Source organism: Rasamsonia byssochlamydoides (genome assembly GCF_041956645.1).
Source record: "Rasamsonia byssochlamydoides strain NRRL 3658 unplaced genomic scaffold VTN77scaffold_3, whole genome shotgun sequence".
In the NCBI taxonomy this organism is placed as follows: Eukaryota; Fungi; Ascomycota; class Eurotiomycetes; order Eurotiales; family Trichocomaceae; genus Rasamsonia; species Rasamsonia byssochlamydoides.
In genome coordinates, this window is record NW_027192386.1 from 373,039 (window position 1) to 635,520 (window position 262,482).

A 262,482-nucleotide genomic window follows, 5' to 3' on the forward strand; every position below is an offset into this window, starting at 1 on the left:
GCAGTGGCCAAAGTGGAGAACTGCATGCCAGGAACGGCGCGCAGCTAGAACGGAGCAGCAAATCAGATCGCAGGAATAGAACTGTTAGGCAAGTTCTCTATAGTATAAAAAACGGAGCGCAACAGCAATTCTTCGACGGGGTGAAGAACCACCCGACACCCCCTATCTGGAAACGCTGAAACTCTCCTTCGGCGCGCAGGTCAGCATGGGCGCAAGCCAGGACGTCGTCAAATACGACTAAAACACCGCGGACCACCCGGCCATGGCGGCGGCCACGCAGACGTGGGTGTACAAGGTGCTCACGTCGCTGGCGCCGACGGCGCTGCTGCGCACGAAGCAGGTGCCCGACGAAGAGGCGGCGAAGCGCGAGGCCAAGAGACATGTTGAGAATGTCCGGAAGGCGTTCTTTGAAGAGGGCGTCGTGCCGAATGGGGGGTTGGGGTTGATTGTTGGTCGGAAGGGGTGGTAAGTAAGTAATGGTATGTTGAGGTCTTCAACGATCGATGGACTAATACTGCGGCTTGCCGCCGTAATTATAACCCTAAAATACTAAAGATAGAATGCATTCATACAGTATTGTCGACGGAGACGATAATAAAGACGATCGATCTATGTTCGACTGACTGGCTGACTGAACCAGAAAACTCCTAGCTTGAGTAGACTAACTAACCAGAAGTGCATGGGCTCTACGAGTTACCTGTGCTGTTCGTGATGCGGGACAATTCCCTTTCTATCCGACATAGCCCCGAGTACATATCCACCTTTAGGAAAATGCGGGGAATGATCGACGTAAGGCAGTGGGACAGACTACTTTACTAGGAAACTTTTCGTCTTCATCCGTCATATTTTGCCGTTGAGATGTCTTAGCATATACATTCCCAGTGAACACACCCTCATTATATCACCACTGTACAAAGATCTCGGATTATGGAACTTCTGGAACTCGTCCACCTTGAGGCACGATGGCAAGGTGCAATTATATTCTTCCTAGCACTCCTAGCACTCCTGCTCCGCGTCACGTACCGCCCTGGCCTTCGTGGGATTCCGGGACCTTTTCTTGCACGCATATCACCTCTTGATCGAATCCTTACTGCTCTTTCTGGACACCAATTCAAGACGCATATCAAGTACCACGAGAAGTATGGCCCTCTTGTTAGAGTAGGCCCGAATCACGTGTCCTTCTCGGACCCGGACTTGCTCCCAATTGTCTATGGTATTACGAGCAAATTCTACAAGGTTCGCTTGCCCTCTTCCAATCTCGCGGTAGTGCTTAAACCCTAACGCTCTTGCAGAGTGATTTTTATACCCTCTTCGATGTAACATTAAAGGGTGAGAGTATCCAGACGGTGTTTGCAGTTCGCGATGAAGCGGCACACAAAGCTCTCAAACGCCCCGTTGCAAATGCATACTCTATGTCGACTCTGGTAGAGCTTGAGCCAATGACGTGATATTTGCATCCAACTTCTGCAAACAAAGTTTGATGGCATGCAAGGGCAGAACATCGACCTTGGAAAATGGCTACAATGGTATGCCTTTGATGTGATCACATCGATTACCTTTTCGAACCGACTTGGTTTCCTCGAAGAAGAGAAGGACATCGCTGGCATTATTGACGCTATCGAGGGATGTCTTGCCTACAATTCCGTGATCGGAGAAGTACCGACTTTGCATCGCTTCCTCCTGGGAAATAGAGCCATTGGATCCATTGCCAACCTTGTCCCGGCTCTTGCTCGACTGAACTCTACAGGCTATATCGTCAAGTTTGCTGCGAAGCAACTGGAGAGGTATCAGACAACGGACAAGTCCGCTTATCAGCTCCGTGATATGCTGGCTCGTTTCAAACGGTCTCGAGATGGAGAGCACGTTATGACCGACAAAGAACTGCTCAGTCATGCCACCAGTAATATGTATGTAATGACCATATGTCACCCCAGGTCCGCCTATCTCCGTTTCACTGCTAACTACATATCTATAGTTTCGCTGGAAGCGACACCACCGCTATCTCACTACGGTCAATGCTATACTATTTATGCAAGAATCCGCGCTGTTACAACAAGTTGGTGGAGGAGATCGACACAATGGACCGAAACGGCGAACTATCAAAAGTGGTCACCTTCGCCGAGGCCAACAGGATGAAATTACCTCCAAGCGTGTATGAAAGAAGCTATGCGTATGCACCCGGCTGTTGGTCAACTACTTGAGCGTGTTGTACCGAAGGGAGGTGCCACTCTTTGTGGAAGATGGCTGCCTGAAGGCACCATTGTTGGGGTCAATCCATGGGTGGTCAGCCGAGATAAATCAGTATATGGTCGTGATGTCGACGAATATCGTCCTGAACGCTGGTTAGAAACGGATGCTACGGCTTCAAAACGAATGGAGAGGAATTTTCTAGCGGTGAGTTGTGGTTCACTCAAATCTTCAAGGTCGCAGTGGTGCTGACAACTCTCGGCACTCAGTTTGGATCAGGAGCACGGACATGTCTCGGGAAAAATATATCACTTCTTGAAATGTCCAAGCTGATTCCTCAATTGCTGCGTGATTACCACATCGAACTTTCGGATCCTCGAGCTGAATGGACTTTGACGGATCATTGGTTTGTTAAACAGACGGACGTGATTTGCAGACTGCACAGGCGGAAGAAATAGGTTCTACAGTCCAGGATAATGAAATGGAAGCGTAGATGGCAATTTGTACTATCCTATCACCAGATTTACTCGTAATATATGAGTTGTATGTACATACAGTACACTATATAAACTGGCTAGAAGCGGTAAGGCCATATTCGGTATCATTAGCAAGCGCAGAATACTTGTCAGCAGTAAATCAATCTAGCATGTCTTGAAGCCGTGTTTCATCACTTGCATTGCGAAATGCGACTCGGATACGGTAACCGATATCCGGAGACGAATGAATCGTCGGGTGGTCCGTCAACGTTCCCGGTCATTCCCCGGTTCTCGACAAAAGTCCGATGTATACGCTCTGAGGTGGAAGACGGATAAAAAACATGGCCAGATGAGACATGTATATAGGTGGCAGCGATCTCGTGCAGGCATATTTTCTGAATGTAGTTGTCTACCACGCATCCAATATGCCTCTCACTTGCCTTCTGAAAAATGTCTAGGTCATCGTCCTTAGTGCTTCCTCCGAACATCGCCGCCTCAACGTTTGAAGAGATTCTCGATCGCCTTTCAGAAATTGTTGGGCCCGATAATGTCTCTAGAAATGCCTCCCACGGTGCTCTTCAAGGCCCGCACGGACAAAACAGCTATGGCGATCCATACGCAATGGAAAAATCACAGGTTCCCAAGGCCAGTGGCGCTGTCCGGCCTGGAAATGTCGGCGAGGTGCAACAAGTTGTTCATCTCGCCAACATGTACAAACTACCGCTCTGGACAGTTTCTCGGGGAAAGAATTTAGGGTGAGAAATTGTTCTTTTCTTGATCTCCCCTAGGGAATAGGAACTCATCGACGGCTTAGCTACGGTGCAAGTGCCCCGGTGGCGTCCGGCAGCCTGGTTCTCGATCTTCACCGGCTAAATCGGATCATCGAAGTGAACGAGGAATACGCGTACGCCGTTGTCGAACCTGGCGTATCTTTCTTTGATCTTTACGAATACATCAAGGACAAAGGACTGAAGCTTTGGCCATCGGTTCCTGCTATCGGCTGGGGCTCCGTTGTTGGGAACACCCTCGACCGAGGTTTTGGATATACGCCTGATGGTGAGCATACCCAGAGACAGTGTGGCATGGAAGTCGTGCTTCCCAACGGCGAGCTTTTGAAGACAGGGATGGGGGCCATGGATGGAAACATTGCCTTTCCGCTATACAAATGGTAAGCTGATTGTCTTGTCTTCATGTTGCTGAGAAGGTGTCCTGAATGACGCTCGCTATACAGGGGATTCGGACCTAGTGTAGATGGGCTTTTCTATCAGTCAAATCTAGGTCTGTCCTTTCTCGTCAATAGCAATATCCCATCTGGAAATCTGACTTTGAGCAGGCATTGTGACAAAGATCGGAATCCACATGACTCCTGCGCCCGAGTTTTTGATGGCTTGTGATATAAGCGTCCCTAGAGAAGAGGATCTGATACCCTTGGTTGGCATCCTTTCAGACCTTCAGCGACGACACATCATCCAGAGTTCGCCTTCGATTTCCAACGTTTTTCGCCAGTGCATGACCAGCAATGACCCGGCAGTGTACAAACAGCTTATCCCTTACCGCGATACGTGCATCCCCATGAGCGTGCTGGAGAGAATTAGGGCAGAGAAGCAGTGGGGCTTCTGGAAGGCACAATTCGCACTCTATGGGTCCATGGAGACTGCGAACGCCACTTGGGATTTGATTCAGCGCACGTTTCGCAAAGCCGTTGATGGCGTGCAATTTGGCACACAGACCTTTGGAGGGATCGAAGGTGACGCACTCAAAGCAGAGGATATTGGAGACCTGGAAGTCCCATACAACGGGAAGCCAACATTGGCGCCACTACGTCTGCTGGATTATCGCGGCAAAGACAGCGGCCATATCAGCTTTTCACCAGTCCTTCCGCCCTCCGGTCGCGAGCTGTACTCCTGGTATCTCACGGCGAAACAGCGGACCGTGGATGCCGGGTTCGATTTCTTCTCCGATTTCCATGTCTATGGTCGTTACATCCTCGCGATTGAGCTTGTCATCTTCACTCCACCAGAAGAAGATCGGGCCCATCAGATATACCGGAAATTAGTCGACGATGGCTTGGACCAGGGCTTTTCCGAATATCGCACTCACGTCAAATACATGGACGATATCGCTGCTCATTTCAATTTCAACAACAGTGCATTAAGGCGGTACCTCACAGGGCTAAAGAACTTCATGGATCCGAACGGTATCTTATCACCGGGCAAATCAGGCATATGGAACTGAAAGAGCCTAGCACCGATGCAATCCTGGCTCAACTGCACTGACCAGATTGTAGGCAATGCAGCAATCTTTTTTTTTTCACATCCTACAAAGATTTTATCCTTCTGAGCCATCCATACTCGCAGGCATGGACATGAATCCCGCCGACTACGAGGACTGGCCTGTGAAGTCAACAGTCGTCAGGGTTATATAGCAGGTCAGACAGTCTATTACTAAATAATATATTGAGTTCTTTAAACATCCTTAATTTGAATCCGAGTGATTCTGAATAATAATGAAATTTGAAAGAAGTAAAAAAATCATTAAGAACCTGCTATTATATAGTATGTAGTATGTAGTATGTAAAAGCAAGGATTTTATCTGCTGCCACCAGCATCAATCAAAATCCCATAAAATCTGTCGAAAGAAAGGTGGAAGATTCATACCGAAGGGTCAGCAAGGTATTATTGATTTATTCTTACTAGACCTATGGACTCTAAAGAGATATTTATATTATATTTATATTACTATTGCCTATTATTTACTATGACTGTTAATAATTTATATACTACACCTATTGTAGTCTAATAAACCCTCTTCGATCGGGAACCTGCGAGTAGCCGTATACTCCGTGGCTACGCGTCAAGACCCTTATCAACTCATTCACTGCATCATTCGCTAGCAAAGTCATTCCCCAATTGGAAAGGGGACACTCCTGATACTCCCGTGTATATGTACTGTCGGGGTGTGCTCGACGGCGTATCGCCTACTCCACGACAGCTATATAAGTCATACCATACTGTCTCCACTCAACAACCCCTTTACAGTTTAAAGGCACGGTAGTAATAGTGTGCCTTTGTGAATTTGCTCGCTTGCCCATAGATCACTGCAAATGCTTGATCATCATTGATGGACAGCTCTCCCGGGGCAATCCTGACCAGGGGACCTTGAAAATCATCATCAGCAGATCGGAGAACACTGCAGATGGGATCATGCACGCACCATAAGTCCGGTGTAATTCTGTGATGACCTCGTACGCATTTCCCCTCATTTCTTGAACGAAGAGCCACCATCGTGTTAGGGCTGCCCAGCGAGGCCCTGGGATGCGCATTTTGCAATGCAAGCGGCTACCAGCAACACGGCCGCATTGGCCCAAAATGGAAGAGGAATTTCTGCGCCCATGATACGAGGGTGAAAAGCTGCGGCAGCTGTAGCTGTAGCTGTAGCTGTAGCTGCAGACTTAGGTTCCATTTTATGAGATCGAGCCCAGAAATTTCGGACTTAACTCCAACGGAACAGACTTACTCATAGTCCCAGGTACATAGTTAAGACATAAGGACCGGTAACGATGCTCGATATCAGCTTCTTGAACTGTGGAGCTCCGGGGAAAGAGCGGGTATGTCTTCCGCAAGTCCCGTACGGCATCCAAGCAGGGCTTATAAACGCTTAGCAATTTCCTATTACATCTGACATTGTTTCTGTTACCATTCTTTGTCATCTGGTATTTCTCAGTTCGACAATGGCGGGCCACTACCGACAACCCTTCCCGAACCAGCCGCAGTTCTCGGCGTTCATGAAACCGTGCCGATTCGAGGGAGAGGTTCGAGATCTGGAGATTGAGGGTACCATTCCAGATGATATCGATGGCACTTTCTATCGTGTTATGCCAGATCCTCAGTTTGCTCCGTTTGTTCCACCCGATCAGGTAAGTAAGTGTAACCCCTCTCGCTGGAGGACATATCTGATAGAAACCATGTACCTGTACACAGTGGTTCAATGGCGACGGTAATATCAGCGCTTTCAGGATCAAGTCGGGAAATGTCGACTTCAAACAGCGCTATGTCCGGACTGAGAAATTCACTAGAGAACGACAAGCCCGACGTGCTCTGATAGGTATTGCAATTATAATGGCAACTCCCTGGCCTTATCTACCATGACATTCTGACTGCAGTTGATACCAGGTAAATACCGCAACAGGTATACTGATGCGGTGGCGTTCAAAATTCGAAGCACGGCGAATACAAACATTGTTTATTTCAATGGGAAGCTGCTTGCCTTAAAAGAGGACTCTCCACCATATGCGTTGGATCCAGAAACTCTGGAGACAATCGGCCTCTGGGACTTTGACGGACAGCTTCCTAGCTTGACATTTACTGCTCATCCGAAGTTCGACCCCATCACGAATGAGATGGTATGCTTTGGTTATGAGGCGAAAGGTGATGGAACACCTGACATCTGCTATTACTCCATCAACGCAGACGGCAAATTCACGGAAACCGTCTGGCTTGTTGCGCCAGCTGTGGCCATGATCCATGATTTTGCAGTCACAGAAAACTGGGTAAGCCCTGCTACCACTGTTCTGACCTTTTTTTTTTGAGGTCGAAATCTAAACAAAAATGATGGCTAGGTTTTGTTCCCTCTTATTCCGCAAGTGTGTGATATTGAGAGGCTGAAGCAGGGTGGTGAGCACTGGCAATGGGATCCAAACCTGCCTTTCTATCTTGGCTTGCTGCCTCGCCGTGGAGCAAAGAGCTCGGATGTGAAGGTGAGACAGATAAATTATGTATTATCGTGTGATCTAGAACAATACTCTCACACTTACTATAGTGGTTTAGGGCACCCAATGCATTTCCAGGACATACGGCCAATGCCTATGAAAAGGAGGATGGGTCCATTGTTTTTGACATTCCTCTCAGCGATAAAAACGTCTTCTTCTGGTGGCCAGATGCCGAGGGAAATGCGCCCAATCCGCAGGAAATTCGGTCGAATTTGACTAGGTTCATTATTCACCCGCATTCGTCCCAGCTCGAGTTGCCCCCGCCGACAGTTCTTCTTGCGGAAGATGTCGAGTTCCCTCGCATAGACGATCGCTACGCATCCAAGAAGCATTCGAAGTGCTTCTTTAATGTTATGGACCGTCGCCTGGGAACCGACTTCGCGGCCGTATTGCCGAAGATGGGCGGCGGCTTTCCGCCATACAACGCGGTGGGACACCTCGATTTCAAGCACGATATCTACGAAACGTACTTTCCTGGGCCGACGCATTTTGTGCAAGAGCCTGTCTTCATCCCTCGCTCTCAGGAGGAAGGCGATGGGTACCTGATCATGCTCGTGAATAATTACAGCACCATGTCCAGCGAGTTACATATTATTGACACGAAAAGATTCACTGAGCCGCAGGCTATTGTCAAGCTTCCTCTCAGACTAAGACCAGGCCTGCATGGGAATTGGGTTGATGGGCAGGACGTGAAATTGGATTTCGCCTGAGTGGCGGATGAATTGTGTATCTGATCCTGTCGAAATAGGTTATGGACATGAGGCTTTTTAGAATATGTTTAGTTGATTAAGGGAAAAAAAAACTATATAACTATCGCATTGTCCCTTCGTTTGTCAGGAATAAGAATTATATAGCCAACAATTGTTCCACGGTCTCGACAGCTACCTACTCGCCAGCGATGATGAGTATGTATAGTATGTAGACCAAAACCTCGTAGGAAAAAGGAGCCTGGGCTTTGACTGGCGCTTTGTTTTGGTGGTAGATTTCCTGGCTTCGGCCAGATTCTCGTCGTATTCCCATTAGTTCTCGTACAATGGGAATTCCTTCCCACTTAATCAAGCGTCCATTCTTCTCCATCGACGATAATCGGCTGGGTAGGTACATAACTGTCAGCAATAGACTCGTGAAGTAGCACACGGCTAAACCATTATTAGAACCTCTAGCTTAAAATTTTCCCGCTCTTTTTACAACATTATTTAATCTGATTAATTCTCTATTATAATATATATTTTTTATAATACTCTTATAGTATACTTTTGTTGATAAATTAAGCTGTAATATATGGGTTTTGCAGGAAAATGGGGGGTGGGCTGAGACTTTTGACGAGGCATTGTACATCGTCACCAAGCTGAGTTACAGCTCTACAGGTGTATGCTACACAACCATGGAAGTAATCCCAAAGGAGGAGGACCTTGGTCGGTATTCTCTCAGACTTGATATACCATTCTGTGAATATCTTTATCTAATGTTGGTGTCAACTCCAATATAAGGCTATCACAGTGTATATATATATATATTATATGAAATTCTAGAGGAGATTCAGATTAAATAGAACAGGGCTTCTAGAAGGCACATTTCTTTCGCATTTATATATAGACTAGTAGAGGTTGTTCCTAGCTTACTCGAAGTCTGTCTAGCAAGCATTTGCAATAATCTCTGGTATTTAAATTGACTAGTGGAAGTTCTCATTCTCCATACTGCTAGGGGAAAAAAGAATTTGTCATGACTACAGAAATCAAGCAGGAAGAGATTTTTCTCTATAGTAGTAGTATTCCTTTCTACTCTTGCTCCTCTGCAGATCCTGAATAGTCAGACTTCTCCCTGATCCTCCCCCCCCCCTTCCTTCCGGCCATGAGCTTTATCATTTATGATTAGTATTTGACGGCGAAAAAAGCAGACGGTAGATGCCCAATTTGATTCCTTTGTAGACTTCCATGTCTATGTAGCTACCCTCGTTACGTCCTAGCCATTGAGCGAGCTCCGTGATATTCATTCCAGCTAAACAAGAGCCTACATACGTACATGGATGATGTGAGTTGCACATTATGATTTCATTCAATAACTAATAACTCGTCCCTGAGAAAGTTCACTAACTACATACCTCGGTAACGGGCGTACATGTACATGTACGCCATGGACATTAATCATATCTCCGAAAAGTCGGGCGGGCATTTATTTGGGAATTCAAAGTCTCATTCATTTAATATATGTATCCTATCCTTGCCGCACCTGAATACATATCAGTCAGTCAGTCAGTCATCAGAACAGAACACAGTGTTTATGTAGTAGTTAGTCATCATCTTCTCCGACTTCAATGCAATTTTCCGATGCAATCAATGCAACAACTTATCAGCCCGACTACGAGCGCGTGTTCTCGGTTCTTTGCATGCAACCATAAACCTCAAAACCGTAGCACAAGCTATATACCAGGCATCCTACTGATGAGCCATCCTTCCAGGCACATCTGCTGGGGTGACTCCGGGCCTGCTAGTTAAACCTTGAAGCTCCCCATCCAGGAGAAACTCTCCAAACTCCATTCCCAGCGGGGAAAAATCAATATCATCGCTGCTGCTCATACCTCCTTGTCGGGCATTGGAGAGGCTTGCAACGAGGGAGTTGGACGCGGCCATATTGGCATCTTATCAAATTCATTGTTAGCTTCCTTCCATTTTGACTCGACTCTAAAGAAACGAGCGAGTTACTCACCACGTGGGTTTAACGCATTATTAAAATTTTCCAGGTAGTATCGACACCGATCGACCATCTTATTCCCATTGTCTAAGTTCAGCAGGGCATCAACAGCACGACTAGGATAGACTTTGGCCTGATCGACCAAACTTGCCGTTGATGAAGAACCTGGATCTCCATCGCGGCATATCCAGAGCGATCCCAAAACAACCAACGCCGCGTTGAATGCTAGAATACCATCATCAACTTAATCTTCATAAGAAAGAGTTAGGTAAGTGATATTGGAACCCACTATAATAGAGTGAGAACCACCACGCGCCTAAAAGGCTTCGGCTTGCCTGCCATCTAGGCGCATACCCAGCCTCATAAACCAAGTCGATGATATCCATAGCGGACTGCACGCAGATATGAATGTTGTTGGTACCGATTTGCTTCAGCAGTCTCAGCTCATGCGGGTCACCCTCCCCGTTTCCCCGAGCATCAATGAATTTGATGAGCATCGGTCGATGCAATAGCACACGAAGATTGAGATACCTAAGGGTTAGAATGACACGAAATCTCCATTTCAGATAGTCTGGCTCCTGTCGCTCTTCTTCTTGCAAATGTCGAGCGCAGGTCAGCCGGAGCGAGTCTGGCAGCGATCTCTCCCAGGCAACGAGATGCTGCTCCACCTTGAAAATATGTGCGACTGTCTCGCTGATACTGGATGGCTTATCACATCCCAGATTCTGGCCATAGAGAAGGTCGATGGTGTGCCACATCTGCTTGTACAATGTTCTTTTTTTTTTTTGCTCATTAGATGACGGTTCACGGTGAATCACAATTCAGAACTTGCGCACATTGTATACTTAAAAAAAGACAGGCTCAGAGAAGCACTGCCATCATCCACAGTTGCCGGGGTTGTCACCGACTCGTATTCGATTGGTAGCCCAAGCTTGACATAGCTGTCGGGTATGGCAGCCGGACGGCCGAAAGTCATGCTCAGGGTCCTATAGTGAAAAAAAATTTCCTTAGTTGAAGAATAGATTCAAATAAACTCGACTCGACGGCTCCCTCACCTATCCAAAACCACACAACCATACCAGGTTCTCTTTCGAATTTCTTGTTCCAAAGGCGGAAAGACCTTGGATGCTTCTTGAGAATGCAAGCCCAGTTGAAGCGCAGCTTTCACTGCCAAGCCATGAACTGTCCAGGCTTGAACGGACTTCTGTGTTCCTTGAAGGTATTGTCCCATCAGAAGAAGATACTGAACTGCAACACACCAATATGGATGGCACTTAGAATCAATTTCATCGACACAGATATGTGTACTCCTATCCCGCTTACTTACCTACTTCAAGTGTCGTCCCGCGCAAGATCTCTTTACCGCAAAGGCCAAGAGCTCTCTGGTAGAATACATCAGACCTCTCAATCCGGGTGTCTGCTCGCACGCCCCCTGGGGAAGCTGTGATGGTAGCCATGGCAAATACCATGTTTAACAATCCAAGCCATGTACGGCGGACTTTGCGGAAACTTTCCCGTACTAACTGGGCGTAAGCTTCGCGGAAGGTGGGCTCATGCAGATACGGAAAAAGGAGTCCCGTATCTGAAAAGTACTTCTGGATAAGTTCCGACATTTCGCTTGGAGGAGGGAGCGTGAAAATATTGTTCTGGTTTTGCATAGGCGCTTGATTACGTGTGGGAGACGGAGGCCGAGATACGCTCATGAAACCTCCCTCAAATTGCCCAGATTCATGGAGTGAAGGGGAAGTCAATTCACTCTGCATCTTCCCAGCCGATGTCACCGCCTGTGATAGGTGACGCAAAAAAGCAATGTTTGAAGATGGGCCTGGACGCTATTAGCATGTGCGAACCAAAAAAAAATACATATTTACAGAGGAGTACCGAAGAATCCAGAATCTTCCTCATCTGCGAAGACGACTGCGCCCATCGCATCAATGGGATCTTCGGCACCAGCAAGATCTGGCATCCGTTCAGCTTCTTGCGATGGTTCCAACTCCGGTCCCTTCCTTGGATCACTACCTCGACCCACTCGAGATGATAGATCATCGACGTTGGCTTTGATGAGACATAAGGTCTCTTCCAGAGCTCTGACACGGCTCTCCAGGCCAGTCAAGTACCTGATAGCGAGTAAGTCTGAACAGCTCCACCACAGCAAGGGCGGATTCCATTAGTAGGCATAGGCATACTCTTTACGGATGATTACATTAGTGGCAGTGGTCGGTGAGGTATAGACACATTCGAACCCCAAGCCCACGCATAGAGAACACTTGGGGCGAGACCCGTCGCACTAAGAATGTCAGTCGCCATCACAGATGGATGTATCTCGTGGGATTATCGATCAGCATACTCGGGATTTTCTAGTCCGACATGTATCGCAGGCCAGAGCGACTCGGCGACGTTTTGCCGGCGGTTCTGGCGGCGGGCTCCCGTTGGAGGCATCCATCCCTTCCGGATATATGTCTTAGAGCGAAAGAATTTGATAGTCAGGCCATTCAGAATGAAATCGGGGAGAGGTTTTGATGGTTGTCGCCGGGGAGACGTCGGAAGGCGGGAGGGGGGGAAACCGGGAGCCGGGAGCCGGCCGATCCTCGTCAGGTAACAATAATGATGATAGGATTGAGGAAATCAAGTGTGTAGAATCTTCTTAGAGCTATCTATACGTGGGAATGAACTAATATAAAACGTTGTATGTCTATTCACAGGATGTATTATTATTGTACAGCACTTGCAACGTATCAATTCCATAGTTATAAACTTGGAGATAAGTATACATAGGGAAAGAGAGAGACGGTAAGAGACTGCATAGATTATCATGATATCATTAAATTTAATCGGATACTAGGGTCTCAGTATCCATGCCCTCCGACCTATAAAAGCCCAGGGCATCAAGCATAGGTTTATCGTCGAACCGGTACAGAAACACAGTTTGTGAAGGATCGGCAAAATGTTCATATGGATACCAGGCGGGCACACAAAACGTGTCTCCTTTTTCCCAGGAGAATTTCTTTTGTCCAATGACGGAATGGCCGGTGCCGGCAATGACATGATAGACGGCAGATGTTGTCTCCCGACGACGCGGCGACGAACATCCAGCGTCTATCCTCTCGGCACTGCCACCGAGGATTCTGCTAACTGCAGCCGTCAGCAGACGAATTCCACAGATGTCATGGCACTGGCGCAAAATTTCTGACAGTTGTATATCCATCACGTACCTTCACGACCATCCGATCGGAGATAGCGGCATGCGGCCCAGTTTCCCTCCACACTGTCAAGCTGGGCTTTCATTTGTACCCAAGGGAACACGATGGCGGATTGATTACTGTCGATGTCCTCTGCCGGATACCGCGGTTGATTGTAATGCTGGACAAAATGCACAGGGAAGTGGCAGAAATTCGGAAGATCCAAACCATCCAACCATATCATGGGACCTGATCCATCCTTACCGTGGTCATGATAATTCCACGTAGGAGTCACGATAACATCTCCTTGCTGCATTCGAATTCGTCTCCCATGAACAGCAGTGAAACCACCATCTCCCTCAATGATGAATCGCATGGCAAAAGCAGTATGCCGGTGCGCCGGTGCAGTCTCATTCGGCATGACCAGTTGAAGACCGGCATACAGAGTATCAGTCGTGTATGGAGCATCTGGACATGAAGACAAATTGGTCAGCACTCTGGCATTGAAGATACGGACGGAGCATTCTTTTCCACCTCGTGCAGGATTCACCAGCATCAGAACCCTTCTTTCTGCTTTCTTCTCCGTGATCAGCTTTCCTGCGGCGAGCAGGTGGGGTCGTATGGACTGATATTTCCATAAGAAAGGGACGCATATTGGATTTGGCTCCGGTGGATTCAGACGTGTCATTTGCGCCCACAGTGGGAGAGTGTTGTTCTTCTCCACGGCTGCGAGCAGCTGCTCTTCCGTCACTTCATTGTCTTGGTAGGGTTCTTCGTCGATTGCAGGAGCCATGGATGATTTTGCCGAAATTTCCTAGGTCCAAAAGGAGATGACAAGTTTCTTGGTTGGACAATCTTGATATCAAGAGGCTTTCTGAGGCCGAAAGGTGTCCATTAATATTAAGAATCCAGCAACAGGTTTATCTTTCATTCCCCCTGCCTTGAAAGCTGCTGCGGAACAGTCGGGGAAGAATCGGGAAGACCACATTGGCGTCGGAACGATGTCTTTCTACAATGTAATTATAACGTAGAAACTGTACGACTTTCCAAACCAGATCTTGAATTGCCGAATTTGAGCCTTTGTCCTGCAACGCCAGGACAGAAATTATGGCGAATTTGACAGCGTCAGTCTTTCGGGTTAGTCAGCACTGCTAGTCGCCAACGCCTTCCATCTTCTAACGCGTGTTCTTGCAGACGCCAACATACCATACCAATTGTTTATATTTTCTTAGGTCTCTGCATCGCACAGTAGCTTCAACTGATAAGTCCCGGCTCACTTTAGATATCATCGTTGTTGGCGCGGGGCTTGGAGGTTTGGCTACCGCCATTGCACTCGCACAACATGGCCACAATGTGACCGTATACGAACAAACACCGCGGCTGGAGGAGGTATGTAATCATCGGCTGAGAAACAGACATGCAGAGATCTCGTCTGATAGAATTTCTTCAAGGTTGGCGCAGGCATCCAGATCCCTTCCAACTCAACACGGCTCTTGGCCGAACTGGGGCTCGAGCCATACCTGGAGGATTGTGTGACGGAACCTCACGAAATTTCTTTTCAGGCGCTGGGAAAACGGACATGTCATCGGACGCACCCGGTTGATCCCGGAATTCCGTCAAAACTATAATGCGGCATACTATGTGATCCACAGAGCTGATTTTCATGCTGCGTTGCATCGGAGGGCTGTAGACCTGGGAGTTACGGTGAAACTCGATTCGAGGATTGTGGATTACAATGCCCAACTTCCAAGCGTTACGCTTCGGGATGGGTCATCCATTTCAGCTGAGCTTATTGTGCCAGCGGATGGTCAGTGGAATCCCGAAAGTCCATTATCAGTTTCTAACATGTATGATGTTTCTAGGCATCAAGTCTATTGCCCGGCGAAGAGTCCTCGGAGGAGAGGATAAACCGCCGCAGAAAACCGGATTTGCAGCCTACAGATCGACCATTGACGTGGAGCGGATGAGGAATGACCCAGACCTTGCGAACTTGCTCAACGAGCCAGCCCTCCATGTTTGGTGGGTGAGAAATATTTCATAAATACAGCGAAGAGGGTGGCTGATGAGAGAGTCGCTTAGGATCGGTGATAAGCGACATGTTATGGCTTACAGCATTGGGGCCGGGAAGACTTTTAACCTGGTCCTCTCCCACCCTGATGAGACAGATCCATCTGGTTGGGATCAAGCAAAGGCTCTGGAGGACATGAAGGCTGAATTTCATGGATGGGATCCAAAGTACGTAGTTGATTAGCAGGTTTGGACCCATGAAACTGACTGATCTACCAGGCTGACTAAAATCATTGGCGTGATTGACAAGACGCTTAAATGGCCCCTCCTAAGCGGTTCACAACTTGAGCGGTGGGTGTCGGGAAAGCTCGTGATACTTGGAGATGCTGCTCACGCAATGCTTCCCTACATGTCTCAAGGTCTGAAAATAAAGAAAGAAAGAAATTTCCAGTGCGACTGCTAATCGCCTCCGTCTCAGGCGCCGCGATGGCTATCGAAGACGGCGTGGCACTTGCGCACTCGCTTTCGAAAATTAACGTCCATGGACACGTCCCAACAGCGCTGTCAGTATTTGAGAAAGTGAGGATGAAACGATCGAGACAAATGCAAGATGCAAGCCTTCTCAATGGGCAGTTGTGGCACTTCCCCGATGGCCCGCTCCAACAGGCCCGGGATCTTGCCATGTCGCCTGAGACCCAGGGACGTCCATTCAGCCACAGCCCGAATCAATGGAGCGATCCGACGACACAGCTGTGGTGCTACGGTTATGATACCACGAGGGAGATTGATGATGCATGGAATGAGGTGAAAATGGTTTAGTCCTGCGCTAGATTATGTACTGAGAATTCAGAGATTGGTCATAGAAACGGACCAGAACACGAAACTTGGAATTTTTACCTGTGAAGATATGGTTGCTTGAAATTGGCGTATTTTTTTTGCCTCTCGAGGAGCTAAGAGAAAATCACTCTTCTGTAGAAAGAGAGAGAAAGAGGATTGATATGACTCTAAAGAGATATTTTATTTTTTTTTCTTTCTATTCTATTCGAAGAGTCAATCTAGTCTCTATATTCTAGTTGTAGACCATTTATTCTATGTGAGAGATATGATAGTCGATACAAAAGCCATATATAGAAAAAAAAAATAAGATAGAGAGGGGAGAAGAAAAAGTCAGGATAAATGACCTCTCCTTCTAGATATTGAATGCTAAGCAAATATCTATTCCTATGTCTATATCTTGGTCTTTATGATCATAATATAAAGCCATGATATAACCACATTAATGTTAGCTGAGAATTTCAGTATAAGTGGAAAAAAAATCGTATTGAATAGGAACTTCTGGTTCGTTTCAGTTAGTAGATTCCTAGAGATATCATGGAGTGACTGCTAGGAAGACGTCTGTCTGTCTGTCTTAAAGGAAAAGGGGCTTATCTTGGGGTATACCGGTTGAGCAGCCGATAATTCATTCCATATGATTCCATATTCCGGTGTTGCCCCGATGTTTCCGCGCCGTTTAAATAAATGTCTGCCATCTCACATACGTATGTAGGGAGAACTTGATCTTTTGCCTGTATGTAATGTACATACTTTTTTTTATAGGAAGAAATTCGAAACAGTTCATTTTGGCCAGACACGCACGCAATCATTCAGCAATGAGCCTCCCTTGGAAACGGTTAATTCGGTTCGAGGCCACAGACGGCCGCATATTGCGTGGTGAACCCATCCTACCTCACGATGACTTTGACTTGGGCTTTGTCACCCAAACGGACGCGCTACAAGCCAGGGTTATCGCGGGTGAGGATATATATGACACCACGGGAAAGACAAGGGTGACCGACGAAATTGTGACGGTTAAGAACGTTCTTGGGCCACTTGCTCAAAACGACGTTCCGATTCTACGCTGCGTTGGACTCAATTACGGGAAACATAGTTGGTGTCCACTGCCTTTTTTTTTACGCTCTAGTTGGAAAAAAAGTGTATTATTGTATTGACGATCGATCTCCCTCTTATAAAGTTAAGGAGGCAGGGAGGACACCACCTCCGTTTCCATTCATTTTCTTTAAACCCAACACCACCGTCCACGATCACAATGTCCCGGTTGAAATTCCGAAAGTTGCTCAAGACGACCAGGCTGATTATGAGGGCGAACTGGTATGGTCTCTCTCTCTCTCTTTACTGTAATTTTGGTGGCTAAATACATAGATCAATATCCTATCTCCTTATGTACATATAGTGTCTCATAATCGGCAAAGATGCAAAGAATGTTGCCATTGAAAAAGCCCTGGATTACGTGGCAGCATATACTGTGGGCAACGATATCTCCTCCCGAAAGCTCCAGAGGGATCCTACACTCGCTGGTCGTGTCCCCCAGTGGGGTTTCTCCAAGGGTTTCGACTCGTTCGCCCCATTAGGCCCTTGCCTGGTGGCAAGTTCGCTGATCCCTGATCCGAAAGAATTAATCATCAAGACAACAATCGATGGCGAACTGAGGCAGAACGAGAGTGTTTCTGATCTCATTTTTGACTGCGCATATCTCATTTCCTACTTGTCCCAGGGTACGACCCTCCAGAAAGGAAGTGTTATTATGACTGGAACACCAGGAGGTAATCAATCAATCCCAAAGATCCCTTTGTTCTGCGCCCAACGTTCTATCTAATAAAATTCTTTGTTATTTTTTTCCCCCTTTCTGATCACTTGGTTACTTTAGGAGTTGGCGCTGGATTGAACCCTCCGAGGTATCTTGTTCCGGGAACGCAGATGGACATTTCAATCAGCAAAATAGGCACTTTGAGAAATGGCGTTATCTTTGCGTGACATCGGTTTCAGAGCACCACTAGATCCATCTAAAAGAAGGGACGTCCCTATGATACTTTTGAATGCCGGTCCGAGAAAGAAATTAAGATTGTCTTATTTTATAGCACTACATACGAGGTTATCAAGGCCAGTCCATTATTTCCACGCAAACGACGAGTCTCGTCAAATATCTGGATTCTCGTGTGATGAAGTGAAATTTAAATGTCCCATTATAAAAGCCCACAACGTCGGCACTTTGATCGCAGATCAGACATTTCAGTCACCGAGATCAACGCACAATATGTACTGTTAACAGTGTACTTGCTATACACTAGGTGGTTAACTAACTACCTGTTTGTTAATCATCACACAGCCCCCTACTTATCGAACAGAGGAGCTCGATTTCCTACTTGATAGGTGGAGCAACCAGTATAGAGAGGTTAGATATGGCCACGGCACCAAAAACCCAACTTGCCCCATTTCGATCATGGACTGCCAAAACGATTTTTCTCAACGAACAGACGGGAATGGCTAGAGAAGCGATTGGGCCTTGGTCGATCTAGTAGAAGATGAGTGGAAAGGGGCAAACGGGTCGTGGCTAGACATCGAAGAAATGCAAGACTTGTACATCGCGACGGAAAGGGGCAATGGCAATGCCATGTCTGGAACCATTTGCTAACAAGGATGGGGCCAGCACTGGCTGTACAGTACAGTACCTGTGGGAAAGTCGGGCCCAACAGAGCAGCAACTACAAGAGTCGAATACCCCGTCGAACAAACAGTGACCATTCAAAATTATTTACTTTTCATCCAATTAGTCTGGAGAGATGAGTGTCAGGTGTGTTCTGTCCCGTCCCCGAGAAGGGGGTAGGAGCCCGTGATGGTTACATTGTTCGTTATAGTCCCTAACATGGAGAATCATTGGCTTCCTGTTCTTCTAGGCCTGCGTAAGCCACTAACTAAGAGCCCGCTTTAGACTAGTGCTGTGCATCTATCTATAAAACCCTGGGCTCAGGACTAGCATACAAAGTACATACAAATACCCAGACCTCTTGTAGCTACCCTAGATACTATAGGCTAGAAATAACGAGCTGCTAAGCCAGTCATATAGGTAGATTGATTTAGCTATCTCAAGGAAGGAATGCAATCAATTCCAGCGTATTTCGCTATAGATTTCAACAGCCCGAAGATCCCTCGGTGGCGAGCCAGCTGTCCTGTTCCATGCATTGGCTAGGAGAATCTAAAAAAGAACGGGATGAAAAAGCGCAACAGTGGTGCATCATATAAGAAAGAGAAAACCTGGAAATGTACAGAACGTATATATGCTTACAAAGAGCTATATACATATATCTATATCGCTCATTTACAACAGGGTAAAGCGGCAACATCAAGGCGGGAAAGACCACGAATTCTGTCGGGCATCCGGAGGGAATAATATCCACCGTTCGTTCTGTCACTACATACCTAGGTATATACGCGAAAATTAAACAATTCTATTAGTTCAGTCACTTGGTTCTTCCTCAAAGACTCTTGGTGATTCTTTGTTCAGGCTGCACTCGACTGGTTCACTGAGTGATTCCTTGAGTTGTTTCTTGCGCTATATGAACCCTCCCCCCCCCCTCGCGTTCGAGGGCCTGTTGCTGTCAAAACCTCGTGCCTTGACAAAGAAATATGGCAGGAAGCAACATGTCACTGGAGAAAGGACTCTCAACGTCCCTAAAATCATGAAGAGAGAACTTCGTGGACTCCAAAGAACGCGTTGGCGACCTAGTCTCGGTTGCCTGTCCATATGCAGATTGCATACAATTGGCAGGTTTGTTGCCTTGTTTCTTTGTGGTCCAGTAAGTCCTCCGGCATTTTACGGTCTAACAGTCCTCGTCTGAGTCGTTGAGCACTCCCTGGTCGCCACTGTCCCCAGAGAGAGTATCCACAGCCATCCTCTGCACATCACAATCCGCGTCTTGCTTAGCATCATATCTGTCATGAGCAGGCTTACTGTTAGTGCCTCCTCGGCCCCAGTCAACTTGTTTGACACAGAGAATGCAATCTCTTACCGGCAGTGAACCACCATTGCTCGTAGGAGAGTCCATCTGGGTTATAGCTTCTGCGCTGGGAGGCTTAGGGATGCTCTAATTGGTGACCTCCAGAGACATGGGCTGCGACTCTAAAGGGGTTTCTTGCTTGAGCGGCTTGTCTGCATTCGATAATTAAAAGAGCATGTCTAGGTATGGAAGTAACTCGAAACTGGAAATGTTGTCATCAGATTTACTGTCATCATAAAAGAGATCATAAAACCCTGGTCTCTATTAGAGGTAAAATTTTAAGCCAAATTATCAATATTGAATCCGACCTGTGCTTGGGGAGACCATATGTTTAGGTGCAGTAGAGTCACACATGACCTTGTCTGGGTCTTTTTTTTTTTAGACATTCTATCAGCTAAGGTTTTTATCCCCTCTGACTCGGCTTTCTTGGGGATATCCAGGGAAGTAAAAGCATCGCGGGACGGATTAGGGAGATCGTACATAACAGAAAGTGGAGGAGGCAAAGAGTGAGTTGTACGTGCACCAGTTATGTATGAAGAAGATAAATAGGCAAGACTCTTCCGGGGGGTCATCTGGGACAGCATAACAAGGGTTTTTTGGGCAAAGGCCCATTGTATAAAATATCTGATGGTCTAAATTAATAAATATAGTTATAGAAGGAAATCTAATTTGCAAAAGTGAGGTCCCTCTATGAGGAGTGGAAGTGACCAGGCATTTATACACTCGAAAATCAAGAGAGATATAGGGAACTTCACCACCATCTCCAGTCAGATCGTAGTCAAGAGAGACCTAACCTCAATGATCAACCCTGGGCTATTTCGAGCTCCCTCATCACTATATCATGTCTCATAATTTGGACACTGAGCGATGCCAATCTGTTCTCAGTCGCCTCAGTGCTCTAAGAATCCTTATTATTCATATCTTGATTTGGACATAAATGACGTTGGATTTCAGCTAGATATGAGTGCCACTTTCTAACTTAATGCAGCTAATAGGGCTGCATGCAGTTATTGCAAGGACTGGTTCAGAGCACTGCTAGGAATCGTTCTAGCATCTGCCTTATGGAAACAGCAAATAAATGTAGTCTGCATTATCTAGTAGATAGACCATATACATCAGTGCAAAATGGTAAGGTATCATCATTAGCTGCTCTCTAAGCACCATATGCAATCACATATAGAGGTATAGCCTGATTGTCCTAGTCTAGGCCTGCAGAGGCTTAATAAACAGAGGAATCAAAACATCTTACTGCCTAGCTGGCTTTCCATCATAACCCCTTAATATCTGAAATCCACATTATATGAACCCACCAGACCATGCAGAACAACATATGCCTGGTTTCTGTGCCTTATATATTCATATACCCTGTAAATCTTGCCTTATATTACATATATAATATATTATATATTGAGGTATAGCAAGGTAGTACTATAATTATTATAATAAGGGATTTTTGTAATTGGCCTCTATAGGTTTAAATTAATAGTATAAGTCATTATAATTGCAAGCTGAACAGACCCATAGAAGTCCATTAAGCATGGCAGTAAGGGATGTAGGGATTTGTCCTAAGCAGCAATAGAACATCAGCAGGGAGAAGATGAGGAATCAGTATAGAGATGGCAGGAACCACCACCTAAGGACCTATGTACATCTCTTAGTTTACTGTGAAATAAAAAGATACAGGAAAAGAGAGTAAAAAAAAAATCAATAGTAAGACTTGATTTAGTCAAGTTAATTTCGCATACCTACTTAAACCATTCATCAAACTCACTTTAGAAAAATAACTGCATTAATAGGGGGAAAAATTCCCAACCTTGTTCTATATCTCATTATTACATAGATGACAGATAGATCTACATGCTTAGAGTGACCAGTAGAGGCACAGTCGTGCCGACTGTTCCGGATGTAGGGGTTAGGAAAGACAAAAAAAATCGCACATCTGATAAGGAAAATGCTCAGTTCAGTAACAAATTTGAGGAAAATAGGGACATTAGAGGGAATATTAAACGAGGGAGAGGAGAGGCAGACAGTTTATATATAGTTTGGAATTTCTATCAACAAAGCGGCAAGGACAGCACATAACCCAAAATGGTTATATCACATGATCACTAAGCCTCCTCCAGTAACTCCCCAACTTACGGTATACCAGAGTATTACTCTGAGTAATCAATCGCGGAGATAATTTATGCAAACCTCAGCTTTTAGCGTCTAGCATCCGCAACAGCAGGTGACATATCAATGTCCTGTAGGAATACTCTCCGCCATGTGGAGGTGTTCTCGTGACTATCTCACCCTTGATACTAATTTCATGGTGCAAAAATTTATAGAATTATTGCTTCGAATTTGAATTCATATTAGTATCGCTGGAGAGGTAGATGAAAATTGTGGTATTTCAAGGCCGTGTCATTCATTTACTTTGATTTTACTGCTTGGTTAATTTTTTTGAGCGGAGGGGCAGTGGCGGTTGGGGCAAGCCTTATCGATAAGTGCACCAAAACACCGCCACAGATGGCTGGGACGAGAACCCAACAGTCGGTCTACGTAGACAACACGAACCTGCATCCAGCTCCAGCGCGTCATTAGAGCCTCACCAGGTGTGGGAGACCGGGATGGCAGAACACAGTGGAAGCCCAAAGACCCAGCAGAGGAACGGCCGGCAGCGTGGAAAGAAGACCATGGAAAGGGAAGAGATTCGCAGAAACTGATCGAATCTCCCGGAAGTGCTGCGCATGGGGCGCTAAACCGCATTGGGCGGAGTCTGCCCTGGCGGCCGACTGGAAGGTACGGAGTAGAAGGGACGAGAAATCGGCATCGCACAGCTTAGAACTGCCCAGCCCGCCTAAGTGGCTTTGTTCAGGTGCGTGTCTGGGGCGAATTTCCTGGCTGGCCAAGCTCCTTGAAAAAGCAATATTTCCTTCCTCAAAAGTCTCTTTTGTTTTTATTCCCCCCCTTCTCCCTTGCATAGGAATTTAGATCCAAGAAGGCCGACCAGCTGAAGGAGCAGCAGGCCTAGCTGCCATTCGATCCTACAACGGATCTCTGAAAAGCTTGGCGTTACAAGGTCTTTTGTACCTGACATTCGGTTACATTTATTACAAAGCTTTCTCTCTCCTGTTCCACGACGCAGCCTCTTCCATCCAGATAACAGAGGCCTCGATCTTCATCATTTCAACTTCTCTTCTTGCCGTCAACTCTCTCGCGCGGAAGATCGGCGGAAGATATTGACCGGGAAATTCTCTTCGCCAACACAACAGTGAATCCGGCGCATTGAACCCAGCCTTATAGTCATCCAGCCTAACCTATCTCTCCGCCCGCCCAACCTTTTTTCCTTTCTACCTCTCACTGTGCCATCGCTACATAGACAGCCTTCACAATGGTGAAAGATACGAAATTTTACGATATTTTGGGGGTAAGTAATCTCAGCACAGCGATCGTCCCGTCACAAACATGAGTGACTGACAGTTGATGTGCAGGTACCCCCAACGGCCACCGAGGCCCAACTGAAAACCGCATACAAGAAGGGTGCTTTGAAATACCATCCTGGTATGTAGATTCTCGTCTCATACATATTCGTTTTTTTTTTCAGCGAGCAGTCGGCTGACGAAGTCGCTTCGCGATGCAGATAAAAATGCGCACGACCCCAACGCAGCTGAGAAGTTCAAGGAACTCTCCCACGCCTATGAAGTCCTGTCTGATCCCCAGAAGCGTCAAATTTACGACCAATATGGAGAGGAGGGTCTAGAAGGTGGTGGTGCTGGTGCTGCAGGAATGAATGCTGAGGACCTCTTCGCTCAATTCTTCGGCGGCGGAGGTGCCTTCGGCGGTATGTTTGGAGGCGGCATGCGTGATCAGGGTCCCAAGAAAGCGAGGACCATTCACCATGTCCACAAGGTCAGCCTTGAGGATATCTATCGCGGCAAGGTTTCGAAACTGGCTTTGCAGAAGTCTGTCATTTGCCCGGGTTGTGACGGACGAGGTGGAAAGGAAGGTGCTGTCCGGCAGTGTCCTGGCTGTAATGGAACCGGTATGAAGACGATGATGCGCCAGATGGGCCCCATGATTCAGCGCTTCCAGACCGTGTGTCCCGACTGCCAAGGTGAAGGAGAGATGATCCGCGAACGCGACCGTTGCAAGCGCTGTGGGGGTAAGAAGACGGTTGTTGAGCGGAAGGTCCTGCATGTCCATGTCGACAGAGGTGTGAAGAACGGCCACAAGATCGAATTCCGCGGCGAGGGTGATCAGATGCCCGGCGTTCTCCCCGGTGATGTAGTTTTCGAAATCGAACAGAAGCCTCACCCCCGATTCCAACGCAAAGATGACGACCTCTTCTACCACGCTGAGATTGATCTCCTCACGGCCTTGGCTGGTGGTTCGATCAACATCGAACATCTCGACGATCGGTGGCTCACTGTGCACATCCAACCTGGCGAGACCATCACTCCTGGTATGTATTCTCGTTTTCTCTTTTCCGTTTCAAGATCAGGTTGCTAATACGGCTCTGCAGGTCAAATCAAAGTGATTAAGGGCCAAGGTATGCCGTCTTACCGTCACCACGACTTCGGCAACCTGTACATCCAATTCGATGTCAAGTTCCCCCAGGCCCACGAACTGCAAAACGTCCACCTTCTGGAGCAGGTCCTGCCGCCTCGTCAGCCACAACAGCAACCGCCATCCGACTCCATGGTCGAGGACTTTGAGCTCCAGGATGTTGACCCAAGTCAGACTGCTCAGGCACGAGCACAGGCAGGAGCTGCTTACGAGGAGGAAGAAGAAGATGGTGTACCGCCTCACGCTGAGCGGATGCAGTGCGCATCGCAGTAAGCATGATGCGTGCTTTTGCATCTTGGAGGAGAATCATGAGGTTCCTGAAGTTTGGTTGGGACTGCCTGGCAGGGATTTGGGGAATCTATTTTGATACCCGTATCTGTTGCCATTTTTTAACTAACGGTGATTTTACTTTTTGTGTTCGCTGGCTGTGGCGTCGGTTCTTGAGAGTTCCTGGAGCAGTGATAGAGGGATTTGTTTACGCGACCTGATATCATTACTCTATACCTTTTTGATGCTCGCGCTTGAGAACTCTTCTACCTTAATTTTTTTTTCTGTCATGTCTCTTCCTTTACGAGAGCGGGTCATGAAAGCCGAAAGTTATGAAGAAGAAGCGATGTGACTACGATTTGAAGAATTTGACGACCGGTTCAACTATGAGCCTTGCTCTTGAGGAGTGAGATGCGTGGGGCCGGCGTAAGGCGGCCGATGGAGTTTGGGAGTTGTTATCCGCCCATGCTCGAAGATTTTTTTTTTATCCCGCTGGCGACACATCGAACGAACTGTTTGATTGGGGAAAACTTCTCCAATCCAGTTTGTTCCGTCGCTGCGTTGCGGGGGAACTTTCTTTTCTTCTTTCTTTTTCTTCTTGCTGCGGGCATATTCCCCCATTTTTCGTTTTCCTTTCTTCTGCGGTTTTTTTTTTCTTTTTGCTTTTTTTTTCCCCTAAGCCATTGGTTTTGTTTGTGTTGATGTTCTTGTTCTTGTTTCTGTCTGTGCTGCATGGGATAGGGATGTGAAAGGGCCGTTATTTTCTTCCTGCCTTACTTAAACTTTACTGAAATATGGCGTTTGCATCCGTCTCTGAGATTAGAGAATGCATTGATTTATTTATTTTTTATGGTCCTTTAATGGTAAGACGGTAAAACGGTCCTGATGGTATTGTTCGTAAGCTGAAATAATGAGTGAAAAACGGTATGTACACGTCCGGCGGACTACCTGTATCTGTCTGACAATTGGCAGAGAGGAAGGCAGCAGCCAGCCACGACAGGCCAGGCCCAATGGTAACCAAGCCAAACAATTACAGCTGTACAACTTCGGCTGGCGCAATAGATTTTGTTCCATGTCCTGCGAGAAGAAAATCCGAAGCATGAGGCGTGCACTTCAAGAGAGAAACAAGATAATGGTCAGCAACTAGTTGTTTTTGATTATTTTAACAAAGGGAGATATGGGAGCCACTCTATATATCCTGGGTATAAAGTACAGCCAGCTGAGGCCCAGGGCCTTCCTTATATATCTAACCAACTAGAGCGCCCTTGGGATGAGAAAGATATCAGCCCATTCTCTTTAGAAAAGGAACCACCCTTAATTTCAGAGTAGGACTACTAATACTCCTATCCTCTTATTGATCCTCTTTATAATGTGTTTTGGTCAAGGGATAATATTCTCGTTGATTAGGTATAATGACAGGATGAAAGAGGGATTGATCTATTATTCCGTCTTATTCCTCTATCCCCCTACCATCCTTCCAAATAGTATTGTAACTATTATTGATATAACTTATTACTTACTTTATAATATCAAGGTATTATAGAGGTAATATTATAGTCAAATCAGAGCGAACGTGATTTGCTTTAATTTATTGTAGCAGCAACCAGATGTTGAGGGCGAGTCGATTCGATCGTAAGGAGCTAGCTCATCCCGGCTTCATCCGTGTGGACTACCAGACCCCAGCATCGTGTTGAGGTACGAGCCAATCGCTGGGCTATACCTGTTTATGCTATGGTATCTACAGATTGGTACTTTTCTTCTGAGGGCTTGTGAAAGAAAGCGAGAGGGGACCAGGATCCGGGATTCTGGGACAAACGGTATCTTTCATTAGTTAGGCCCATCTATTTTGCAAGTTTTAGGTAGGTAGGATTTTAGATTTAGTTTCCCTGATTGGCGAACCTCGCAACACCATTAGAAGAAAAGTAATAATGATTGTTATCGCTGTATGTAGAAGGTGAAGAGTCATGACGAGTATAAGTCAATAATGATGGACCTATTGTCGACCGTGGACATTGTTCATCATGTCCATCACAATGCAGGAGTCATTGTGTTACCTACCTACCTAGGTAGGTAGATAGTTACTCAAGAGCCAGAGGACGACTTATGCAACTTCGAGGTAATATCATAAGCAGGCACTGTCCTTTTTTTTGGCACCTCAGCCAAACAACTGGAATCCTAAACCGAATTTCAAAGAAAAATGACTTCTTCTTTGCCTTCTTCTCCTCCCTTTTATCTGTGAGGATACGAGGAACTCCGATGTGTAAGAAGGAAGAAGCCTGAGTGATATTCATAGGGGTACTAGATGTATGATGACTAAGACTCCTGGCGAGGACATCCCGATATGGCAGGAGCCTGATGCCTAACACGATGAAGGCAAGGAAGGAAAGAAGTAAAAGCACGTGCCATTGACCATTAAAGTGTGTATCAATGTCCAGCTTTATGCGGTTCTTCGCTCGTTTCGATCAACCCGCATGTCAGGATTCTCAGTCGTGTCTCCCAGGGGTCTGGATCCCAGCATGCATCATCATCATCATCATCATCATCATCATCATCATCATCATCATCATCATCATCATCGCTCGGACAGCTGCGACTCGACCTGCCTGATTCAGCAGGCAGGGATCTGATCACGCCATTGCCACTATGATTGCGTTCCTGGCGCCAAAGGCGGCTGCACTCAGGCCTCAAGGCTCTGCCCCATCAAGTTGTCAACCTGGCTGTCTGACGCACGTCGGAGAATGCGTCCAGACTGCACTATCCAGGGACCAGGGTCTAACTAACAGGTAATGATGGCAACTTTAAGTTGAGCAAATGTACGGAGTATCCAGTCTGACGGCTACGAGTACCTACCCAGGTAAGTAGGTCCGGTAGCTTCTGTCTCCCACATACCTAATTTGTTTTGACGTAGGCCCGTACGACACGGAATGCTGTCTTAGGCCTCGAGAGAACAATGCGTTTGTTTCCATAGTCAACAGACGCTTAGACTGGATGAGCTCGGGCTGGTCCACATATCATTTACCCTGGAAATCTGGGGGGTTGCGTGCTCCGTGATGCCTGCAATTACTCTCGAAGGGGATCAATAGAGTGTTGGCAGTGTGACCCTCCGTCTCACAGCTCCTGAACGAGATGTTCTGGAAATTTTCTCGTGCATCAAAATGATTGTCTGTCTCTCCTCTCTAATGCATGATGACGAAGAGGTAGATCGTATCCACACACGACGGGACGATGATTGCGCAAGATGGCCATCAAGGGGTGTCCAAGGTTCTGGCAGATCGGGATGACAATGGCACACGTGGAATATCCGAAAAGAGTAGTGGACTAGGCTGGTCCAGCAGGGTCTGATAAATAAAACAATCACTTCGAATTTTTTTCTTTTAAGGAAGAAAAGACCGATCAGTGCAGCCTATGAAAATTCATGCCTCCTTTCCTGCAATGGAAATCCGATTCTTCATCGTCCTCGGACCCTAGATCATTGATCATATACTCCGTAGATTGATAGATTGATAATGGGATGCTATTTCATCTGACTTGCGTTTGATAATATTATTTGCAGCATTATTAATCATCTCCACCAGCGTAGGCTTCGTGCGGCTTTCACCATCCGCCGGCGATATGGCGTCTTCCGGCGGAGCGGTGATTGGGCTGTCCGGCTCCACTGGTCGCCAAGAGCGCGCGGCGGATGACGACCGCCAGACGCTGATTAGCCGGCCGCGCGTCCGTTGGATGCTCTTCCACTCAATCCTGATCCTCCGCCGATCGAACCCTACCGGACCTAGGTAGCTCACCTTGCTGCAAACTGCAGCTGCAGCTGGTTACTCGTGGAGGCCCAAGAAATGCCGTTTAGAATGCCGTTTAGAAAGCCGTTTAGAAAGCCGTTCATGATGCCACGAGCCCACGGTGGAGCTCGTACGTTTTGTATGAGTACTACCTATCTATCCTGTCGGGTTATGGCCACTGCCAGATTTTGTGGCCCAGGGTAGTTCACCATATTAACTATTAGTATTTCCTATCAAAATCTTCTCTCTCCTGTGCCAGGCAAGACCACTCCCTCTCGAACACGGTTCCATCTTCTCTGCTCTGATAGTTAACCTGCTTGCAGGCCCTTCCACTGTATCGGTTCCTTTTTCCTTCTGAACCGAGCCAATTCCATCTCTTGCCCTCCCTCCCTCCGGGGATCTCTTGCTGTCATTGCCTTTCGGGGAACCTTACCTCGTATCCTCTTTCCTATCAGGCATTGACGCTTTGGCCTGCTAAGCCCATCTCTTCCATTGTTTCTTTTTCTGTGGGGTTAATACTAATCTCGCGCTCGGCGGCCTCGATCACGACATCGGCTGTGGCTTGCGGAGGGAAATCCACAACCGGTCCTTTCTAACTCATCATTATTACCTCTCAGCGTTCACAAATATCGAGCTTAACCTTTCCCCCTTTTCTTATTTTGACCTTTCCGCCGTAATGGAGACGTCGAACTGAGTCCAATCCTCGATTGAAAAAAAGTCAATCTCCCTTCCCTGCGTGCCCTCGCGGGGATCAGCCTCCCAACACCTCGGGCTGGAAAGACATATATTCCATCTATCCACCCTGGTCTCTTGCTGTTGAGAACGCGTGGAGTTTTCGTGGCTCGGCCAGAGTCAACAAGTCCCACGGCCTGGGAAGTACTTGATCGATCCTTGACTTGCTTGCTTCCTGTCATTACTCTCCTCATCCAGCAGCCATGCCGGGTGACACCAAAGCCAAAATCGGCCATGCCCTGGCCAAGGGCCTTGGGATCAAACTGGCATATCGGGACCCCTTGGGATCCAGTGGGGATCCGGTCACGCGCGGGGAGTCTACATTCTCCTCAGGCACCGCAGAGACGTACATTGAAGAGGAACCAACCACCGCAGAATTCATCAGAGAGCACATTCCGACGGCTCGCGAAGTTGGCCACTATTTCTACAATTTGTTCCCTTTCCTCAGGTGGATTACACGGTATAACTGGCAGTGGTTTATCGGAGATTTGATTGCCGGTGAGTCCCTTCCCTTCTCAGAACTTTATCCTGATATTCAAACAATATCAAACGATACACTGCCCATGGTCTTCCTCGGAGCAGCTTCTTTCTAACCTACGGCTTAGGTGTCACGGTTGGTGCCGTGGTGGTTCCGCAAGGTATGGCCTACGCGAAACTGGCGGAGCTGCCGGTCCAATATGGTCTTTACTCTTCGTTCATGGGCGTCTTGATTTACTGGTTTTTCGCCACGTCAAAGGATATCACCATCGGGGTAAGGGTTGACCGGAAAGATCCAATTTCGTGCCAACAGCTGCTTACTGCCCATCTAGCCCGTGGCTGTGATGTCGACCTTGACTGGCTCAATCATCCTCGACGTGCAGGCCGTTCATAAAGATCTCTCGGCTCCCGTCATCGCGTCCGCCTTGGCCATCATTTCTGGAGCCATCATCACGTTTGTTGGACTAATTCGATGGGGCTGGATTGTCGACTTCATCCCCCTCACCGCTATCTGCGCATATATGACGGGCTCCGCAATTAACATTGCAGCAGGCCAAGTGCCGACCATGTTGGGAGAGAGTGCCAACTTCGACACGAGGGGCGCCACATACATGGTGATCATCAACACCCTGAAATATCTGCCCACCACGCAGATCGACGCTGCCATGGGCCTGACCGCGCTCATGATGCTTTACCTCATCCGTGGCGTGTGCAGCTATTGTTCGAAGAGATATCCGCAAAAGGCAAAACTATTCTTTTTCATCTCGACCTTGCGGACCGTGTTTGTCATTCTGTTCTACACCATGATCAGTGCGGCTGTGAATCTGCATCGGAAGAAACCCTTGTTCAAATTGCTGGGTAAAGTTCCTCGAGGTGAGTCTCCCATCAACACACCCCCGGCAATTGACGAGAATTTTTTTTTCTGACAACAGGGTTGTAGGCTTCACTGCCGCCGGTGTTCCGAAGATCGACACTACGATCATCTCCGCGTTTTCGAAGAATCTCCCAGCTGCCGTGATAGTGATGCTCATTGAGCATATTGCCATTTCCAAGTCTTTTGGTCGTGTGAACAACTACACCATTGACCCCTCTCAGGAGATGGTCGCGATTGGAATTACCAACCTGCTTGGACCATTCCTCGGTGCCTATCCCGCCACAGGATCCTTCTCGCGGACGGCGATCAAATCCAAGGCTGGTGTCCGTACCCCTCTTGCAGGTCTGATCACTGCCATCGTCGTGTTGCTTGCCATCTACGCTCTCCCAGCCGTCTTCTACTACATTCCCAACGCCTCGCTCGCGGCGGTCATCATCCATGCCGTTGGTGACTTGATCACGCCGCCCAACACGATCTACCAGTTTTGGCGAGTCTCGCCGTTGGAAGTATTCATCTTCTTCGCGGGTGTCCTGGTCACCATCTTCTCCACCATCGAGAACGGTATCTACACCACAATTTGTGTGTCTATGTTCCTCCTGCTCTGGCGGATGGTGAAAGCACGCGGCCAGTTTCTGGGGAAAGTCAAGGTGCACTCCGTTATTGGGGACCACCTCCTCGACAGCGATGGCAAGTACGGCTCTCTGGGGGCTCACGAGGTGCAGCAAGTACCCGACTCGGACAGCGACTCCGATGCGGCCTACCGCAATGTCTTCCTTCCCGTCAACCATCATGACGGCTCAAATCCCGACATCTCCGTCGAACACCCGTATCCGGGTATCTTCATCTATCGGTTTTCGGAGGGTTTCATCTATCCCAATGCCAACCATTACACCGATCATCTGGTGGAAACTATCTTCAGGGAAACCCGACGAACCAATCTCAAGTCCTATGGGCGCCCGGGGGATCGGCCATGGAACAACCCGGGCCCCCGTCGCGGGCAGACGGAAGAGGACCGGTCCCATCTCCCGATCCTGCGGGCGATCATTCTGGATTTCTCTTCGGTGAACAATGTCGACGTCACGTCCGTGCAGAATCTCATCGACGTGCGGAACCAGCTGGATATGTACGCCGCTCCGGAGCCAGTTCAGTGGCACTTCGCGCACGTCAACAACCGGTGGACGAAACGGGCTCTGGCGTCGGCTGGCTTTGGCTATCCCACCCCAATCCCGGACTCTGGATTCCGGCGCTGGAAGCCCATCTTCAGTGTGGCCGAGATCGGGGGCCGTTCTTCCGCTGCCGCGCAAGCGGAACGGGAGCGCCAAGTCCAGCTGAAAGGTGACGTGGAGCAAGGTCAGGGAGGCCAGACTACCGAGCATATCGAACCGGTGTCCGAGAACAGCAGCAACGCTGAATCCGATCTGCAGGATCAGCTGACCTCGAGCAAGGCCTACCACCAGGGTCGCAGGATTGCCCTTGTCCAGGGTATCAACCGGCCGCTCTTCCACGTTGATCTCACGAGCGCGTTGCAGAGTGCGATTGCGGATGCGCAGGCGCTTGATGCCTATCGTAGGAAGCAGGGTGTGGAGGGATAGCCTCGTTTCTGTCTTGATATGCGATACCTGACTTCGTCTTTTTATTCCAGATTCTCGGGTCGGTGTCTTTCTGATACAGTCAGTTTTTTTTTTCTGAGTTCTTTGGATGAACCAAGGCGCATGGCTCGGTCTTTTTCTTTTTTTTTTGTGTGTGTTCGTATCTGGGGTTAAATTCTTGCTTGGTGACTGATCATACCCGTGGATTCATCCACATGTACATACTTAGGTTGTTTCTGCACTAATTTACGGACTTTTCATTAATGGCTTGCGTTTGGAAATATTGACGCTCAGCATTTTCATTCTGTTATCTGACTTAGTATCCCTATGGACTAATCTCGAGACGCATAGACAATAACGACGCCAGCAACGTGCAACGAGACAGTATGTACCCAGCATGCGATGAGATTGATGGGCAGGCTGACAGGAGGCAGGTTTCCAAATCCTTTATAGAAGACGCAGGTAGGATACCGCTCGAGTCTCGACTCCTCGCAGTGATTACCAATTTTGGAAACACGAGGCCCAAGCGCCCAAGCCAGTCATGACTGAGTCCATCAGCGATATACGAATCACGTGCATAGCCATTTCCACCCCGCTCCAAGAGGGGAATAGCCTTCAGAAGATGAAATCCAGACTAAGCCCTATCGGGCATCAATTTGAGACGCCCCATCGCGCTACTCGAAGTGGCAGCTGGATTAAGCTTCAGCATCTGGAGTAAGTCCGGACGAGCAAAATGAGGGAATTTCAGCTCGCATCTCCATCCAGGACGAAACTAGGTACAATACGAGCTCAGCCGCTAATAATGGTTCGCCTTATAATGTTACTATAGCGAGGCGCCCTGGCTGTGCAGGAAGGGAGTTGGGATCTGGTATGATGGTCCACTGAGTGGATTGTCTTTTTGGTTTAGAGCATCATGATTTCGCTCCTGAATGATGCCTTGCCTCTTTAGGTTTTTTTTTTTGGTTGCCTACCTATTGCCTATTCGTTTTGCCTGGAGATAAATTAGAGAACCCCTCCTTGGTTGCCTGGAGTTAACTATCCAGAAGTTTTCTTACCAGAAATTCGTTCTTATTCAATTTAATTCAAATCCTGAGCTCTCATGTACAGGCTTGCCAGATACGGCTATAGGAAGGCCTCTGAGAAGTGGTCTTCTCGGGGTGGTGGACTGAAACATGGCTCGCCATGTCGACATCAAGTCACCACGGGAAGCCCAGACGCAATAGGGACGATTGTCCCATCTAAGGAGTCTGGTCCAGATGCGACCGCGACAGTTCCATGCACGACCTGCAAGCAACAGAAGCACGACGCCAAAGTCTACAGATTGAAGCTCCTCGCCGGTCTCATCTTGCCCTATATCCTTGCGTCCTTGGATTTGACCATCGTCGCAACGTCGCTGCCCTTTATCGCGTCGTATTTCGGTACGTCATTGTCTTTCGTTGTGGTTAAATCTTCCAGAGGTTGACAGAGGTTGACTCCTGCGCAGACAAGTTCGACGAGCTGAACTGGATCGTGACTGCGTACACGTTAACCTCGACCACGTTTATCCCGGCATTCGGGCAGCTGGCTGATGTCTTCGGCCGGCATGCCGTCCTCCAACTCGCCATGTTCTTGATGCTCGTCGGCAGCACGCTGTGCGCCGCTGCTCAGACGTGGGGAATGCTGCTGCTGGGTCGGGCCCTGCAGGGCACGAGTTCAGCGGGTATCATGAATATCATCATGATTATCCTCGCGGACAAGGTCTCGTTGAAGGAGAATGCGAAGAATAATACGATATTCGTGTTTGTTTCGGGAGCCAGTTACTCGGTTGGACCGGTTATTGGAGGGTAAGACGAACATCTCCACGTGTTGGAATTTGCTAGCAGACTGGTTCTGTTTCTCTTAGGTACTTGACCAATGTAAGACGGACCGAAATAGCACTGGAACAGCAAATTCTAATGAGTCTCAGGCCAACTGGAGATATGTTTTTGTAATCTCTATACCGGTATGTTCTGAGATCAATGTATTGTTTGAGGTGGTACGAATCTAACATGTGCATGCAGATCGCCTTCATCTCCCACTTCGCCATTTATTTCCTGCTACGAAACGAGCTCGTGGAAGGAACTCACTTTCGCAAAGGCTCCCGATGGTCGTCGATTCTTCCTGCACTGGCAACACTTGACGTCGGCGGTATCATATTATTCATCTTCGGAGTCGGCCTCATCATCCTAGGAACGGCCTGGGGTGGATCCACCTATCCCTGGACGTCCGCCCAGGTGCTGGCACCGATTGTCGTGGGGGGCGTGTGCTTCGTTCTATTCTTCATTTACGAGTATCTCCTCGAGCCGGGCAGGCTGGTCAATCGAATGTTTCCCAAACAGGTCGCCATGCTGCCGTACAGTCTCTTCTCCAGGACGGATACGTTGCTGGTTGCGATCCTTCAGTTTGCTGCGGGTGCTGGTAATAATCATTATCACCAGTCTTTTCACCAGCTTTTTTGCACTTCAGGAGAGTGCTGACGAAGTGTATTCTACCAGCTATGTATTCTGTCTACTATTTCATCGGAATCTACTTCACGCTTGTCGAAGCCTACCCTGCGTCCAAGGCTGGTTTGCAGCTGCTCTACTACATCCCCGGTCTAGGAGGTAGGTTCTGGACCCTCAGTTTAATCCTGGATCACGAATTGATATCTTCTCTCCCACAGCCGGTGTCTACATTGCTATATATATGTGCAATATCTGGCCCGCGCAGACCTTTCCGCCATTGAGTTTGGGCACCATCGAAGAGACGGTCGGTCTGGCCGTGCTAGCCTGGGCAGTATCAGCCCGCAACACGCGTGTTGTCAACGGGATGATGGTGCTTGCGGGAGCTGGAACAGGCTCCCGCTTCATGCCTGCGTCTCTCCATATCGCCGGTGTCTGGCCCGAGCGGATTGCCTCAGCCATGTCGCTGCTGCGCTTCGCCCTGCCGTTCGGGGGAACCCTCGGACTGACGATCATGGGCAGCGTGTTCAACAACAAGCTAGCAAGCATATCCGGTCTGGCAGCAGGAGGACTCGGCAACAACTTCAGCGTCCACAACACGCAAAGCCTCAGCGCCATCGCCGATCTTCCTCCGGCAGCGCAGGAAGTCATCCGCTCGACGGGCAAGGATGCCGTAATGTGGGCCTTTATCTCCATCATGCCGATCATAGGGATCAGTCTGGTTACGGGACTGTTTCTGGGGAATGTCTGGATCAAGCCGACTGCACAGCAAGCACGCCATGTGGAGGATGGCGACACTGCCGCTGCCGCTGACGCAGACGAAAGCGACACCCGCCACAGCGAAGTCATCTACGTTCCGTACCTGTATGCTCTGGTCAAGGTAGGTATCAACTTGCCCCCTTTCCCTAGAATTTGACCTTACAAGTTACGATGCTCATTCCACCGGATGTTACTGCAGGGAAATGTCAACTCCTACAAGCATGTTTCCCGCCGGCAGGCTGGACCTGGACGGGCTAAAGAGCAGCAAGCTGATGCCCAAGCTCAAACTCAAGCTCAAACTCAAGACCAAGCACAGGTGTTGAGAGAAGAGACTGAGCAGAAGTAGGGAGGGATCAGGATCTGCCAGAGATGAGATGAGATATTCTACATATATATATAGTACGTACATACATGTACAGTACATACATACACATCGCTTTGGATCTTGGGAGCGTATATACAGACATGCATAGAGAGAGAGAGAGAGAGAGAGAGAGAGAGAGAGTAATCCAGTCTTCATGACAATAGTCAGAGTGGATTATTACAAGATTCGATAAAGTCTAGCCATAATTATGGTCATGGTCATGGTCCTGCCTCCGCCCTCCGCCTTTGATCTGAAAGCCTTATGATAAGCTCTAATGAAGAAAGACAAGACACAATTCTAGAATATTAGAAGAATTGTATATTTAAATATTGTATCGAATATCGATCGATACTGGATGGAGAAACATTAATTGAATTTACTCCGTAGATGGGACATAGACATTAGAAGAGGATAGATCTAATATAGGTGAGCAGATAATAAGTATCTCCTACCGCAACAACCCACCAACCCCAGCCCAACCCAGCACAAACCCACTCAACGCCTCACCCATCACTCCCCCGCCAAGCCAGACATCCCTCCAGGCACCCTTTCTCGCAATCACCCTCTTATCCCCCTTGCTGATGCTGCTGGTGCTGAACCACCCCCTCTCATCAATCCCCTCAATCTCTCCACCGCCACTGCCAGGGAAGAAAGCACCCGCTCCGCCCTCAGCGCGCCCGATGAGAATTACCTGTACCAAAAGCGAGACGAATGCCGTGCCCAGAAGGTAGTACAGGAACCCGGCGGCGGATTGGAGGCCGAGGATCCCGGCTGAGATTCCGAGGAGGAAGGATGTTAGGGAGCGGATTTGGGAGAGGACCTGCTCTCACAAAGAAAAGGAATCATGTTAGTTTACGATGCTTTGAATCAGGATAATAGGTAGGACAATAGGAAGGTAGTAGGTAGGGAGGAGGAACTCACCCGATTGTTGTGCTGCACCGCTTCCGGGACGAGCGGGTTGGTCAGGAGCGAGAGCTCCTGTTTTGTTGGGGGCATGTTCTTTCTTTCTTTCTTTCTTCTCTTTCTTTTCTTTTGTCTTGTCTTGTGTTTGTGTGCGGAGCACTAGGAGTAACTGCTCTCCCTGGCTATTATTCAATCGATTAATCGATATCAATCAATCCGTTGATCAAATCAATCGATCGATCTAGTTTCGATTGTTTGTTAGCGGACTCTGCCCAGTGGATTCACAACAGACAGTAAAGCAAGAGAAGGGAGGTGAAAAGCAATGCACAGTCGATTGATTTACTTACAGAGTGGTTGTGTATTGCGTTGGGTGATTTTCTCGAATATCAGTGGTATTCTTGACCTTGTCGGAGGTCGTCAGTTTGATCGCGGAGACCGGGGAGGACAGCGCCGGCGCCAAGACCAACCGACTCCAAGCTCAGGCAGGATCTGATGTCAACTTAAGTTAGATCAGCTAATATCGTATCGATAGTTAATTACTCGACGAAATGCTCTACGATAGACATTTTTTTTTACCATAGCATCCGGCATCTCCGATAAATTTCCGACTATTTTATTCGATCCAGAGCAAAATTACACTCATCGTCACAGACTGAGAATGAGAAGGAAAAAAAAATATGCTATGCTATCCCGTTTCGATTGATTACATGATATCATCCCCCCTCGCAAATGACCATATCACCAGTGACATTTGCCTCCCCCATATCCGCCATGTCGTATCAAGTGAAAATAATAATATGTGTGCACGCCTTGTACCACGGTCGTCTCGTCTCGTCTCGTCTGTCTGTCTGTCTCGTCTCGTGACGTCACGTCTCGTGTCGCGGCGCGGCGCGTCGACGAAGCCGCAGGTCAAGTAGAATAGATAGATAGATACAAAGCAAGTTCTTTTTTTTTCCCCTGCTCATATGTGAACTGAACTGAACTGAACTGAACTGAACTGAACGAGTATGTCAAGAATCGTGTCGATCGCGTGGCAGAACTTTAAAAAAAATCTCTTCGAGATTTCCATTCCAATCATATCGCACAGACTCCCCAATTTAGAAACCCCGCTTTTCGGACTGGATTAATTACGAGAAAATAGAAAATGTATCAAACATAATCAGAAGCTCACAGAATACTGTCGAGCTTGCCCTCCGCCTTGGCTTCTTTAACTTGGTCGAAGACCTGCGACGCCATTAGCAACGAGTAACGACGAGTAGAAAGCTGATACCCACCTTAAGCATCTTGTTCCTAGCACCAAGTGCATTCACTCCACGTTCCTCCAATCCCTTGTCGTCCAGTTCAATCAACTCCGTCCACTTGAGATCCTTCAGGTTCTCGGTGTACTTGTGCAGCCGAAGAGACCTCAGCCAAGCTGGAATATCCTTCAGAAGGTTCGGGTCCGTCGGGTCTTCTGGAGGCTTAGAACTGCCGCGTCGGCCTCGAGGAGAGCGTCCCCGCGTCACCTCAGAGTGGTCGGACAGATAGCCTTCATGACCCCCAAGCCCGAATTGGCCCAGCCCCAGAGTCCCCAATCCATTACCCAAGAGAGGATTGTTCGGATCATACGCTGCCAGAAAACCGTTGTTCTGCGGCGATGTAAATCCCATCTGTCCCAACGGCGCTTGCAGAGCGATGCCCGGCGAGTTGGGGCGAGAACGGCGGCCGGCCAGGGCGGCTTGCTGCTGAGCTTGGAGCGCGGCAATTTGCTGGGCGTTCAGCACCTGGCCCGCATCATTGACCATGACCAGGTTCGCGCCGGGAATATTGGCCTGGGTGAGCCCAGGCGAGATATGTCCGGCATTCGAGTTCTTCCCGTGTCCATCATTGGATCGAGCCCGGCGGTACTTGCGAGCGTCATCCAGCGCAATGCGGTTATTCACCGTCGACAACGCCGCCAACTTCATGGCTGTGGCATTGGCCACCATATCTGCCTGAGAAGCCGCAGTCTGCTGCTGCGTGTTGAACGTTGCCGTCATTGGTGTGTTCGCCAGCGAAGCCCAACTAGCATTTCCCACATTGTACGGGGACAGGAGCGGAGCATCGTGATGAGAGATCTCGGGGGCGGTGATGGTCGTGTTTTGCACATTCGAAGATCCCGACACTTGGCCAGGCCGTGGGGAGCGAAGTCCGGAAGACGCAGAAGGCTGACTGAACTGGCCCATCGGCTGCTGCTGCGGCTGCCCAGAGGAGGATTTAGGACGAGCGATCGGGGGCTGAGGGTCCGGGGTGCGCTGAGCCCATGGTGATGAAGGTGGCTGACTCAAGCTGTCATTGTTGCTGTCTGGAGCTGAAATAGTAGGGGCAACGAGCGATGAACGATCGCCAAAGGCGCTCGAGGTAGAGGCGTTCCCGGTCTGCTGGCTAAATTCGGCTTTCTTCTTGGCGATCGCTGCAGCTGCGTCCGGGAACATGGCATTAATGGTGGACGAATCAAGGCCTGAATTCCGCTTCGCACCAGGAGATGGCGGGGGACGGCCAAGGGAGTTACGCGAGCTGTCGATGTTCAATTTGGACATCGCATCGCTGAGGCGGTTGGACATGGGGTCTAATAACGTTAGTATCATAGAAGGCCATAATGCAAGTCAGATTAGATCTTTACCTTTCTCCCCGAAGTTGGCAGGGGACAACACTCCCGACATGGGGTGGTTCTTGGCCATCTGCTGCAAAACTTGGATGAAGAAACGGATCTGGACTTGAGTCGTCTGCTGAAGGAGAGCGTACAGAGCCGCAGTCCTCTCCGCTTCACTCAAGACGCGGAACCATTGCTCGATCGCGCTGAGTTCGTCCTTGAAGTCTTGATCGAGGGTGGCAGCGGCCATTTCTTCCAGCGTGGTCTCGTATTGATCGATGTCGGCGATCCACTGCTGAGCGGCACGATCGAGCGCATCATCCATGTTGCCCTGACCCTGGGATTGCTGGTTAAAGAAGACTTCGGATGAAGGGCGGATATTACGCGTGGAGAGAGGAGAAGGAAAGCCAGACATGTCCGCGGACGCTCGCAGCTGGTGGGAACTGCCCAGGTTTCGGGAAGACGAGGGCGGCCGCAGGGAAGACTTGGAAGCCTCCGGGGTGCTGTTGCGGTTTCCAATGATATGGCTGGCCATGGTGAAACGTAGACGTTCAGATCAAACGACGTTTGGATGAATGGATCGATAGGGGTGCAATATTATGACTGCAAAGCTCCTGCAGCGCCTGCTGAATTGGAGAAACTGAGGGTAAAAACTCGGATACTCTCTGGTAGAGGTCCTCTATTTTCCCTTTTTTTTTTCTTCTCCCAAAGAGAAAGAGACGACAACCTCTGCAACCCGACAGCAACGCTCTAGGCGATGACAAATATTAAGGCACAGACCAGTCCAGTGGCTGCACTAGATTATTCGACTGCACAGGCTGTTATCGAGCCGGAAGGCATGAAAAGGATGCACGACGGGACGAGAGACGACGGACGAGGCTCGAGGAGGTCGGTAAGAGTGCTGATCAGGAACGAGAGGATGCCAGGGCTGGCAGTGTGTGTCAAACACAGCAGAGCAGCAGTCCTGGGAAGGCCAAAGAGAGAGCGAGAAAAGGAAAGAAAAAGAAAAGAGACAACAGCAACAGACGAGAAATGGGAGGAGATGGGAGAGGAAGATGGGAAGAAGAAATAAATAGAGGAAACAAGCAAGTAAGAAGGATCCGGTTGGGACGGACAGAGCAGGGTGAGAGTGAAAGGCGAGCAGAGAGGAGGAAGAGGAAGTGGAAGCGAAGTCCGGGTCTGGGCCAGAACCGCAGAAAATTGACTATTCCAATTCACTCGCTCGGGTCCGCCTCAGCCTCAGCCAGACAGCAATATTAAGAACTACCAAGTAATAATATTACTATTAATATTCCCTCCTCAGCTCAGTCCCTTCCAACGGACGCTTTCTCCTGACTACTGATGATGGCCCCTTGGCTTTTGCTGGCACAGTGACTGTGAGTAATTACCTAGCGTCTAATCCTGCACGAACCCCCGACGTATGCGGTTTGATTGCTAGTTTGACTGCTTAATTAGCAGCCCTTTCCGCGCTCCCCTCCACCGATCGATCGAATCTGCACCTCGAGTGGGGGATGTTGCTATGAATAACCAGTCGTGGAACCTCCTGTCATCTCCCGCAGCTTGCCTTAGCCCTGTCACTGTACTACACAGTGAATGTACCACCCTGTCATTATTATATGGCACCTCCATTCTTTGTTCTATTGTCTTCTCTATTGTGTCGTCTTTATTGTGTGTGCGTGTGTGTGTGTTTCTAACTTGATTATCAGTTGTTCACTTGACGCGTGCGCAAAACTCGAATTAGCAGTCTTGCCAAATCAGGTTCTTACTTGATCGTTTTCATGGATTGTGCATGCCCAGACGCTCTCAGAGTTTTAAGATACCCTGGAGGATAGTTCCATGTGAGAATCCCACCATTGGGCACCATCACCATGGATGGAACAGACTCTCCCCAGCACTTCATGTATCCTGAAATCGATGAGGCCGTTCAGTATCCATGGCAGGGAACACCATCCAGTGCCAGTCAGCCTCCTTTAAGCTCAGTGATCGATCCTCGACTGTATACAACAGGTCCCTTCTTCGGAACCGATTCCGGTCCGCCAGACCACGAAACACCGAACGATGCAACCGACGAGGCCGATGCAAGGTCTCCCGTAACTGGCAGACCGCCCTTGGACGAAAGTTTTGACTTCAATGACTTGTCGGGCGAATCCGAGTTTGAGGAGTCGGAAGAAGATGAGAGCTCCACGTCAGTGATGGCAAATCCTTGCTGCTCGAATCAGCAACTAACCGGAACACCAGCGATGAGGAAATGTCAGACGCATTCGATGAAGCTGTGGACGATGACGATGATGCCTCCTTTGGAAGGCGGCGCCGCCGACGCAGAGGCCATGGACCTTTCTCTGGACGATACGGTGCCCGAGGTGGCAAGGGGATCAAAAGAGGACCACGAAAGCCACTGGAACCCAGTCCGGAATTCAAGATGCTCCATTCGGAGGCCACCTCCGCCTTCATTGATGGAGACTATGATCGGGCCATCGATCTGGTGAAGCGGGCCATCCAAGTCAACCCCGAGATGTTTGCTGCCCACTCGTTGCTGTCGGAGATCTTCCTGGCCCGGGGAGAGAAGGACAAGGCGTTGACCGCTCTCTTCAGTGGAGCTCACACTCGACCCAAGGATCCCACCGTATGGGCCAAGGTGGCCAAGCTGATCTTAGAAAGGGCCGGTGAAGATCGGCAAGCAGCACTGAACGACGTGATCTATTGCTACAGCCGGGTCATTGAGATTGATCCGAAGAATTACAACGCTCGTTTTCAGAGAGCAGCCATCTACCGCGAACTCGGGTACAATGGCAGAGCGGCCACGGAATATGAAAGAATTCTGAAAGAGCTTCCCCACAACACCAGGGCTCTCCGGCACCTGGCTGAGACGTATATCGACCTGAATGACGTCCAGAAGGCTATTGATCATTACATGAATAGCGTCGAATACTATACGTCTCTCGATCCAGAGGACGAGATCGAGTTTTCATGGTCCGACGTCAACATCTGCGTCGAGCTCTTCGGCTACGCGCAGCGATACCATGAAGGTTTACAGGTCCTCAAGTCCCTATCCAGATGGCTCCTGGGCCGCAAAGACGACCACTTGTGGGACGAGATCGAGGAGGATGATCGAGAATGGGACGCAGACGACCACCCTCGCCGTATCAAGACCGACGGTTTCGAGCCAGGAATCTACCCTCGAGAGTCGTATGGTCTGGGTCTTCCACTGGAACTGCGGGTCAAGCTTGGTGTCTTTCGATTGAAGATTGGGGATCGATATAACAGTGAAGCCTTGGTAAGTTGCCTTATCGTCCAGTTGTGTGGAATCTCGGTTTAACTGAGCTTTTGCAGAGTCATTTTGAGTGGCTCAACCCTGAAGACTCATCCCCGGGTGCCAAAGTCTATGATTATGGCGATCTTTTCCGAGAGGCGGCAGACGCACTCAAGGGGGCAGGATTGTTTGAAGATGCTCTCCGGTATTATACGCCGCTACAGGTCACGGATGAATATGCGGATGTGAGCTTCTTCATGGCAATGGGCGAATGCGCCATGTTTTGTGGGAAAGCCGAAGAGGCAGAGTCATGCTACCTGACTGTGGCAGAGCATGACCCTACGAACCTGGAAGTGAGAGTGAGACTGGCGAAGTTGTATGAGGAAAACAAAATGCACGAGGAGGCATTGAAATACGTCAACCAAGCGGTCCTGCTGGGCCGGGAGGAGACTAGCCGTCGCCGACGGAGGAAAGACACCCGGATCGAGCAGTTGGCAAGGGAATTCCGCGGTGGTGCAGGGGCATTCAGGAGTATTGCGCCCAAGCCTCCATCCGACACAGCTGTTGCGGCGCTCACGACGGCTGCCACAGCCCGAAACCGCGTTGCGCAAGAGGAAATTGAGGCAGATCGTAGTGAGCAGATTCGATATCTATACTCCAAGATGATGGAATTGCGACCGGCAATGAGAGAAGGAAACGCGGAGGCTACCGAAGATTGGCTGGACATCGCAGATGCATTGTTGCGTGATTTCCGCTCTAACCGGGTCTTCTATCCCCTGCAGAGAAATATGGTCTTCCTTGGCTATTCCAGAGAAGCGCAACGGAAAGCGGGCAAACACCGAAACAAGACCCTGATGGACGAGATGCAGGAGATGGCTGGCCGTCTTCAAGAGTCTCTTGGTAAGTGCAGCCAGCAGTTGCTGCTGTGTGGGCATTTATTGACCAGAGTTCCAGGGAAACTTTCTGAGCCTCTGCAGACAGCGATCCCCAATGACTACCATGGCATTCCATTCGACGAATGGCTGGATATCTTTCTCGAGTATGCCTTTGTCGTTGCCGGACAAGGCGAAGCTGAGGAGGCATACGATGTCCTGGCTGCGGCTGCGGATGCTAGCGTGTGGTATCATTCCAAGCCCAAGCTCCGTCTGATACACGTCTGCTGGTTCAGTAGGTACAATCTTTCTTAAGTTTATATGACAGTAGTCCGCTGACGGCTAGCGCAGCATGTGCTCTTCGACTGCAAGATGAGGAGACGTTGGTCGCCGAAGCGCGATGGTTCATCAAAGAGTACCAATTCGTCACGGACGCTTACAGACTGTTTGCCATGCTGAGCCGGCTGTGTGGTGATCCGCACAAGTCGATGTTTCATTCCTCTCCAAGTATGAAGTTTATGCTCCGTCAGATCAAAGCTATGGATTACACGCTCCCTGAGGATGCGTCTCGTCCGAGGCCCAGGGCACATGTGCGCGAATCGATATACCAAGAGCGCGCCTCCCTGTCGACCCGTGACGAGCTCGGGGAAGCCATCCCAGCCGAAGAGATGGACACAGCTTTGCTCGTTCTGTACGGCCACATCCTGTATTCAGGTAACAGCTTCTATCCCGCACTGAACTACTTCTTCCGCGCCTACACACTCGACGACCGGAACCCAGCGGTATTGCTGTCCATCGCGCTCTGCTATATCCACCACTCACTCAAACGCCAATCCGACAACCGGCATTACATGATCATCCAGGGCCTCTCATTCATGAACGAGTACCGTCGCGTGCGGGAGAAGGCCGGATCTCTGTTGCCAGAGCGGCAGGAGATGGAGTTCAATTTCGCGCGCGTGTGGCACTCGTTGGGCCTGACGCATCTCGCAGTGGAAGGGTACCAGCGCGCGCTGGCGATCGGAGAGCAGATCCGCGCCGAGGCCGAGCGTCGCCAGGCCGCGGGGGAGCCAGCAGGATTTGTGGAGAATTTCTCGAGTGAAGCGGCCGTGGCGCTGCAGAATATCTATGCGCTGAGCGGGGATCTTGCTGCGGCGAGGGAGGTGACCGAGAAGTATCTCGTGATCTGATTCAGCCAACCCTTGTACTGTACCTACAAGATCATTAATCGTACTGTACACAGTACTGTATGTACAAGTGGTTTGTTCTTGTTCCAAAGAATCCGGACACAGTGTAACAGTACCAGCAGCAGCAACAAAACCTTATATTATTAAATACCACGGCAGTGTAGTTGAAAAAAAATTACGTCCTTGAACAATCCACTCTGTCCATCCTTCTACCTAGCTGTATTTATTGTATGCATAGTATTTTACTTTTTACTATCGTAAAGCGAAGTCCAGCAGGCACGAGACCACATACCCTTTTCGGGAGTCATCCCGAATTCCCCGCAAATAATGAAAGAAGCGAGAAAAGCTTATTTATATTATTTATAGGTCGGATAGTGCCGATAAGAGAGAGGGGGCACCTATATAATTATCGACGCAGACAATGAAGACGAAGACGATCTATCTCAGTATGTATGTACATACATTACATACCCACCTACCTAATTTCGTCGACGAAGGACAATAAAATAAATAAAACGATTGAATTTTGATTTGACTAGACCTTTTGAAAGACTCCTAGCATATATGGCATGAAGAAAAACAGTAATAATTAGGGGAAAAAAAAAGATCAGGAAGATGAGAGGTTAAAAAAAACAGGCTGATTTTAAGCCCAAAAAAAATCGATGTGGCCGATCAGCTTTCCATCTCCTTTCCTTTGTTTCGGGTATTATTACTCGCTTGGTTCATGGGAAAGATCACTACCACCTACTTACTGTAGCCTACAGACTCGTAGGTGCTGAAAATGACGACCTATATTTTTTTGACTAAGACCCGAACTCCTGGGCGCTGATATGTGTTGCAGAGAGGCCAATGTTATATAAGAATTCCTAATGTACTGTATTGTACATTGTATTCGACATAAGAGCGCCACTCGCAGAAAAACAAAAAGAAAAGAAAAAGCCCTATGAATATATGTCTATAATAGGTACAGCATGAATAACAATTGTTTCTTATAGAAGAATGACTGGCACAACCTTTCCAGAACACCGACAGACTATTAGAGAGGGAAATAATCCAGTGGGCTACCAAAGCTTCTTTTTTTGCGAAAGAAGGGTATCAAACTCTTATCGTATCGTATAGTATCAAAAATGTATGAATGTGAATGCGAATGTGAATGTTTTCGGGAGTTTCGTATAGTCAAACAAGGAAAAAAGGAACAGAATGGGCAGTCATCTACCTAGTGATGAACACCCTCCGCTATTCTCACCGGCGATGAGGCTCCCCTCGTCACTCGAGTAGTTATTAGCCTCTTCTCCGTACGCGTCCGAGTCGTCGAAGAAAACAGCCGACTGCCGTCTCATCTCTTCGATGACGCTGCCCCGTCTCTGATGACGTCTCGTAGCAGAACCGTCCCGCACGTCGAGATGGCGGGATCTGGACTCATCCCCGGACTCGTCACCAGATGAGGACCGGCGTTCCGGTGGACTCTCGTCTGGGATTTCGTCGAGTCGTTCTTCGTCACCGACATCCACGCGTCGCGACAGCACCGGGGACGGCTCTCGACCGCCAGTCGCCGAATTTCGAAGCAGGCCCTCCATGATGCAACCCTCGATCTTCATCCTGTTCCGGATAAACTGGACCTTGGGAAACGTGCTTTGCTGGCCCACATGAATCATCCGTGCTAATCGCTGTGGGCTGGGATCCGAAAGAATATTCCAAAAATCCGACGGAATACACTTCGGCCAGATCGTGATCGTGCCGCTGAAATGCTGCAGCCAGACCTGACTCCAGTCCTGGCCCAGAGGCCGCGGCAGCAGTTCCAGATGCCGGAGCACTCGAAGCCACTTGTTTAAATCAAGCTTGATATACTGTTCCACCGCCGACCCAAGGAATCCACCGCGCCATCCCCGGCCCTTACGGTGCGTCACCGGCCGGCCCACTGTTCCTCGAGAGCTGAAGAAAAAAAGATTGATATGAGGATTCACCTATTGAAGGTCAGTATATAGGATGAAAAACATCTGGTGCATTAAACTTTCACCCCACCTGAGAGACAATGGTGAAGTTGACGTTGAAATGCGAATTCAACGCCTTCACAGGGATGTCGGTTCGTAGACTGCCATCCTTCCACTTGTGCCCGAAGGAGTATGGCGCCAAGGTGCCATCGCGATTCTTTTTCATCAGCACCACTGGATTCAAGATGCCCGGGACAGCAGCAGAAGCGATAACAGCACTCCAGATCACGCAATCAGGAGACGTCAAGTAATTCGCAAGAATCGTCGGGGAATAGGGATCGGAAGGCACGCAGGAAACATTGAGGATCCGCCCCGTGCGTTCGAACGCTTCACGGAAGGTGGTGGAGCCCCTGGTGAACCAGCTGCACTGTTGAGCCCAGTCCATGGTGTCAAACCGCGCTCCTGTCCGCCACCAGCGCTGTATCCAGGTAGTGAAGCCCTCATGGCAGGCGTTGATCTTGTAAGCCAGAGCGGGGACGAGGAGCTGTTTCAACTCGTCATCGGTCCTTGTCGCAACCAGCGCGGCGACCAAAGCTCCCCCTGACGTGCCCGTGATAATCTCTGGGAGCACTCCGTTGTCCAGAAGCGCCTTCACGACTCCGAAGTGATAGTAGGCTAATGTAGCTCCCCCGGATAGACAAAGAGCCGTACGGCCCAGGTTGGTGTCCAGGTGTCTGAAGTGACGGTACTTGACCTCTTTCGACAGATGCCTGTTGTCCAAGACCAGCTGTAGAGAGGCATGCACCTCGTCGATATACTCCTGCACCAGATGTTTGGTCCCCGAGTACGTTTCGCTATAGAGCCGCGGATTCTCCACTCCGGCAAAGTTGTTTTTGACACAGGCCTCCAACAACGAACGGAGCTCTTCCATGGAAGGGGAATCGCCAGTCCGGCCATCTTGAGCTTCCTTCTCCGCATTTTTCCTCAGCTTCCTGAGCTGTTCCTTGACTTTATTCACCGTCAGGTAGTCGTAATATGCGTATTCATCCTTTTCCTTCCATTGCTCGGTGCCGAGATATTCGTCCAGTGCTCTGGCGGCCTTCAGCCAGTCGGCATAGTTATCGGTTGCGTGCAATGCTCGTCGCAATCTCTCCCGCTGGCCTGTCCATGTCACAAAGTGCTCGTAGAGGTATATATATAGGCGCGTAAGTACGTAAGCGACGCTGAGCACGGCGATCCAGCCAAAAACGATCACGAGAAAGGGGTATTTGAGGACCGTATAGAGGACGCCTTCCCTCGTCTCATCCTTGGTCCTTCTTGGAGCCTTTCGTTTCCGGACCCGTTGGCGAATGGGGCGCCAATCGTTAATGGCAACGAGAGGCTCCGCTTCAGGAGCATTCAGAGCCTGTTCGAAACGGCGGAGGTCATCCGGGCTGATAAACTCGGTGTCATAGTCGGGGAGCTTGGAGGGATCGTAGAGCTCGTCGGAGGGAGAGGATGTCGACTTATCATCGCCGGAGCTCATTGTTGGGTTCGAGAAGTCATGCTGAAGTTATTATGTAACGGCACCAACGTGAGTTGACTCATGATGGGTTGAGTCTTGACTAGTGATGCGTGAACCGGGGCCCCAGCGGTCACATGCTTTGGGGCGGCAATGACGCCGGTTGGGGTCCGCCAAGTAAAACGAACGACGTCAGAATCAGACGCCGCTGTCTCAGCCACCGTTTGCGGGGCCATTTTCACCAGCCACAGATCCCGTGCTTCAAGATTTGTGGCTGGTGAGCCGAGTCCGACGTGGTGGCCCGTGAGTCGTGACCGGTGGCCCGTGACCCCGCCCGCCAAGAAGTCATCGATCCGAATCGGACTCCCGAAGCTTCTCCGAGATGATTAGAGAAAGGACAACATCTGTAGAGGCATCGGCAGTGATGCACATGCTTCTAGATCAGGAAATCCATTATATTGCCATTCGCCGAGGGAAAAGTAATGGTCAGCGCCATAGACGTCAGAACCTTGAATTTCCGGTGCGACCCAAGTACCTGTTGGAGGGTGCTGAAGCGATATTAGCGGACCGGAGAAAGAGAGGCAGCTCTCCTGCGGACTTCGCTTCCAACGCCTCCGAGGACTGGATGGATGGGTGTGTACATGCATGCATTTGCATTTAGAAAATCAAAATGCTTCCAAAACACGTCCAAAGAGACGATTCAAGCGACTCAACATAAGAGAAGTCTATGAGTAGGCACGCTAGTACTCCGTAGTACAAGTACGGAATACGTCCGGTTTTGCCAAGTATCACTATCCCGCAGTAAGGGCTAAGACAGTGCACGCACCAACAAGACCTTCTCCAATCATCGCCTTGGTGCTGCCACCAATGAATCAGAACACCACCACCACGATGGCAGCAGTTTAGTGTACCAATAACGAGCGGTGCTGACTTGGTATGTTGTCAATGCACATCTCCATTATCCAATTCGTCCGTACGGAGGTGTGGACCAAAAGAAACAACGTGCGCTAAAATTAATACGGATTAGTGTATATTTTAAATGGAATTGGTCCTGTTATGATGTTAGTACTAGTGTATTTTTATGTACCTTTTATTGGCTGGCATGTTACTAGTCACATAAAGATCCAGCATATAATTGGTAGCATCTATATTACCCAATCATAATATGTATAGTAAAGTACAGCTATTCCTATATTGGTTAGTGTATAACATTACATAATATCCCATATTTCAACCTCAAAACAACCATAATTACAAGCTAATTTTAGCGTGCGTCGTTTCTTTTGGTCCACACCTCCGTACATGAGTCTCGCTGATATCATTATCGGCATTGGATATCTGCAGCTGTCTATCTGTAGTTGACAGACTGCCATCAGTGCATACGCTAGAAGGAGGGAAAAATCTCCTAGAAAGATGCAAGGAGAGACGGTCTCGCTTTTCTTTGGCTGTATTGTCCTTCCTAATTTGTGACATGACGTCTGGATCTCGAAGCCTTTCCTCCATACACGAGTGAAGCCTTTACACGACTCGAGGTGGTGGGTCGTGACAACGCCAGGTGAGATTCTATGAACGGAAGGAGCGATGGAACATTCACTGCTGCGGCGGGCCATGACCACTCTGTTCGTATTTCGGTTCCATGGATCTCTGGGATCAATGGCAGTCTTCTGTTCTGATAAAATCATAAACATACCCCAGAAGAATTATGGACGGGATTCAGTGAATGCCTTGTATGCAAATCATTCATTCAGTCCATCTTATTCTTAGTCGATCGCCGATCATCACACATCCTCGGGATGTTTTCCTCCGTGCTCCGTGCTGTCGTCTCACGTCTCACAAAACGGGTTAAGTGCGACAGACTAATGAAGTATGCAAGCACCATATGCTGCCGGTCCTAGTCCCCAAAGTTGATGTTGTCGTCCTCTCTATTCCAATTATTATTGTTATCCCCAGTCTGTCAACTTAGGTTGCAGTTCTTAGACCGTCTTGTAAGATCTCCGAGCCCCACCGGTTTCGAGGGGGGACCGTTGAAGATTGATTGGCTATGAGTCCCGCCATGGATGGCACCAGCATGGTGATCAATGAAGAGATCCGGTTAGAAAGACCGTCATGTGCACAGCACGACAACAGTGGGTGTGCCATGCCCGTGTTGTGAGCACCTTGATAAACCCAATCATTCCGAGAATGTTGTCTTAGACCACGGATAAATCGAAGCAAAGACAAAAAAAAAAAGTCGCTGTCTGCCCCTCCTTCCTTCCCAGAGAAAGGGCTACACCGCTTCTCCGAGTTTTAATAATATCCCGGTTGAGCTGCAGTTATGAACTAGTCCCGCTCGAAGAGACGATTCGGACCAACGACGCCACCAACTTCGGAGTCCACAAGATCTGTATGCAGTCTGCATGTATGCGCATGTCCCTCGCAGCGGGGACAAGGTACCTACTCCTTCTAAGGCAACTACCTAGATTAGGTCCTTGTTCATTACCTAGGAAGGTTACTGTGATTGGAGAATTTTGCGTAGGCTCCACGATTTAAGTTTTCGTAGATCGTGCATCGGAATGATTTCAACCGTTCAAGGGAGTTGGTGTCAACTTGGTGACCTTCTCCAGCATGCTGTCAAACACATGCAGACCCCAGGCCAAGCGGAGGGTTTGATAAGCCTGCCCAGGACTCCGTAGGACTTGCCAGTGGATGCGCAATCACCGCAACTCCCGACCGAATGGCTTAATCCCACGCGTGTGGTTGCCGAAAACTAGCGCTTTCCATCATGGATATGGCAACACAATCGCGATTTGATACAGACGTTGTCATCGTCACCGGTGGAATGTTATGAAGTACTGCATTGCCACTGGCGTCGTCAGTGATTCACTTCGCGGGTGGTATCCAAAGGCAGGATAGGCGGAAAGTACGGAGGAAACAGTGCAGCCATGTCGTTAAAAGGGAGGCATGACTCGAAGATACTGGAATGCGGTGTGAAACACCAAGAGTATAGAGAAAATGAAAGAAAAAGAAAGAAAGAAACGTGCGGGCTGGCTGATCAGCTAAGATATCTTTTTCTCGCCAGCTGAGCACACCCATACAAGATTGAAGGCGAGGGTGAGGGTGATAGGAGGGTCACTTGATACCAACACGCCGGGTGGCTCCGTCCCAAGGAAAGAATGTACGGAGTGGGCGGTGTTTGCCACAGACAGAGATGATATGCAAGGCGAATGGGAGCGGAAGAGCAGGCCATGAGACCGGTCCTGCTGAGGAGGGCGCTGTTCGAGACTGGGAGGCGGATTCTGATGCTGCTGAATGACTGAAAGTGGCATGCACAATACCGCCAGCCGTGGTTGTGATTCGTCCGCTCGCCAGCAGCGCGAGGGAGCGGGCGTTGATATTGGGACTAATTTAGGCGGGGGGACGCGCGGGCCAAGAACCATGGATGGCATGGGATTGCTTCCTCCAGGCCGGCACGCCGTCCACTCCTGCGGCATGACGATGATGGTAATGGCCCTAATTAATCCCTAGCGTTCAGGCCTCTATCACCGGCCGCACAGCACATCGGGCCGTCCACCGAGAAGCGTTTCGCAAGATCTGGTCCGCTACAGTTAAATTAAAACTCCGTAGGTAATAAGAATAATACCAAATCGCAAGCGAGGGAGAAGGGGAATTTAGCTTCAGTGTCGGGTCGGCGCAGTTTCGCTTTCCGAGTCATATCCTGGCTCCGGAAAGAGTTCACAGTGGCCGCGACTCCCTACTCCTTCCTCCGTAGTGCGATGGATCACGGAGCTAGCGGTAGTTGCAGTGAGGGCGCTTGATATGACACAGCGGACCACCAACCAGCCGGCAGTGCTGGCCTCTGGGTGATCAGAGAGCTGTCGCTTAACTCATAGGGGAGGACTGAGGGGCAATCACTGCAGTGTATGGAGCAGGAGGGGGCTAAGGACGGCGTTAGCGTTGCTTATTTAGCAGTCACAGAGGCGCCCGAGCAGCCAGGCGGCCCCTCCATCGGCCTGCTAGAGTTTAGCGGCTCTCGTTATTGCTCTCTCTGGCAAGGGTCTACCCGGCCCTCTCGAGGAGGGGGACCAAAAAATAATAACAATCGCTTTGTTCGACGTCGTGCTTTCTCCTGCAGCCTTCTCGTTTTGTCCGCTCCCTGCTGCAGGAGGTGTCTAGTGAACGCCAGTCGTCACAATCCTTTTCTTCTCACCCCTGGATCTCAGTCATATACGGAATAGATTCTTTGTAATTATCTCTCTCTCCGTTTCCAGTTCTCCCTGCAACGGACTCCCTTTCAGTGGGCCGCTGCCTGGGCTGGGGAACAAGAACAAGCACAAGCACGAGCAAAAGACAAGACGAAAAGAACCAAAGAGTCATCCAAGACATCAAAGGCAGTCATTTTGCCTTTTACTCACCTTCATTGCAGTCATTTTGTCTCAGTGGATGCTTCCTGCTGAGGTCAGAGGTCCAAGATCTCGTGAACCTCTCGGAGCACGCTGTCAGTATAAATCACCCAGGTATTGTCTCACTGATCCTTTTCCCTCTGCACCCTGTCACCCTGCGCATCTGCTGTGACTACGTTTTGACTCTTTTGGGGATGTAAGAGAGACAAATAGTTCGTTTGCTGACTCTGTTTGCTCCTTTCTACAGCTCGATTCGCCTGGTTCGGCAAAGATGTCGACGGCTGTCCTCGCCGGTCTTTCGAGTGTTCCCTGAGCGCCCATCTTCAGCGCTGTCTCCTGCCTCGACCCTGCTACGTTAGGCAGAAAGAACCTCATGATGGAGAAACTCAACTCTGAAGATGGCCAGCTCTTCATCAAGGTCTGTACCTCCCCGGGGTGGAAGTCCGTTTGGGGGGTCAACATGCTGATATCTGCCTTTTATTCTCATGGAATAGAATCTCGCCAGTTTTATACGAACTCACGAGAAGGCGTTGGCGAATGCCCTGCAGAGACGCCAATCTGCTCCCTCGACGGGATCAACATCCTCCACGTCCTCGACCCTGGCCGCAGCACTATCATTGGGGGCCCTGAAGTTTACCTCTCATGGTGTGAAGTCCGCAAAACTCACCCTGACCCCCCATCATCTATTCTACTTGCTCTCCCGCTTTGAAGAGCTCTCTATCCCTGTGGGACCCATGAGCGTCCGATTGGAGAACATCCACACCGAGACTTCGTCCGCCTATGTCTCTTTTCTGAACCAGCCCCGCCGCTCCCGCGGCGACCGGGACTCCATCCATTCTGTATCAAGCGTGCGTAGTGTCATATCGGGCATAAGCGCTCTGTGGTCCTCCTTTGGTCTGGGCTCCAAAGACGCCTCCAAGTCCGAGAAGGCCAAGGCTGCTCTCGAGGCCGATCTGAAGTACCTGTATTCTGCCTTCACTAAAATCCCCTGTCTCCGCTTAGCCCCGGACCACCGAGCTCGCCTGATTCGTGGATATGAGGAATTCCCGTTGGATACCGCCGTGCCGCTCCATTGTTTCAAGAACGTGACTGCCTTGGAGATCATTGATATAGACTTCCGCTCGTTCTATGGATGGGACCGTCTATCAGAACAGCTGCGCACATTGACTCTGAAGAGAGCCAATATCGACGACCCGGCGGACCTGCTGACCAGGATCGTCCTCGATGATATTGATAGACGGAGGCGTCGCTCCTCAGCCCCGGTCCTGGGATGGAGTAGCGCAACCCACCCGCAACCTGACTACAAATCCGACACGGGCAAGTCGAACTCGGCACCCGGCTCCCCCACCGCAGATTCGGGCCTTGGGACCAGTACGAGTCCCAAGGCGGCGCCTATGGTCCGAGGGGCGTCAGAGGGTGAACAAGGCCATCGACGCAGTGGAAGTTATTCCCCAACCCGTCCGCAAACTGCGAAGCAGACCGGCTATCGCCATTCTCGTGCTCATTCCGTTAAAATCAAGCGGTCCAGCTCCGGGAGCTCGAACTCGAGTGAAGCGTCCACAATATATGGCAATCGAAGTTCCTCCAATCTCTTGGCTGGCATGCTGCCCCCGACGAAATGGCGGTTCCTCCGCCATCTCGGTCTGGCTGATAACTCCCTGACTACTATCCCCGCAACTAGTCTTGCTCCGGTGGCCAATACTTTGCACTCTTTGGACCTATCCTCCAATCTCTTCGCCGAGGTTCCCGACAGCCTAGCATCTCTGATGTCCCTGCGGGCGTTGAACTTGTCCAACTGCATGATCGAGTCACTGCGTTCCCTGTCCAAGAACCCGTTACCCGCGATTACCGCGTTGAATCTTCGTGGAAACCGTCTTTCGTCCCTCGCAGGCATCGAACGTCTGCTCTCGTTGGAGCGTCTGGATCTTCGGGACAACGATCTGACCGATCCCACCGAGATTGCTCGACTTACCAGTCTTCCTGAGATACGGGAGATCTGGGTGTCGGGCAATCCGTTCACGAAGACGCACTCCGGGTACCGCGTGACCATCTTCAACCTCTTTCGCCGCACCCCCGGCTACGCCGAAGATATCATTATCGACGCCTCTGGTCCGGGGTACAGTGAAAGGAAGCAGCTAGTCGATCGGGCTGCCGAACCGGAGGGCACTCCCGTGGTGCGACCGATCGATCCTGAGCCTGCGCAGACGGTGAGTCGAGCTCCAGGACCGGTGCGTCAGGGCCCCCCTCCCAACGACCCAGAAACACGAGTCTCCGAGAGCCTGGCTCCCGAGCCTGTCCAAAACAATCACGCGGTGGAACCTACCAGTCGTCGAAAAAAGGTTCTTCGACGGCGAATCGTCGCTCGCTCCGGAGAGGATTCTGCCGTTGGGGATAATGCCACCCGTGTCGAGGCGACCAAGCACACCCTGACCCCAGCCCCTGGTCCGACTGATCCGTTTGCCGAGGAGAACATGTCCCCCAGGACAGTACCTCCGATAGCGACCCCAGAGCCTGTCAAAAGGCAAGCTCCGTGTCCCGTCGAGACGGACAAAAACCGCCAACTTCTACCTGCGATCCAAGATCTTGACTGGAATGTTGACGGACAAGTATATCGGCAGAGACTGGAAGCTCTGAAGCAAGATGTGGGCAGCGGCTGGCTCAGCGTTTTGGGAGATGACGCCTGGCAGCCCAAGCAACAGAGCATGGCAGTCCCGCACACTGGATCTGGATTTGATTCTCCCACTATTCGACCCGATTCCGTCACACACGCGACTCCGAGCCAGATCATGGTCAGCGGTGGTCGGACCTTGGGCTGAGAAATGAACGATCAGGTCCGCCTTCCTTTTACTTTCTTGTTTGCCGAATCCCTTCCCTCGAGATGCCGAACGACGGCATTCTCCTCTCTTCGTTCAGCTGGGTCGTTCCCCCACAAATCCCTACATCTGGGTAGTTTACTTTTTTTTTTCCTCCGCCGATATCTGGCTTCTTTCCGACTGGTCGAGGCCCACTGCTTCGCCAGAAAAAAATACTATACCCCTTCTTGATTGTATATTTTTGTGCATGTCATGGTGTTATACGGGCTTTGATATGACATTCTGGGCGGTTATGTTTTGATGATTTTTGTTCGTTTTCTTGCCATTCCAAGCCGGGTCTACACTTCTCTTAGGGAAGGTATCGTCCAAAAAAAAAACATTTCCGGTGGTTTTTCCTTTCTCTTTAGACCGCTTGTATTATTATGGGCGGCAGGCATTTGGGCGTCTACAGGATTGGTATGAATTTCTTTTTGTTCTTCGCCACGAGTTCTGATTACGCTCCTCTCTCGGTTGTCTCTTGCGAAGATTCCTCGTACCTGTACCCTGTTATGTCTTACGTATGGCCGTTTCCGATATATTTTTTGTCTTGCGTCTATAAACCCAAGATTCATGGTGATCGCGGATCTTATTGCATGAAGATATGAAGTGCGGCCCGTGAATTAAACCTGTATTGATTGCTTTTGCCAATGAAGACTGTAGTTCTGTCTGATACAATATCGTATATCTCAAGGGCTTACTACCGCAGAACCGTAACCGTATCACGTAGTGCATCATCACTGATCCAATGATCCCTTGATCATGAACCTTGGGGAAAGTCAGTTGCCTGGTTGGGTGTTCCAATTTTGGACCGTTGCGCGTCCAGGCCGGGTCCCGGCGGCAAGCCCCACGAATTGAAGTGGGTAATGGCGAGATACTGAGAGATCCGGAGGTCAGTTGGCCGGACCTTGAAAGGTGAAACGATTGATGCGCTGGCCAGGTCTGCGACGCGTTCGAGAATGAGAATTGGTCTTGGCAAGGGCTATTATTATTAACGGCTGTGGCACCTTTTCAGTTGAATGACCATGGAGTAATAGTCCTTCTGTTTCTGGAATTATTAATCATGTGAGCAGCGAGGTAGATCATTTGGTCAAATTGGTACAACAATGGATCAGCAGTCACTAAGCTTGTGGGAGTTAATTATGCGACTAGACCCGAGCCTGGAGCCAGGATTAATTTTAATTATTATTAGTCCTGATGACAATAAGGAGACCTGGGGGAGGGATCACTGAGCACGGTCGTGTATTGAATCGTTCGACAGACCCGAAGAAGGAAAAAAGGCAGTGCCGGGATTTGCACGTTCATGGCCATGATGTATTCGAGAATCATTTTGTCCAACTCTGGTCAGCCAATTAATGTTGTATCGACGAGGATTTGGCGGTGGATCCGCCCGCGTATTGGGTGCACCGTGGCTGGGCAGTGTGCGAGGATGAGGGAAGGGAAGAGCAGAACAAGCAAGTAAGCAACAAGACAGTCGAAGGGCAAGATAGAAAGAAGAAAGCAATTTGCTCTTGTCGTATAATAATAATCATCGTCACAATCATCCTCAGGGATCGCCTTGCGCGTGTCTTGCAAGCCAGCCGGCAGGGAACGAGCTAAGCAAGGACGAGGACCAACGAAACTAAACACCGCCCGAGCCGGCCCTCTCTTCTCTCTCGATTCACTCAGACGGACGGACTGCCTGTCAAGTCAAACCGCCTCCCCTCCTCTTCTTCTCGTGCTGCTTCATTGTCTGCCTCCGCTGACACCTCCTCGTCTGCCCATCCTCTGTCCACCTCCATCCGTCTCCTGACGATCGCGTCTCCTCCAGATCCCACAGCCTTTAGGCGCCCTTGATTGTTGCCCAAGAGCCAAAATCAGAAACCCCCTTCCCCCGCCACCGCGACCCGTGTGCGAGAGAGCGAGCGAAACTTCTGAGCCATCGCCCCATTCCCACTTCCCATCCATCAGAAAATCGCAAGAGCCGCAAGACACTCCTCGTCTGTCATCGCTGCCGGGTGATTTCGACCTTTTCCATCGGGTTTTTCACCAACTCGCCGGCGCCGTTTTTTTCTCCCCATTTGGTCGTGTCGCCAGCGTCATCCCAGCTCGCGGAAAGCCTTTCCATCACCCAGATCGAGCTTGATTCTAGAGATAGGCCCTCTCCACCTCGCCAGATCCTCTCTCCCCATCGGGAACACAGTTTCCAGAGCTTGGTACTTGGGGCCTGACTGGCCTATTCGTCCAACGCTCTCCATCCAGCTTACCGGGAGCTTTTCTTTTCTCCTTGGTGAGTTCCCATCCCTTCGTCAGATCCTTCACATCACGAAACGCGTCGAGAACCGCGTCCCCTTCCCACGCCCACCCAAGAAAAAAAATAAAAAAAAAGAAAAACAACAATAAAAATAAAATTCCTGTTATCAACAGATATCTCAGAATTTGGTTTCATTTTGCTAACGAATTTTTTTCCCCTTTTCTTCTCTCAGTTCTAGGCACCGGCATTTGTTATTAGCCTTTGACAAAGCGACACAACCAAGGGCCTACCGGAAGCATCTCTTCCGCCTTTCGTTTCTTTCTCTCCCCCTCTTCTCCTTCCGCCGCCGATCCTTCTTCACTCCTCCCTTCACTCCGTTTCTTGTGAGCGGCGGCAAGTCATGGCTGACCAGGGTGAGGTCGATTTGGACTCTATTATCGATAGACTGCTGGAAGTGAGGGGTAGCCGACCCGGAAAGCAGGTCCAGCTGCTGGAGTCGGAGATTCGCCATCTGTGCACCAAGGCCAGGGAAATCTTCATCTCGCAACCGATATTACTGGAGTTGGAAGCGCCGATCAAGGTATGCCATCTCACCTCTTCCATCGTCGCGGTGGTGATGACGGATAGGTACTGATTCATCCAGATATGTGGCGATATTCATGGCCAGTACTACGATCTGTTGCGTCTTTTCGAATACGGCGGCTTCCCTCCAGAGGCAAATTACTTGTTCTTGGGAGACTATGTCGACCGCGGCAAACAGTCGCTGGAAACTATCTGCCTGTTGCTCGCCTACAAGATCAAGTATCCGGAGAACTTCTTCATCCTCCGTGGTAACCACGAGTGCGCGTCGATCAATCGTATCTATGGCTTCTACGACGAGTGCAAGCGGAGGTACAACATCAAGCTATGGAAGACGTTTACCGACTGCTTCAACTGCCTGCCCATTGCCGCGATTATTGATGAGAAGATCTTTACGATGCACGGGGGCTTGAGTCCCGACTTGAACTCGATGGAGCAGATCCGCCGCGTGATGCGACCTACTGATGTAAGTCCGGTTTTTTTCCTTCCTGAAGGGCATTGGATTGGGAAAGGAGGGTTTGAGAATGAAGATAATCTATAATTTCCTCAGAGCTTCGTGAAGCTCAAGGCTTAATCCGCTGACTACGACAGATTCCCGACTGCGGCCTGCTTTGCGACCTTCTCTGGTCCGATCCCGACAAAGATATCACCGGCTGGAGCGAGAACGATCGCGGAGTATCGTTTACATTCGGACCCGACGTCGTATCGCGCTTCCTCCAGAAGCACGATATGGATCTCATCTGCCGTGCACACCAAGTCGTAGAAGACGGGTACGAGTTCTTCTCGAAACGACAACTTGTGACGCTTTTCAGTGCGCCGAACTATTGCGGTGAATTCGACAACGCCGGAGCAATGATGAGCGTTGATGAGAGCTTGCTCTGTTCATTCCAGGTAAGCCCGCTTTCTCTTTCTCGCTATTTTTTTTCTTTTCTCTTCTAGCTGCTGACATGGGATTTTTCAATTCGAAGATCTTGAAACCAGCCGAAAAGAAACAAAAGTACGTCAACGGGGGCATAAGCACTGGCAGACCCATCACTCCTCCGCGCAAACAGAAAAAGAAGTAAAGAAATCATACGAGCTTTTCCATGTGCAGCAGGTTCGGACGGAGATAAAAGTTATCCAACATCGGGAACCCTACGACAAGGCCAGGCCTCAGCCTGACGCCTCCGCCAGATTTTTTCGCGCCGTCGACACGCACGCCATCGGCCATCCGCAGTCAACTAGTTTATTGCCACGTCGCGTAACCCATGTTTTAACTTCTCTTCCCTTTTTTATTCTTCTTCTTCGCTCCCATTGAGCTGTGCCGAGTTTATTTTATCAGTGTTCCGGAACGGGGGGTTCGAGGTATTTCCCTGCCTGTGTTTGTTTTTATTTCAAGGGCAGAGAGTAGGGGTTGTTTTATTTATTTTAAGGTTTAGCATTTTCCAGGTTTCTTGAGTTTGTGTGAAGGAAGGGCGAAAGGGCCAGGGCTGTTAAGTTAACAAGGTCGAAGGTCAAAGTCGAGGGCGAAGGCGAACGAACCTTTTTAAAGACGGACGGAAAGAAACAAGAACAAGAAACAAGAAACAAGAAACAAGAACGAGCTATAGCCTATGTGTCTGTTAATTCAATCCAATCAACACGCGCGCGCACACAAACGAACACACACCGGTTTTCTTTTTTTTTTTTTTAGTTCATTCATCTCTCTACTACTTACTTATCTTGTCAGTATAACGCAGGAGGAGAAAAAAAGACAAAAAATTTTTGACCACAACAGAAGCGAGAGTATTATTCTGCTATGCCGTTACCGTCCATGCAAGATTCAAGACTATATATACCAAGTCGTCTTCCCCCACAACCGTCTTCCTAAAAAAAAAAAAAACGAAAAATCTATACAAAAACAAACTATACGAAAGTTTTCATCCCTTCTTTTTTCGACGACCATGTTTCTTCTCTCACGGAGACTAGACTAGACTAGACAGACAGACAGGGAGATAGACATGCCATTGCTGTTTGTTTTGTTGTTGCTGCTTTTTTCTCTCTCTGGTCCTACCCTACCTACTTACTTATCTGCCTACAATACATACCTACCCACGCACTCACTCATACTCACCGTCCCAGTAATGTCCATCTGTCTGTCAGTATCCCCCCCAATCCCCCAGCTTCTCTCCCTTGTCCCCTTTTTTTTTTAATTTTTTTAACTCGTCTTTTCTCACCAGCTATCCCACCCTGTTGTCCTGTACTAGTCAATTATTTATTTATTTTTTTTACGGTATGGCTCGAACGAAATGACTTTCGTTTTGCTTGCTCTCTCTCTCTCTCTCTCTCTCTGGTGTGGTGGTGGTTCGATAAAGTACAAGAAGGTCTAGAGAATTAATTGACCGGTCGATCGATCGATCAATCAATCAGGCACTCATCTGGATGGATAATGGGACATGGAAATAAATAGGGAAAAAAAAACGTGGTTTTCATTCATTTTCAAGAACGGTAATTAATATTCATTATTGGATTTTTTTTTGGCCGCCTCCTTAGCTAAGCTTGCAAAGCAATTAAATCACAATTCATATACAGAGAGAGAGGGGGGGGAGAAAGAAAAAGAAAATTGATTTCGTTTTAGAAACGAATCCAGTACGTCCCGGGAGTCACGGGACATGTTCAGCCAAAATTTTTGAACAAGGACATGAACAGGAACAGGAATACTTTACTACTTTACTGTAGATTCAGTTGGTAGACACTCGACAGACAGGGCAGCGAAATGAAATGAAATGAAAATGGATTAAGCAATCAATCAATCAACACGACACGACACGACGGACAAGACTAGACAAGGCTCTTAAGAGGATCGAAGGTTGAGGAGGAGAATATGGAAGAGGTAGAGGTGTTCTAGTTAATAGATATAAGCAATGACCTCTGGTATACATCTAGCGGGGGAGAGAGAAGGAAAACATAATATAGTTGTTGTTAACAAGGTGGTTGTGGTTATTGTCAAGATAGTACCAGTATCAGTCAGTCTCTTTTCGTCATTATTTATCATCATATGATTGATCACTTTAGACGTATTGCGACAGCCATCTGATACCCTCACCGTAACCTGCAATAACGTCAGTCAGTTTCAAGTACAGACAGACTATCTTCAAATGTATTTCATACCCTGCCTCATCACAACACTGCACATAAACAACTCAATCGGCCGGATGCCCTCCAGCGGAACCTTGCCCTTGCCCGTCGTCTGCCACAAGCCCAGGTGATTCCGGAGCTCGTCCTCGCTGACCGCGTCGGGGTGGTCGATCTTGTTGCCCAGAATCAGGAAGGGAACCTTGGCCAATTCCTCCATGGCCAAGAGGGCGTCTAGCTCCGCCTTGGACTCCGCGAACCGCTCGTGGTCCTTGGCGTCGACAAGGAAGACGATACCGCTGACCTCGGGGAAGTAGTCCTTCCAGAGACGGCGAGCTAACAGAAGATCGGATCAGCATCATCGAACGCAGGATGCAGCATGTCGCCTACCTTGCTGGTGACCACCGAGGTCGAAGGTCGTAAACCGGTTGTTACCAATCACCAGTTCCTCCGAAGCTGTATTGATGCGATTCCTGTCAGTAAGACGTTCAGATCGGAATAATAGTGTTGAATCCAGCCTGTCGACCATGCAGAAGGCTGGTCCGTAAGCAGGGGGATGAGAAGAGGCGTACTCGGATGTGCAGTAGGTTGCAGGATTGCTACTCGGTCATTCTGTACGAGGTAGACAAGTCAGTCTCCAGTCTTTAACAATATCTTCATGTTGGATGATGATGATCCTTTCGGGCCCCCGGTGCGGATTGTCGCGTGCTGCTACGCTCACCGCAACAACGGCGGCGATCCTGTCGCAAGCCACCTTGACCAAGACCAGAAATTCTCTCCCATCATCATTTCCGCAAAGAGAACCAACACTCACCTTCAGCATGTGTAGCAAGGTCGTCTTTCCTGCGTTGTCCAGACCGAGGAAGAGGAGTTTGGCATGCTTGTTGAGCAGGCCCAGGGAGGCCAGGAGGTCGTAGACTACATTCCAGACACGTCAGTTCTCCGATAAAAGAAAATATACATATATATATATTGAAAAGATACGTGGCTAGTAGAGAAGGAGAGAAAAGGGGAAATGTTGAAACGTGACCCTGCAGCAAAAGTTGCTGCTGCGGCTGCTGACGATGATGAGAACAGACACCGAAGAAGTACTTACACCAGTTTATAATCCACATCGTGAAGGTGTTTGAGACCAGAAAGTGAAATTAGAATAGAATAAATTCAACTGGAAGAAGGGAAAAAGAAAAAGAATTGTCAGGCGATGGGATGGCGAGAGGAGCTGGTTGTCGACCGGTCGAGGCGATGGATGATGGTTGGCGAGAAGACAGCTTCGACTTGGGCAACTTGGCCTGTCCCGACTCCCGGACTGCACTAGCCTCCAATCACCCTCTCCCATGCCTGGTCCGAGCAGCGTCAGTGGCAAACTACAAATTCAGCATGACTGCACATTCTCATTCTGACTGAATTCCCGAAATCATGGCATGGCTATAATTGGAAAAATAAAGGGAAATCTGACGCAGCAAGGTCTTTCTGTCTTTCTTCTCACTAACCAGCCCGTATCTACAAGCAAAACAAGGGGTATAGTATACTATATAGTATATACTCCTGTCCCCAAGATCGATACCAACAGAAACTAAAAAGAAAAAGAAAAAACTATAAGAGAGAAAAAAAAACAGATATCGTTTCTCATGAAGAATAAGACAACTAAAAACTAGTACAACAGGCAACTCGCTAGCAGAAACTGCAAGAAGAAGCAAGAAGAAAAAAAATGTATATAACGGCCGCCTGTAAATGCAAGACACATTAATCCTCCCTGGGTACATGGTTCATGCAGGCCGCGAATCACAGCCTCCTTTCCCTTCCAGAGCAGTTCGCAGATCGCTGGATCGCGTTGTGCTGGAAAAAGTAAAACGGGATAGTATGTACAAGAAATGGGGCACAGCAAGACTGCAAGCCCGTTCCCATAAATAAGAAAATAAAGAGGAGGAAGAATGGACTCCCTAAACCGAGAGAACCAACTGCGCGTCTTGGCCGACGCCGTAAGCTTTGAATCTCTCCGCCACCTCCAGGCCCAGCTCCTTCATGCGCTCGGCACCTTTGCCCGGCACGGGACGACGCTCCGCGTGCTCCTTGGCGGCTTTGCGGCAATGCTGGCGCCAGAATTTCTCCTTCCGCTTCTGACGTTTCCGCTCGAGACCCTGGATGATATCAATAGGACCCCGGGTATGCATTTCGCGCGTGCGAGACACCCCGCGTTCCGGAGACCCGGCCAACGAGGGAGCGATGGATGACTGCCGCTCTTTCTCCAGGTCAATAAAGAATGGATTCGGCGTCCGAGGCAGAGACTTGGTTCGGCTGCAGTTGGGTCGCTGAACGGGTCCGGTAATGTTCACACCCGCAGGCTGCGTCGGCCCCTTGACCACAGGCAGTCCCGCATTAGAACCAGACCTGAACTTCGGGGCCGGAGACTTCATGCGTTTGGGGGAATGGTGACCATGCAGCACACGGGGAGCCGGAGAAAGGGGCCGCTTGGGAGACATGCGCGGCGAGGTCCTCCGAGACGAGCCCTTGGGTCTGCTACGCAGAAGCTCGTCCTCGGTCCGGGCCGGGCGTTCGAGGTCTTCGTCATCCTCCTCATCCAGGTCGTCATTGTCTTCTGGGTCCGTGGTCGGGAAACTCGGATCGATATCCTGAGGAACGGGAACATGCTTCAAGCGACGCCGTTCTTCCATGCAGGAGATGTAGGCGGCCTCGAGCGGACGATCCTCGTCCAGAGTGCCACACACAAAGTCGGTGCTATCCGGAAGGTCGGGAGTGGCGGGACGGGGAACCTTCACGGCACGGCGGCCCTTTTCTCGGCGAGCAGGCGCGGGAAGCCACGACTGTGCCTGGTTCAAAGACTCGATGGACGAGTTGGAGTTCCTGCGTTCCGCGGCCAGAGAGATGTTCTCCGCGCTCGTGGCAGCAGTTGTGGTGGAGGGAGTGGAGGGAGCCCAGAATCTGTAGTCGGAGCTGTCATCACTCTCATCGTCCGAATCAGCGAAGCCAGCCTCGTTGTCCGACTCGTTGCCATCGTCCGAAGAGAAATCGTGGACAGTCGAGTCATCTTCCTCCCCAGCTTCCTCGTCCGGGTCCGCCTCGTCGTAGTCTTCTTCTTCCTCCTCCGCCATTGCTTCCGCTTCCGCTTCTTCTCCGAGTTTCCGGATCGCGTTCTCTTTCTTCATGCAGTCATTCAACGTAATTTTGTCTTTAAAGTCGGTCGGCCGGGCCACCCATTCGTCCTCCTCCTCGACCGAACTCGCGAATTCGTGGAACCGTGTTTCCTCAGAAGGGCGAAATCCGCCAAGGCCACTGATGTGGATGCTTCCAGGCTTTTTCGGAGGCTGAGACGGCTGAGGCTCATTGGCGTTTCGAATTTGGGAAGCGACATCTTCAGCTGGAGGCGATCTGAGAGCTGGAGGTGCCGGAGATCCACGAGGTCTGGAACGGGAAGAAGCTCTCCGTCTAATACCATTGGGTGGAGACTTAATCTCGGGCTGACGAGCTGGGCAGGCGAAAGTCAGAGTCGTCTTCCGCTTGGGAGACTCGTCTGTCCCCTTCTGTTGGTTGGTGTCATCCACCCGTCGTCCGCAAGCGAAGCTGATGCAACGCTTGCGGCCCAGATTGGCTTCAACATTCGATTCGCTCGGATCAGCAGGAGGGGTAAGTTTCCGTTGGAGGATCGGAGGGTGCACGCCGCCTAACTGAGAAGGAAGGGGTGGGCTAGGGGCATTGGACGAAATCGGACTCGTAGTTTCGCCGTCACTGGTCAGTTCTGCCGTCGAATGACCGCTGGCATTGCTGTGTGGATAGGAAGGAGGACTGTGTTGGGATCTGTGGTGGTCACGATCGGCCGGGATGAGGTCGGGGCTATTCAACAGGGCACGAGTAAGGAGAGACTCCTTCCGCTCCGGCATCGAAGGAGGTGACTTGAAGTAGAACTGGCCATCTTCACCCCGAGGATGAGGAATGGCCACGGTGTCAGGAGAAAGGAGGTGAGAATCAGGAGGCTCGTCCACATCCTCGACGATGTCGGTCTCCTGGCCAGCAGGCAAGTTCGACGTATTCGAAGATAGCAGCATCTTGAAGAAGTTGTGTAGGGCGGGTACCCGGTTCCTCTCCCGGTTCTGGAGATGAGCCATGGGGATGAAGTAGTCGTCAAGGTCGAATGAAAGGGTGAAGGAATATAGCGAAGATGTGGTGGTGGAGAGGATGTTCGATAACTCCCAGAACGGCGACAAGAACCCCAGCAGGCTCCGTCGTCAAAGATTGGAACGGTCGAGGGAAATGCTGAATCGACTCAAAAGTTGACGCAGGCTATCCGACCGCACCGATGGGAGGGTAGGAAGAAGGGTGTCCCGTGCAGGACGCAGATTGTCATAATATCGAGGGCATCATCTTGACTGGCGAGTGATGTAGTGACCGAGTTGTCAGTAGAAGAGAGAAAGGTTAGAGGGACAGGTCAGCAAATATGAAGGAGGACCAGTCAAGAAGAAAGAGGAGGAAGCAAGAGATAGGTGGGATATTTGATCGAGAGGAGACGCGTGGGCACGACGAGGTGGATGGAAAACGAAACGAAATAATGAGATGGAGAACAGAAGAGAGTGATGTGCTGCGGGTAATTCTCTCTTGTATGGGGCGGCGCCGTCCGTCGCCACTGCAGGCTAGTTGACCCTGCGCGCACACCGGAACCCTCTTTTCACCGGCCAGTGACCGGCCGGGCAATTAGACAGGCGGCGGTGGAGCCCACGCTTCGACTCGTCGCGGCCGAGCTGTGGTTCCTGCGGCTTTTTTTTTGTCGGTGGACTTGTGGCACTGTGGCAGAGGTTGAAAGTGAGGCAGATGAGCAGCAGAGGTCTGACGATGTGGGATCCTCTTCGCTGCCAATACGGAGGACTGCTGATGGGGAAATGCGCAGAGTGCCGTTTGCAGCCAGCAGTCCTAGTGAGGTCAGTGGCTGCAAGTGGAAGCAGGAAAACAAAAGAAGAATCAACCAGAAATACGACCGACAGGATGGAAGAATCAAGAATATTAATATCTGACTCTTCTAGAAGGAGGTGACGATGAGGCTGCTGCTGCTGAGGATGAGGCTGTACGGAGTGGCACTCTTCAGCCAAAGAAGGACGGGGTCTCAGCCTGTGACTGTATCATTACGCTGTAAGCACGTGACTGCCATTGTTGCTGGTGTCATGTTCGGGGATGGCCCGGTCGGCAGGCCGTCATCGGCGGAAAATTACAAAATAAATTACAACGGCCCAGCTAGGCCAAGGAGGGGGGAATGCGCCCCGGATTCGACGGCGATCAGGGATAGGCGCTTGACGCGCTTTGTTCACAGTCCTCGTGCCAGTACGCAGTAGTGGAAGGCGAGGAGCAGATGATTCCATCCATCCTCCATCTTCCATACTGGTTGAAGTACACTAAGACAAATGCAACCCCTCTACAGGAAATGCATTGCATCTGTTTTCCTATTTTCTTCTTGGTTACTCTGCGCCGAGTTCGGACTCAATGATGCACAGTAATGCGGGCCACAGCGCCAACTCTGCAGTTCTCTACAGTTTGCACCTTGAGCGGGGGCAAAAATTAGGTACAGATACGACTTAGGTATGTATGTAGTGCCAATAAGATACTGTGCGATTATTATTTGTCTACAATTGTTCGTACCCGTAATGATGATGGATGGGACCTCAGCCGCTGCTCCGTCCCAAGCAAGTCAAGCCTGAATCTTACACAATTTGATGGTGCCAACAAAACCTCGAACCGAAGGAACATAAAATTATGGAAAAGCGGTCAAAGAAAGCTAAATGGGACGGCTCATCCGTCGTCAGCGAACAACCTCAGCTCGTCAGGCTGAGTCGACTCCATGCTGGTCATCTCGATCGACAGACGTCTCCACGTCATCGCCCGGCCAGAAATTAGAATTTGATTTCGAGAATCCCTCCGACTCGGGAAGCAGATCGCATGAAAGTCGCCAGTCAGTCCGATTCACAATACAAAAAATGGCGTGCAGCTCTGCGCACTGATCAGAACGTTAAATGTAAAAACGGGCAAGGATCGGTCTGCGCGGTTGCCGTTTTGGAACTGCAGAGGGTTAATTCGAGGGCTGGTTAGATTGCACATTACCCACTTGGGCAGGTTGGCCCAGGAATAGGATGGAAATCAGGATGCGCACGGTCCATGGCCGATACACATGTTGTGCATTAATTACTGGTCGAGTCCGATTAGCGCTGTGATTGCTTCAGCAATCCAGTGGGGGATTGGAACGGGGTCCACCGTCCCTGGATAATTTCTCGATCCAAGAATCGCTGAGAGAAAAGAAAAAAAAGAAAAAAAAAGCAAAGAGAAAAAAGAAAACAAACCCAACAAATCGTGTTCGTCGCCCTGTGGCACTTTTACTCTCAACGGTTCAGTAGCCGAGACAACCGAGGCAGCCAAGCCAAGCCAAGCCAGCCAAATGCACAGATATCAATCTATATCACCGCGAGCTCCATCGCAAGCAAAACAGAGCAACATACTACGATTAACAGATCCAGAGGGATCCTCATCGTCGTACGTGGACGACGATGAGACGAGCCGTCCGGAGCACCGGAGCAACCGGCCGTGTTTTTTAGATGTTGACCTTTTGAGCCATCTGCATCGCGCGGCGTGGAGATTAATTCGATCTTTTTATCGTCTATGAGGGATTTTTCCCTTCCAGTCAGCACACGCACCCTCTCGTGGCGTATCCCGTATGGGGTAAGTCCATCCGCCCGCCATCCCAGATTCCCCACAGAGAACAACCACCAGGCTCGCTTATCTCGATGAACTATTAACTGGCTGATTGTTTATTATTCTTCTCCATCCAACGGCTTCATTCGTTGCACGGTATCACCAGATCGGGTGACAAGAGAGAGGTTTCCAGATCAATATTCTTTCTCTATATACTCCGTACTTCGTAGAGAGGCGACAATCACAGCCACTGGGACTCGATCGATATAAGCAATAATCATGCTGATGTTTCTGACCGGCAGAGAACAGTGTTTGAAGGAATCAGTTTTGACAGATGATGGATGAGTTGTTTTCCCCATCAGGCAGGCACTATCGCGACCTCGGAGTCCGTCCGTCCAACCAACCAACCAACCACAACCACCTGCGTCCTATTCGACAGGATGATAGTCACCCCGCAATACGGAGGATGATAATCCAGCCGGCGCTGTGTTGATCTCAGGACTACTACGGAGTAGGCAACGAAGAGAACGGTGTTTATTCCCTAAGGAGATAAGAAGATCGTCCCATCTTGCGTTATCCATGCAGGTAGGTACGCCATAGTCGAGTAAGTTAGTTAGGTAAGTAGACTAGATATCTATCTAGTCAAGTCAAGTGAACAAAAATGGAGATAGGTAGGTAGACTAAGTTTGGTAAGTAGAGTAGTGATCTATCTGAGTTGAGTTAGTCGAGTGAGCAAAAGCCGAGATCGACACTCGCCATCCTGCATCCAAGGCAAAAATAGTATTCAGCAGTGTCTCGTCCAGAAGGTGACGATCAACGGGCAAGTCCCCGCCACATGACCCCTCTTCTGATATCAGTGTGTAGGACGATCGATTATCAAGGACAAGGACGATCCCTGTGCACGGATACGTATGTACTCCGTATTCCTCGGAGAAATCTGATAGAAGAGCGAACTACTGTAGGGAAACAATGCTCGATTAAAGGGTTGATTGTCGTCATTGCCAGTGTGACGCAAAGCAATACAGTCCGCGTGGCATCCATATGGCTGCTGCTGGCATGACAATAATAATGATAATAATAATACTATCATCATTTTATCCTATTATTCAGTTGACTATGATCTTCTTGACGTTCTTGGCACATATATGCAGCATATACGCATGCTATCCTTCCCTAATTACAGCAGGTAATCAGCTACAGACATACAGATATAGAGTAGGTACAGTACAGTACAGTCATCATTTTTCCTTTTTTGTCTCTTGCCTTTCTTCGCCTTGTTTCAGGATCATCACGGATCCACGGATATCACTGTCGGAGTATTATTCCCCAGACAAGGATGAAACACAAGGCTGTCTGAGGTCAGGTCTCTTGTCTCTGTCTCGGGAAGTAAGATGATGTCATTGGCGTCCCACCCCTGTAGACCCCCCTGTACATAGCATACAGTACAGTAGTAAAGATAGGAACATGACAATGGTGACATGCCTCTTTCTACTGAGTACATTGGAAGCAGGGTATTAGTTTTAAAAAAAAATGCTTATAATATAGTTAATTACTCCGGTATCAATACTGGACTCGGACTGAGCTGATAAAAATATATAAATGGAAAATAATGATACTCGTCTCATCTGTTTATCCTTCACTCGTATCACACTTCCAATAATAGTAAATATGACGCACAATATCATATGATATAACAGAACGGTAGAAGAAAAGCTAAAAAAAGAAAAGAAGCAGAAGCAGAAGCAGAGGCAGATGACGCTGACAAGAGAGAAGTTCTACTACTCTACTACTATTCTGTACCTTTCTGTACCCTTCTTGTATATCTCATGTGACACATTCCTGTTATCTGTAAATAGAACATGACATTGCATGTCATCTCTATTCTAATTATTATTCTATAATTAGTTATAATCAAGCAGTGCCATCATTTACTTGGTCAGCAGCCAGCTCCTGTCAGCGCCTAGGAGTCGAGTCCTAGGTTGTAGGTAGTAATCTCACCCGTAATACCCGAGACAAAAGGACCTTTTAAGGAGATGGAAACTGATCCGCCACTTTGGCTTTTTGGGATTATAATCCACCTATATTTTTTTTTCTTATCTTCTTGATTTCTTCTAATCTATTCTAATCATTGTGTTTTTCCCCCTCTCTTCTCTGTCATGGGTACTAAGAGTTCTAGTTTGAAAATTCAATCGTTTTATCCTTTGTCGACAAATACAATGCATGAATAGTATAATAATATATAATGGTGGAAGAAAGGCTGAAAAAAAAAAAGCTGACTTTCACAAGAATTTCTTCTACTCCTTACTCTTCTATACCATTCCCTTCCTTCCTTAATAAGCTGGGTTGAGCTGCAATGATTACCTACCAGGTGGGTATCTATCTATCTATATACGTATGTCTCATGTGACACATTAACGTGGCTGTGACTTGGAGTTGACTTGACAGGACATGACATGACATCGGTGGCAGTCAGTGGCTCCCTTGCATGATGATATCATGTCATCTCTATCCCAGTCATCTGTTATCGTGTGTTCTATAATTAATCTCCATAATAATAGTAATCAATGCCATCATTTCAAATGGTCAGCTAGTAGTTGGGGAGTATGCAGGCAGGCAGGCAGGCAGCAGGCAGCTCTGTTCTGTACTGTATACCGATCACTTGACCTTCTTGACTTGATTTACGTCAGACGTAGAGTAAGATTCGACTCTAGCAGATCGACAACTCAGGATGCTTGCTACCTAGGAATCTTGTGCAGCTGTAAACTATAAACTAGTGAAGTATCGTTCTGGGGAAAAAAAGGAAGCAAAAAAGAGAGAGGGGGGTGTAGTGGTTATTATATAGAAATTGGCTATTTACTGGAACGTTTTATATTTGTATATCTACCTCCTGTAGCCGAACCAGCAGAGAATGGAAGTTGTTTTATTTTATATAGCACCTTTAACAACTAAGTATTATACCTAAGTATCTAATAAGGTTTTCATAGATTATTAAATTATATATTTTACTACCTACTAATTTTAAGAAGTAGTCTACCAATTTTAGTTTATATGTTGCCAATATTGTATTACCCTTGGTGAGGTGGAATTTGCCTTTCTCTTCTAGTATCTAGGAAGGCAGTAATATAGCATTATTTACTATAGGAGAACGAATCAGGTCAAGGTAAATGGACCTACCGCAGTGCCAGGAGCAGATGCCTTTTCTCACAAAGCTACCTTATGGATAGATATGCCTAGTGTAAAGCCCTAAAACATAGAAGCTACTGCTAGGTAATGCATCTGATCTTGGCTTTTCTCTCACTCCACGTTACGGCCTTTCGACATCCCCGGCAACCCCAACCAAACACACAGAATCGCTCCCAACAGCACCAGTATAAAAGGCTGCAGGACCTGCACTCCCTTCGCCTGTGCGAGAGCACCCACAGCAAAAGGGAAGACTGCCGCGCCTGCCCCGCCCAACGCCGCAGCGAAGCCGATCGAGGAGACATGGAGATGTCTTGGGAGGAGTTTGGTCGCGGCGACCACGGCCGCGGGGAACATGGGCCCGAGGAAGAAGCCTTGCAGGGCGATGGCGACGGTGGAAACGTAGAATTGAGGGACCAGCCAGAAGATGAGTTCGAGGGCCATGGCGAGGGGGAGGTAGATCTGCATGAACAGATAAGATCAGCGTGGGAATGAATAAGGTATTTTCCATTCCCAAGATCGTTGCGTTTCCCTTCCTTCCTCCCTTGGAGAGAGTGCGACTAACTGAAATGGCAAGCTTCTCGCCAATCCTAGGCGTGATAAATCCCAGGACCACCCGTCCGACGGTTATGCCTATCCAGAACCCTGTCGCCGTTATACCACTAGCAAAGGGCGCGCCTTCACGCACGCGGATCATAAACGTCACAATCCACCCTCCCAGGGCGACCTCGACGCCGACATACCCCAGAAGAAATGCGGCACAGAGCCAGGTGACTCGGGAGGCTTCCTGCGAGAAGAGAGCCTCCTTCATGTGGCTCTCCTTGCTGCGATTCGTGCTTCGAGCGTTGGTCGTTCGGAACTCATGGCCATTCGCCTTCCAGAACGATGCTATTGAAGCAACCAGTTCGATGGCGGAGCCTCCGATCTGAGAATGTCAGTACGGCCATCATTCCGGAGAAAGAAAGACATAAAGCTACGTGCCATAATATAATAAAAACAATACCAAGGCAAATTCGCCTTCGTGATCAGCGCCGTCGCGATGAGGGGACTCAACGTCGCTCCTAGACCATAAAACCCATGCAGAAACCCCAGGAGCTCATTTGCATTGGCCAGATTCGCAACCCAGGCATTCCACGCCGAATCCGCCAATCCGTTCCCCACCCCGGCAAAGACGAATGAGACCACCAGGACAGGGTAAGGAGGGTGGATGGCGTTGATGATGTACGAGGCGACGTGGAAGCCGGGGCTCAGCCAGGCGATGCCTCGCTGGCCGAGACGCATGTGGATGATATTGTTGAAGAGTGCCGCAGACGCATACCCGACCAGCGGCGACAGGAAGACCAGCGACACGATCGTGTAGCTGAGATTGTAATACGATTCGAGCTGTCACAGTTAGGGCAGGCTCAAACGGTGCACACCAGTAGATTAGGTATATACATATGGTATCAAAGCCTGGACGACGTTAGACTTGAAATAAATCAGGAGATGAAAGTAGAGCGCACCCCGTAAGCAGCATCGTTGGCTCCCATGATAACAAAGCTCCAAAAGGTTGCAAACGTTCGAGGGATATTGCGAGCTGGAGCATTCCATTTCTCCAAGGCATGGGCGACTACTCCCGTTGGCGGTCCTTCTTCTTCTTCCCCAAGACCAAGTGTCTGGCCAGTCTCATTGGCGTGATCATCATGGTCCTCGTTGCTGCCAGCTGAATACTCCGGTATCCTCTTGGTCGATTTGGATTGCAAAGGGCCTTCAAGCTCGATAACGCAAGTAGATGAGCCAGTGGCATCTCGACTGGATGCCATCTTTGATTGATATTGCTGAGTTTGAAGCCACCAATTTGTCAAATTCAATCTGTATTCTGCTGCAACGTAGCCATTGAGCAGACAGCTGAAATGGATACTCTCGATCACGCACAAAGATGCTCCTATAAATGAAAATTGTACGTTTGTGCGATTGATTCAGCGCATCTCGAGTGTGTTCGCTTGGCGTGAGCTAACCCAGTTGATCTAAGTTGTTAATGTACTGACGTGTTGGTGCTTATCATGAAGCGAGGACCCCGCATGAAATGCCATTGGCAGTCAACAGCATATCCGGGGCGAATCTCGTCTCCATTTTAGGAAAAAATCATGACTTTGCTGGGTGATTGTAGTGAGATGTTGGGACTTTACTCTGGACTTGTTTGGGAGCGAATTGAAACATGGCAGCAACACTAGCAGTGATACTTACGCTTACCGATCGAGGGAAAACAAAGGTTAGATACAGAAATAGCGAAAGAAATATTAGTTCTTGAGTCTCATAAAGAGCGATCCTATGGTACACAAACATCCCTAAACTCCAATAATTAAAAATGCAATGACAATGTCCTGAACCCATCCAGTATGTCCCCAACCAACCAGTTACTCCTACACCATGCATGTCCTGATTCGCCATATCACCAAATCCAAAAGAAATTCCAGGAACGAAAGAATAAACGAACGAAAGCAAAATTGCTAATCGTACAAGAAGAACCCGAATTGCGCTTCGGGAACAAGGCGATGTCACTGCATATGCAAGTCTCACAGTGAGAGCCAAAGATCGCCATTTCTGCAAGTCTCGTCAATTTCCCCTGCAGGGGCATCGAATGTGACTCCTTTTTCCTGCTTCTGTTTTCGAATTATGTCAGCGCTGCTGCCAACATACTGCTTTGTCTGCGCCTGCTTTGCTGGACGTTGGACTTTCGACGTTGGGATTCTATTCTTTCCAGTCTGGGCTTTGATGGATCTATTCGCAGTTTTTCTTGCTCTCCGTGCCTTCTGTTCTCTCCACCAATTCACGATCACGGCTTTGGCCCACAAGATGCGATCTCTCGTATGCACCACAGCCGCACATTGCGAGGCAACTTTCTTCGCGAGTATACGGTGACGCAGAGTTCGACGCGCCAATGTGCGTCGCCATGCTGACTGCACAATGAGTGCGGCCCGAGTGCGCTTCGAGGCGGAGAGGAGGCGAGAGCAGAGGAAGGCGAGAGCACCGAGAATGAAGTCGCGATCGAAGATGCGGGATGCAGAATTGGAAGGAGAAACGAGAGATGCTATCGAATACGGTCAGTTCATGCCTTTGTAATAGACATATACTAGGCCGCCAACTTACCAAACTGTGAGCTGCACCCCAACGCCCGCAGGCGCATCTCCAAGGTAAGACGTGTGGTTTGAGATCGTCCACTTGACGCCATCTCCGTCTGTTCTCCTCGGACGGAGGCATCTTTGTTGCATCTCGCTCCGATAATGTAACCCTCGTATTCTTCTATAATGCTCTCAAAGATCTTGCCATCCGCGAAACTGGTGGTGAAGTTCTCAAGACGTAGACCTTTCAGTTGAGCGAGGGCAGAGGCCCATTTTTTGAGCAAGAACGCGTATGGCCCGTCCTCATCCTCTAGACTATCCTCATCTTCAGAGGACTCTTCTTCATGTTCTTTGGATCGAGAGGAAATCTTTCGTTGAAGCCGTGCAATCTCCTTTCTCACGTCGTCCCAGTCCACCAGCCCTGCAAGACCCCATTTCCCAACCAGACCCCATAACAAGGCAATGGTCTTTTCACGATATCCATCTACAATGTCTTCGGGCCGGACATCCTGTGCAATGATTCCGATGCCTTTAACCCCCCGCAACGCACTCAGCGCGATCTGGACATTAAACAGCTTGGTGGCTCGGCCTGAACAAGGGAATTTCAAGTGCTGTGACAGTGGCCAATCAGTTTCTCCCTGTTTCAGAGGAAGAACTTCCCCTGTAGGCATGTTCAAAGTGGTTGACGCATCCAAATCGTCTTGAAAGCACGAAGCAGAAGGATAAAGCAGCAATTCCACCAATCTGGTCAGTAGAACACCGTCGCGCAAATCCACAGCAAGGTTCTTGATTTGGAATTCATACTCCTGCAGCGGATGCTGCTTGTAGGAGACTTGACAATCCAGATGACTCAGGGGTCGCGTAATATCCCCGACAGAAGGGAGCAGCTGATTGCCCAGAGCCTGAAGAGCCTCAGCAGATGACTTGTAACGCGATGAAGGAACAAAAAGACACCGTGGCAGTGAACTTTGAGGAGAGAGCCGGCCTTTGTCGAGGAGGACGATCATCAAGATACTTCGAAGGATCGTTCGTCGATATCCCCAACCGGCAACGCTAGTTTCTTCTGTCTTCCACTCAGTTGTCCCGTGCTCCCTATCCTCATTGCGGATAAGAAAAGTGTCTAGAAATGCTTCCAGCGTCCGTTTAAGCATCTTCTGTTGTTTGAGCTGTTCATCCAGTGACACACTGCCACTGCGCGATACCCGCAAGGGATTAGATATCCTGCGGCCAATCACTGTTTCCGCCGCAGCCCTCAGGGCATGCAAGTCATATGTTTCCACCCAGAAATTCAAGAAGGCCCGTTTGAGGCCAAGGTCTTCACCGAGTCTGTTTCCTCGAGCGAGCACGTCTTTGGGGACCGCCAAGGCACCATATAAAAGAGACGCATGCAGTCGCTTGTAGAGCAAAACGAAAGAATTATCTTGATAAATTCCAAGTAGTTCATGCCTAAGCACCTCTGGGTCTCGGACATCCAACTTGCCACATGCAGAGTCGAAGAGACCGTTGACCAACTGGGTGATCACGACCTCCTGGTGAGAAAGCCAATTGTCTTCGTACATGATCGGGTTCGAGATATCATCAGTAAGTAAAGGATACTTCTGATCAATATTCAAGTTAGGAATCTTGGGAATAGAAAGTTTCGTAGGAGCATTTCCCACGCTTGAATTGGCAGAGACGACTTGGGAGCCTGAGCTGCTGGAACCGCGAGGGACATCCTTGGAAACTGCCTTGGGCCTCACAGTACTCCCTTTCGCATCTTTTTTCAGCGATGTCATACTTGCACTTTTAGACTTGACACCTGACAGCATTGTTTCCAACGATCTCTGACCAATGCCCTTTGATACAGACCCTGAAGGAGGATTTTTGCGACTGGAGAGAGCCGTTTTGGCTTTTGACACATTCGTTGGCATGCTCTTTTTCGATATGCTCTTTGCCGGAACTTCAAAAACTGGGAATGCTCCCTTATCATCTTTGCTCTTGTCGCCGGTCAGAAGATACCCAGGTGGTATATTTTCCTTTCCCCCATTCTTGCCAGCGACATCTTGACTTATCGTCGATTCTTGCGCAAGCTTGGATTTCTGCTGTAGCGGTGCTCGTCGAGGTGCGGTCGCGAGGGATGTTCTTGCTTGCCGCTTTGCCGCGATACGGGCCTCCAGACTGTTTATCGGGACAGTTTCATCTGAACCTGAGGTATTGATCGCGTTGGGATCGGATTTCAAAGGACTGAAAAGGTCCATGAAAACAGTAGGAACAGTGGTATCCTCTGAGGGAATGTATATCGTCCGCCGCCGGATGTCCTTCTTCAAGTTATCTTCTCCTGATTCCTTAGCTTTCCCCTCTTTCTCCTGCATCATTAACGAGTTGTTTTCATCCTTTGTCGTGATATTGTCCTTGGTCGGTCTGGAGCTGGGCCGTCGGTCTTTTGTGGGTGCTTCATGAGGCGATTTAACGGCAAAGCTGACTCTGGGACGCTGAAATCGCTGCGCTGGCTGAGCAAGCATTGTTGATTTTCCCTCTATTGTCTTTCTTTTCGACCCGCTATTTAGTCTTGGATTTCCATCCGCCGCCGTTGCGACATGCGGCGTTGCATCTTCATGGATCCTGAACGAAGCCCCTTTCCCGGCTCGTCGAGGCTTCGTTGCTGTGAGAAGGGGAGCGCGTATTTCCGTAGTGAATTCGATTGCAGCTGTGTCATCAAAATCATCGAAACTGCTATCCCACAGATCTGCTAACGCGTGATTTTCTTCGCTGCTTCGTCCTGATCTTGGTAATCGCGCCGGGCACGGACTCTCAGCTTGGTGAATTCGGTTCATGATCGTGTCCGAACGGTGCAACCATAGATTGGTTGCCTTAGTGCTCCATCAAACAAACCCTTAGCAATATTCTTCTATCACGATTTTCTCGTAAAGTGATTAAAAAGGATATAAAAACACTGCTATACAGATTTTGAAGCGGGCCTCTGAATTCAATCCTTCAAGGATGGAGGCTACTTTAAGCCTACTTTGCAGCTTTGAAAGTCGAGTCCAGAGCGTGACAACCGATAATAATCTGTAGAGCGTGAAGAGCCGCTGTTTACCTCAAGGCCCGTTGCCAGCGCAACGCGTCTGGGGCAGGAACGGCCCCGCCAACGCGGACGCGGTTAGTGCGGAACAAATCAGCTAAACTATCCCTGGAATAACGATCATGTCAGGTTAGAGGATAGTTATCTCATTATTCTAGCACTTCAAGCACGAATACTGGAACCTGTCAATGGATAGCTGTTTCGTGCTCGATTTAACCATGAACAAGTCTACTTCTAGAAACCCCAGCCGTCTTTAAGAGAAGTTGAGTAGATAACTTGCTGCTAATCAGGGACTGTTCTTTCATGACCTAGTTGTCCAAGACTTCAACAAGTATTCTGGGAGATCAAATTGAAGCTTATCTGCAGAGATCACCAGGGCCAAGAAGTAGTCAGCTTCGAGACCTCGTAACCAGCTAGGAACTGTCCAAAGTCTCATCAAGTATCCTGCATTCATCATCGCTGGAACATGACATTGTTTTTGGAAGCTCAGATCAGTACACATAAATCAGAACACTGAATATGCTTGCATAGAGAGCTGATCTGGACTCTGTTAGATCTTCCAATCATGACCGGAAATTTACAGACTCCCCATCATCTCACTGGTACTCGATGAAAAGGGCTCATATTCTCCGATCCCACCAAAGGATGACATGCAGGAGCAAGGATGGCTGTGACCACAAAAGTGCTGAAGAAACGTTGACGCAAGGGCTCACAGCATTACTGAAGCTTATCCCAAAGGAGTGTTGCAATTATTCCGAGAACAGGTGAATGTATCGAGACCAGCGTGTGACCGACCAAAGTAGCGGCCACAAGTTCACAACGGGTTGAAAGCAAGGAAGTCGATCTCGCATGCGATCGATGAGTCCTCAGTCGATAGTCTGCCAGGGATTGCAGGTCTGGTGCGGCATGACACAAAGGTCGTGTGCTCCTCCGTGTCTACTTCGTAATTAACGGTTTATTAATAGCGGAGAGATCGATTAAGGGGCCGGGCGGCTATTACGGCGCCGTTTATTCGTTGCCGCACGTGGCTACACAAGGCAAAAGCGAATGAAACAGACACAGCCCCCAAGGCAATAATAGATTTAGAAGGCTCCTAAGATCGAAAAGGGGCCATCTTTATCTTCGGTGACTCTGTCTTGGGGGATCTCGTCTTCTGAGGACCAGGTCACTGCGTCTCGTGCTTCAGGGTAATTGGTGAGTGATCCTGACCCATGAGGGACCGTGGAATGCTAACTCCGGGATTGCCTCCCCAGGACCCAAGCCACCAGCTCTTGTCACCAGATCTTCACCAGATCTCTACGAGCAATAGACTGATGGTAGCCATTGTTTTGCCGCTTTATCCTTGTCCATTCAGCCCTATCTTCTCCCGACAACCCATGCGATTCTTACTATGCAACACTGCGGCGAGGAAGTGACGTGACATCTCTGCGGTAATCCAAAAGAACGATATACCCATGCCCGCCGGTGATGGAATCTCTGGTTTATAAAGACTCGCCTCTGGCGGACTATCTTGAAGGTGGTTTACATTACATACAAGAGGACGACGCTAGCTAAGACAGGAGTGCTGACGCTGTCGAACGGCGTAGGTGAAGGCGAACGGGATCAGGATTGGCCGCTGCAGGTCGATAGTCAGGAAGAACTGCCAAGTCCTCCCCCCAACTACGCCCCACGAGGGGCATCTACATTCCAAGAGCGTATCCGGAAGAAACTGCCGGCACCGTTGGAAATCAATTCCCTGCGGAGATCAGGTACTCTGGGCAAGATCCGCGATGCATGCTCGGTAGGGAACTTGATGCTGTATATGCTTGCAAGGTTGACTTCTCTGACGGGAATCGGTTGTTAGGTCGCTGTCAGCTCCCGGATCGGGCAAAGTGACAACGAGAGGTTTTTGGAACAATTTGGCTACGTTATCGTCGCTTCCCAACTTCTGAACGAACATAATGCGCCCTCCTACTCCTCCGCCACGGATGTCCTAGCGAACGCCCAGGTCAAGGAGCCACCATCTTTTTCAGCAACATTTGGCCTGCAGGGGGCCGTTGTCACTGCTGCCACCTCATTCTCGATTGTATGGTTAATCCACTGGGGTCGATCGCGGAACGGGCCAGGGCTCAATCCACGAAGAGTGGTAGTCCTCCTGATCCTGTTACCTCTCATCGGAGTCATCTTTTATGCCTTCGCAAGACGCCAGTGGCTCAAATTTGTCAGACATCAAGCGGTTCAAGCGGCATCTTTATTCATTGGCAACGCGCAGAGTTTTGATTCCGCTGCTTCGGCATCAGTGGTGTTCATTCAAGAAGTGGAACTTGTTTCAAGAGGCTATAGGATGTCAGTCTACCTCCTTTTTGTTGTCCAAATACTTGATTAACTTGCAAACAGAAGCACGCCTCTGCCTCCTATCAGCCGCTTGGAAGAGAGTACCTCTCAAATCCGCCGATGCCTGAGACTACGTCGTACCGTCTCTGAATGTCTATCCACTCTCCTAGAACGATATGTTCAAGCGCAACACACCATCCGCTTGCTTGCAGATACCGCTAATCTCGAGAAATACTACGACATCTACGAGATATCCACGGAGGAGCTCCGTGAGGCTGAATCTGCAGTGGCTGAGCGAGGGACGGAGGATCAATATTCATTACGCTCGCTTCGCACGCTCTTTGGAAAGCTTTATACGGTGAGGAAGAGCATCCTGTGCTGCCTGTTGGCTCTCAGTGCGGATGGTAGTGGTTCAGACATCACAACCTGGAGCACTGCCGTTGAAGAAATGCGGGATCTCGCTGCCGTCACGGGTGATAACATCAAGAAGATCACGAATATCTTGAGCGAACAAGATCGTAAGTGCCTTGGCCCTTGTGATGTGGATGTGGCTGACTTTCTCAGGCGAGGTTATTCCTCCATCACCATTGCCATCTGCGTCACCAGGGAAGAACGCTTTCCGTGCACAATTCCGAAGACTTAACTCACTGTCTCAAGGGATTCGTGCCCTTCATGCAAAGATGCATGTGATACGAGAGGAATCGGATGCTCTTGAACGGGCTGGAAATGAACAAGAGCTCGGGGCTACGCTAATGGCGCAATATGAGTCCATCGGAGCGGACATTCGAGGATTGTTGCAGGAATGGGAGGCCGGCAAGTCCGCGCTAATGAGCAGCCTCGAGCAGCCTGGAGGATCAGATCGTCTCTCACGCGCATCAAGCGAGTTCAGGTCGCCTTCGTCCCCTGCTTTCAGTGGTGATACCGCGGTGGACGAGAGCCCGACCGCCGCTCTGAGAGTCTTGAATGGCGAGAGCCAGCCTCCTTTGAATCCAGATGATGAGATAGATGAGGAAGAGATATTTGAGGCCGTTGTCCTCCCTAGAAAGCGGCATTCGATGATGACCCGGGAAGAGCGTATCGCACGGGTTAAAGAGGAGCGAGCCAGACAAGCTGCAGCACGAGAGAGAGCCGACGCGAATACCAACATGTTGAGAGAGCTCGAAACGGTCATCAAACACCGTCCCCGAGCAAACAAGACGCCGAGAATTACGAGCATCTGATGCATCCTTCGCGGGTGGACTCGATATCTCGCTGTCCATATCCGTCAATCTGATGATGATTACTGAGAAGTCATCACGGATATCTCCTGCGTCAACAATCTGATACCCGATCCGATGTCTGTCTATATTTATCAGCATATGTGTGTATATAAGCGGGCGTTATGGGACTGATTCTTGGGCGTACAATTTGTGAGGGTGCACCAATTTGGAACAACTTGGGAACAATTTCTGCTGTACATTGCTTCGATGTCATTCTTCTGGGAGTTTTCAGTGGTCCTAACTTATTGACTGTATTATTACAAGGCATATATGGCCATTACTTTCTTTTTCATTTCATTTCATTTCATTTCATTTCTTTTTTCTCTTTTCCTTCTTTTCTTTTCCTTCTTTTCCTTTCTTTCATTTCTTTCTTTTTCTTTTTCTTTTTTTTTAACAAGATTAGGAATTTGAAATCTTTCAACACATTAACCTGCAACGCTTCCTATTAAGAGAGACTTGCCAATCCTAAAACAGTGGTGATAGCAATTGCTACGACTACAGAGATTCCGGGTCTCTCATTACCTGCGGTATGTCTCTGACTCAGTAAAGAACTGGGGGGTTCATTGTCGCAATCCACCAGCTTTGTCTCCTTGGTGCTGTGGCTTGCAGTTCCTAGGCAGGTACGGACTACGGAGTACGCCGTACTTAGGGGGAAAGCTGCGCTAAGCCAGAGATGGTTTCATAGATACGCGAAACGCGTGCTTCCCCACCATACGCGCCCCTCGGTCGTTTTCTCCCTCGAAGGCAGACACGACCACACAGTTAATTGTCCTTTCTTCTTCCTGCACAAATCAAGTCCACTCCAAAAAGAGCCATTCTCCTCTAATCACTACATTCATCTGCCTAGGCCCGGCATTCTCTGGGTGACTGGACGAATTTAATTTCCCTTCCTCTCCCTCCCGACACTCTTTTCTTCGTTTTCCGAGCATACGCACATCAAGAGTGAGACTTCGAAACCACACCTCTGTCTTTGGACATGTCTAACTTGGTTTCATAGTGTTGGAAGCACGGCTAGAGCAAGCCAGTCTCCTTAAACGGGTATGCAACCTCATATCGCAGCGACGTGGGCGAACTTACTGACAGTCATTGTTCTCCGTCACAGGTCGTCGATGCGATCAAGGACCTCGTGCAGGATTGCAATTTCGACTGCAATGACTCGGGAATTGCCTTGCAGGCCATGGATAACTCCCATGTTGCTCTCGTGTCGATGATTCTGAAGGCCGAAGGTTTCTCTCCATACCGCTGCGACCGTAACCTCGCGCTGGGTATCAACCTGGTCTCCCTGACCAAGGTCCTTCGTGCAGCCCAGAATGAAGATATCTTGACTTTGAAAGCCGACGATTCGCCTGACGTGGTGAATCTCACGTTCGAGAGCGCTGAGACGGATCGAATCAGCGAGTATGACATTAAGCTCATGGATATCGACCAGGAGCATCTGGCCATTCCCGAGACTGAGTACTCCGCCACTGTTGAGATGCCATCTGCAGAGTTTCAGCGGATCTGCAGAGATCTGAATGCTCTGTCCGAGTCTGGTCCGTATCTTCCAATCGATAAATACCTTTGCTGCGCGCTTTACACTGACTCTGGTTGCATCAATACAGTTGTGATCGAAGCGACCAAAGATGGAATCAAGTTCTCCTGCCAGGGTGATATTGGCAGTGGCTCTGTGACTGTCCGCCAACACACGAATGTCGAGAAGCCTGAGCAAAATGTTTCGATCCAGCTTTCCGAGCCTGTGGCTCTTACCTTCTCTCTCAAATACCTCGTCAACTTCTGCAAAGCTACCAGTCTGTCTAGCAAGGTCCAACTGTGCCTCTCCCAGGAGGTGCCTCTGCGAGTTGAGTACCCCTTGGGCAGTGGTTACTTGAGATTCTTCCTCGCTCCAAAGGTATGTCTTATATGTCTCTCTTATCGCATTCCGATCATTCCCGTAACTGACATGACCTCTCTGTTATAGATCGGAGAAGAGGAGTAAAGGGAAAGGAGCGTATAGTCGACGATACTAAGACGATTTACCATCGTTCATTTCAACCACAGAGGCAAAAAGTGGTTTTGGTGTACTGGAGAGGAAACAACTTCTATAACTTCGATGGGCGGGGTCGCAGAATTTTCTTTTTATGGGCATACTAATGGAATTCTTAGAGAACGATATGAAATGATTATTAACCTATATTGTAGCACAGTATGTCACACAGGAGTAATCTTTCAGAACCACAACTGTCGATTCCATTTCCACTGTTATAGCTGCATAATACACTCCAAATGAATTGACCACCGTAATGTGCCACCCGACGCATTAAGTATTAACCACAACATTTGCTCTCAGCCATGACGCCGAGAAAACCATCTAATTTGTTGAAGACCCATCTGCTAGTTCCATTGTTCCTCAACCCCGGAAACCAGGTACACCCCTAAAAGAGAACAGGCCAAAATCTCTCGGCAGCAAGTTTTTCTGAATTAGCAGTATCCCCCACAGGTACATTCTTTCCAGTCACGCAAAGGACAGCAGTCCAATCAAGAGGGGTGGCAAACTCACATAAGAAAAAAGAGGTGAAGCGTCGCCCCCGACAGAATAATCGGAATCGAATGATACCGTCCTCCAGACCGCAAAAAGAGCCTGGAGGAGAAGGCATGCTGCGTATTGCACTAAAGTGTCATGCAAGCGTGCGCTTGCACACACAATCTTCGCGACGGCTCTCCCAGGGGGAAACCGAAACGTCTGGTAAGACGAATCGCCCCGATGTTTCTGATGCCAATCGCGGGCGCTACCTATCGCGCCGGACCCTCACGGGCAGTACCGGCTCTTCATTTCTGCCGAAGCAGAGATGAAGAGCGGGTTGCTGGTGTGGTTGAAGATTCCTCCGAATTTCTCATTTGCATGTTTTGTCCCGACCTACCCAACAACAATCGTGGAGGCCACGAGTTGAGGGTATAGTAAACGGGAGACAGCGTGAACTGCTGACTGCGAAGACAGACAGCAGCTCTTCTGTCGTTTGTAGCAAAGAAACGCAGCATTGAAGGGGGCGACGCTTGGAGAGAGAAAGAGAGAGGAAGAGGAAAGGGAATTTTTTTGAGGGGACTTTTATTTCTACGAGGTGGGATGTTCTGCCACGTTCCACCGCCTTTTGTTATGTAAGCGTGGATAAAACGGAATCTGATTGGATGATACGAGTGGCAGGCTGGCAGCCTCACAGGCTGACGAGTCATAGCACCGAGTCAGCGTTGTTGCTGACTCAATGTTTATATGCAGGCTGCGGCAGTGTCGAGTATATGCCAACCCCTCGACTCTCCGTCCTCCTTTCAGCATTTCGTGCCTTGTCATTTCAGAATCCGGAATTTCAGTCTCTCTTGACGGGCTAGTTGATTAGAGAGAAAAGGGCGGAAGAAGCGGTTTGTTTGGCAGATATGGCTAACAGAGGATAGCTTTTCAGACTGACTTGAGCTTCCATGGCGACTGGAGCCTTCCACGATCACGGCGAATCATGAAGATGTTCGAGGAATAGATGAGGAAATAACCGCGCTATGGATGGTGCGAGACGATCGCCGGAGGTTATACCAGAGCCAAGCCATTGTGCTTAAGGAATTTGGACGAGCATCTTGAGGACCTCAGCGTGTGAGGTTTTTTTTCTTCCCGATGAGGAGATAGATTGGACAGTCTGTGACGAGACATGCTTTACTATATACATATGCAACAACTGTCTACAAAATCGGAGTTCTTGCATGCTGAGATAGTAACAAGTAAAAAGGTGTACAAAGGCAAACAGACGAAAACAAAGTTGTCGTAAGCAATGGCAACTACACTGGCATATAAGGAAAAACGCAATCTATTATTGACAAGTAACACAGCAGTGACCAAGGCCAATATACGCGGACTCCGCTTAACCTACAGTGGAACTTCGCGATACCTGGATATAGCTGTCAGATGGAACTAGGCTGAAACTTGAGCCATATCTGTCCACGTGGCGAGGGTAGGAGATGCAGTTCTCCAACATCGGTTACTAACTACCAACTGTTCTTGACATGCATTGAGGAATTGAATCTAACGTCGCTTATAAGTCGCTAATCATAACGTCTGTCTTATTCATTGACCTTCATAGGAAGCCAAGGACCGATTTCCACTGCGTCCATATGCCAGAAGCTAGGCTACAATCATTATCTTATGCAGTGGGACATCGCTCGATCGTGCAGCCTGTACATGATATCATTGATAGGTTTGCGACAGTTCTGGCATTTAACCGACACTCATGATGCGGTTCGCCAACACGGAACCGTTATTCTCCATCGCTATCAATCGCCCTAGAGGTAGCATTCTGCATGACTTTTCATCTTCTGACAAGTGTGACACGTCTGGGCATCCGGGGGTTGATTCTCGAGAGCATTCATCTCACCACTTCCCAACGATCGAAGTCATTCTGAGCGTGGTCAAACAGGAACTCCCAGGACGGAACACAAGACGTCTGGAACGGACTCGATCCTACTACCTGATGTGTCCTAGCGCATGAGGTGAAGTTACATGCGCAACGCGGCCGACCTTAAGTCTCCGAGCTCCGCACAGCCACAAGCCACTATTGACGGCGACTCGGCCCATCACGGCTAGCGTGATGATGAATATCAACCAAGGGTCATATCCTGAGCATGCGAGTGCCGAGAACGTTTTGCTGGCCAGAACCCCTCAAATACTCGGAGTGCCGTTTTATGATTAAATTCCGTTATTGATGGAGGAACAAGGAGACCAATCTCGTGGCAGGTAGGTCCACTGCAGAGAGGCCAGAATTAGCAACGCCTGAGTCCCGACCGCTCTCCCGGATCGTTCGCACATCTGTCTCCGCCCACATGCCAGACTGGACGTGTCAGTCGACCAAATCGGTACAATGGTCGTGTTTATTACTGGGGGGTTCGAACTGCTGCGAGCCTGCGGATCTTCGTTTCCGTATGCAGCGGAGAGCATCGCCCCAGAGTCAGCCAACGGTAGAAATGTCCATCCAACTTGCCACAGAGTCCTCAGGACTTTTAGAGCCTGAAACATCATCGTAGCGATCGACTCTTGGCACGCGTTCACATTGTTTGGGTGGCCGCCGTCAAGAATTTTCTTCTTAAATCTTAACCGTTTGGCGTCCCTGACCCAACCTTGGCGCCCCACCGACCACCACGCCGCTGGAGAAGACAGCAGCGACGTCGCAAATCACAGAGGGCTGCTGAGGGCTCTTAACGCAGTACGGATTAGGGAGCAATAATACCGCAGAGGGAGTCGGGCGTATTACCTACCTCCGAGTATGGAGAAAACGCGGTACAGCCGAGTACATGACAGTACGGGACACCACAATCCATGGAGGATGGTCTGGAGGCCGTCGCAGCAATTAATTAAAAAATAATCAGTGAACAGAGGAAATTATGGGATCCACAAGTACCTGATCTGAACAGATCGTAATAAGACTACCCAAAGGAATAATTATGAACCTGCTATTATTATGGATGATTATTATGAATGCGCTGCACAAGCATTTGAATTATTAAGAGTCGACTCGGGGGCAGCCTGTAAGGTTACGGTGACAGGAATAATAATACCGCCCAGGATCACTTGCACTCGGCCAGAGCACCCCGGACCAAGACCCCCAAGTTCCCAGTCCAAGACTCCAAGCCGCTCAGCCCGGTCGGGTCATTGCGCAGCCTTGTGATCCTCTCACACGTACCGTTGTCTCTCGTTTTTGTCCCTTGCTGTCTCTTCTGTTTTGATCTCTTCCATCGAAAACCCACTTTCATCTCTACAGATGCCATTTCCATAGTCTGCCTCCTCGTGAGACAGACGTGATTCGTTCGTTTTCCATCAAAGGAAGCCCTCCCGCTGCACTCTCGCAATAGCCCTGGGCCCCCTATTATTGGAGATTCGGTCCTCTCGAATTTCTCCCCCCGCTGACCTGAGGTCTCGCTGTCCCATACGCCGTGACCATATCGACCCGAGCTTATCATTGCTAGAATCAACACCTCTTGTGCGGGGTGCAGTCAGTTCTGGTTGTCACGGGGTAGAGATCGTTCTTGGGACTGCTGCGAGGACACCTGTGATACCCGTCAACGAAGGTGCCTACATACCATATCGTGAACCTGTTGTTCGACAGTCGACTTCAGAAACTCGAAACCGCCCTCCAGTCCTTTACAACACCGCCTCTTCGCGGCTATCCCACCGTCTGGTGGGCAAACCGTCACAATCTCCTCTTCTGCCGCCCTCAGATCTAGCTCCGTTACGGAGCAATTCGTCAAAATTTACTCCCAAGAGTCCAGAACGTCTCTCCTAGGGGGGTCTTTTGACCCTGCCTTTCGACACTCTACTGGGGCCTTTCGTGGAAGAGAAGGCTATCAGGTTGTGTCGCCGAGACCTTCTCGCAAGATGTATGTCCCTAATTCGAAGTGGACCTGGTCCTTCGTGATCATATCGGTCATCCAGTCCACGGTCATCCTGGCTCTGGAGTCGTAAGTGCTCTCCCGTTAGTTTGTCGAGTCGAGTACGGAAATCAACTGATGGTGGGATAGATATGTGTTCGCGAACTTCCAGATCCAGCTCAACCCCATCGCAGATAACGTCAGCTCGTCCAAAACCATCCCCACCTTCCTCTCGCTTTACATCTTCGGCTTCGTATACGAGCTGGTCTTGGTTTACGATGCCCTGCGGCTGAAGAACACCATTCAGGTCATTGGAATCTGCATCTGCAACGTCGGCCTGCTCATCTATGGCGCCGTGCAGATTGAGCAGATCCAGGAGGCTGTGGGGGTTCTGATGGTCAACGATGCGATCAACAAGGATATTTGGCGGCAGACCGAACCCTTTTTGATCGCGATTCCTTGCATTCTGGCCTTGGGTTCCGTTCTCATGATCTTCGTGGCCTGGAAGTTGTATGATGAGTTTGCCTGGACGATTTACAAGCACATCAGCGCCGACCTGCGCATGAAACGGCGCTATCTCACCTACCAGGTTTGTCTCCATGGAACTTCACGTCTCCGCGTCTCTGACTTATAATACCAGATCTATATCGCTCTCTTGAAATTCGACTTCTTCTTCTTCCTTGGATTTACAGTTCAATTTGTGGTCATCGTGACAGGAAAGACCGATGTCGAGTTTGCCCTGACTCTCGCTGCTATTCCCGTGACCATCATCATCCTTATCTTCGCGGCTATCTTCACTCGACGTGAGAATACATTTGGCATGATCATCATCATTGTACGTTGGTCCCTGCATTCCCTTTTCCCTGTATGTCCTACAAGTTATTGACATCTTTCAGCTTCTCTATTTTGGCGCCATGGCCTACTTCCTCTTCAAGCTCGTGCGGATGTACCAGCCTACGAAATTCCAAGAATATCTCCCTGCACGACGGTCACTGACTTTCTTTGCCGTGATCACTCTCATTCTCATCGTTATGACTATTATCAATGCCTGCATGTGCACACACAATTTCCACAGGGGTCTCAAGCCTCACATCTGGAAGAAGAGGACGGCGCACGATGAAAAGTCTACCGAGCTAAGCAAGATGCCCGGTGCAATGCCGACCCGTATGATGATCGATTAGGGTGGCAGGATCCCTTTTTCTTCAAAAGATCTACCATTGAACAACTGAATTACAACGTACATATACCCCTGATAATTTGCAGATAGTTCCCTCCATCTTGGCGACTGAGTCACCAATTTAAGGACGTGCTGGGATTAAGTCCTCCATGATACCATCTTCTATATTCCTTCGTTCTTGATGACGCTGTTTGGTTTATGTCTACATCTGTCACCATTGTTCGACGAGATTTGTCCGTCAATGATTGGTTTCTTTTGACGGTGTTCCATGGCGTTGATCAGGGAACGCTTTTTCCATTACCCTGGAATTCTTCTCAATGTCCGTTTTTCCTAATGACCCTTCTTGATTCCGGAGTCTACATATGTAGCGACACATGTACCCTGGCATCATCCAGGTTTCGCTTAAGTTTGAGGCTGTATCAATAGATTCAGGTGTCAGAATATTTTAAAAATTCTACAATTTATTAATTCCCCATATTTGAAGTCTATTTACCATCGAACCACAGTGCTGCGTTGTAATTAGCCGTAAGGGGCCAATCTGGGGTTCCCGCGTTGGTTAGCGGCTGGACCGATACATGACGATACTAGCCCGGGAAGCGTGACCCGTGGCCTTTTTGGCAACTTCCTCGACCTCACCTCCACAGTCTCGACTTCTGCCCAAGCTCTTTCTACCCTCCTCTTCGTCTCGCCTCTTTTAATTTTATTCAAGGAATTTGTGGTTTTCCAATTTCGCTGTCGCTCCTTTCGAATTTTTGATTTTCATTGCGTTTCTGTCACAATGGTGAGTTGAGTCTACTGCTGTCGCATCCGAAGGCTGCTTGCTGGACGACAGCAGCTCTTGAATCGTGATCTCTCAATCAGATTGTTCGCCTTATGGACATTGATCATTAACGTTATTCAATCTACAATTAGGCCTCACCGCGTGCGTCCTCTCCCCTGACCTCCGGCGCTGAATCCGGACCCGAGACCAAATCCCCCAGCTCTGGTGCCGGTGCCTCTGGCGCTTCTGGGTCTTCCTTGAGCCGTCCTTCGTCGCCAACTCCTCCTGGCGGACCACGAACTGCCCTGCGTCGCCGCGCTGCTGCAGACCACAAGGAGTCCTTGCGAAATGCGCGACCATCGTCGACTCGCGCTGCGGGTGCCGGTGGCTCCTCGGGCACCATGCTCAAGCTTTACACTGACGAGAGCCCTGGTCTGAGGGTCGACCCGGTGGTGGTCCTGGTGTTGAGTCTGGGTTTCATCTTCTCTGTCGTTGGCTTGCATGGTAAGTGAGGTGTTTGTGGACCTTGGATGACGGATGAGGTCGAGAGGGCCATGAAGACTAATGTATTTCGTTCTACAGTCATCGCCAAGATCACCCGCAAGTTCTCTTCGTAGGCGTGGCCTGCCTTATCAACTGATCCTGCTGCGGTCAGTTGTGATCTATTGAGAATCTACTGTCACGGACTTGTCCATCCAGGAGAGATGTCAACGCCCTCCTGATTAATATCCCTCCGCATCAGAACTCGTCTGTCTCGAAAACTATACCTGGCATGTCGAAGGCGATGATCCCCTCGTCTTCTGCTACGTACCTCCTATACCCTCTCATGTACTTAATCCTAAATGAATGCGAAACTTTGGAAATGCAGGACATTGGCTGGATGAGTGTTCCGGTAGAGTTTTTCCCATGTGGTTATCGGGTTCTTGTTTTTGCGTTCCTTTTTATTTTTGCAGTAGTGAAGACATGCAAAAAAGGTGTACTATTATTTGCCACAACGACGTTCCAATGGCCGGTAAACAAGCAGATTGCCATCACACCGATTCTCATTTGTCCCACGTGTGTCGATAGGAACAGGCAGTGGAGAAATATTCATCACCCAGGTACTTAGTCTTCCCTGCAGCTTCGCTTGTGGGTTTTACCTCTTGGACTGATTTAAGGTCGATCAAGCCCATCTTGATAATCACGCCGTTGACCGTATGATATTCTCTGGAAGGGCTAAGAAACCATTACTTCAAGGAACCATGGACCTTCTTATCTCTGAAATTCTACAATCCTCATGACTTCGTTCCTTACTGACGGCCCCCAATCAGCCTAGAATCCTGCATATGTGAATGTGATGTGAACACAGCGAGCCTAGCTCGCAGAAGCTTCGAAGAGGTGAACTTGGGCGGCAATTGCACTGTGAGTGTATCGTAATGCCCCCCGGAAGCCGTCCGACGATCTGAGATCGACGGATCCAGCTTTCTGGAACTTAGTCCACGAGCGCTGACCAGACTTCCTTCAGGATCAATCAACACGAAGTACGGAAAGGGCAATAGATATGTACAGGTGATTGCCAAACCTAGAAATACAGAGTATATGAGTCGTGGTTGACCAACAAGAACTTGGCCGTTTATCTTTGCAGACAATGGACCTGCTATCTTGGGACGACCCACCAAGATTTCAGTCGCCATTCAGCCTGGGGCCGGGATATCCCTGTCCATCAGATGAGATGCGAGGCTCAATTGTCTGAAAAGATTTGGTCACTGTTTCCATGGGGCGATGAATGCAGTTATCTCTTATCTCTGGCCTTGACCTTGGGAGGGGCCAATCAGCATGCACGGCGACAAAATACAGTATGTCACGTGACATACTCCGCTGATAAGGACGCTATCAGGGTGCTGGCGGACCAATAGCAACGTCGCAACGGAATGTTCTTCCCAGCAAACAGTCGCCTTCTGAATTCGGAGATCTACATCCCCTGCCATTGACAATCTGATAGCAGGCAGCGGGGGATAATGGCATTGGAGCTTCGTGCGCCCTGTGGGAAGCTCTTGGATTGCCGCCGGGGATCCCCAAACCTTGCCGTTTCTTATCAACAATTCATACTTCGGAGCTTTTCGTATCTGCACTCTCAGAGGCTCCAACCCATCATTATCAAGAAAAACGTCAAGTTAGCGCAATGGCCGCGGTCTCGGAGGCTGTTCCAGCCGTACATTGGGGTAGGAAGCGCCCTATATGAACCAGGATAAGATCCTGCCTTTCCTCTGCGATACTCCAAACTACTGCCAGGTTCATTCAATCAGTTGCAGACTGGGAAGCCGTTGCTGCCAGTTCCCAGTCAAGCAGTCGTTCTTCCCTGGCCGTTGTGGCAACCAATATATTCTCTACCTAACGGTCGTATCGTTCAACGCCCATCATGGCCTCCGGTGAGGCTCATTTCACGGTTCCCTTGAGCCAAAGCTTTGGATATGGAATTGTCGTCGGGTTAGGTTTTGCTTTTGCGTTGTTGATGATCTTCATCACCTGGGCATTGAAAAGGTAGGTGCATATTGTCGACATCATTCATCTTCTACATCTATTTCCTAACTGTGCTAATAATATTGCATCAGATACCAGCATGAAGTCCAGACATCGGAAATGTTTTCCACCGCTGGAAGGACGGTCAAATCAGGATTGGTGGCATCTGCAGTGGTTAGCAGCTGGACCTGGGCAGCGACGCTTCTGCAGTCATCCACGGTGGCATATGAGTACGGAGTGTCCGGTCCCTTCTACTACGCATCAGGTATGGGGTCTCACAAAGAGGGTCATTGGAGAAGTATCACAGCTAATTGCTCACGTCAGGCGCCACCGTTCAAATTCTCCTTTTCGCAACCCTAGCCATCGAGTTGAAGAGGCGTGCTCCCAATGCGCATACTTTCCTCGAAGTTATCCGCGCCCGTTATGGAACCGTCGTACACTGCGTTTTCATTGTCTTCTGTTTGATGACCAACATTCTCGTGACGGCTATGCTGCTCACCGGCGGTTCGGCCGTGTTGAACTCCCTGACTGGAATGCCAACAGCTGCAGCCTGTTTCCTCCTTCCAATTGGAGTTGTCCTCTACACGGTGTTTGGTGGAATCAAGGCGACCTTCATCACCGATTACCTGCATACCATCGTCATCGTTGTCGTCATCTTCGTCTTCGCATTCAACACCTACGCGATCAGTGACAAGCTGGGCTCTCCGGGCAAAGTCTATGATATCCTGACTGCAGCTGCGCAAGCCAACCCGGTTGCTGGCAACTCGGAAGGAAGCTATCTCACCATGAAGTCTCGCGGAGGAGGAATTTTCTTCATCATCAACCTCATTGGAAACTTTGGGACTGTGTTCCTCGATAATGGCTACTACAACAAAGCTATTGCGGCAAGCCCCGTCCACGCTTTCCCGGGCTACGTCATCGGCGGTCTCTCGTGGTTTGCGATTCCGTGGCTCTGCGCTACTACCATGGGACTGACCGCCTTGTCCCTGCAGGGGGATCAGACACTCAGCTCTCAGGATGTCACCGCAGGCCTTGTCTTGCCGTATGCAGCCGTGAAGCTGTTGGGTTACGGTGGGGCGGTTGCGACTACGCTCATGGTGTTCATGGCTGTCACTTCGGCCTTCTCCGCTCAGTTGATTGCAGTGTCGTCCGTGTTTACGTACGATATCTATCAGGCCTATATCCAGCCGGACGCGAAGGGCAAGAGGCTCGTCTGGATTTCTCACATGGCCTGCATTGTATATGCTCTGATCATGGCCGGTTTCGCCACGGGTCTGTATTACGCGGGCATTGGAATGGGCTATCTGTATCTGCTGATGGGAGTCATTATCTCTGCTGCTGTGATTCCAGGCTCCTTGACCCTGCTGTGGAAGGGACAGAACTGGATTGCTGCGGCGGTCTCGCCACCTCTGGGTCTGGCTGTTGCCCTTATTGCATGGCTCGTTACTGCAAAGTCTCTGTACGGGGAGCTGAATGTCACCACAACTGGTGCAAAGTAAGTTTTCTTCACCTGTTTTTTTTTTTTTGTTTCCTGTTCAGTTCGCTGACAGTACTTCTTCGCTTAGCTATCCCATGCTTGCCGGCAATGTGGCTGCTTTGCTGAGTCCGTTGATCTTCATCCCTATCCTTACTTTTGTGTTTGGACAGCAGAACTATGACTACGAGTCGATGCGCAACATCCGCAAGGTGGACGACTCTGAACTCGCGGCCGCGGCGCATGTCGATCTCGAACTCATCCCGGGCGAGACGACGCAGCCGCAGGACATGAGCGAGGAGGAGGTGAAGAAGCTCAACCGGGCAGCTTTCTATGCGCGTACCCTGACGGTTATCATGACCCTGTGTCTTCTCATCCTGTGGCCAATGCCCATGTACGGCTCAGGCTACGTCTTCAGCAAGCGCTTCTTCACCGGCTGGGTCGTGGTGGGCATTCTCTGGCTGTTCTGCACTGCGTTTGGCGTCATTGTCTTCCCGCTATACGAGGGCCGCGCCAGCATCGTGCAGACAGTCCGTGCCATGCTGCTCGACCTCACGGGCAAGAAGAAAGCCGCTCTGCAAGGCAGAGAAGGGGCCCACGATAGCAGTGCTGGAGAGGGGACTTCAGATGAGAAGCTCTCTATTAAGGATTAATCTCGCCAAGTTGTCTTGACCCTTAACCTGGTGTGTATGTGTGTGTCAGGAATTCCGGTGGTTATGATTCGATTCGATATGATATGATACCCTTGTAGATAGATCAGTTTACATTGCACTTATGATCATTTGCTTAATGATAATAGAAAGAGACACCGTTCTGAGAACACGCCTACGTTGTTTACTTGCTTCTCACTAGGATTCTATAAAGTAAAATAAATTCGACACGTGCACTCTGCCGTCGCAGACGATGAGAGGGGAAAAAAAACCAGAATACAAGAGAATGAGCAAAGCAAGACATTGTCGCTGCCCACTTGTGCCAAGCGGAAGATGGATTACCGTACCAGATCCAGTATACTAGCTGCTCATTGCAATATTGAGGGAGAATGAAAGGACGCGTAGAGCTCTAATATTGGATAGAGAGAGAGAGAGAGAGAGAGAGAACAGGTCACGAGTGTAGTAGCTCAGGAGGACCTTACGTTCTTAAATCATCATCACTCACTCACTGTCCACTGATTGGATAGCCTACCAGAAAGAAAAGTGGAAAGAAAGAAGACCTCGTAGGGAGGATCCTCGAGCAATACAAACACACACGCGCAAAAAAAATCAATATCAGATCAAAATTATATATCCCAGAACACATAAAAAAAAGCTAAACACCACCAGCGTCTCAGCTGAAATCAAGGTGTGTTACGAAAACCCCTGTTTCTCCTCCTACACGATTGCAGGTAGGGATTTTACTGACGACGACATGAGCGCGTCTTGAACCCGGGACCCCCAGCTGGAGTACTAGGACCTAGAAAGGGGAAAGGTCAGGCCAGGTGCATTCAGGTGCTTTTTACACACTGAGCGAGGGGACCCAGGTTCTGTTGAGGAGTCTTGTTGCTAGTGAGACATATGGTGGTGATGTGCAAACACTTTGTTTGGGGCATGACTCGTCTATCCTGTCGAGGGAGGGAGAGAGGGATGGATGGATGGTACCTACCTAGGTATGAACAAAGAATGAAATTCAGTGCCTAGGAAGGAAGGGGTGAAGTATGTGAACGACGAATGCTAATGAGGTGATGGTTCAGTTTTCTTCCCAAAAGATACTTCTCTCATTCTTTTGTCTGTTCAGATAGATAATTCATGATCATTTTCTTTGATATATGCCATAAACTCCGTAGACATAGTAGACATACGATGCCACCGTCATGACTTGGTATCATCAAACATAGCAGGAGAAACAACGTCAAGAAAGCATGTCAGAATCCGAAATCGTAAATACCGACTCCAAGCAGTCAGAAGACAGAGCATGCATCCCGCAACTGCACTGCTGGCCGGTTATCGTAGTTTGTCACTTGTATGTGTACCCCCCCGGACCTGGTCCTCCCTGATTATTAGCCCCGGAGGCAAGAGGGATAGGCGGACCTTGTGGTGGCGGTCCGTATGGAACCCCTTGTCCTGGTGGTGGTGGTTGAGTGTATGGCTGTATGTCGGGCCGAATACTGCAGTTCGAAATAGGTGATGAGTCAGTCAGGTAGGCCAGACCACAGGGACCATGTGCCTTGGAGGATATTGGTGGAAAGGAGTTCTACCTCAAGTCCTGTGTGAAATGACATCTGGCACATGTGACTTCCTGGAAAGGAGGTCAGTCAGGAAGAAGACAATGAGTAGGTATGTCTTGAAGAGGGTTCCTCACCCTGTATTTGTGGGTGGACAGTGGAAGCACAGGCTAATAATAAGAGAAGAGACAGTGTCAGTCCATGACAAACAGGTCTGTATGAAAAGAGTTTGACTGGTGGCCAAAATACATACCACAAAGCAGACGGTAAACCAAGGCCTATATGGACATGTCAGCTTACCGTCTAGATAATATAGACCATTTGATTAGAGTACATACCATCTACTTATGCAATAAGCATCCCAATGCTCACCTGTGGATCGGATCGAGAAAAGGTTAATTTCCTTTTTTCCCTCATATATTGAGTAAGTTGCGCTTACAATTTTGACAATATGCTCTGACATTTTCATAGCCTTCCAGCCTCGATGTGAAATCTGTATTCTCAATCAGTTCATGCTCGTAAGCCACCCTACGGAGTATTCTGATTTCATATCAAAGCTCTTTCGATCTGCTGTACTAAGCAGTGGAGCTTATGAAGCTAGCTTACCCTGGGTCCCGAACGTGATGCAAATAGCCATGGTTGATGGCTTGATCGCTCAATTGGAGGATCCGGATAATGTGATTCGCAATGGTGCAGCAAAAACCAAAAATCGAATCCGGAGATATCAGCAGATATCAAGTGGGATAGGAGGAATGAACCATCTCCAGAGACAAGATGATCTGGTGAAACGGAGATGAGGCAGCAAGCATGGGCTGCCAATCATATATACTGGATGCCCGTTGACGTGGACCCGGGTGGCGCTGTGGCTTGGCCATGGTTATGCTTATGCGTCACATGGTTCCATACACTCACAGCCACGATATCATAATGCAATTCCTGGGGCATACATCTGATGAATTACTTATCTGATTATTTTGTGTCTCAGCTTGTCCTACTCAGTCTGGTTCAAATGAGAATGTCTTGAAATCTGTGGCTTGGAGGTGTCCTGAGTTCCTCCAGCCCTCTTTTTACCGGGGTGTCTCCCATGCCCTTCTTCTATTGCCAAGACAGAAAAAGAAACAAATGCAGAGGCAACAGTATTGCTGAAAAACAATGGCAGGTATCATTAGAGTGACAACATAGAATTCCTGCTTCTGGAACATGACAGTTCTCCACAGTGCGTGTAGTGACAAAGCGTTTGTACGGGCACGAAAGGATGGGCCATGACTTCAATAAACAATAACGTTTTCGACGGGCATAATTTGGACTGTGATGGGAAATTGGTCAACCCAAATCGAGCGTCAGCTGCTCCGGATTTGAGCAGACTATACGGACTAGAGATCGACTGAGTGCTGAAGGTATATTGGAAAGGCGTCCACACGTAATCTTCTGAAGATAAGACCCTTACCATCTGATAAGAGGCCTGCTTCGGAACTGTGGAGGTGGCATGACGTAGAGGGCTTCATTGCGTCTTAAAGAGAAGGATTGCGCAGTGTCCGAGGTAGAAATAGATGAAATGTTTCGTCTCTGCAGTCAAGGTCAGGCCAGACCAGAATATATACTGGGAGCGAGCAAAACAAATTCACATACCGTGAGTGACAAAACTGCCAAAGTTGCGACCAACTATGCAGTGCCATGTTGCGCCTTTGCGAGCATCAAACTGTTGCGACGTCAGCCGCCGGAATCGGTTAAACCACGAAAGCGGGATTTAGACCTCTTTCTTTATGTACTGAGCAATGTCCTTCCGTAGGGGTCAGCACTTCTCCCTGAAGTGTGGAATCCGTCGATATTCACCTTCTCAATGTGAAATCTGTCCATGGCCTCCGTTGCTAGTCGAATCAGTTTCTCTGTTATTCTACCCCACGTGGGCAATGAGAGCCATACCAACTTCGATGGCTTCCTGCTGCATATCCTCGGTCTCGAATGCAAGTAAGCGATTGTCCAGGAATCATTCGCAAAATCGAGCGCCTACCATATCGACCGACTTAATCTGGGCTGCGACGGACTGATCAGCGAGAGGGTGTTTTTGGAGTGGATCGGAATGCACAACTTACCCTCGAGCTTCTCCTTCTTTTCGGCAGCCATGTTGCCTCCTTATAATTTCGCAAACAGACAGCTTCAAATAACTGCTTGTAACTAAAGATACCCTTTAAAAGAGCGCGACGGGCGACTTCGAGCGAGAACGGAGCAGACAAACAGTTGACACAACCGACATGGATCCAAACTAAGTGGCTTGCGGCGCGCCTCCCTTGGACAAGCGTGTTGCGGTCCAGCCGCGCACGGACCCATCTGGAACCCGCTCACCGCCCTCGGCAGAGAAAAGAAGAAAAAGAAAAAAAGTATAAGAATCCGAAAGAACTCGCTCTTTCCTTCCAAGATATTTTTTCAGCAAAGGAAGTAGCCATGGAGGGCACAAGAGTGTTTGTGTCTGGCCTTCCGCCAACGCTCACCAACCAAGAGCTTGGAAAACATTTTTCAAGTCGGTTTCATGTAACTGACGCACATGTCATTCCCAAACGCCGCATCGGCTTTGTGGGCTTCAAGAATGCCACCATCGCGAAGCAAGCGGTGGATTATTTTAACAAGACATACATTAGGATGTCGAAGATCTCGGTGGAGATCGCCCGCCCAGTGAGTGTTTGTGTGACATCCCTTCCCTGTGCTGCTTCTGATCATTGTGCGAGCTGACGGATCAAGATGGTCCTGGAACTGACCAATACTACAGGCACATGGAGAGAATGATGGAAATTCAACCTCCACTGGGAAGCACGGGAAGCAATCTCACAACGACAATTCATCTAACGTGAATAATCTAAAACGCAAGCGAGATGAGGATGTTCAGCATGATCCTAAACTCCAGGAATATCTTACTGTGATGCAGCGTCCCTCCAAGACGAAGACCTGGGCGAATGACGAGGACATCACTACATCCCTCGTTCCTCCAACGACCAGTCAACCGCCTGGAGGTGCTGATAACTCTAGCGAGGAACTCCCTGAGATCCAAAGGAAGAAGCAGAAGACTGAAGAGAAAAATAAAACATCAGGCCTTGCAGAGGGACATACTGTTCGTGGCTCATCTCGGACTGAGACCCAAGAGCAAGTGCCACCGAACAGATTACCCAACAGTGAGGGCGAAAGTCATCAAGAAGCAGGAGCTCAAGAGCCTCCTGCCGAACCTCTAGGTCAAGACCAACCACAGTCAGATGCAGACTGGCTGCGGTCTAAGACGAGTCGGCTCCTGGGTCTTCTTGACGAGGAAGAGCAAGCGGAGCATGACGTACAAAAGGTTCCTGACGCGGGGGGTGAGGATCGAAGAGAAAGCCCAGCCTCGGGACGAGAAGTCGCGCCTGAGACGTCGGGAACTCGAGATCAACCTGAGTCGGGTGAGACTGGTGAGAAAGATGTTGATGCGGATACTGCGTTGATTCGCAGTTCTGCGCGCCTTTTTATACGGAATTTGCCATATGATGCAACTGAAGCGGATCTTGATCCAGTCTTCTCGCCATTTGGAAAGATCGAAGAAGTAAGTGTCTGACCCATGCGTTGACAAAGTCCTGTGTTATCACCCAGCCTCGCTCTCGTGATGATCATCCTGATAGGGACATCTGATGCAACGCACATGATGTTACCAGGAACGGGTATTTAGTAGATGCTTCGTGAGATCTGAAGAGCGTCATCCCATGTCATGCAATGATTTATTCACTCAGTGTCGAGACAAATCACTAACTTCGCCTCCCTAGATACACGTCGCGTTTGATACGCGTTCGTCAACAAGCAAAGGCTTTGCTTATGTGCAATATGTGGATCCCTCTTCCGCAGTCAATGCCTACAAGGCCTTGGATGGGAAAGACTTCCAGGGTCGCCTGCTCCATGTCTTACCAGCTACCGCCAAGAAAACATACAAGATAGATGAATATGAGCTGTCAAAGCTGCCATTGAAGAAGCAAAAGCAAATAAGGCGTAAGATGGAGGCATCTTCCTCAACGTTCAACTGGAACTCCCTTTACATGAATGTAAGTCATCAAAGTTGAAACGTGTAGGTGCAGATTATTAACTGAAAACACAGGCGGACGCTGTAATGTCATCTGTAGCAGAGAGACTCGGAGTCTCCAAAGCAGACCTTCTTGACCCGACATCCTCAGACGCCGCTGTAAAGCAAGCGCACGCGGAAACCCACGTAATCCAGGAAACAAAAGCGTATTTTTCCGCGAATGGAGTCAATCTGGACTCGTTTAAGCAACGAGAACGGGGGAACACAGCCATTCTCGTGAAGAACTTCTCATATGGCGTGACGGCGAGCGATTTGAGGAAGCTCTTTGAACAGTATGGTCAGTTAACTCGTTTACTGATGCCTCCAAGTGGTACTATTGCTATTGTTGAGTTTGCGAGAGCGGACGAGGCACAGAAGGCTTTCAGAGGTCTCGCCTATCGAAAATTGGGTGATTCGATTCTATTTCTGGAACGCGCACCGAAGGATCTATTCGACACGCCGGCGACAGCGCCGACCGCGGTCCCTGAGACAAAGGTTCCTGAAACGAAGGCCAAATCTCAAGGCTTCTCTACTGCGGACACGTTCACCGCAGCAGATGACAATGAACCCGAAAATGGGTTGCTCACTTCGACGCTCTACGTACGCAACTTGAATTTTGCCACCACAAGTGCAAGACTAGCAGAGGTGTTTCAGCCTTTGGATGGCTTCTTATCAGCCAAGGTTAAAACAAAACCCGACCCGAAGCGGCCGGGTGAGACTCTCAGTATGGGTTTCGGCTTCGTCGAGTTTCGTACTAAGGCTCAGGCGCAAGCCGCTCTCGCCGCCATGAATGGCTACAATCTTGACCAGCATGAGCTCGTCGTTAAAATGTCCCACAAGGGCATGGATGCCGCAGAGGAGAGGAGACGAGAGGACACGGCGAAGAAAATCGCCGCGAAGAGAACGAAGATTATCATCAAAAATCTTCCGTTCCAAGCCACGAAGAAGGATGTCCGGGCCTTATTTGGCGCTTACGGGCAACTTCGCTCTGTGCGGGTTCCCAAGAAATTCGATAGAACGGCGCGCGGTTTCGCATTTGCTGATTTTGTAAGCGCCCGCGAAGCGGAGAATGCCATGGATGCGTTGAAAAACACGCATCTTCTGGGCAGGAAACTGGTGCTGGAATACGCATCCGAAGACGCTGTAGACCCGGAAGAGGAGATCCAGAAGATCGAAAAGAAGATGGGGCAGCAGGTAGACAGGGTGAAACTACAGAGTCTTATGCGAACCGACAGGAAGAAATTCGTTGTAGGGGCGCAGGAGAACGAGGAAGATTAGGTCCTTTGATCCTGTGGGTAGGGAGAATTCAGGAGAATTGTCCAAGGTGTGTTGTTGAGCTCTCCATCCCTTGCTTGGCGGGTCTTAGTTGCTTCACCTCGTTCTCCTTCGACACGTTCTCCTTCTTTAGGGCTGCTGTCAGTGTAGCGCGCGCGCAGCAAAAGGACCTCGTGCAGTGCAATGCAATGCAAGTGATGACACCTACCTAGATACCTCCTTGTCCACACCCTTTTCAATCCTTCCTGGTTCCTACTTGCACCCTCGCTGGGAGGATACTAGCAAACAGATCCGCTCCCTCCGAGGGTCGACCTACATTCCAGTCAACGTTCTCTTCGATACGGCAGCATTCTTTGGCCGCGAAATCGGAGGATTCTGTTGGATGACTTACATTCTTCGACCGTTGTCGCCACCTCTATCACAACCTCTCTCTAAGTACCAGCTTTGAGCCTCTACCGTCATCCTCTACTTCGTCATGCAAAAAATCTCCGAGCAGCTCTTGACTGGACCGTACTGTTCCGGCCCCCTTGCTTCACCCATCGTCTTTACATCGTGCCCTTTCTCTACAACCCTAATCTCGGCGGCAAGGATAGCCACCACCTCTGAGTCCTCCTCGCCAGTTCTCCCGAATGGGCGACTCTCACGACACGGTCCCCGCCGCGCTCGCGATCAGAGAACAGGACTACTGTAAAGGGGAGAAGCAAACAAATTGTAGCAAGGTAGCTTGGGCCTGTTGTCTAGCCCTTCCACAGGGGAAGGGAATGGCCTTCTATAAACATGTTGTCTGCTCCCACACTCACATTCTCTTTCCAAGTTCCCAACATTCTCATTCTCCTGTAGCATTTTGCGTTCTTGATCTTTGTTGTTGTCGTTCCTGTGTGTTGGATGACTGTGTAAGGCCATTGGCATTGCGGCCCTCGTTCTTCTCCGTCTGGAATTCTGGCATCATTCTTGCGAGAAGTTCGTCCTGGTCCGCGCCATGGCTGAGTGGCAACCTCAGTGTGTTGTATCCCAGACCACGCAGCCAACATTGGAGAGTGTTGCAACCGGTTCTGATCGAGCGCTCCAAGACACCTCGGGCAATGTACAGTCATACTCGGAGAGCACTACGAATGGAGAGGATGGAAGTCATGAAAAGCAGTTCCAGCCTTTGGCTCTGGGATACTCTCAGGCTCCGGCTCCTATCAATTCGGTACCTACTACCAGTGTCCATGATAGTGACACTCTCGCGGCACGGTTGCAAGCCAAAAAGCTTCGGCGGATTCAGTCTGCAGCCCAACCCACCCCCATCGCCCTCCTTCGTTCGAAAAGAAGCTATCTGAGGTCCCAAAAGTATCTCGAATACAGGGCACGACCTCGCCGTGACACCGGCAAGGATGGGGAGCCTGTCTGGTCGGATGCTTTGGAGGATGCCTTCCAGCTAGGTGAGTCGTCACTGAAGACTGTGACATTGTCTGTCCCGAAGGCTGACGATGCAATAGCACTGGAAGCAAATCCTCCTATGGGGAGGAGGAAATGGTCGGAACGTGGAAAGTCATACGGGCGAAATGAACTGATTGCCGAATATATATACAAGTTGACTGGAAAGAGACGAACTAGGAAGCAGGTGTCAAGTCACCTGCAAGTTCTAGATTCGTTCCTAAAGGGTGATCCTGACTGTATGTTCCTATCTAGCTACCTGAAAAAAGGTTGATAGGACGAGAAAGCTCATTCGCGTACAGGGGAAAGACTTGTCCGGGAAAAGCCAAACATACCGAATACAAAGCCTCCCACGACTACTCCGCCATGCCAAACTTCCATTGACCATCAGATGTCGAGTAACGTCAACAACGGTCAGCTTCGGCCTTCTTATTCCGATCCTGCCACTTCCGTGCAGCCGTACAACGGGGAGCTGCCTCCTCCCCATCTCACCCTTGGGTCAAACGTTTATGACGGGAACTCGCATCAGATCCATGCGTTTAACTTCGACATGTGGGTGAGCGCTCCTCAGCAAGCAAATCGGATCGACAAGGCGTTGCATGTGTACACTCGCCTTCAAGGAGATCAGCACCGCCCGGTTGCCCTTCCTATGCCCTTGGAAAATCTGGTGGGCTGGCGCTCGTCCTTTCCCCATCTCGCTTCTTTGATTGATGATACCAATGCTCCTTCTTTGGATTGCGACGTGATCCTTCTCGAGGTGAACCTCCAACTGATGGATGATTTCCCTCCTTCGGGTTCCCGACTGGGGATCCAGCTGGATCTTGACTTTGCACACCCAGCTGCCGGTGACATCTCGATGGTGAGCCAGATGGAAGATTGGACATGCAGCACCCACATCTACGAAGACGGCCAGAAGATGCTGGAGACTTATCACGATCTTCCAAAGGCTTCCTCCACGAAGATCAAGCCTCTCTTCGAGTCTTCGTGGTGGGCCAAGCTGTTCACTCAACTGACCCAGGAGAAACGGATGGCAGAAGATTCTGGGCAGCCAGAAGCTGCTCAAGCTGCTGACGAGCATACCCGGCAGTTCTTCCGGTCTCTCTCTGCTGTGCAAGAGCTCCGGGCCACTCCACCGAGTCATCGCCGATTGTCCGACAACGTCAATGCCAATAATCAAGGGGACGAGAGTAAGAGGATGGCAATTCTCCTTTGGAAGTTCCGTCAGACCCGGCCTGGGGAGGTGGGTACGACCACCTGGAGGCGATTGATCCCTCCCCCGGCGCGAAACACGACCAACAGTCCACGACCTGCGACGGCAGTCGACCTGCCCCCTCTGTCACTGGATACGATGCTTTCCACAACAAAACCCCCGCAGAATGTGTATCCTGCTGCACCGCAAAATGGCCTGATGCATCATCATCATCCTACCATGACTTTGCAGCAGCCATGGCCCATGTATCCCGATACGCAGGATCATGTCACAAACATTTTTACCACACCAGGGTCGTACGACTTTCTGAACAGCATGAGCAAACCCGAGGATGGCCTTGAGGACAAGACCTCGGTGAGCTCGGTGCTCGACCCTTTCCCCTGTTTCGCCCAGGAAACATCCCAACCTGGCAGCATCGCCGTGTCGACGGCGGGCCCGGTGATGTACAATGTCCATGATCTCCCCTTATCTTCGCATCCTCACCTGGGGGGTTATGGGATGGGCGGCCCTGGCAGCCATTTTATGCAACCCCAACCCATTCATGACAACAACCACAACGTCCTGAACTCCATCTTCGGGACAACCGCCTCCCCCATGCACGATATCAGCCATACCCATGCACCACTGTGGGAGCCTCCAGCGCCCGCGATCCATCCTGATCTTGCAGGTGGTAGTTACAACCACCTGCACTTCCCATCTACCAGCGGCCACCACCAGGTCCCCGTGTCCCGTGAGCACCATCAGGGGGGTGGACTAGACGGGATCATGCCTCCGGATGACCTCATGGACAAGCTGGTGGGTGGTGTGCCGACCGATCAAAATCTGAATGTCTCTGTCTCCGGTCCTGACCATACGAGTACTGCATACGCGGCAGGTCCTGCCGTCGAAACGGTCTAATGATAATGATTAATCTTTAATGAGTGGTTGATGCCCATAGGAGTTCCAGAGTGGGAGTTCGTGATTTTTTTGCTGTTTTCTTTGGATATGGCTCGACAATTCTCTTCTTGACATAGATTCGGGATTTTACCATTTTTGAACGGAAATAGGTAGTCTGACTTAGCTTAGTCTCTAATTACATACTTCTTTGCTTGATTACTGGCTCTGCAATATTATGTAGTGATCGTCTTGAATCCTTGATCCTGGATGATCATCCAGGTCATACCATCTTAGACCCGCCCGGGAAAAAGAATAAGCATTAAGGATATTATGATAGTAGATAAGCAGGATCCACTGGAGCTTTGCAACCGAATTGACAGGTCTCATTCGTGGTGGGTGAGCGACTTTAGCCGGAGCAAACGCTGGCCCACCTCCATTTTAACCTCAATTTAACCGGTTCCCCATCCACCTCGTCTATCACCAGCTTCACCTTCTTTCCATCCGAATGCCGTGGTCTTGATTGGTCTCTTTCTTCTCCGGCGGAGACTCGGGACTGGATCCTTTGTCTATATTTGGCGTACAATGATGCGTATCGCCTGTCGCCCGCCGGGACTCGGTCCTGACTCGTCCGGCCTCAGTCAGTGTTTTGCCGCCCAGAAATATATACCTTCATTCGATTACCCCTCCCCCGCTTCAGTGGGGGTCACGTTGGTGAACGAATTGACTTGCTGTCTAATTAGCCTTCCCTTTAGGATAATTCGATGACAATGGAGGGGCTCCGAAAAATTTTGCTGGCAGCGACTGTCAGGGGAACGGCCAGGGCGGTTTCAGGGCCTCGATCCTGTCTTATCTTAAAGCGTCCTGCGTGCTCCTACCACTCCTTTCCTCCCCGAACCCATTCGCCGCGTCTGAATCTGAGTCGTCCTGTAAGTCAGCTGTCCTCTTTCCATTCCGCTGGCGACTTGAACCTGACTTTGTTTCTTGCAGCCCTTCAACCAAGTCCGAACATATACCAAAATGGCCACGCCAACCATCAAGCTGAACAGCGGCTACGACATGCCCCTTGTGGGCTTTGGTCTGTGGAAGGTCAACAATGACACCTGCGCGGACCAGGTCTACGAAGCCATCAAGGCTGGCTACCGCCTGTTTGACGGCGCATGCGGTAGGTGCCCGGCGGTGCTCGATTTAAACGCAGTGACTGACTCGGCGCAGACTATGGCAACGAAGTTGAAGCCGGCCAAGGTGTGGCTCGCGCCATCAAGGAAGGCATTGTGAAGCGTGAAGAGCTCTTCATCGTGTCCAAGCTGTGGAACACCTTCCACGAGGCCGACAAGGTTGAGCCGATCGCCCGGAAGCAGCTGGCCGACTGGGGCATTGACTACTTTGACCTCTACCTCATCCACTTCCCGGTCGCATTGAAATACGTCGACCCGTCTGAACGGTACCCGCCGGGCTGGAGCGGTAGCGATGGGAAGATCGAATTCAGCAACGCCACGATCCAGGAGACGTGGACGGCCATGGAGTCTCTGGTCGACAAGAAGCTGGCCCGCAGCATTGGTATCAGCAACTTCAGCGCCCAGCTGATCATGGATCTCCTGCGCTACGCCCGCATCCGTCCTGCCACGCTTCAGATCGAGCACCACCCCTACCTCACCCAGCAGGGTCTGATTGAGTATGTGCAGAAGGAGGGCATCGCCGTGACGGCGTACTCGTCGTTCGGCCCGGTGAGTTTCCTGGAGCTGGACCACAAGGAGGCCAAGGACACGCCTCTGCTGTTTGAGCACTCGACCGTCAAGTCGATTGCCGAGAAGCACGGCAAGACGCCTGCGCAGGTCCTGTTGCGCTGGGCCACGCAGCGCAACATCGCCGTCATCCCCAAGAGCAACAACCCGGGTCGCCTGGCGCAGAACCTGGACGTGACGGGATGGAACCTGGAGGCCAGCGACATTGAGGCGTTGAGCGCGTTGAACAGGAACCTTCGATTCAACAACCCGGTCAGCGTAAGTTCTCTGCAGCTTTCTCAGAGTATGATCCTCCATTCTAGAAGCCACTAACTTTTTTTTTTTTAAAACAGTACGGAATGTACATCCCGATCTTCGCATAGACTAGAGGATTTATTTCCATTTCCCTTTGGCCGCTCCACAAATCTCATCCTATCTCACTAGTGCCTGCCCCGATTAGCACACACTCAGTGCAATAGTGTATTCGCAAGCAAGTCTTCGTCTGTCTTGACGGAGTGCTTGCTTGCTTGTCGTGTCGGGTTCAGCACCAGTCGAGTTGGGTTTATGACTTATCTACTTCAAAGAACAGTACATGTATGCATATATCATATACCTATACCTGTATATGCATGTAAGTAAGGATTGCTCATGATGAATGACACTTGCATAGACAGACAGACAGTCCAGTCCAGTCTAGTCAATGGATAAATAAATGGCAATGACTGATTAGATTCTGCCGTCAATCTGTGCACAATCTTGATTAGAATCCATATTTATTGTATCTTCCACGTATATGAGGAGAGGAGGATGATGTGGCCGGTCAGTCACCTTGTAAGAAAGATAGTCAATTCTATAAATAATACTTACTCTAAGAAAAGAGTTGATAGACGACGGATTATGATCGGAATTGAACTGAGGAACGTGAACTACCTACCTACCTATATACCATTATACCTACCTATATACCTAAACCAGACTTAGCTGTCTACTGTAGGTTAGGTAGGTAGCTAAACTGAACATCCTAACCAACTTTTAGCTACAGTATTAAGTTAGCACCTACATGAGGCAGAAAAGAAAGGAAAAACCGTTCTGTCCGGTGGGACGACCCCAAGAGTGGACGACAAAGACATCGAACCGGGGACCTTCACTTGAGATACGGGAGTGTCCACTTCGACCAGACGAGGAAGATTGAGCCCATAAACAAAGCTCGGACTGACGATGGAGGAGCTCCTCCATAATTATCAGAGTGCTTGAGCCTAAGGCCACTCAAGAGTAGATACTGAGGTGAGCAAAAGACAAACAGAGACGTCATGTGACGCGTCATGCAGGGAAAGTCCTGTAGCATTGAATTTGATATTCGTAGATGATTCCTTCTGGATGGGGAAAATCTCCTTCTAAGTGCAGTCAGTCATAATGCATCTTTGATCAAGCCGCACATAGCATCATTCTCTCTTTGTGGCTGAGAAGATGAGTAGGATGTAATGTACCTAGGTAGTACCTTTATGGGTGGTTGATCGTTGATGACTCGCGGAAGGTTAAGCGGATGAACCGTGCCGAGACTCCCTCCGAATAATATGCCTGGCAGGAAAGAGCGGGTCTCCTTTCAGAACAGAACATCTACATACATAGATTTTTACCTGAGCAGTTTCCTATTCAATCGATCTAGCTTCTCACCCATTTCTCTCGCATTGAAAGTCGCAAGAAAGAATACATAATCCAATTGCGGAGTCTGTCAGGTCGTTTGTTGAGCAAGCTGTGTCGGCCAGCATGTCCTTCTTATTCTCACTCAGATCATCATCATCATCTGCCCTCCGCTCCGTGTCAGCCGCAGCAGCAGCAAAAGCAGCGGTAGCAAAAGCGGGCTATCGTACCCTGACGAAGCAGGTCCAGATAACAACGACACCCCGCCCACGCAATATCTCCGAGAGCAGATTGATCCTCAAGGCTCTGCAGAAGTTTGGGGAGGTGGTGACGTTTCGACATTTGCGGGTAAGTTATGCATAATAAATAATACTTCGGTGTAAAGACGGATAGGTCAATTTTCTTCGTCCCTGTTTGAACTTTCTTTTTATCCTTTTCTCTGTGTTTTGGTTTGCTCAAACTCTGGGTGTAATCTTGATTTGGTCCTATTCGTCTTTCTTATCGGAAGGGGTGATGATGTTACTGTCTTGCTTGATTGTTTTTTTACACCTGTTGTTTCCATACTACGGTCAATCTGTTCAATCTTCCCTCTATCCCTTCTTTTCTCTTTTCCTCTCTACTTTTTTTTTTAAGAGTCAAGGCAAGTCGTTTATTATTTGAGAGCGAAATCGTGCCTTAATATTCCACCTGGAGGGATTTCTTCATGAGTGCATCTTTCCCTTTTATTCGGGTTTATTGTCATCCTCTGTCTTCTTTCTCTATCTCTTCAAACTGTGGAACTGTATCTTAAATTTAATTGATATAGGGCAACGTCGACGACCCCCAGGCAACCAGTCTTGCCATCTTCGAGACACAAGAGTCAGCTGCCCGCGCCATTGGGGCTTCGCCTCTAACCGTCTCGATTCCAAAGCGTATCAACCCTCCCAAATCTGTTAACGAACATGTGCTCGCGGCAGACCCCCTGGCCAAATATGACTCAATTGAACGACCCAGCAAATTTACATGCGAAATTCAGGAATCCCATCACGACCACGAAGCCCTGATGAAGGAGAACCCTTACCATGGACCCTTTCACATCGAGGACAGCTTCCAGTATCAAGACCTGCTCAACAGCGGTATCCCGCATCATGGACTCGCAGATTGCTCGTGGGCATCAAAAACCCCCGCCGATGCACCGGAGCTGTGGTATTTCCGACAGAAAAACGAAATGCTAGGCGCCACATCTCTGGAGAGGCTGTATCGAGAAGGATTGGACAGGTACTGGATAAGGAGAAGGCAGAAGAGGTTGCTGCGAAGACAAATGCTCCGGGCTGAAGGTTCCAGAAAAGATGATGATCAATCCCTCGAGGTAGAACAACATTGGAAGAGCTGAACAATTTTGTTGACCTTCCGAGGCCTGAGATTTTTTTTTTACCATTTTCTTCGCTCGCGGATGAAAGCGCAAATCCTAAAATTGACGAATTTGATGCCAGAGAACAACAGCAGAGCACGACGCACTTTGGGCACAACCACTGGGACTGGGACGTGAGCATCTTCCATTTGATGCTGCCATTCGCATGGCTTACATGTTTGTCATCCCGTTTAACGCTTCGATCTCTTCTGTTTCATGTCCTCCGTGATCTGATAGCTATGGGGCGTGTAGATGCTCCGCTGGAAAGGACATAACTGAATACATCGTCTGGCGAACGAACCTGGATGTTCGCTGACTTGCACAGATTTATCCGAGTTTCACATAAGCTGAAGCGGAAGTAACGGATTAGTCAAGCTCCGAATGGGTTGACGGAGAAACGGCAGAAAAGAAAATACTTACTTGCGTCTATCTGTTTCACTTGCGGCAGGGCTAGCCGCACCTTATTCCGATACACCGCCGGCCCTCTCGTCTGCAGCGGATTCCCCTCGAAGTAGACCGTCTGCAAATCCTCTTTATCTCGGAGCTCGCGCTCCACCTCCTCGAAGCTAGACAGCTCATTGTTGGACGCCCACAGCTCCTCCAGGCGTTTGAGATGCGAGATGTTTTCGAGTTTTGACACTCGATTGTTCGAGAAGTCCAAGACACGAAGAGCAGTGTTGGATTCAAGTCCAGATAGACTGGTGATGGCGTTGTGGGATAGATATAGCTCTTCGAGGTTTTTCAGACCCGAGAGGCCGGTGATGCTGGTGAGACGATTTGACTGAATCGAAAGGATTCTGAGATTCTCGAGGGTGGAGAGGTTCTGCAGTGTCACAAAAAAAGAATTAAGAGTTAGGCAGATCAGATAATCGTGCAAGAGGACTCGCTAGATATCTACCTTCATCTCTGTAATCTTATTCTTCCCCAACCATAGTTGCTCTAGAGCTGTCAATGTCTCCAGGTTCTCGATTTCCTAGCGGAAAAGTTATAGTTAGCAAAATTGATCCCTATATAGAATGAAAGGCATAGCCTGCATGCAACCTGTGATCATACCCTAATTCTATTAGCGCCCAGCTCAAGATTCCTCAACTCCGTCAACCCATCCAGCCCTTCGATCTTCGAGATCTTGTTCTGGACGAAATAGAGATCCCTCAGCTTCTTCAGGTGCGAGATGTTCTTGATGTGTTTGATCTTGTTGAAGCTGAGATCGAGACTGGTCAGGTTGGTGAGGTCGTCGAGACCCTTGATGTGCGAGATGAGGTTGTCGTAGAGATCGAGTTCGGTGAGGGTAGGACCGAGGTTTGGAGGGAATGCGATGCGAGTGATTTGGTTCTGGCGGAGACATAGTTTCTACATAGATAAATATCAAGAGAGAGTTTCTGCATTAGCAAGTTTGTTCTTGCTATTTCACATCATCATCTGGAGGAAGGGAGCACAGTAAACGAAAGAAAGAGACGATACCTCCAGCTTGTTGAACCGCTCCAATTTCAGCGCAGGTATGGACGTTATTCGGCAGTGGACGAGGTCAATATCCTAAGACTTCCAAGTCAGCGGGATGTCATCGCAGTGACGGCTTGAGGCAATGGCTACACACGTCGACATTCTCATCCTCGCCCTCAAGAAGATCTGAAAGACAAAAAAGGCCATATGTCAGTACAATACACTCCACAGACGCCCGGAGTGCATACATACCCTCATCAGCCTCAATCTCCTCCACCGGCGGACCTTCCTCGTCCGAGCGGTCCGGATCCTCACCGGCCTCCGGGTTCGTGACAACCGCACGCCGCTCGTCACCCCTCGGCTTGCCATCCTGCCCAGAGCTATTATCCTTCATAGCTTCTTCGTCTGCTGGCCCTGGGTGCTGTTGTTGGTCGTCGACCTCGGGCGACCGAGACGCGGGTTCCGCGTCCGACATGATGATGGTACCGGAATGCGGGGAAACTTGCACAATGCGTAAAAGCTTAGGTATAGGCGGCGAGATTGGGTTCGCCTTGTCGGAGATCGATCTATTTTGAGGAAAGTTATAGATATAACAGAGCTGTTGTCGTTTTAGCTTGTATGTCCGAGAAATGAACAAGGAAGATGGGGAGATGGGATGCTGGATCGGACTTGTATGTATCTCAGACGACTCGTTTCTTTGTACGATTACCTTGACTTCCCCACATTGCCGTAAACGGCGGTGTTTGTCTCTTTTGCAACAGCACAAACACCCCGTCAGCCAAGCATTCTACTCTCGATATCAATGTTCTAATGCCTTGAACAATCAATAATTCTGAACTACTTGATGAGAATCGATGAGAAAGGTAATGGCTTTTCTTTAGTGGAAAGTAATTTTGTATGTACATCACGCATGTTGCGATCAGTGAAGTACATGTACATTACAGTACAGACATCTGGAGAGGGCAGAATAATTTGACGTCGGACTTGCAAAGGCCGTGTGACGATTTCGATTCATCCGCAGATACGTCAAAACTCGAGTAAGATTCCACTGACTAACTCATGGTCACTGTATGAAAGTAAAAGTGTTGAGGAATGGAAGACAGTAAGGACTAGCACAAAACACAGCAAGGAAATGGGGGAATATGGTCATGGATGTGTAACAAAAGTGTAAAGAAGAAAAAGAGGAGAGCGAATACATTAGCCGAGCAAATCTTGGCTGATGACCACAATCAGACGCCCTTTTAATGCAAAAGAAAATCGAAATTAAGAAAGCTCGCTCGGAGCACGACGAGCGGACACTGCCGCTGAAACAGTGAGCCAGAAAAGAAAACATGCCGAACACTACCAGACGCTAAATGGGGGAAAAGTTATCCAGCTCCGAACCTCCATGCACAAGTACCCTTGACATTTCACTCCTTCGCCATTTGTCTGAGGGTCTCTGGGTGTCGGAAACTTTTGAAGAAGAATTAAGGGAAAAAAAAAGGAAACGGGGTATTGCGAAATTCAGTCTGCATGGATGTGACATGTAAATATTCAAGAGCAAAAAAAAAAAACCAAAGAACGGAGAGAAGGGAACTATAATGCAACGTCCAGTACCAAGCTCACGTCTTGGACTTGGGAACCGGCAAGATCTTCGAGGACTGGAATGAGATCGAGAAGCTCGTTGTCATGAGCATCGGAAAACCAGCTACTGATGGGTATCGCATGTTGAGGATGGAATATGTATGATGTCGGCGAATTATCAATGATGATCGTGTCCTTGAGGTCTCGACCAACTTGAGAAAGGTCCTGTAATTTCCAGTTAGGAGATCACCACCATCTCCAAAACGCACCAAAGCACTGACCTTGACGTAGTTGCCCTGATGGTTGTAGCAGCTGTCTCTGAATAACCGGTGGTGGACGACATTATGGATGTCCAACTGATCCAACAGTGGATCGCCGTACTGCCATTGGGCGTCAGGGGCAGCCATGACAGAAGGCCAGAGTGAAACTCACCTTGGAAACCGACGCAGTGAACACGACCACTTCATATAACTCGCCAACACGTTTCATGAACTGATCGACGCCCGGTCGCTTGATCACATAGATATTATGCCATTGTCCTTCAATCTCCACAGGAATGGTGAAATCCGCTCTTTCGAGAACCTGTAATGCCGGAATACTCAGTAAGCTGCATGCGTCGATGGAGACAAGAATGTATACCTTAAAACTGCTGTGGACGAGCGTCTCATCCAAGTCGAGAACCAGACATTTGCGGTCTTTAAGATGTGGCAAAGGCGGAGGTAGTAGCCATTGCCGGCCTTCCTTGCCTGTCGTAGCGGGCGGACCCGGAGGGGGAAGGTTAACAGGTTGTTGCATAACAGTCTCCTCTTGGGAAGCAGGTCCAGTTTGCTCTTCTGCAGCATCTTGGGTAGCGGGAGCGTCTGTCATGGTGATGTCGTGATTGTCTCTCAGATCCTGGGATGACCTGGTCTGATCAGAAGTAACCTCCTCCTCTACTGTGGCCAGGCTGACATCTTTGTTCTCCGCTTCTGGGCCTGCTGCAAGAAACTTGTTTGAGACGTCTGCTTGTTGCCGCTGCGTTACAGTTTGATCCTGCACAGAACTAGGACCACCAACAGCTGGCTCGGCGACCTGCTCTTGCAACCGTGACGCCGCATCTTGTCCTCCAGCTCCCACACCTGGCTCATCTTCTGTCTGCGGCTTGGAGGCATCAGAATCGACTGTGAATTTAGTCTTTTCATCACCGAACGGACTATGCTCCTTTGAATCCGCCGTACTCGACTCCGCAGCACTACCATCTGCCTTCTCGACCGTGGATGGTGATCGAGCCTGGACCGTTTGTCTGTTCTCGGCTCTCTTGGCAGGGAGCTCTGGATCCTCATTGTCCGGGCGTGACGAACTACAGCAATTCAAGATGGCGAAAAATCTTGTTGACGCTTTGCTTTTCCTATCTGACCTGGAGTAGTCGTAGTCTTCCGGACTGCTGATCTTGGGTTGCTCTGCGTGCGGCGACGGATCCTGCTGATTTCGCTGAGATCTCCTGCTGCTTGCTTTGCTTCGATCTCTCCGTCTTTTCGCCAGGTTCGTTCGCAAGTTCGATCGTGCGTTCCCTGATTCATCCTGCACGGTCTCGCTTGTCACATCGGATGAGGGGTGCTTGCTTCCCCTGGACGAGGTCCGAGTCGGCACAAGGAGCAGCGAACGCTTTTTCTTGGGCCTGCTGGGCGCTGCCGAGTTCTGCCCTGGGGCAGAGCCGGAGGGCGACGAAGTCTGGGCGGCAGAGGGTCCATCATCCGACGGAGGTTGCGGAGTCTTCACCTCATCGACGGACGGTTGCAAAGGCGCTGGGTCTGAACAGCACATAAGGAGAGAGTTTTAGTAAGTATCACGCTCTTTGCGATGCCAGCGGCAATCATATGAGATGCAACAGATACTCACTGGAGTCGTGGTTCTCGGGTGTTGTGGTCATCGGAACTGCTTGGGCTATCAACTCCTGAGCGGATGGTGAGGAGTCTCGCTCTGTCATTGGGGGCGGCAGAACGAGCTTCTCAAAAGCAGCCGCAGCAGGAGCAGGCCACAAGAATGTCCCGAACGTACGAAGCGCTCCCAGAAGGGCTCGGCAATGAAGGAGATTCTTGCCTGAGTCGGAGGTGAAGTCCTCCTCCTTCCGCTCACGCGGTGGAAAGGTAGCAGTTGCGCCTCCTGGCAGGGCTTTAGCTCTCCCGAGCGGGCCCTGATGGCTAGTGCGCTGCACCGGAGAACTGCCAAGAAGGGCGGATCACAAAACCGCAGAACGAGGAGAAACAAGCAGCAAGAGCAGTCAAATGGACGCAGGAAGACTGGGGAAGTCGTGGTCAGAGCGTGGCCTGGAAGATAACCTCGCATCAGATGGCATCAATGGCAGCGCGTGGACGCTTCAAGCAGCCCGCGGACAACGATTTGCCCGTGCAGGAGAGCCCGAGGCCGCACACCCTTTTGGGCTGCGATGGAGGGAAGCCCTGTGGCTGGATACGGACTGACTACGCTGCCAGGATCATACAGGACAGCCAATTAAGTACCTAATTCTTTAGTTAGAAGCTGGGAGAGTGTGACAGTCACTCCCACGGCGCTTGCGGCCGTTCTGCAGGCCCCCCAGCCGGACAAGTCGGCCGCGACAGGGCCTGGATTCTGGCCCTGCGAACAGCGACAAAGGACTGGATTGGGGTTCCCCTCAATTATTCGCTGGATGACTGGGCGATCTTCGGGAGCGATCGACTTTAGGCTGTGACTCTGGCACAAGGTTGTTGCCCTGCGGGTGAGCCATACTCCATACTCATAGCAGTTCATAACTGGTTGTTCTTGTCTGTGGGGCGCAGGGCTTGATCCGCGATCCAACGTTGTAGACAGATGACAGGGAAAGCAACAACCCAGAATTGAAGGATTATTGTCTACGAAGATACAGGCATTATTCTACAGCCACGAGCTTTTTATGCCGCAGCTGATAGTAGTCCCTCAAGATGGTGGTGTGCAGCGCGCAGTGTAAGGTTTGCCATCGTCTGGAAATGGTGTGATGCAAGAATGGCGGGTGCATTCCCGGTGACAAGTCAGACTCTGCGGAGTACGGAGTATTCCATACTGTACTATTCATGGCAGCATCAGAGACGGAGGCTGAAAGACATAATTTAAATAATTATTGCTGTCGTATATGACTATGGAGCAGCCCATCCTGAAGAGTACCTAACCACGAGATCACTCTCTTTGGGATACGCTGATAGATACCAGTAGTTGAGCGTCGGAATATTTCGGCATCGCAGGAAAGGCCAACGAGTCCAGCTTAATTCCTTTGTCATTGAGCATCAGACGTATCTAAGTTAACGAGGAACACTCCAATACCACCTAGGTATATAATGAGGAACCTTCAACCCTTCCTAGGACTCCGAATATTTCCCGCCTGGCAGCCCAGCCACTCCTCCGGTGGGAGTGACAGCTGGCAAGAACAAAGGACTGGCAGATATGAGACATGTAGCTTGTCTGCCTCAACCCACGATCAACGAGACACAGATACTGTGTACAATGTCAGCTGCTTCGCATGCTATTCTGTGATACTACAAGCGCAGAGCTTCCCCAGGCCTCGGCATCTCCGCATGTGGCCCCTCCCGAGATCTGAGTAGACATGGGTATCAACAGAACCTTCAATTGTCATGGACGCGTAGTTTTGTGCCTGGAGACAAAGACTCTATTTTCTTGGTTCTTGGCATGATTCTTTATTTATTTTTGGCCCTCTTTCCAGAAATTCTCTCCTAGCTGGGAATTGAGTTGGGCATCCTGCCCCCGCACGTGAGACGGCAGTCCCCAGCGCAGGTTGGCCGAGGCCATCACATGCAAATCAACCACAGCGACGTCACACCCGCTGTCCCTGCTTAATTCAATCCAGCCTTCCTCCTACTCTACTCTACCACGATCATCCCTCAAACTGAACCTTCGTCTGTGATCTAAAGGAAATTGCACGGATTCCAATACGTCCTCGACAAGCATGCGCAGCAGTTGCTATGACCGAAGTCGGTCCTCTCAGTGACACGGACTCGCGACAAAACGCTGGCGTTTGACAGCAATCAGCCTGCACATGATGGCTGCTCAATCAACCCTTCGACGTCCCGAGGATCCCCTCGTCGCTCTGTACCACCATTATGCCGAGCTCCTTCGTTCTCGCGTCCGGCGCACGTCAAAAACCGCCAAACTGATCGCAACGGTCGCGCTGCTTCTGTCGATCATCGTATCGGGGTATGGCGGCTACACATGGCTCCGAGAGCGGTCCAGGGAGCTCGCACAGGGTAGACGGATGCTGCGCAGGAACTCGGGACTTCGAGGGAAGGATGGATCGAGGATCATCTACGTCCCGTACCGGGACAACCTGACGTCCAAAGTCACCATCCATCCGACAAAGCCGACCACCTTTGACGCACACCGCAGACTGTTCCTCAATCCCCCTCGAGCAGCTCGTCTGAGTGATGGGGAGTCTGTCTCTCAGATCCCTCCGCCGTCGACGAAGCCCGGGTTGAACCTGGCCTTTCTGCACCAGTTCCTTAGCCTGATGAGCATAATGATCCCGAGGTGGAACTGCAAGGAAACAGGTCTGTTGATGAGCCATGGTTTTTTCCTCATGCTGCGAACATACCTGTCCTTAGTCGTTGCCAGGCTGGACGGTGAGATCGTCAGAGATCTTGTCGCCGGCAAGGGACGCGCCTTTATCTGGGGAATCATTAAATGGTGTGGCATTGGAACATTCGCATCCTACACGAATGCAATGATCAAATTCCTCCAGTCAAAGATATCGATAGCGTTCCGAACGCGGCTCACGAGATACATTCATGATCTTTATCTCAACGACAACATGAATTACTACAAACTGTCCAACTTGGATGGTGGCGTTGGCCAGGGCGCCGATCAGTTCATCACCCAAGACCTGACCCTTTTCTGTGCATCCGCTGCGGCTTTGTATTCCTCCCTGGGGAAGCCATTTGTGGATCTAATCGTCTTCAATTATCAGCTCTATCGTTCTCTGGGACCCCTAGCCCTGGCCGGAATTTTGAGCGGCTACTTTGGTACTGCGACCGTGCTCCGCAAGGTGTCCCCGCCATTTGGAAAACTAAAGGCTGTCGAGGGTAAAAAGGAAGGTGATTTCAGAGGTCTGCATTCCCGACTCCTTGCCAATGCGGAGGAAATCGCTTTTTACGGTGGTGCGGACATCGAGAGGCTCTTTTTGTCCAAGAGCTTCAGGGATCTGCAGCGGTGGATGAAAGGCATCTACAGTCTTAAGATCCGGTACAATATGCTGGAAGATTTCATCTTGAAATATTCTTGGTCGGCCTTTGGATATCTTATAACGTCTCTGCCTGTGTTCCTCCCGGCGTGGGGAGGACTGGGCGGTGTCATGGAATTAGCTGGTACCGCGGAGCAGTCCGGTCGCGAACGAGGCCGCATGAAGGAGTTCATTACGAACAAGCGTCTGATGTTATCGTTGGCCGATGCTGGGGGTCGCATGATGTACAGCATCAAGGATCTTTCGGAGTTGGCGGGCTACACATCGCGCGTCTACACGCTCGTAGCTACGCTGCACAGAGTCCATGCCAACGCGTATTATCAGCCTCGTGGTAGCCATCCTGAATTGTATTCCTTGTCGGATGTCCAGGGTACGATCCACAATGGCTTCGATGGTGTCCGTCTGGAGCATGTTCCTATCGTCGCACCGTCACTCTATCCACAAGGGGGTGATGAGCTCCTCGAGTCTTTGTCATTCATCGTCCACTCTGGGGAACATCTCCTAATTTCGGGCCCCAACGGAGTTGGAAAGTCCGCTATCGCTCGCATCGTTGCCGGATTGTGGCCTGTGTACCGGGGTTTGGTGAGTCGGCCTCGGGGCTTTGGCACGGATGGCATCATGTTCTTGCCGCAGCGGCCCTATCTGAGTGTTGGAACGCTGCGCGATCAAGTCATCTATCCTCACAGTGAGATGGATATGCGCGAGAACGGCCGGACAGATGCTGAGCTCGGCAGGATCTTGAATGAGGTCCATCTGGGGTACCTTCCCGAGCGGGAGGGTGGCTGGGATTGCCGGAAGGAGTGGAAGGACGTCCTAAGCGGCGGAGAGAAACAGCGGATGGCCATGGCAAGGCTGTTCTATCATGAGCCGCGTTATGCTTTTATCGACGAAGGCACCTCCGCGGTGTCTTCAGACGTTGAGGGTTTGCTCTACGAACGTGCAAAGCAGAAAGGAATAACGCTGATTACGATCTCGACTCGTGCATCACTGAAGAAATATCACACTTTCCAACTCACCCTCGGCCTTGGATTGGATGGCGAGGAATGGGAATTCGAGAGGATCGGGACCGAGAAGGAAAAGTTAGGCGTCGAGAAGGAATTACAAGAATTGCGCAAGCGACTCGACAATGTAGAGGAATGGAAGCGACGCCGCGAAGAGATCGAGAACGAGTTGCGCAAGGTCTGGGTCGAGGAGGGGGAGCTTGCCCCTCCGCCTTATCAAGAGGAGGAAATCCCGCAGACTCGGGAAGAACCCGCTGCTAACTGAATGAATGTACGGTGGAGTGTGAGATGGACAACAATTCACGGCAATTTCCTTTTTGGATCTAGCTATGGAATGTCTGCATATTCTGAAGTATATTGAAGTGCAAGTCAGTTATGATCTATTCTAGACTCTTAACTTGATACCAATCCTACATATATATTTTCATGACAGATAAGAAGATGAGAACAGAGTGATGAATTTCTTCTAGTTTTTCCTGATTCTCAATTTTAATGCTTCTGATACTGTACTATAAATTACTTTGTACTGTCATGTTTGTTACTTATAATGTACTGAGTTGGTGAAAGACTTTGGGTCAGTGAATAGGAATGCCTATTCAGTCTGTGGCTATCACTAGCTGCCACACTCCTATAAAATAATATCTTATGTCCGTGGTTATAGTTATCACTTCTACCCTTCACTCAGAGGTCAATGCCTTGACTGGTATCATGTGACCTGGATGGGATCCACCAATGTTACTACTGGAGCGGAAGGGGCGAACAACAATGAACATCTACAACTACCACTACGCCACCAGAAGAAATATGTTTCTTTTGACAGCTAAATGAAGCTACATCAATAATAACCATCATGAAATGTCCATATTGCTGATCTTACTCTTCTGATGGTGGACTGTGTTGTCTCTTAAGAGCCTTGCTGCTGTTTACCAGCCAAGTGACCCAACCAAGATTGGGTTGCCTGAGGCAATCAATCAATCATGTCGTCTTCAGACGGCAACGACTGGGTCGTCATCCCACTGGATCCTGACCATTTCAGCGATGGGGATCCGTCTACATGGCCCAAGGGGCCGCAGTTCAGACGAGTCAATGATGAGTTATATCGTCACAAGCTGGCCATGATGTGGCTGCAACGGCGAGGCCAGTTAGAGAAAGGTGGGCCTGTCTGCAAACCAGTTTCCTGCTATTTTTATTTTCTTTATTTTATTTTTATATTTTTGTATCTATCTATTCTTTTTTTTTGGCACTGGATTTTCTATGCCATTTTCTGGTCTTTCAAGACATTTGCACAGGTCCTTTGAACCTGTCATTACATTGTCTTCACCATGTTGCAAATGTTTGATTTAGTTTATTTGCACAGGCAGCGTGAAGCACGTTGTCGGGTTGCCAAACAAATGTTTAAGAGTTGCAGGAGGAAATGTGTATCCCAACTGCATGTTTCTTTCAGAGCTTTTATATACACTTGCAACATGGCTGCAAGATGTTAATTGTCTCCTTTGAACCATATCTTATTTTCATAGTTCATGACTGCTATTAATCAAGATTCCTGTTATTGGCTCTGCCCTCCTACTTGTTCACATGATGTGTTTGGAGCCCTCTATGCTGATGTTGCAAACAACACTCAACCAGGCAAGAACTACATCCTGGACAGGCTTCCTGACAACTATGTTCTCTTCGACAGGCCACGATATAGCAATCCTACTATTGTGAGTCCCATGACCTTAGAGTATTGCCTATGTATGTTGTCTTGTAGCTGACAGGAGATTCTAGCGTGATAAATTCCTCTGGGGCCACCCGTCAGGATCCTACTTTAATTCCCCCAACCAACTATTTCCTCATTTCTTATGGTTGATGAACGGTGGCACTGGACGATGCTCTTGTGAAAACTGTAAGAAGAAGACTATGGTTACTCAAATTCGGCCAAAGGTCCCGGGTGGTAAGATCTTTATCCCAGCGACTTTGCTATCATATATTAATATGATTGATTCTACCAGAGACTTTCAAAACTACCAGCTGGACGAGAATAGGTCCCCGTGGTCCTCTCGACCCCGAGGGTACGCCAGACGTCTTCCGGGCAGCAGTGTTGAAGCTTAAAGAGAGAGGAACGCTGGACGAACCTATCAATGAAACTCTAAGCATGGATTGGCGAGCAGAACACAAATATCTCCAGCAGCACCTCGTCAAATCAAGCCTCCAAAACTCGTTCATTCCTCGTGCCGGAGAGCTGGTCTTGTGGGCGCCAGAAATCGACGGCGAGCTCATCTATGATGAGAAAACGAACACCCACCGCGTCTATTCTTTCAAAAAAGGCCGATGGCTGGGGGTCCCCGCCTGGAGGGCTGGGACAGTGGGCCAGACGCCAGAGGAGGACGTGGTTCTTGAAGATCTCATCGAGCCTATGCCGAAACGCTGGGCCGTCAACTATTCCGGGTTTCGTGTAGAGACTTTTCCCGATCCTAACAGTTACGACAAGAGCTATTCGCTCCAAGCCAAATATGTTCACTTAAACTGCATACGACCGCTGAATTACTGGCAGATATTCCTGCAGGGGATTCCGCAGGAAGATTGGCACCCGTCCATCAAACACGCATTGACCGTCATGTCTTCTATATCCTTAGTGGACAAATACCGCTTCAAAGGCACTTGGCCAGATGCCTCTGTTTTCTGTCGAGGGATCTTTATCGGTGCAGAACTGCTGCTAGTAGGGGATGCGGTGCGGTTGAAGCCTAAAGGCCGCACGCTGGATGACGCCAATCCCAAGGTGACGGATGTGATGGTCATTGACCGGATCGAATTCAAGCTCCTTTCGTGCATCAATGATGTCAGGTCGCCGCTGCTGGCAGAGAAGCATGCCGTGCGCATTCGAGGCAAGGTTTATACCAGGTCACCCGAGAGGGCGTATCGCGGACCTGGCATGGTAGGACCGCCGCGGCCTCTCACGCATGAAGAAGTGACCAATGCATTTAATTACGTCGGGATGAATGGATACGGAGCGTGGTATCCCGTCCATGCACCGGACAAGTTCATGTGCATATCTCAGGACATGGTCCTCGGGCGGTGTTACGAGCCGGATGCGATGAAGCTCATCTTCGACGACACCTCGCTTGGCCTCGACTTTCACGGCGTGTTATCCGGACGCAAATATTCCCGTGAGACGGATGAGCGCATCCCACCAGGCAAGGATTGGTTCTGGGGCGACTACCGGACGCAGGCGCTCGCGCTGGACTCGCTCAACGGCGAAGACGTCGGGCGGTACAACGAGGCACGCAATCCGAAAATGTGGCGAGGCTGCTTACAAGTCATTGACGGGCGAGCCACAGCGAGCGATCTTCGCGACGCCGCCCTTCCGCGCGATCGCGGCAGACCTCCTGCCAGCTTAGCGCAGGCATCCAAATTCGGCGAAGTCGGCAAGATGAGCAAGCTCGTCAGCAGCGGTCTGGGGGCGAATCTGGACGGCAGCGCCAACGTCAGTTCGGGCGAGAGTTCTTCTTCCGAAGACGTGATCGTCAGGGATGACTCGTCTGATGAATCCGAGGAGTCGGAAGACTTCACCAGGCCGCTTCCCGTTCGAGGAGGGATGGAAGAGACAGAATTAGGCGATTATGTTCCTGAGAACGAGCGCCAGACCAAACGGGCGAAGGTTGGAAAATAAATAACACATACACACACACCTACCTTTCTTCCTGAATTGAAAGTGTTCCACTACTCATTCTATATCAGTGCATTTGCTGCGTTTTTATCTTCGTCTGTATTTAATTATGATTTATGATGTATGATCACTACTACAGTACAGTACATTCATACATAGTCTGCGGGATGCGCTGAGGGTAGAGAAGGACTATACAATTACTAGGCTGAGAAATGGACTTAGCAGAGACATATTGCACAGTTAAACTGTTTAGATGCTACGCCAGTACTGTAATCGTGGACTGCCCATTAATTAAGTTAGTTAATAAGTAGTGGCCCCGCTGGCTTCCGCTCTCACGACTCAACTTTACTTTAAGCAAGCAGACGAATCACCACTATTGTCAACGACTCGACATAGCATACGACAGCAATCGATAGCTATAGATACATATTTGCCAGATTCTCGTTTCTACCCAGATCCAGAATTCAGACCTCCTTCCTTTTCATTGTTTGATCCTGATGTACTGTACTGTTCTGTACTGCACGTACCTCTTAAATTAAATTAGAAGAGTGGTCGACAGAAGACAGGAACCTCGCCCCGAGTTGAATTCTGGGAATAATACATACAGTACATGGACTCTCTTTTCAAATGTACGTCATAGGTTTTTTTTTTAAACAGATAGGTTACTCAGGCTTGCTAATATCTCCATAGACTATCAATCGTATCAAATCGATCTCAAACAAATACAGAATGAGACTGGTTCCTGCAAGATGTCTGCAGTTCAAGGAAGAAGGATGCCTTCAACTGGCAGGCCAGCATCATCGTCACTATCACTATCATCCTCATCGACATTACTATCACCAACGTCCACCCCATGAGCATTATCTTCCCGCATTAAGAAGAAGACCTTGTTATGATCACCATATCCACAGTTTCCATCAACGACGAAGCTTCAGCAGTCTTCTCGACCTATCCAGTCCTCTCCTCCCCCCAATAGTCTTCCTCGGCCTCGGCCTCACGCTCTGGACCTACAAGTGCCTGATGATGATCCTCTTCCAGAACAAGATCATCTACATGCCGAACATCCCGCCCTTTTCACGGTCGGAGAAGGTGGAGGATTACGCGAGGCGATGTCTGCCCGTGCGCTGGCGGGAAGAGTCGGTTGTGACGGGGGATGGGGTGCGGATATCCCTGCTTGTAGGGAATATAGAAGAGGGGCAGAGTGGGAGTCAGAGTCAGTCTGCTGTTGCAGATCTAGAGGGTGATGAAGATCACCTCGTTGTTCTGTATTTTCAGGGGTGGGTAACGATATCTCCTTGAAAATGAATTGCTTTTTTGACTATATCTAGCTGACCATTATTAACTAAAATAGCAACGCGTCATCGCTACCCCCACGACTTCCTTACCTCTCTGATACCATCAAGATGGTGAATAGGGCCTCTGCAGCTGGTAGCAAGACTGACGCTTCGCCAAAGAAGACCTTCTCTTTCGTGGCCGTGTCCTACCGCGGGTACTGGACATCCAGCGGCCGCGCCTCCGCAAAAGGCATCGAACGGGACGCATCCGCCGCGCTGGGATGGATTCTCCAGCGGTACGCAAACGTCAGGCATCTCAAGATCGTCCTCTGGGGCCAGAGCATCGGCGCTGGGGTCGCTACCAATGCTGCAGCGGGGTATCTGGAATCACTATCCGCGGACTCCAGCTCGCAGCGACCTATGATTGACGGCATGGTCCTGGAAACCCCCTTCACAAGCGTGCGCGACATTCTACTCGCTTTCTACCCGCAAAAGTGGCTACCGTACCGGTACCTAACGCCCTTCCTCCGTTCGCACTGGGACAGCGAAGAGGCGCTGCGCCGGATTGCGCAAGCTGCAGCAGGCGACAAGCCGAGGATCCTGATTCTGGAGGCGGGCAAGGACGACGTCGTCCCCCATGGCCAGGCGGAGCGGATAGAGCAGCTGTGCAAGTCGCTTGGATTGGGGGATGTGCAGAGGAAGACTATCTCTGGCGCGCTACATACGGAGCTTATGGCCAAGGCGGATGGGAGGAGAGAGACAGCGAGGTTTTTGTCGGAGAAATTCTGAGGGATTCTACATAGTAGGTATGTTATTCTTTTTTATTTTTATTTTTATTTTTTTTCTCTCCAGTTGGATATTATCTATGTCAAGTGTTGGTTACGAGCTAATAATCAATAAATCTAGAAATCTAGAAAGATACCCAGGTATACCGTAAGACGTGGAGTTACCTCATCCGGTTTAACCCATCTGCCGCTTTGCCCAACAAATTCATAATCTACCTACCTCTCTTGGTTCAACATCTCCGCAAGATCACTACTAAACTGGAAACTTCTCCTCTTTAGATGTATACTTCTTTACATGTTTTACTACCTACAACTATCATGGGTATCCTATCCTCTCCTGAGAAAGATGAGTGTCTCATAAAGCTCAAAGAAATTGTGGACTTGCCACAAATCGCGTATCACTTTCTAAATCGCAGCAAGGAGTATCTTACAGGTCTGTCAGCTACAGCACGAAGCTCTCATACATCCTTCAGGGAATGATGCGCCCAGACAGCTTGCAGGATGCGTGTCTCAGGAGTTCAACAATGATCAGATATGAATGTCCTAACCAGTAGTCAGACTACTTCGTCTGGAATGTATCCAGGTGTTCTAGGAGAAATATAAACCGAGTATGTACCTTAGAATTCCACAATCCCGCTTGGGCACAGTGCTGACCGCCTCAGCGCCCATGCGGCTATGTGCCCTTAACACCACTCTCAGAATGGAAAACTAGTGGTGGTATTCGAAAATTGGGTATGCTAATCTGTCAGTAAACCGAATACAGAAAAGTTCATCTTGTCGCTTTCTCTACTTGCATCCTGAACTGCGGCAAGGTAAATTATAAGTTGAGGCAGCCCTGATTGCGCTGTCCCTAATTTTTTGGCTTCCCTTATATACTCAATTAGTAATTCTGTTGGAATCATATGGGCGCACACATACAATACTATCAGAGTAGAAGCAAATCCACCTTTGATGTTGCCGTGGCCAAGACACCAATCGGCCTTGCCCGAGATGGTGATGCCTGCCCTCTCCACTGATAGTGAGACCTCAGGCACCAATCTCAGATGCATCTTCGCATTTTCGTCTTTGAGAACACGCAGACGATCCAAGAATATCAGATCTACTACTGTGCGGCAGAATAATTCAGACTCTTGCAAATCCACATAGTCCGAACCCCATAGTTCTTTGATGCACGTATCTAAATAGATTATCAGACTAGCCTATTGAACTATTCTGTTAAGGAATCTGACCCACGCAATGTGACAAAGTACCGTCTGACAGCTTGTCTGTCTCTCGAAGCTCCCAATGATGATCAAGATCGTGTTTATTGTAAGTAACTCCAACCGCCTCACAAGCCTTTTTGAAACTATCAAAACTCGTAGCAGGGAGACAAGAATGAACGGGGGATTGTTGCTCTACCTTCTGAGGGAACTTCCGAACATCAGAAATAAGCACTGTAAGCAATGAGAGGCTGTCTGCAGCCACTGGATCTTTGTCGCGGACGTTATTCACAATCTCTTCGTACTGTTCGAGAACGCGGAGCTGCTGGGCTGAAGATTCGAGAGGAAAGACCTCTTTCTTTTCTTAGCTGGAGGCATAGCGGCGATGTCTGATCGAGAATAGGGTAAAGAAGTATCGGTTTGAGATCAGTATGCGACTATCAACGTCGGTCTGTAAGCAATCAGGGGGCCCAAGATGGTCTCTGCCCCAGAGAGAGAAGTCATGTAATGATTTCGGCTGAAGATAAGTCTGTTTAGACTAAGGCAACAATAGTGTTGCAATGAGGCTTAGGCTGACAATCGAAGTGACGCCAGTTGGTACCCAGGCCTTTGGGGCTTCAGCCTATAGCGGCGCCTATAGCCTAGACTGTCCGCCTGCCTCGGCCTGTCCGCCGATAACCGTTCAAGGTGGGGAAAGCATCTCGGGGTTTTTTATATATGATTTCGCCGGACTACACAGCTCCGTAGGTGTCTCTTTTAACTCATAAAAAGTCATCAGATTGTTTACCTCAGGATAGGATAGTATTGAATGCTGCCACCATGAAAGCAAAGACCGTTTCTCCGGTCACCGTGAGTCTGCAAGATCTCGTTACAGGTGAGGGGTAAAAATCAATACATTACTGTACATTACATGACTTTTTCAGGCCTTTTTTTTTTTTGTAATCTCATGTCTCTATCTTCGACGCATTGCTGAAGTCCATCCTGTTTTTAGGCTCCGTGCCATTCGAGACGTTAACAGAGGCCTTTGGGCCTTCGTCCCTGGGCATCATTGTCGTGAAGGACCTGCCGCCCAAGTTCAAAGATCTTCGCGCGCAGGTGCTCTCTAACTCGTCCTATTTAGCTGCGCTTCCGCAGGATGAATTAGGTAGGATCTCACTCTCGTATCAGCTTTTTTTTTTTCGCTCTCGAATTACTTCTACTGAAACGGCATCAAGCAAAACTGGAAAGCCCCCAGTCCAAATACCTGGTCGGCTGGTCCTGCGGAAAGGAAACCCTCCGATCCGGCCACTTCGACACCCTGAAAGGATCGTACTACATCAACTGCGCATTTTACCAAAACCCGGCGCTGCAGAATGCTCCTGCGGATGACTTTCCTGACTTCCCGCAGTACACCGCGCCCAACATCTGGCCGCCGGCGGAGCGGCTACCGACGTTCCGCAAGAGTGTCGAGGAGCTCTGCTCCCTTATCATCGACACTGCTGCGCTCGTCGCGAGGGCGTGTGATCGGTACGCGCTGGCGAATATCGAGGGATACAAGGAGGGGTACCTCGAGCACGTGGTCCGGACGAGTCTGACGACGAAGGCGCGGTTGCTGCATTACTTCCCCTCGGATTCTACTACCACTCCAGAGGAAGAGAAGAAGAAGGAAAAGGATGATGATGCTGAAGACGACGACTGGTGCGCGACGCACGTCGACCACGGCTGTCTGACCGGCCTCACCTCTGCCATGTTCGTCGACGAGGCAGCCAACCCTCCTTTCTCAGCAGACTTCACCTCCATCCTCCCCGAGCTCCCCACCTCCCCGGACCCCGAAGCAGGACTGTACATCCGCTCGCGCACGGGGGACATTGTCAAGGTCAACATCCCGAAGGACTGCCTGGCGTTCCAGACGGGCGAGGCGCTGGAGCGCATCACGCGGGGGAAATTCCGCGCCGTGCCACATTTCGTCAAGGGCGCGAGGACCCCGCCGCAGCAGAGGATTGCGCGCAACACGCTTGCGGTCTTCACGCAGCCGAATCTGGGCGAGGAGGTTGAGCCGGGGAAGACCTTTGCGCAGTTTGCGAAGGAGGTTGTCGAGAGGACGTATTGATGAAAATACCCAGAACAAACCACCACAACATAGTGGCGAGTCGACTGATGGTGTTGTATATGTTGTACAGTACAGCCTGGAATTGAATTGGCGTTGTGTATGTACATGTACATACATATAACAGAACGCTCACTCGGCATATGAATCGATACTTGTGTTTCCAAGCTCGAGTTGATTGATTTCGTGAAGGATGTGCTCCGTATACTAGTAGTCCTCGGGTGGTGGTACTCGCATATTGGATATAGCGTATTAGACATAATCTCATCAAATTCCAGTAATACAAGTGTCGAAATCAATTGTTATGTACAGTACATAAGTCAGTCCACCAGGGACGCGACTAGAGGACATAAGAGGATCTCTGGATCTGAATCGACAGATTGATATCAAGACTCCCTCCCATCAGAATCAACCCGCCGCGTCACAGCCCGCAAGGTCCCAAACGGCAACACATCACCAATCCTCCTCGCATTCGTGAAGAGCATGCAGAGCCTGTCAACACCACAACCCCAGCCTCCCGTCGGCGGCAACCCCCATTCCAACGCCCGCAGGTAGCTCTCGTCGATCTCGCCCGCCTCGTTGTAGAGCAGCTGCTCCTGGAATTTGCGCCGCTGCTCGAACGGCGAGTTCTCCTCTTCGTACGCGTTGACGTACTCCCGTCCTTCGATGAAGAGCTCGCAGCGAGCGGCCACGCGTTGATTACACGAGGGGTGAGTAAACGACTTGGACAGCGGGGAGAGACACTCTGGGGGGTTGACGATAAAGGTGGGATTCTGGCATTGAGGCTCCAGATACGTAGCGCATAGCTTGTCCATCAGCCGAGGGAGGGATGGATGCTCAGGGAGAGGCAGCGAAAGATCTGCGAACAGTCGCTTTATCTCCTCTAGGGCGTCTGGGGCCGTAAGGTCCGGCAAACGCCGGCCGATCGCCTCTTCGAGAGCTGGAATGAAGTCGATTCGACGGAAAGGAGTCGAGAAGTCCACCTCAGGGTCTTTCAAGACAGATTGTGAATTTTCTTTGAACTGTCGAATATGCTGGGCCATGCCTGAGAGGAGATTCTCCGTCATGGACATAAGTTCGTCAAGATTGGCGTAAGCATAGTAGAATTCACATGTCGTGAACTCTGGATTGTGGGTTTTGTCAAGTCCTACGGTAATTCAGTTCCTGCACTGTGTACACATCTCTGCATCGGATAGTCGTACCTTCATTACGAAACGACGGCCCAATCTCAAAGACTTTGTCAAAACCTCCAACTACCAAACGCTTCAGCCATAGCTCCGGCGCAATCCTCAAGGATAGTTGCTTCTCAGGAAACTCGGTAGCTGAAGTATGGAACGGACGTGCTGTCGCTCCGCCAGCCTCGCCAGCGATAATAGGCGTGTTGACCTCCATGAACGAGCGATCAAGAAAGAATTGACGAATATACTGGATAATCGCCGATCGCACTTTCAGCGTATCTGCCACACGTGGATCGGCGAGAAATTGGACGTGGCGGGGGTAAGGAGAATTCTCGTGCTCGTGTGCATCAACAGGCACGTCATGCAAAGAAGGTGACAGCAGCTTCGGCAGTTCCGTCGCCTGCACGGTCAGCTCCCCTCGTCCTGTGCGATGCGGCTTTCCTGTCACGGCTATATTGGCCTTGTTCAGTTTTTATCCTTAACCAGCGATCTTCCTAGTACAGTACATACAGAAGGCGTCCCCACGACGGAGAAGACGATAGAATTCCCTGAATTTCTCCGGGGTGACATCGGCAAGGATTCGCTGGTTGCACATGACCTGCACTTTCTGGCCATTTTGAACGATATCAAAGAAGATCAATTTGCTTCCGGCAATTCTATAGGAACGTATTCTGCCTACTAGTCTAAGTATGTACAAGAGAAGGCAATGCCCAGAAAAGGTAGACACCTACCGTGGAGTACAACGGTGTCTGTGTCTATCGTCTGATTTGGATCCAGATGCTCATATCGTGACCGAAACTCCAGGCAGCTGACTGTGCGGGAATCCGTTGCTAACCGGGGATACGGTTCAGAACAAGCATTGTGGACTTCCTGTATTCGATCCCTGAACGCCTTCTCTGGCGATGCCTTTGCGCTATTACATCGTATGATACTATGGCGATGGGGGCGGATGAAAGACGGAGAATACGATTGGAAAGGAGCCGCAGCTCGAGAAACAGACGGCCCTGCCCTAGCAGTATGTCGGGGTCAGTAACAGCAGCAGCAAAGCTCATGTCCAAGGAATAAAGAATTAAAATTCAATTGTCAGTGGCAAAATGTAGGCTCCAGGAGCGATCATTCTGCTTGCAAGCAAGCATCATTTGCAGCGGTTCTGGCAAGATGGTTTTCATCACACAAGCAGAAACAGTGAGGTAAAAAAAAAGGACTGCAAACCTACCTCACGAACAGTCCATCCAGACACTTCTGCGATGCCTGCCTTACACCAATTGACAGCATCTGCTTTGATGGGAGATGGATCCGATACTGGTGTGTGCGTAGAATTAAATGAACCTTGATTTCCCTAGCGAGAAAGTCAGAAAACCCTGTCGACTCGAGCTGCGGAGTTGGTCCAAGCTCCGCTCCCGATGGACCTCCGCTGCCGCGTCCGAGATTGCAGACAGGCTTTGATAAAATAATATTATTACTACTGTCTACGTCAAACAACTGTTCCAACAAAGTCAAGGTCTGTTCACGGTGATCAACTATGTCGCAATCGCAAGAACTAACTGTTTAATTTAGGACAACCGAAACCGTCTCTTCCGCTGTTCTCAGTTGAGCTCGATCTCATTGAAATATCCTAGCCAAAATGTCTTTCCTCTTCGGTGGCCGCCCAAAACTCACTTCGGAGCAGAAGATCGCCGCTGCAGAGACGGAGATGGAAATGGTCTCTGATTTGTTTAACCGGTAAGTTCTGTTTTCGCTAGACTGCAGGGGACAGTCCTGCTCTGGTGGCTCTGGTAGAATACTTTGCTAACCATGCGATTTCACCCTTTTAGACTGGTCCAATCTTGCACGCAAAAATGCATCCCTCCAGACTACCGTGAAGGTGATCTCAACAAAGGCGAATCCGTCTGCCTGGATCGCTGCGTCGCCAAGTTCTTCGAGGTCAACATCAAGATCAGCGAGAAGATGCAATCCGAGGCGGCCGGCAAACAGGGCGGCGGTATGGGCTTTGGAATGTAAAAGCACGAATGGTCGGGTTATGTTATTCAACTTCACAAATTCGTCGACAACTATATCCACGTGGGGGATCTGATATCGATGCCATCACCATTATTATTGCAATAATGCAAAGCATGACACAGGAAAGCCGTGTTAAAGTGGCTCGGATCCTGCCGGATACTGTGTTGCTCGATTTCTGGGTTTCTCTTTTTCTCTTTACGATTGGGTTAAATTCTCTCCTCATCAGTGTTTTATTGTTCCTATCTCATGGATTAGCGAGGTCCGTGAAGGCGACCGGTGGCGCATTCCTATCAGAAATGCCGGTAATCGAATATGTACTGTACATTATGCTACTATATACTCAGGAAAAGGAAGATGCAGTTCTCTTGAATGAACTCCCCCAATGCATATCAGACGCGACCGAACTTCCTCCCAACCCAAGATAACCAGGAGGTGTCCTTTTTTCGTTCACCTTGGACTAAATCTTTGATCCTCGTCTCGAGCTCGTCCACATGTCGCTCGAACTCTTCAACGCCTTGTTCGACGTCTTCCACTTTAGACTCTAGAACATTCAGCTCATAGTCGAGTTTGGCCCCTAGCAACTCGACCTTTTTCAAGCCTTCTGTGAGTCGCGAACTCTCATCTCCGAGCAACTGAATCGAGCGCTCCCTGAGGGACTGATATTCTTCGAAGCGTTCTGGGTAGATGAAGCTCAGCTCCTCCTGCAGAGAGTTGGCCTTTCCATGCAGATATTCAACCGAGTCAACCTGCTGCTCCACCCAAGGTACAGTCCTGTCCTTCAATTCCGAAACTCTAGAATCGAAAATCTGCGCATCGGAGAGCAATGCGTCCTCCCGGCGAATTGCACTTTGTAAATTCGTCGTAGAGCCTCTTTTGTCGGATGGGACACGGAAACCTTCCCAAACAAGCACCACTTCCTCCACGGTGCTGAAAGAGAGATGTCGAGGCCAACGCGCGTCGCATGGCTTGGACCGCCCTTCGGGGACTAGCTGCGGAGAGCTTTGTGGACGGCGGAGAGACTTGAATGCCAACCCTTGCAATTGCTCCTGATCACTCGGGGCCTCGGTCGACCGTGACTTGGAGAGCTCAAGGTCGTGGCCGCCCTCTTCTTGTTGAGCGACTTGTGGTTTTGGATCTTCGGGAACTGCGTAGGAGAGCGATATGGGCGTTTCTTCCGAAGGCGACTCCGGTTGGACATGTATCTCCGGAAGGGCAGTGATGGATTTCTGCGATTGAGAAGCCGATGACGGCTTCGAGCGTTCTTCTGCAGGGTTATTCTGGGTATCTTTCTTGCTGTCCGCTCTATGTTCTGCTATTGGGGGTGGTTCTTTTAGGCTTTTGGAAACAGACGTATCGGCTTCACTATCGGCGGCATTGGGGTAGGCAAGGTCGCTTTCTAGGTCAACACCATCTTTATTATGCTTGTGATGATGGTGATGGGAACGGAGACCGGGTAGTCCGACAGCATCTTTGAATCTCCCGAACCCAGCACGAGCGTCTGAAACCTTGCCGGTAAGACTCCTCGAGACTAGCTTTGCTAATTGTTGATCCCTGTCATCGGGCGGCTCTGAATCGCTGGGCCTCCGCGCTCGCTCTAGTTCTTGGTTGGCGCTGGGTTCCAAGTCCGAATGTCGCTTCCGACTCGTCCAGACATAGCCGCCCTGGTCATCCTTCGTAAATACCATATCTTCGGCTCTTGGGGCGCTCTCAAGTCCGTGGGTGGAACCGGTTTTGGGAGGTTTGCCCTGCCATAACCATTTGGATCTTTCTCCAGTGACCAGTTGAGCGAAGCGTTCCAGATCAAGTGTCTCAACATCAGAGATGGCGCCCTTATCTCGACCGCCTACCATACCCATGACCATCTCGCCTCCTTTCCCGCTCAGTTCTGCCACTGTGGACTTCACAGCCCCGGTCCAGCGTTCTGAACTTGCTGCTTTGGCCGTTACGCGATGGAGTCTGTCCAGCGTCTGGCGATCCAGCCTCCGCGTCCGTTCCATCTTCTGTGACTTCTGGAAGCTCCCAATTCCTCGTTTGAGACCGGAAACGTCAAAGACATCCTTGGGGACGGGCGCCCCGAAGGCATGGAGTCGATTGCGAGCACCCATCAACGCGCCTAGCAGTGCGGAAACGGTCGTTGGTCCAAGGATACCGTCACTCGGTTCAATGTTGTAGAGGTCTGTTCCAATGTCCGCCCACCAATCGCTTATCGCCCTCTCTGTCACATCACATAGGAGGCCGTCAACATATTCAGGAGCAAGCTTGCCAAAGATCGTAAGCGCAATCTGGCATTGCTTCACCAGTTCCATCACCGCACTATACAGGGAGACCCGCTCGCTGGTCCGGTAGAGCTGATGAAACTTGGCCTCGACAACGGGGGAAGGAGGTTGCAGCTTCAGTCCCGCTCTCCCTGAGCAACCAAGCCGTTTCAGATTTTCATTGACAATAAAGTCCTCCGTATGCTTTTTGACGTCACCGTCTGGAACCAAAATGACAGTAAGAGCCGAAGGAAAAGCACTCAAGTTGGTCACCATGAGGCTGCCCAGATCCGTGTCTCTCCACGCAGCATGGTATTGCTGTACGGCGTGGAAGTATAGTTTCAATCGCGGCGACCAGGCATTTGTATCGGTCGGGACACTGAGAACTCCTACCACTACTCGATGCGACGGGTCGCCGGTATATGTCGTGATGACAAACGTCGGGTGGACTCTGGAGCAAGCCCATTGCTCGACAATGTATATCTCGTAGCCCTGCAATATCGTCCGTCGATGCAACACCGTGGTCGAGGGATCCTCCTCCAGGTAACGGAACGCAACAGGGTCCGGTAGAACGAGTCTTTGGTGTTGCTTGTGAGCTGACTCTTCAGTGAAACCGCGACCACGAGAAATATGGCCTTCTTCATCACCCACTGGCGGCTTGCCTTGGCCCGGACCAGGCATGGACGAAGATGCCTGAAGGGTTGTGGTCTGTTCAACGGCCACCGCCATGGCGAAGGCTCGATCCCAACGTATGAGGAGCAGAGACTGTTATGGACGTGCTATCTTCAATGCGAGCTCGATCATTTGAGAGTCGTTGCGAGAGAGGACGGAGGGAGAAGCCGGCCCGGATGGGCCTCTTTGGACAGATGTCGAATGAAAGGAATACGAAGCATATCTGGGAGAAAGGAATTGCACTATAAGGCAGGACAATGGGTTCTCATTGCAGGATCCGGCCTTTAATTCACAGATTGGGAGATGAGCCAGCTGGCCGGCGGTGAGGAGTAGACTGTGGTCCGAACTGACGTAGGGAGTCCTAAGCACGACGTCACGCCGGTGGACGGTGTGACAGGCTGCCGGGAAAGCACTCCAGTAATCACTGATGGAACTTATTTTTAAGCACTCAACTCGGGCCGCATTGCCTGCAGACTGCAGTAGACTACAGAAGTCGTTCTGATGATGCTCGCTATCCTGGATGGCGAGTGCCCAGTAGCCTCCGTAGCATGGGTTCTCCACTGTTAGGTACGCCGTCCCTAAGCAATCGCTGGAACTGGGAGCCCGCTACCAAAGGCAAGCCAACCCACCTGCCCCAGGCTCGTGACCGCCACCCTCCAACGACTGGGTGAATGAGGTCGACAGCTCATTCTCCAGTCCCTCCGCTTCATCAGAAGTCCTGTCTGTCCCACCACTCGTCTACTTATGGATTTTCGCACGCCTGGCATCATCGACCACGGTAACTATTCCCTGCCGCTACAAGCATCATGGACCTGGTTCAGAAGGAGCATGAACGGCTCTGGAAGCGTCTGAAGAGCTCCAAGCAGATCAACGATATCCAAGCGACCATCGATCTGCTTCAGGAAGCCCGCAATACTATTGCTGCTGGTACTTCTACCCTTGGAGCTCGAAATCTCCTCTCCCGCTTATTCTTGTGCTGACGCAGTACTCCTAGATCCAACAAAGGCTTCTATCACTTTGGCGAAGCTCCAAAACCCCGTGAAAGCATCCTTCGACGCCACCAACGAGAGTCTAAAGGAAACTCATAGCAGCTTAAACAAGTACACGAAAGCACTGGACAAGGTGAGCGCTGTAGAGGAGACGTCTTCCTGGGATGTTCTATTGACCCCACCGGATTAGTTATTCAAAGATCGTCCTTTACCCAGCACCGAATATGACGCTCTGTCGTCTTCACCCGCCCTCGTCAACCGAGCGATAGCCATGCACCTCTTGCGGGAAGGCCAGTTCTCGGTGGCATCCACGTTTCTGTCAGAGATCTCAAAGAGCGGATATGACACAGGCGATACAGACACTCTGTCACTGGATCAACTTCAGTCGGGAGAAATTCGCAAGCAGTTCGCCACCATGTATCACATTCTACATGAACTGAAGGAGGAGTCGAATTTATTGCCGGCTATACAATGGGCGAGGGAACACAGCGAAGCGTTGGAGGCCAGAGGCAGCAATCTCGAATTCGAGCTTTGTAGGCTCCAGTTTGTCTGGCTGTTTCATGGAGGAAAGGACCAACAGGCATCTATCGCGTCCGGTCGACAGGCCGCCTTGGAGTATGCCAGGAGGGAATTTCATGCTTTCCTTCCTCGACATCTGCGGGAAATCCAGAAGCTCATGGGAGCCATGGCCTTCTGCCCCAATCTCGAGGATTCGCCCTACAGGGCCATATTCAACAATCCAACTGCCTGGACGGATGTTGCACACTCCTTTACCCGAGAGTTCTGCTCGCTTTTGGGGCTCTCTGCGGATTCCCCTCTGTACATCGCAGCCACCGCTGGTGCCATCGCGCTCCCCACCCTTCAGAAGCTGCAAACCATAATGAAGGCCAAGAGAACAGAGTGGACCACACAGAACGAGCTACCGGTAAGCCCTGTTGCCTTCCTTCTAACTAATCCTGTATGCGATAGGGTGATCTCAGCTGACCCTGTCTCTCGTCTCAGGTCGAAATTCCCCTTCCGCCATCGTATCTGTTCCATTCGATTTTTGTATGTCCCGTCTCCAAGGAACAGACTACCGATCAGAATCCGCCGATGATGATGCCATGTGGTCATGTCATTGCGCAAGAGTCCCTCACACGGTTGAGCAAGGGCAGCAAATTCAAATGCCCTTATTGCCCCAATGAGAGCCACCCCAGGGATGCGCGCAAGGTGTTCCTATGACCAAGCTTTTTTTTTCGTTTTATTTATTTTTTTTTGTTTTCATGTGTTTCACCCGGGAGCACTCTCGAGCGGGCGTCGGGTTTGGATCTCCTGGAATTGGACCCATTGGATGGAATCGGAATGGCTGCGAGGCGTTCTATCGTATTGGTGTTATGGGGAATGTTGACTTGTGTGTATAGGGAATTTTATTGCAGAACATCTACTTCATCTCTTATCGAAATCTATCTACATATGTTTGGTATGGTGGACAGCGTTGAGGAACGTGGGGAGTCCAATAATGACGGCCTTTCGTCTATGCTATCATATATTACGAGGAAGATTGAGCTATCTCGATCTGGAATGATTCTGTACATACAGAAATGCAATTTGTCATTATACGTTGTGGTCTGCCGCATCCTGTTACCTTTGCTTCTGTGCGTGACCTCCCGATCTCAGTTCAGATTTAGCCTCTATGAAACAGGGTTACTAATACGGGCAATGCGCCAATCAGATGAGTTTGAAATCTAACTGGAGATGTGTAGAAGGTTACAACTTCCTGGTAGACGATACAGATTATAGCATAGGTAGGATATCGATTCTTATGGTGGTGGGGTGAGTGGCTGCCTGCAGGTGCCGATCATGATCATCCTTGATCCCCTTGTAAGCACTTCTAAGGAGTGTTATCCACGTTGTTGGTCCGTTATCGTGGCAGCATGTAATAATACCTACCTACAGGCTACCTACCTAAGGCAACCGGTACCACGCTGTGAGTTTGACCACGCTGTGAGTTTGAAGCAAGTAGCTCCTTTGCGCTCTCCGCCGCACCGGTTTGTTCAACTGATCAATGACCAGTGGCATTGAGACGGCAGAAAGTGTGTCTGGACCGCTTGTCCCTAATTACTCTCACAGCTACTCCCAGAACAAAGCGTCGAAGCTCTTTCCATGGTCCCAGCTCTCGAGCTCTAAGAATGGAGCAGCGTTTGTTAGTTCCTCGCCAAGCAAAGTCACTAGAAGCAAAATGGTCCGATACCCAGGATCCTTGCAAGTGGCAGCTCCAACTTCGAAGGTGTGCTCCATTAGGTATCCTGCTCCGGCTCTCCGACTGTCCTGTCAACCAGGCTGAGTGATTCATACTCTCACCCACCATGCTGAACCGGGTATCTCCGCTCAGCGGGCGGCTGCTAGGCAAACTCTGCCTGGGACGGCATTGCTTCCGATTCCCCTGTCCCTGTCGATGACTCGATGCGAGGTTGCTGCCAGTGTTCTGATTCGGTCCCGTGACCACGCGTGCATTTGGCGATTGCCCAAAATCACTTAACGCGTGAGACGACGCGTCTCAGCTTGCAGCCTCGAATATTAATCGACAGGGTCGGTTCTTGCCACGGCTCCCTGAGCATATGTACTGTCCGAAAGATGATGCCTGAAGGATCGATGTGCTGCGATATACTTAAAGCCGCCTCTGCTCCCTCGCCCGGTCGGACGATGCTGAGATGTTGCGCCCTGCTTTTCGATCGCCCGTCCTCCTGATGTCTGGTCGGTAGTGGTCCTGAGGCCACAGATCGAGAACACCGAGCAACATAGCCTTGTATAATATATGGAGGGTTGAGATCTTCCACTCTTTCGTCCCGTGCCGGCTCATTCTTGCTGCCAGCATCTGCCAGCTAGTGCAGCCATCCGAAAATGTTCGACAAGAAGACATCCCATGGCCGTTCCGAGAGTTTTCCATCCAAGTATCGTGCCGGGAAATCGACATCTCGTGCGAAGAGGTCATTCAGGGAGCATGCTACCAGTTCATGCCGCTCAGAAAGGGATGACAAGCCAGTCAGTCCTCCTATTGGAAGGTAAGTCGAATCGACACCCCCTACTGAAGAGACAACAATTGATACCCTTGTCGTCAGCACTCTGACTTCTGCCATCGTCACCATCTGCGTTGGGCCTGAACAACGTCTCTTTGCTGCCCACGAAAACGTTCTATGCGTCTCTCCTTTCTTCGCAGCGTGCTGTCGTGGCCAGTTCCTCGAGTCACACAGCAAGCGAATCAACTTGCCCGATGAGCAGCCGGAGGTCCTCTCCTGCGTACTTGAATATCTTTACAAGGGTGACTATTATCCAAGACTCGTACACAACAAGCGACGTAACACCTGGGAGCTGGAAGATGAAGGCATGGATATTGATGGGGAAACCAAGGAGGCCACCATTCTGCACCAGACTGCTGGCACGGTGATCTTGAAAGATACAGCCGTATAGTGAGGTTCTCACCTGAATCGAACCAAGATTTGTTCAAAGGCTCATTAATCCTTGTTTTAATCAGTTGTGCCGCGGAAAAATACAACCTGCCAGAGCTGAAGCGTCTAGCCCTCCGCAAGCAAGGCCTGCAATCCGGTATCCAATGCAGCACCATCCTCTCCAGCGCGAGATACGCATACGCCAATACACCGGACACCGACTCCAAGCTTCGTGCGCATTATCTGGCCTTGATAATCCGCAGCCGGTCTACCTTCAAGCGGAGTGGCACAATGCAGATGGAAATGGAACAAGGGGGTAAACTCTTTTTCGACCTCTTCGTTGCGATGTGTAACCACATGGTTAGTCTTGGAAACCTATGCTGATTACCATTGGCCATTTTCACTAATCATGCTGCTATTCTACGATAGGATGACCTTACCGCCGCCTCCAAATCCCCCTTCTCCCGTTGATCAGTCAATTACCATGACTCTCTCAACTTTGACATCCGTTCTACAGTCGCCACTCTATCAGGTCTGGCACCCCACTCAGTCTACTGTACAAGCTTATTCCTCTCAGATCTGAGATCAAGTTGGCCCTGGTCTGCAAAATTTGTCTCAGCTCACATATACTTCCCCCGTCATTAATATCTTATCTTTTGTACCACTAAATTGTCTACCATCTGTCTGTCTGTCTGAAAGTCTGAAAGTCTGAAAGGAAGGAAGGGCGTCAACTCTGATGCGATATTATGAAATGAACCAACCCCTTCCTCTCACAACTGATGATAATATGAAATTTGATCTCCTTTTTTTGGGGGGGGGGAGGGGGGGGTTCTTATAATGACTTGACTTTTTGTTTTTGTTTTGTACTGGGATGATGAAAAAAAAAAACGAAATTTGTACGAGATCCCCAGAGGGGATCTAACTTCGGGGTTTGGGGCAATTTCTTCTTATTTATCTCTTTTGATTTTTTTTGTTGCTCGTCCTTTTTTTCTTTCTTTACTTTTTTTTTTCTCTTTTTTTTTTCGGTTGACGATATTTTGATACTTCCATGACTGGGCCAGCATGCATGTAATGTACATTACGTGTACGATAATGAACTTTATTTTATCTATCTATCTTCTCTACCATCTCCCAGATTTGAGACCTGCGAAGAAAGTGACTGTTTCTTCTTTTTTTTTTCATCCTTGAACTTGATTTTTATTTATTGTTATACCTCCGCGATGTCTTAAAGGTATTGTTTTGTTTGTATCATTGATCTATTTACTCTATCTAGGTTGTTCATGGGACAAGCCTCGGCCAGAAGAACATTGTATGGAGACTATGTGTACCTAGAATACTTACCAGATCAAAACAAATAGGACATTTTTCTTTTCTTTTCTTTTTTTTTTAAAAAAAAAAAACGGCATCATAAATACCTGGAACAGGTATAAGTAATAACGATTATTTTTTGTGACAGGTCACGTCACACAAGGATCAAAAGATCAAATGATCAAATGATCAAATGAATACTGCAAGAGTCGCGTTGACTCGTGAGACTCGTGACAGATACGCGAACTAATAATAATATAATGAACAGGAACAGTCTCCCAGAGAGAGAGATGAGTGATGATCGCCTAGGCATGGCGAGAGAGAGAGAGAGAACATGAAGTACCCAAGGACCTATCTAATTCGGCGCCATTCATGGCATTGGCAGTTTCTGATCCTAATCTTTCTTGACTCATCTGCCCTAGCTCGGATTATTGTCGGATCTAAATACAAATAATGTAATGTAGGTAGTAATCATAGAAGAATGCCCGGGTGATTTGATGCAGGCATGTATGCTGGTGGCAACAATCTGTGAGACACCACTACCACTACCGCGTCCTCGTCCTCCTCCATGTAGTATGTGGTAACCTCCCTATCGGGTAGATAGATCCTTGCATGCATGGCACTCTGTATGTATGTATGTATGTATGATATGGGTGTAGACTAGGCTAGGCTAAGACGCGGAAAGGAAGGGAGGATAAGGAGGGTAGTGGGCTCAGTCTCAGTCACTATATGACTTGGACTATGACTATGAGTCATCAGCAACCAACCAGAAGTGCCGACTTAGTCAATCAATCAATCAGTATGACACAGACACAGGCACATACACAGACACAGACAACGAGAAGTTGCACAGCACAGGCAACAGAGAAAAGTAAGTAAAGCATAGACCTGAAGGTGGACCCTGCGTGTCGAATTCCATCCCCCAACCCAATCCTCCAGGAGGGTATCCGCCATGTATGTCAAGTTCGAGGCTGGTCCGTGAAATAGTACCTAGGTTCCTGCATGATAAGGGTAAGGTAGGTGCCTTTTGTGGATCGAGTTCCGGCAGTGTGTGATCAGATCCACGTTAGTGGATAATAAATATACGGCGAACTAAATGTTTAGGTACACCCAACCCATGTGGCAAGGTAGGTAATACATGGATGGATGTGGCCTTAGCGAGTCCCTTTACTGCGAAGGCTCACGCTGTAAAGGTCCAAATAACAGTAATATCAGCGCTTCCACTCAGTTGCGCAGATCACGTGCAGTCATAACACGTGACGGGACAGGTCCTGTGACTGAGAAAGTAGAAGGATATGATAGGGTGACACGAGACGAAGAGTCATCTATGCCATCAGAGTCATAGGAGTCGCCTTGATTGAAATTCAAAGCTCTAGACGCCTGTCCCCGGGAAAGCATCAGCCTTGCTGAGGACAACAGTGGCTCGTTCTCGAGAAATGTAGCCTTTCATAAGGTTCTATGGAGTAGATTTATTAGTCATTCAGGTCCTTATCCATGCAAAGCATCTCAGACGATGGCAGCAACTCACCTTGTAGATCAGACTAGCCAAGAGGCATTCAACTTCGTCCATGTCAACCCGTGACTTTTCCTCGGCTTTAGTTCCAATCCGTAAGGCTGCGGCGAATTCAACGACTGGGACACGTGTCCGTCGAATGGGCGGTTGGCCGTCTTTGGGTTCGTCATATCCTCCAGCAAGGAACACTTTCCGGAAGAGGTTGCGAAGAGCTAGATCACGCCCTCTCTCAAGCGGCAGATAGATACGCCTCTTAACAAACTCGTCTGCTCCGGCCGACATGGCTGCATCGAACCCAACAAGGTTTCCCTGCTTAATGCATTGACAAAGCGGACGGAAGAGACTCTCAAGGCGAGGGAACGGCGCAAGAAGTTCGCGGCTTGGTAGCGTATGCGTGGTGACGAGATGGCAAGGCACAAGGTAGGTGAGGATCAATCTTGTCCACGTTAGTAGGATGCAGTCATACGTGACTGGAAATACTCACTCTCTATTTTTGTAAGCATCCTTATGACACATCTGCCATGCTTGAGTCAAGTGCTCCTCCGCCTAGAGACAGTTGGGGTCAGCATTGATCAATAGGGAAAGCGTTTCCTCTTACGTACTTCCGCGTAGTTCTCTTCCAAGAAGCATATGACTCCGACATAGTACTTGAACGTAACAATGTGGGACTTGGGGAAGGCGTCAAGATCAGGAATATCCCCAGATGATGCATCCAGCGCGCGAAGGACATTCTTTGATAGCCCGACTTGGTTTAGCTATGGTATGAAGTTAGTCCTTCATACCGAGCAAAGTTGGCGGAAGAATCATGCCTTGAAATATGTCTTGAACAAGAGATTGGTGGTTCCGTAAATCCCCCATTTCCGTGACTCTTCGATTGGAGCTCTGCGTCCGGAGAATCAGCCACCATCACAAGCGACATCCCCAAAGCACTTACCTGTCACTCAGACAGAGGGTAAACATGCGGTTGATAGTCCTGGCAGCCTCTTCGAGATTCGCATTCTTCTCGACGTTCGCCACAACATCATCCTGCAATCCATTGCCAAATGCAGCCGGGTCTTGAGATGTTTCTGCGTCTGCCTTAATGGCGAATGCTCGCAGATATTTACCAACGACATAGAGGCATGGCACGGTCCACGCCTGAAGGCTTCCCGTGGAATAACCCCTGATGAGTTGATTGGCCACTTCCTTCCAGGCCTCGAATACTTTCGACCAGCTACCTTCTGATGGAGAGTCCTCAAGTTTGACTATTTCTCCGGCAGCTGTCCAGAACGCAGTGAAGATGTTGACCCAGGCATTTCCCTCTTGCTTGGGTAATTTCACGCCTGTGGTTCGATCTTGAAGAAGAGCATGACGAATGTCCGTCGGAGCTTTTGCGCTATTAGTTGAGTTGAAGAAAGAACGCAATCGATCTGGGTCCTCTGGAGTTGGAGTTGGAGTGATCGTTGCGGCCAACTGAGGGCCAGAACCAGCGGTTTGGGCCGCTTTAAAGTCGACGAAAACAGACGCCATACCCGGATTTTTTCTATTGATCCGGAAGCAGCTATAAATTAGGAACGCTGAATAACCAGAAAATGGAACTCATGAACATGCCATCCTTGGAGATGTATAGTATACCACGATCGCCTCCAAGCATCACGGGAATAGATAATTGATGAGGGCGCGACACGCCGACGGCCCGTGACTGGTGGCCGTGCAGGTGACACCTCATTGGTCCATGTTGGCTGCCGACCCCAAACAGGCTAGTCCACAGTCAAGCCTCCACTTCGCTTAAGCGGAGGGCCACAGCCCTAGCACAAGAAGTTCACAAATCCTCAATTTCGGGCAACAGTCAGTCGTCGGCACACCTCTCTCTCGAGACTCACTCACCACAACCTCAACAAAAGTAAGTGAGCTCAAACCCGTACTGACAGTGGAATTGTTTACTAACTTTTATTTCTAGATGGGTAAGTCCACTATTTCTTGCGCTATTGGTTGTCCGTGCGGCTCGATTCCTGTACCGTCACGCGAACGTCGAGCAAAAAAAATTGAAGAGCGGATCTCTACTGGAAAACAAAATGGCACGGCGAACCCGTATTTATACTGGCACAAAATTCGAGGATTTGAGCGAATGTGAAGGATGGCAACGTTCCGGCTTCGTGAAGGTTTCAGGGTTCGACTGGACACACGACGAAAATTCTTATGTCTGGCGGACGGAGGAATCGAGCTGATGCGATGACAATCACGCTGCGAATGAGAAGCATGGAAGCTGACGGGAATTGTTGCAGGGCGTCTCAACGAGTACCAGGTCATCGGGCGCCATCTGCCCACCGAGGCGAACCCGACGCCCAAGCTGTACCGCATGCGCATTTTCGCGCCCAACGCTGTTGTGGCTAAGTCGCGGTTCTGGTACTTCCTGACGAAGCTCAAGAAGGTCAAGAAGGCCAACGGTGAGATCGTCAGCATCAACGTGGTATGTGACCTTCGAGATGCTTCACGCTCGCATGTGGGCATGGAAATTGAGTGTCAAACTAACGCTCCGGTCCCTTGAAGATCCACGAGAAGCGCCCCCTGAAGATCAAGAACTTCGGCATCTGGCTTCGTTACGACTCTCGCTCCGGCACCCACAACATGTACAAGGAGTTCCGTGAGCTGTCCCGAACCGACGCCGTTGAGGCTCTGTACCAGGACATGGCTGCTCGTCACCGTGCCCGATTCGGCTCCATCCACGTAAGCAACATACCCAGTCGAACTAATGCCAATTCTTTACTGATTCCCTTTTCAGATTCTGCGTGTTGTTGAGATCGACAACAAGGACAGCATCCGCCGCCCCTACATCAAGCAGCTCCTTACCAAGAACCTCAAGTTCCCTCTCCCTCACCGCTCTGCCAAGCTGCCTGGCAAGAAGGTCTTCGCTTACTCGCGGCCATCCACTTTCGCATAAGCGTGATGTGTTTCTTATGGGGGGAGAAGGTTTGTGGATGAATGACTGTTTTATGGCCATAGTATGCATCTGGGACAAAAGCATGGAAAAGAGGGCATGTATTGGCTACCCTCAGTGTAGGGAAAGATGGTCTCTATGTCACGTTAGTCCTTGTTGGTGCCCTCTACAAATGATATCAAAAATTCTATTTTCTTCATCATTACCTGTCTCGGAGGTTCGAGCTTGTACTGATCGTACCCTTGCTCAATCTCGAGATTCGGATACAAAAAAAATTTCCCAAGCTTTTGTCGTAATAATGAGAAAAATTCATATCTATTCTTGCTCTGACCGCTGGAAAAGAAGTTGATACAAATGCCTGTTTCAACTCACAATGGAACTTCCTTCGACTGACTCTCGACCTTCAGTTGGAGGAAAGCTCTGAGTCTCAACTCACAGCACGATGCCAACAACCCCTCTCAATGAGACTTCGGGGAGACATTGAAACAATCGAGACATTATCACTGTTTCATGTCAAGGATTGATGGCAAATAAACTTATATTTACAGGCAGTTGATATAATATCAGCGAGGAAACGAAAATACACAGAATTGTAGTCGCCTTCAGGTTTTACCACTTTCCATGGGTAAACTGTTTACTAAGCAATTTTCTCTGGAACAGCTTAAGAAGCAGAGACCCTGGCTGGCAAAAGAATGCATCAGAGGAGAAGCATTGATAATTTATGTTCTTTGTTTTTTCAAAAACATTCTTTTTTAGCATTTTAAATCCATCCACTTGGGACGGTCAGCTTACATAATGTGTTGTTGACAATGCAAATACCATGCAGATAAACACCAGCGAATTGTCCTTAAAATGCCGTCTGGCATCAGTTCCTACTCCCTTATATTATACTTTATTGTTGGTTTCTCCAATTCAATGCCTTTCAATCAGTTGTGTTGTGCAGGGTCAGCTACGCTATTGCGTCATGGATCGGCCCGCGTTCGGAATGCCCGAAGTCGCGAGCTCCGAACCATCAACCTTGAACCGGCTTCCGAGCCCTAGATTTATCAGCTCGTCCTTGCAGCCCACCAACAGCCATTGACAATCTGCAATTGCTCCAAATATCCATTCAAGATGTTAGCGCGATCGGCCCTCAGGTTCTCGCAGCCTGCGAGACAGGTAAGACGCCTCTATATCCATGTCGATCTCGTTCGGACTGGAGCTAAAAGCCGCGGCGCAGAGCTTTCGCAAATACTCCACCGAGGCTCCCAAGAGCAACAACCTGAAGCCCATCCTCCTCGGAATCGGTGCCATTGGTATTGGTGTCGGCGTGTACAGATACACGCAACAGAAGAGCGCGTCCTCAGAGCCCAAGGAGCGCCCGAAGGTGTTTGTTGGCGGCGACCAGGGATGGGTTGAGCTGAGGCTGGGAGAAACCGAGGACCTTAGCCCCAACACGAAGCGATTGCGCTTTGAGTTCCCGGACAAGGAAGCCGTCTCTGGTGTGCAGGTTGCTTGTAAGAGTCGTCCGGTGTGAAAGGTAGCATTTCGAGCTGCGTTGCGCTTACTGGAGATGACTGTTAGCTGCTATCCTTACGAAATACAAGCCTCCAACTGGAGACAAGGCCATTATCCGTCCATACACGCCTGTCAGCGATGAAGGTATGACGAACAAATTTTCTTGACTTTGCTATTGGTACATGCTCTAACCGGTTTCCAGATCAACCTGGGTACCTTGATCTCGTCGTCAAGCGCTATCACGATGGCCCCATGTCCGAGCACCTTCACAGCCTGAAGGTGGGTGACCAGGTCGACTTCAAGGGTCCGATCCCTAAGTACCAATGGGAGCCCAACAAGCACAAGCACATTGCGTGTCTCGCCGGTGGAACTGGTATCACCCCTATGTACCAGCTCATCCGGGCGATTTTCAAGAACCCGGAGGACAAGACCAAGGTCACTCTGGTTTTTGGTAACGTCACTGAGGACGACATCCTTCTGAAGAAGGAACTGGACGAACTGGAGAACACCTACCCTCAGCGATTCAAGGTTTTCTACCTGCTGGACAAGCCGTCGAAGGATTGGACCGGCGGAAAGGGCTACATCACCAAGGAGCTCCTGAAGACGGTGCTTCCGGAGCCCAAGGAAGAGAACATTAAGATCTTCGTCTGCGGTCCTCCTGGAATGTACAAGGCCCTGAGCGGACCCAAGGTGAGCCCGAAGGACCAGGGAGAGCTGACCGGCGCTCTGAAGGAGCTGGGCTACAGCAAGGACCAGGTCTACAAGTTTTAGATGAATTTCTCAGGAGATCTTCAGCGGTACTAGAGATCTAGAAGGCTTTGTTTCCACTAGGAATAGCGGTTTAGACTCAGAGCTTTGATAGTTTGATTCTAGAACTAGTACTCCGTACCTCCGTGTCGCAGTCTAGCAACAACTACAGAACAACCAAAAAAAAAATGGGGAACAGTGAAAACAAGACCCTATACCCTGTCCTTGACTCCTTAACAGTCATATAATATCTTATATGGATGTACGCACAGTACAGATGTCACGATGTGAGGTGAGGTGAGTTGAATTGAGCACCTGTCTGTAGATTCAACAGATACCCACCCGTCTCTCTCTCTCTCTCTCCATACCTATTATTAGGGAAATATATCCTCTCAGCCTCAAAAGTTATCCATTGTAAGCAATGGCCAGTTAGTGCAACTGATTGAGTCGAAGGAAGAAAAGAAAAAAAAAGAGAGCAAGAAGAATCAAATTTGATATTAGTAGTATATATACCAAGAAATTAACTTCGCGGCCAAGACGTCACGTCCAATTTCGGGAGGGTATGTATTTTATGTATACCCATGGATATTATATGCTCTGTAGAACTGAAGGATCTGTTTGATATATATTATATCACCGTGCTTTTCCACTCACGGATCTGGTGAGATGAGGTCGCAAAGCTGGAGATACTTAAGTACTGTACATACCTATTTAGGCAAGTAAGAGGTACTATACCTATACTCTAACTAAGCCCTATTATCCTACTACGGAATCTCCGTGACTACCTAGGTACTTAGGTACTCAGGTACCTATGGAGCCATTAATAATTCCTTGGTACTGTACGGAGTACTAAATGGACTTGCGGGCGGGAAGATCTTTGCGGGGTATAGTAATAGCGGTAGAGTGCCTACACTAGGTACCCTACTTTATAAACCGGCCTAGAGCCAGCCTGGTGCACACATAACAATAAAACAATAATAACGTGCTTTAAGCACTTATTCAGCGCGAGAGTTTTTTTTATATTATATTGTATTATATAGAGCTAATAAGTGAACAAACAGGATGATGTCAGTTTATTAGTCCAGCAAAAAAAGAAGATAGTATTGGGAAGACGAAGCACGATCGCAATAATAATAATAATACCATAGAGCAGGAGAAAGTTGGCGCATTCGCATTTCTTTTCAGATGAATGAATGAATGACCCTCTGCCCTGCTGGAAGAAGCGACATTTAAGAATTTCTAAGAGGAGAGGAGGCTGTAAAGTCATGATCCCATATTTTTTTTCCCTTGATTTCTTTTTTTTCCTTTCCTTTCCTTTTTTCTTTCTTCTTTTTCTTTTTCTTTCTTTTCTTTTTTTTTATTCCAACGCGGCGCTAAGCTGGAAGAATGAGGAGTGAGGAGCGCCTCGAAGAGACCTGGACTGGATGCTTGTTGGAACATGTTCGGGGCCTACCTACCTAAGTGCGACTGCGGTCATTATTAGCGTTGACCGCAGTGGGCGCCTCGGGGGTACGGGAGGGTAGAGTACGGAGACTATTATTTAGCGATCATTGTTATTATCAAAGCTGCTTAAGCTGGTTCCGCTGCGGCATTGGACCTGGGTGAGGGACGGGCACTCTGTCTGGTGCGGGGCAGGGAAGGGGCACGCGCCTACCGGTGCTTCGCCCACCAAAACAATTCAATTGCGCGATGCGTGAATCCTCAAAGTGCTCGCTATTATTTGCCAAAATACAAGGTTATTATTATTGACTGCTGATTTCAGGGTCTACATAGGTAGGGTTTCTGAAATATTTGCTTGCTTGGGTCAATACTACTGTGTTAGCAATGGGCGATTATGAAGGGCGCTGTTGTGAGTGAAGCGCGTTCGATTCCCCCAGAAATCCAGCTTTCGTTTCGCCCAGATTTAGGTACTAGTACGCGTAAATCCGAGGCTTGAATGACTTTATTTCTGATCGCATTGAAGGAACAATTGCAAGAAAATATATATATATATGCTGTAAGATGGTTTAGAGGGGCCCAGATTTAGGTAGGTGGTGATCGGAGGAATCGACATCAACAAAAGGTGGAGGGAGGGCAAGGGTACTGGACGGCGAAGGTGTCCCGCGAGAGCGGCAAGTATGTTGGCAGGCTGGCAGCTGGTAGCTGCGCCGGGACACCAGAAATAATAGTGTGGAAGGCTGAAGCTCATTGTGGGCTTAGCTAACGAGAGGGTACACCGTAGGACTAGGACCCGCTAAGCTGGCCAAGGGTTGCAACTTGCGACTTTCAAGTGACCAACTCGGGCGTCTCAGTGTGACAGAGGCGCTTGAACTCTGGGCAGGACTTAGCGCCAACGTCGGGGGTGTCTGCTCACCGAGCCCACAGAGCTTAGGCATGGTCAACAAGGGAGCTTGGGTGAAGGACTACCGGCAGCGGCAGCTTACCCAGGCTATTGTTCGCCAGCAGCCGCCTGCTCACAGGCTTGGGCTGGGCGGCGTGTCAGGGGGCCTTCCGGGGTGGCACAGGCAGCTTCCTGGAAGCCTGCAGCATGTGCACCAGGGCCGCCCAATGAGGAGCCGCAGCCGCCTAGGCACAGGGTGACTGGCGCTGGACAGCGGCTCTTCCTCGCAGACGGCAGCCCCGAGAGCGCCCTGCAGCAGGGGCGTCCAGGCGGGCATCCTCGGAAGCCGCGGCATGCGCCCCTACCTAGTATTAAAGCAGCGACGGCCACAAAAACCCCTCCCCCAAAAGCGTACAGTCAGTTAAAAATCCCCAGCTCTCACTGCGGACTCTGGCCCCCGTCGCTTAACTATTTAGTGGGCATCGCCCCCGTCCACCCGCCGCGAAAAAAAATCTTTCTTCCCTTCCCCTCTTGCTCCTCCCTGCCCTCTGCCACCCCCCTAACCTCGCTCGCTACACAGCGCCTTCCATCCCGACCGGCAGCGAGACTACGCGCCTCATTCCACCCTCGTGATCCAGCTGCACATTCTTTTGCGCATATTTCCCACTGCCAACTCTCAAGATGTCACGCAAGGACGATTCCAAGGCCAAAGATGCCATTGTCACCGTCAATATTGACGACTTCACCCGTACACGCGATGCTGTAAGTACTTGGGTCTTTTTTTTTCTTAGTGTTCCTCCCGGCCCTTCCACTTCGCGTCCCTTAAGTAAACAAAGCGTTGGCGCAACCCACCCTCATCCCTTTCCTCCAGGCATCATCCTTCTTTGTACACTACACTCGATCCTATCATCTGTCTCCTTAATGTTTTCCCTCTGGAATTCTTACCTTTGCCCATTTGATACATTCTCAACCTCTTGCCCCCTCGTAACATGTCCGTGAGCCGCGCTGCGTCTCCGCGACGCGTGAGCCAGTCCGCCGAGGAACTGGTCTTGTCGATTCGACGCGCCGCCGATTCCGCCAATGCCGCCAGCGCCGGCATTCGCGCTCTTTCTGGGGTTTATTCGCAAGAACAGCAGCAACTGACATACTCGCAGGTCATCGTCAGCCTCGCGACACTGCAATCTGCTGTTTCCGACTTGTCGCGCGCCTACATCAACCATGCCAACACGGTCTTGAACCGTGGCGCATACACGCTCGACACCGGGGTCCTCTCGAGCGGTATCACGAGCGGTATCACCTCCAGCCTGCTCGAGAATGGTCTCTTGGGCGGCGCCCCTCGCCATGGAAGCCCCGGAGCCAAGTCCGAGGTGGGCGAAAAGAAGAGGCGAAAGCGCGCGCCGCACGATCCGAATGCGCCCAAACGCGCCCTGACCCCATACTTTCTCTATATGCAGCACAACCGTGCCCAGATCGCTCAGGAACTTGGCCCTAACGCCAAGCCCAAGGATGTCGCTGATGAAGGCACCAGGCGCTGGGCTGAAATGCCTGAGTCGCAGAAGGAGGTATGTTCATCTGTCTTGCCGTTCCCAAACAACGTGCCATCTGGCGCTGATTGTTGTACCATTTCTAGGTGTGGAAGAAGCTTTATGCAGACAACCTGGCTGTCTACAAAGAGAAAATGAAAGCGTACAAGGCTGGCCTTCCTATTCCTGACGATGACAGTGCCAAGGCTGCCAGTCAGCTGCAACAGAGTGTCGACCAGGCTGATGCTTCGGGTGAGGAGTCTGACGAGGAGGATGAGTCCTCGCCTGAACCAGAAAAGGAACCTACGCCTCCTCGTAGTGGTAAGCGTCGTCGCGCAACTGGCGATGCGAAGTCAATCAACAAGGATGTCACGTCCCCTGTCTCTGCCAAAAAGGGTTCGCCTGAGAAGAAGAAGCAGCAACAGCAACAGCAGCAACAGCAGCAGAAGGCTGGCGCTCCTAAGAAGGACGAGCCCGGTTCGGCGCGTAAATCCCTTGGCGGCGCCGCTGACTCCAAGCGATCGAAGAAGAAGCGTAAGAGTGAGGTTGAAGCTGAGGAATAAAAAAGTATCCATGTGGTCTTGTGAATATTCTGTACATGATTTTTTTTTCTTTGCTTGCTATCTTCTGATCTGCGATGCGCTGGATGAGACAAGGAGTTGTTGGGGGAATCGGGTCTTTTCTCGTCTTTGGCTGGCAACGCGATTTTGCGGTTTTTGCTGAATGTTCTGGGGTTCTGTATGTTACTGTGGAATGATATGTCTTTATCTTGAGCCTTGACCTTTTCTTCGTTTTGATAGTTGCTCGTTCGCGTCCACGGTCACACGACTTGGCGGGGCAAACGAAATCCGCTAGGCTGATCCATGCCACCTCGGCGTCAACTAAGCGCTTGACGCAGTTGAATCCTTTACTGTACACGCCAGGACGACTTATTCATCCACGAGATCTCTTTCAAGTTGTTATTTGTACAGCTACACCGGTAGGACAGAATCGAGACGAGTCGCGATGTCGCTCTAAATCATTGGAATGATTTCACACTACACCCTAAGAACAGTGGCATGATGGCGTGTGTCTCCTGGTTGCTGTGTTTGCTCTGTTGCGACAACCTGAGATCGTCTCCAGCTCCTGGTTCTGATCGCGGTGGTAGGATCCGATTAATTATCTGATTAGTGGGAGAACAAACAGATCGTGATCCATTCGAAGTGATGACAGAGTTCTGTTCAAGGTTCACCCTTGTCAATCACCTGTATCTCTAATTTGTTCTTTCCTGATGAGTTACACGCTACTATTGACTCTATCTATAATTATACAGAGTTAGCAAATTGATTAGCATGCATTCTGCGTCATGCATCGATGGACGAGATCCTAGTGGCTGACTCTCGAAGTCTTTATCTTATCAGCAGCATGCGGACCTCCCCGTTACCCCACTCTCTCCAGCAGTCCCCGGATTTTTTCCTCAACAGTCGACTATTAATATACACACTACTTGCCGATCAGGATCAGACAATTGTCTCCGAGTCTTGTTCGAGTGTCTAGTACTTGATATCTTGCCCGACATTGCTTTCATTAGGTTTTTTTGTTCTTCTCCCAGCACCATTTGCCTTCTCTTCTAGGGTGGAGGATCACCAGCGAGCTGCTTCCAAGCTCCGTCGGCCAACATGCAGCTCATTCCTAAGGAGGTACGTGAGTCATTGGAATTTCAATTGAACGGAAATAAGAAGTATAATACGGACTGCAATGCCCGAGAGAATTGCAGTCAGCATGAACCTGACTGGCCTGGTCATTTGTGCGAGGATCGACAAAGTCGATATATTCTATGGCGATGGATAGGCCTTGGGGAAAGCATTGATCGGGGGCTGTGCTAATGCAAAATGATTCCACTAGCTCGACAAGTTAGCCATATCCCAACTGGGATTTCTTGCTCAACGTCGTCTTGCACGAGGGGTGCGGTTGAACCATGCTGAAGCCGCTGTATGTGTCATCTCTATTTCAGCTGTCACCTTCCACTACACCCGCTGCTAGATATCTCTTCTATAATTGCTGCCAGCGTGCATTGCCTACTGTGTCACTGATGGTAGAAATCGAAAAAATTGACTACGAAGTATGCTGATTTGATATAGGCTTTAATATCCTCCAATCTCCAGGAAGTATGTACCTGCAGAGTCGCTGATGTCTACTTCTCTGCTGACTCCAAACTTAACAGCTGATCCGTGATGGAAACCACACAGTCGCCGATCTCATGTCAATCGGCAAGACCATGCTCGGTCGCCGTCACGTTCTCCCCTCCGTCGTATCGAGCCTTATAGAACTCCAAGTCGAGGGTACCTTCCCGACTGGCACGTACCTGGTTACCGTTCACAACCCCATCAGCACCGACGATGGAGACCTGGAGAAGGCTCTTTACGGTAGTTTTCTGCCGATACCGCCGAAGGAAGCTTTTCCCGACCCAGACCCCGCGGATTATGAACCGCATAAGGTGCCTGGTGCGGTCATACCGGTCAAGAACACGCGAGTGGAGTTGAATGAAGGCAGGAAACGGATCAAGCTGAAAGTTATGAGCAAGGGTGATAGACCAATTCAGGTATGCTGAAGTAAATTATATTTCCTCTCTCTCTCTCTCTCTTCTTTTCTTTTCTTTCCAGATGGGGATTTAGGATATTCCCATTAACGATTCCCAGGTTGGATCTCATTACCACTTCATAGAAACCAACCCACAGCTCCATTTTGATCGTGTCAAGGCTTATGGCTACCGATTGGATATACCCGCTGGAACATCGGTTCGCTTTGAACCAGGAGATACTAAGACTGTCACCCTGGTGGAGATTGGAGGCAACAAGACGATCAGCGGGGGCAATTCCATCGCACCGGGCAAAGTTGATATGAATCGAGCAGAAGAGATTGTACAGCGGCTGCAACAGGCTGGATTTTCGCATGTTCCCGAACCCGCAGGTGACAGCGCGCACATCAGTACGTTTTCCATGGAAAGGGAAGCCTATGTTCGCATGTTTGGCCCCACCACGGGGGATCTCGTCAGACTGGGAGCAACAGACCTTTGGATCAGAGTCGAAAAGGACTTGACTGTCCATGGTGACGAATGCACCTTTGGGGGAGGCAAAACCTTGCGTGAAGGGATGGGTCAGACTTCTGGGAGAAGCGCTGCTGAATGCGTGGACACGGTCATCACGAATGCGCTGATAGTCGACTGGAGCGGAATATACAAAGCTGATATCGGCATCAAAGACGGCAACATTGTTGGAATCGGCAAGGCGGGCAACCCTGACGTGATGGATGGCGTCCACCCGAACCTGGTGATTGGATCCTCTACCGACGTCATTGCTGGAGAGAACAAAATCGTAACTGCGGGCGGGATTGACACCCACATCCACTTCATCTGTCCACAGCAGGTGAACGAAGCGCTTGCTTCAGGCATTACGACCATGCTGGGTGGTGGAACCGGTCCCAGCACCGGCACCAATGCGACTACCTGCACACCTGGCCCAACTCACATGCGCCAGATGATCCAGGCGTGCGATTCCTTGCCAATCAACATCGGCATCACCGGGAAAGGCAACGACAGCGGCAAAGAGAGCATCCGAGAGCAAATCATCGCCGGTGCTGCAGGACTGAAGCTGCACGAAGATTGGGGCAGCACACCTGCTGCGATTGATACGTGTCTCGAGGTGTGCGACGAGTTCGATGTTCAGTGTATGATCCATACGGACACACTCAACGAGTCCGGTTTCGTGGAACAAACCATCAAAGCGTTCAAGAATCGCACGATCCACACGTATCACACTGAAGGAGCGGGTGGCGGACATGCTCCCGATATCATCTCCGTGGTCGAACACCCCAATGTGCTGCCCAGTAGCACCAACCCAACCCGGCCGTTCACATTGAACACTCTGGATGAGCATCTCGATATGCTCATGGTCTGCCATCACCTGTCGAAGAACATCCCCGAAGACGTCGCGTTCGCGGAGAGTCGCATCCGCGCCGAGACTATCGCGGCCGAGGATGTTCTGCACGACTTGGGAGCGATCAGCATGATGTCGTCTGATTCGCAGGCCATGGGTCGCTGCGGGGAAGTGATACTGCGGACATGGAACACGGCACACAAGAATAAAATCCAGCGCGGTCCGCTGGCCGAAGACGAGGGCACAGGGGCCGATAACTTCCGCGTGAAGCGGTATATCAGCAAGTACACGATCAACCCGGCCATCGCGCAGGGCATGTCCCACGTCATTGGGAGCGTCGAGGTGGGCAAGGTCGCCGATCTGGTGCTGTGGAACCCCGGCACGTTCGGCACGAAGCCGGCGATGGTGCTGAAGAGTGGGATGATCGCCGTTGCTCAGATGGTAGATATCCCGAGGTCGAAAGTCTGTATATGTAACTGTGGCTGACTTTGTGATCAGGGAGATCCCAATGCGTCTATACCGACTGTCGAGCCGGTGATTATGAGACTTCAATTCGGAGTAAGGATGCCCATGCCCATCCTCTCTCATACCATATATCATGCATACATGCCTACATGCACATGTAAAATATCAATCAAAAAACCGACTAACCGATTAACTACTTTTCAGGCCTCCCTCCCCAGCACATCCATCCTGTTCGTCTCCCAAGCCTCCATCGACAGGGGCGTGATCCAATCGTACAACATCCGGAAACGAGTCGAGGCCGTGAAGAACTGCCGCGCCATCGGCAAGAAGGACATGAAGTACAACGACATGATGCCGAAGATGAGGGTGGATCCGGAGAGTTATGTGAGTTGCTGCGCTCGCTTCCCGGAATCATTTTTGCATTTTGCATTTTCTTTTTTCTTTTGAGTTTGTTGGGGTACTGACGTATTAAAGACTGTCGAGGCAGATGGAAAACTCTGCGCTGCTGAACCGGCGTCCGCGCTGCCTCTTACGCAGGAATTCTTCGTTTACTGAGCTGAAGAAAAGAAAAGAAAGAAAAAGAGAAGAAAACGCCTAACCTAGTCTAGTCTCCAGCTGTGCGGAGAGCAGTTTGATTGATTCTGCCTGAAGCCCTACATGAAATGAAATGAAATTAAAAAAGAAAAGAAAATTCGATACTCGATCTGGATCTAGGTCTCGATCTCAGTGAACAACAGCTCTGGACGAACGAACACTCGCGAGCGAGCGAGCAATTTCTGTGTTCGTCCATATATATATATACAAGTGACATGACAATGCGATGTCAAATCATGAAATATACTATTTATTTTGAATTCCTTCCCTTTCCCTCTCCGTCTCTCTCTGTGTGTTTCTTTTGCCTCAGTTGGCCTTCCCTGTGCTTGTGCTTGTCAATGTTAAAGACTGAGTTTAGGTAATTTGTAACGTAATAATAGACCTCGATTACCTCAATACCTCCAGTTGATTGCTCTCTCTCCCTCCCACCTCTCTACCTGTCCCTCCCCCCTTTTTTTTCTCTCCCTAAAGTTCGGTGCAGCAACCCTATCTGAAGAAAGGGAGAGAGGGGAGCTTTACTAAAGTTGAAACGTCTCCAGATGAGCCATACGAGCATATGCTTACTTATATATCTCTATGGACATATGAATTATTAGATGAATTAATTAATTAAGCGACGATAGAAAGGATAGTCAATATGATTGATGGATTGATTGATTGATTGATTGATTGATCCTGTTAGGAACTTCGTTTCATATCTTTTCATTCCATTGCATTCGAGGTCGTTTCATTACCTACTTTATTTCAAATCTTGGAGAGTAGATACATAAATAATACAAGAGAAGAAAAGGAAAGAAAAGAAAGAGAGGTTTTGATCGTTCTTGTACCCTCGCCCGGTCTGGTCTGGCCCGAATTCCTGAAGGGCGGATCGCAATTCATCAGATGGACGTAAAGCGGCCCGAAATAAATAACTTTCTGAAACCGTAAAAAGGCGACACGCAGAGAGATAGTCTGCTGGGGTAATGTGCAAGACACCAACCAACCAACCGATCGAAGGAGGAACCAATTGAAGAAGGGATAAGGATAAATGATGATGGATACAGTTACAGCTCAATCTCCTCCTCCGTGTGGTTATTCCCCGCTGATACCAGAGACACTTCGCTCCAGGCATCAAAGGTCCCCGCTCGAGCGGCGTGGTACGCTCGTAAACGATTTTTGAGCGCGATAGAAGAGGAGGGGGAGGAGGTAGAACTCTTGTTGAGGAGGGTATCTTCGCCGGGGCCGACGATCAAAGAGGGGTCGTTGCCACCGGCGTTGCCATCGTTGTCGTTAGATGGAGCTCCTTCGATATAGAGGTCGCTGGATCCGTCGGTGTTGTCGTCGTGATTCTGAGATTCGAATAGCGAGATGGGTATTGAAAGCTGACTCTCTGATTTTGTAGCGATATTGCAGTTGGACTGGCTGGTAGGATCTGTAGTGGACAACGAGACAGACATGACTGATTCCTGATTGTTATGCTGGTCCATCTCGTGTTGCTTTTGCTTGGACTGTTCTGGTCCCTTCTGTCGGCGGGTCTCTCGCATGTAAGCGGGAAGGGGTCCATTGGTAAAGAGCATCTGATCTTTCATCTCTTCCAGACAGTCTCTGATATTGCGGATTCGGTCCTGTACGCTGTCTTCGTTCCGCTGATATGAGTAAGAGACAGCCTGTGGAGTGGGCAGAATGCCGTTGGCGCTGCCGCTGGTAACGGAGTCCACGTGTTCATCATCCATGCTCTGATGTGAAATGCTAGACTGCTGGCTGGAAGTCATAAAAGATGAGCCTTCTTGCCGTACTCTCTTGCTTGGCCTCAACTCGCTCTGATCAAGCATCTCTCTCATGTATCTGTCATGCGAAAAATCCTCTCCAGAGCATAAACGTCCAAAAAGGCTTCTCATGGAGACTTCCTCATTCCAGGTCTCAGGATCGACGGTGCAGGGATAAATGTCTCTGGGCTTGAAAGCTGAGACAAATTCGCAGAGCTCGGAGTAGGATGAGTGACGAGAATAGGGAAATTGCTTAGATGGACTATTAGCAATGTTTCACCGGAAGCATAGATGAACAACTTACAATAGTACGTGGAAGCTCACGTCCGCCTTTGTCCCGTAGCCCAGCGCTTCCGTTCCCGTCACTCACTTCAGTACGATCTTTTTGGCCACTGCTGATGATGGCTACTAATTCCCTGAGAGAGATGTCGCTGTCATCCTTCAGTCCATACTGATCAAGAGACAGAGTTTTGTTCTTTGATTTGAAGGCAGAAACCAGAGCTTCTTTGGTCTGGGATAGGACTTGACTGTCCTCAATCTGCTCCAGACACAGCTTTTCGAGCTGCTGGACGGTCGACTCGTCCGGCAATTGGAGCTCATGGCTCTGATACAGATCGCCTTTGCCTCCCCCTGCGCCTAATTCCGGCACCTCCGACCCGTCGCCTGCGCGGGTGACAATAGGTGTGATGAAGACTGCGTTTCCTGATACCATCGTAGAGCAAAAAGCTCCTGGTTCGCAACTGTGGATTCGCGCACCCTCGTCCGCGGTCAAGCAGCCGGGAATGAATTTGTTGCCCAGTTGAAAGCCACAGAGAAAGAGAGCATCATCAAGCCCACTCGTGGTGTGAGACCGTGACGAGAGTGACTGATAGAGGCCTAGCTGGTATCTATCGACGTGAACCTGGCTCTCGTTAATATATGTCTACGACGAGATCTGAGCCGGAACTGACCTTGGAATTCAACGCCGCGGAGAGAGCTAGCCAGACGTCTTCGTAGCCAAATGTCCACGCTCTCAGATAGAAAATCGTGTCATCCGAATAATGCTGGACTTTCTCGAGGAGCTCCCTAATTCCTTCAGCTTTGGATGGAAACGTTCTGTAGATGTGAGATTTGATGGCGAAGGTTGTGTCGAGATAGATAGTGTCGAGGCGTTTCAAGCCGCAGGTGTACGGGATGAGAACAGGATGTCGGACCAATTTGCTCACCCACCAGGATTCAGCTATTCACGATTGTCAACAATAGATCGAATGCATTTTCATTGTTCGAGTGATTCACTGTGACTCACCACGAATGTCCCCCGTATAGAGAATTGATTTGCCGTCGCCTTCAATGAGAAACATCACAGCGCCCGCGCAGTGGTTCGCATCTAGCAGCGTGACTCGAATCCGTTGGCGAGGGGTCAGCTCGATATCGGTGGGAGTATTCAACGGAATTGGCCTCTACCAGAATGAGTTATGCCCAATCTATAAGGAAGAGAAGACTGACCAGCAGCTTCGCCAGGTGTCCATAGTGCTGCTTTCTTGACTCCAGGATGCCTTTTGTGAAGTTCATGCGATGCGGGTATTTTTCAATCCGCAGTAGCAACTACATTTGGATCCAGACTCAGTGGGAGAAATTCTTTAAGTGGTTTAACCAATCTGGTACAAGTGGGAGAAGAATGTACAATGCTACACATGTAATAGATAATACAAGTGAGGTATAGGGAACGACTACAAGTTCCTGGAGTACTTACCTCCCTTGTCACAGCTGAACAGTAGATGAAGGGTGACCGAAAGGATTCCAAGCCTTGCAGGTGGTCGCTGTGGACATGGCTGAGGAAGCAAGCCAACGGCGCTGGCTTGTCGGGGATTTTGCGAAAGTAGTCGACTGCAGAACGTTTTAGCACTTTGACTCTATCCAGAGCAAAGGACAAGCATCAACCTACTCCTAATAAAAGGAAATTCTGTTGTTGTCAGTGAATTCGATATCTCAATCAGTCCAGTCATCGAACGTACCTTCCACGATCCCGTTGAAGGTCGACATGTTGGAGGGTTATAACTTCCTCACTTGGTAGATTGTATATGGATTCAACGTCGTAATCTCCATGGCAGCAGATGCCTCTGGAAGGTTACAGATGAGCTTTTAGCGAAGTGAGATGGAAGGTACTTTGAGGTAATGAGAATTACTTCCTCTATAGTCTGTCGCCAAAATAGGCAGGCGTTAGTCGACTTCCCTTTCCCCTCACGTGACATAGACCCCGCCGCTTTCAGCTTAGTCATATGGAATGACTTATGTAATCCACCCCTCGCATAGTTACCCAAACCGTCACTATTGATTACATTATTCAATCTTTACAGTTTCTTATAAGTATGTTTGTCAATTCGTTCAGCTTTTATTACTTCTTGGCTGTGGCAAAAGCAATTGCATATGTGGAGTGGAAATTCTGAGTCTGAATACGTTATTAAAGCCCTAGAAAAACATTCCTCATTTCGTAATCTATACAAGTCTCATTACTCTAATGCTGATGTTTCATAGAAAGAACTCTCAGGGTTTTCAAAATCCCGCAGCAATTCGCCAAGTGTTGGCGGGCAACAGTTTAGTTCAGCTAAGAAGCAGATGTCATGACGTCTCTTTTTTTTTTGGCCGAATCTGCAACATCAAGCGAATGACGAAGATGGATAGAATTATACACGACAAAGGAGAGGGTCCTGGCCTTCAAATTTCCCCAGAGCCAGCTTCGAAATCCTATTGCGTCCCTTTCAAGCTGTCAGAAATTTTCACTCAGCCAAAAAGAGGTCGCATGACAACCACCCTTTAGCTGTTGGATCTTTTCTGGTTGACACAACCTTGTCCTACACCTTGCTACCCTCTGTCAAGGTGTCCAAGCCGTGTAAACAGTTCGAATTCCATCCTTTCTCCAGCCTTTGGCCCTCTTAGGATTTGACCAACCATGTCAGACCCCGGTGGAAAATCGTTCTCAAAACATGGCTCGCCCATTCCTTTCATGTTGGTAAGTATGGCCTGGCGGAAGTGCCAGTTCAAAAGTTCATCTGGGGGTCTGCTAGGGTTCGAAGTAAATGAACGATCAGGGTAGGTTCCTGCAATATTATCCACGTCCGGGTGGAAGCAGATAATCTTATAGCCGTGCTATGACAAAGATCAGCCACTATATGTTTGGAAGGACAACGGTTATATATTTCATACATTTGGAGAAATGGTGAATGCGTAAGTGTCAAAAAGTGTGTGCATGTGATCTCGAAGGAGAATCCCATTTTGAACAGAGTTAATATTGTCTCCGCCTGGCCCTGGAACCGTGATATATTTATTGAAGTTCAGCTGATTCCAAAGTTCTAAATATGCTAGGGGAAAGATGTGGGTGGCCTGGAAACTATCCCAAACTCCAGCCTCGATATACTCTTGGGGGTTGCGGACTTTCATAACGATGCATCCGCCATCGCGTTGACGTACATCATTTACAAAAGCACGATGTCTCGTTGCAGATGGTAATTTGGTTACAGTCCGGGTTAGAGCATTTTCATTTGTGATATTGATAGTCACTAGATTCTATCTATCAGCATCACCGTCCGTTCTTTAAAAAAGCAAAAGAAAAAAAACCTGCTCACTGTTTGAGATAATGTAATAATTTCCAGATTGCACCGGGTTATTATCTCTCAGCACTTGCTGATTGCGTTCGTCTCGCAAACGCCAAGAATATACGGGTTCAACAACAAGAACCGCTGTCATGTCGTAGAGCAGCTGATTTGAAACACCTCTTGTGACATGAAGGCCTCCAATCTCAACTGGGGGCTTTTGATTGTCAAAAATGTGCACATTTCGACATGCTGCACGGGCTGTAAGCCTTGGCACAGGTGTAGCAGGACTCTCAGAAGACGCCGCTGACAGCTCAGTTGGAGCAACATGAGAAGATCCTGTATCAGGAGCCGGGATAGTCGTAGACAACGATTGAGACACAGTATTCTGCTGAGTTCGACGGCGAGCAGTTGGGAGCTCTCCTGATGGCGATGGCGATTTATTTGCGAGGCGGCGGGATCGACGCTGAAGAGGTGTATCAGCCATGTTGTGGACGAAGGGGTAGATCAAACGATTACCAGAAGAGCTGCAACTAGGTGACTGAACGTTGGTGGTAGTCACCACTGCTGCCTGTACTATTAGGTTTACGGACCTGAGGAACCTACCTAACCACGTAGTTGAACAATACAAACAACATAGTCGGATAGGAAGCACTTCTCTTGCAGCGGTGACTCAGTGCATTATGGAAGAGGCAAACTTAATGTAACTAATCTCGTGTCGAAAACTTCAAAGTTGTTGAAATTCAAATTCTCATCCACATTTATATCAGTTGTATCGAAGCAGGATTCATAAATGGAAAACAAGCCTTACAGGTCTCGCTTCGCTCGACTGCGAAAATACCTGGTCTATGCCAGGAACTTTTGCCCCCGGGGCGTACCTAGGTAATTTTTATAAATTATCTACTTTCCAGGTGGGCTCCCTACCTATATTCCTTGCAATATGTAGTTCTTGCTATATCCCCTAGTAATATTTGTCTCCCTCAATAATAAATATCCATTGCTAATAGCCTAATACATTTCCTCTGCCAGTTTATATATCTCCTACTAGTAGGGGCTAGGCCAATTTCGTGAATTTGGTGTCGTATGCTTATGTATATATGTTGCTTTTAACAGCCACGTGACAGTGTGAACAAACGGAACAGAATGCTTTATAGTATAGGGATGAAGGGAGGAATCTCCAGTTTAATCCTCACTTCCTCTCCTTGTGCTGGCTCTAAGTAACAGAGCCGACTGCTTGTAAGGGATTTCACTTCCATCAGTTCAACCTCAAGATAGTGGGGCTGTCCAGTATTAAATCTACCAATTAATACTAACCTAAAGGGGCTATATCACATGCTCTCGAATCTCATCAGGCAATCTCCCGACTTACTCTTAACTGAGGTGGTGTGATTGTCTTGTCTGCTCGCTATACAGCTACAAGTGGGAGAGATATCAGTCGTCATTAGCTAACTGTCTTGTAGCAGATTAATTCTAACTCAAAGATGACCCTACCAGATCGAATAGTTCAATCCCAGCGTGCCTCTAGCGTACAGCGTAGACGTGGTGTAAACCGTCCTCATAACGGAAATCTACGAGCTTGTCAAACGTCCATTAATGCCAGCAGAAGACTATAGCAGCATTGAAGGAAGAGAAGCTAGTCGTAGGAAGGACAACAACAACAATGCCTACCAGATATGTCGTAAATTTGCTAAATTTGACAGACAACACCTCTGGTGGGTCTGATGGCCAGTTTGGTCGACAATCTCCATCATCGATCACATTCATCCCAGCCTTTTCTTTTCGGGAACGATAGGAATCGCATTGATGGTTTGATGCCCGACAGTGCAGTCCCACCCTGGTGATGGTTCCTCCCAGCTGGCAGCCCACTTGGAACCTTGACAAACCGATCTCGAGAGGGGAGGGTGGGGGAGTCCAGATGACCATCTGCAGTCTGTATTGACGATGGCTGAGATAGGCTATCGGCCAAGAAATCCGTGGTGCTGGTAGGAGGCCTGCAAGGACGATGGAGAGATTCTGCTGGCGCCCGGAGCGGCCACGCGAGCGCCATTCTGATTAGCAGCCCGGTCAGGGCGGATTGCTATGTGGGCGTCCAGTCCCAGCGCACAGGCAGGCCTGGAGCAGACACGCCTAGAAACTGGCCTCTGTAAGTTGTTACCTGTCAGAAGTGGAAGAGCGATCGATGAGCTGGTCACTTGCTGGTCACTTGCGAGTTGTCGCGCTGCAGGTCAGACTTTTCGACCCTTCAAAAGGGCGCTGCAGCCCTCAAAGGTCGCTGAGTTTGTCTCTCACCTGTGCGACTTCTCCGGCACCCGTTCCAGCGCGAGGAAGAGGGATGGGATCGAGCCATCATCAGGCGTTCCTGGAGCTAGCCGCGTTGCTCATCCTTGCCCCGGCTGTTGCGTCGCCCAGTTCAACAGGCCATTTTCCTTTATTGCCTCCCAGCACATCCCCCGTGAATTGATCAAATGCGGTGGCTCATTCCGATCTAGAACGCTCCGAGTGACGAAAGGGGAATCTGATCAAAGCCGCCGATTCATTAATTAGGAGCCCCACTGAGCTGTCCCAAGCTTTTTGGCCGGGTGGAATCCCCAGATGAGGAACGTGGTGAGCCTGTAGTGGTGACACTGTGCCAGAGGAAATCCTGCGGTTAGTTCTCCCTTAATTTAATAATCTTTCTTGCGGAAGTTAAGTGGTTCCCCTGGTCGGACAGGAAGTCAGTCTCCGTCTCTCCTGCCTTGTCCATTCCTCACCTCCGCCTCCGCCTGCAAGGCGAGAGCCGTCATAAAGCCCTTTGTCGGTCCACTCTTGCCAGGTGAAAACACTCCTGACGACAGGCTCTGCAAGACTTTCTATCACCGCTATCCAAGAATCTACCCTCACTACGCCGCTCACCATGCATAAACCCTCTATAGCTCAGCTGGTCTACAACGCGACATTCCCACGGCCCAAAACGTCGGATCCGGCCTCATTTTCGGCGCACATCACGCGCAATCTTGTCCCCGAAGTGCGCATTGAGACCTCGACGTTCTATGGCTCCCTCGACTGCATCGAAGCGCAGTATCCCGGGTTGGACTACTCGTATCCCCCGCATCGCATGAGGCTGAGTCGCTTTCCATGGCACCGCAAGCTGTTCAAGGTGTTCGATGAGCTGGGTCTGACAGAAGCGGAAATTTCCTCGTTATGCCGGTGGGAAGGCACGAAATCCGCCCGGGAGAGATACGAAAAGGAAGAAGGGGTCATCGTTCGTGATACCACGGCCGAAAATGTCCGGGCTGCCACGCCGCCACCACCTCCGTCGATTGAATGCCATTCCGACACTTTTGCGCAGCCATACAGTGAGCAGGAAGCAGAGGTGGAGGGGGATCCGTTGGGTGTGCCCATCGTCCCGAGGGGGACTAGTCACCAGTCCGACAGTGACGACGAAGAATCAAGCGACGAAGAGATGGAGAGCTACGGTCTTGAACTCAACCAGCGGCTTCTCTATGCCACGGCGGCACGCGAACGAGGCGCCGATATACCGCTGGACGAGGACTGGGAGCAGTGGCTCAAGGAGGCTGTTGAACGCGGCAACTACTCCGACATGCTCCATGCCATCCGGACCGGTCAACCTCTGAATCTGTTGTCCAGCAACCAATCCTCTAGTCACGGTATGGTGGGCCAACTCCGTCTGCCCACACAGTCGACCATGGCTTTTACCTACAACTCGACACTGAGAAACCCGTCCAACAACGCGTCTGGCAGGGCTAGGTAAGTTGCATCGAGATTCGAGCAGCGACAGCTACTGCCAGCGCATCTTTGCATTATGATTTGAGCAGTGATTTCAGCGGTTCTCTTCCTTTATTAGACTGGATGATTTCTGATTTCGAAAAATGGCGACGGTTTCCCCTTTTCTCTCGTGCATGTGTGGCGTTTTTTTCCTCTTCCAGTCCCTGCGGCGTTACACGGAGGTGCAATATCTTTGACAAGGAGTTTCGTTATCTGGTTCAGCTTACTGATGGATAGACTGGAGTTTTTCTTTCTTACTTCCAACGGTTTCCCTCGAGTTACGACAAATACCCTTGCAATTGCTTCTTAAAATATGATCAGTTTAGTTAATGACCCTACTTAATTGCATGCCTCCTTTGAGCGCTCCATTTCGTTGATAAGTATGTTGCGTGCAGCAACAGACGTTCAAAGCATTCCACATGTTCTGTGACAGTCCATATGTAGACGATTAGGAAGTTTCGTAGCCAACAATATTACAGTCGATCTTTACTGGACTCTCAAGCTCGCCGTGGTGAGTACCTAGCTAGCTAGCTAATGCTTCGATGATCCATAAATAAAGATAATCAGGGGAAATTTCTACTCCGTATATCCCTTCCATTCTCTATATATATAGACCTTACTCACTTTTTTTTTCTAATATGTTATAGAAATATGTTCGTAAGCAATGAATTGGCTAAACTAAATTCTTCATATAGGAATATATATATAGCAAAAAATTAATCATAATATCTATTTATAGCGAAGATAAGCTATACAAATTCTATCAAAAATATGCATTGTATCTACTTTTAGAAAATGACATCTTGAGAGTTTACCTAAAACTAATGAGATAAAAATAATTAAATGTATGTACACGTAGGCTTTAGTGACAAAATAATTAGAGAACTTTATAATTTTAATTAACGGTTTTCTTATATATTGGAAGAATACACTATATGCGATTTGATTCTTCAATAGATGTTGATTAAGGGATTTTTTTTTTCAAGAATTTTTCTTGGGATTTTTGACCTACAGAAGTATTGTAACCCTTTTTGGGTACTTGGGCAGTTCCTCCCTGGCATAGAATTATAATTACGACCATAGGCATAAGAGAATATTACAATAGGAAAATATAGTAGGTACTACTATATAGATGTCGAAGCGGGTTCCTTTTTTGGGGAAAAAAAAGGGAAAAAATGATGGACCACGCTTGGGAGTGCTCAATTGAACTGTTGGCGGCTTTGCGTCGTGTGACCTGACACCCCCCACATGTGACTACTACCAACGTTGGGGCTGAAAGATAGATACCTAATCCATGTAATCGACCCTATTTTTATCATAAGGCCGGATAATCTGTCAGAGTTTAATAATAAGATTCTGACACTTGCATCATGGGACATATATATGAGACAGAACTCCCACATGGGCTATCCTGCCTAAGAAACCTTTTGGCAATCCTCAGGCTCAGCTGTCCTTCAAAGATTGGTCTATCTCCTCGTCAGTAAGACCCAAATCCATGAGCGGTCACTGACTGCATATATGTGAACGCTGTCACTTGGAAGCTTGCACCTTAGTCAAGTGCAATGGCGCAAGACTCGTCTACTGCCAACTTCAAACTGGCCGACGGCCACGGTTACATGCTGGATCGCAGCCATATAGCCGCCTGCCGACTGAATCTCCAACATTTTCTGTGGAAGGAGGTGTTCCAATTCAGCATACACCCTGCCATCCAGCTCCCCGTTGACCGTCCCGTTCATATTGCCGACGTTGCCGCAGGCACCGGTCTCTGGCTGATCGACGTTGCTCGTGAATTACCAGCAGCGCAGCTGGATGGGCTGGATATTGACCTTACTCAAGCACCGCATCCACGTTGGCTCCCTCCGAATATCACCCTGCGACAGTGGAACATCTTCGAAGACGTCCCCAGTGATCTGGTGGGAAAATACGACCTCGTCCACGTGCGACTTCTGGTGCTAGTCCTCTCCGCTCTGGATCCAAAGCCAGTCATCCGGAACTTGCTTCAGCTCGTCAAACACGGGGGTTACCTGCAGTGGGACGAGCTCGATTGCGTGAACATGCATGTTAAGAAGGTCGATCCTTCGGTGCGCGCTCCCGCACTGGAAGAACTTTGTAAAATGTCCTATTCGGATGGGCGACACGACTGGGTCCTCGATCTGCCACAACTGCTCATGCAAGAAGGCTTTCACGACGCTCAGCTGGAGTACTATGGCGACAAACCAGAACTAGTGCGCGCCTTTAATGACCAGCATCTGCTCACCATGGACGAATTCGCAGCCGGGCTAATGCGGATTAACAAGCAGGAGGCGGCAGCCAAGTTCTATCAACTTATCCGGGATGGGTATCAGGAGTGTGTTGACGGCGCCGCATTCTGTATTCCGCGAGTGGTTATCGTTGCAAAGAAGCCCAATAATTGATTGATAATCGAGGACCTGTAACCACTCTCCTGTTCTGGCATTCCCACAACCACGGGCACCAATTTAGCAGCCTTGATTAAGATCATATAATTTCTATCCATAGATAAGAAGGCCATGTAGGATGTCAAATCCTGTATTATTTGGTAGCAACACATCGAAATAATCCTGAAGGGGAAAAACCTCCAACAACTTACAACCCTAAGAAATGACCTTCCATCACGTGCTCTGGCTTCTAGAGACAGATTATTGTTCAAGATCAACGTACCTACCTGATACCTGGTTCTAGAAATTGCTGGGGTCGATTCACAGGGAAAAAAAATACCCGATAATTCAGTAGATTTTTATTTAATTTTATTTAACGTTTTATATCGAATTTGTGATTATACAAGGGTAAATTGGTACCAGCGACTTCCATATGGGTCATGCTCATGATTGGCCCACCCTCCAGCCCAATCAATGATCTTCCGAAGCTACTCCGTAAACCTTTTCCCCGCGTCATTTGACTGCGCGAGTTCACGCTTCACATTTCACATCCATTGGAAGCGAGAGATGGCTTTCCCTGCACGATGCACATCATTCGGAGCGTCTGATGCCTGTACATATTGACTGAAGGTCATCGTTCTCAACTATGTCCTAAACGCCGTCCACCCCTCAATTGGGAGGCTTGACGCTGGAATGCGGCAGACTGACCCACCATGATCAAGGCGATCTTTTACAGCAAATTTGATACCCAGGAAGGTTGGAGGAGCAGTTTGAGCTTTTGCAGCAGCAACAGCTAAAGGTCACTGCAGGTCCCAAAGTGGTCCACCAAGTCCCCGATGGCGCCATTGTTCCCTCCCCAACGGCTCCGCAGCAGCAGCCTTTCTTCACCTTCTCCGACATATCCTTCTACGTGATTCCCCGCCAGGAGCTTTGCGGCAATCTCCTGCAGGTGTGCACTGGCGGGTACCGCATCCTGGGCTATCCGATCTGCATGAAGTCGCCGCGCTATGACCGGAATGAGTTCATCTTCAACTTCTGCCTCGTCCTGGCCGAGGAGGAGGACTTCAGCATGTACAAGAGCGTCGTCCAGAAGCTGGCGGATCTGATGCATGGGCTGGAGGAGCAAAGCGGATTTCTGACGCGAGACTTCTCGAAAAGCGGAGAGGGCAAGGTGTACAGCTTGTGTGAGACGTTGATGGAGGACCTGAACAATTACAGCGAATGCATGATCCCAATCGGTATGAGAAGGTAATAAATCCATTTCTAGAGCCCTTGGCTGATTATAGACCGTGCCAGATGAGTTGAACACCTTGAATATCAAGCTCTTCCCAATCTACCCGGCACCCCCGTCCGTCAAAGCCTGGCAAGTGCCTCTCTTCACGGTTCGCTATGAGAGGTTTATGGACGAGAATTGGGACCTTACCATGCAGAAAGTAAGCTGTTTTTTTTTTCTTTCCACGCTCATATATTACTTCCGATCGGATGCTATGCGACAGAATAAACCTGACAGATTATCTGCCTACAGATCGTCCCATACATCAACGGCGTGAACAGTGTCCGCATCATCTCGATCCTCGCCGACGTAGAGCTCTCTCTCACAAACCGTGCGATCAAACATCTCCTGTATTACGGATGCATCTTCCTCCTAGACATCTTCTCCTTCTCCGCCATCTACGCTCCCACCGCGCAGTTCAGCTCGACGATTGCGTGTGACGAAGCCATGCAGCAGGAATGCGCCCGCTACGTGAACACGCGCTTTGCTCCCGCCCCAATCACCATGGCCCCACCCAATGCTGGAGGCCTGGGCACCTCCAGCTCTCGCAGCGACGTGGCCGGCAATGTCGGCGGTCATCGATACGACGGCGATGACATCTGGCCGCTTGTCGGGAACGGCAGCAGCGAGCCCGGTGGCAAGCGAAAGGTTGTGGATGGCGTAGGCATTGTCGAGCTTTACGCAAGCTTGAGGCAAGGCCAAAGCGTCAAGCAATGGTACGCGCAACACAGCCAGGAGCTCGCCAATATCGACGTCCGCCGCTTCATCACATTTGGCATCATCAAGGGCTTTCTGTACCGGGTGCACAAGTACGCCTACGCTACGGGATTGCCCGCTCCGCATGCCGCCGCAACGTCAACAACGTCATCCGTCAAAGGCGGGAAACCTTCCTCCTCTGTCTCTGCTGGAGGAGGAGGAGGGGGAAGTGCCCCAACGAGCAGGCCTAACTCAGTCCATCTAGGCGGCGGCGGCGGAGACGACGACCAAGGCATGACCTCAACCTCCTTCCGCAGCAGCACAGCTCGATCCTCCGCCGCAGCCACATCTGTCGACGATGATGACGAGGAGCGGGAGGGAGATAATGACGAGGACGACGAAGATGGCATTTCCAACGCGACGCTGGCGAAATATCTCGACGGGACGCACTGCTTCGATCAGATCTGCACCGAGCTGGAGATCAGTGAACGGGAGTTAACAGCGCGGTTGAAAAAGTATCCTTATGAGGTGCAGATCATTCATCGATAAATATGTAAGAAGAAAAGTTGTTTTTTTTCGGGGGACCTGACATATAGGCTTTGCCCAATAAATACTGTACTGTACTGTACAATTGGAGATTTGATTGATTGATGATGATAAATAATTAATGATATTAGCTACCTAGGTAGCAACCTTAGGGATGGAAGTTACCCTCCTATTGCCTGGTTATAATAAATAGACGAGAAAAATCACAAAAATGCATAGCATAGCATAGCATTAATTAAATCAGACTTGAAAAAAAACTCCCCGCCCACCCAGAAAAGGATACGATACCTCCCACCATTCCAACGCCTAAATCAACGTAGGTGTCTTTCCCACGTTCTATGATGATTGATGTCCCGTTCCCTTTATTTCCCCCATGCGAATGTTGTACCGTGTCATCAAACTATGTACAGTCTGTGGCGGGGAGGTCCACAAGAATCAAAATACCATACGGCATGCAACAGTTTCAAACGTAACCCCATTTTTCTAAGAGTCAGCTCACTCTTGTTCCTCATCCCATCCCTCCAATTCCGCCTTCTCGTACTCCGCCATTATGGCCGGATCGAAAATGGTCTCGCCCTTGCCGGGGACAGTGGTCTTGCAATCTTTGAAGACAGGACCAATGCAGTCGCGCCAGCGCTTGCGACGGTCCATGAGTGTCCGCGCGACATCCCCGATACCCGGTCGGCCAACCCCTGCCGCGCTGACGACGTGACTGCCACCACCAGCGCCTCCGGGTCGATGCTTGGCTTGCGAGCCCTTTTTGCTCTTTCCAAGTGTGCGCGTGCGCTTCAAATACGCCTGTTGTACCTGAGCGTCCAGGTCGTCGTGGATCGTACTGTACTCTTGATAGGCCATACGCTCGCGAGCGATCTCCAAGAGTCGAGCCTTGCGGGCACCGTTGATGATCATTTGCTTTTTCAGCTCGCTCTGCAGCAACCGCAGACGCTGTGCGATGTCATCATCGTAATGCGCGTCAAAATCAGGATTGTCGTCGGGGCCAAGGAAGCCAACATAACGGAGTTCGGCTTTCAGACGCTCATCCAACTGGGCGTGTTCGAGTTTAGCAGCCGGGACCTTGAAACTACTTGGAGATGCATCGGGGAAAGATGTTGCAGAAGGTTGAGGTTTGTTTTCCGATTCGCCCGTCGGATGATCGAGGTCCATAGCAGAGTCGCCATTCAAGAAACCATTCATCGAGGTGTCTCCATTGGTAGTTCCGTTCGCGGCATTTTCATCTGGAGGAGCGCGATGCTCATAACGAAGGAGGGAGTAGAGGCGACTGACCAGGGGCCCGACAGAGACTTTGTCTGTCTCGGCGGTTTCATCAGTCACTTGTTCGATGTTACCACGGCCCTGGTTCAACGGAAGGCGTTCTCGTTCAGCGTTGGACTGATCAACACCCAGCGCACCGTCTTCTTCCGCCCATATCTCAGTGTAATGCTTCTTTCCTCGTCGCGGCATCACAAAAGGCGTGGTACGATCTCCCTAGTCAAATGTTAACAAGATCGCTCAAGAGAGCGAAAAGAGTGGAATACGTACCTTTTCTTTCAAGAATGCGATGTCCTCCTCGGTCAACGGGCGGACATAAGGGTCGATATAGGTTGCGAAGGTGTTTGCGCTAACCTGGTTTGTCGGCTTCGAATTGCTAAAATCTTTGTCTGGTGGCGTTCCGGCCATCAAGTGGCTCAAATCACTCTTGGGAAAGTCGGCCACGCAGTAAATTTCCTTTTTCTCCTCATCGGTCATACCGGGCGTAACTTCACGAATATGGTAAATAGTTGGGTCAGGGAATCTCAACGGGTCGGGTCCGAAGACCTGATATTGAGGAACGGCCGGTGCTGGCTCCGGCTGGTGCGACTCTGAACTTTCGTCTGAAGCTGGTGAACCGACTGCCTCGGGAACATCACCAGGACAAGCAGGAGGCGGGGATGCCAGTGACGGTGGGGAAAGGGAGGATGTGCTGCCCGAGGCCAGACCTCGGGATTTTTTGGATGAGGGAGAAGTAGTCTCGCGACTTCGTTTCCGATCGCCTAAGAGAATCAATTAGCATACCCTGGCTTGCTGATACAAAGCTCTCGTGTCCCATCTTAAGGAATGGAGGAGTGGGATGTCGTAGTCGCAGCATCCATTTGCGTGAAAAGTGAAGTCGCCGGTGTTTTTGGAGCAGAATCAACTCACCTAGTTCTCCTCCATCCTGCCTGGTGATTTCGTGGGCTCCGACGGCCAGCGGACGGTCTTCCTTTGAGGGCCGCTCCTTGCGCTTCTTCAGCTTTCCTCCCTTAAGAGCGCGGCTACCATCCTCCTCCTCATCAGCCTCTCTCTTCATCCTCATTCGTTCTTCGGCATCCCGCTCCATCTGTTCCTGCTCCCTTTGGTCCTCCAGCACCTCTTTGCGCCGCTGGGACAGCTCTCGCATTCCCGCATTGCAAACATCGCCTCTGGCGTCAGCCAGCTGGCTTAACGTTTTGAGATGTTCGCCGAGCAATTCCAAAGTTTTGGAGTCCGGAATCGTTCCACCACCGCCGAGTCGCTCCAGGATGTCAGCGTATTGGACGGTCGACGACGAGAACAGTTTGGAGACATCGTTATCGAGGTAGCCGGGAGCTGATGACGCTCCTGTCGTAGTACTCGCGCTCAAGCCAGAGCTTGGTGTAGTATTTCGACTGCGCGACTGCCTGGCTTCGCGGCCCTTGCCCTTGCCTTTGTTGGCGAGAGGCATGATAGCGACGTGACGGTGCGAGGATGAAGGCGGTAGTTCTGTCCGTTCAAAGTAGAAGTGCGACCACCAAACCGAGAGGTAGTTTCCAGCTCTGAAAGACCAAAAGAGGAAGCGATTTGTCGAGGCACTTATTAAACCTTTGACTGTCGAAGGATCATTTCGCCATCAAGTTAGGCGCGTTCTCACTTAATTCCACTTTAGCAGCTTCTGGGCAACATCAGCGCACAGCGATGTTTGCATTGCCCACTCAGATGAGAGGCGTTCAGAAACAAATGACAAGCGAGAAAAGAAGAATGGTCGTATCTCGAGGAGTCGCAGGTGATTAGACTGCCCAGGTAGGAGTGAGATGAGATGTTGTCCGTGCTGATCACGTGCTGGCATTGCTCCTTCCCCGCGCAAAACAGGCCGGGCGGCAAATCGGAAGCCACACAACGGGAAGTCACGATCGCGTCAGATCGCGTTAGCCTCTCTTGGCATCTGAAACTCCCAGAAATCAAGCACCGATGCTCGAAGGCAGAGGAAGTGGTGCATGATAGAATGCCAGCGGCGTCTCCAGCAGTCGCATCAACTGATCTATTTCTGATAGCAAAGTACTAGCCATGTCTTACACATCTATGCGTGCTGATGTAATGTTTACTATTCTTCTCTCGTGCCAGTCTAGGCATTCTCCACGGTCGGTTACCGTAGGCCATCCGCAGCCTGTGCTCCACCATCAACAGGCCCAGTACTCGGCAGCTCTCTGAAGATACGGGGTCTCAATTCACCCAGATGACGATGACACTGACTCGGAACTTACGATGTAAATGCGAAAGATCTATGAAAGATTTTTTTTCTCCTCTAACAGCCAGCAATTCTGGAGAATCCTGTGTCGTGTCTGCAAGCTCCAGTGTTTAGTGAGATAGATGCCTTCTGCAGTTGATGAACCTGAAGGAACCCCAGATGTCTCAAATGCCATTCAGATCGTTTTCGACACTCTCAGATACCTCGATTTCTCTCTCACCGACACAAGGGTCCACCCTCAAGACTGACAGGCTCCTTCACCCAATCAGCGTTCTGTTTTACTCCTGCATTCCTATCTGTAAACATGTGTTTATCGCTACATTCTTTTCCGTTTCTGCAACTATCGGAATGGCAGCGACGCAGTCTCCAATCTCCCATTTCATAAGTTTAAAGTGCTGGTTGTCCCCTGTTTAATCCAGAGCCTCTCAGGATGCTCTTTCCCATCGGATACCAGATTACCTAGGTATGCTTACGCAACTGAGCGCACCATGGGTAGGTCCTCCCAGGTCAAGCGACCATAACATTGTTACATTCAACATGCTGCGTTGCACTCCAAGATGCTGTTCGCTAACAGTTTTCCGCCTTCTCGACTAGCTGCGCAAACAAGGACGACGGCTGTCACCCTGTTCGCGGGACCGGGTACTACTGGATGCGGCCGTCCATATGTGAATGTAAGGATCTCTCTCGTGTTCTCCTCCTGAATCTTGTAGCAGGGATTGATGGTGTATGTGGACGCAGCAAAGCATCTCTTTTCGATTCGTTCTTGATGGCACAATCCAGACACTCTCCAGTAACAATCCTCCCGCGGAGGATTCCTTCAGGGGGCTATTGTTCGTCCCGAGTCTCGAGCCTACAGACCCGTGTAACAAGATCACGGAACCGTTTGTCCCCCAGAACGTCACGCGAGAAAGAGATCTTCCCGACTACGATCATGACATAATAGGACTCGCTCCGTGGGTTTCCCGGAATTGCACTCAGGGGTATCTTGCTGCGTCGAGACGAGCATCTGCCCGAGCCCTCATTTTCTATCAACCTCAAAGCCAGGACACAGGGAAGCCGCCTCCAGCTAGCAGCCCTATCTGGAGTCTGGGGGATGGAGGCCAGTGGAAGAAGGACAATGCATACCCTGTTTACGCCATTTCGGGTCCTGCAGGATCGAAATTGATGCACGAACTGGCTCAGTATTCGGGAGGCTCGACTGAATCCCAACTCAGTCCAGACGTTATGGGGACTTTTGCACCAGTGAATTGCGCTAGGCTGTATGCCCTTCTCGACTTAGGTAATATCCCGAAATATCAAAAATGCCCTGTCAAATAATATCTGTCGAACGGCTTCACTGATGGCCTGCTAGAACCTAGCGACACAACACCCGTGCCGGGCATCTGGGTGTTTATTCTTGCTATCCTGGGTATTTTGCTCTTGGTCATGCTCCTCGCTTATTTTTCTGTAAAATACATGCAGAAAAGACGCCGTGAAAATCTGCGAAGGAGAATTATTTCAGGAGAAATTGATCTCGAATCCCTGGGTATCAAGCGAACGGTCGTTCCACCTCAAGTGCTGGTCAAGTTACTGCTGTATACATATCCGGACCTTTCTACCACAAAACCGCCATCACTCTCAGACAAAACGCCTGTCGACAGTCCTTCTGAACCTGCTCCAGTTGTTAAAAAGGCGGGTGTTGACGGAGTTTCCGCTTCCCAACCAGCTCGTAGTGAGCAGGACGAGGATGAGATATCATCAGCAATCCTCGATGAGATTTGGCCAGATGTGAACCCTGCCCCGCGGAGTAGAGATGCTTTTCGCCTCACATTTTCACAACTTACCTGTGCCATCTGTCTCGAGGATTTTGTTCCTGGTTCTTCCCTTGTTCGCGAGCTTCCATGCCTGCACATCTTCCATCCTGAGTGCATCGACCCGTTTCTCATGCGGGACAGCAGTCTCTGTCCTGTGTGCAAGAAGAATGTTCTACCCCCAAATTTTCTCTCAGACCAGGTAACCAACTTCATGGTTCATCGTGAGCAGCGCATGAGAAGACTTCGGCGACGCAACATCGAAAGGCGTGGACTCGGCGTTTTTGACCGAGTTCGTTTCTGTGGTCGTTCACTGCTGGATATCTTCATTCGCAGAAGGCCTGCTGTCCCCAACACCAATGCTCGTCCGGACATGAACAGACAGTCTTCCCAAGCCAGACAGCTCGCTGCTCCAGCACCAGTTGAGCAGCAAAACCAAACTGGTGACGTTTACGATGCCGTTCGACGGAAGATGATACAAAGAAGAGCCATGGCGTTACTGGGGCCCCCTCTCGGGCCCCCTCTCACAGATCTTGACGCAAGAAGACCGCGTACGCGGCCTGTACCAAGGGCGCCCAATCAGCCAAAATGTGAGTCCACTTAACCATTCCTCCTTGTCTTGTCCGCTTTCGAGCCTTTCGTTCTGTCAGACTGCAGCATTTTGCCCCCCTTTAACTTCTGCTACTAATAATGCAAGCATGAAGGGCGGACGATGGTCAGGAAATTCATTCCTGGCTCGTGACATCATAAAACGGATTCAGTATGCCACAAGATACCCACAAGTTAGGAGAAGGAGCACTGGCGGCGCAACAGGCTTCAAGATTTACATTTTTTTTTCTTATTCTGCATGATCCACACAAGCTGTTGACCAGCACACATGTCTTGTTATTGTTTATTATTACTATTATCATTATCATTATGGGTCTATGGGGGAAACGCATGAGCTACTATCATAGATAGATAGAGGATTGATTTGTAAAAAAAAAATAGAATTGATTGATACCCTCGATCGAGAGCCTGAATCGCATGCGAGTCTGTCCTGTCGTATCCGTTTATGAATTATTTTATACTGTAATTGTTCATAATAGTCACATGATAGCTTCCATTCCATCCATTCACGGCACATATCTTGATCCTGGCAAGTCTTCTTTCTTGTTCACAAGCCGAGAATTTTCTTTCATTTTTTCGCGCAACAACAAAGAACACCTGTTGCTATTAAAATTAAAAAGAAGCTAAGCAGCTAGCTGTAGTATACGCTCGCCATAGCAAAAAGACAGGCCTGATTTCTCATGGCTATGGGCTATGGGAGGGGGAGGTATTTTGACTTGACGACTTGACGTCTGTCCAGTCTGCGGTGTGCGCTTGCTTGCTTGTGTTTCCATGGCCAAAGAATAAAACAACAACTGTCACTGATCTGACATGACAGTCTTCCTTGCCTTGCCTTCTGGCCAGCTGCCCAACTCTTGCTTTGCTTCCACACACATGCACACACATCAACAGCAGGACAGTTGCATTGATCGTCGAGCGTTTTTTTTTCTCTGGTTAAATCCAACGGAGTAGTCGACTGACTGCTGGGTGCGCGTCAGAATCGAATTTCGGAAATCGTAGCATCTTTTCTCTTCTTCCTCTTGACGTTTGACGGAAATGCCGTTTGACGAGAAACATGCACGCACGCACTCGCTATGTGGTCTTTCTTCCCCTTCCCTGCTGCGCGTGCTTTGACCAGGATGTATGCATGCATGCATGCATGCAACTTGCAGCGATAGATAGACAGATAGATAGTCTCCGCAGGAAGGATATCACGATCACGACGCAAATTTATCATGCTTCCCCTTAACCCTCACATCGAGGACCTCCTCATGGAAATTGCCCTCTCTGCGCGCCTTCTTCAGCCTCTTGACCTCATGGTCCTCCAGGCGTCGTCCCACCGCAGCTTCGAGTTCCCTGCGGCTGATCTTCTCGCGCGCCTTGATCTCCTTGGACGCCTTGACGCGGGGCTTGAAGCGCGCCTGCATGCGGACGCGCATCGTGCTCTCGAACGAGATGCTGGTCGCGTCGCCGCGGATCTCCACGGGGCTAGATGTCTTGGAACCTTCCTTGATGGTCAGGAAGGTCTCTGAGTCGCCGCCCCGCGTCTGGAAGGAGAACATCCCCGGTGTATCGGGGGATTGGATGGCGAGGAAGGATTCGAAGTGTGAGATGGCGGTGGCGGTGGCGCTGAGGATACCGTATTTGTCGCAGCTGAGGTATCTAATAAAACAAAAAGAGTTGTTTAGCTCAAGCTGAAATTAATGTCAGACGGGAAGGGGGGATACTCACTTCCCATGATGTCCCTTAAAGCTGAAGCTCTCACTCCCAGCCACCCTAGTCGCGACCCAAACCTGTCGGACATCATGAGGCTCTGCCGTCCGCGGATCGCCATCGATCATATTCTCCAACTCGCTGGCGAAGACCTTGCCATTGGCGTCGCAGGCGATGCACGTCGGGGGCGTCGAGGGGAGGACGAAGATGATGGGACCGTTGATGTCCGTGGGGACGTCGGCAGAGACCCAGCTCTGGTCGTCGGTAGTCTCGTCTTCTACTGCTCCTGCGGTACTCGGGACGACCGCCTGGTCATGGTCGTGATCGGCTTCGCGATGCTTTCGTTTCTTTGGCTTTTTGTCGCCTTTGAATGTGAGGGGCTTGACCATGTTGGCTTGGACTTGGACTTGCTATTGACAATCGAGGGCGTAAGTTATAAGAAAGGAGCGGTGTCTGGGTAGGATTGCCGTTGCGAGGTTGTGAAAAGCTGTATGAAGCTCTACATACGTAGGACGGTGATGAAGCTCGGTTGGTAGTTTGTAATTTATCCGTGGCGGGTAAGTCACCAGCTGTGTATGTATGTAATTTACCTGTAAAGCACCCCAAACTCCGGGCAGTAACTAATAGCAATCCACGGTTATGACGTTATATCCAACCACCGTCAGGCCTGTTCTTTCCAAGATACATACAGAGCTACAACAGGGCAGCCAGGGAGACCAACACTTAAAATTACGAATACAAATTACTAACGAAAGGATGGCGGCTCTCCTAAAAGTCATGCAAATGGCACAATCTAATACTATTTTAGTACAGGACCAATGGTTGTGGAGCAATTGGAACTCCGAACTTCGCTCAGGTGCAAAGGCTTAGCTTAGCGCACAGGTTCACTGTTTATCAAGGTCCTCACTCAATTGACGGCCCTATAAATGCTGGGTTTCTTTTCCAAAATACTGTACACAAGCTCTAATGCATTCAATCCATTGCAAAAGTTGTGCACACATAGATGTTTTCTTCTTCATTCATGTCATTATTCGGATATTCAACACAGGATTTTTAGTCTAAGAACGGCGTCATCGCTCTCTAGAAACGAGGTGTTTGTTCCATCTAGTCAAAGGTAATGGCGGCCTTGATGGCGGTCTTGTTCTTCAACGACGCCAGACATTCCTCCCACTGCTCCAGCTTGAAGGTCTTGTTCACGATACCCTTGACCTTGACCTTGCCGGAGTCCAGGTAGTCGATGGCGGCGGGGAACTTGTAGGTCTCGGAGAAACTGCCGAGAATGGTGATTTCGTCACCGACTAGATCGGTATTAGTAACAGATTACTTGATGGGAAAAAACGACAGACTTACAGATCTTGCTTGGGGGCCACGTCACACGGTCCTTGTTGGCGTACACGCCATACACGACGAGCTTGCCTCCACGGCGGACGTAGTTGATGGCATCCTCCAGGATCTTCACACTGCCGGTAGCCTCGACGACAATGTCGAAGCCGTACGGGTTGTCGGCCTTCAGCTTCTCAAACTGAGCCTCAGGGTTCGTGCGAGAAAGAGCAACGTATTCATCACCAGCGCCGAGTTCCTTGGCCAAGTCCATCTTCAGACCCTCGGGCGCAGCAACGACGACGCGGCATCCTCCGTTCAGACGCAGCATCTGAGCAAGGACCTATACAGTTGAACCTTGGGTCAGCAATGGAAATCGACCTACGAACAGAGCTCGGGAAATCCTACCAGACCAGTGGGACCAGCGCCGAACAGGAGGACGGACGAGCCCATCTTGGGGGCAATCTTGTCCAGACCGTGAGCGGCGCAGGAAGCGGGCTCCAGCAGAGTGGCCTCCACATCAGAGAGGTTCTTGATCTTGAAGACACGGCCGGCTGTGCGGATTCTGTCAGTCTCTCCTCATTGAGCCAGAGGAGCTGTTTCGATTGCTTACCAGGATAGGCGCAGTACTCGGCGAAACCACCGTTCATGGTGACACCGTGAGCCTCGAAGTGCTCGCAGAGCAACTCTTCTCCTCGCCGGCAGTAGAAGCATTCGCCGCAAAGTTCGGAGTTGTCTGCAACAACACGCTCACCGATCTCAAAGCCCTTGACTTTGGGTCCAACTGCGGCAACAACACCGACAGTCTCGTGGCCTATGACAGACCATCAGAACAGTTGCCAAGGATTGAATGCTGGTAGAGCGCTGCAGTTGACAAACTTACCAGGAACGAGAGGGAACTGAGTTGAGATGCTGTCAGCGGGATTATTCGAGGCGAAGAGGTAAAAAGATATATACGCACCTTGGCAAGGAATTCTCCCTCGTGAATGTGCAGATCGGTACCGCAGACACCACAGGCCTTGACCTTGATCTAATCCATCCAAAATCACAGGTCAGCCATCTTGTCCCGCGTCAGTTGACTCGAGGGTCATACCAAGACATCGTTATCACGCAGAGTGGGAACAGGAATCTCGACGATGCTAAAAGTCTCAGGCTTCTCATATCTGTGGAGAGAAAAATCACCCGGTTAGCCGCGTTGCATCGACAGAATATTGGAGTGCGAGATCAATTGGGAGGCTGACCTGAGAGCCTTCATGGTCTTGGGCACATTGGCAGCCATTGTGTCGATGTGATGTGATGACTTTTGAATGAGAGATAATTGAGAAGAAATCTGCGAGTTGGCGATGTCAGCGAAACAAGGACGTCAGTCAAGTTATGTGGTGTCCCCGCCTTGAAGCGGGGGGAGAAGCTTCTTTTCGGGGGGATGGGAAAGCGGTGTGAGGTGGGATGAGGGGATGGATGTCAGTCACCACGACGGTGTTGCACTCACCCTATTAACAAGAAAATCCGGTCTGGATACAGGGCAAGGGTTGAGAAAGATTGAAAGGGATGAGAGAGAGCGGATTGTGAAGAGACGAGCGAAGCAGCGGGCATACGGAGTACTTAACTTTCCTCTCGGACAAGTCACTGCGGGTCGCGAGGGAGAGACAATGAGGTCAGAGAGTCCAGTTAGCAACGCTGGGGATCAACAGAGAGTCGTTAGTGGACATGCTCGCGGGGATCCGTCAAACTTATCGCCACGAAACACGGCAGCCATGGCCCAATTGCCCATTGCGCATGCCATCCCTCCTCCTTCCATGCTGAAGTAATAATGCAGGACAGTTCATCCGGCATGACTTAGTTACATATGTACGGAGTACCCCGAGAAGGGTGATGCACAGCGATTCCGAACCGCTCCCGATACAAATCATACAATGTGTGCCGTGTGCCGCAGGCGGTTCGGTTCAATTCTTGCTCTCCCCAACAAGAAGAATCAGTAAATGACTAGGGGTGTCTGGTCGGATTCGTCTTGTTGGATCCCCGAACCCGCCATTCCGGTCCCGACTAACAACTACTAAATGGATCGGACGGGATGCTCTCAATTCACATGACCACTAAAATACGGAGTACTCCGCTCCGTACCGTTAAGCATGCCATGTAAGTCATACAGTAGGTAAGAGTGAAGAGCCATGCTATATACTCCGTACTCCTATCACCAAGTCAGCTTCAGTGGAGAGAATTGAAGAAAATGCATACAATGAGGTAGCTCATACTGACATACATATCTCTTGCTTCCTACCTAACCCCCAGCGTTGGCTGCCCCTCCGACTCAACTAGCGGGACGAAGCTCCCCTCTTCCCCGGTCCCCGGACAAAAAAAAAATGGAGAATCGCAGAACCGTCGTTGAAGCCACAAAATGAGTTGGGGGCCTACGCTACAGCCTACAGAGCATAGTTCGCTACTAGATCGCTGCCACATCCGCTTTCAGCCTTTCTGACACCCCATTCTGAGTGCGAGTCGCGACGTTCTAGACTTCGAAAAAAAAAAGCCTGGGGTATACGGAAATACGGAATACAATTGTACTCCGTAATTGCTGACAGATAAGATCCAGCGGTGTGAGTGAGCAATCCATATTTCAGCCCGTCGATTAGTAATGAGTCGAACTATCCGAGTCAAGTCCAGTCATGAGGACAGAAGAATCTTTTTTGTTTTCTTTTTCTTTTCCCCCGCCGCCCCGCGCCTCTCCAGTCCCCCCACTTGGCGCGCTGCGGCCCTAACGAGCACCCCCTCCTTAATGGCTTGGCGGCGATCGTAAGCGCTGGCGTGGCGTGGCCTGAAGCCTGAAAGCCTGACTGAGTCCCTGACATGCAGTAGATGGAATTGAGTAAAACTAACTCAGTAAAGAATTCGGTGAACAATAACAGAAAATTATGAAATAGAAAAATACTAGAAAAGAAAAGAAAAGGGGAAGTCTGCTTGCTTATTGGCTTGACTTTCTTTGTCGAGAATTTGTCCCTGGAGTGACGACTATATTAATACTGTAATTGCCAGACTGCGACCCTTTTTTTTAAGACAACTAAATTTAGTAGAAAAGTAAATAAATAATCTATCTGCTCTTGTATCTACTTCTACTCTTCTACTCTATTATAATTGAAATAACGTTCATTTGTTACAACGCGCTTTTTAATAAGCATGTAAACTGTCTCCTGCTGTGGGTATAAATAAGCATACCCCACCAAATTCATGAAATCTGCCTACTCCTATATAGCCCCCGCAAAGCCTATAGCTATAGTCACCCTTTTAGGCCTTATAAAGACTTGCAATACAGGCTTGCAGAGGGCCGAAGGTCCCGGAGCATCTAGGTATACCGTACTGTATAAATAAGGCTTTATTTAGGGGTGCAAAGTATAAGAACCCTATAAGAAATCCCTATAAAGCCTATATATAGTAAGTTATTATTTTTGTAAGCTTAATATTATTTTATATAAGCTTTTCGCTATAAAAATTTGACAGTCACCTGACTTTGTTAGCCTCCTTTACCCCCCTGTTGAAACAACCCGCCCGAGCGGAGAAAGGGGAGAAACGATATGAAGACTAAAATTTGACTAGAAACACTAGAACTCCTAGTAGAAGAACATGAGAGAATAGCAATGATTATTAGAAAAGAAAAGATGAAGAGAATGAGAAAACAGGCTGGTTTGAACCCAAAAAAAATAACATAGTCCATCACCTTCCATCTCCTTCGTTTTTTTTCGGGTACGTGCTTGCTCCATGGGTGAGAGCACTACCACCTAGAAATCCTACGTGCTGGCATTTAATAAAGGCTTGTTTTCTAATTAAATATATATATATATATATATTTTCTTATACGTACTATTACTATATAATGTTGTTGAGAAATAAACTCACAAGATATCCATGTTTTGCCCTGGAATTTTGACATAGTAGAGTAGTACAGGGTATATGGAGTATGTAGACGGAACTGAACTCAGTAAAGATTAAGAATTACCTACCTAACTATTCTCTTAGGAAGCGGTGAACAATAACGGAAATAACAGAAAATTAAAACAGAATGTTAAAAGAAGGGAGTAAAGGAAAGGAAGGGGGGGGTGGGAGGGGGGAAAACCAAGTTTGCTTGCTTCCAAATCGACTTGGTTTTCTTTCTTGAGAATTTTGTCCTGGAGTACTCCGTGTTGGCATGCCAGACTGCGACCCCATTTTTAAGACAATGAAAGTTAGTAAAATAGCGAAAAAAAAAAAAAGAAAAAAAAGAAAAAAAAGAAAAACACCCCTGCGTATCTATCTATCTACCATGTATTTATGTACACAGCCAAGAGGTGACAGTGACAATGAAAAGCATTGTGAATGTGAATGGGACACTCTCCCATCTGAGTTACTGAGTTGCGACCACTTCGCTGGCAGGACTATAATTGGGTAATATATACTGCGTTCTGTTCTGTTTCCGTGGATCATCTTGCTGAAATCTATTCTCAATGCTTTCCTCAAAACAATGATCATAAAGTGGCCATTTCGGCAATACCAATAATGATGCTGACTTGATGATGACTTTGATGTATGTACATGATTTCTTGCATTCGCGACATGCCACCAGGGCATCTATCTCACACTCCTCCCCTGAACGAATCATTTCAACCCGAATCCTTCACTATTCACGACAGCCCCCCACAGCTTATGCTCGAGCTTCTGCCTCGTAGAATACCGGAAGAGCCCTAAGGTATTGAAACAGGTGCGCGCGATCGGATACCGAGACGAGTCTTCCCCGAGGCAGGATATCCGGATGCTCAAGCTCGTCGCTCCCATCGCAGGAATCCGATCACTGCCGGTGATGAACGACAGGATTTTCCTTTGATCCTGGGGCGATGCATCGGCAAAGAATTCCCAGAACCATCGAACCGCTGGTTCAGACTCGGGGTTCCCGCTGGGCCAATTTTCGTAGGTAGCAACCGCACGCAGCGAGGCCACGTCCAGAGGTTCGTCGGAGCCGCGCACCAGGAGCTCGATTTCCTCAGGTCGGAAAAGCGAGAGGGCATTGCCTCCGCACACTGTGAAGAAGCCCCGCTTGAAAGGCTCAAATTGTTTCTGGACAGAGGTATCTAGCAAATACTGGACATAGAGATTCACAAACTCGTGCCGATTGGCGTTCGTCACAGGCCTCTTCTCCCCTCCAGGGCAGAGAGGCACTTCAACACGTTGGCCATAGCGGTCGATCTGGGCGACAAAGTCATAGCAGAAAGTCTCCTGGACATCCCCATCGAATTCAAGCAGGGCCCGCAGCCCTTTGGCCAATGCTGGCCGATACTCAGCGAGATCATCAAGCGTGCACGTATAGGTGTTTCGCGCGGTCGACATTGAAGAGGCACTCGACGGCGGTGCTGAAGCCAAAAGTTTCTTGAAGGCGAACGGTGGTAAAGCGACGTCCAGAATTGTGGAGTTGTAGATCGCCAGACCCAACAGGACCCCAACCAAGAAGAACTGCTCTGACGATTCGAAGCAAAACGGATTGAAATAGCAGAAACGAGAATCGTCGTCGTAGACGAAGAGACCTAGTCGATTGTGAGCGGGCATTTTCCAACCGTCGTACACCTAAAAGGGGATCGACGCCATACCATGATTAGGATCGAAGACCTCTCTCACAAGCAGTAAAAACCACTCTTTGCGGAGTCCTCCAGCGTCGACGCCCTCTTCGCCGATGAATTCGATCCGCAAACCCTTCTTGACCTCTTCTGGGCCGGACCCTATCACCTCGCTGACACCCCGTAAACTGTCCTCGACCAGGCAATCTCGTCGGACTCGGAGAAGCAGATACTGGCTAACAGCCTTGCGACTGAGAATGCTGTCAAAGAACGCCTCCCGCGCTTTGATTTCCATCTGGCGGCGCGCATCATATTCCAGGATCCGGATCTTCGCATAAATACTGAGAAAGAATGGGTACTGGCAAAAGGAGAACTTTCCACTCCGGGATTCCCACGTTTCAAAATCCGCAACCAAATCAGAGTAATCCAACAGGGTATTGTAGAACGCGCTGATGGGGATCATTTGGCCATGATTGTAAGCGTGCTGTTTAGCCGCGAGCCCGGGGTTCGGCGCTCTCTGATCATGAAGGATGCCATCGCGCTTCCGGGGAATATTGGAGTTGTTCGCTGCAAACAGCAACGCCATTACTCGTGCAGCTGCCCTGATCTGCCAATCTTCACCGTAGACGATGAGTCGTCGGCCGCCGTCATTTGGGGGCTTGGAGGGAGGTCGTCCATTGAGTGCCGCGTGTAGTTGTGCGGCGTGAGTATTTCCCAGAGTGTCTGGGAGGCTTGGGACGAGGCCGTTGGTTGGCTGAGCAGTTTCACTCCGCTGCTGTCCATGCTGCCGCATCAGTCGATAGGTGACAAACCCCCCAACGAGGTTTACGAGTTTTTCAAAATGCCCTTCCGAATAACGAGAGAACCAGCTAATCAAATAGTGGTGGCAATCGTTGGGCAGATTGGAAATCAAACCCAAGATCCTCTTGATGATACCAGAATGGTGGCCCGGCCCTCCCGATTTCGACTTGGCAGGTGCCACTTCTCCTCGCCGGCCCGAGTTGTGATCGGCCAGATTATACGATCTGCGAAAGTTGGTGATCGATCCTTGCTCTCCGCCCGGTGGTTCTGCACGCTGGGTTGGGGGTGAGGTGCCGGAGTACAACAGAGGATTTGCAAGCAACATGAGAAGGAACCTGGCATCCTCTGGACGCCGGAGAGGACGTCGAGGCCGCTTCAGAAGATTCTCAGTCGCTTTGAGAAGCGTCCGTTGAGTATGTATACGCGCATCGCTGATCTCCTTCTCCAGAACAGCCAAGTCAACCGACTCCCATTGCTTCTTTCTCTCCGATCCTTGTCCACTGGTATCAGCCGGAGCCATCGCAAACCACTTGTCCCTCCATGACTCTCCTGCGTTGATTACCAAGCGATACCATTCAGCCAGTTCCGCCCATTCGATTCGAGGAGATCTTGATGTCACACGAGATTTAGACGGGGCCGGAGATTTGTCTCTCGCGTATGGATCCTTAGTCTCATGATGGCGGGGTCGACCTCCCATCCACCAGGAAGAATTTTCCGCGACATCTCCCAGGAGCAAAGTCTTTGCATCGAGTTCGAAGACCGGGGCATCCTGATAATTAGGCACTGATGACGATTCGACCTTCATCTTTGGTGGATTGTTTTCACTGGCAGTTCGATGCGATGGGCGGGTTGACATGAATGAAATATTCAGACAGTCACAGCCTGTGAAGGAGCTGATTATGTAGTCCTCGAGAGGACGAAAGATAGACGGGCGACTCTCGGAACGGCCCTTCTGTTCAGCGCCATGAGGGGATCGATCTCTCCCTTGTGGGGAGCGATCAATCCTCCGCACAGGCGGAGTATCGGAACTAGAACGGCTTCTGGCACGAGGGTCTTTGCGTTCTATACCGATCGATGGCGTCGTGAGGAATCTGCTGTCCTGTCTGCTGTCTTGTCTCTTCGCGGGGCTTGGTATCGATCCTGGACCTGCAGCGGACCGCCATGGCTCTGACTGATCAATAGTGCGCTGCTGAACACCCCTCTTCTCTGGACAATGGCGAAAAGGCGTAGATGGGGAGGGTTGGCGACCATCTAATTGGCTCCGTAGGTAAACCGACAGACAATGATCGATAATAGCCCGCGTTCGATCGACAGACAATGGAGTAACTAGGGATACCGTAAGAACATGCTTAGAGTAAGAAGGCTTCTCACAATAACGTACCTGGGACGGTGGTCTTTGAAGACCCATCCTTCGGAGGGGGAGGAGGGGGATGACCATGGTCAGGAGGAAGGTCGTGAGAGTTGGAACAAGGCTCCAAGTCGTTGACTGTCAGGCATACTGTACACCGGAAGACTTTCAGGTTCCTCGGCCATCGCACGGTGGAATTGCATGTCATGCATTTTCCGCTCACAAAGTCCTCTCCTGACGTCCATCCCTTCCGCGGGCTACTGGATCGCGGTTCGGGAACATAGGTCACCTCATCGTCATCATCTGAATCGAGAAAATCCTTCTTCGTAACCTTCCTTTCACCCTTTTTGGCGCTGCTTGGCAAGATGGACGGGAAGGGGTGGCTGATCGAGCGAGCGTGTGCGCGGCGGCGGGATGGTGGCCCCGGAGACGTACGCGGGGGATTGATCACAGGAACGGCGTAATCAATAGGTATCGGCGCACTTCTTTCCGCATCACTCAGAGTGGTAGCTTGGTTTGAGTGAGTTGCATTCGAGCTCGATGACGACGGGGTCGAGAGCAAGCGGGCAGACCACGACTGCATATGTGCACATTTATATCTTGGGCCTTGGGTGTAGGTAGCAAAAACGAGAGCGACCGTGTTCGCTTTCTTTTAATCCGGAACGGTACTCTTTTTTTTCCCCGTCGATATTCCAAGCTTCACTGAGACTGTGCAAGGGTCGTCATAGGAGCCAGCGGTAGGGGTTAAGCCGGGATGTTCGCCAACTATGTAGATCGGAAGCTGTCGAGGGGGCCTTAAATGCAGCGGTCCGCCTTGCACGGTTGCACCTGCCGAACCGTCCTTGTATTAACTCCTCCGGATTTCGAATTAAGAAACCCCAATGCGCGGAAGGCTCAAGGGAGCAATCGATCGTCCTCAGAAAGGCGGCCAGTGGGAATGCACCGACTGGGACTTTTATGCCCTCGAGAAGCGAACACGGGGGCCTGTCCGTGCATTCGAAGAGTGACCTATAAGGGAATCGCAATGGATTGACGGTGGGTTGAAAGGAAGATTGGTCAAAACATACTACCGGACCTAGCAGGAGCAGTATGGAAGTAGTTCCTTTGTTGTCGCAAGCGGGGGCAGGAACGGATCTGAAAAACGGCCTTGCCCAGCCTTAATCCGGCATGGCGACCGGCAGCCGCCCAGCGGGACCGCTTCCACTGGCAAGTGAGACCTGCAACTACCTCTAATGATAAGAATGAGAGACAATTTCACTATTTTTAGGCTGCGCTCTCCCCTCCGGCTCTCAGAGCCTAAATGCAGATCGGAGTCTCCATCGCTATGTCTGACAGTGCAAATTATTTATGGAATACATGCCTTACATCTGTTGTATGCCTTGGACTCTTGGCCCCCAGGTCTGACTACTATCACCATATTACAAAACGTCAACTTCCGGTTTGCAGAGTCTGAGCAAAGAACAGAGTTCAAACCAGTCGAGCAAAGCGAGACAGTTATATAGTTATTATCTACTTTCCAGGCAGAATCTTCCTTACAATATCCGTAGTTCCTTTGTTGTAATGTATGTACCTTCCCGCCTCCAGATTCACCTTGCTTCTTCACCTTCACCTATTTCATACTGCCATGGTCCTTTTTCCGCCAAACCACTTCTATCCTACATTCTTCATCTCTTGCCTACCATAAGCCAGGATATCGTCTTCTTGCACAGTACCTCAGTTATCGTGTTCCTCAAGCAGGACGTGTTGACTTGACATGTTCGTGTTGAGCACCGCCAGAGTTGCCCTCTATCACCGCTCTCGTCTTCGTCCATCATCCACAGCATTGCGTCACCTCATTCCATCAGGTAAGGCACATAATTATGGTTATCTTCTAGAACAAAATTGCTAATATCCTTTTAGGGATTAAAAGGACAGATGAATCCGATAGCCCGTCTTCGCATGCAGTAGGGGCATTTCTCCCAGGTCAGGCACATTAGCGTGTATACTAAGAACTGTACGGATACCCAGACTCAAAAGCTTCAATGGACAGGTTTAGCAGTCATATTGATCTGACAACTTTGTAATCACCACTCCCCCAGTGCACATCCATACTCAGTATGGAATACCCCAACGCTTGTGGAGAAGGAACGGATCTAAAAACGGCCTTGTCCAGCCTTGATCCAGCATGGCGCCTGGCCACGGTGCAGCTCTGATCAGACAGCAGCTGCTCAGCGGGGGCCGTGAGACCTGGGCCCGGTTTGCCTGGTGCAACTACCTCTATGAATGATATAACGAGAGAAAAATTCACTATTTTTAGGCTGCCCTCTCCCCTCTCCTGCTCCCAGAGCCTAAATGCGAATCGGATTCCCCGTAGTTATGTCTGACAGTGCAAATAATTTTGCCCTTGGGGCGTACCTATAGTAGAATTGTGACTCACCAGGCCTCTTATATAAAGATGGCACAATGTATACTAGACTGTTGAGAGCAAGCATAGTCTAAGACTGGAAGTGCTCTATAAAATGGCTGAATGTTGCAGACTCGGCCAAAAAGAGGTGCCATGACATCAATTTCTTGGTGAATCTGAACTAGGTATCGCGTGCGCCAACAATGAATTATTATTTATTACTATTATTATTACCGATAGTAGGTATGATTTTTGTCATCTACTTTCCAGGCAGGCCCCCTACTATATTCCTTACAATATTCTCTTTACCTTTTAATACAAAAAGTAGTCTTTATATGTATGTACTTTCCACGCGGGCTCCCTACCTATATTCCTCACTATATAGTTCTCGCAATATATCCCTTACTAATACCAGTATTTGTCTCCCTCACTGAGGCAAATCCCTTACTTGGAGCCCAATATATAACTTTCTCACTAATAATGGATGTAATTAATCCCTTTGCCAATTTATTTATCTCTTGCTGTGGCATGCTTATGTATATATATATGTTGCTTTTTACAGACACATGACAGTGTGTAAAAACGGGAGGTAAGGTTTTTACAATATAGGAAGTTGATCAAAGCTCTCCTGTGGGCCGTGGGAATGAGACAGAGAATGCGGGAATAGTGTTAACCATAGAACACTGGAAAGGCGGATCACAGTCAATTGATCCAGAAAGTACATGTACAAAAATGGCTTGCAATTGCAGGCCAGATTCCATGAGTTGACTCGGACCAGCACAATATGATGAGCGCGAGGCATTCATGCCACGGTCAAGGACGGCACGAAAGTGAATCCTACAAATACCAGTTATTTAGACCACTGAGTGCCAGCAAAGAAAATAATATTATTTCTTGCTGCCATGTCAGATTACACAGATTTTTTTCGTAAAGCACACGCTGGAAACCCTCAATGGTATGATCATCGTGAATTTCATGGTTCGAACCAAGCACATCCACAGAAAGAGATAGATGCCATGATGTCCCCCACTGCCAACAACAGAACCCCCTAGATTTAACGGTATCTCCAGTAGCTCTGGGTGTTGTGGCGCTTCCAGGTCTTCCTCCGGCCGGCCGAGGTCTTGTTGAAGCGGTGGCCCTTGTTGATTCCACGAGACTTCTTGCCGATCGAGGTGAGACCACGAGCTTCGCGGTGCTGTGAGAAAACATGTTAGTACTGATCCAAGCCTTCTTTGTATGTTTTTTTTTTTCATGGCAAAACATACCTTGTGAACAGGGTTGCAGATCCAGTTGATCCGCGGGTCGCGGCGGATGGCCTTGTGCTGCGGGTCCACGAGAATGACCTCGTAGTACTTGTAGGTCGAGTCCTGGTTGATCCAGTAGGAGTTCAGGACGCGCAGGTTGGCACAGCGGCGGCCAACACGCTCCTCAGCAGTAGCGCGAAGAGAGCGCTGGTACTTCAGCTGGTTGACACCCTGGTTGGTGGGTTTGCCTAGGATCATCAGGTCAGCACAAAATTGTCCCACGACTCCTCATTCACAGAAACTGTCGTACCGTAGGTGGCACCCTTAGGAACGGGCCTCTTGCGTCCTCCGCGTCTCACACGGACACGGTAGATAACGTAGCCCTGCTTGGCCTTGTAGCCGAGACGACGAGCCTTGTCGGGGCGAGATGGGCGGGAAGCGCGGTGGATGACATCGAGTTGACGGAGCTATATTAATGCACTCTCAGCAAAGTTCAACGAGTGTATAGCAAGACACAGCAAGCCAAGATAAGAGTTGGATTGCGTGCCACGTCCACCTGTCCCGGGGTGTAAATCGAGCGGCCCAAGCAATACACCATCAAGAACGGGCATCATCCTATGGCAATGGCAAACGAGTTCTGATCTCCATCTCCCGGCAGGTATGTCAAATCAAGCATTGTTCGGGGGATCTCACCTCCCAGCATCGGACGCGCAGCAGGAAGCGAATCACGTCAGACTGCTTCTTCTTCTGAAGCTCTTCCACGTATTTGAGGGCACCCATCTGGAGCAGCACGCCAGTCAGTTAATCGTCCACGTTCAAATTCCCGAAAGCTGTCAAAAGGGCGATAATTGAAAGCATACCTTGTCGGCCTGGACTCCTCGTCGGTTGTCGTCGTTGACGCTGCTGCTGGAAGCAGAAAAGTTACGAGTATCCGAACACCTCTGAGGTCGTCAAGGGAATGGAGCGAATGTGTGTGGGACGCTAAAAATTAGGCGAGCGTTGCACACAACCCGCACTGGCCAACCATGTTAAGGCGGGCTATGTAGCCAATCAGAACCCTCGAACGACGGGCTCGATGATAGCGCAGAGAACATCAAAATTACCTTCAGGTATGTACTTCCAACCAAACAACTACACGTCCTGGTATGCTCATACGAAAGATTGTTAAGCAAATATATTGCTGGTTTGCAAATTCTTAGAGGTTTCCATGGAGGTCCATCCTATAGAAAAGATAGATCCGAGACAACTACAACAGGAAGAAGAAAAGCACGAATTCAATTTTGGTTCTTCCTTGTAGAAAGAATTGATGTAATGAGAGAGATGGAGAGTAGAGTTACATGCAAAGAAGAATCCAAGTTGGAAAAGCAAAGTTGGCCATTGGAGTCGACAAAACGAGAGCTTGCAGACCATCCCACCTCCCTTGTTTTTTTTTTTCAGTTTCTTGCTCCTAAGCAACAACTTCTCCTTTGCCGTCTCAACTCCTCAGACATGGACTTCTTCGCATGATCTCAACACATTTTTTGGGAGAGAGGGAGGATAGAAAGGAACTTCTTTACCACAATTCGTCTGCATTCTGAATCCCATCCACCGTGGCAGTCATAGTCTCATATGATCTATGGCAACAAATAGAAATTCTTCGAGAGAAAGAATAGACACAAGGAGACACACTGAAAGAGTGAAGAATAGTTGAACATGGACTTTCCGAAGGTTTTTTGACGGGGGTAACAAACACGATAACATGCCAGATTAAAAAAGGAGGAAGAAGAAAAAGAAGAATAGCCGAATTAAGTCGTGAGCTGTAGCAGTCTATCAGGTATCAGGGGAAAAGGCCGGTCGTAGATCCCTTTGATGATCTACCGAATAAAAGCATTAAGGGAAATCTAACTTGGTATTGCGGAAACCGTGACTCATGACGACGAAGAGCGGGCTGCGATCCGAAGAAAGTTGGAGGAACTAACAGAACAGACGATAAACAATGGTGAATACGTAGAGAAGGGAGCTCGGCAGAAGGGAAATGATAAACGTCTCACGACCCAAGAGACAGGCCCTGGAATCTGTTGACCCAATCTCCTTGACTCGGATTGATTCTCTGTCCGTTGATAGAGCCGGCATTGTTGGCTGCGGTGTAGTCCGACACTCCGGACTCCAGCATTCCGTAGCCGGTTGATGGGTACGATGAAAACGGATCATTATGTGGAACGTGAGCAAATCCCATTTCTGGCTGCCGACCGGCCGGGCCAAATGACTGGTACGGGTCCATGTAAGCGTTACGAAGAACGCCGACGGGGTTAGAGGCGATATCTTTCTGGGGATCCAGAGGATCTCGAAGATTGCCCGGTGCTGTTGACAGCTGAGGGAGATTGTATCCTCTGTGATCATGCTGATGACGACGGTCGGACGCTGTCTCTTGACCATAACCGAGGGCACTCGCACCTGGAGGTGGGAGGCCAGCATGGGGTGTCGCGAAGGATGCGGGATTGATAGCAGACATCCAAATCCTGGTCTTATAGATCTTGAAAAGATCGGTGACCAGAGGGTTGAAGTTGATATAGGAGTCCGCAAAGTAATAAAAGGTCAACTTCTTCCAATCCCTACACCATAAGAAGATTAATGACATTATTCCCGATGGATAGGGTGATAAGACTCACATCTGAAACTCGGCATCTAGAATTTCCATGTTGAGCCGGTGTTCAGCAACCTTCTGTTGACAGACTCGCTTGGCTTTGGCCTCATTGCCTTCTTTGTCTCGTAGGGTCATGATCTCGTGGTTTTGGGCGAGCCGCTTGATCAGCTTGGGTTTAATCTCTGTCTGCGATTCATGGGCCCCGTGTGAGCCCGTTGATCCCATGCCGCTACGATTATGATTGACCACATTCGATGCTCCATTTTGGGCTTGTCGCGAGAACATCATGAGCCATTTGTAATGCTCCTCCGCATACTGCTCTTTCAGTTCTCGTGCCTTTTGCCAGGAGACGTTCGCATGCTGAATGGTTCCGAGATCCGTGCCACGATCCGCTTCCACGATGACAAGGTCGCCCGGTTTGACCTGAAGACCAGTGTCTTCTTGGATATAAAATACATCCGCCCGGTGGCATTTGAACGTAACGATGTACAGAAGCTGATTCTGGTGAGGCTGGGTCAGTCCCGCTTGTTGGCGGCCGAAGGAGGTCGGCATATTGTACGCCTGATGCAGCGAGGTAGGCATTGCGGAGGCAGGGAGCTGATCGGCGCCGGCGCGGAGGTGCTCACGACCGGAAAAGTACGATGCTGCATATACTCTCGCTCGTAAATGCTCCAATTCTAATTCATTTTGTTGAAGGTGACGGGTCTGACGAAAATGATAATACTCACGGTTCTCTCCTGGGGTTGTAGTAAGGGTTCCATCCATGATGTTTGCATATCCTTCTTCTCGATCTCCCAGGCCTGATCGAGAATTCACCCCGCCAATGTGAGACTGGGACTCACCGATCGAACTGATCGACGCGTGTCTTGGGGGGATGTCCGCGAAGGAGTGTCGCCGACTCTGCGGAAGCTCGCTGATGCTGCCAAAGCCGAGGGACGTCTGCCAATGAGCCCTTTTGATATTCTCCAGTGGTCTGTTCTCCAGTGAGGCAAATGTAGGGAACTGCTTCTCAAGATTACCGGAATGTTCCGAGAATCTTCTCCTGGTATTACTCCGAATATTGCTGTAACCAGCGTGAATATCGCCCAGCTCATCCAAGTCTTCCACAGCGAGATCAGACTCTTCTGGAACGCTACCGCGTATGCGATGCAAGTTATGAACACCGCCAGCCATGGAGTAGCCGCTGTTAGCCGAAGCAGAGGATGCTGCCCGGTCTCTTAATCGCGCGCTATCCAATTGACCGGCTGCTTGACGCAGGAGTGCATTCTCCCTCGTCAGTTGTTCGATGGTGCGTGCCTGATTCGAAGCATAAGGGTAACCGCCGTCAGAATTCGCATTGTCTTCGTCGTCATCGTCTTCGCGAACCTGACCAAGCAAAGCGGAATCGTGACCTAGCTCCCCCAGCAAGCTGGGTCGAGAAGATCGATGCTGCAAACCCGTATACTGAGAACCATTTCTCCCACGACCGGTATTGTAGTGACTAGCCGCTTTGGCAGCCATCAATTTGACTGTCTCGGGATCTAGCTGTCCGACAGAGTACGACTGCGAGCGATATGTCTTGGGGGTCGGATGAAGAGGAATCGTGAAGGGGATGGATGAATCACCAGCCGCAGTTCGAGCAGTGGGACTAAGAATTTCATCTGCAGCACTAGTGCTTGTATTTGGCGGATTTGGCATTGTAGGTGAGAGGCTTAGCTCACTGAGTCGCGGTGGAGGCTCTTTGCGTGACTCGGTGTTCCAAATACCAGTCCCCCAAGGGAAGCTACTGCCACCATGGCCCCAGGAAATAGAACCACTCAGGCCTGGGCTCGTGGTGGTAGCCCACGGGCTCTGGTCAGCCGCGGGGGTCGAAGGGTTGGAGCCTGTCGAAGAGAGAGGGCCTCCTGTGGTCAGGGAAGCTTTCCTGGGCAGACTCTGTGGCACTTCGTTGAGCCATGACGTGCGCCGGGCCGGTTTTGGCACTGGCGCGCTTGGAGCTGTCGGTGTCTGTTGATGTTGCTCAGCCTCGTCCTCTGAAGAAGCCAGAGCCTCGGAATCGGGAGTCGAGCGGCGAACTCCGGGATGGCTCTTCTCCAGTCGAAGAGACGCGTTGCTAGCAGATGCAGGCGTGGATTTCCCCGGTAGAGCAGACATCGCCATTTCTGCAAGTAAGATTGTCTGACCAAATATGGGAACCACGATACTGGGGAATCCTCTCAGGTGAGAGATGGTCAATTCATGAAATAACACACTGCGAGGATAAGAAGATGCGAGTTGATCTCAGGCAACACCACAGGAAGTGTTGAATAAAATACAGTTGGTTATGACACTGTTCATAGAGACAAGAAGTCAGCAAGGTCGAGTGAGATATAGACAGACATTTCCTCCAGGAACAGATGAAAAGTCAAGAGACATTCAAATGAGGTGACAGGATAGTGAGAGACTGTGAATAAACAGAGGCGTTGGCAGATGTGGTGATGCGTGAGTAAGGACACGTCTGTTATAAGAAAACTGCTGGGGACAACCCGTGTGAATGCACCATCTTGCGGATCGCAGCCTAGGATAGGTAGGTGACCATAGGTCACGTGCAGAATTGTAGATGGCTTACCTTGAAATTCACAAAGGTGGAATCAGTTATGCGTGATAAATATGGGGGTTTCAGGCGGGATGTTAGATATTATGTCGATATAACAGACGCCTTTTGGATGACCAGGAAGACTGGGAAGCCGATATACCAAGTTACGATTTGAAGCTGACCGAGATAGCAGCCTATGCCAGATTCGGCGCCAAGTTAGCTCTAATTATATAGTTCAAATGACATCTCATGGGAGAAGCCAGATAGTGGCTCGAGACTGTTAGTGAAGACGCTGGTAGATGAGTCCGACCTCCAATAGAGATCAATGGCCCCATACAAGAAGGCGACGGTGATAAATGAGCGTTTGGCCAAAAAGAAAAGAAATAAAGGGAATAAAACAAGAGGAAGAGAAAAGTAAAAAACAGAAGAATATTCTGAATAGATCTGGAGCGCTGCGTAGAAGCAATAGCTGGTAGAATGATACGTATAGCTCGAAGGAAATGGCAGAGGATCAACCAAAAACCTGAAACCAACTCACCTGCAGTATAGCACAAGATCTAAAGAAGAGCAGAAAACAATGTTATAGTGGACCAAACAGCGCCAAGATAATCTGTCGAGAGGATCATCTTAGGGCATCGCCCACCATGAGACACCATTCAATAACTCACCACTCTAGAGGGCCGTAGTATTCTATCCAGCGTATCCAAACAGAATTCCAAAATTTCCTAGCATATACAATCCTCTATCAAAGAAGCAACCCGGCTTCCGTGTTTCACAAACAGCTGTAACTGAATGAACCGTCAGTGAGAAGGCAGTTCGCAGCCTTCTCTCCACCTTTCTCTTTCTATTATTTTTTTTATTTTCTGTCTTTTTGCCCCTCTCTCGAAATGGATATTCGGATTTGAAAAAGCGAGAACCCACTCTATGGGTACTGGGGGAGAGTCGTATTCGATGCGCGCAGGTAGGAGAGACGGGTTGGACGATGCCGGGTACACAAAGCAGCGATGGTTGCGTGACCGCGGATTGCGAGAAGCTTCAAGCAAACAGGCGCCAGGCAGAGATGCGCACTTCCTAAGAGCAGCGCATCTTCAAAGCAGAAGAAAGAGTCTGCTCAGAATGACAGACAAGTCAGCATTGTAAGAATGGAACAGCTCCAGCAGCTTCATGATCACACTCGTGGTCAGGCGTCGGAACTAAACTCACTTTGAAGGCGCCGAGCCTGTCGGGTCGAAGCTCCGCACCCAAAGAAGTCGCGAAGGCAACAGTGCTAGATACCTATCGAAAGGGCCAAGTCGGCAAGCAACAGCGGGGATGTGCGACTCAGATTTGACAGGACATTGCAAGAAGGAGAATGGAAAAGGCTCCCAGAGCGATGGGAAGGGATGGAGGAGAGAAGAATAAGCGACGAATTGGCAAGACCAGCAGAAGAGGTAGGTGGCGGGCTTGTCTGACCTGGACCGGATGGGGTTGAGAAGCAGGCGACAGGAGAACCGTGCTCTCTCGCTCTTTCGCTCTTTCGCTCTTCGCCTTCTGGCTGAATGAATGACAGGGAGCGCGGAGAAAAGGTGGACAATGGCCGCGGGCGCCTTGGTACCGTTCGAAGATCCCCCGGGGGTATATTACTGGTGGACAGGTTCGAGGAGCGCGCTCTTAGGCTGTCGGCGCTTGGAACCGGCGGGCGAGAAGCATTGAGCTGGTGAGGAGTGGCGGGGAGGGGGCGAATTGGGGCTGCTGGACCCGGCAAGACCGGGCCCATATGGCTCTGGGCGTCGTCAGGGTGTTGGTTAATTGGACCCAGGGATCCAGCTGGCCGACCGCGCTGGAAATGTGGGGAGACTCTCTGTCTGCTCCATCCATCCTCGACCAGCTCGTTATGAACTCGATTCGGTACGCAATGTGCTTCTCTCCTGTCCTTGCGGGGTACTTCGATTACTTGCAGCCTGTCATGGCATTATTGGTTGCCGACAGAAGAGGCCAGGGGAGGCTTGTCAATTCCGTTTTGAGATGCTCTCGAGGCACGAGACATGATCTCCACTAGGGATCCAGAAAGCAACGCCTTGCATCCCGGCTTCGACAGAATGAATAGAATGCATCGACTACGCAGGCAAGAGTGTATAACTACTGCATAGAAACGTCTGAAGAATCCGTTGGTTTAATACTGCGATGGCATTGGCTGCAACTTCTTTGACTTGATCACTACTCGGCCTGAGCCTTTTCTTTCAACCTCGAGCTCTGCTTGCTCCCTAAAACGGAATAGGAATGTGATACTAGGAACAAGAGCTTACTTAGAACCCTACAGTACTCCGTAGATAGCTGCAACTCCATCAGTGTGCCGTTGGGATCCTTGCTCGATGACTAGGGCCCAGAACCAGACATGATTTCGACCTGTGACTTCTACTCCGTACCTCATCCTTTGGTTCCCGTGAAAATCACCCTATTCTTGCAGATCGTCATACGACACTGATTTCATGGTTTGAGCCAGTTACTGGAACAGCAGCAAAGAAAGGTTAGTTCCGTAGCTACGGGCGGCACACGGTCAGTTTAGCTAAGCTGCTAGCCAGTCAAGTGCCCGCTTCCTCGTCTGGGGAAGCAATGCATACCTTAGGCTGTTAGCCCGTTAGAGGTTCCTAAGTTACCTGGGTAGATGGCTTAGAACTACTCTGTAGACGCACCCGGAGTCGTCTACTAAGACTCCAACCTGCCCAGGGTCCCTTGCTGCAACGCATGCCTCGACGATGGAGAACCCGCAGCTGAAAACCCGTGGTCACCACACTTCCATTCGTGAACTGTGACGTTGCAGATGTTGCATGACAGTCAATCATTTTACCCTTCAACAGCGTACAGAATGTTTGGGCAGGTTGGGGCTCCCTGGTTGTGTGATACTGCAAAGCGACAACCATTTCGGGAGGGGACCCCGCCGCTGACACGAACACCCACAATGGCACACACAACACAAAATGTTTAAAATGGACACCCCTCCTGTTGTCCACACACAATGGTGAAACTGAACTTAAATCGCGCATGGTAAACAGTAGTAGCATTCTGCCGGGAATCCGTCCTGTCAGATTTCAGCTAGCTCCCGACAAGGCCAGGGCCCAGAATGGTCACCCAGTGTGGCAATTTGTCAGGTGAGGTCAGGTGCCTCTGATGTCGTGTTGCCTCGTTGCTTCTGTTGGGTTGGTGGTTCGCAGGTTATAACATGTCGTCGCTCCCACTATCCTTTCTCTATACGGGGAGGAAATTTTCAGCTAGACGCCATTGCTTTCAATGGTGATGCTCGTCCTCACACTGTCATGGTAATTATTGCGCTGGTGGCAACGTCCAGTCCAGAACGCCAGGGCATTTACCCCACAATTTGAACACGACGCGGGGATGCTGCCTTCCAAAACTAATTAGTCAGTGGAGTGGCGCAAGCGGAAGCGCAGGATTGCTGCTGGGTGGGCAATTGGTGCTCAATGCTCATAGGCTGCACCGACGAGCGCTCGCCTGTTTGCCCCTCCTTCGAGATCCGGTAGCAGTCCATCGACTCCATCCGAGGAGGTCTCATGTTGCGAACAAATCGACCAACGCACTCAGAATCCAAACAAAGAGCTGCTGCTACCTAACCTTCTGATCCACTGACTGCCAGACATCCACGGATGCGCCTGACCTGCCGATTGTCCCCTTTCGATCTTCACTACCTAGGTAAGTATTTCTTCGAGATTGGATCTACCTACGGGACTGCCAGTACGTTCATAGTAAAAAGTTCTGGACACGTAGACTGTAATATATGTCCATTTTGTCATAGAGCTCTATCTTCGCATCCTTGAATAGGATTCATATCCTACCAACTCGGAAGTTTTGAAAAAAAAAAGCGAGAGAGAGATGGATCAATTCCTCTGCTTGGAAGATGAGTTGTATGACTGTATGATCTTTCTTTTCTTCTCTCTTGTAGGATTCTTGTATGGTATATATACTACATGCTAGTTGCATGTCTCAGTTCAATCAATTGTCAAAACTGGATGTATATACTACAAATTGTCTCCTGACTGACGCATCACGAAGCCCGCAACCTAACCAACATGCCTGGTCACTACAATCAGCCCAAACGTCAAGTCTCTTAAGGGACAACAATAATATGTGCTCATAAGAGTGATAAGTGGCTTCTTCTGTCCTCAGGCCTCTGCTTTATCCAAACTCCCCGACGCGGTAGCCTGAGACCCCTTCTGCTGTCGGAGCTTTTCTTCAAACTTGGCAAACTCGTGCATCGAGATTTCCTCCTCCGGATCCATGACCTGCTGCACGGCCTTGACCTCTTCGATCTGATCACAGAAGGTCCCATTAGCAAGGATCTATAGATGGAGCTAGGGGAAGAAAAGGGTGAAGGGGAAGGGGTAAGTTAAGTGGAAAGGCTTGTAACTTACATAATGCATCAACATAGACTCGATGCCGTTCTTCAGTGTCACAGTGCTCGAGTCACAGGTCCGGCAAGCTCCTCGCAGCTTCAGGAATACCGTGCCATTTTCAAAGCCGCGGAATTCGATATCACCTCCGTCCTCCTGGATAGCCGGTCGGATTCTGGTCTCCAAAAGCTCTTTAATCATGCCAACAACTTCGTCGTCCTCCTCATTATAGCCAAGAGTATCCTCACCCCCACCTTCCTGGGCACTCTCTGCCGATGTCCGTTCGACTGTGTTCACAATGTTCTCTCCGGATGTCACAGCCTCAGTAATCAGGCTGAAGACTTCTGGTTTAACGTGAGCCCAGTTGGCATCACTCGCTTTAGTCACGGTGATGAAGTCAGGTCCGTAGAAGACAGACGAAACACCATCGACATTGAGAAGCTTCGAAGCTAACGGGGACGGATGCGGTGGAGCAACAGTCGACCTCGGTGAAAGATATTCTAGAAACGGAGTGGGGAAGTTTTCAGGAAGGACACGATGATTAGGAAGAAACTTGAGAGCCTATGTCTCCGTGTAGCGCACTCGTCAGCGACTGGGGAAATGGAATGGCACCAGATGGGAAAATTATGAGAAACCTGCAGGACTCACGTCTGGGTTTGGAGTGCTCTCAGTTTGGATGAATATCGTCCGCTTTTTTCCTGTGGACGGGCCATTCACCCTCGTGATTCCAGATGGCTGCTGGTATGGCCGCAGAGTCGGTCTGCGACAGCTTTTTGAAGTCGTAATCGCCGAAAGGCCATGAGCATGGTGAAAGGCTCTTGACGTTGAAGGGAAGGCCCTCGTAGCCGTCAGTCGACCCGTCTCCGAAGCCCAGGACGGCGAACTAAAAATTGCGCGCTTGATGAGGTATCTTGATGCTTGTTGTGTCGACATTTTATGTACCGCTGCGATGCAATTGCACGTTCACAGAGTCTTTACGGTCTTCGAGCGGGTCGTTTGTCTGATGGCAAACCCGTCGGCTCGAGAATTTGCCCCAGCTACGCAAATAGTTAATTCTGGCCCTTGACGTAATACGGATATTTCCGTCACGTGACTTTAAGAAACAACCAATCAGATAGCAGCGTTACTACAGACCTGCAGTAAAGGAAGTTCACGTTAAATTATTTCTATTGAACTCTGCAAGTCTTCTTCAATATTCTTGCTTGATAATGAGACGGTTAGAACGTCTCGCTGCTCGACTGGTTTGAAGAGAAAAGTACTCGGACTATGCCAGGGACTTTTGGGCCCCTGGCTTGCCGACTATGTAGTTTTATCCAAGTGGGCTTCCCACGTATATTTCCCGCAATATTCTTCATAAGACGGTACAAAAGTAAGCTTAGGCAGGCAGGTAAAATGGTACCTAGGTATGCAAACAGCTTGACAGAGGGCTATTGATGTCCTTCCGAAATGAGGTGCACGGACCACCGCAAATTCCTTGGACGGAGCTCAAAGTGGCCCAAGCTTCCTTCAGCAAATTCACTCCAACACAGCAGCTTAGCTAACGCTTTCCATATCACTTTTACTAGTCGTTTGCTACAAACAGCTATTCGAGAGCTTTTGTCTGTGGCCTAAATTGTAACGGGCTCCAGAGGAGTGTCGGAAACGCTCCGTTGCGGGCAAAGCACGGTCAGACGACGTGCGACATACATACACTCAAGCCACCCGGAGCTGAAGCATAACCGCATATCAAGATGCCCAAGATATGCCAGGTGTGCTCCACCGAGCCTGCAAAGTACACATGTCCGGCTTGCAGGGTGATGAGGTGAGACTTCGTTCCCAAATTCGGAAAGATCGTCCTAACCATCTGCTTTTACGTTCATGTAGCTGTTCCCTTGGTTGCACGCAGTCCCACAAGATATATTGTACGCCAAAACCGACCACCACAGCGTCTGATCAAGGAAGATCCCAAGCTCCAGCAGAATCTGGACCGGCGCAGGGTGCAGCGAACAGCCACGTATCGGAGGAGACCAAAAGTGGGAACAAAGAGCCCTTCAGTTTGGAAAGTCTTGGCTCCTCAAAAGAGCTGCAGGATCTCTTCACCAGGTACCCCGGACTGCGTGGGAAATTACGAGAAATCTACCGATCCACGCTGGAAGAAGAATGGGCTAGCACACAAGAGCCCGGTCGTGGCCGTGGACACGACCGCCGAAGAGGACATCATCGAGGCGGCGGCAACAGAGGACAATGGACTGCAGAAAAGGGATTCAACAGTGGTCTGGGAAAAGTGAGGAAATGGAGAGAAAGTTGTGAGGATGGACGAAGCACGGGACCTGATGCAGAGGGCTTCATGCGATTTTTCGCCCTGGTTAATGACGAGCATGAGGGTCCTTCTTAATTGCGATTGGACGCGAATTGAGGGGATATACGACATTAGAGTGGTCACTCTGATCTTCTCGAGGAGTTGTGAGCCAAAATCCCTGCTTCTACGGGGCGGAACGAACGGGGTGTCAGACAGCAGGGCAGCCTGATCGTTAAGATGGTCGAGATTTATGAGGGCATCCGTGGACACAGATTCGAGCCATCTGCGCGATGGTATGATGAAGAATACAGCAGAGTTCTGACAGGCCCTGAACCTCATTTCTGCAAAAACGAGGGAGCGGTCGAGCCGATGGATTGTGATATGAACCAAGATAAGACCGATCATGCTGAAAAGGCAAGAAGTGAAGGTGAAGCTTACAAATGAGGTGCTCACGCACAACAGAATGAGATTCGATACCTGCAGGAAGCGTGTCCATTTTTTGAGGGCTGGTTGCCGATAGGTCTAGCTTTGTGACCGTTTCCTAGGTCCTGGTGAACTTCGAGTGTGTCGCCATGCTGACAACTATCGATGGCGTGTTCATCGAAGCAGCATAAATCAAAGCCATGTCGCCTTTTATACATCCTTGTATGTACCACATTGGCTATGTTTTCAGCGAGTTCGTAATTGAATTCACAGCAGTGGAAGCATGTTTCCCCTCTCAATTAATGCAAGTCAATGTGAAAAGGCAGAAGACAAGGATCTCTTGATAGGATGATGCAATCAATGACCTTTGGTAGGAGGGTTGATCTATCTAATCGTGCGCAAGGTCCTGGTCCTGAATAATGTCACGTGGGGGACAGGGAGGCGGAAGCGGCGTTATCGCCGTTCACAGGATCCGGATGGAGCTACGCACGCACAGGCATCGCGATAATAATAGCTGTTATTATCTGAACCACCCTGAGAAGATCCCTCAATCCTTTTCCATCCAATTCTCCCAATTCCAGTTGAGGATATCAAGTTATTTCTGCTTTTATATATCGTATCTTGAGGTCTTACTCTACCATCTGCTGCTCTGTCGCATCCCCTCATTCTCTTTCTTGGTGTGCATGCCGCCTCTGTTCATGGCCTAATCGGACTCGGCCCCATCTTCAATTTGACCAAGTTCTTTGCTGGTCTACCACGTTCGACCAATTTGGGGCAAATATTTGTCCAAGCTTGCAACAGTTACATCTACCATATTGCCCGACTTACTGTGCAATCGCATTACTCTCCACAATGAGGCACGAAGCATGATCGCTTCTATCCATCTGGATTTATAACTTAGGAATTGAGACATTTGCCATTGCTTTTTTGCCCGTCTAGCCTGTGTTCGTTGAGTCGAGCTGCCAATTCGTCCCACATACTCTCATAATGAATCCCAATCAGCCTAGACACGCTCAGTCATCGAGCGACAAGTCGCAGGAGATCAACCTGGCGCGTGGATCGCATAGTATCAATGAGGTACGTTGAAAGATAGTTGGTTACACGGATGGGGTCTTTCATTCCGACAAAAAAAAACCCTCGGATAGCTTTGAATCATCTGAGAGAAGGACAAAAAGAAAAAGAGAAAGAAGAAGAGGAAGAGGAAGAAGAAGAAGAGAGAGAATAAAGAAAGAAAAAGAGAGCGAAAGGAAAAATAGCTAACAACCTGTATATACAGTCTGGACACTCCAAGACCGACCACCCACGCATCAATCTTGCTGTCGTGGGCGCGCGTGGCGTGGGAAAGTCTACTTTCATACAATACGCCCTGGATCTCAAGCAGCCTGACACCTCGCTTTCGTCTACAAAGAAGATGTCGCTGGATGGGACAGTTTATGTCGTAAACTTGTGGAAAATATTGCCAAAGGAGATGTCGGTCCCCGAAAGCAACCGCATTGTTTGGCCTCGATTCAGAGGAGAACAGGAGCTACCCCCGATTGACGGAGCGCTGGTTCTGTACGATGCGACTTCTCCGAAGAGCGTTGTGGAAATCTCGCGCATTTTGCGTAAGTGCTCCCTGTGGTGTATGGTGTAACCTTCGGCACCGCATCTTGTCCTGCATTGTCTTCGGGGACGATTGTGAAATTCTTAAGCTATGAACGTTTTGATTCTTAATTGCGACTTCTACCCGTCTGGTTGCTAACCTCGTCTTTTTTAATTCATCTCTCCAGACGCCATGGCCGAGTCTGCTCTGCCGTTTGAGCTCGTGGCCTGTAAATGCGATGTCTCACACTTCTCGGGCAGGTCGGACCCGGTGACGATCGAGCAGGCAGACAAGATCCTCCGCAGGTATACGTTTCAGGAGACTTCTTTGAAGGACCCACGAACGCATAGGAGGTGCATTTCGTCGGTGCTCCGATCAATCATAACGCGGACGTCAGGTAAGCATCAGATTCCTTGTCGTTTCTGCCCTGCCTTTCGCATTATTAGGCCTCCAGCTATGTATGGTTATGACTCTCTGGCATCTGCCCTGGAGTCGATCGCGGACTTGCTATTATCCGCGTGAATTCTGCCTTTTTTTTTCCTCCCTTTCCCCTGGCCGTGCTGGTTCGTGCACCTGAGACGAGACCGCCCCTAGACGGTCCACTTGAAGGGGTTGGCTGGTGCGCTATTTTCCGCGGCAAGGGTTCCGTCGCGCTAGCGCTCGCGTTTCCCTTGTCTGTCATCGCCGTGGACCCTGGTGTGCAGCCCGCAATGGCAGAACGCCCAGACGTTAAATTTGCGCCTGTCGCACCGCCCTCCAACGGTCAGACTCTTCCGTTCAGTCGGGACTGATATCTCGCCTTCTAGATCTTACTCGCCTCCACCAGAGCGGGGACAGCCATCCTCTCTCGAATTCCTCGTTTGAGACCCAGTCACCACAACCGCTTGCTGCCCAAGATCGCCGCGCGGATTCCGAAGCTGCCAGAACCACTTCCCGAACCAGTGGTGATTCTGGTGTCAACATTAACAGGGGTCCTTCCGCTTCCGCGCCTAATCGTGAAGTCGACGGGACCGGTACCAACCGTGTTCCCAGCGACAAAACGACAGGATCCACCGTGGCTCTCAACGCCCCCAGTTCCAGATATGCCCGGAGCAACTCGCATCCAGTGCAACCAAAAACTCCTCCCTCTGGAACACGGGTAAACTCTCGCCGGCCATCTTCCCCTGGGTTGAGGACAAGCATCTCTCCGCACCGCCAAAACGCGCAGTGCACCACTTGGCGTTTCAGTGCGGGCGCGGACGCTTTCAGTTCGTTTTTAGATATGGAAGAAGAAACCGACGATTCGCGGAGCCGACCTGCAAGCTCTGAGCAATTCACAACAGACAGGCAACATGAGGCGACAGCGAATGAGACTGGAGTCACCTTTGACGAACTCGTCGATCGCCTTGTCGCGTTGCCGATGTCGAAGCAAGACACCAAGTTTGCTGCCATCTTTTTGTGTCTCTACCGCAAGTTTGCTGCTCCCTCTAAGCTCCTCAATGCCCTGATCGATCGTTTCGACAAAACTGAACAGAGTTCCGCACCCCCACTCACTCGTACCTCGGATCAATTGAGGCTGCTCAACGTCCTTGCGCAATGGGTCGCCGAGTACCCTGGAGATTTCGCCTACCCCAAGACGCGAGCGAAACTGCTCGATTTTGTCGCCGCTCTAGAGAAAAACCACATTTACCTGTACGCTGCCAAAGAAATCAGCCTGCACCTCGAGGTTGTCGTCGAAGATGATGACGTTGGCTGGCCCTTCAATGATGGCGATGAAGATGGTGATGGTGAGAAGCCTGAAGGGGGCGAAACCTTTCTTCATGCTTCTGGCCGAAGCTCTCCCTCGACACTGCTTAACCATTTGTCTTTCTCTGATCCTGTCCTTCTCAACATGAGCTCGTTAGACCTCACCGAGGACCAACCCGAGATGTCGTCGAGAGATTCGGGAACACTGTCGGGTTCTTCGAGTGCTGGAAGATCCGTCAGTACCTTGACTCAGTCATCATCGACGCTCGCGGCTCTCGAAAATGCTCAACGCGAGGCGGCGACCCTGGAACTCACACCGAAACACTTGTTAACAAAGGTCCAATGGCGACAATTTATGGAAATACCAGAAGACGATTTCGCGCGAGAGTTGACTCGGATGGACTGGATCATGTACAGTTCTTTCAGGCCTCGAGACCTCGTCCGTCATGTCAGCATATCGGGGGACAAGGACAAGATCAAGAGCTTGGAGAATGTGAATCGAATGATCAAGGAATTCAATCATCTGGCCTTCTTTGTGGCTAGTATGATATTGCTTCGGGACAAACCCAAGCACCGAGCTCAGGCCCTGGAGAAATTTATGAACATAGCCCAGGTGAGTAGTACCGTCGGCCCGCCATCCCTTTCCTTTTGCTCGTCGATCTAACTCTGAGTGTTTGTCTGTTTCAGAAACTCCGCCGGCAAAATAATTACAACTCCCTAGGCGCGGTCATCGCCGGCATCAACGGCACACCGGTCCAGCGACTATCTCAGACCCGGGAACTGATCCCCCCTTCCGTACAGAAGGAGTTCATGAGGCTTGTAATTCTAATGGGAACTCAAAAAAGCCACTTTGCCTACCGTCTGGCTTGGGAGAATTCCTTCGGGGAGCGAATCCCGTTCCTTCCTCTACATCGACGCGATCTCGTATCGGCGGAAGAAGGCAACAAGACGTTCATCGGCGACAACAAGGATCGGATAAACTGGAAGAAGTTCGACATCATGGGGGAGGTGGTTCTTGATATCCAACGCAGCCAAAGGACTCCGTATCCTTACATCCAGAAAAACGAGGAGGTCCAACGACTGGTGCTGGATACGAAGATGCGTGATGAAGAGGTTTGTCCAGAAGTCAATTGCATATTGTTTGTATCATTTTGACTGACATCATTGTACAGGACCTGTACACGCGGAGTATGCAGGTAGAGCCTTCTGCTGCTGGCGTAGACCCTGGACGGAAGAAGTTTGGATGGTTGCGGAACTAGCATGGCCGATTCTGCTGCCTTTGGGAAGTTGCTACCCTTCTCTTGATTTCATAAGATATACTGTGACGTACAGTGAGCGTTTTGGCTTGTCTCTCCTTGGTTGGTGTTGTTATGACCACTAATACCCCTCTTGTTGTGCGATGTGTTTTCACGATGCGTAAATTGACGATCATCTTATTCCCCATAAGGAGCCTATTGTGCTGGGCTGGACTTGTCGATTGCTTTGTTTATCATCTTCGATATTATCTGTCCTTTTGTCCCCTTAGCATCCATTCTAATATGAGACTTACTCATGTATATACTTCGGATCCTTGGTCGCGTTGTATTTATCCAGAGATCCAACAACACACATGCGTCTTGACAAGTCCTTTAATTAGGTAGATACATACTTAAAAGTCGCATTCAGTTGCTTGTTGCTCCTATGCTTGGGAAAGAGAAGGAAAGCTGAATTCTCTATTTATTTTTCATGTCATGTTGGCGTTTCTGGGCGTATGCTAGTAATTATATATCTATCTACACTCCATACCTAGGTATATATCGCTTCTATCTCTTGACGGAGACGAAAATGAATAAGACGACCTTTTTTTTTTCGTGTGCTTATTTATTTTCTCAAGAGAGAAACCCCTTTCCTTTCTTCTCTTCGAGGCATGGTCTTTCTCAAGCCTTCCGCACATACTCGCAGATCGTTTTTTCTTTCAGAGAGGATGAAAGTAATTCTCCAGCAGAAAGTATGCACATAATATGTCCCATGCCTTCATCAACAAAACTTTATTCAGGCGTAGGGAATTATCTTGAATTGGCGGAGTTTTTGACTTACAGTCACATGACGTACAGTACGTACCCGGTCTGAGTTCATGGAAGTGGATTTATTTTTTTTTGATACCCTCAGAAACTACCTACCCAACTAGTTAATTAGCTAGCACTCGATCAAATCCCCTTCCTGCTCTTCCAATCTACTTGAACCCAGGTCACGTTCAAAAAAGATCCAAAAGGAAAAAGGAAAAGGAAAAGAAAATGGCCACCACCGAACCCCTCGCCTCCCAAGCCCGCTCCTTATACCGCGCTGTCCTTCGCGAACTCCCTCGCCGACCGCTCTCGTCGCCCTCACCTCTGAAGCAGCGCCTGCGCAGCCAATTCCGCTCCTTCCCTGACGCAGCTGCAGAGTCTTCCGAGGAGAAAACTGCGCTTCTCCACCGCCGCCTGCAGCAGACGGAGCAGTATGTCCGCTATGCGCGCGCCCAGCGCATGTACAACACTTTGCTGGACCGGTACTACCCGGGTATCAACCTCGAGGAGGAGGAGAGGATTCGGTTGACGGCGAGACGGGTGGGGATGGATTTGCCGATTACGAATAATCATAGCAATAATAATGGCGGGAATGGGCAGTGAGCAGGGAGAGTGAGTGAATATAGTTTAGGGCTTAGGAGGGGGAGAAGATGGGAATAGAATGGATTGGGATCCGTCCATCTACCTAAGGGGGATAGGGGAGAGACGGGGAGGGAGAGAGAGAGAGGAGCACACCATCCCCGGTAGTGGACGGATGGATGGGATCAAATCATCACCTCATCGATGGGGGAGTGAGAGGATAAATGAGCGAACATATGCAGATCTTTTTTCGATCAATGACCTGCCGACCAACCGACCGACCATGACGACAGGAATGAGACCAGGAACCGGAAACCAGGAAAACGAACGAACGAACGGCAAGCAAGTCAGTCAGCCAGTTTTTGTCTCTGCCTTCTTCCTTCTTCGCTCTTCCTCTCCACCTCGTTCGTCCGTTCGTTCGCTCGTCCATTCCATGGTTTATAACAACATACGCTGTGTTTGGTGTCGATCTCGAACTTGAGTTTGAGCTTGACGACAATATCGCGACCTCTATGAATCATAATCATAGCGGACTCGTCTGACTAACTAGACAATACCGGGTTTGGAAGAAGCGGAAGATAACCCACCCTCCCTGCCCATTACTATCCTATTCGATCCTGGCAGATTGCAACCCGGCCTTTCTCTCCCTCTGCTGGACTGGATGGATCATTAAAAGAAAAAAAAAGATTCTTCCCAGTGCTCTCTCTCCGTTTTTCTCTGTGGCATGATCGTCTGTCTCCCCTATTCATCCAGTCACAAACAGGTGGGCCAACATTCGCTATTCGCTCTTTGCTGCGCCAAACCGAATAGAGCAAGAGTTGGGAGTTTACTGAAGACGAACGAGGCATACTGCGCGCTCATTAGATTATTTATTTATTTCTTGATAAAATAGAATAGAATAGAGCGAGGCAATCAGTCATATAAGGACCTATAGTATCATATGTGATGCGTATGTACAGTACCATTACTGAATTCGAACCGGGACATAATTCCTATTTCTATTCCTCTTCTAATCTATTCTATTCGTGACTCATCTAACCAACACAGCTTGTCTGCATTAAGTAGCTAAGTTAGTTACTTAGGTAGGTAGCTCTATGCATATATCTTTCCATCTGTCATCTGTATACTGTACCGTGTACAGTACTGAATCTGCATGTATGTATGTGTGTACATACATACTTCGCCCAGATGCCAAGACGCTTGCTTGCTTCGCATTGTATGTCGAAGAAGCCCGTTTGAGAAGACCACTGGCAACGGAGTGTAGATCAAACTGTAACGTTGGCTGGCCAGTGGGTATGCGTGTTTGTACTGTATGTACATCCCAGCAGGCTTTGGGCTATGTCTGTCTGTTGGATAGCCTCGATTGGGAAATGACCTCACCGACGTGGTTATTTACCTGCTCCCACGGCTTGGTCCCGTTTCTGCGGATTTGAACATTTCTGCACTGGGAGTTATGGACCTGAGTTGTCACCACGCGTTGGCCGTTTGGAGTCAACTGATGAAGAGTCTGCGAAACTCCTAGACCTTCCAGTCTCTGCCAGGTCCGGCGAGGTCTGCCGTGACAGGATTAAATTTCACGAGCAGACGGCCACACACAGTGACAGTTACAGCATGTGCGTCTGGTCCGCTTCAATTCAAGCCGATCGACTAGCCATAAGACGTTGTTTTGTAGTCGACTATCCCGTCAGCTGAATACTCTCCATCTGCCTCATAAGCGTTATGCTGCTCTCTTCTTCTTCGATTCCAACTTCGATGGCCGTTTTGGGCCGGTTCTTGTTCAGACCCTCCAAGAGGGTGCATGCTTTGCAGATCTTCTGGCTCGAGATGTATCCGCATCGTTCGCATTTCTGGATCGTCTGCAGCTTCAGTGGCTTTCCCTTTTGTTGTTGACCGCGCTTCTTCTTGAGAGGGACAGCAGCAGTGGAAGAGTTCTGCGGCAGCGTGATTTCCGTCTCGTTCATCTGTGCCGCCTCGTCTTCCGCCAGTTTCTTCTCCATCTCCGCCATCTCTCCCCCGCTGGATCGGCCGTTCTGGCTGCCACAACCTCCCGCTGGGTAGTCGTCTGCCTCTGCCGAGGCCGACATGCACTTCCCGCTGTTGCTGATCTCTGGTGGAACCAGAAGGGCCATGTCCTCTCCGCTTTTGACAATATCAAGAATCGAACTGGGTCGGATCTTCTCGAGGTCCTTGATCAAAGTCCGGGCGCTACCCCGGAAAGCTTCCGGGGAGTAGATGCATTCCGTGCTGAAATAATCCAGCTTCTTGTGGTGCGCATACAACACGATCTCCTTCTCGTACGCGTATTTCAGCGGCTTGCTCCGCTTTATCTCCGTCGCCACCGAGTCCGTGACGATGCTCGTGCCTCTCGACAGACGAGGCAGATCCCCCCGCAGCAGGTTCATCATGACGGTTTCTGCAACGTCATCGGCGTTGTGGCCCGTCACGACATGCTTGATTCCCAGACGCGCGGCGCCGCGGTCGAGAGCCTGCCGGCGAAACACCCCGCAGTACGTGCAGTTGCCCTTCTTGCCCACCTGGGCAACCACCTGGTCCATCGTCCATCCGTAGAGCTCGTCGTATCCCACGATCTCAAGCGGCATGTTGTACTGCACCGCATTCCGCTTCACCGTCTCCAAACTGTCATCCCGGTACCCTTTGATCCCCTCGTCGATGGACAGCAGGACCAGGTCCAAGCCATAGTTGTACCGCTCATTCAGCGTCTTGAGCACGGAGGCGAGCACCGTGCTGTCTTTTCCACCGCTGGCCCCGATCGCGACCCGTTCGCCGGGGTAGAAGAGGGATGCGGAGGTGATGGTCTCGTGGATCTCGGTTTCGAAGACTTCCAGGAAGCAGGACTTGCAGAGCTTGTGGCGGTTTTTCGGCCGGACGATGACCGCCCTGGCCTTCTGGCAGTGAAAACACAGCGTCGGAGGCATGATAGCAGTGAGCAAGTTGACACTGTGCTTCAACACGCGATACTGTACTCTGTAGACTTTTTTGTGCCCTCTCTTTTGTTCCCCGCCGCCGCATCAGAGGTTGGTCCGTGCGGTACTTAGTCAGCAGGTCTAAGTAAGATCATTGATCAACATCAATAATTCCGAATTATCCTGGTATGCCACTTCATCTCGATTGGATGGAGAGAGAGGAAGTTCAAACGGACTGCATCAGAGAATGGTCCAGCTCATAATAACCAGATATGATAGATAGACAGAACTAGTTGAATATGAAACTGCCGCTCTACGATCAGCGATAGCTAGTCAAGACGTTTATTGAATGACGCCAAGAGAATACGCAGAGTGAATCACTTGTCCATTAATGCAGTACATCAATTATTATATTTATACACATGCTCAATAATGTTCACAGTCAGTTAAAGAAAAGGAAACCCCTTGCCCCAGGCAATCGGGAAAATAGAAAACGCTTTCCGCAACGCATAAGCATAAGCCAAGCCATCATCATGCAGATCACCCGCCACACATTCTCGCCATTTCTTCGGCAACGGTGATAGTAGTGGTCACCCGAGAGACAATCGAGACAACATCTTGCCAGTTCTGCTGTCCCCAAAAAATCGTCTCTTGGGCCGAAAAAAATATATAAGATCCACATCACCGTATCCCAAAATGGGGTAAAGAAGAATTAAAATTGTTAGCATGCATAACAGGTCACATTCCAGTCATTCAAACGACTCAGATGCATAAGCTCGCGGATGCCGAGTTCTGCCGGTAATATGCAGATCGCAACAAAAGATCGTCTGCTCCAACAGTTCTAACTTCAACTGGTATATAAGTCGCTTTCTACAGCTTTCCCTGGAGCAAGTTCGAGATCATCTCCCTGCCAGTGATCCGGGTAGTAGCCCAGAGGGTAGGGAAGTCGAGGGTGCTCGTGAAGGTGTCCGCATAGCCAAAGCCCAGCATCGGAGGGATCCATCCCCGGGCATATTCAAGAGCGAAGCAGGAACTCTCCATCTTGTATTGCTTGACCTCACCGCGGGGCAGGTGATGTACGCTTCCCTGGGGGTACACCTCAGGTTCGTAGGATCCCGGGGTATAGGCCAGCTGGGTGCCCTGGAGGATGTGGAAATAGTCGTCGGCAGTGTGGCGGCCGGTGTGTCCTTCGGTACCAATTGCAGTTCCTGTATGGAGTTAGTAGGAGCATGCAACAGAGAGAACCGATGAGGGTCTACCGACCGAAAATGATCAGATATTCCGTAATGCCTATACGTCATTAGCATCTACCTCTCCAATTCCACCTTCACTGTGACCTTCACAGTATCCGTCGCAGGAGACAGGGACAGAGATCGACTTACTTGCATGAATGATATACATCGCACCCATTGCACCACCAGCATTGTTGAAAACCCACTCCTCGTCAAAGTTCAAGTACTTGCCGGACAATTTCTGATCCAGCTCCTGGACGATGTAGTTCACCACCGCCCGTGTATCGTTTCCATGGGCGCCAATGGCACGCTGGGCCAGGTCATGTAGATGTGCGGGTTCGAAGATGTAGAACCATTCGAGGTGCTTGTCGAGATAGACGACCAAGGCCGTGAGGAGCGCAAGGACGAGGGCGAGGATGGTGAGGGTTGAGAAGCCAGTCGCCGACCGCGACGCATTGGTCTTTTTCTGAGAAGCCATTGAAGCCGACTAGCCGAACTAAGTCGACTTTTACAGTATGGCTGAGAGGATGTGTGGTGGTGGTTTGAGAAACAAATGAGCAAGTGACGTGCCTGTACAACAAGCAGCGAAATAAAAATAATTTGAATTCGGGCAAGTCAGGATCAGGGGTACTTTCCCCGCTAAAGTTAGTTTTGTTGGGGCTCATCCGGGGCTTGGCTTGAACCAAACCACAACTTACCCGGAGTACATTGATTCAACATTCAGGCAGTACATAATTATCCTTCTTGAGACTGTGAGGATTTAAGGAAATATGGAAGACTTGTGTGTTAAAAATCCGCACATTTTGAAATCCAGTTTTGATTGAATTTCTGCTTGATTTTATATTCCATGCTGGATTGGGTGTGCATGCTGACGCTCACCGACTATGGGAAGCTCAAAAGGGATCCTGAAAGAGACAAACGAAAGGGAAAAAAAAATAATTGTTATAAGAGAAAATAGTTCGAGAAGAGAAGAGAAGAGAAGAGAAGAGAAGAGAAGAGAAACCAAATCGCATTACAAGCGTTGGACTTGGAAGGGGCAAGTAAACCATCTTCCTCTAAAAATTTTCTTAAGCATTCAATGCGGAGAAAACTTTCCAATTTTTCTTTTTCCTTTTAAAACAATTCCTGAATCCTGGAATGTAGGGCAGGGGATCCTTGTCGCTCTCCTGGTAGGATTGGAAACCAATCAATCTTATCACGTGTTCAAATTGACACTCCTGTATAACACAGTGGTTCAACACTTACTAGAGTACAGGTACCTAGGTAGGTATTACTTACTACTAGGAGTGAAAAAAGGAGCAGAAACCTCCCCTGACTGCCTTGAATATAATGTCTTGCCAAGTGACGGCTGATACTCTGTCCCTTTTACGGCCTTTGTGGATGGATTCTTGGCTCTGTTCCAGTAAGGAAGTTATATTTAATTACGGCTTACACAGATTACTCCGTAGATAATTCAATGTTCTTGTGGTACTATGATAGTCTTATTGTTAGAAGTATTAGAACGGATTATTAAGTAGTGAGCTATCACTAACTAGTACTATCGGTCCTTTGCAGGGTTATGTGGTATTCTCATAGCGCCGTAGGTAGACTGGAGCATTGTCCAGTGCAGGGGTAGTTACTTGGAATACCTCCTATCTATCTAGGCATGTCTATGTGCATACGGAGACGCCGAACTGGAGTCACATGTTACTTCCCCACGTTTCTAGGAGGTGCTTACTGCTGAGTCAGATTGACACTTCTGCCGATGTAAGCTACTCAAAATGTCCTATGAGGTAATAAGGAGGAGCTTGTCTGAGACACCTAACAGGTAGGCACCTAGGTAGCTAGCTACCTAGATAAACTATCCAGAGACAACCAATTTGTCAATATCCCCTTCCTTCCTAGGGCTAGAGGCAAGCCGCCTTTGAACACCTGGGGTATATACGATGACTAAGTTGGATAGGGTAAACCCTAATCAAAGGGTATGTGTGGTCCGCTCAGACCACAGACTAATAACGTGGTAGAGTTCTTCCGGCACTAGACGTAGGTCCGAAGGGGAACTACGAGTAATATATATGTGTTACCCCACCTCGGCGGGGCTTTGCCATCATGCACCTGGCAATTCTACTCCGTACAGAGTACTCCGTACACATGACCAAAAGTTTTGGTGGAAAGCCTGTAGATCCCGGAGATTGTATGGTGCCACCTTTTGCGCCTCAGACGTTCCACCAAGAAGCTGCGTCTGTATTTCCGAAAGCCGTAGGCGGTAAGCCACCTAAGTCACGTGGAACGGCTGACAGAGGACTAAGCCTGGGACAACGCTGTACCAGGAAGATAGTTTATCCAGCCCGAGATCCTCGCTAAACAGGTCCCACAAACCACTACGGAGTAGTGAAAGTGGCATCTACCTCATCTTCTCAGACTGCTAGCCACGCAAATCCCAGTCAGTCAATACCTGCTTCCATCTTTTCGTTGAAGTACCAGTACCTCTAGGAAGTCGAACTTCAAGATGGGTAAGGTTCACGGATCGCTGGCTCGTGCGGGTAAAGTCAAGGCGGCAACGCCAAAGGTAAGGCCTTTCCTAGGTAGTTTGTATGGTTGTACATTCCAAAACGTGCTAATGGTAGTCGGTATAACAGGTCGAGAAAGCCGAGAAGCCCAAGAAACCGAAGGGACGCGCCTATAAGAGAATCCTTTACACCCGCCGATTTGTTAACATTACTCTGACTGGTGGCAAGCGGAAGGTATACATACTACTGTGGACTGGTCCTGGAGCAGTTTGACTAAGTGTCTGTCTCGTTTTGCAGATGAACCCGAGCCCGGCCTCATAAACCGAGTCAAAACCTCAAAAGAAGATGTGTTTGGCATACGGGGCAACATTACGCAAAATGGCATGGCTACTATAATGATATCATGCTTTTCTGGGGGTGGTACAATACATGGGCTTATTGATCTATTCGAGCACCTTTTCCAGTCAGAATGTTGAAAAGGACTGAAGGCTGACCAGTGTGGAATGCCTGGTCAACTTTGAAATACATATGCGTTCCAGCTAGATGTATTCTAGTATGCCTAAGTCTTAAATTGGGAGGGAGATGAAGGAGTGTATTTTCCCCTCCCTCCTCTCTCTCAAAACCAAAGCTACTGCTTATTCGGTTTTCTTCTCATTCCCTTTGGATCGTGCTTGGCTTACATGAACGTTTCTACCTCCGCTTTCAGTTCCGACTGACAAGGAAGATGACATAAGCTTTGCGGCCTAGGGGTTACCTAGGTCACAGATATTAATTAGTACCTGGATGGTCCTTATAGTAACTAGAGGCAAAGAGGCAGTATTAGTAAGTTCTTAGTACTAAACGATCCGCCTCCTATAACTAAGAGAGGCCTATAATAGAAGATAGGGTCTATATATTTTCTAATCCTTCTACTATTTATTACAGCACCTGGTGGCATTATTAAGCTCTTAAAAAAAAAACTATATTATAGCTGAGAACAGACTTATTATTAATTAAAATCCCTCTTATGCTATCGTACATCTCTATCTGCTTTAGTTAATTTCCTGGGCATCTTCAGAAGCTAAGTGGTGGCATATGAGCTGCAATAAGAATAAAAAAATGTGGTAGATTAATGGAAATAGAAAGTTGACTTCTTTCTTTTTTCTTTTTTACAAGAGCCAGAACTAACGAGTTAATTAAGTAACACGGCAAATGACAAGGAGAAATAAGGAAGAAGAGAAAAAGGAGGAAAAAAAAAGAAGACTCCGAACTAGACGATACCATAGGGTTGCCCATAGAAGGGGGCATCGTACTGTACCTAGGTAGGTCAGATTCTTACCTAAGGTAAGACTGGAGTCTCTCCATCGACCCAATCTGGAACAGAGGGTAAAAAAAAAGAGGACGAGGGCGATACGCTGATGCCCCTTTTCTTATATCTTCGCACCAATTGAAAACACAAGCAAGCCATTATGAAACTATTGTTGTTGTGAATCTGACTGTCACTCGAGTAGTAGCCTTGTCCGAGATGGGAAACTTTTAAAGTTAGGAATCCGTTTTATGTGTCGCATCGCGTCCATACATGGGGTTTTAGTTTTACGTACTGCACAGTGCACACCACGTCACGTCACCGTCCTAAGAATACTAAGAATAACTCTACCTAAAAATAAGAAGAGATCGTTGACGTTGACAGGAACGCAGCGTCGAGAATTGGAGAAGCCTAGCAGCCTGCCAGCCCTAGAAGTTCCTGGGCCAATCAAGTGGGGTAGTGAACGCGTCACGGAGGCTCCGTAAGCGCTGCAGGGGATCCAACGGTAGCGCTGACCCCTGCTTGGGAGTCGTTGGCGGGCGCTTACTGAGGCGCCCAGATCGCACAACAAGCATCACAAAGCAACAAACGGACGTTTCTGTTGGCGCCTGTCAGACAGGGAGCTTGATGCTCGAAGTAATACTGTAGAACACTGTCAATGTCGTTGTCATTTTTAGATCCTGTCACAATGGCATCCTTCCGTTAGATCGTAGATTAGCTAGGGATAATTCTAGTTACATTTGGTTAGTTGTTGCTGTTTATAGAGCGAACGAGTCAAGGACCGTTGCATAGGTACGGGTACTCCGTATAGGAAGTACAGGGCACTCCCGTAGTAAACGGACGGTGATAAGAAAGGAGCTCCACCAAGCTCATCGTAGGAGACAAAGTACGGAGTACGCTGGTTTGTTTCAAGGAGAAGTAGCTATTGGGTGTCCCTTAGCTCCTACAATCGAGGGATGAGACTAAAGTAGACAAATGGATCTTTTTTCACAAACAGGGCTCTACCTATCCCCAAGTCCAAACGCTGGGTTGTATGTGGGGGTCGAATAAGAATTTTTTTGTAGAAACCTAGATACTAGCGATCGGAGAAACCGGGACAAGGGGTGACGACCATGTGCGATTGATGTTGTAAATGCGACCCTATGACGTACTGTGTTACTTCCCTGGATTCTTATTTGTTGCATCCTTCGAGGCGCTTCAATATAGAGTGGTCCGTCGTGTTGGGGGCTAGTGGACTGTGGCTGGGTACGCTTCATCGTGAAGCAACAACTTTCGTATTATGCGGACTGACTCGACAGTATCAGTCTGAACATCAGCCAAGAATGAATGGAAAACCGAATGAATAACGCAGAATAATGGATGAGTGTTATGAAGGATGTAGTTCGCAGCTGAGATATGATACGCGTGTACTGTGAGGCTGAGGGAGAGCGCCTGCCTTTCTCGGCGATGCTAGGCAGAGACATTTCGAGCTGGTAGTGTAGATACAAGGTTCGTGTTCTAGGGACGGTTCAGACGTGTTGCTGTGCGCGTCGTCCTCTACAGATCGACGCCAGAAAGGGCTGGCAGCAGGGCCTGTAATTCAATAATTGCAATAGCATAACCTGGGGAACAGCAGTTCCTTGTTCTTGGCAGGTGATTGAGTCAGATTGACTCAGATGGCGGGGACTCACTAGCCACAGCATCCCCTCGCATGACGCCGTCCTGAGAACGCGATTGCCTTTGGTGTCGCGGATGATTGACGCCCAGGGCCGCCTGCCGCCGACGATTGGTCGCCCTCGCGTGTCCTCAAAATGGCAACTAGCACGGACGAACCGTTGAGGAAGCTACTGCTCAGTTCGAACTTCTACTCTGCTGGGCGAAACGCGAGGAACAGGCGGGACGACAAGGGCTTGTTCAAAGTCCTTCGTCCTTCTCGTCTTTTGGCTCTGGTCTGTTTCTTCTGCTAGCCTAGAAACGTCTTGATGCCCCTTCTTTTCCCGATGAAGCAAGCATTCCATTTTTGGGACCGCGAATCGCGGCCCTGTATCGACGTGCGAGTTCCTGGATCCGAATCGCGCGCTACGACGCTGCTCGACACGCTCGCTCGGTATGCAGCCCCCTGCGGCGGCCTATCTGGCGTCTTGTCTCCCCACAGCCGATAACTGGTCGCGAGGAATCCTTGCAGCGCTGGTGGGCAGCCACCAACCGCCCACCCTGGATTGGGCAAACCCTGTGGCCGGTCATGGGCGAGGATCTGCTGTCGGTACTCTGTAGATGGCCGTTGTGTGTATGAAGGTACTGTACATATAACTATCTGCCCTGTGGCCTCGCATTTCACGAGGCTCATCCACATGCACCGCGGCTCTCAGTTGGACCTTCTCCAGCTTAATTGTTGCTTCATTATAAACTCCTCCCAGATTTCTTGTAATTCCTCTCGTTCTCTTTGGCAGTTGGCAGTTAATTTTTCTTTCGCTTTGTCTTGCATTCATTACTTAATAATATACCATTATTTTGTCGTGACAAGCCACCTTCCGGTATATCGACCCTTCGCCCCCACGTCTCTGACCTAAGACCTGCCCCAAGACCGCGAATTGTCCCGTCATTTTCCAAAAAAGTCGATCCGTCGAAACGGAGGCCGGCCGAAGAAAAAATCAAGAAAGAAACTGGGGCTTGTGGCTGGGCGATCACGGCAGATCGATCTATCGATAAGCTCGTTTAAAATAGGCAACGCACTGCCTGTTGACACGACAACCCCAGCTATCCTTGCAGCATTCTTGAACCACGTCGGATTGCTTCGCTGGGCGGGATCTCGCAGCAAACCGGCTTGATATTCACCTGCCTTTCGGTCTTGCACGGCTTTTCTCTCTGGAAACCGAACAGAGGTGACAATCGTTTCACTACAACGCCATTCATTATTCATTCACCATTTCCCCCTTTATTACCTCCAACAAGGGTGCCACCTTTTTTCATCACGGAGGAAAAAAAAAATTTATTCCCCAGAATTGAAGAGAGGGAGACACTCTTTGACTCCCTTTTTTTTTTAATTTGATTTGTTACCTCTTCCGCGCGGCGGAATTTGTTAGGGCAAATTCCATTTCATCGAAGTCCTACACAACAACACCAACATGTTCGATCAGATGGATGCTACAACGCAGTCCCTCAACAGGGCGGCTCTGAACGAGTTCGTGATGCGTCCTGTCTCACGGGATATGATCTCCCATCTCGCCCAGCAAGCATCGAAGGTCATCCGGTGCGAGCCCCATGTGACCACATCATCCGTCAATCAGCATGGGCAGCCCACACCTCCCAGCACTCCCCCCCTGAACGGTTCCGACAACCTGCCTCCTCTTCCTCCGCTGGAGATCTTCATCGCCTCTCTCGTTCAGCGGTCACAGGTGCAGGTGCCTACTCTGATGACTTCGCTGGTCTACCTCGCCCGGTTACGGGCTCGTCTTCCCCCAGTCGCCAAGGGCATGCGCTGTACCGTTCACCGCATCTTCCTGGCCTCTCTGATCCTGGCTGCCAAGAACTTGAACGACTCCAGTCCCAAGAACAAACACTGGGCACGGTATACGGCCGTGAGGGGATACGATGGCTTTGGATTCTCGTTGGCGGAGGTTAATCTCATGGAACGCCAGCTCCTATTCCTTCTCGACTGGGATACCCGTGTTACGGAGAAGGACCTTTTTGAGCATTTCGAGCCCTTTCTGGCTCCGATCCGCAAGCGATACGAGATGCCAGAGCCGCAGGATGCACTGAACCCCCTCCAACATGAATGGTGGCGTCTCAATGCTTCTGCGGAGGCCCTTGCCGCTCGCCTGCGCCGTCAGAAGCAGGAGATGCGAGGCGAGATTCGACGGGACGGCGCTTCCCAGAAACGTGTCCAGCACAGTCATCTCTCGTCGTCGAATACAGGCAGCCACGACTCGCCGCTGTCGGTTTCCGATGATGTCGAGCGCTACAGCCCTTATCATCGCCGACGCCCGTCGTCGTATCGGAGCAGCAATCGGTCGATTTCGCCTCCTTCCGTCAAGGACGTCCCAGGCTTGTCTCGCGCGGACACTCACAACTCGTTGTGCCCGTCGTCCCGTTCTTCGAGCTTGGCTCCGAGCTCGCGGAGCACACCCGCCAGTGTGAGCACATGTTCCTCTGCCCCCGGGGACGACGTCGTTGTAGCGGATGAAAACGCCAGCCCGGCAAGCTCCGCCCTGAGCTACAGCTATGTGAACATCCAGGCTATGCATCCTCAGCCAAAGCAGCAGCCGGCCATGATCGGTTCCACGACCTCACAGCCAAGCAAAAAGATCAAGACGACGGGCAGCATGGGCGGCAGCAGCGGCGGCTTGATGGCAAGGTTCTTTGCTTCTGCTGCTGGGGCATACATGGGCGGTCGCATCGGCCGACCTCAGGCTTAGCTGAGCTCCACTGAAATGAAAGAAAGAAAGAAAAAAAACCACACGCTCCAACATAGACTAATTCTACATCGACCTGTCTGAGCTGGCCTCGGCGACATTTTCTTTTGTGTGTTTCTACATCGTCCTTATTTCTGTTTCAGGGAATTGGTTCCACGGAGTTAGTCGGCATGGTGGCGGGACTAGGATTGGTTGAATGGAACATACATGATTGGACATCGGAATGCTGGCATGGACACAGCACTACCATGCTAGTCTAACGGCCGCCTCTCTCTTCCCCTTCGCCCGTGTTTCTGAATGATCCCTGCTGGTGCATTTTTCCTGGTGCATGCAGCGTGTCATATACGCGTTTTGCTTGCTCGATTCTCCTTTCTATCACCCGTCCTATCTACTTGCCTTTCTTTGTTCGTTTGCATCATAGCGTTGGGCAGGGCGTTGTCGTTATTTGGCCAGAGAATTTTTGATGTTTCTTTCTTTCCATGGATATTTCCTTCTATTGTCCTGCTGTGGTATATCTCTTATGTTTGGTTACCCTTGTCGCCATCGATAATATGGGTTGGCGTAATTATTGTGTGCGTGAAAGGAAAAGTGTACGGTAGGGTGGATGTACTACAATTAATAATAGGTTAGCAATGAGAGTTTTATAACGATCAATCGGGTCATCATTATTTTGCTACCGTACTCTGTAATCAGTTCTCCAGCCTGAACGGCGGACGCTGTTGTCGTGTGACCGGCTGGCTCATCGCCAGGCCTGTTGTATTGCCATTGCCGCCCCAGATTCATTCTCCTTTTCGAGCTCCATCAATCAAACATTTAAATAAGATTGTCATCTACACCAAATGTTTCGTTCGGAGTCGGCCTTTTTATTTTATTTTATTTTATTTTTTTCTCTTTAATATAGTTTCTCCACGAATTACGTTAGCAATCGAGCACTGTCCCGCCAGCCAAGCTTCCCTTCGTCAGCAGACCCCACCTGTCTACGACGCTTCTAATGTGTCTCCATACGGAGTATTTAGTATATCCATATATTAACATTATCAATTTAATCCGTTAGTATACGGGCAATTTCCGCTTTCGTTATTGAAGATCCCCCTTATCAGCGTGGAGAAACCCGTATAAACTTGCCTTTTCGTAGAGGGTAGCTTCTTAGATGGAGATGGATCCCCTCCATGAATTTATTCTTGAGGATCAGCAATTGTGTGAAGAGTTCTCTTTCTTTTCAAGACAGCGTTGAGTTGGACTGAATTGAATTGCACATCATATCAGCTCAGCTCAGCTAATAGGAGTCAGACTTGAACTAAGCTTATTTCCTCGGAGGGAAAGAAAATGCATTTCAACCCCCTCCTTCTCTACTTCACTCTCCTTTTTCTATCCCCCTTGACACGTGCCCAGCTTTCAGGCCCCGTCGGACCATTGACCTCAATCTCCCACAAGCAGAGCATCAAAACATGCAACGTGCTGGACTACGGCGCGGTGGCAGACAACTCCACTGATCTGGGACCACCATTAACCGACGCCTTCACGGCCTGCTCCTCAGGAGGAGTGGTGTACATTCCCCCTGGGAACTACGCTCTCGCAACATGGGTCACGCTCAGCGGCGGCACGACCTGGGCGCTGCAGCTCGACGGCATCATCTACCGCACGGGCACGAGCGGCGGGAACATGATCTACATCGAGCACGCGACGGATTTCGAGCTGTTCAGCTCGACTTCTGCCGGCGCCGTCCAGGGCAGTGGGTATCTGTTCCACATGAATGGCGACATCACGGGGCCGCGGATCCTGCGGCTTTACGAGGTGTCGCACTTTTCGGTTCATAATATTGCGTTAACGGATTCGCCTTCGTTCCATTTTAGCATGGACACGTGCTCGAATGGAGAGGTGTATAATATGGCGATTCGTGGAGGGGATGAGGGGGGGCTTGATGGGATTGATGTTTGGGGGACTAATATTTGGGTTCATGATGTGAGAATCCATCCATCAGATCTATCTATAATAGGCTTTGCTGTCCGGTTCATACTAAATGCTTCCAGGTGGAAGTGACGAACAAAGACGAGTGTGTCACCGTAAAGGTAAGAAGATCCCTTCTCTGTACAAAAGTCGACGGACTGATTGACTGATGAATGTTTAGTCTCCCGCCTCGAATATCCTGGTAGAAGACATCTATTGCAACAGGAGCGGTGGGTGTGCGATAGGCTCCCTTGGTGCCGACGTCAATGTCAGCAATATCCTGTACAATAACGTCTATACCTGGGCGTCCAATCAGATGATGATGATCAAGAGCAATGGCGGGAATGGCACGCTTTCCAATGTGGTTTTCCAGAACTTCATAGGTGAGTACCCACCCGTTCACGATGCAAAGAAAGGGCGTCGGTGTTAACCACGTTTTTTTCTAGGGCATGGAAACGCCTACTCCCTCAACATCGACAGCCACTGGTCCGGCATGACCCCCGTCAGCGGCAACGGCGTACAGCTGACCAACATCACCTTCACCAACTGGAAAGGCACCGAGGCCAACGGCGCTCTCCGCGGGCCGATCAAGGTGATCTGCCCGGACGCCGTACCCTGCACCGACATCGTCATCGAGAACTTCGCCATGTGGACCGAAACAGGCGACGAGCAGTGGCTGGAGTGCGAAAGCGCGTACGGCTCCGGGTTCTGTCTCGACACGAGCGACGATTATACCTCCTACGCGGTCGTCACGCAGTGGCAGACGACGCCTCCTTCAGGCTATGCTGCGCCGACGATGGCAGCGGATTTGACAGCGGGGTTTGGCACGACGGAGCCGATTCCTATCCCGACTATCCCGACGTCGTTTTATCCGGGAGTGACGCCGATTAGCCAGTCGTAGGTAGATACTGGTGGGAAGAAATGATGAACTGAATCTGAACCCGTGTATGTGAACAGAAAGATGTCTGAAAAAGAAAAGCTGTACATAAACCACAGGATTATATATAGCCAGTATAGCCAGTACAAAGTCACTCCAGTTCTTCTTCTTCCTCTTCTTCTTCCTTTTCTCCCTATCTCTCGAGAGACCCGCCTTTTGTAGCTACCATACCCAGTTACAGGATAGCCCGTCACAATTCTTAATTGGAGGTATTTTATTTGGGATTTAAGAACTAAAGAATAGGGTTATATCCAGCCAAATAGGTGCTTATTTCATACCTAGATACTGGTATATAGACGAAGAAAGAAGGCTATATATAATAAAGGAAATTAAAGCCAAGATTTGAAGCTCTCAGAGGCAGCTTTGGAAGAAGCAGGGATGCAATAGTCTCTTCTATATGAATGAATGGCAGGCTTAATGAGTGATGTTAACAGGTACCTAGCCTTCGTATCGTAGTTCAACCAACTTAGATATCACCGGCTCGGGCCGACCCGTTATTTCAGAAAATAAATGCAAAATAGGTTACCTTTCCCATTTTATTTTCTAGAGTGTTCTTCCTCTCTACTGAAGTATGTACTGTACATATGTAGGTATATTAATCTCATCATCAACATTGCACTTGCTCTGACAAAATTGAAACTTTGGTCCCGATTACATGGCGCGCCACAGAGATATTATTCTCATTAACCCCAAACAAGCAGTCAAACTGGTGATCAGTTAGTTAGCCTGTACGTAGGTGCTGAAGAAAAAAAATTAAATTGGGATGCACAGATCAGACCCAGAGCTGTCATTCTTATAAATGTTGACGGATGACAAAATGAAGTCATGGTCGGGAAAGACATCATCCGATATCAAAACGATGTATGTACTTCTTTATCGCCCGCCACTAATTAATCCCCGACGCTCCTGCAGTCTGTACTCTAGTCTTGGTTTACCCTGGTCTCTCTCTTTATCACCTGTAGCTTATTGGACTGGCTGGGGAGCATATCAAAACAAGAATGCCGTTGCTTATCAGCATTATCAGCCGGTTGTATCGTATAGATAGATATTTACTACAGTATAGAGGATCTCTTCAAAATGCCACTTCTCAAATCTCATTGTATCTTATTGTATCGCTTTGTTTCGCACATAACACCTGGTTAGTTACTTTCTGAGACGATCACATAATAATGCGTGTGGCTGGACAGCAAGATGGCGAGGCTTGGCCGCCAGGCACGGTCAGATTGGAAGGTAAATCTGCCGAAACAAATGACTGCCGTGGTTCATCTGATGCAGCGGGCTTATTATATGCACTTCATCAGATCTCCAGAGACCGGGAAAACATGAGATTATCCTGCAGCCTCGACCCAGCAGAGATCCCAATGATCCGTTGGTAAGGCACCATAACCATACTCGTCCCGGAAAATATCTGATAATTCTGCCACAGAATTGGCCGAACTGGCGGAAATATCTCAACTTTGCGCTTGTGTCGTACTATGCTATCATGGTCTTTGCGTTGTACGTACTAAAAACCCGAATTCGGTTCGGTTTGGTTCTATGCTGACTCCCTCAGTATTGACGCCGCAACTCCGACTTGGGGCCCAATGAATACTCAGCTGGGATTCAGCTATGAGATTCTCAACGACAGCTACGCCATTGGGTGCGGAACCCTCGCCATCGGGGCGTTCATGCTGATCCCCTTTGCGCTCAAATTCGGCCGACGCCCTGTCTACATCGTCAGCACGGCGCTTCAATTTGCCATATCCGTCTGGTCCGCCAAGCTGGAGACGGTGGCGGACCTCATGCTGGTGAACGCCCTCAGCTGTCTTCTCGGAGCGCTGGCCGAGGTGATGGTGCAGATGACCGTTGTCGATGTGTTTTTTGTGCATCAACGAGGACGCCTGAACAGCATCTATGTCTGGTGCGCGAACATTGGAGGGTCGCTGGCGCCTCTCGCAGCGGGATATATCACTGTCTCCCAGGGCTGGCGTTGGGTTTGGTGGTGGAATGCGATATTGTTTAGCGCAGGACTCGTGGCCTTCTTGTTCCTGTACGAGGAGACCAAGTTCTCCAGAGCGGTTGTCGTTGATGGGATTTCCCTGGCAGGGACTCAAGAGGAGATGCCTGTCAGATTGAAGAAGAAAGATGAGGAATCCCAGCCGAAAATGTCAGATCCAAAGGAAAAGCAGGTCGAAACGGGCCCTGACAACAGCGGAGTGACTTCTATTTCAATCGATCCGACCATTCCACAGAAAACGTACTGGCAACGACTCGCGCTGTGGTCCTCGTCCCCCAGCTCGTTCCGTGACTTTGCCCGCCATAGCTACCAGCCCTTCATCATCTTGTTCACCATCCCCGCGGTGTTCTTCATGTCTCTGGTCTACGGAGCAATGCTGGCCGTCTCTTGTGTCCAGGTCACCACCCTATCATCCTGGATGACGCTGCCACCGTACAACTTCAACGCCGCGCAGATCGGCCTGATGAGCCTTCCCCCGTGGATCGGGACTACCCTTGGTGTCCTCGTGTGTGGACCATTGAGCGATTGGCTGATCATATTCCTTGCAGAGCGGAATGACGGCATCTACGAGCCTGAAATGCGGCTATGGGTCATAGCGGCCTTCATTCCTTTTGTCCCTGCCGGCCTCTTCATGTTTGGCATCGGTCTGAACGACGGCGCCGCATGGCCGATTCTGGCAGTGGGATACGCAATTTGTTCCTTTGGTCTCGCGCCAGCTAGCAGCATCGCCCTGACGTATATCGCAGACGCCTATACAGAGGTATACACATCCCTAACCCCTCCTGACATCATTGCTAATTTAAGGTAATTTAACTCTAGGTCGTGGCCGACGCCCTCGTCGGAGTAACCTTCACGCGCAATCTCATCAGCACAATCTTCGTTTTCGTCCTGACTCCTTGGATTAACCAAGTAGGGATGAAGAACGTCTACGTGACGATTGGCGTGCTGATGACCGTCGTCCTGCTGGGGACGTTTTATTTCATATATGATGGCAAGCGACTCCGGGTCAAGACGACGAGGTCGTATCGGTATTATGCGGCGCGACAAGTTGAACGATCCTAGGGTGTAATAGAAGTACGTAACGTCAGGGACTCTTTCAAAGAGACGTGATGTATATCAATGAACACATGGACATTTCATGATTTGCGCTCTTTCTTTTTTTCTTTTTTCTTTTGCTAATAGAGCATGTTGTGTTTATTTATTCGTTTCTGTTTCCAATTTTTCTATCACCAGTCTTATCTGGCCAGCTGATTTTTCGATACTGTAGTAGAATTGCGAATAATAAGCAACATGAACAGATGTACAGTATTTCCACGAATGGAAGGACCAGGATGACCTCGAGGGCTAAGCCTTATTGATACTAGTTCATGATTCCAATTATTCCCAATCTGGTTCACGGCTAATCACTTAGTCAGCAGCACAAAACTCGGCTACCTAGTTAATTATTTCTTATCATAACCCGTTCTTATCATATCGATAATCGCACACATTTTCATCTGTGTCTACAGAACTCAATCTGTGTCCTGTTTTCGTGTCTACTTCACCTGACCATCTCTCCTCAAGCTCTTTTCAACATCACTGCCAACCTCTCACCAGTCTAGTTATCTTTCGACCAGTTTACTACCTCAACAATGGCTAAAGTCAAGAAAAGCGGAGACACGATCAATTCGCGGCTTGCTCTTGTCATGAAGTCTGGCAAGGGTAAGTCTCAGTGCGACTTCGAAGGGAAAAAAAAGAGCCATTGACCTGTTTTGTCTTCCAGTGACGATGGGATCGAAGTCGACGTTGAAGACTCTTCGCTCCGGTAAAGCCAAGCTGATCCTTATTGCGGGAAACTGCCCTCCGCTTCGCAAGTCTGAGCTTGAATGTACGTGAACCCGCAACTTGACAGTGAGAGACCAGACTAATAGCGAATAGACTATGCTATGCTCGCCAAGGTCCCTGTGCACCACTTCAACGGCAACAATGTACGTATTTGACCATATGCATCCTCCCGCAAACACAACCACCCTAGATACCGTGTGTATCGAGCTGGTTGGCAGCTCCGTTGCTCAGAGAAGAAGTCACTTTTTATTTTTTCTTGTTATTAAAAATAAAAAGTGACTTTGGAGAGCGGATGTTGCTCAGAGAAGGGATCACCTTTTTAAGGGATCCTGGAGAGCGAATTTACTAACGGTGTTCATTGATAGATCGAGCTTGGAACGGCTTGTGGGAAGCTCTTCCGCTGCTCCACTATGGCCATCCTGGACGCTGGTGACTCGGATATTCTGAGTCGGGAGGCTTAAGCGAGCAGGCCGTAGCACTGCGGTGAGAAGAAGTTGGACAGTCTGGAGACGGTGATATGATGGTAGTGCCTGCTGCGTATCTGAGGCTTTACAATTGCAGGCACTCATTACGTCTTGCACAGTACTTGTATTATACAAAGCCAAAAGTCAGTTTAGTAGCGACTATGATGCAAATATTAAGAGGATTCAAGCTGCATTCTATCTTTCTAAGCTGAAGACAAGTAAAATTCTCAGAAAGACCAGACTACTAGGAGTTCCAGATTATGACTAACCCCTATTAGAATTAGATCTTCCACCCCTTAATATATGAATTCCAACAGAAAGAGGGATTTAAGGCGCTTCCCTATACTAAAAGGCTTTATCCTAGCCGTGGTGGTTTGACAGATATCCCTGTTATTAGAAAGATCAAGACCACGCTCTTCTTCTATCCCCATCGTATGTTCTCCAGATATCTAGACAACTCGTCCTCATTTGTCGCTTTCGACTCATTGTGATGGTATAACTGGATGGCGACTGCGTACCATATCACATTAATCCCATACAGCAATTCAACGGTTCATCGCCCCCATAGGGCCAGAGCCATAAGCAGGGCCATAGCATTCCGCTATGGGGGCGAACTTTTCCCGGCCCTATACCTAACATTCCGGCGCATTATTACGTATGTAGTCGGAGTACGGAGTACTCTGTGCTAGCTAATGGATTTATTGTAGTTAGTCAGGATGGCCCTCTCTTTTGGCCCCCTAAAGGATCAAACACAAACAACCCTAAAACCCAGCACCCATCACCTATTTCCCACAGGAGTAAAAACCTAGAAAAAAGGAAAAATTCTAGAAGACTGTTTGGAAGGCCATGACGGGGATCTGCGTGGGGTGATGCCGGCTGTCTTAGGTTGAGTGATTTTCTTCATTGATTTTTTTTACTTAAATATTTGACTCTGGACGTCTGCCTGGTTTATTTCCTCAGTTAAGAGACAGACGACAGGTCGCGTGGCCAGTAAAGCTGCTCTGACAGCTGACTGATTGGTTGCCGTCATCTGTTTTATTGTTACTCCGCATTCACCCCTCGATATTGCCCCGCGATCGCTTTGATATCCCCATTTCTCTTGTTTTTTTTCTTTTTTTGCTTTTTTTCCCTACCTCACACTGCCATTTTCTGATCACTTCCTTTATGTTATGATCTGCAGACAAGCTAATTCTTGACAATCTGCCAACATGCCTTCCCAGACATGCTACCTGCCAAACGGCCAAACGTTCAGTGTGACTCCCGTCTTTGGCGGGGTCACTTTCAAGTCCAACGACATGAACATCCACAATTCTGCCTTCCCTCCCGGCTGGACAATCGTCATCCACACCGAGGTGCCTGAGGAGGAAGCATCATCGTATGACTCCCCATGCGATGACAGCGACTCCAACGTCAAATTACCTCCCCCCACGGCGTCGTCCCCGCCTGAGACCGCAGCTCCAGCTGCAGCTCCAGCCGCATCTCCAGAGCGCAAGGTCCGCATCTGTCGCTTCAAGAGACCGACCCTTCGCAATGATTGTCTCTTTATTTCGTCCATCAGCAATCCCTCCAACAATGACTTCAAACCCCCAAGCTCCCCCACCCGCCAAATCGCCATGATGCTGTGGGCCACGCTGTGGTGGTACTTCCACGAGCCTGAGCCCAATCTCTACCTCACGACAGACGCATCTGCCAACACACCGGTGACTGGCAGGCCCAAGGGAGAATGGCGAGTGAATATCAAACGGGAGGGAATCTTCAAGGGCCGCAATCTGCTGCAGAAGCTGGAGCGCATGGGCTTGATTGCAAACGAGGATTCGTCGGTTGGGCTCGACTCGACCGGATGGGAGCGTATGTTTACCAGCCGGCGCAGTTTCTGGCAGCTAGATCCGCGGATATTCATCTTCACGTTGACCCCAGCCAGCATCGCGCCGGCGAATCCGCCCTCGCCGTCCGTCTCGCCGTATAATTCCAGACCGTCCTCTCCCAGTCCAGATCGTCTCATCGAGACGAGCGCCCTCTCACCAAGTGAGCCTCCCATGCACACCTCCGGTTGTGTATCTTCCGGGCCATACACCTCGAGCAGTCACCTCCCCACGTACTATCCTCCGGCACCCATGCAGTACACATTCACCGATGGCATCCGGCATCCTATCCGGCCACGACCACCCCACCAGGGCGAGACGTTCTATGCGCGGTATATTCCCAGTGTCGGACAGTATCTCTCGTTTCGCGTGCCCGTGCTTACACAGCAAGTACGGGGTACGGATCACTCCCGCTCGCCGTCTTCAGCCTGTTCTCTCGCGGTGCCATGTTCTCATAGCCCGCCTCCGGGACCGTCGGACCTGGACTTGTTGCACAAGTGGATGAACGATCCCAGAGTAAATGCGGCATGGGGGGAGGCAGGTCCTCGTTCGAAGCAGGAAGCATTCCTTCGGAACGGCCTGACCAGTCGGCACAGCTTCCCCGTCTTCGGATGCTGGGACGGCAAGCCGTTCGGATACTTTGAGATCTACTGGGTTAAGGAAGACCGCCTGGGGCGGCTGCTAGGCGGCAACGTGGGCAATTACGACCGTGGCCTGCACGTTCTGGTAGGCGAGCAGGAATTCCGCGGTCCTCACCGGGTCGCGATCTGGCTCAGCGCGCTGGTGCATTACTGCTGGCTGGCTGATCTGCGGACGGAGACGGTGATGCTCGAGCCGCGGGTTGATAATGAGAAGTAGGTCTCCCCATTCCCTCTCCTTTTTTTGTTGTCGTCTTCAATCCTAACGATTTTCCCAGATTGATAAAATACCTGCGAGACGCAGGCTTCTACAAAGAAGGCGAAGTCAGTTTTCCGCATAAGCAATCGGCCGTGATGAAGATCAAGCGGGATTATTGGGAAGCGCCGGTCTTGTAGGTTGTTTTTTTGGTGTGGTGTGTTTTTTTTTCTTCCTTTTCTGGGTTGGTTGTCTTCTACCTATGCTGGTTCTGCATGCTGGCTAGCTTGCGTCTTTCTCTTTCTCTTTTCGCTTTTTTCTTTGCACCATGATGGATGATAAGCACTATACCCAGTCAATCAATCTCATTACTTGTACTATAATCTACTGTACATTACATACAAACAAAGAAATCGGGATTTCTCTCCCTCTCTTTTTTTCTCTCCCTTTTCTGTCTGGTTGGTCGGTAGCTTTTTTTCTTTTTTTTTTAGCGATTTCACTCAGTGTATGGTGGTCATGTCATGTCGTGGTATTTTATTTCTCTATTGCGATCGATCGCACAACGTCACTTACTTCTTCCTTTTCTTTCCTTTTCTCCCTCCTCACTCCGTACTCATCGGGCAATTTCATCAATTAAATGTGGTGTGGGGGTTCATTAAAAGAAAAAAAAGAGGGAAAAAAGTGAAAGAAAGAAATAGACGAAAAAGGAAAGATTATTTATTTATTTACTGGTTTGATTTTTTTTTCCCCCTGAGTCCTAGGTATGTAATGTACATGTACAGTACGATCCAGTGGTTCTGGTCCCCCTAAGGAGAACGTTCCATTAGTACTTATGTCCACTAACTATCGGCAATTCAATTTATTTCCAGATTAGGTAGTTACGGTACCTACCTAGGTAAACCTTTGTACAGTACAAGTCCTGCGGGGAAGAGAAGAGAAGAATGACACTGACACCCCGCGCGTTCGTTCGATAAAAATAAATAATGTCGTCATGGTCATGGTCATCGTCATCCGCTTCACTCAGCTTTCTAGAAGACACAGAGGAGGGGGGAAAAACAAACAAAGAAAAGGGTTTTTTTTCCATTTTTCGACAACTGATCAATTCATACGAAAGAGATTCCAATTCCAATTCCATTTACAAATCTGGTGATATATATTATCGTCCACAGCTATGGGGAAAGAGAAATGTATATATAATATAGTATTGATTCGATTTCGACTTCGCATTTTGATATCATTTAAAATTGCTCCTAACGAGGACTAAATTTAGGGGTATAGGGTGGCTTGGTGAAGGTGACTAAAAAAAAGAAATCCAGATTGGTGTTTCCCGTTCCGTTCCCACATACACATAAAAAGAAACAAAAAGGTTCTTGGGCATAAATAGGGGATTATCAAGTAGATAGAAAGGAAGAAAGGAAGAAAAGGGAAATTGGGAGGACAGGTATACTGTAAAGAAAAAGACGACAAGAAGAAATAGAACTGCCGATGCATCCCTGTAAACAGACCTACAACCCCCACAATTCTTCATCACTCTTGACCATGTCATCTTCCTGAAGCACTCGCAGGCCATTGATCTTCTCCTGCCGACGCTTCTCCCGCTTCGTCACCATCCGGCTCGGCGTAATGGGCGTGACCGGCGTGAAAGGCATGTACGGACTGTACGGCGTCGGCACGCCTGTGCGCGGCGCATCTGTCGAACGCGCCGGCCGCTCCAGGATGGTCGTCTTCGTCGGCGGCGCGCTCTGTGGCGGGTTGAACTGCCGGAACGGCAGTGTCGACGAGCTGTTTGCGGCGCGGTTGTTGAGATTCAGCGGAGTCGGAGCGGCTGCTCTGCTGCCCTGATTGTTGTTGTTGTTGCTGCTGCTGCTGCCCGGGTTGATCGGCTGCAACTTAAATGTCTGGTTCGACTGTGTCGGTGCTAGGGGTGCCGTTGGAGGAGGACCCGGATTGTAAACCCGCGGTGTCAACGGCTGATTCTCGCCGTACGACGTTGCTTCCGCCGGAGGGGAAATTGGCAGCTTGCGAATGGAGAGGCGGGGCGAGCGGAGTTTATTCGAGATGGATGATGGAGACTTTAAGCCGGGACTGAAAATGGACAGATTTGAGATTTTAGAGAGTCTCGAGTTCGAGCGGGCTTTTTTCTCCTCTGGACGCGGCGATGGCGGAGTTTGGTATTGAGAAAACCCTCGAGGGCTGTGCAGCGGCGATCCCACCGGGGACGACTGATCAGCACCGGCGGCCTTCCTCGCATCGTGTTCCATCACAGCCGCGTAGAGCATCTCCAGATCCTCCTGCGCCTTCCGCCGATCGGCGGAAACGACGCTCTCGTCGATGGTCGCCACGCTGTTGTTGGACGCGTGCGTCTTCGACCCTCGGGGGATGTTGCTCCACGACATATTCCACCCTCGAGCTTTATCGGGGCTGGGAAGGACGGTGCTGGCAGCAGAGATAGGGCTGGGATCAGTGCTGACGGTAGGCTTGTTGTTCACCGGCTGGAGCATAATCATGTCCAGCGTGTAGTTCGAGGACTGCACCGCTCCTCTCAGTCGTCTTCCCACCAGCAGCAGCAGGACGACGACCAGCGCGTCGAAAATCACGTAACTACCGACAATCCCTCCGATCTGGAGCGGAAGATTCGATTCGTCCTGCGAATCAGACTGGTCTGCACGAAAGTGGATGGAAACCGGATGAGCGGACGCCTCGAGTGCGACGATGATGAGAAGCAGTGACAGAATCCCCAGTGTTGACCGGACGGACATGTTGTGACCCGGGGACTGAGATGGGACTGATATATCTCAACGCATGTCGACGCGACGAGACCTCCTGTCAATCTCTTACAAAAAGAGCCGGAGGTGCATCGTCTGGGGCATCGTCTGGGGCATCGTCTGGGCGCCGCAGATATATGCTCTGGCGAGTCTGGCAGGATCTGGAGGTGACATACTGGGCTGGCTGGCTGGGGGAGAGGAGTGATTGGAGGGCCAAGCTGATGGCGGATGTGAAGGAGGCAGGGATGCTGCAGCGCTGCCGCCAATGACATATCCTGCTGCAGTGACGGTAGGCTTGATTCGCTTAGATGAGATATACATGGATCTTTAAGGATGGATGGTCTGTGTTGCGCAATGATCATCACGTCGTTTGAATGTCCACAGATCTCATTGATTGCCCTGATTCAACCATCTGGCACGTCACACTTATCTATTGTGATCTTCATATAGTATAGCACTCAAAGAATGGCAATGATACGGGTGATATCCACGAAATGACCACTTTCCTCAGAATTGACTGTCCTCGTTGAATTCAACTAGTGAGGGGGATCAGCTCGTGCCTTTGTTTAGGTCAATCCAATGATGGTGGTCGACGACCAAGATTATCTTCAGTCTAAAACAGCGTCTGAGGCAAGCCAATCAGGGCGGAGATTTAGTCTGAATTAAGCGCCCGACCTGCATGGGCCATGATCTGCTCTCGTTCCGTCCCCTCTGATAGGCCGCTGCAGAAGCTTGGCACTGCATCTAAATCATGCCCATGCAGCCTGGTCACTTATCACTCCTTACCCCACGCTCCAGCAGTCACCCGAGTATCACAATGGCACACTGATACAAAGAATTGAGGCATTCATTCTGCAATGTGATGATCTATAGAACTAGACCCAATCGGGACGGCCTGATGTCTGCTCAGTTGTTGACTCTGGAGAAATTCTACGGGAATATCTAGACTCCGACATGCTGATAATCAGGAAGTTGCCCGAGGTCCGATGTCGCACCTTCCGAACTAGGTAACTATCTATATACCTAGGTAGGTACTGCTTATGAGCGAGGTACCAGACTGAGAATCAATCTCACGTGCAGCTTTGCCAATCGACTGAAATCATGGCTCATGTTTCATCGATGACAACTGCAACAAGTCGAACCGACGCTCGAGCGTTCATTGTCTCGCAACTTCCTAGACAGTCGTTCAGGATGTGTCTTACAGAGGAAGGAGCTACAGGCGCACCTTCTAAACAGAAGTTCCGGGATTGAATGCCTCCTTGGAACCCAGCTCTTCTCTTTCTGAGCATCCACTCATCTCATCCATGTGACTGCATTTGCTGATAGTATCTCTTGTCTCTTAAGGAGCATCGATCAAGCATCATCCTTTACAGCCCACGCATTTACACTCCAAATGGGCCACAAGGCCTCCGTCGTCCAGGGGGTGCGATCGGAGAACTATTACGAGCCAGGGAATGCTATCAATGAGATATGGCTTGGTGACGTCGAGATCGTCTCCCGCTTGCCTTTTGGTGATTCCGACATGGCACAAGCAGGCTGGCCAGAAGGAGACTGGCCCAAGATCCCGTGGCATCCGTTCCTAATACCACTGCGACGCAAATTGACCGAACGAGGGGAACCAGAGGCCCCTGCACTCGTCCTATGCGATGGAAAATTCTGTGCATGTCGTCAGTGGGGAGGCCCGTTTACCAACCTCTCCACACTCGCCCTGGTCTGTATCTGGGTCTGCTTCTTCACCGTCCTACATTGCAGCACTATGGTTCCAACCATTCTGAAACGAGTTCGTCGCTACTGCTATCTAACCCACGTCGACTTGGGAAGACGGCAGTCCATGCTCAGAACCTGGCTGTGCATCGGCTTTGCTACTTTAGTCGTCAGCGCAACGCTGACCGTTCTCGGTACTTTTACGCTGCCGGCGATGTTTTTCTGTCAGAACTTCCCCCGCGATACTCGCGTATGGGTCGACACGCACCTCTATTTCTACCCCTATATGCTCATCATGCATTGTGCATGGGGTGTTGTGATCGTCTTGGCAAACTGGCGCTTAGCGTTTGAACTATGTCGACTCTGCAAGACGTATGACGAGTTGCGACGAATCAGCCAAAGCACCACAGATGATCCTTCCATTCCTACCACCGCTTCTACAGACTGCAACGATCCAACGCCTCCGTCTGGGGAGGAGGAACAGGCGACTTGTCATCCTCCTCGACAAGGTGTGTCGCTGGATTCCCGGCGCACGACTGCCAGGACCAGCCACGGGCCCAGACATTCCAGCATGGGACAGAATCTGAAATCAGTGTCGGATCCTGGAGCAGACGATGCTGGTATTGAATATCCTCGACCGAGTTTACATGGCGAGACTCGGCAGCGAGATCAGTCTAGGCACACAACAGACAGAAGTCTAAAAAGTCAGCTCGATGCGGAGGACATCGAACTTGATGCGTTAAGCAAGTGGATAAGTTCTTAGCTTGATATTTGACTCCGCTGCCAGTCAGACACTGGGTGCGACTGAATCCGCGTGCAGCAATCTTCTTGATAAGAGGACGCCATCTGGCATCTGTTGTTTGTAATACCCACCTTTCTTCTAGGCAGTAGTGTTACTACACCTGGTTTATCACTTGCATTGTATGGTACCTTTCTTGGCGTATATTTTTATCCAAGAACTTCTTCATGTCTTTCGTTTTATCTTGCTTTGGATGGACCAGAGGTTACCGTCAGACTCGGACTGATGAAGCTTGACGTCCACCGTCGATGAACAGTCTCTGTTCTGATGAGCTCCTGAACTACTAGCTAGCTATTGTAGTCTAAGCACCTACTAGTACAGAGAAAAGGATATCTCCTAACGAAGCTGCTTGCTTAGCTAGCGCGCCCTTCATCTTTCTTCCCCCAGAGATCCCTCCAAAACTCCCTGAGTCCATACCCCTTGGAGCTATCCTCCTCATAGACCCGAACCCGTTCCTTGGGAGCCAACATATCCAGGATCCCTCCTCCTCCTGACCCCCCTGAGGTCTTCTCATCATCGCTCGTGCGGCTCCGGGACGAAGCCCTCTCCGTCGCGCGCCGAGCAATCTCATCCGCCAGCGTCGGCGCAACGTCCGCGTAGCAGGCGTTCAGTTCCCGCTCAAGGTTCAGATACGGCTTTTGCGCAAGACGCGGCGCTTGCAGGTTGTACGACCGGATCAGGTTGTTGATCGTCTTGACTTGGAGTTCGTGGTAGCTGCGCTCGATGGAGAGGTAGGCTGGATCGCGGAGGGGTGGGAGGTTAGGGAGAGAGGTATCAGCATTGGATGAATTTGATTCTGCAGCTGCAGGGGATTGTTGCGGTTTTGGATCTGGATTTGATGATTCTACAGGTCTGGAAGATAATCGGCCTTCATGGGTGATCGGTGTAACTGATGGCTCTGCCGTGCCATCTGCATCAGAAGAAAGGGCAGATTGGGCGCGCTTCGTCTCTGACACCCGAGCCTCTGCCGCGGCGTACGCCTGCGCACGTCTGATCTGCTCCTGCAGCGACCCTCCCTGGCTGGCGATCAACCGGGCCGCATGTCTCCTCCACTCGGTCCGCAGCCGCTGTCGGAACCGATCCACCTCCTTCGCCAGCTCCTGCTGTTTCTCGATCCACGGCGGGACGATCTCCTGCTTCTGGATGATCTTGTTCATGAAGTACTCGGTCGTGTCGATGAAGGCGCTACTCGCGTTGTGGTCCCTTTCGACGTTCTTGCCTTTGCCCCGGGGAATGTTCTTGAATTGGCCGCGCGCCATGGCGTCTTCGATCCGTTCGTTCGCCAGGGACGCCAGCCCTGAGATGGTCATGGGGAGGGACCGGGCGCCAGGTTCGAACCGCTGGCTGAACTCCTTCCGGAGCGCCTCTCGCTCCTCGTCTGTGAGGCCGGAACTCTGACTCAGGACGTAGGCGGACGTGCGATCTCGCGCGTCAGCTAGACGGTGACCGGCGGATTTGGGTGCTTTCGACGTCGGTTTGAGATTTACGTTGACGGGGGTCGTTGGCTGAGGGATTTTGTAGGGAACGCGCATCGGCTTTTTCGCATCGTCAAGCATGCGAAGGGTTGTATCATGGAGGCTTTCGGTTCCTGTCCATGGCGAGGCTGCGGCAATATCTTGTGTTCCTTTGCCTGCGCTGGACTGCAGAAGAGTCAACTTCTGCCAGAGATCCAGAGATGGGGAAGACTCTTTAAAGATACTTACCGGCATGTTCGCAACGGAAATGGCAGAAGCATGCTCGCTCTTAAAGGAAGTTTCCTTCACCCTCTCTTCCAATTGTCTCTTCAGCTCCTCCGAGAACCCCGCTTCCTGTATGCTTTTGCGCGCCGATCGCCCGCCTTCCAGCATGGCTTGTTCGGTCATTTCGGCCAGTCTTCGCGACATGGCACCTTCCTCTGCTGTCTCTGACGCATTGGTAGTATTACTCTGGACGTTATTATCGCTTTTTGACGCCGACGACGCTGATGCTCCATCTTGTCGAAGTTGCGACGCGGAAGAAAACGATCTCCGTGGTGGTGGTGTTGGTGTTGCTGACGCCGACTCCTCCGCACAAGAAGCCAACAACAGTCGGCGTCTCTGCGCCTGAAGGCAGGAAATGCAGAGGTTAGAGAAGGACAAGCTGCGGTATAATGACCCCATATTGAGCACCAAATCTGCCCAGCAGAATCGATATCGATATATACAAAGAACGGACAATTGAGAAACCCAGTAATTAAGATCTGGAGCTGTTATACTTATCGCCGATTTATCGGGCCGATATATCTGTACCAGTGGCCGAAGGGTGCTTATGTCAGCTGGAGTGTACTTTTCTGGTTGGTGTAATTAAAATTTCGCAAGTCTTGACAAATGAGAGCCTAAATGCGGACCTGTCAAGGACCTCAGAACGTCGCCACAGCATCTGGAGCAGAAGAACCACTGGTAATCCATTCAAAGCCAGATGCTGGAACGAGTTGCCTCAGAACCAGGAATCTCAACGAGTTACAGGCTATAATATAGAACAAAGGAGGGGCTGCCTACCTAGGTATTAGTCAATTCGATCTCATTATGAAGAAGATTTGCGCAGAAAGCAAGAGCAAGATGGTAATAACCAGATTTAAAAATTCAAATTCACATTCACATTCAAAATTACTTAATTACTTCCTCTTTCGGTATAACTGCTCTAGTACCTACTTCCTTTTTCCAACTCTCAAGACACTATTTACGTCAGTCCTACCCAACATACCTACCTAGGTCTAATGGGAAAACCTAGCCCAAGAAAATGAATAAAGAAACAGGTTTTAGGGTGGGATTCTTCTTGGTGCTAATTAAGAGAAAAAATGAAGGAGCCGACCATGTCATATCTCAGTACTGTAAATAAAACAAGCCTGTCACGTGCATACCGCACTACACCCCTTTGAGTAGTAACAAGGTTTCCTTGAAACCTTCCGCAGGTCGCGATTTCTCCGGTCTTGGCACAGCACGAAAGCTTTGGTCGAACAATTTCAAGGCAGTCAAGGCAGTGGTGCGAATTACTATACAGTCGCGAAGCAGCAGCTCGTCCGTGCCAATTGAACAGCCAGGCTATTATTTAATACTGTTCAGCCAGCCTTCAACATGCCGGCCAAGGGCGCATCTACTCGTCTCAACCCCGTCCGCCTCAACACGATTCCACACCTCCGGGTGCGTCGACCAAACCAGCAACAGCAGAACCCGTGTACCACGGTGATGTCCTCTATGTTGAGTAAGTTGGCCATGGCCCAGTGTCATCCTCCGGGAGAGTGACTGTTCGGAAAGAGGCTAATTCATGATTTCTTCCGTCGCATGCAGACTGCTGGGCTTCCTCCGGAATCAATTCAGAAGGCTGTGCGGCATTGGAGCAGCAATTGAGGGCGTGCATGGATGCACCGGTGCGTATAATCCTATGTAAGGGGATTTGATGGGATGGATTGCGCTGACGGAGGGTTTTTTTTTTTGTCTCCTACAGAAAGACAAAACTGTCAAGAAGAACACCATCAACTACCACCTCATGAGAATGTTCGACAGGGTCGTTGGGCCACAGAAGAGGGAGGGACGTCTGGGATAGTCGTCTGCCGACACAAAGCACTCTATCAGCTGGGCCTGTGATATTGATGTTGATGTCATTTTTTTTTCTCGCATATACGGAGTTCGGGAATGGTTCAATTGATTGATTGATTGATTGATCTACAGGGTTGAGGTTGAGACCTTTTTCATTTTCTGATGATGAGGAATTGTCTCTATGTATAAGTATTTGGTACTGTACTATACTAGTTCAGTTTATGATTTAAATCATATCATACCTTGTTGGTGCTAGCTAGAAAACCAGTCGTTTTTTCATTCATATCAACCAGTATATATATATCCTTTATCTATCTATATCTATATATAAACTCTATGTCAACGAACCCGATTATGATATTTTTCTCAACTTGTCTTCACATAAATTGTCAATATTTCAGCATGATGATATATTTGTGACTCACTAGGAAACGCCATTCCAGCCAAGAGCGCTGACTCATTAATATTATGGTGCTGATAACTATATCCAAAAAAAAAAAAGTCAGTAATATCAGGCCAAACCAAAACACGGAATCTGTTTGAATTGAATGTCCCTTCTAGAACGGAGGAGATATGTGGTTCTGATTAACACCTAGGTAGTGATCAGTATGGAAGAGACAGATCTATATCTTCAAAGACTGAATACCACCGGACAATCCTTCTCCGCTAAGAAAGTTTTAATGTTATCGTTATCGTAGATGTTCATGTTTGTATCTAAATTTTGGAGACAGGTGGGCGTGTGGTCTGGCTGACTTGCCTTTCCGGTCCCGGTGAAGTTAAGGTAATTACCTAGCTAGGTAGTAGTACTCAGGAGGTAGCGAAATGCTAAATGAAGTTGGAATTGCTGAGGATATCCCCATTCCCCACGTGGTAGATACGAGAACAAAAAAGGACATCGTTGGAGTTGGTAACAACGTTTCCCCTGTGGTGTTGAAATTGGCGCTAGTATATATATCCATCTAAGTTTTGACAGGTCATATACTCAGACATGCTCAAACTTCAAGATCAACTTATTGCTGGTCGGTTTGACTGTGTATGCGTCGATCGCCTCGATACCCTCATCGTCGACGATACTTGTCGAAAAATTGCTGTAGATTGCGGCGGTTGCCAACTTCATCTCTGCAAAAAGTCAGCCACAAAGACGTCGATTACCATCCAGGTTATTCCCTGTCGATTCAGGTAGCAAAACTGATCAAGGTACATGATTGCTTACCTTGTAAAGCGAGATTGCTCCCCACGCACATCCGACCGCCGCTTCCAAACGCCCAGAACCATCTTCTCATCTCCTCCATCTCCGGCGAGTCGGATTCCTTCAGCCACCGACGAGGCTGCCACGATTCAGGGTCGGGAAACACGTCCGGATTGCGATGGAGAGAGTAAGCTTGCGCATTGACCCTGATGTTGGGGGGTATGTTCTCGTATCCAGCCAACGTTGAGGAAGGATACGGGGTCTTGCGAGGCTGAATCCCCGGGATCGGGGCATGAAGTCGCAAGGTTTCCATCACGATGGCCTGGAGAAGAGGCAGGGAATCGATCTTCTTGGGCTCAGGGAGATCATACGACTCGGATGTGGTGGGATACACGATGGGAGGGGATAACGTTTTCAGTTCTTCGCGAAGTTCATTCTGGAGATCAGGATGTCTGGAAAGCTCCCAAAATAGATAAGTGAGGCCAACAGCACTGGTTTCGTGGCCGGCAGTGAGTTGATCAAACATTTCGCAAGCGATGTCCAACCGCTGCTGCTTCATTATCTGAGCGTCCCGCTCTGGATCATCCTTCTCGGCTTGAAGCTGCTTCATCATGGATCGTTTCAGCTGTTTGTACACTGTCGGTTCTAAATGCGGCTCCGTCGCGTCGAGATATTTCTCGGCCTTGTCGCAAAGGTCCAGATTCCACTCATCCATTACCCTCCCTGCTTTCTCACACCACTTTGGAATGACAGGAATCCCAAGGCGCTTGGTCAGGGTGACAAGGCCGGGAACTTCCTGATAATAGAACTCAAAAGGCTTCCTGCATTGATAGTTGTGCAGTAGAAACCTTCGCGTTGGTAGATCCTGCAGGAAATTGGTCGCATTTTGAAGGCCAAAGAGGTATGCGGAAACGAAGTCCATGGTTAACGCCTGATTGACGTCGTGAACGTCGAGCGGTGACCCAGAAGATGCAGCTTCGTTGAGACTGGGAAGAAGGCGGTCATATATCATGGTTCGAGATATGACTTTTAATGCGGGTGAGGACTGCAGAAAGGATTTCGAATATATATTCGACAGCATCCTTTTCCTGGCAGCATGCTCCTTGCTTCCTGTCATTGTGAACATGCTGACTGTGCTATTTAATTCCATATCATCAGCGAGGAAGCATGTATTTTATACCTAGTAACCGCCCACTTACCCGTATGATCCGAAAACTCTCGGATACCAGTCATGTTTCTCGAAGCCACCCCCATACACCGTCTTGATGCCACCCTCGACACAGTTGATGGAAATCTCCGACGGCCCCAGTCTCACGATTGGACCCAGCCTTTCATGCGCAGCATGAATGGTCCTGTTGTTCTGGCCCCTGAAACGTTTCCAGATGATCCAGATCGGTGATATGGGCGCGGTAGGGTGAGCATTTGGAATCTTCGACAGGGGAGAAAAAAGGACAGGATACAGGAAATATTTGTAGAGAAGAAGAGCACACAACAATACAATTCCAAGGGGTGTAGCGTAAGATAGAGCCATCTTTTCGGGCTGGCAGATCGAGCAAGTTAGATGGGCAGAAACGGGTACAAAGCGTGCAACATTACAGGCTTCTCAAAGTCGAAATGAAAGTCGAGTAATGAGTCACAGGGTGTCAACGGATATAGATATACCTTTAAAGGTATTCGGAGCGCTTGATCATCCAGGATCCTCGGCTGCGATGGCACTAATGATAACGCATGCCTTATCTCTTAACAACAGTCACACTGGTTTGTAGGATTGGAAAAATGTAAGTTGACGTACTTGAATAAGAAAACTGGAAGCTCGCGTGCCCTTTTTCCTCCTAGATACACGACGTGAGGCGTTGTCGATCTTCTCCATATTCCCCGCAATGCTAGGCGGTGACGATAAAGAAAGATGGAGGAGATAACGGTGGCCATGACGTCCGTCCTTCCAAATCAGCGGCGACTTGGCGCGCCGCACACCAACATCAACACCTCCTTCTGGGCTCAACCTGGCGATTTCAACATCTCCAGCAAGGTCCACTTTCATAATGATACGACCATACTAGTTTGCATATTAGTTGTTTCTCAGCATGATCAGTCCAGAGGTCGAGTGCGTCATAGAAGAGATTTCGACCGCCCACATCGCCATGATGAAATACATGGGCTGAAGATCTGTTTATATTATCGAGCGACAAACCAGGAGATGCTCGCCAAACTACCATCCGAAATCATCTATCATATTGCAACCTTCCTGCCTACTGCTGGTGCACTGGCCTCTCTGGCGCAGACCTGTAAACGGCTACATAGGATCATCACTGCGGAAAATGGACGCATCTTCCGCGCCTTCGTTCAGAGCCAGTTTCCTTCGATAGAAACCCCTCCTTTCTGGAGGGATGCTGCCCAGGCGCTCACGTCACGATCTCGAGCACTGGATCGACATGCAATCATCGGTCGCTTTGTCGTTCCGCCGGCGGATGCGAAAGCAGTAGGAATTCCCCAGGCGACCAGGCATGACAGCCCAACTCTGGGTTACCGCCCAGCAATAGACAGCTATGAGGTCTGGACGGGTGGCCGCTGGGCGGACAGAAGAGAGGTGCTGTGCTGGGGTGCTGCTGCTGAGATCCTCATGCGGATCAGGAACTCTGGCGATCGCATCGAGGAGCAATGGTTGCGGTTCAATGACCTTGACCACATCAGCAGCCACGACGATATCCGCGGCGTGTATTTACTGAGACCAGACCATCCGAGTAAGGAGACTGATAAAGAGCATCTCATTTACGCTCGAGCACGTGGCGATCTTGTCCATGTCGCCATCTCACCCGACGACGCTGTTTATGAACACAAGCAAACCTTTGTCACCGATCGAACGGAAATCGACAGGATCGACTTTAGCACGGGTCCAGGATCGATTCTCGCTGCCCACTCCTACAATGGGCCTATATCGCTCTACCATACCACGACCGGAGCTTCAGAGGTCCACCCATTTGCTGTCCTGACAGCAGACCCAGAGACTAGAGACCCCTTGAATCTCCCTAAGTTCCTGTCCTCTGATCGACTTGCTGTTGGTACAGGCCGTCTGGCGCAGTCCATTGTGATCTTCGATGTGTCGAATGACAGCGTTTCGAGACAGCGTGAGCTCACCTTTGAGGATCCCCCTCGGAACGGGCTCTGGAGGACCCGGAAGTCCCTGAGAGTGAGCGCTATTGCGCCGTTCAATCTTACCGCACAAGGCTCTCGCTCTCCAGGAGATGTATTTCTTGCTGGATGGGGTGACCGCAGGGTCAGGTACGTTCTGTCGACGCTTTTATCCCCCGTATAGAGACGTAAGAGATCAATGTAGTAACGTGAAATCCATACAGACTGCACGATCTTCGCTCACCTAAATCATACGAACGAGAATTCATGGACACGATAGACAACAATCCAATTTATTGCATTCAGCCTTTTGGTCACGATCGCTTCCTTGTGGGAGCAGGTGCCGATGCAATTGTCAAAATATTCGACCTCCGCACGCAGAACACTTACAGCTACGTGAACTCAAATATATCTTCTTCTTCATCCAGCCAAAATGGAGGATCGTCTTCGTCAACGTCACCCGTTCCTCGCGGAGACTTCTCGTTCTTTATCTCTCACCACTCACCAACCTCTGGTAGACGCAACCATCACGCCTACCGCGGTCCCATCTACGCCATGTCCTCCCCCTCACCGTCCTCGTCAACGATTTATACAGGCATTGTCGATGGCATCGTGCGCCTTGATTTCGCCTCCACGGATGACTTGACCGGCAGCAACAGCGAATGGTACCGCGACAACCTTGCCCTCGGTCTCAAAACCATGATGGAAAACAACAGCAACCACAACAGCAAATCAGCGGGGGCGCAAAACCACAGCGGCGGAGAAAAGATCCTGGAGCTTTCCGGGTACGAGCGACCCAGTCCAGATAACATGAGCGCCAGCGCGAAGCTGAGGGCGCAAAAGCCCTTCTGGGACGTGACGGAGAAAGATGTGCTGACCGAACAAGAGACGGGCTGGGATCGGCGCTGGAAGAGATTGGACGAAGGGGGATTCTGGAGACGACGGTCACGGTAGTAGACAAGGGCAAAAAAAAAGAATGAATGATAGAACCTCTGCATATAGATAGACCTGTAGATCCCGAGTCTGTTGGGCGTGGATATGAAAACACAAGAAGGAGAATGAAAGAATGCATTATTTTCATCATCTAGTACAGTAGTGCCTACAGCTGGAAATAAAAATTACAGCAACACAACCACAATCGCAATCGCAAAACTTTTTTTTGGGTACCTCCCAAGAGATTAGGTACCTAGGTAGATAGGAATTCCCATTAATGGATGGGCGAATTATTTGCACAAATGGGAAAAAAGAGCAACAAAAAGTCTTTCGCTCGTAGGTAGGTAAGTAGGTAATAACAGCAGCCGGCCAGTAGTACATAGTCAACTCCATTCAGCGCCTCGCTTTGTAAAAAGACAGAAAAACAGCAAATGTCAAAAAGAGACAAGAAGAAGACAACAACAACAACAGGAGGCAAATGATACCTCACTCAATACAGTACAGAGAGTATATAATGTCTGTCTAGTAGTCTAGTCTAGTGAGGCATGAATAAACAACAAAGCTTTTGACCAAATCGTACACTACACCAACAACACCAGGAAAGATGAAAAGAACTTTTTTTTGACTCCCCCTTTTTTTGTCTTCCGGAACAATGGAAACTTTTGGCAACAATTGGCGAGATAAAATATTAGGCTAAAAGGACGTCTCAAGAGCATTGACCTCAGTCCTCGAACTTGTAGCTGTGCTTAGACGGGCCAATGTCAATCGGTCCACCGCGGTACGAGCCACGCTTCTTCTTGTTCTTCTCCTTGGTGAATCCCTTGCCGCGGGTCACGGAGAGGTCTTTATGAGCGCGTTCGGCGTACGCGTAGGGCACGTATGCGTTTGACGGGTGGTTGTGGGGAAGCTCACTAGCCGCTGCCAGTGGCGTCTGACGGGCACCGGTATGCTGCTTCTTCTTGTTGTTCTTCTTGTTGTTCTCTTGAGCGGAAGCCGGAGGCATGGGGCTAGCATTGGATGACGAGTTGGATCTGGTTGAAGGGTCCTCTGAGTTCGCCTTGTTCTGATTCTGATTCTTCTTGGAGGTAGTGGCCTCTGCGGAGCTGTTAGAGGATGAGGAAGACGCTAGCGTGCTAGTGGAATCGGTCGAGGATTTTCTGGATTTTGCTGTTTTCTCATTTTCTTCCTCCGAAGATGAGGATGAAGACGAGGACTCATCCGAGGACTCTTCCTCGGACTCGTCGGACTCGTCGGAGTCACTGGACTCGCTGGACTCGCTGGAGTCGCTTGAGTCGCTAGAGTCGCTAGAGTCACTCGATTCACTTGATTCGCTGTCAGACGGCGGAAGCGGCGTCTTCGCAGCCAACTTTAGGGTCTTGCGATCTTCCTTGGCTTTTTTCGTCTCAGGCGAATCAGATTCAGACTCCGATTCAGATTCAGATTCAGACTCAGATTCGCTGTCGGAGTCGGAGTCAGAGTCAGAGCTAGACTCGGAGCTTGAGGACGCCGACTCTTCAGATTCTTCAGACTCTTCAGAAGATTCAGAAGCTTCCGACTCTTCCGACTCCTCTGAATCGGAATCCTCGGACGAAGAGGAAGCCGATGTCTCGCTTGTATCCTCGTCGGCAGCCAACTTCGCTTTCTTCGCTGTCGACGCTTCATCTCCGGACTCAGACTCCGCCTTCCGTTTCACACCAGCTGGTTTAGGAGCCGGAACTTTTGTGTCTTCCCCAGATTCATCATCCGCATCGCTGTCGGAACTGGAGGAAGAAGCTGACGATGGCGATTCGCTCCTGCTCTGTCTTCCCTTGGTGTGCAACTTGGGGGCATCCTCCATCTCAACATCGGAGTCGGAATCGCTCGATTCATCGGAGGAGCTGTCGCTGTCCTCGCTGCTCGATGTAACAGATTTCTTCGCAGATGCTTTGCCAGACTGAGCTTCCCAGGCCTTGTAGATGTCTAGCAAGGACGGGACATTCTCCTTTTTCGATGCCTGTGTCACCGCAGCCTTCCCAGTGTCATCTTTCTGCTCCTTCGCGAACGCCTGGCTAGTGTTGTGAAAGCCATACTCGGTCAGAAAAGCGGCAACGGAAGCAACGAGCGATCGAGGAAGAGCAGGCGTCGTAGTTGTAGACTTATTTTCCGGTTTCGCCTGGAGCGCATCACTCGTTAATTATCTTGTTACATTTAACATAGCTAGGAGGTATTGGTACCTCTTTGTTCCCAGGCTTCTTTGCTTTCTTATCCTTGCCTGAGAGTCCTTTTCCGGCGGTAGAAGCCTTGGAGGTGCTCTTCGGCGCCATACTGCTACGCGATTGGTACTATTCTCTCGATTCTCTCTCGTGAACGCCACAGAAATGCTTGTGAGTATGATTTTTGTTCCTACTGCAGCTATCAAGAAAAAAAAAAGTTGCTGGTGGAAAAAGAGCACGCGCTAAGCGACTGCAGGCGGTGAGAAATTCGCATGCATTATTGGACCGCCACAACGTGCCAGAAACGGTTTAGCGCAGTAGCCTCTCCTCACGTGGATCCTGCGGCCGTCCGCTATCCGGACGCTTTTTGTTGGCCAAGAAAGGCTGCAAGGGTCGAAATGCGACGAGGGACAACACATTGTCTCTGGAAATGATAAGATAGCAGCGTCATAGCAACCTGCTCTCATTTAGAGACCCGTCAATGGTTCTTAAAGGACGTAGTCTCATCCATCGAGAATAATTGTAATATTCCCCCGTGGCATATAGGAAGTGCACTGGCCGTCCAGTTCTCCGTAGCTAAATGTGCTCTGTCCTTCCAATGGCCTCCGCCGCTAGCGGCTGCAAGTGTACCCAGGCGCTCCATCCCCAAACGGTGGCTACTTGGAACAGATTCAGCAGTCTATTCCCTTCCAGCAGGCCTGGAAGCCTCTGAAAACCTTGTCAATCTGTATTTTCGCGTGGTCCGAATTATCAGCATCAGCTTGCGAGATCTGTTCATGCCCAGTGGGGCCTCGAGACCTGAATGAACCGCATCCCCTACAATCGCGATAATGAGCAGCCGTGAGCCTCCTCGAGGGTTTCCATCCAAGGAGCCTCCGCCTTCTAGGGGACGACGACCGGGTGAAGAGACTCGCAATGATGCTGGGGTGGGTCCCGGGGATGGTACGATGTCGAGAGCGCAAATCTTCCAGGATGAGAAGCGGAGGATCATCCAAAGCTGCTTCTCGAAGAAGGATAGTGATGGTGCTTGTACGTTTACCTGTCCACTACATAGCTCTTGAGAGTACCCTTTCTGGAAGCTTTTGTGAGGGGATCTTCGCATTCAAGGAGACCCCTTGGCCCAAGTCGCAGATTCAGCGCGCGACTTCTGCCTCGATCAGGGCCTACCAAAGCTCCCTTTTAATCCTGGATTTTGATATTGATATGGCTTTACTAACAAGCTTCCTTTCGTCAATGCAGTATCCGAGTCTTACATCACGCATATCCGCATCACAGAAGATGCTGCATATCCATCGACACCACCTCCGCCTAATTCTCCGCCCGAAAACAAGAAGCCGCGGTTGATCATCGTTGCTCTGAGGAAGTCTGGCCGAGTACGTATGCACAAAGCTCGCGAGAACAATGATGGGTCATTCTCGATTGGGAAAACTTGGATGTTGGATGACTTGGTCTCTATACAATCGTACACCGACCTGCCGGCTACGACGCCGCAGGAGCAGCAGCAGAAGCAGTGGGCTTCGAATGTGGGCTTCGTGGTCACGATAGGAAAGCCCTACTATTGGCAAGCGGCAAACTACAAAGAGAGGGATTTCTTCATTGCGAGTCTGGTGAAAATCTATAAAAAATACACGGGAGGCAGGGTCCCGAAATTGATCGGCTTCGATGAACGCCAACGGCAGACGCTTCTCGGTGATGCCAGCCAGGATCCATCGGCCTCCGTGAATTCCCAGGGATCACAGGTCAACCAACAGAGCTCGCAGTATTCGAATCGTGCTCCCAGTCGCGACGGAAGAAATGATCCGAGACAGCAACAATCAGAAGAACAATTCCTAAAAAACCAACGGAGTCGAGATCAAGTATCCAGACCCTCTACCGCTCAATCTCCGGCAAGACCTGGGCTTCAGATACCAAACGCATTGAATGGACGTTTGGAGAGCGACAGAGTCGCTGGCTCTCCCAAGTCTCCATTGGATTCAAAAGTGGACTTTCCTAGCCGCCCAGCCGTGGAGTCGTCCCCTGAGTCAATCAGAACTAAATCCAGAGGCGTGGAAGACAGGACAACTGGGAGACCTCCACCGTCGCGTGACGGGAAAGAAACATCTGAATTCAAGCCTTTTAAAGGGTTGGATGTCAATAAAGAACCTTTGCGACCTTCTACAGCTAGCTCCGTCGCTTCAAACCACGGGCCTTCTGACAGTTCGGGACAGAAGACATTGTTAACCGAGAGCAATGACACGCTATCCAAACCTTCCAGCAAACACGACGGTGGTGTAGGGAGTGTGCCACCGTCTAGAGGCAATGACCGACCCAACCAATTGCCACGAAATCTCGAGGTCAACATACCAGCCTCTCTTCGGCCGGGTTCTTCTGGAAGCATGAGTCCGAGACCTCCTCCATCACCGACAAAACCATCCCCAGAAGCGGAGCCGACGGGATTTCCCCCAGAGCCGACGAGACCTCCCCCAGAGCCGACAAGACCTCCTCCAGAGCCGACAAGGCCTCCTCCAGAGCCGACGGCTGCTTCCTCGAAAACGACAGAGTCACCGATGGTCTCGCTCAAGAGCATAGTTAGTGCACCGCTTGATGAACCTGATGAACCCGACGAACCTGCTAAACCTACTGAACCTGCTAAACCTGCTGAACCTGCTGAATCTGCCAAACCTGCCGAACAACCCGCGACCTCGCCACCTGTTAGTCCGCCAGAGAAACCTGCAACAGAACCTCCCGAAGAGAAGGAAGAGGTTCATCGTCCTGGTCTGGGGCCCATGGTCAAGAAAAAGTCTGCAAAAGATCTCGCGGGTGCTCTCCGCAGAGCGGCCAACGCGTATAATGCTTTCAGACCAAGACCAGGCGGTGCTGGGGAGAGGCTTATGGCGAAACAGAAGGCCCAGTCTAATGAACCAGATGGCATTACGAGCGTTGTTCCTGCTCCTTCGCTCCGTGCACTGAGCAGCGAATCCACAAAAACACCTACTGGTACATCGACAACAAGCCAAGCCACTACGTCTTCCGGACAAGAGCCTCCCAAAGTCGAGATTACGCGAGCTGCTACCGATGAGGCTGCTCAGTCAACCGCTGCGGACGAGACGAAGGAAGCTCCCTCCACCGTAGAAGAAACCACGGAGCAGAGGTCGAGATCGAGATCACCTTCCCAGGAACGACGTCGTAAGCGCCGTGAAGATAATGTGGCAAAGTATTGCCAGGCCCTGGGCATCGATCCTAGCGTCCTTGAAGGGCGTGTCACCCACTTTGACAACATTCTCACGGATTTGGGTTGGAACGGTCGGCTGAGTGACGATAAGAAGATCGAAGATCTCGAGGCCGATATCCGGCGAGAGATTGGCAGAGTACAGGCTACTAGCTGGCTGGGGAATATTGAGCATCAAGAAGGGAAGATCGACCAGCTGGCAAGACTGATCGATAAAACAATTGAAGAATGCGACGAACTGGATGGTCTCCTGACTCTGTATTCACATGAATTAAGTGTAAGTGCTTGTTGCAAGAATCAATCTTTTTCTGCATCAACTGACATAATTGAAGACGCTTCACGACGATGTCGCCTATATCGAAGCGCAGTCTCAGGGTCTGCAGGTGCAGACCGCCAATCAGAAGCTGCTTCAAAACGAACTGCAGAATCTTCTCAAAACCTTGTCGATCTCTTCAGACGACCTGCGGCCGCTGAAAGAAGCTTCATTAAGCAATCCGGATGGTATCAAAGAAACAGAGACAGTTCTGTCAATGTTGTATAAGGCCATGTTGATGATCGATTCGGACATCCGTCAAAATAAGAAGCGCATGGCCGATGGTGCCGGTGATCACAGCAGCGTTGGCGTTTACGCTGATACAGAGGTGGGCCAAATGCGTGCTATCAGAGAGAAGAAGGAAGAGTACCGTGTCGAAGCCGGGCTCTTCTTGCAACGGCTTAAGCAGTTCATGTCTGTTGCCTTCAGGGTGGCAGAGCAGAAAAGAGTTAGCGCTGCGGCGAATTCCAGCAGCAAAGATCCTCTGAAACTGGATAGCACAGCCCGTAACTTCGCTCGTCAAGAGTTATGGATGTACAACGCCCTGATGCTCTTCGCTCGCGAGGTCAGCTCCACGGAGTGGACCGCAATCATCAGTCTGTACGAACAAGAGACTAAAGGTCCGTACCAAAGTGAATTTCGGGACCATTTCAGTGCCTGGCAAAAGGCCGCGAAAAAAGCAACGGGCGATGCACATGAACTGCTTTTTACAAGTCCTGAAAAGGAAAAAGAAAGCGACGGTATTACGACTGCGGCTCGTAGGTTGACTGTGAGAAGAGGCAAGACTGTCCGCACCGGGGGTTTGCGGTTGTCCGTTAGTGAGAAACAGTCTTCCGGGAAGTTGGAGCCATTCGAGGTGTTCGGTGGTGCTCTACAGGAGACACTCAAGATGATTTCTGAAGAGCAGAACTTCGCGGTCCAATTTTTCCACCTAACTTCCCTCGCAAATACCGAGTTTCCCGATGTCGTTGCCGCCAGCAACCCCGAAGACCGAAGGCGTCCAGATTTGAGTGTGAAGCACTCGCACGATCCTGATCGTGACTTGGCCAAGAAAGTCGAACAGATGATGGACGGTATCTATTCCTTCTGGCAAAATGACATGCAAAACCTTGTAGATTGGGTCATCAAGACCGAGCCACTGTAAGTATAGACTCTTCTTTTCGGAGTCAATTGTTCTCGCCTTGCTCTTTCAGGGCTGACTTTTCTTTGCAGACAAGGGGTCGGAGTGCTGGCTGCTCTGGAAAGGGCCATCTCCGAGTTTGAGGAAACGAACCAAGACTTCATTGTCCATTCCCTGCAGAAATTACATTCTCGTCTGAACGGGCTTTTCAACCGATTCGTCGAAGAACAGATCCGAGGAATTGAGGAAACCAAAGTCAAGGTGAACAAGAGAAGAGGAGTCATTTCCTTCATGAGGATTTTCCCGAACTTCTCGGCCGCCATCGAGAACATGTTGGCCCAACAACCATCACAAGAATTCTCTGAGATCCGGACAAGTGTCAACGAAGCTTATAACAAGATCAATCGCGCCATGTGGGAGAGTCTGAAGTTTATTGCCAAAGAAGCGCCGGGTCAACAACCGGGTGCGACTAGCGGGGCCACCGATCCGGAAGATAAGGAGGTGCTCAACTATCACATTCTTCTCATTGAGAACATGAACCACTACATCGAAGAAGTTGATGTCCGTGGCCTTCCTGTTCTGGAGAGATGGCGCGATCGAGCGATCCAAGATTACCACGAACATATGAGGCTGTACATGGATGCCGTGATCCGTCGTCCGCTGGGGAAACTGCTCGATTTTATCGAGTCGGCGGAGTCTCTGCTCGGAACTGCCAGCAACCCTCCCGACATTGCCGCTCGCGCCAGCCACTCCAGGAGTGTGGCGAAGAAGCTGCTCGCATCCTATGACTCGAAAGAAGTGCGTCGTGGCGCTGAAATGCTGAGGAAACGGGTGGAGAAGCATTTTGGAGATGCGGACGATCCTGGGCTGAGTCAGAGTCTGGTGGCCAAGGTATTTAAGGAGTGTGAAACTCGATATGCCGAGACCTACGACCGCATCAAGAGAATCATCGACTCTGTCTATGACGGCCAGGTCGAATTGGAGTGGAGCAAGGAGGAGGCCATCGCAATGTTCCGAAGAGGCTAGTAGCCTGCTTTGGCAGATGTATATTGTCTTGCGTTTTCCTTTTCCTGTTGCGACTTGCGACATTGTCTTCGCTTTTTCCTTTGCTTCTATGTGGGACAGTTGAAGACGGAACCACCTCTGGCACATGTTGATCAGGGTTCTTCAAGGGGTCCAACTGGGCGCATTGGGTTATCTTCTTGGGTACTCTTTTTCGTTTTCTTTTTGTTCTTCTCTTCTTCTTTCTAAGCAGGATTGCCTGCTTATATTCTTTTTTATTTTATACGTGATCAATGTTATGGTATGCATCTATCAACGTCTCATCTCTATGTTAGGTGTTTATGAACTGCTTCTGTTTCTGTTGATTGCAGGATGTGTAGGTAGAGAATGATGAGATATGTACTGTACTAACACGTCGACACGATCTCACTATACAGGAGGATCGATAGGTAATCCATTTGCATGTTCAATCTTGACGATCGGTATACTAGTACTGATCTGTCATGACTCGTCGAGCATGATTAATCACATTCACACGTGACCCTATAGAAGGAGACTGAACAGCTGTACCCTGTTGATCAACTAAAGTCTGGCCCTATGTCTATCCACCGAGCGGGTCTCGCGGCAGGAGATCTCGAGATCTGACCTCAAGAGTCAAAACTGCTAGCGCTGAGTGGGTGATCTCGCAAACCAAGCTCATAGCCTCATATAGCCCGTAATGGCGTGTGAACGGCTTTGATAACTAGTCTCTGGCAACTTGGCAAGTGGTCACAGACACACAGTCCCTCATATAGATAGCAATGCTTCGCTACATAACAAATAATATGAAGGGATAAATTAAATTAATTTAATCGTACTAAGAACACTTACTAAGTAGGTACTTTCCGGTCCTTTTTAGTTCGTTCGAGCAATTTGGAATTATGATGCTGATGCGTCCAAGATTAATTCCATTTCCGTCCAGGGTCACTGCCTGTCTAGTGTCAACTTACCTAATCACGTCCGGGTCAAGTTGGGGTTTCCATAATTGGCTAGTTTCCCTACCAAATGGGAAATGATCTGCAAACTGGCTTGCGCACAAATTTATTTGCTATCCTCGTCAGTGGTCAATTGGGTGAAGTTTGAACTTTTTGAACAGGCCCAACTACGGAGTAATACTGCTACTGCTGCTAACCATTAGGTGCTGGTTCCGTTCCAAGACGCCTTTCGAAGCCAAATTCGTCCACCAATGACTGGGCTTCCACCCTTTTGAAGTTTACTCCGTACTTCCTCCCGTTCTCAGGGGCAGCGGGCGGCCCGTGCTCGTGCAACGTTCTGGGATGAGTAAGACTGCTTTTCGACTTGCATCAGTCAGATATCATCAAATAACAGTAAAAAACGTAGGGGATTTCTTAGTGCTTATATTGTTGTTTCTGTGGATGTAGGTGAAGAGATTATTAATACTGATCTCGTTGATTTGACCTGTAGACAATCAATCCCCTATTATTGTGTCCATATTCTACGTAGAAACGTGGCAGTTATTTAGGGACTTGACTGATAGTTCCTGTGAATTCGATTGAGCTGGTAGATATGTGTAATTGAGCATGACTGGAGATTAGTACGCAAGAAACGATAAGACTTCAGGTTGGACCGTTTTCGTGGTTGTGATTCCAAGAGAATAGCAATCTTCGTTGTGTCTCTGGACGATAATTAATAAAATACTCTGATACTCTGTACCACCTCAGACTGGGAGGTCGGAACCTTGTATGAGCAGCAGCAGCACCTTGTCTGGAAACTCGGAAACTAGAAACAGGAAACTACAGGGCCAGAACCAAGGTTGGGTAAGAACTCAATTAGCCTAGCCAAGCAGCGCCCGTGCCCGTGCCACTGCCGACTGCCCACCTCCAGGCATGGAAGGCAGTCTGCATTATTAGTCAACTAGAGTCGCTCCCACTCTGTCTCCAAACGTCCGTCTTTTCTTCTCGATCGTCCTTGTCGCATGTGATCTATATGTGCCACTTTGCAGACGTGATCGCCCGCCAGAGGAAGGCTCCCCTGCTGCCTGGAGAATTGTGCTTCCAGGTAGGTCTCCCATCATCCCCTGGACCACTATAGTTCAGTCCTTAGGGGCTACCCTACCCTGTACCACCTGCCGCATGATCTCGTGCCACAAGGTTGTTCGGTGATACCGTCCCCTGCCTGGAACCCTGCCGGGCAGGAACCACGGTTTGTTTTTTATTTTCTCTATTTTTTCTTTTGGTGCACAGTCCATAGATTTCCTTTCGAAAGACTTAAGCTTCTAGTTGCTAACTTTACCTCTCTTTGGGGACCGCATCTAGGAGCCCTGCATGCTCGTCCATAATCTGTCCTAGAAAGAAACGGTACATTCCATTCCTTGGAGGGGAATCGCACGCGCAATCCAGTCCCGCACCCGCTTCGTTTTCTCTGCATGTCGCGCAATTAACAGAAAAATCCACGACTGTGACAGCCTTTCCGACAAGCTTCGCCCTCGCTAGGTCTTCGGGTCCGGTGCGCGCAACGGCCGACATACACAGGAGGCGCAGACATGCCCTGGCGGCCTCTGCCTCGCATTGCCTTCGCGGTCGCCATATACCCATTCCAGCCCGAGTCCCCCGCGGATCTACCCCTCGAGCTTGGCGATGAATTGTACATAATCGAACAGGGAGGGGCTAATGGCGAGTGGTATCGAGGCTACCTGGTAGCTCCGCCTTCACTCCTTGCGGGACTCACCAGCGTGAAAGGTCAGACCCTAGAGGCCCGGGTCTTCTCCGGCATCTTCCCTAAGAATTGCGTCGAGATTCGAGAATTCCTGGGTGACTCGGAGAGTCGCAAGGCTTTGGAGAATGGGGACCGGTCGAGCAGCGCCCTGGCGAATGGTATTAACGGATATTTGAGGGAACCCAATGCGTCGGAAGACAACGAGGGCGGCGATCGTCAGAGCTTCTTGTCCTTCCTGGGAGGTGATGATGCTGCGCGCCGACGTTCGGTCGCCACGTTCTGGTCGGGTTCGATGCCCCTGACCCCCCTATCGGTTTCCGCGCGGGATCCAAATGCGCCCAAACCCGCCGCTCCGGTCCCCATGCTCAAAATTGGGGATGAGACACCCACCTCGTACGATGAGCCCTTGATCGACGAGATTGCTTCCTGCTTGCGAGAGTGGCATTCAACCAACCTTCACGAGCTGTTGCTCACCCGTCAATATGGCGTTCTGGAGAACATGTCTAATATCGTGCAGGAGCTGGATCTCGCCAGGAGAGAGCTCCTTCACGACGTGCTTACGGGACAGGAGAAAGATGCGCTGCGGAAGGAGACCGTTTGGAAGCTAGTCCGAGGGAACAAGATGCTAACGGGCGAGGTCATCGTGAGGGATCCGAGGCAACGGGGCCGCTTGCTCACAGGCGACGATTCAGCCATTGAATTGACCAAGCTCCAATCGGAGATGAGCATGCTGGAAAGTGACCCAACGCCGCAGGGAGACTCGGTTGCGCTTCATCATCTTCTACTTGAGGTCAAAGCGGTATCAGGAACGAATTCGGGCCCGGTAACACTTGCCCTCTATCTGTCTTCAAAACTGGACAATGGTGACCTGAAGCCTCTGTCGGAAACGTACCTCTTAGATGTTCCATCTCCGGAAAGCTTCTCAACCTTGGCGCACAGCAGCAAATTGAAGACCTTGTTTACGGAACTGTGTGCGGCCGATATTGGTGAAAGTACTGGAGGGAATGCACAGCTCTACCTTGTCGTCATGGTTCAGTCGGCCGAATCGCCTCGTCCGTCATTGCCGTCCATGCCTCGGTCTTCCAGCTCACGCGATGGTACATCAGCCAACCGCAGCAATAGTGTTAAAGGCGGCGACAAAAAGAGTCGACGCAGCGTGATGTGGAGTCCCAAGCCCAAAACTCCGGGGCATTCTGAGCCTGGAAAGGAAAATACAAAGAACCGACCGCAGACAAGCGACTCTACCAGCAGCAAAGGCGCCAAGGACAGTTCCTCGGCTAAGGAAGCTAGTGTCATTCGTACAATTGGTGTGGGTGTCCTCGATGTCGCCCCAATCCTGAGGCAGGACAAGGATTCTGAGCAGGTCATCAATATCTGGTCCCCGATCGGCGAGGACGATGAAGAGGATAACCACAACGAGGGATTCGACGAACTCATCCGGTCGCTTCTTCCCAGTCCTACGGGCCGCTATGCGAGGTCGTATCGTGCATCGCGACTTCACGTCCACCTGTATCCTTTTATCTGCTCGGATGCTGATGTCCTCGTGAAAAACAATCCGACCCTGATGCACAACGTAACTCAAACACGGAGGATGGGGTTTCCTGCCGCTCCCGCGAAGCCAAGATCCGACATCTATCTTACCATCTCACGGGCTATTTTCCCACAAGATGCCGTTCTGTCTCATCCTCATGCTGGTCAGGTGCCTGTTCCGATCACTGCCGGGTTCCGCAACCTCCAATTGACCCTGGAAGTGCGGGACGCAAGTGGAGCTCGTATAGAGCGCTGCATTTTCGCCTCTTCTAACAGCTCTGGACATACTGCTTGGCGAACTACGGTCACAGAGAGAGGTTCATCCTGGGACCAGACGATCCGGTTGAAAATCCCCACCGACAAGGTGCGGACTGCCCATGTTATCATGAGCATTGCGGATGCTCCTGAGTTCCCATTTGCTTTATGTTGGCTGCCACTCTGGGACCACCTAGGACAAGCATTTTTGCGGGATGGCCGTCATTCCTTGCTTCTACATGCTTATGACAAAGTGACATCGAGCGTTGATGAGAATGGTAGAGGCGCCTATCTGACTCTGCCATGGAGTGCCCTGGGAAGGAACGCGTCCGCAAAGGACGAGGCCATCATTGGACCTTTATCCATTGTACAAGTCGAAACCAATCTATGCAGTACGGAACTCTCTCAAGACCAGGTCATATTAGGCCTCATCAACTGGAGAGAGAAGACTGGAAACGAGGTCCTTGAGCTGCTCAGACGGGTTCTTTTCGTGTCAGAAATCGAGATTGTCAAGCAGCTTCGGGATGTCTTTGACGCGCTTTTTGGTATTCTAGTTGAGAATGCCGGCAGCGAGGAGTATGAAGACTTGATTTTCAACCTTCTGGTGACGGTTCTCGGTATTGTCCATGACCGACGGTTCAACCTCGGACCGCTTGTCGATCATTATACGGAGAACCAGTTCAATTTCCCTTTTGCCACGCCTTGCCTGATACGAAGCTACTTACGCCTTTTGCAACCTAGCACTGATTCCCCGCAACAGTCGCGGAACCTCCGTGCTGCTATCAAAGTCGGACGGCATCTGCTTAAGTTCATCATCAGTGCCCGGGAGCAACAGAAGGCCAAGGAAGAGGGTATAGGGATCACAGAGGTCCAGTCCACCTTCAACAGAGATCTTCATTCCATATTCACATCCCTGGAAAGCCTGATGCGACATCCTTCTCCGGTCCTGGTCGGCAGCAAGACTCTTGTGGTTCAGCATTTCCATACCTGGCTTCCGGAGCTCACAGATGTGCTGAGCAAGGATGAAATTATCATGATTGCTCTGAGCTTCATGGACTCCTGCAAAGATGTCAAGGGCATGCTGATCCTCTACAAATTGGTGCTGATCCAGAACTACACCCGTCTCTCGATATTCTCCTCCGGTGCGGAACGACAAACCCTTATTTCCAGCTGCATCGGTTGGCTAGACCCATACTGGGGTTCTACAAATGACGTTTCGGACCAGTATCGTGATCAAGTTCGCCTGTGTTCCTCTATCGTGGCCGAGCTGTTGAAGCAGCCGGACCCACAGCTGTACGCATTCATGCCCAAGATTACAGCCTCTTATTGCGCGGTCGTGTTGGACGGTGTTGAAGAGACGAGCTATCTTTCTATGCTCTACAGCAAGTCGTTTCCATTCCACGTGAAGGCCTCTAATAGGAAACAGAAATTCGACGAGGCGCTTGTGGAGCTCGCTGGACTGATGGCTGCTATCTCGAAGATACCGAACCCTAAACTACCATCGCTCAAGCAAGATAACTTAGCAATATTCCTCACTAATACCCTTGAAGCTCACAAATCAATCATTAGCTGCGAAGCCTATCCGGCAGACTGGCTCAGTGTTCATATTTATCACCATCGAGCGACAGTGAAGAGTCTCGAATATCTGTCTTCGATCTTGATTGAATCTTTCCTGCCAGCACCCGATGATGCGGATACCTTTGACACGAAGCTGTGGGAACTTTTCTTCACGACGCTCCTCAAGGTCGTATCAAGCGACGCGCTCGCTCTGGAGACATTCCCCGAGCAGAAGCGCCGGGCGGTCTGGAAAATCGGCGGCGATGTCCGCGAGCAGGGCGCTGCTCTGTTGCGACACACCTGGGAAGCCATCGGCTGGGAGACGACTGAGGAGGAGAGAGCCCGCTACGGGCTGAAAAAGCTCGGCGGCTATCAAGTGCAATATGTACCCAGCCTTGTGCCTGCGATTATCGAGTTGTGTCTCAGTGTCCACGAGGGTTTGCGACGCGTTGCGGTCGAGGTTTTGCAGACCATGATTATCAGCGAATGGGATCTGAACCAAGATCTGTCTATCATCGAGACGGAAATTATCTCCAGTCTGGACGTCCTCTTCCAGACAAAGCGCTTGAATGAGAGCATCACTCAGAAGCTGTTTATCGGAGAGCTGCTTGAACTTTTTGAGCCCATTGCCGAGTCAGATGATGGGCTATCTGCTTCCGTCAAGGAACTCATCGCGACTATTGATGAATTGTTGGAGCTTCTTGTGGCATGCAGTAGCGGCGGATTCACGGACAGTATACACACATTGAGACTGATGGAGTTTATGAAGGACATGGGTAGAGAAGACATTTTCATCCGATATGTCCATGAACTCGCTCAGATGCAGGCCGCTGAACGCAACTATGTAGAAGCGGGTCTTGCTCTCCAGTTTCACGCCGATCTTTATGACTGGGACGTGACGAAGCTGGTTCCTGCACTATCCAATCCTGCCTTCCCTGAACAGACTGCGTTCGAGAGGAAAGAAGCTCTGTATTTCGAGATCATCCAGCATTTCGAGGACGGCAAGGCCTGGGCTCATGCTCTTGCATGTTACAAGGAACTTGCTGATCAGTACGAACATACGATCATTGATTTCTCGAAACTGTCGAGAGCCCAGAGCTCGATGGCTAAGATATACGAGTCGATCGCCAAGGAGCACAAGCAGTTCCCACGCTACTTCCATGTCTCTTACAAAGGTCTTGGTTTCCCACCTACGCTTCGAGACAAGGAATTCATCTTCGAGGCGCCACCGACAGAGCGCATGTCGACTTTCATAGATCGTATGCAAAGGCAGCATCCTGCAGCGCAGATTATTTCTTCCTCGGAGATCGACGACCTGGAAGGCCAGTTCCTGCAGATCACGGCCGTCAGCCCTCATAGAGATATGGGACACCCCGTGTATCAGCGGTCCAAGGTCCCTCACTCAGTGCGGGAACATCTCCTTCTCTCCACGCCGACGCAATTCTCTTTCACCTCGAAGCGTAATACTAGGGGAACCGACGTTAAGGAACAATGGGTCGAGAAGACCGTGTTTACCACTGCTGAGCCCTTCCCGAACATCCTTCGTCGAAGTGAGATTGTTGCTACTGAAGTGGTCGTCTTGACGCCCTTGCAAACAGCAATTGAGCGGACTTGGCGAAAGACGCAGGAATTGGTGCTGCTGGAGCAACGGGTTCGTGCAGGTGAAGATTCCAGCCTGACGGGTCTATCGGAGGCTTTGACTCACCTGCTTGTGCTCGAATCGGCGCAGTCCAGCTGCGTGGCCCCCTATCGCCAATTTCTGTCGCAAGAGCCCAAAGAAGAGCAGCCTGAAGAGGAAGAAGAGGAAGAAGCAGAGCCGAAGCCGATTGATCCTCTGGAGAACGCCCTTGCGGTGGCTCTGATTGATCATGCGCTGGCGATCAAGCACTGTTTGGCGTTATATTCTCGACCCGCCCATCAAGCGACGCAAGCCGAGTTCGTGAAGCGCTTTGAAGATGCTTTTGGCCCAGAACTTGCGTCACTCTCAGCTCTTCCCCAGACGCAGCAATCTGTCCAGGACTCACTTCGACAGGTTGGTGGCCGATCTCCGCCCGTCGCCAACGGCGTCCATCGTCGAGAATCCAGTCGAGCAGCACGGTCTACCAGCCCGGAACAGGAACTCATCCGCGCGTCTCGCTCTGAACATAATCGTAAGCACACGTCCGGTAAACCCTCCATCGGTCATCGTATTAGTATCGCCAATCCTTTTAAGCGTGCCAACCATGCTGCAACTGGTTCCACTGCAACTGCGACTAATGTCCAAGGATCGGCTGACATGAAACATCAGTCTGAAGTGAAGGCCAAGCGGAAGTCTATGGATCAGCACAGCATCTTAAGTCGACGGGTTGAAACCGGTCACGAGGACGACGATGCTGCGACCATCCACTCCCGCACCACCAACCGGTCGCGAGGAGGCAGGAGCGAAAAACGACGAAGCTGGTCCGCCGGAGAGTCCAAGTTGCAGAGACACAAGTCGTCGGCATCGAACCATTCTCGAGCCCGAAGCACGACAGTGAAGTCCCAGGACGAGGCTGGTCGCTCTCACGCTGTGAATCATGAGCTTGAGTCGAAGAAGAGCATGTATTCGATGGCCGGCTCTGACTTGAGTGCCGGTAGAAGTGCGTTACCTCCAGCGTCATACTCTGACCGACCTAAGACGGCGGGGAGTGCAGCGAAAGACGGAGCGCCCAGCGTGACGGGGTCGGCGATAAGTAACAGCGACAACCATGTTTCAAATGGTGTCAAAGACTCCGTCAAGAGACGGTTCAGTTTGTTGAAACTGGGGAAGAAAGCAAGCCGGCTCAACGTGAAAGATGGCGGTAGTGGGCCTGCAATTGCAGAGACCTTGCATGAAGAATAAACATTGACATCCTTTTTTCGTCTTCTATTTTTAACTACATACCTTTCCTATTTCTTTCGGTTTATGTGTGATATACGGTTATTTTGGTTGATACCAGTCCCCAGTCTTGTCGGGGTCACGGCGAGATACGGACGGATACTTTGCTGTTTTTCGTCTATTTCTCGATATCCTTTTTCCTTCTTCTTTTCTCGCTGGCAGATCCTTCTCATCGTTTCCTACTGTACATCGTCATGTCCATGTCTCATTTTCTTTGTTTCCGTTTTCTTTCCCTGAATATGTTTTCCTAGTAGATTTTTTTCTTTTTCTTCTTTTTTTCAGCGTCCATTTGATTTGGACATGTGGATACCTTTATTGATTGATTGATTGATACCTTTATTATTATACCTTTATCTTGTCTCCCTCGCCAGCTCGTCTCATAATTTTCTTCTTCTCTTTTTTCCCCCCTTCTCCGATACCGCTACTCCTGTATACTTCTGTCTAATTCTGAAAGAAGTGTCTGTCCATGTCCATCTCACTCCCTTTCTTTTCTTTTCCTTTTTTTTCTTTATTTCTTTCGGCTTCTTGTTTTTCTAGAATTTTTTTTTGTTGTTGATTTGATTTGGGATAATTATCACCCCAAGAAGGGTAGGTGGAAGTTTCTATCTATCTATCTAAAGTAAACAATAAATAGGGTGAATGGAATGGATTGGATTGATTCACTACTGTGGTGCCATCGTATCATTTCCTTGATTTAGTTAGGCCTTATTAGTTTAGGTTCAGTCTTCGACGACGACAACGACGACTGGAGGACAAAATAAGAAGCAATTCATAAATAATGTTTTCATTCCAATACAGAAAAGGTTCACTGTGTATGAATTTATTTTTTTATTCAGATAGAACAAACCCATCTATCTATCTCATCGAAAGGAGAAACCTTCCCTCTCTAGTGCCAGCTCTAAAATTTTTAATGGTCTAGCAGACAGATAGAGTTCACTACCTGCCACATAGGTAGTATTTTTTTTTCATCAAACTCCCTTTTTCGTATGCATGCAAAACAAACTCTTGTGATATCATATCCGAAAATCATCGCTTATCAGGACTCTACATGTACTCCTGTGCCTGTGAAGAAAGAAGCCCATCCTGCACTGCAGCACAGCTGGTTATCGATCGTGCTGTTCGTCGTTCGTCGTTCGTCGTTCATAATTCAATGCAATGTGGAAGGTATGTACTGTACAGTACATACATATCCAGTGTGTCAAGGAGGGACGACAAGCTCGAGGATAGTGGTACTCGTCAACCTGCCCAGGATTATCGTCCAGAATCAGTTGTCGCCGAAAAGATACCTCGTAGGGTTGTCGTGCAAGCCATGCCGTACCATACCATACCATGCTATGTTATGCTATGCTATGCTATGCCGTCTACCCGGCTAGCAGCAAGTAGGACACTGAGCTACTGAATAGGTAATTATCAACACAACAGCTGTTCAAGAGAGAGCCACACTGTCGACTTCCGCCGCTTTCGTCGTCCCCGTCGCAGGCGGCAGATCGATATCCACGACCCAGGGCGCATTCGTCGGCGCATAATTGACAGTGACAACGCTGGCGTTGACGAACAGCGTCTCCTCGCCATAGCGCAGCGGGTGCTTGCTATCGCTGCAGGCGTTGTAGTAGCACGACCGGTTCTCGAGGACCGTCTCGGGATCCTGGAGGATGCGCTCTGTCGTGTTGGTCGTCCAGTCCCTGCGGACGGCGCCGTAGCCCTCGTGGATGTGTCCGAAGACGTGCAGGCGGGGGCGCGCCCGCACGCACGCCTTGAGTAGGTTCTCACATCCTACGCTCTCGCCAGAGTAGTACACCTGGTCAAGGATGCCGTAGGGCGGGCCGTGCGTCAACAGGATGTCCACGTCTGGATATGACGGCACCGGCTTGGGCGCCTGGAACAGCGACACTGGCGGAGAAGGATTGAACCGGTCGACGAAGCGCTCGTACGCGAATGCCCACTGGCAGAACTCAGGCTGGTAGGGAGACGCATACAGCGTGAACTGCGCACCGTTGGAGAGGGTGAAAGTCTGGACCCCTTCGTCCATGTAGACGATGCCCGCCCGCCGCGCCTCCTCCCCGACCCAGAGATCACGAATCTCCGCCGGATCTTCGAGCGGGTTCGGCGGTCGATGCCTCGTCCGCCCCATGCGCGCGTAGTACTCTGCGTCGAGGGTGATATCGTGGTTGCCCGCAACGACGATCTTGAGCTCCGCGTCCGCCTCCCGCAGCATGGCCACCATCGCCTCATGCTCGATCTTGCGCCCCACCTTGGTGATGTCGCCCGCGTGCAGGAGCACGTCCGCTTTGGGCAGTGGGTAGCGGTACGGGTTGGATGTGTCGGTGGGCGGGTTGGGCGGGCACGTGTGCGTGTCGGAGATCATGCAGATCCGGGTTTTGATCCCTTTCTGTGT

The 262,482-nt window shown here is 49.7% G+C and overlaps 90 protein-coding genes across 90 annotated transcripts; 55 read left to right on the forward strand and 35 right to left on the reverse strand.

The window, feature by feature from the left end:
• Positions 1–262: 262 nt before the first annotated feature.
• VTN77DRAFT_4201 (uncharacterized protein) lies at positions 263–4,898 on the forward strand (the record flags this gene model as incomplete). Its single annotated transcript, XM_069420235.1, has 11 exons — positions 263–452; positions 992–1,236; positions 1,293–1,424; positions 1,498–1,907; positions 1,976–2,170; positions 2,241–2,394; positions 2,457–2,593; positions 3,122–3,418; positions 3,478–3,831; positions 3,895–3,941; positions 3,997–4,898. The coding sequence occupies 11 exons, from the start codon at positions 263–265 to the stop codon at positions 4,896–4,898; spliced, it is 3,063 nt and encodes a 1,020-aa protein (XP_069281872.1).
• A 797-nt stretch (positions 4,899–5,695) lies between these two features.
• Positions 5,696–5,985, reverse strand: VTN77DRAFT_4202 (uncharacterized protein; the record flags this gene model as incomplete). The annotated part of the gene is made up of 2 exons (XM_069420236.1): positions 5,696–5,820; positions 5,877–5,985. The coding sequence occupies 2 exons, from the start codon at positions 5,983–5,985 to the stop codon at positions 5,696–5,698; spliced, it is 234 nt and encodes a 77-aa protein (XP_069281873.1).
• A 408-nt stretch (positions 5,986–6,393) lies between these two features.
• On the forward strand, positions 6,394–8,141 carry VTN77DRAFT_4203 (uncharacterized protein; the record flags this gene model as incomplete). The annotated part of the gene is made up of 5 exons (XM_069420237.1): positions 6,394–6,579; positions 6,644–6,767; positions 6,836–7,212; positions 7,282–7,419; positions 7,482–8,141. 5 exons carry the CDS (start codon positions 6,394–6,396, stop codon positions 8,139–8,141), a joined length of 1,485 nt encoding a protein of 494 aa, XP_069281874.1.
• Positions 8,142–9,866: 1,725 nt separating this feature from the next.
• VTN77DRAFT_4204 (uncharacterized protein) lies at positions 9,867–10,880 on the reverse strand (the record flags this gene model as incomplete). Its single annotated transcript, XM_069420238.1, has 3 exons — positions 9,867–10,069; positions 10,138–10,347; positions 10,412–10,880. The coding sequence occupies 3 exons, from the start codon at positions 10,878–10,880 to the stop codon at positions 9,867–9,869; spliced, it is 882 nt and encodes a 293-aa protein (XP_069281875.1).
• A 561-nt stretch (positions 10,881–11,441) lies between these two features.
• On the reverse strand, positions 11,442–12,565 carry VTN77DRAFT_4205 (uncharacterized protein; the record flags this gene model as incomplete). The annotated part of the gene is made up of 4 exons (XM_069420239.1): positions 11,442–11,947; positions 12,004–12,239; positions 12,309–12,409; positions 12,470–12,565. The coding sequence occupies 4 exons, from the start codon at positions 12,563–12,565 to the stop codon at positions 11,442–11,444; spliced, it is 939 nt and encodes a 312-aa protein (XP_069281876.1).
• Positions 12,566–15,402: 2,837 nt separating this feature from the next.
• Positions 15,403–16,127, forward strand: VTN77DRAFT_4206 (uncharacterized protein; the record flags this gene model as incomplete). Its single annotated transcript, XM_069420240.1, has 3 exons — positions 15,403–15,536; positions 15,588–15,727; positions 15,787–16,127. The coding sequence occupies 3 exons, from the start codon at positions 15,403–15,405 to the stop codon at positions 16,125–16,127; spliced, it is 615 nt and encodes a 204-aa protein (XP_069281877.1).
• Positions 16,128–16,957: 830 nt separating this feature from the next.
• Positions 16,958–18,119, forward strand: VTN77DRAFT_4207 (uncharacterized protein; the record flags this gene model as incomplete). Its single annotated transcript, XM_069420241.1, has 4 exons — positions 16,958–17,234; positions 17,320–17,456; positions 17,539–17,908; positions 18,013–18,119. The coding sequence occupies 4 exons, from the start codon at positions 16,958–16,960 to the stop codon at positions 18,117–18,119; spliced, it is 891 nt and encodes a 296-aa protein (XP_069281878.1).
• A 4,121-nt stretch (positions 18,120–22,240) lies between these two features.
• VTN77DRAFT_4208 (uncharacterized protein) lies at positions 22,241–23,364 on the forward strand (the record flags this gene model as incomplete). Its single annotated transcript, XM_069420242.1, has 4 exons — positions 22,241–22,279; positions 22,706–22,920; positions 22,974–22,996; positions 23,132–23,364. 4 exons carry the CDS (start codon positions 22,241–22,243, stop codon positions 23,362–23,364), a joined length of 510 nt encoding a protein of 169 aa, XP_069281879.1.
• A 148-nt stretch (positions 23,365–23,512) lies between these two features.
• Positions 23,513–24,960, forward strand: VTN77DRAFT_4209 (uncharacterized protein; the record flags this gene model as incomplete). The annotated part of the gene is made up of 4 exons (XM_069420243.1): positions 23,513–23,548; positions 23,613–23,682; positions 23,762–24,583; positions 24,644–24,960. The coding sequence occupies 4 exons, from the start codon at positions 23,513–23,515 to the stop codon at positions 24,958–24,960; spliced, it is 1,245 nt and encodes a 414-aa protein (XP_069281880.1).
• Positions 24,961–28,192: 3,232 nt separating this feature from the next.
• On the forward strand, positions 28,193–28,734 carry VTN77DRAFT_4210 (uncharacterized protein; the record flags this gene model as incomplete). Its single annotated transcript, XM_069420245.1, has 2 exons — positions 28,193–28,215; positions 28,530–28,734. 2 exons carry the CDS (start codon positions 28,193–28,195, stop codon positions 28,732–28,734), a joined length of 228 nt encoding a protein of 75 aa, XP_069281881.1.
• Positions 28,735–29,665: 931 nt separating this feature from the next.
• VTN77DRAFT_4211 (uncharacterized protein) lies at positions 29,666–32,405 on the forward strand (the record flags this gene model as incomplete). The annotated part of the gene is made up of 4 exons (XM_069420246.1): positions 29,666–29,960; positions 30,068–30,213; positions 30,272–30,812; positions 30,880–32,405. The coding sequence occupies 4 exons, from the start codon at positions 29,666–29,668 to the stop codon at positions 32,403–32,405; spliced, it is 2,508 nt and encodes an 835-aa protein (XP_069281882.1).
• Positions 32,406–33,501: 1,096 nt separating this feature from the next.
• VTN77DRAFT_4212 (uncharacterized protein) lies at positions 33,502–34,229 on the forward strand (the record flags this gene model as incomplete). The annotated part of the gene is made up of 2 exons (XM_069420247.1): positions 33,502–33,820; positions 33,886–34,229. The coding sequence occupies 2 exons, from the start codon at positions 33,502–33,504 to the stop codon at positions 34,227–34,229; spliced, it is 663 nt and encodes a 220-aa protein (XP_069281883.1).
• A 170-nt stretch (positions 34,230–34,399) lies between these two features.
• On the forward strand, positions 34,400–35,777 carry VTN77DRAFT_4213 (uncharacterized protein; the record flags this gene model as incomplete). Its single annotated transcript, XM_069420248.1, has 3 exons — positions 34,400–34,838; positions 34,916–35,023; positions 35,083–35,777. The coding sequence occupies 3 exons, from the start codon at positions 34,400–34,402 to the stop codon at positions 35,775–35,777; spliced, it is 1,242 nt and encodes a 413-aa protein (XP_069281884.1).
• A 2,277-nt stretch (positions 35,778–38,054) lies between these two features.
• VTN77DRAFT_4214 (uncharacterized protein) lies at positions 38,055–40,033 on the reverse strand (the record flags this gene model as incomplete). The annotated part of the gene is made up of 3 exons (XM_069420249.1): positions 38,055–38,111; positions 38,162–39,474; positions 39,529–40,033. The coding sequence occupies 3 exons, from the start codon at positions 40,031–40,033 to the stop codon at positions 38,055–38,057; spliced, it is 1,875 nt and encodes a 624-aa protein (XP_069281885.1).
• Positions 40,034–41,366: 1,333 nt separating this feature from the next.
• Positions 41,367–44,807, forward strand: VTN77DRAFT_4215 (uncharacterized protein; the record flags this gene model as incomplete). Its single annotated transcript, XM_069420250.1, has 5 exons — positions 41,367–41,683; positions 41,737–42,772; positions 42,829–43,648; positions 43,703–43,915; positions 43,972–44,807. The coding sequence occupies 5 exons, from the start codon at positions 41,367–41,369 to the stop codon at positions 44,805–44,807; spliced, it is 3,222 nt and encodes a 1,073-aa protein (XP_069281886.1).
• A 1,205-nt stretch (positions 44,808–46,012) lies between these two features.
• Positions 46,013–48,260, reverse strand: VTN77DRAFT_4216 (uncharacterized protein; the record flags this gene model as incomplete). The annotated part of the gene is made up of 2 exons (XM_069420251.1): positions 46,013–46,768; positions 46,827–48,260. 2 exons carry the CDS (start codon positions 48,258–48,260, stop codon positions 46,013–46,015), a joined length of 2,190 nt encoding a protein of 729 aa, XP_069281887.1.
• Positions 48,261–49,447: 1,187 nt separating this feature from the next.
• On the reverse strand, positions 49,448–49,924 carry VTN77DRAFT_4217 (uncharacterized protein; the record flags this gene model as incomplete). The annotated part of the gene is made up of 1 exon (XM_069420252.1): positions 49,448–49,924. One exon carries the CDS (start codon positions 49,922–49,924, stop codon positions 49,448–49,450), a length of 477 nt encoding a protein of 158 aa, XP_069281888.1.
• Positions 49,925–52,991: 3,067 nt separating this feature from the next.
• Positions 52,992–55,431, forward strand: VTN77DRAFT_4218 (uncharacterized protein; the record flags this gene model as incomplete). Its single annotated transcript, XM_069420253.1, has 2 exons — positions 52,992–53,033; positions 53,110–55,431. 2 exons carry the CDS (start codon positions 52,992–52,994, stop codon positions 55,429–55,431), a joined length of 2,364 nt encoding a protein of 787 aa, XP_069281889.1.
• Positions 55,432–58,097: 2,666 nt separating this feature from the next.
• Positions 58,098–59,388, forward strand: VTN77DRAFT_4219 (uncharacterized protein; the record flags this gene model as incomplete). Its single annotated transcript, XM_069420254.1, has 5 exons — positions 58,098–58,277; positions 58,341–58,742; positions 58,868–59,167; positions 59,245–59,273; positions 59,373–59,388. 5 exons carry the CDS (start codon positions 58,098–58,100, stop codon positions 59,386–59,388), a joined length of 927 nt encoding a protein of 308 aa, XP_069281890.1.
• Positions 59,389–61,305: 1,917 nt separating this feature from the next.
• On the reverse strand, positions 61,306–62,484 carry VTN77DRAFT_4220 (uncharacterized protein; the record flags this gene model as incomplete). The annotated part of the gene is made up of 6 exons (XM_069420256.1): positions 61,306–61,346; positions 61,406–61,705; positions 61,760–61,825; positions 61,942–61,981; positions 62,184–62,287; positions 62,466–62,484. The coding sequence occupies 6 exons, from the start codon at positions 62,482–62,484 to the stop codon at positions 61,306–61,308; spliced, it is 570 nt and encodes a 189-aa protein (XP_069281891.1).
• An 825-nt stretch (positions 62,485–63,309) lies between these two features.
• VTN77DRAFT_4221 (uncharacterized protein) lies at positions 63,310–65,490 on the reverse strand (the record flags this gene model as incomplete). Its single annotated transcript, XM_069420257.1, has 1 exon — positions 63,310–65,490. The coding sequence occupies one exon, from the start codon at positions 65,488–65,490 to the stop codon at positions 63,310–63,312; it is 2,181 nt and encodes a 726-aa protein (XP_069281892.1).
• A 5,867-nt stretch (positions 65,491–71,357) lies between these two features.
• Positions 71,358–72,514, reverse strand: VTN77DRAFT_4222 (uncharacterized protein; the record flags this gene model as incomplete). Its single annotated transcript, XM_069420258.1, has 2 exons — positions 71,358–72,158; positions 72,215–72,514. 2 exons carry the CDS (start codon positions 72,512–72,514, stop codon positions 71,358–71,360), a joined length of 1,101 nt encoding a protein of 366 aa, XP_069281893.1.
• A 1,274-nt stretch (positions 72,515–73,788) lies between these two features.
• On the reverse strand, positions 73,789–76,835 carry VTN77DRAFT_4223 (uncharacterized protein; the record flags this gene model as incomplete). The annotated part of the gene is made up of 2 exons (XM_069420259.1): positions 73,789–74,303; positions 74,363–76,835. 2 exons carry the CDS (start codon positions 76,833–76,835, stop codon positions 73,789–73,791), a joined length of 2,988 nt encoding a protein of 995 aa, XP_069281894.1.
• A 2,027-nt stretch (positions 76,836–78,862) lies between these two features.
• Positions 78,863–82,942, forward strand: VTN77DRAFT_4224 (uncharacterized protein; the record flags this gene model as incomplete). Its single annotated transcript, XM_069420260.1, has 9 exons — positions 78,863–78,911; positions 78,982–79,175; positions 79,239–79,720; positions 79,772–80,226; positions 80,273–80,887; positions 81,965–82,005; positions 82,070–82,499; positions 82,569–82,855; positions 82,925–82,942. 9 exons carry the CDS (start codon positions 78,863–78,865, stop codon positions 82,940–82,942), a joined length of 2,571 nt encoding a protein of 856 aa, XP_069281895.1.
• Positions 82,943–87,349: 4,407 nt separating this feature from the next.
• VTN77DRAFT_4225 (uncharacterized protein) lies at positions 87,350–88,523 on the forward strand (the record flags this gene model as incomplete). Its single annotated transcript, XM_069420261.1, has 4 exons — positions 87,350–87,432; positions 87,493–87,931; positions 87,983–88,177; positions 88,239–88,523. 4 exons carry the CDS (start codon positions 87,350–87,352, stop codon positions 88,521–88,523), a joined length of 1,002 nt encoding a protein of 333 aa, XP_069281896.1.
• A 774-nt stretch (positions 88,524–89,297) lies between these two features.
• VTN77DRAFT_4226 (uncharacterized protein) lies at positions 89,298–89,896 on the forward strand (the record flags this gene model as incomplete). The annotated part of the gene is made up of 3 exons (XM_069420262.1): positions 89,298–89,300; positions 89,432–89,783; positions 89,862–89,896. 3 exons carry the CDS (start codon positions 89,298–89,300, stop codon positions 89,894–89,896), a joined length of 390 nt encoding a protein of 129 aa, XP_069281897.1.
• Positions 89,897–91,677: 1,781 nt separating this feature from the next.
• On the forward strand, positions 91,678–93,905 carry VTN77DRAFT_4227 (uncharacterized protein; the record flags this gene model as incomplete). The annotated part of the gene is made up of 4 exons (XM_069420263.1): positions 91,678–91,799; positions 91,871–92,043; positions 92,103–93,273; positions 93,344–93,905. 4 exons carry the CDS (start codon positions 91,678–91,680, stop codon positions 93,903–93,905), a joined length of 2,028 nt encoding a protein of 675 aa, XP_069281898.1.
• Positions 93,906–95,241: 1,336 nt separating this feature from the next.
• On the reverse strand, positions 95,242–96,086 carry VTN77DRAFT_4228 (uncharacterized protein; the record flags this gene model as incomplete). The annotated part of the gene is made up of 7 exons (XM_069420264.1): positions 95,242–95,392; positions 95,483–95,523; positions 95,587–95,619; positions 95,703–95,727; positions 95,788–95,821; positions 95,889–95,942; positions 96,056–96,086. The coding sequence occupies 7 exons, from the start codon at positions 96,084–96,086 to the stop codon at positions 95,242–95,244; spliced, it is 369 nt and encodes a 122-aa protein (XP_069281899.1).
• An 864-nt stretch (positions 96,087–96,950) lies between these two features.
• On the reverse strand, positions 96,951–97,573 carry VTN77DRAFT_4229 (uncharacterized protein; the record flags this gene model as incomplete). The annotated part of the gene is made up of 7 exons (XM_069420265.1): positions 96,951–97,015; positions 97,079–97,148; positions 97,203–97,229; positions 97,283–97,317; positions 97,373–97,406; positions 97,461–97,483; positions 97,543–97,573. 7 exons carry the CDS (start codon positions 97,571–97,573, stop codon positions 96,951–96,953), a joined length of 285 nt encoding a protein of 94 aa, XP_069281900.1.
• A 318-nt stretch (positions 97,574–97,891) lies between these two features.
• On the forward strand, positions 97,892–100,796 carry VTN77DRAFT_4230 (uncharacterized protein; the record flags this gene model as incomplete). The annotated part of the gene is made up of 4 exons (XM_069420267.1): positions 97,892–98,119; positions 98,214–99,011; positions 99,229–99,501; positions 99,555–100,796. 4 exons carry the CDS (start codon positions 97,892–97,894, stop codon positions 100,794–100,796), a joined length of 2,541 nt encoding a protein of 846 aa, XP_069281901.1.
• Positions 100,797–101,772: 976 nt separating this feature from the next.
• Positions 101,773–104,319, forward strand: VTN77DRAFT_4231 (uncharacterized protein; the record flags this gene model as incomplete). The annotated part of the gene is made up of 3 exons (XM_069420268.1): positions 101,773–102,217; positions 102,275–102,451; positions 102,515–104,319. The coding sequence occupies 3 exons, from the start codon at positions 101,773–101,775 to the stop codon at positions 104,317–104,319; spliced, it is 2,427 nt and encodes an 808-aa protein (XP_069281902.1).
• A 740-nt stretch (positions 104,320–105,059) lies between these two features.
• VTN77DRAFT_4232 (uncharacterized protein) lies at positions 105,060–106,402 on the forward strand (the record flags this gene model as incomplete). The annotated part of the gene is made up of 4 exons (XM_069420269.1): positions 105,060–105,224; positions 105,286–105,460; positions 105,511–106,298; positions 106,373–106,402. 4 exons carry the CDS (start codon positions 105,060–105,062, stop codon positions 106,400–106,402), a joined length of 1,158 nt encoding a protein of 385 aa, XP_069281903.1.
• Positions 106,403–107,786: 1,384 nt separating this feature from the next.
• Positions 107,787–109,032, forward strand: VTN77DRAFT_4233 (uncharacterized protein; the record flags this gene model as incomplete). The annotated part of the gene is made up of 2 exons (XM_069420270.1): positions 107,787–108,008; positions 108,466–109,032. 2 exons carry the CDS (start codon positions 107,787–107,789, stop codon positions 109,030–109,032), a joined length of 789 nt encoding a protein of 262 aa, XP_069281904.1.
• A 345-nt stretch (positions 109,033–109,377) lies between these two features.
• VTN77DRAFT_4234 (uncharacterized protein) lies at positions 109,378–110,965 on the reverse strand (the record flags this gene model as incomplete). The annotated part of the gene is made up of 7 exons (XM_069420271.1): positions 109,378–109,397; positions 109,471–109,873; positions 109,949–110,023; positions 110,104–110,400; positions 110,512–110,583; positions 110,645–110,676; positions 110,743–110,965. The coding sequence occupies 7 exons, from the start codon at positions 110,963–110,965 to the stop codon at positions 109,378–109,380; spliced, it is 1,122 nt and encodes a 373-aa protein (XP_069281905.1).
• Positions 110,966–112,065: 1,100 nt separating this feature from the next.
• On the reverse strand, positions 112,066–113,962 carry VTN77DRAFT_4235 (uncharacterized protein; the record flags this gene model as incomplete). The annotated part of the gene is made up of 5 exons (XM_069420272.1): positions 112,066–112,278; positions 112,335–112,433; positions 112,486–112,635; positions 112,693–113,843; positions 113,932–113,962. The coding sequence occupies 5 exons, from the start codon at positions 113,960–113,962 to the stop codon at positions 112,066–112,068; spliced, it is 1,644 nt and encodes a 547-aa protein (XP_069281906.1).
• A 355-nt stretch (positions 113,963–114,317) lies between these two features.
• Positions 114,318–114,753, forward strand: VTN77DRAFT_4236 (uncharacterized protein; the record flags this gene model as incomplete). The annotated part of the gene is made up of 2 exons (XM_069420273.1): positions 114,318–114,493; positions 114,588–114,753. 2 exons carry the CDS (start codon positions 114,318–114,320, stop codon positions 114,751–114,753), a joined length of 342 nt encoding a protein of 113 aa, XP_069281907.1.
• A 1,342-nt stretch (positions 114,754–116,095) lies between these two features.
• Positions 116,096–118,558, forward strand: VTN77DRAFT_4237 (uncharacterized protein; the record flags this gene model as incomplete). The annotated part of the gene is made up of 1 exon (XM_069420274.1): positions 116,096–118,558. One exon carries the CDS (start codon positions 116,096–116,098, stop codon positions 118,556–118,558), a length of 2,463 nt encoding a protein of 820 aa, XP_069281908.1.
• Positions 118,559–119,270: 712 nt separating this feature from the next.
• On the forward strand, positions 119,271–121,942 carry VTN77DRAFT_4238 (uncharacterized protein; the record flags this gene model as incomplete). The annotated part of the gene is made up of 4 exons (XM_069420275.1): positions 119,271–119,445; positions 119,920–119,996; positions 120,061–120,226; positions 120,285–121,942. The coding sequence occupies 4 exons, from the start codon at positions 119,271–119,273 to the stop codon at positions 121,940–121,942; spliced, it is 2,076 nt and encodes a 691-aa protein (XP_069281909.1).
• A 726-nt stretch (positions 121,943–122,668) lies between these two features.
• On the forward strand, positions 122,669–124,002 carry VTN77DRAFT_4239 (uncharacterized protein; the record flags this gene model as incomplete). The annotated part of the gene is made up of 2 exons (XM_069420276.1): positions 122,669–123,216; positions 123,291–124,002. The coding sequence occupies 2 exons, from the start codon at positions 122,669–122,671 to the stop codon at positions 124,000–124,002; spliced, it is 1,260 nt and encodes a 419-aa protein (XP_069281910.1).
• Positions 124,003–124,516: 514 nt separating this feature from the next.
• On the reverse strand, positions 124,517–125,047 carry VTN77DRAFT_4240 (uncharacterized protein; the record flags this gene model as incomplete). Its single annotated transcript, XM_069420278.1, has 4 exons — positions 124,517–124,541; positions 124,615–124,706; positions 124,760–124,865; positions 124,917–125,047. The coding sequence occupies 4 exons, from the start codon at positions 125,045–125,047 to the stop codon at positions 124,517–124,519; spliced, it is 354 nt and encodes a 117-aa protein (XP_069281911.1).
• Positions 125,048–126,016: 969 nt separating this feature from the next.
• VTN77DRAFT_4241 (uncharacterized protein) lies at positions 126,017–127,286 on the forward strand (the record flags this gene model as incomplete). The annotated part of the gene is made up of 3 exons (XM_069420279.1): positions 126,017–126,071; positions 126,189–126,341; positions 126,412–127,286. The coding sequence occupies 3 exons, from the start codon at positions 126,017–126,019 to the stop codon at positions 127,284–127,286; spliced, it is 1,083 nt and encodes a 360-aa protein (XP_069281912.1).
• Positions 127,287–127,669: 383 nt separating this feature from the next.
• Positions 127,670–129,736, reverse strand: VTN77DRAFT_4242 (uncharacterized protein; the record flags this gene model as incomplete). The annotated part of the gene is made up of 5 exons (XM_069420280.1): positions 127,670–128,430; positions 128,486–128,911; positions 128,972–129,136; positions 129,193–129,470; positions 129,678–129,736. 5 exons carry the CDS (start codon positions 129,734–129,736, stop codon positions 127,670–127,672), a joined length of 1,689 nt encoding a protein of 562 aa, XP_069281913.1.
• Positions 129,737–130,085: 349 nt separating this feature from the next.
• VTN77DRAFT_4243 (uncharacterized protein) lies at positions 130,086–130,462 on the forward strand (the record flags this gene model as incomplete). The annotated part of the gene is made up of 2 exons (XM_069420281.1): positions 130,086–130,183; positions 130,276–130,462. 2 exons carry the CDS (start codon positions 130,086–130,088, stop codon positions 130,460–130,462), a joined length of 285 nt encoding a protein of 94 aa, XP_069281914.1.
• A 389-nt stretch (positions 130,463–130,851) lies between these two features.
• Positions 130,852–133,446, reverse strand: VTN77DRAFT_4244 (uncharacterized protein; the record flags this gene model as incomplete). Its single annotated transcript, XM_069420282.1, has 1 exon — positions 130,852–133,446. The coding sequence occupies one exon, from the start codon at positions 133,444–133,446 to the stop codon at positions 130,852–130,854; it is 2,595 nt and encodes an 864-aa protein (XP_069281915.1).
• Positions 133,447–134,195: 749 nt separating this feature from the next.
• Positions 134,196–135,599, forward strand: VTN77DRAFT_4245 (uncharacterized protein; the record flags this gene model as incomplete). Its single annotated transcript, XM_069420283.1, has 4 exons — positions 134,196–134,316; positions 134,384–134,511; positions 134,569–135,303; positions 135,381–135,599. 4 exons carry the CDS (start codon positions 134,196–134,198, stop codon positions 135,597–135,599), a joined length of 1,203 nt encoding a protein of 400 aa, XP_069281916.1.
• Positions 135,600–136,217: 618 nt separating this feature from the next.
• VTN77DRAFT_4246 (uncharacterized protein) lies at positions 136,218–136,705 on the forward strand (the record flags this gene model as incomplete). The annotated part of the gene is made up of 3 exons (XM_069420284.1): positions 136,218–136,238; positions 136,314–136,361; positions 136,556–136,705. 3 exons carry the CDS (start codon positions 136,218–136,220, stop codon positions 136,703–136,705), a joined length of 219 nt encoding a protein of 72 aa, XP_069281917.1.
• A 553-nt stretch (positions 136,706–137,258) lies between these two features.
• Positions 137,259–138,274, forward strand: VTN77DRAFT_4247 (uncharacterized protein; the record flags this gene model as incomplete). The annotated part of the gene is made up of 4 exons (XM_069420285.1): positions 137,259–137,419; positions 137,477–137,824; positions 137,890–138,163; positions 138,233–138,274. The coding sequence occupies 4 exons, from the start codon at positions 137,259–137,261 to the stop codon at positions 138,272–138,274; spliced, it is 825 nt and encodes a 274-aa protein (XP_069281918.1).
• A 2,209-nt stretch (positions 138,275–140,483) lies between these two features.
• On the reverse strand, positions 140,484–142,133 carry VTN77DRAFT_4248 (uncharacterized protein; the record flags this gene model as incomplete). The annotated part of the gene is made up of 6 exons (XM_069420286.1): positions 140,484–140,567; positions 140,640–141,060; positions 141,109–141,170; positions 141,227–141,379; positions 141,434–141,506; positions 141,559–142,133. The coding sequence occupies 6 exons, from the start codon at positions 142,131–142,133 to the stop codon at positions 140,484–140,486; spliced, it is 1,368 nt and encodes a 455-aa protein (XP_069281919.1).
• Positions 142,134–142,563: 430 nt separating this feature from the next.
• Positions 142,564–143,544, forward strand: VTN77DRAFT_4249 (60S ribosomal protein eL20; the record flags this gene model as incomplete). The annotated part of the gene is made up of 4 exons (XM_069420287.1): positions 142,564–142,567; positions 142,889–143,073; positions 143,154–143,330; positions 143,386–143,544. 4 exons carry the CDS (start codon positions 142,564–142,566, stop codon positions 143,542–143,544), a joined length of 525 nt encoding a protein of 174 aa, XP_069281920.1.
• Positions 143,545–144,654: 1,110 nt separating this feature from the next.
• Positions 144,655–145,809, forward strand: VTN77DRAFT_4250 (uncharacterized protein; the record flags this gene model as incomplete). Its single annotated transcript, XM_069420289.1, has 4 exons — positions 144,655–144,699; positions 144,761–145,037; positions 145,105–145,182; positions 145,241–145,809. The coding sequence occupies 4 exons, from the start codon at positions 144,655–144,657 to the stop codon at positions 145,807–145,809; spliced, it is 969 nt and encodes a 322-aa protein (XP_069281921.1).
• Positions 145,810–147,902: 2,093 nt separating this feature from the next.
• On the forward strand, positions 147,903–148,738 carry VTN77DRAFT_4251 (uncharacterized protein; the record flags this gene model as incomplete). Its single annotated transcript, XM_069420290.1, has 3 exons — positions 147,903–147,923; positions 147,985–148,361; positions 148,582–148,738. The coding sequence occupies 3 exons, from the start codon at positions 147,903–147,905 to the stop codon at positions 148,736–148,738; spliced, it is 555 nt and encodes a 184-aa protein (XP_069281922.1).
• A 48-nt stretch (positions 148,739–148,786) lies between these two features.
• Positions 148,787–150,191, forward strand: VTN77DRAFT_4252 (uncharacterized protein; the record flags this gene model as incomplete). Its single annotated transcript, XM_069420291.1, has 3 exons — positions 148,787–148,867; positions 149,260–149,667; positions 149,736–150,191. The coding sequence occupies 3 exons, from the start codon at positions 148,787–148,789 to the stop codon at positions 150,189–150,191; spliced, it is 945 nt and encodes a 314-aa protein (XP_069281923.1).
• Positions 150,192–151,286: 1,095 nt separating this feature from the next.
• VTN77DRAFT_4253 (uncharacterized protein) lies at positions 151,287–154,562 on the forward strand (the record flags this gene model as incomplete). Its single annotated transcript, XM_069420292.1, has 8 exons — positions 151,287–151,307; positions 151,513–151,599; positions 151,749–151,775; positions 151,832–152,209; positions 152,307–153,983; positions 154,041–154,100; positions 154,212–154,391; positions 154,482–154,562. The coding sequence occupies 8 exons, from the start codon at positions 151,287–151,289 to the stop codon at positions 154,560–154,562; spliced, it is 2,511 nt and encodes an 836-aa protein (XP_069281924.1).
• Positions 154,563–155,644: 1,082 nt separating this feature from the next.
• On the reverse strand, positions 155,645–158,368 carry VTN77DRAFT_4254 (uncharacterized protein; the record flags this gene model as incomplete). Its single annotated transcript, XM_069420293.1, has 8 exons — positions 155,645–156,598; positions 156,651–157,247; positions 157,297–157,565; positions 157,632–157,785; positions 157,832–157,930; positions 158,079–158,212; positions 158,271–158,288; positions 158,341–158,368. The coding sequence occupies 8 exons, from the start codon at positions 158,366–158,368 to the stop codon at positions 155,645–155,647; spliced, it is 2,253 nt and encodes a 750-aa protein (XP_069281925.1).
• Positions 158,369–159,187: 819 nt separating this feature from the next.
• VTN77DRAFT_4255 (uncharacterized protein) lies at positions 159,188–159,763 on the reverse strand (the record flags this gene model as incomplete). The annotated part of the gene is made up of 2 exons (XM_069420294.1): positions 159,188–159,472; positions 159,530–159,763. The coding sequence occupies 2 exons, from the start codon at positions 159,761–159,763 to the stop codon at positions 159,188–159,190; spliced, it is 519 nt and encodes a 172-aa protein (XP_069281926.1).
• Positions 159,764–159,916: 153 nt separating this feature from the next.
• VTN77DRAFT_4256 (uncharacterized protein) lies at positions 159,917–160,402 on the reverse strand (the record flags this gene model as incomplete). Its single annotated transcript, XM_069420295.1, has 1 exon — positions 159,917–160,402. The coding sequence occupies one exon, from the start codon at positions 160,400–160,402 to the stop codon at positions 159,917–159,919; it is 486 nt and encodes a 161-aa protein (XP_069281927.1).
• A 1,106-nt stretch (positions 160,403–161,508) lies between these two features.
• Positions 161,509–162,191, forward strand: VTN77DRAFT_4257 (uncharacterized protein; the record flags this gene model as incomplete). Its single annotated transcript, XM_069420296.1, has 3 exons — positions 161,509–161,627; positions 161,870–162,058; positions 162,140–162,191. The coding sequence occupies 3 exons, from the start codon at positions 161,509–161,511 to the stop codon at positions 162,189–162,191; spliced, it is 360 nt and encodes a 119-aa protein (XP_069281928.1).
• A 617-nt stretch (positions 162,192–162,808) lies between these two features.
• Positions 162,809–163,666, forward strand: VTN77DRAFT_4258 (uncharacterized protein; the record flags this gene model as incomplete). Its single annotated transcript, XM_069420297.1, has 1 exon — positions 162,809–163,666. One exon carries the CDS (start codon positions 162,809–162,811, stop codon positions 163,664–163,666), a length of 858 nt encoding a protein of 285 aa, XP_069281929.1.
• A 1,576-nt stretch (positions 163,667–165,242) lies between these two features.
• On the forward strand, positions 165,243–166,094 carry VTN77DRAFT_4259 (uncharacterized protein; the record flags this gene model as incomplete). The annotated part of the gene is made up of 1 exon (XM_069420298.1): positions 165,243–166,094. The coding sequence occupies one exon, from the start codon at positions 165,243–165,245 to the stop codon at positions 166,092–166,094; it is 852 nt and encodes a 283-aa protein (XP_069281930.1).
• A 695-nt stretch (positions 166,095–166,789) lies between these two features.
• On the forward strand, positions 166,790–168,594 carry VTN77DRAFT_4260 (uncharacterized protein; the record flags this gene model as incomplete). The annotated part of the gene is made up of 4 exons (XM_069420300.1): positions 166,790–166,832; positions 166,886–167,314; positions 167,373–167,509; positions 167,602–168,594. The coding sequence occupies 4 exons, from the start codon at positions 166,790–166,792 to the stop codon at positions 168,592–168,594; spliced, it is 1,602 nt and encodes a 533-aa protein (XP_069281931.1).
• A 492-nt stretch (positions 168,595–169,086) lies between these two features.
• On the reverse strand, positions 169,087–171,310 carry VTN77DRAFT_4261 (uncharacterized protein; the record flags this gene model as incomplete). Its single annotated transcript, XM_069420301.1, has 3 exons — positions 169,087–170,076; positions 170,131–170,621; positions 170,770–171,310. 3 exons carry the CDS (start codon positions 171,308–171,310, stop codon positions 169,087–169,089), a joined length of 2,022 nt encoding a protein of 673 aa, XP_069281932.1.
• Positions 171,311–172,578: 1,268 nt separating this feature from the next.
• On the forward strand, positions 172,579–174,622 carry VTN77DRAFT_4262 (uncharacterized protein; the record flags this gene model as incomplete). Its single annotated transcript, XM_069420302.1, has 5 exons — positions 172,579–172,582; positions 172,685–172,761; positions 172,829–173,369; positions 173,442–174,470; positions 174,585–174,622. The coding sequence occupies 5 exons, from the start codon at positions 172,579–172,581 to the stop codon at positions 174,620–174,622; spliced, it is 1,689 nt and encodes a 562-aa protein (XP_069281933.1).
• Positions 174,623–175,685: 1,063 nt separating this feature from the next.
• Positions 175,686–176,570, reverse strand: VTN77DRAFT_4263 (uncharacterized protein; the record flags this gene model as incomplete). Its single annotated transcript, XM_069420303.1, has 2 exons — positions 175,686–176,130; positions 176,200–176,570. The coding sequence occupies 2 exons, from the start codon at positions 176,568–176,570 to the stop codon at positions 175,686–175,688; spliced, it is 816 nt and encodes a 271-aa protein (XP_069281934.1).
• A 715-nt stretch (positions 176,571–177,285) lies between these two features.
• On the reverse strand, positions 177,286–178,780 carry VTN77DRAFT_4264 (uncharacterized protein; the record flags this gene model as incomplete). The annotated part of the gene is made up of 8 exons (XM_069420304.1): positions 177,286–177,479; positions 177,532–177,844; positions 177,910–178,055; positions 178,115–178,315; positions 178,385–178,400; positions 178,463–178,531; positions 178,595–178,664; positions 178,743–178,780. 8 exons carry the CDS (start codon positions 178,778–178,780, stop codon positions 177,286–177,288), a joined length of 1,047 nt encoding a protein of 348 aa, XP_069281935.1.
• A 3,344-nt stretch (positions 178,781–182,124) lies between these two features.
• VTN77DRAFT_4265 (uncharacterized protein) lies at positions 182,125–185,806 on the reverse strand (the record flags this gene model as incomplete). Its single annotated transcript, XM_069420305.1, has 3 exons — positions 182,125–183,044; positions 183,108–185,201; positions 185,257–185,806. 3 exons carry the CDS (start codon positions 185,804–185,806, stop codon positions 182,125–182,127), a joined length of 3,564 nt encoding a protein of 1,187 aa, XP_069281936.1.
• A 2,854-nt stretch (positions 185,807–188,660) lies between these two features.
• On the reverse strand, positions 188,661–189,630 carry VTN77DRAFT_4266 (60S ribosomal protein eL15; the record flags this gene model as incomplete). Its single annotated transcript, XM_069420306.1, has 4 exons — positions 188,661–188,801; positions 188,872–189,098; positions 189,161–189,317; positions 189,544–189,630. The coding sequence occupies 4 exons, from the start codon at positions 189,628–189,630 to the stop codon at positions 188,661–188,663; spliced, it is 612 nt and encodes a 203-aa protein (XP_069281937.1).
• Positions 189,631–190,876: 1,246 nt separating this feature from the next.
• Positions 190,877–193,606, reverse strand: VTN77DRAFT_4267 (uncharacterized protein; the record flags this gene model as incomplete). Its single annotated transcript, XM_069420307.1, has 3 exons — positions 190,877–191,441; positions 191,499–192,117; positions 192,202–193,606. The coding sequence occupies 3 exons, from the start codon at positions 193,604–193,606 to the stop codon at positions 190,877–190,879; spliced, it is 2,589 nt and encodes an 862-aa protein (XP_069281938.1).
• Positions 193,607–195,599: 1,993 nt separating this feature from the next.
• VTN77DRAFT_4268 (uncharacterized protein) lies at positions 195,600–196,065 on the forward strand (the record flags this gene model as incomplete). The annotated part of the gene is made up of 2 exons (XM_069420308.1): positions 195,600–195,617; positions 195,682–196,065. The coding sequence occupies 2 exons, from the start codon at positions 195,600–195,602 to the stop codon at positions 196,063–196,065; spliced, it is 402 nt and encodes a 133-aa protein (XP_069281939.1).
• A 2,116-nt stretch (positions 196,066–198,181) lies between these two features.
• VTN77DRAFT_4269 (uncharacterized protein) lies at positions 198,182–199,342 on the reverse strand (the record flags this gene model as incomplete). Its single annotated transcript, XM_069420309.1, has 3 exons — positions 198,182–198,328; positions 198,431–198,970; positions 199,058–199,342. 3 exons carry the CDS (start codon positions 199,340–199,342, stop codon positions 198,182–198,184), a joined length of 972 nt encoding a protein of 323 aa, XP_069281940.1.
• Positions 199,343–200,139: 797 nt separating this feature from the next.
• VTN77DRAFT_4270 (uncharacterized protein) lies at positions 200,140–200,783 on the forward strand (the record flags this gene model as incomplete). The annotated part of the gene is made up of 2 exons (XM_069420311.1): positions 200,140–200,210; positions 200,273–200,783. The coding sequence occupies 2 exons, from the start codon at positions 200,140–200,142 to the stop codon at positions 200,781–200,783; spliced, it is 582 nt and encodes a 193-aa protein (XP_069281941.1).
• Positions 200,784–202,097: 1,314 nt separating this feature from the next.
• VTN77DRAFT_4271 (uncharacterized protein) lies at positions 202,098–205,676 on the forward strand (the record flags this gene model as incomplete). Its single annotated transcript, XM_069420312.1, has 6 exons — positions 202,098–202,187; positions 202,387–202,714; positions 202,880–203,089; positions 203,499–205,030; positions 205,105–205,530; positions 205,590–205,676. The coding sequence occupies 6 exons, from the start codon at positions 202,098–202,100 to the stop codon at positions 205,674–205,676; spliced, it is 2,673 nt and encodes an 890-aa protein (XP_069281942.1).
• A 3,041-nt stretch (positions 205,677–208,717) lies between these two features.
• Positions 208,718–209,977, reverse strand: VTN77DRAFT_4272 (uncharacterized protein; the record flags this gene model as incomplete). Its single annotated transcript, XM_069420313.1, has 1 exon — positions 208,718–209,977. The coding sequence occupies one exon, from the start codon at positions 209,975–209,977 to the stop codon at positions 208,718–208,720; it is 1,260 nt and encodes a 419-aa protein (XP_069281943.1).
• Positions 209,978–210,835: 858 nt separating this feature from the next.
• Positions 210,836–211,675, reverse strand: VTN77DRAFT_4273 (uncharacterized protein; the record flags this gene model as incomplete). The annotated part of the gene is made up of 3 exons (XM_069420314.1): positions 210,836–211,173; positions 211,229–211,255; positions 211,348–211,675. The coding sequence occupies 3 exons, from the start codon at positions 211,673–211,675 to the stop codon at positions 210,836–210,838; spliced, it is 693 nt and encodes a 230-aa protein (XP_069281944.1).
• A 406-nt stretch (positions 211,676–212,081) lies between these two features.
• VTN77DRAFT_4274 (uncharacterized protein) lies at positions 212,082–212,549 on the forward strand (the record flags this gene model as incomplete). The annotated part of the gene is made up of 1 exon (XM_069420315.1): positions 212,082–212,549. The coding sequence occupies one exon, from the start codon at positions 212,082–212,084 to the stop codon at positions 212,547–212,549; it is 468 nt and encodes a 155-aa protein (XP_069281945.1).
• A 1,136-nt stretch (positions 212,550–213,685) lies between these two features.
• VTN77DRAFT_4275 (40S ribosomal protein eS30) lies at positions 213,686–214,007 on the forward strand (the record flags this gene model as incomplete). The annotated part of the gene is made up of 3 exons (XM_069420316.1): positions 213,686–213,745; positions 213,816–213,920; positions 213,984–214,007. 3 exons carry the CDS (start codon positions 213,686–213,688, stop codon positions 214,005–214,007), a joined length of 189 nt encoding a protein of 62 aa, XP_069281946.1.
• Positions 214,008–218,075: 4,068 nt separating this feature from the next.
• On the forward strand, positions 218,076–219,365 carry VTN77DRAFT_4276 (uncharacterized protein; the record flags this gene model as incomplete). The annotated part of the gene is made up of 1 exon (XM_069420317.1): positions 218,076–219,365. The coding sequence occupies one exon, from the start codon at positions 218,076–218,078 to the stop codon at positions 219,363–219,365; it is 1,290 nt and encodes a 429-aa protein (XP_069281947.1).
• Positions 219,366–220,688: 1,323 nt separating this feature from the next.
• Positions 220,689–222,210, forward strand: VTN77DRAFT_4277 (uncharacterized protein; the record flags this gene model as incomplete). The annotated part of the gene is made up of 4 exons (XM_069420318.1): positions 220,689–221,324; positions 221,393–221,431; positions 221,491–221,692; positions 221,756–222,210. The coding sequence occupies 4 exons, from the start codon at positions 220,689–220,691 to the stop codon at positions 222,208–222,210; spliced, it is 1,332 nt and encodes a 443-aa protein (XP_069281948.1).
• A 1,227-nt stretch (positions 222,211–223,437) lies between these two features.
• On the forward strand, positions 223,438–225,304 carry VTN77DRAFT_4278 (uncharacterized protein; the record flags this gene model as incomplete). Its single annotated transcript, XM_069420319.1, has 5 exons — positions 223,438–223,476; positions 223,556–223,618; positions 223,673–223,743; positions 223,799–225,002; positions 225,062–225,304. The coding sequence occupies 5 exons, from the start codon at positions 223,438–223,440 to the stop codon at positions 225,302–225,304; spliced, it is 1,620 nt and encodes a 539-aa protein (XP_069281949.1).
• A 569-nt stretch (positions 225,305–225,873) lies between these two features.
• Positions 225,874–226,221, forward strand: VTN77DRAFT_4279 (60S ribosomal protein eL30; the record flags this gene model as incomplete). The annotated part of the gene is made up of 3 exons (XM_069420320.1): positions 225,874–225,943; positions 226,005–226,109; positions 226,160–226,221. The coding sequence occupies 3 exons, from the start codon at positions 225,874–225,876 to the stop codon at positions 226,219–226,221; spliced, it is 237 nt and encodes a 78-aa protein (XP_069281950.1).
• Positions 226,222–227,738: 1,517 nt separating this feature from the next.
• Positions 227,739–229,426, forward strand: VTN77DRAFT_4280 (uncharacterized protein; the record flags this gene model as incomplete). Its single annotated transcript, XM_069420322.1, has 2 exons — positions 227,739–229,246; positions 229,309–229,426. 2 exons carry the CDS (start codon positions 227,739–227,741, stop codon positions 229,424–229,426), a joined length of 1,626 nt encoding a protein of 541 aa, XP_069281951.1.
• Positions 229,427–230,731: 1,305 nt separating this feature from the next.
• On the reverse strand, positions 230,732–231,985 carry VTN77DRAFT_4281 (uncharacterized protein; the record flags this gene model as incomplete). The annotated part of the gene is made up of 1 exon (XM_069420323.1): positions 230,732–231,985. The coding sequence occupies one exon, from the start codon at positions 231,983–231,985 to the stop codon at positions 230,732–230,734; it is 1,254 nt and encodes a 417-aa protein (XP_069281952.1).
• A 1,399-nt stretch (positions 231,986–233,384) lies between these two features.
• Positions 233,385–234,458, forward strand: VTN77DRAFT_4282 (uncharacterized protein; the record flags this gene model as incomplete). The annotated part of the gene is made up of 1 exon (XM_069420324.1): positions 233,385–234,458. The coding sequence occupies one exon, from the start codon at positions 233,385–233,387 to the stop codon at positions 234,456–234,458; it is 1,074 nt and encodes a 357-aa protein (XP_069281953.1).
• Positions 234,459–234,847: 389 nt separating this feature from the next.
• On the reverse strand, positions 234,848–236,632 carry VTN77DRAFT_4283 (uncharacterized protein; the record flags this gene model as incomplete). Its single annotated transcript, XM_069420325.1, has 2 exons — positions 234,848–236,134; positions 236,198–236,632. The coding sequence occupies 2 exons, from the start codon at positions 236,630–236,632 to the stop codon at positions 234,848–234,850; spliced, it is 1,722 nt and encodes a 573-aa protein (XP_069281954.1).
• Positions 236,633–237,586: 954 nt separating this feature from the next.
• Positions 237,587–238,055, forward strand: VTN77DRAFT_4284 (mitochondrial 37S ribosomal protein mS37; the record flags this gene model as incomplete). Its single annotated transcript, XM_069420326.1, has 3 exons — positions 237,587–237,713; positions 237,800–237,879; positions 237,957–238,055. The coding sequence occupies 3 exons, from the start codon at positions 237,587–237,589 to the stop codon at positions 238,053–238,055; spliced, it is 306 nt and encodes a 101-aa protein (XP_069281955.1).
• A 975-nt stretch (positions 238,056–239,030) lies between these two features.
• Positions 239,031–240,768, reverse strand: VTN77DRAFT_4285 (uncharacterized protein; the record flags this gene model as incomplete). The annotated part of the gene is made up of 3 exons (XM_069420327.1): positions 239,031–239,167; positions 239,262–240,373; positions 240,437–240,768. The coding sequence occupies 3 exons, from the start codon at positions 240,766–240,768 to the stop codon at positions 239,031–239,033; spliced, it is 1,581 nt and encodes a 526-aa protein (XP_069281956.1).
• Positions 240,769–241,434: 666 nt separating this feature from the next.
• Positions 241,435–243,320, forward strand: VTN77DRAFT_4286 (uncharacterized protein; the record flags this gene model as incomplete). The annotated part of the gene is made up of 2 exons (XM_069420328.1): positions 241,435–242,516; positions 242,591–243,320. 2 exons carry the CDS (start codon positions 241,435–241,437, stop codon positions 243,318–243,320), a joined length of 1,812 nt encoding a protein of 603 aa, XP_069281957.1.
• Positions 243,321–244,020: 700 nt separating this feature from the next.
• VTN77DRAFT_4287 (uncharacterized protein) lies at positions 244,021–245,602 on the reverse strand (the record flags this gene model as incomplete). The annotated part of the gene is made up of 2 exons (XM_069420329.1): positions 244,021–245,451; positions 245,513–245,602. The coding sequence occupies 2 exons, from the start codon at positions 245,600–245,602 to the stop codon at positions 244,021–244,023; spliced, it is 1,521 nt and encodes a 506-aa protein (XP_069281958.1).
• A 719-nt stretch (positions 245,603–246,321) lies between these two features.
• VTN77DRAFT_4288 (uncharacterized protein) lies at positions 246,322–251,158 on the forward strand (the record flags this gene model as incomplete). The annotated part of the gene is made up of 4 exons (XM_069420330.1): positions 246,322–246,520; positions 246,731–248,976; positions 249,032–250,152; positions 250,225–251,158. 4 exons carry the CDS (start codon positions 246,322–246,324, stop codon positions 251,156–251,158), a joined length of 4,500 nt encoding a protein of 1,499 aa, XP_069281959.1.
• Positions 251,159–253,676: 2,518 nt separating this feature from the next.
• VTN77DRAFT_4289 (uncharacterized protein) lies at positions 253,677–260,051 on the forward strand (the record flags this gene model as incomplete). Its single annotated transcript, XM_069420331.1, has 1 exon — positions 253,677–260,051. One exon carries the CDS (start codon positions 253,677–253,679, stop codon positions 260,049–260,051), a length of 6,375 nt encoding a protein of 2,124 aa, XP_069281960.1.
• A 1,462-nt stretch (positions 260,052–261,513) lies between these two features.
• On the reverse strand, positions 261,514–262,116 carry VTN77DRAFT_4290 (uncharacterized protein; the record flags this gene model as incomplete). The annotated part of the gene is made up of 1 exon (XM_069420333.1): positions 261,514–262,116. The coding sequence occupies one exon, from the start codon at positions 262,114–262,116 to the stop codon at positions 261,514–261,516; it is 603 nt and encodes a 200-aa protein (XP_069281961.1).
• Between the last annotated feature and the right edge of the window lie 366 nt (positions 262,117–262,482).